General features: G+C 47.6%; 12 protein-coding genes, 1 non-coding gene and 1 pseudogene across 29 annotated transcripts; 6 read left to right on the forward strand and 8 right to left on the reverse strand.

Annotated features, from left to right (window-relative positions):
• The first annotated feature begins 22,135 nt into the window (after positions 1-22,135).
• MRPS18A (mitochondrial ribosomal protein S18A) lies at positions 22,136-37,867 on the forward strand. The gene is made up of 6 exons (XM_060110240.1): positions 22,136-22,260; positions 29,288-29,319; positions 31,751-31,858; positions 34,243-34,366; positions 34,598-34,667; positions 37,448-37,867. Exons 1-6 carry the CDS (start codon positions 22,149-22,151, stop codon positions 37,590-37,592), a joined length of 591 nt encoding a protein of 196 aa, XP_059966223.1. The 5' UTR covers positions 22,136-22,148; the 3' UTR covers positions 37,593-37,867.
• A 420-nt stretch (positions 37,868-38,287) lies between these two features.
• Positions 38,288-51,702, reverse strand: RSPH9 (radial spoke head component 9). 2 transcript variants are annotated; one of them, XM_060110238.1, is made up of 5 exons: positions 51,476-51,702; positions 48,317-48,482; positions 45,744-45,873; positions 45,119-45,265; positions 38,288-38,510 (listed from the first exon to the last, which is right to left on the reverse strand). In XM_060110238.1, exons 1-5 carry the CDS (start codon positions 51,700-51,702, stop codon positions 38,350-38,352), a joined length of 831 nt encoding a protein of 276 aa, XP_059966221.1. In that variant the 3' UTR covers positions 38,288-38,349. The 2 variants fall into 2 exon arrangements, with proteins under 2 accessions (XP_059966221.1, XP_059966222.1); XM_060110239.1 differs by having other exon boundaries at positions 48,356-48,482; positions 51,476-51,659.
• A 1,469-nt stretch (positions 51,703-53,171) lies between these two features.
• Positions 53,172-58,502, reverse strand: MAD2L1BP (MAD2L1 binding protein). Of its 2 annotated transcripts, none has more exons than XM_060111123.1 (3): positions 58,421-58,502; positions 57,644-57,903; positions 53,172-55,585 (listed from the first exon to the last, which is right to left on the reverse strand). In XM_060111123.1, the coding sequence occupies exons 1-3, from the start codon at positions 58,467-58,469 to the stop codon at positions 55,073-55,075; spliced, it is 822 nt and encodes a 273-aa protein (XP_059967106.1). In that variant the 5' UTR covers positions 58,470-58,502; the 3' UTR covers positions 53,172-55,072. The 2 variants fall into 2 exon arrangements, with proteins under 2 accessions (XP_059967106.1, XP_059967105.1); XM_060111122.1 differs by having other exon boundaries at positions 57,617-57,903.
• Positions 58,503-62,775: 4,273 nt separating this feature from the next.
• Positions 62,776-70,635, forward strand: GTPBP2 (GTP binding protein 2). Its single transcript, XM_060111052.1, has 12 exons — positions 62,776-62,990; positions 64,787-64,813; positions 65,100-65,284; positions 65,622-65,730; positions 65,930-66,127; positions 66,427-66,601; positions 66,761-66,980; positions 67,411-67,546; positions 67,666-67,724; positions 68,334-68,505; positions 68,959-69,123; positions 69,353-70,635. Exons 1-12 carry the CDS (start codon positions 62,805-62,807, stop codon positions 69,527-69,529), a joined length of 1,809 nt encoding a protein of 602 aa, XP_059967035.1. The 5' UTR covers positions 62,776-62,804; the 3' UTR covers positions 69,530-70,635.
• Positions 70,636-72,046: 1,411 nt separating this feature from the next.
• On the reverse strand, positions 72,047-101,992 carry POLH (DNA polymerase eta). Of its 3 annotated transcripts, none has more exons than XM_060111050.1 (11): positions 101,707-101,992; positions 98,789-98,929; positions 98,417-98,551; positions 96,858-96,985; positions 83,814-83,983; positions 82,109-82,212; positions 80,806-80,925; positions 79,876-79,999; positions 79,270-79,335; positions 76,027-76,196; positions 72,047-74,452 (listed from the first exon to the last, which is right to left on the reverse strand). In XM_060111050.1, the coding sequence occupies exons 2-11, from the start codon at positions 98,923-98,925 to the stop codon at positions 73,564-73,566; spliced, it is 2,043 nt and encodes a 680-aa protein (XP_059967033.1). In that variant the 5' UTR covers positions 98,926-98,929; positions 101,707-101,992; the 3' UTR covers positions 72,047-73,563. The 3 variants fall into 3 exon arrangements, with proteins under 3 accessions (XP_059967033.1, XP_059967032.1, XP_059967034.1); XM_060111049.1 differs by having other exon boundaries at positions 96,768-96,985; XM_060111051.1 differs by lacking the exons at positions 96,858-96,985; positions 98,789-98,929; positions 101,707-101,992 and having other exon boundaries at positions 98,417-98,534.
• A 109-nt stretch (positions 101,993-102,101) lies between these two features.
• On the forward strand, positions 102,102-151,651 carry XPO5 (exportin 5). 3 transcript variants are annotated; one of them, XM_060109065.1, is made up of 32 exons: positions 102,102-102,397; positions 104,044-104,165; positions 105,062-105,134; positions 106,215-106,352; positions 106,516-106,698; positions 109,878-109,904; positions 110,450-110,635; positions 111,279-111,355; positions 114,935-115,034; positions 115,931-116,014; positions 116,622-116,747; positions 117,650-117,740; positions 119,360-119,488; positions 121,063-121,181; positions 122,254-122,409; positions 123,726-123,767; positions 124,092-124,181; positions 125,406-125,605; positions 126,417-126,516; positions 127,375-127,556; positions 140,820-140,920; positions 143,033-143,129; positions 143,949-144,085; positions 144,571-144,668; positions 145,243-145,289; positions 145,724-145,821; positions 146,449-146,511; positions 147,291-147,373; positions 147,826-147,933; positions 148,069-148,206; positions 148,416-148,580; positions 148,752-151,651. In XM_060109065.1, exons 1-32 carry the CDS (start codon positions 102,293-102,295, stop codon positions 148,887-148,889), a joined length of 3,603 nt encoding a protein of 1,200 aa, XP_059965048.1. In that variant the 5' UTR covers positions 102,102-102,292; the 3' UTR covers positions 148,890-151,651. The 3 variants fall into 3 exon arrangements, with proteins under 3 accessions (XP_059965048.1, XP_059965050.1, XP_059965049.1); XM_060109067.1 differs by lacking the exon at positions 148,069-148,206; XM_060109066.1 differs by lacking the exon at positions 109,878-109,904.
• On the reverse strand, positions 151,007-161,618 carry POLR1C (RNA polymerase I and III subunit C). Of its 3 annotated transcripts, XM_060109068.1 has the most exons (9): positions 161,514-161,618; positions 161,316-161,387; positions 153,046-153,153; positions 152,678-152,810; positions 152,274-152,393; positions 152,035-152,187; positions 151,729-151,878; positions 151,507-151,623; positions 151,007-151,362 (listed from the first exon to the last, which is right to left on the reverse strand). In XM_060109068.1, exons 1-9 carry the CDS (start codon positions 161,580-161,582, stop codon positions 151,244-151,246), a joined length of 1,041 nt encoding a protein of 346 aa, XP_059965051.1. In that variant the 5' UTR covers positions 161,583-161,618; the 3' UTR covers positions 151,007-151,243. The 3 variants fall into 3 exon arrangements, with proteins under 3 accessions (XP_059965051.1, XP_059965052.1, XP_059965054.1); XM_060109069.1 differs by lacking the exon at positions 153,046-153,153; XM_060109071.1 differs by lacking the exon at positions 151,729-151,878.
• A 121-nt stretch (positions 161,619-161,739) lies between these two features.
• Positions 161,740-165,992, forward strand: YIPF3 (Yip1 domain family member 3). The gene is made up of 9 exons (XM_060110970.1): positions 161,740-161,975; positions 162,447-162,644; positions 162,831-162,937; positions 164,223-164,268; positions 164,406-164,498; positions 164,655-164,786; positions 164,983-165,096; positions 165,295-165,418; positions 165,512-165,992. Exons 1-9 carry the CDS (start codon positions 161,895-161,897, stop codon positions 165,658-165,660), a joined length of 1,044 nt encoding a protein of 347 aa, XP_059966953.1. The 5' UTR covers positions 161,740-161,894; the 3' UTR covers positions 165,661-165,992.
• A 1,565-nt stretch (positions 165,993-167,557) lies between these two features.
• On the forward strand, positions 167,558-170,932 carry LRRC73 (leucine rich repeat containing 73). Of its 2 annotated transcripts, XM_060110287.1 has the most exons (6): positions 167,558-168,365; positions 168,987-169,147; positions 169,494-169,616; positions 170,001-170,101; positions 170,243-170,465; positions 170,612-170,932. In XM_060110287.1, exons 1-6 carry the CDS (start codon positions 168,094-168,096, stop codon positions 170,680-170,682), a joined length of 951 nt encoding a protein of 316 aa, XP_059966270.1. In that variant the 5' UTR covers positions 167,558-168,093; the 3' UTR covers positions 170,683-170,932. The 2 variants fall into 2 exon arrangements, with proteins under 2 accessions (XP_059966270.1, XP_059966273.1); XM_060110290.1 differs by lacking the exon at positions 169,494-169,616.
• An 827-nt stretch (positions 170,933-171,759) lies between these two features.
• TJAP1 (tight junction associated protein 1) lies at positions 171,760-196,239 on the reverse strand. 4 transcript variants are annotated; one of them, XM_060110850.1, is made up of 11 exons: positions 196,029-196,152; positions 195,553-195,644; positions 185,823-185,952; positions 178,902-178,999; positions 178,125-178,250; positions 176,474-176,502; positions 175,575-175,736; positions 175,300-175,366; positions 174,152-174,259; positions 173,967-174,050; positions 171,760-173,202 (listed from the first exon to the last, which is right to left on the reverse strand). In XM_060110850.1, exons 5-11 carry the CDS (start codon positions 178,221-178,223, stop codon positions 172,102-172,104), a joined length of 1,650 nt encoding a protein of 549 aa, XP_059966833.1. In that variant the 5' UTR covers positions 178,224-178,250; positions 178,902-178,999; positions 185,823-185,952; positions 195,553-195,644; positions 196,029-196,152; the 3' UTR covers positions 171,760-172,101. The 4 variants fall into 4 exon arrangements, with proteins under 4 accessions (XP_059966833.1, XP_059966830.1, XP_059966831.1 ...); XM_060110847.1 differs by lacking the exons at positions 185,823-185,952; positions 196,029-196,152 and adding an exon at positions 196,159-196,239; XM_060110848.1 differs by lacking the exon at positions 185,823-185,952 and having other exon boundaries at positions 178,125-178,247.
• A 15,097-nt stretch (positions 196,240-211,336) lies between these two features.
• On the reverse strand, positions 211,337-211,408 carry TRNAE-UUC (transfer RNA glutamic acid (anticodon UUC)). The gene has a single exon. It is a non-coding gene; the product is annotated as a tRNA-Glu (tRNA).
• Positions 211,409-213,945: 2,537 nt separating this feature from the next.
• Positions 213,946-218,275, forward strand: DLK2 (delta like non-canonical Notch ligand 2). 3 transcript variants are annotated; one of them, XM_060111010.1, is made up of 5 exons: positions 213,946-214,159; positions 214,435-214,498; positions 215,712-215,842; positions 216,309-216,453; positions 217,540-218,275. In XM_060111010.1, the coding sequence occupies exons 1-5, from the start codon at positions 214,084-214,086 to the stop codon at positions 218,273-218,275; spliced, it is 1,152 nt and encodes a 383-aa protein (XP_059966993.1). In that variant the 5' UTR covers positions 213,946-214,083. The 3 variants fall into 3 exon arrangements, with proteins under 3 accessions (XP_059966993.1, XP_059966991.1, XP_059966992.1); XM_060111008.1 differs by having other exon boundaries at positions 214,084-214,159; positions 215,712-215,824; XM_060111009.1 differs by having other exon boundaries at positions 214,084-214,159; positions 215,712-215,821; positions 216,399-216,453.
• A 123-nt stretch (positions 218,276-218,398) lies between these two features.
• On the reverse strand, positions 218,399-238,887 carry ABCC10 (ATP binding cassette subfamily C member 10). Of its 3 annotated transcripts, none has more exons than XM_060109979.1 (22): positions 238,809-238,887; positions 238,266-238,437; positions 234,208-235,426; positions 232,815-233,042; positions 232,011-232,167; positions 231,673-231,782; positions 229,549-229,628; positions 228,747-228,918; positions 227,277-227,375; positions 226,667-226,856; positions 225,881-225,958; positions 225,524-225,718; positions 224,942-225,092; positions 224,558-224,747; positions 222,529-222,872; positions 222,042-222,211; positions 221,375-221,535; positions 220,837-221,090; positions 219,759-219,904; positions 219,564-219,661; positions 219,206-219,318; positions 218,399-218,880 (listed from the first exon to the last, which is right to left on the reverse strand). In XM_060109979.1, exons 2-22 carry the CDS (start codon positions 238,424-238,426, stop codon positions 218,727-218,729), a joined length of 4,470 nt encoding a protein of 1,489 aa, XP_059965962.1. In that variant the 5' UTR covers positions 238,427-238,437; positions 238,809-238,887; the 3' UTR covers positions 218,399-218,726. The 3 variants fall into 3 exon arrangements, with proteins under 3 accessions (XP_059965962.1, XP_059965963.1, XP_059965964.1); XM_060109980.1 differs by having other exon boundaries at positions 238,684-238,835; XM_060109981.1 differs by lacking the exon at positions 238,809-238,887 and having other exon boundaries at positions 234,208-234,336; positions 238,266-238,297.
• A 16,395-nt stretch (positions 238,888-255,282) lies between these two features.
• On the reverse strand, positions 255,283-256,086 carry LOC132497893 (RWD domain-containing protein 1-like; annotated as a pseudogene).
• Between the last annotated feature and the right edge of the window lie 5,057 nt (positions 256,087-261,143).

Genomic DNA, 261,143 nt, shown 5'->3' on the forward strand with positions numbered 1-261,143 from the left:
CAGGCTGGATAGACCTACAAGCTCCCAGGAAGGGGGTACTCAGCGAGGGCCAGACTTAGAGAAGAGACGAGGATACGGCGTTCCTCCAAGACAGCCTGGTGGGCTGGTGGGCTCACTCCTCTGTGCCATGGGCTTTAATAGGTGCCTACCAAGTACCAGGCACTGTATCAGGGACTGGGAGGCTGAGATGCCCTCAAGGTGCTCACAGTGCCTGGGCGAGGCCAACAGGAGCTGAGCCATGGGAGGGCAGGCAGAGTGTGGTGGAAGCAGGGAGGACACTGCCCTGCTCCCAGTCTTCAGCTGGAGGGGGCTTGATGTCTCGATCTGAGATAGACTCACCAGTAGACTCAGCGCTGAGGCAGACAGACACCTGGGCTGTGACTGGGGGTCGAGGCATAGCAAGGTAGGGCGCTCCCTAGTCTAACTGGGACAGTTGTTAAAAGTGCCCCATCCTGGAAGAAGTCAGAGAGTCCTCAAGCCATCACCCTTGATCTCCAAATCACTTCCATGAGACCTTGACAGGGGACCACCAAGAACATTTATGGAGTCCTCACTGTATACACAGCTCTAACCAGCATGTGGTTTCTTTGTTTTCTTGAGTAAATGCCCCCCACCCCAAAACACGGTGGGTCCTGCTCATGTGGTAAAGCCATGCTTTTGATGACAGGTGGAGGGAGAGACCTGGTGGGCTTGGGGGCAGGGCAAGCAGTTCGTTAGGGCCACTTTCTGTGGACAAACCACAGCTGGAAGAGCACCAAGAGTCAGATATATCTCTTGAGTCGACAGTACATGTCTTTGGGACACAGCCCAGACCAACCTGTAATGTCAGGTGTCCAGCATGTCCCCGGGCACTAGGCTGTCCCCACCACCACCACCACCGCCACCCAGAGCTAACCACAGCCTTCGTCTTCCCCTCCCCGCCCAGAGCCACACCTCTGCTGGCCCCTCCCCCTACACCACCCCGCCCCACTCTGGGCTCATCAGGCAAACTGAGGCAGTGTGCTGGAGGGAGGGTCCTAAATGGGGTCCTGGCTTCTAGCCCCCCGGTTCTGCCATCAACCTGCTGTGTGACTGCCCCTCTGGACTCGGTCTCCTCACCTGTGAAGCAGGGGGACATGGCAAGGTTCAGAGCATAGGTTCCAGACCAGAAACTCCAGACTCCTGGGTTTTGATTCCCAGCTCTTCACCCAGCTTCTCTGTGAAACTGGGAAAATTATGTGTCCTCTTTGTGTCTCAACATCTTTAACTGAAATGCGGGTAGTGATAGCATCCCCCTCAAATGTTAGTGTGAGGAGCAAACAGGTGGATTGATATGAAGCACTCAGGATGCTGCCTGGCTCATAACTGTTAACTGTCTGTATTATTACGACTAAGAGGTAGGAGTGCCCAGTGGTCTCTGGGGTCCCTTCCGGCTCTGGCTGGAGTTCTGCCCCCACCATCATATTTGTCTGCATTTCTAATTATGCACAATATGTTGTTGTTATTTGTAACCTGGGCATCTCAAATCTGGATGACTCCTTGACCATGGACCTCTTTGACTTTTACCCTTTCCTGTAACATCCAATGCAAGGCTTGAGCCCCACCCGCAGAGCCCTTCCCCGAATCTCTGAGGGCTGGGGGATGGGGGGCTTCTCCCAAGTCTTTCCTCATGAAGCTCTCTGACATTTGGTGAGCTGCTCCTAAGCTTCACCAGGCCTACATCTATGTGGCAGACTTAAGTGAAGGTTCAAGTGTACGGTGGAAAAGTACAGCACAGAGCGGGAAGCACCTTCAACATTGAGGTGAAACAATGGGCATCTGGGTAAATAAGCCCCAGTACACACACAATGGAACACTGTGCAGCTGTAAAAAACTAATAATAATGCAAAAGCCCTGCTGCCCAATGAAGGATCACTAAGTAAATACCAAGCTGGGTGCAGGATACTGTGAAGGACACATCTGTGAAAGAAAGGGAAAGGACCATAGATTTATATACATTTGCTGTATGTACATAGACTATCTCTGGGAAGCCACATAAGAAACTGGTGGTCACCTTAGTGGCTGGGGGCAAGGCAGAGGGAGACTTTTCATTGTTTACACCTTCGTACACTTAAAATTTTGATATATGCAAATATATTACCTACTAAGAAAAAAATAATAATTTTTAAAAATCAAGATGAGCCTTCATTGGGAGTTCCCTGGTGGTCCTGTGGTTAGGATTTGGTGCTTTCACTGCCGTGTCCTGGGTTCAATCCCTGGTTGGGGAACTGAGATCCCACAAGCCGCATGACACAGCCAAAATAAAAAATAAAAACTAAATAAAAGATGAGACTTCATTCTGCCTAGAGATGTCTTTGCTGGTCCTCACCAACTGGCCCTCTTTAGAGAGCCCTACCCGCACCTCTCTCTGCCCAGCTGCTTCAGACATGCCAGTTTCCTCAACATCTTGTAATATGCAAAACTTTCTCTCTTGACCTCATCTTCACCTATTCAAGGCCAGGCCTGTCTCTCCCAAAGGGCCCATTGCTGTATTTTCCCCACAAAAGAACCACTTCCTCAAGACGAAACACACTACATTCCTAGAAAGCAGAAAAAGCGGCGGCAGCTTCTGTATTAAATGGCCCTTTCGTTTTTCTGCCAGGTCTGTTTCCAAACCAGCCTCCCGTCTGGACTGTGAGTTTCTTGGGGGCAGAAACCTGTCTTATTCACCCTTTATCTCCAGCCTCATAGGTGCTTGCCGTGCACACCACGTCATTTGTCCAGGGGATTCACAGCATCCTAAGGGCAGGAACTCCAAATTATCACATCTGTTCCTCCCTCAATGCCTAGCACAGGACAGCTCAGACCTCACACATAGAGCACGGCTAGGAAATGTCTATCAGATTGAATTGGTTTGGTAAGGTAAGTGTGTGGATGTGGAAAGATAGACAGGGAGGGTGGAACTTGAGCCAGAGCTGGAGCAGGAAAGCAGCTGCTGTATAATAATAACAGCTCCTGTTAACTGAGCATTTTACTACGTGCCAGGTGCTCCTCTAAAAGCTTTTCATGTGTTACCTCATTTAGTCTTCACAACAACATTACCAACTACCAACAACCCTGTATTATCCCCATTGTACAGATAAGGAAACTGAGGCATGGAGCGATGAAGGAACTTGGCCAACATCACTGCAAACAAGTGGCAAAGGTGGGATTTGAACACAGTGTGAACCCAGAGCATATGTTCCCAACTTTATCTCACATGACCACAGTATAAAGCATATGCTCTCCAGAGAGAGTCTGGCCTGGCCACTGAACAAATGAGATGGAAGGGCTCAGCCCAACCAGAGTCTGGGGCTGAGAGGTGGAGAAAAAACCTTATAGCAGGGGTCCCCAATCCCCGGGCCACGGACCGGTAGCAGTCCGCAGCCTGTTAGGAGCCGGGCTGCGCAGCAGGAGGTGAGCGGCGGGCAAGCCAGCAAAGCTTCATCTGCGGCTCCCCATCGCTCTCATTACTGCCTGAACCATCCCCAGCACCCCACCCACCCCGTCCGTGGAAAAATTGTCTTCCATGAAACCGGTGCCAAAAAGGTGGGGGACCGCTGCCTTATAGAATCTCCCTCTGCAGAGATTTTTCCAGGAAAGGGAGGACCACCCTCGGTCCAGGCGTGCTTGGAGGGTGGGGGGCTGGACACAATCACCTTCCAAGGTGCTCACCATCTTCTGACACGCACCTGAGCTGAGAGCCCTAAGGGCAGAAGACTATGTTTGGGGGTCCCTCATGGCTACAGCTTGGAGCAGCCACCCATGCCAGAGATTAAAGGTGGGAGCAACACAGATCCTGAAGAAAGACAAATGTCGATCTGACCCCAAATCCCTGCCTGGCAGGCAGAGGCCCCAACAAGGCCACCAGGAAACAGGAAAGAGACAAGAAGGTTGGGCCTTCCAGCTCCCAGACTGCCAATCCCAGCCCAGAGTGGCCTGACCCCTCCCACTAACCACCTGTGCTCCCAAGTGTGTCCCAGCCCACCAGAGGGGCCCTACACCCTCCCGGGGTACAACAACCCTCAGCTTTGATGTGTACCAGTAAATACACACCCCAAGAAATCCATTCATTCTTCTCCCATAAGTTTTCCCTGAGCTCACTACACTGGAAGCCCTGTGTTAGGCACCAGGGATGCTGGCCCACTTAGAAGTTACCCATCCATTGGGGAAAAGCGGTGCCTGAACAAGGAAGCACACTGAGGGTCCTCATCGGTTAGACACTGGGAAGGAAATATGTGAGCCCGATGGATGCAGGAGTCAGTCAAGGCTACTTAAAGGAGTTAGTTAATGTTCGAGCTGAACTGTGAAAAAAATAATAAATGAGGTCAGGGGGAGCAGGGAAGGGGATGAGCTTTCCAGGCAGCACTGAGGCCATCTCATTTGTGTGGCGGCCAGGCCAGCCTCTCTCTGGAGAGCATATGCTTTATATTGTGGGAGACTGCAGGCCAGCTGGGGAGGGTAGGTCATCTGGGGTGACCGGCTTGTGGAGCCCAAGAGTATCAACCACGGGCAAGATGGAGAGGGGAGGGAAACAGAGGACTGGGAGCCACTCGGGCCCCTGCAGGGTCCTGGGTTTATGCTGCAGGAGACAGAGAACCACGGAGGGGCAGCAAGCAAGGGCGTGACATGGTAGGGGGGAACCCTGGGCCTTGATGGTCAGCCTCATGGTCTGCGGGTCCCTGCTGCCCTTCACACCAAGCAGGATCCTGTCTACGTGTGTTTGAACCATGTTTCACCCACAGGCATGTTAAGGGAAGAGAAAGGAAGAGAACCCCACACATGGCTGGTCTGGATGCTGTCCTAGGCCCCAAAGGTGGCTAATGCCAGGTCCAGCTGGTCCCCATTGCTATCGACGGTAACTCCAGCAGGGGCTCAGAGGAGAGCAAAGAGAGCCTTTCATGGGGGAGGAGAGACTGGAAATAAGGTGAGAGATTTAAGATGACAGCAAACACTTATTGAGTGTTTAGCATATACTGGGCACTGTCTCAAGGCTTTTTACATATTAATCTTATGAAGTAGATTCTATTACTGTCCTCATTTTACAGAATGAAGCAAGTAAAGCACAGAGAAGTCCCACGGTATCTACCAAGGGGATTCAAATCCAGAGTCAGGCTCCTTCTGCTTATACTATAAATACTTACTGAACACCTACTATGTGCCAGGCACTGTCTGGGCACTTAGGACACAATGGTGAATAAACAGCGAATTTACAAATCGTCCATGTTGTCAACAAGTATGCCGTGCTACCTCCCTGAGGTGGGATGAACAGAAGCAAGGGTCAGTCCTCATGCCTGGAGAGGATGCTCAGTGCCCCAGGGCATTATTGGCCCAGTTGCCAAGGAGAAAGAGCAGCCCCTCTGCTAAGAAGCTGGTGGCATCTGAGGCTCATGACCCCCTCTCTGATAGCCAGGCTACTGGACAGAGGACCTAGGGCTCAGGCCCTGCAGCACCCACCCTCACCACTGGGAAGAGTGTCCCTCTCACTGTCTCTCTGGGCTGTACCCAACCTCTTGGCAGCCCCTGGGTCGGGGGGGGGGGCCGGTGAAGGGCAGTCTGTCAGGCAGACTTCATGGGAGAAACAGAAGAGACTCAGTTTCTCCTTCCCCAAGTCTTTTCTCGACCCTGCAGCACCGAGGGCTTCTGTCAGGCCTGGGGACTAGAGTGAATAGGTAGGAGGAAATAGCAGGACACTGGGGCAACTGGGCTGCTCTCCTGCCTGGGTGGTCAGCAGCTACCTCTGCAGTATGACTCAGCAGCAGCCACTAAAGCCAGGCAAGGGAGAGAGGGCTTTGGTGTTGCAATCTTGCGCCAGCTACTCCAGGCAGGCGGTCTGAGGGCCAGGTCAGCCTCAGGGGTGTGGACTAGGGTAGGAATGTGTATTGGAGGGATCTTTGGGGACTTTCTTAAATTCATAGGCCAAGGGCAAGAAAGGCATTATCTGAGCTTATATTCCTGCTGCAAGCTCTACAGAGCCCCTGCCATGCCCTTCTTCCAACCAGTTCCTTTATTCCTCCCCTTGCCCCAAGAACCTCCCTGAAATTCTGCCTCCTCCAAATAGCCTTCCTGAACTGTCAGAAGTTAATGCTTCTCCTCGCCTCTGATCCATGTACCAGTGCACAGACTGACTCAAGGCTTCTCCAGTGTTTTCCTCAAACTGTCATCCAAGTCAGGGAGTACAGTGGGCCCATGCCTCCTGACACAGTGGTCAAATTTTTTTGACATCTGATCTTTTATCTTCAAATATATGTGAGCTTTGCATTCTACTCCAGGATATAGCCATACATATCTGTTATTATATTGTGTTATTTTATTTTTTTACATCTTTATTGGATTATAATTGCTTTACAATGTTGTGTTAGTGTCTGCTGTACGATAAAGTGAATCAGCTATAAGTATACCTATATCCCCTCCCTCTTGAGCCTGTATTTTTTTTAACGTCTTAAGTTACTTACAAAGTGAATCATAATTTTTCTCCTAATATCTTCGAGGAAATTGATGCTGCAAGAAGATGCCCCACGTGTAACCTATAACTTTGTAAAATGTCTGGGACTTCAGCACGAATATCATGCATGCCTTGATTGGAGGACCAATGAGGCAATAAACTTCAGCTGGAAGGACACAAGAGCTTCTTGTTGATACAGAGACACTGAGTCCTTAGGAACAGCCAGGCACGTAGGCAGCTGGAGCACCCTCTGTGGTCACCTCTGGTAACATAGAACAAATACTACCTTGTTCTATGGATGCCATGATGGGACTGTGGTCAGGAAGCAGTTATCTAGAACAGTGGTTCTCAAACTTGGCTATAAATTAGAATGACCTGAGGATTTTCTAAAAATCCCAATGCTCAGACCACAACCTATACTAATTAAATCAGTGTCTCTGAGGATGAAATCTAGTCAAGGGTAGTTTTTAAGGCTTCCCCAAAGGATTCCAATGTGCAGTGAGTTTGAGAACCAAGGATCTGGGCCAATCCCTTTATAATGCAGATGGAGATGCTGAAACCCAGGGAAGAGAAGTGACTGCCCAAGGTCACGAAGCATGGCAGTGGCCAGACCCAGTTGTTCCAGTGCCCAAGGCAGCCCTCCTTCTACTGTGCCCCTGCCCCCATCCTCCATGTTGTTGTGGGAACTGAGCTGGCCAACTGCTACTCCCACATGGACCTTGGGGTTCTTGGCTCAAAAGAAGAAATCCAGGACAGGCTGACAGATCCCCCTCACCCCAATATGCCCCCACCAAGCAGCCCCTGAGGCTGGACACCTTAGGGCAGAGCCCAACCCAGGAATTCTCCAGGCCCCGGACACCACCCTGGATTTAACAGGAGCTCAGGGAGACTGCGAGGACAGGTGGGGCTTGCTGCAGGGACACCAAAGGGAGATGTGCTACAGCCATGGTGAAAGGGCTGGGGGCAGGAATGGATGATGACTTCCCTGGCCCTGCTCTGTGGGGCCCCGTACTCCCCACTCCCTTGATTCCCCACCCTTCTAATGATGTACTGACCCTTGCCCTCCACTTCACCACCCTCTCCCCCGCCCCCGATGGGAGGTGACAAAAATGCCAGCAGCCTGCAGAGTATCAGCAACTGTTTTCATTCTGGGGTCTGGCTGGGCTTTATAGGTCCATCTGGGGCCCTGCAGGGCCCTGTATCCAGGCTATCCTGTCTGTGAGGCACACACACACTAAACAGAATTTCTGGAGGCAGAGGAGGAGGCATCTCAGGGGTTCTGAGCCATTGGACTTGGGTGGGTGGGCGGGGCCGCAGGGGAAGACAAAGAGGCTGAATGGTGGCGGGAGGGTGTCAGTACTTCTGTCCCCCCCTTCCCCTCCTATCTTCTAACCCAGTGCTTCTCAACCCTGGGAGCACCAAGAAGCATGTGGGGGGGGTGGTTTAAAAGATTGATGCCTAGGTATTTGAAAGTCGCTAAGAGAACAGATCTTAAAAGTCTTCATTACAAGAAAAAAATTTTTTGTAACTATCTGTGGAGATGGATGTTAACTAGGCATATCACGGCAATCATTTCACAATGTATACAAATATCAACTCATTATGTTGTACACCCGAAACTAATATAGTGTTATATGTCAATTATACCTTTATTTTTTATTTTTTATTTTTTTTTACTGTTTTTAATTAAAAAAAGAAAAGACTGATGCCTGGGGACTTCCCCGGCGGTCCAGTAGTTAGGACTTGGTACTTTCATGGCGTGGGCCGAGGTTTGATCCCTGGTAGGGGAACTAAGATCTTGCTAAGCCCTGCGGTGTGGCCAAAAAATTTTAAAAAATGATAAAAAATAAAAACGACTGATGCCTGGGCTCCGGCCCTAGGGGCCGTCTGCTTTTAAATCTCTACACGTGATTCTAATGTGCAGCCCGGGGGGAGCCCCCTGCCTGACAGAATCATACGGACAGGAAGATGGATTCTCAAACTGAGCAGAGGGTCAGGGAAAGTGTCTGCCCTTTCTGGGGGGTGCAGGGCAGGTAATATACCCTGGCCTCCTTCTTCAAGTCCATCATCAACAGGATGCAGTAAAATGTCATGGCTGGAGCACACAGAGATGCTGGTCCTCTCACTCCCCTTTCCTCGCCTTGGGCAAATTACTTGGCTTCTCAGAGCCTCATGGAGAGGATATTTGCCACCTGGGAGGTACCTGTGATAACTAAGTAATTAGGTCTACACGGTTCTGAGCACATAGTAAGCAATCAGTAATAGGTAACTTTTATTATATATTTAAAAAAAAGCTAATTTGTACACCCATGCTCAAAGCAGTATTATTCACAAGAGCTAAAACATGGAAGTAACCCAAGTGTCCGTCGATAGAAGAATGGCTAAGCAAAATGTGGTCTATACATACAACGGAATATCATTCAGCCTTAAACAGGAAGAAAATTCTGCAATATGCTACAATATGGACGCACATTGAGGATGTTATACTAAGTGAAATAAGACAAATGTATGATTCCACTTACATGAGGTACTTGGAGTAGTCAAAATCAGAGAGACAGAAAGTAGAATGGTGGTTGCCAGGGGCTGGGGAGAGAGGGGAATGGGCAGTTAGTGCTTAATGGGTACAGAGTTTCAGCTTTACAAGACAAAGACAGTTCTGGGAAGGATGGTGGTGAAAGTTGCACATTACGAACGTATTTTACACAGCTGAGCTGCACACTTAAAAATGGTTAGGATGGGGACTCCCCTGGTGGTCCAGTGGTTAAGACTCCGTGCTCCCAATGCAGGGGGCCCTGGTTCGATCCCTGGTCAGAAAACTAGATCCCGCATATGGCAGTGAAGATCTTGCGTGCTGCAACTAAGACCCGGAGCAGCCAAAAAAAATTTTTTTTAATGGTTAGGATGATAAATTGTATATTATGCATATTTTACCACAGTTTTTTAAATGTGGAGAAAGTAAAACCACAGCCAGAATTGGTGATACAGCTGACCACAGGCCTGAGCAAGGCTGTTCCCAGGGAAGGGTGGACACAGGCCTTGCCTTCAGGCCTTTCCTTCTGAGATGGTACAGGGAGACAGATGCACAATGAATGAACTCAGCATTTACATTGCTAATAAACAGGAAATAATAGATGGGTTTAAATATTTACACGGTATGCAGGCTTCAGGGTGAGGACATTACTGGGGAGGGCCAAGAAGAAGAGGGGAAGAAGGGGACAGGAGACAGATGGAGAATGTAAACCCTGGTAGAAAATGGGGGGGGAGGGTTGAAGCCACTCAAATACGTGTTTCAGGCGTACCCAGGAGGAGGGGGAACCCCTGTCTAGGCCCCAGGGAGTGTGCCAGAGCCAAGCCGCATGCCCCTTCCTTCCACGGGAGATCCTTGTTTACCCTTTGAGACTGGAAGAGAATGTAATCAAATTATGACTCGTTATTCTAAATTACCATCTCCAGTGGGGAAGGCAGGCAGGCAGGGAGCCTGGAAAGGGGAAGCAAGTTGTTTTCTAGGACACTGTTTGTTTGCTCATTCTCCAGCTCCCTCTGTCCCCAAGCCCTTTCCTCCCTTTCTGCCTTCTCCATCCTGGCTTCTCCCTCCCTCCTTCCTGGATTCTGCTCCCTCTCTCCAGCAGCTCCCAGGGCAGATTTGGGGGGGAGAGGGGGAAAGGGCAAAGCAGGCACTTCTTAGGTGACCATGGGAACAACCACAAGGAATATTCTGCCCCACAGGACTACCTGACCAGCCAAAAAGAATTTTTCCAGCCCCTCTCCCCTCCCAGCAAGATACAGCAAATATTGACACAATGTCTCTATTTCTATATGTAGGGTCACTTGATTGACTAGGACTCTTTCTCTAACTTGCTGTGTCACTTTGGGCAAGTCACCAGTCCTCTCTTGAGCTGGGAGGTCATTCCAGAAAGAAGAACTTCCTCTGCTTGCCCTTTCCTGCCTCCCAGGACTGATGTGAGAACAAGGGGTGAGTCCACTGGTCAGAGACCCTCAGATCTGGGAGCCTGGAGGCCTGAGGCAGGTGACATACACAGGCCTTCAGGGACAGGGGCAGCTGGGCTTGTGGTATGGTCCCCACAGAGATCCCAGGACCAACCTGGCCTGGAAGTCTTGAGCTAGATGCCCCCCTAAGAGCATCCCGTCCGTCCCCTGGCCTCCACTCAAGCTCACATGCAGCTTCTCAGAGAGGAGGGAAAGGTCAGATGGGCTAGATAGGGGAGAGCAAAGAAGGCCTCCTCCCTCACCCTGTGCCCGGGTACCTTCCAACCACCCACAGGACTGAGCAGAGAGGCTGGCTCCACTTCCTCGCCTGGGTTCTCATGCTCCAAGGCTTGGTAGCTTGTGGTGATAAATACAACCGAAAATCTTCTCAGGGGTCAAAAGGAAACTGAGAAAAGGGAAAAGGTGGCATTTTTCCAAACATGACAGTCATTCCCCCCTCCCCACAAACACACACACACACACACACACATACACACACACGAGCTGTGCATAGAGCACATACCATGTGGTCATGAGATCCGTGTCACTGAGAAAATCTAGTTTACATTCTTTTATTATTAATATCCTTAACTTTAATCAATTCACCCAGAAACTGTCAGATCCAAAGCTCACCCAGAGACTGCACCCAGCCCGGAAGGACAGTGCTGAGGGGATGCTGTGACTGCCCTTTCCTGGCCCTGCAGTCTTCTCACTGCCCACAGCACCTTCCAACCTCACTCCATCCCCCTCCACCCAAGGGCAGGCTTCCTGAGGGGCCTGCAGTGGCTTCTGTAGGGACAGCAGGGCCAGCATGAAGGAAGAGAGGAGGAAGCTTAGCTCCCCTGGCTCCCAGCCTCTCCCCCCACCCATCGTAGCCCCAGGACGAAAGTGTAAAGGATATACTTCAGCTCTAGAAGGATGGAGCCATCAAGTCAGAGATGACCTCAGAGACTCACCTTTCACTCTCCAGTGAGGTCACTGGAGTCCAGAGCAGCTCAGAGACATGCCCCAGGTCCCACAGCCAGTCAGTAGTGGACCCAGCGCTGAGACCCAGGTCTCCTGACTCTCCTATCAGCAGTGACTCCCCAGGCTTTCTCAGCCGTCGCCACCCCCACCCCCCAACTACCACTGTCCTGCTCAGTGTGGGTTGCTGTGGCAAAATACTGTAGACTGCTGTGTGGCTTAAAAACCAGACATTTAGTTCTCATGGTTCTGGAGGCTGGGCAGTCCAAGATCCAGGTGCCAACAGATTTGGTTCTTGGTGAGAGTCCACTTCCTGGTTGCAGATGGTCCTGTTCTCACAGTAGCCTCACAAGGCAGACGGAGGAAGCTCTGGTGTCTCCTCCTCTTCTTATAAGGCCACTAATCCCATCGCTGGGGCTTCACCCTCAGGACTCATCTAAATCTAATCAGCTCCCAAAGGCCTATCCTCCTAATACAATCACACTGGGGGTTAGGGCTCCAACATATAAATGTGGGGTGGGGGGCACACAAACATTCAGTCTCTGACAACCACTGTGTGGCTTTTGCCCACCCCCCCAACCAGTCCTCTCCAGGACTCTGAGGAAAACCATTCCAAATAGTAGAGCTCCCCAGGGGCCCCTGCCAGCTGGTCCTTAAAGTAGCCTCCTTCTCACCTAGATGCCCATCCCTGGCCTGGGACCCAAGTGATTCCCTGACCCTCTGATAATGTCCACAGCAACAAAGATAAGGTCAGGGATTTACGGGAGGACCTGAGGATCGCCTCCGGATTCAGATCAGGCCTTTGAACAGAGCTCCTACCATCTCCGATCACTCTCAGCCCATCGTACCTGGTGACTCCCCAGACATCATTTTGTACAAGAGGAGAAACTGAGGCTCAGTGAGGTGAATGGACTGGCCCCAGCTGACCCAGCTGGTTAGTGGCAACTTAGAGCCCCCAGGTCTTCCACTCTGTGGCAGACTCCATGAGGCCCCGTTCAGACCCCCACTTCAGGAATAAAGGGTGTATTTTGCCAGTTGCTGAGAGTGCTGCAGGCAGAAAGGCCTGAGCTGCCACCCCCTGTGGAGACTGCCTGGCTGAAGAGGGGGTGACCTGCCCGCAACCTATGGCTGATTGTCATGTGGGTATAAAGATCTGACCCTCCTGTCCCTGCTTGAGTCAACCCTGAAGGATCATCCTAGCATCAGAACTCCCTGTGAGAGGCTGGGGCAGCTCACTGAACCCCACTGCAGCCTGACCCCTCCCTCTTCCCGATCCCCCTTCCTTCCCTTTAGCAGACTCCGATCCTGGAGCACTCCTAGAACACCCACTGCATGCTAACCTCTGCCTCCGAGTCTACTTCTCAGGAACCCAATCTGTGACATACTCTGAATCCAGGGTGTGGGTTTCCATTGCTCTGAGAGATCTTGCACCTTACTTAGAGAAATAAACTTACCCAAAGGAAGACAAAAAATAAACAGCTGCATGGGGGACATGGAAGATGAAGAGGGCATGGCCCCTGATGCTCACAGAAGTCAGAAGGGAAAACAGATCCACCAGCTGACAGTCAAGATATTAAATGAAGGGCCCGCAAGAGCAAGATGGCAATTGGCATAGATGCTTGTAAAGTCCTGCTTTGGGGTCAGTCTGGAAGAGGAGCAGATTACAGAGTGTGAGCTCTTTAGCACCAGGATGAGTGTGAGGTTAGAGGACAAGCCCATTGGGCCAGGCACATCCTCTCTCAATCTGGGGACCTTAACAGATGTAGGGTGTTGAAATGGGGGTGCCAAGAGCCCAAATTATATCCTGTACTGGTCATACAACATCTGGGACACTGGGCTCAGCTTAGAGCATCACATTTTAAGGAGGATACTGACCAGCCCCAGCTGCACACCAGGGTGCTGAGGTCTGGAACTTATGAGAGAAAAATAGAAGTTAAGGATGATCAGACCAAAGACTTGGGTGCCGGTGTTGTCTTCCAACCACTTAAACACCATGGTGTAGAAAAGGGCCAGAGGGCAGAGCAAGGACCAGCAGGTATAAGTCACAGAGGGGCATGTTTGGGCCATCCACAAACCGAGCAGGCCCCCTTGATAGCACTATGTCCCCATTAGCGGGAAATGCCCCCTCAAAGCACCTCGTGGATTAGGGTCATGGCACATCTATTGTCCTCCAACATCCATTCTTCCCTTCTTCCTTAGTGTGTAACAGCACCTCTGATTCTTAGCTGTGCACATGGCTGTCCAGAGTTAAGACATTTCCCAGAAGCCCTTTCAGTTAGGGATAGCTATATAACTCAGTTCTGGCAATATAAGGGATATAAGCTAAAGCATGTACAACTTCCAGAAGGTGGCTTTCAAGGATGGCAGGTTGGGCCATTCTTTTTTTTTTTTTTTTTTTTTTTTTCCTATTTATTTATTTTTGGCCGCACCGCGCAGCTTGTGAAATCTTAGTTCCCCAACCAGGAATTGAATCTGGGCCCTCGGCAGTGAGAGCTTGGAGTCTTAAACGCTGGATTACCAGGGAATACCAGGGCCATTCTTTGTGTCTTTCTCCTTTCTCTTCCCTAGACCATATGGGCAGAATGACTGGAGCTCAAGCCATCATCTAGGACTAAGAGATAGCACAGCAACCAGCTAAAAGGAGCTTGGGTTTCAGAGTCCTTTGCCGTCTTATTTAAGTCGCTGCTACTTGGAGTTTTCTGCCATGAAGAGCTGATATGACTCTTAACTAATACAGTGGTGACCATTTGTTGGCTTTTCTGTCCAGCACTTTCCCTTTCTCTTGAAACAGTACTTCCCTTCTTTGGAGAAACTGCTCTTCTTTTGGCCTTTCCTGCAGCTTCTCCATCAAGTCCCACTGGGGACTGCCAATCTTAGCGACTCAACTCCTGCCTCAAGGCTGAGAACTGCTGGCACCCTCCTGAGGAGAGAACAAGGGAATAAAGGCAAAGTGCAGAGAGAAACAGAGACAAGAGGAGGAGGGGAAGAGCCCGGTGGTGGTTGAGTCTCTGGTTCCAGGTGTCCCGAGGCCCCACTGAACCCTGCCCATCCTAGGTTGGTTCTAAAAGGTAGCAAATGTCCTTCTACAAACTGGATGACTGTCACAACTCAGAGAGTCCTGGCTAATGTGGAATAGCATGTAACTAAGGAGCCAGAGATAGAAGGCAGACAAGCGCTGAAGTGGCAGGAAGGAAAGAGAGAGAGAGAATGCAGAAAGAGACAAAGGAGGTAAGGGGTGGGCCAGGCCTTGAAAGAAGCAGGGGATTCTAACTAGGAGATGAGGGAGGGCACCCCTGAAGAGGAACATGATGGAGGTGGAGGAGGGAAGGAAAATGAGCAGGGGTGGGTTTTGAGAGTCTGTGCGGGAGAAGAGGGAGGAAAAGTAGGAAGGGTAGTGGGAGGCACCTCACTTCACTCACGTCAGGCCGCAGAGTTGGGACTTTATTCTCCTTAGTCAGCAGTTCTCAGACTTTAGTCTTCCAGTTCCTTAAAAATGCAAATTCAGACTCCAGCTGTGGGCGATGAGATGCCATGGAGCAGGAAAGTGATTGGGGTGTTTAGGAAAATCAGACAGAGACAGTAGAGTAGATTGGAGATGGGGAAACGGAAGACGATGGACAAATTGACGTATTAGAAGATGGTGGAAATTTAAATGATAAGGAAGAGGGGGAAATCATGAGATAACTTTGAAATTCATGAAACTTATGAAAACTTTGGAAATTGGACGAGGGCAGTCAATGGTGTCTCTGTAAGTGAGAGGGAGACCTACAGCCCTGACAGCATTTATCAGGAAGGTGGTGGTGGCCTTACTTAGACATGGTGTACACCTAAGCTCCTTCAGAAGAACCAAGTAGAAATTTCTGTAGGCAGTCGTTGCCAGAGGCTGGAGCTCAAAGAAGCACTGCTGTGGATGTGGTTCTTATCAGCCTGAAGGTGAAAGCTGAAGGGCGAAAGTGGCTGAGACTCTGAAAGAGAGCAGAGCGGGGAGGTGGGAGCTGAAGGCTGAACTCTGCCGTTCCAGGTTACAAGGATGGGAATGTTCACAGAACCAGAATCCTAGAACCATACAGAACTCCTCACAGATGGAGAAACCGAGGCCCAGGGAGCGTGAGTATCTGACTTCAGGTCGCCAGTTGGTTAAAGCAGAGCCTGATTTTCAGTCTGCAGCTCCTTCCTTTTGCTTTTGTAGGTGTTCCCATGTGCATGCAGGGGACAGCATCTCCCTAGGTGCCATTTTATACCCAGTAGCAAAAATGTGCCAGTAATTCCAAAGTGTTCTAAAAGGTTAAAAACCTTCTCCTTATACAATAACTGAATTGAGGCGCTGGGAGAAAGAAATCTGATGAGTTTCTCAGCCTGACAGGGACATGAAGGCCTTTTCTGAAAGGTCATCCAGCCCTCTGCAGAAATGCCCAGTCACAACCAGGGCTTGCTTGGTTTGGGAGGAAACTGAGCGGAGTGGGTCTCACTGGCCCTCACCACTGGGTGAAGCTGGGGTGAGGCAGATGCCAGCCAAGCACTGGGGGGTCCGGACTAGGGTGCACTCACTTGGAGAGGCTTCTGGCCTGGGCCTGGGGAGGGCACACAAAGGGCACTGCAGGCTTTCTGTCCTCCGGCAGTCTTGTTTGGGACCTCCTGCCTCTGGCCTCACTTTCCAGAAAGGTTCTGGGGTACTGAAGGCCCCTAAAGCTGCTTCTCACCAATCCCACTTCTCTTTTGTATTTTCCCCCTTTATCCATATCAGGGCGGCAGCATGCCGTAGTGATCCAGCATAGAAATGAATCAGTTTTGTTTTACAATTAATCTGTTATATGGTACATTTAAACTTTATATACTTTTCCTGATGTGTGTGTTTTTTTTTTTTTTTTAATTTTTGAAGGGAAGAGCAGGGAGGGGAGAGAAAGCAAATAAGCCCCAGGCCAATCATCCAGTTTACAAAATGTTTCTTTATCAGACAAGCGCTTTCACCCCTTGGAGAGTGTTCCCCTGATGCATGTAATCATTTGTTCACGAAAGGCACATAGTAGCTGCTCGATTGAAACTTGCTGTCGAAATGAATCAATGAAGAAATAAGGGGATAAGATGAGTAATTTGGACAGAGTAAAGTCCTGGTGAGGAAAAGAAACAACACTGAAAAGCTGCTGGAAAACACTGAATGAGCAAGGACTCTGGACACACCCTGATTGTTTCCAGGCCCATTGCATCAAACAGGGCACACCTGTAGGTAGAGAGGCCACCGCTGAGCAAGGGGTTCTTTGTCAAGGTCTCCTCACCCACCCCCACTCAAACCTGTTTGAAGGCAGCAGCCCAAAGAAGCAGGAAACTGCCCTTTGTTAAAGGTCATGGGAAACCGAGGTGAGCAGCCAGGCGAGCCCAAAGCCAGCAGTCCCTGGCTGTCACCTCAACCCTGACTGAGGTGCTGTCCCTTCCCTCATCTGCACAAAGCCAGTTGGGGAGGAGGGCAGCGGGGGCAGAGGAAACCGGACCCTTGTTGGGAGGCGCCCAGCCTCAGCTCCTGGCCCTGGCCATCCGGGCAGGCCACGTGTTGTTATGGTTTGAGTTAACCAGCTGGAATCAGCAGGGGGGTTGTAAGGAAACCACGTTAATTAGGAGAAAGCAAACAGGACTGTCACTGGCTCTGCCAGCCCTTTCGCCTAGTTCTCCCGCAGCCCCCTCCCACCCTTGTCTCTACCCCATCAGCTCTCTCCTTCTCGTGCCTTTTTGCTGCCTCTGCTCATTCACAGCGAACATCTGAACATCTGTGTGGCTCTTGGCTCTGACCAACTCTTCCTGGGCGAGGTGGGAGGAAGGCTGGAAGCGCACACTCATCCACAGCTGGGACCAGAACTTCCTCAGCCCCGAAGCCACAGACAGGCTGATCCACCCATGGCTTCCTAACTCTTGCTTTTGCTCTGACCTGAGCCGGCTGTCCTGTTGGCCAGCAGCAAGTCACTTAGACCAGATCATCTCTGCTGCGCGTTTAAGTTTTTCTTGGCAAAATGAACACTTCTGGGTTCATCTGTTATGAATGTTTCCCTGAACGTCTTCATTAGGACGGTTTACTTGGGACTTGAGTTCTCTCAAGGGTCCAGGACAAGGGGTGGGGTAAAGAAGGAAGATTTTCTTGGAAAATGGGGTGGAAACAAGGGGGCTGGGCTCGTGGGAGGAGGAGGTGGGCAGAAGATTGTGTCAGGATAAGGGAGGGTTCATTGGCCTCCCTCCTCTCATACATGTTCACACGGTGTCATCGCTGCTCTTCAAGGCCCGGGATTACTACTGCAGCTGGAAATAGTTCTTCCCGTGCACGAGAGTGACTCTGCCAACAGCCCCAGAAACTCTGGCTCCTGAAGAAACCTCTCCTTTGGGTGGCAACTACCACTTTGCAGCCCCCCAGAGAAGGGCCCTCACTCCCTTATATCCCACAGTACAGTTGTACTAGAAAATACAACAACAACAAAAACCACAACATACCCAGCTGGGGACAGGGGTATATAAGACTCACTAATGAAAAGATGCTGTTTTTGGAGTAGGAAGATAGGTCTTAGAAAATATGTTTGAATTAAAAGCAACCTAAATGCCTAGTAATCAGGGATTGGTTAAGTAAGTTATGGCACTTGTAGACAATCAATTAGTATACAGCCATTTAAAACAGTGCTAAAGGGGATGCCGTGCTTCCACTGCAGGGGGTGCAGGTTTGATCCCTGGTCAGGGAACTAAGACCTTGCATGCGGCATGGCTCGGCCAAAAATTTTTAAATTAAAAAAAAAAAAAAAAGTGCTAAAGAACAGAAAAAGAGATCAAACAGAGATTCCAGAAATAGATCTATACCAGATAAAATGCAATGGGTGGAAGTATGACATTTTTAATAAATGATGCTGGGTCAGTTAAATTTCGCTATGGGGGGAAAAATGAATCTTAATCCCAATCTCAGACCACATAATAAAACAATTCCAGATGAGTTCGGATCTAATGTGAAAGTTAAACAATAAAGTTTTTGGAAGAAAACATAGGAGAACATCTTCATGACCCTGACAAGGAAAAAACTTTAAATAAGAAACCAAACAAGCCAACCAAAAAGGAAAGAAACCTGATAAATTACACTGTTAAAATTAAAAACAATGCTTATCGAAAAATATACAGTTGACCCTTGAATGACACAGGCTTGAATTGCACGGGTCCATTCCTATGTAGATTTTTTTTCAATAGTAAATACTACAGTTCCATTTGACCCTTGGTTGATTGGTTCCCCGATTGTGGAACCAGGAATACGAAAGAACCTCGGATATGGGGGAACCCTGTATACAGAGGGCTGACTACAAGTTATACTCGGATTTCTGACTACGTGGAGATCAGTGCCCTGACGCCCACGTTGTTCAAGGGTCAACTGTAATACAGAAGAATGAAAAGGCAACCCACAGAGAGGCAGATGACATTTGCCATACATACATCCAATGAAGGACAAGTATCCAGAATATATAAAGAACTTCTACAAATCAATAAGAAAGACAACCCAATATAAAGTGGGTCAAAGACTTGAAAAGACATTTTACAAAAGAGGAGATCTAGATGGCTTATAAACATATGAAAAGTGATTCATCCTCATTTAGGCATCAGAGAAATGTAAATTAAAGACACAACGAGAGGGCTTCCTTGGTGGCGCAGTGGCTGAGAGTCCGCCTGCCGATACAAGGGACACAGGTTCGTGCCCCGGTCCAGGAAGATCCCACATGCCGTGGAGTGGCTGGGCCCGTGAGCTATGGCCATTGAGCCTGCGCGTCCGGAGCCTGTGCTCCGCAACGGGAGAGGCCACAACAGTGGGAGGCCCACATACCGCAAAAAAAAAAACAACAACACAATGAGATCCTACTATGTACTCACCAGAATGGCCAAGATGAAAAATCACAGAAAATATCATATATTGATAAGGATGTGGAATGCTGGGAACTGGTACAACTACTATGGAAAACTGTTTGGCAGAATCTACTTAAGCTGAGTATATACATACCCTATAACCGAACAGTTTCACTCCTAGATATAGTCCCAAGAGAAGTTTGCTCTTGTCTTCACAAAAATCATGTAGAAGAATGTACCTCACAGCACTATTTGTAACAGTCCCAACTGGACATTATCTAAATCCTGTCAACAAAAGAAAGGATAAGTAAATTGTAGTATAATCACAATGGAACATTATACGACAATGAGAATGAATGATGACAACAATATATAACAATACGGGTGAATCTCACAAACATGATGTTGGTGAGCAGATGAAAGCAGACAGAAAAGGGTACATGCTACATGAGATTCTGTTTATATAACGTTCAAATGCAGGAAAAAGTAATTTATGGCGCTAAAAGTCAGGATAATGCTTACCCTTGAGGGGGCAGTGTCTGGAAGAGGACACCAGGGGGTGTTCTGGTGTGCTAGTAATGTTCTACTTGTTGGTGTGAGTAATGTGTTCCCTTTGTGAAAATGTATCAAGTTGTATACTGATAACCTGTATACTTTCTTATATAGGTTATTCTTTTTTTTTTTTTTTTTGCGGTACGCGGGCCTCTCCCTGCTGTGGCCTCTCCCGTTGCGGAGCACAGGCTCCGGACGCACAGGCTCAGTGGCCATAGCTCACGGGCCCAGCCGCTCCGTGGCATGTGGGATCTTCCCGGACCGGGGCAGGAACCCGTGTCCCCTGCATCGGCAGGCGGACGCTCAACCACTGCGCCACCAGGGAAGCCCTAGGTTATTCTTCAATAACAATTTTTTTTTTTTAAGTAAAGGCTAGTCTCTTGAGCAAAATCTGGTCTCAGAGAGTTCTTTTTTCACGTAAGGGCTAATTACGCAAGGATTCAGAAAAATAAGATATTACAAAACAAAGACTATGCACAGTATTATTTCATATTGCTGAATGCAAATAATGCTTATCTCTGGATTATGGATATTTCTTTTCTCTTTATTGTCATATTTTTTTACTATGATCATGTTACTTGTCATTGTAGAAAATATAAGTTGCTTTTTAAAATAAAATTTGATTATATTAAATTAGGATATGATAACGAAGGGAGGGTTAGCACTCAAATACTTTAGCTCACTATGTCCAAAACAAACCCTGGGTGGGGCTCTGTTACTGCCTTGGTCCCAGTCATCCCCAGAAGTTGGGGACTTGTAAAGAAACAAGGGGTATGGTACAAGCAGGAAGGGCTCAAGGTCAACTGTACAAAAGGAAAGTATATAGAAGCTACATGAACAGCCAAGGATTTCCTTATCCTGGCCAGAACACCTGGACCTATACACCACCAAAACCCTCTGCTCCACTCCTAATCCATGTGTCCGTCTCACTCACCTAGATTGACCTTTCTCTCAAGTTTCCCCCTCCCAGCACCTGTTTTTGCTGAATTTGATGTTTTAAGGAAACCCAATGCCACGTTTCTCCCACTCTCCTCATCTCTGGTGACACCACTCAAGCTCCCCATGCAGCAGCTGCTCTGCATCCTCTTAGTCTACAAGTGTGGCAGTCCCAACTGGAAGATGGACTCCTTCCCTCCCCTTCATCAGGGAATGTGCTCTGCCATTTAATGAGCCTGATTTTCCCACCCTTGAATTAGAGTAGGATAACTAGAAAATCCCCCTTCCGGTGTGGAAAAGAATATCCTAACCACAATGTGGAAGAATTGAGCTGTGAATGGCTTTCCTTTCTTATGTAGCTCTAGGGGAATATCCTATACACCCTGCAAATCCAAAAGACAGAAAACTGGGCAGCTGTGTTTTCTTTCTGGTACTATAAGCTTCTTTATTAGGCAAGTATGTCAAACTTATGAAAAGTACCTATAGCACAAAGGCCATTTCAGTAATTGCGCTATTAATAAATTATGTTTATTGAGCACTTATGTTTTATCCCATCTAATCTTCACAAAAACGGTATAAAATAGGTTCTACCCATTCACTCAACAAGTATATAATGCACTCATTATGTGTCAAGTGCATAATGGATGCTGGAGCTATGAGAGTCAACCAAAAAAAACAATGTCCTTGGCTTCAAGGAGCTTACAGTCTGGTGAGGAGACACATACTACACAGATGTAAAATTACAGTTGAGTGGGGTACTAAGATGGAGAGGTATCTGGTGCTGAGAACAAGTAACAGGGAAGTTAAGGAAGACTCTAATGTGGAAGTGAAGTTTGAGCTGAGCCCTGAGAAATAAGTTTACCAGTAGCCACAGAGCAGGCAGAGGAAATAGCTGAGCAAAGGTCCTGGGGCCAAAGGGAAGCGCCAAGTTATGAGAATGAAAGACGCGCGGGGGGTGGGGTGGGGGTGGTATGAACTCTATCCCAGGTCTGCGAGATACCTGATGTTCCAGAACCATTGTTTCTAACCATTTCAACTGCTCTGGTACAGACTTAAGCCCAGCCTCAAGAAGCTGAAAATCCACATCTCACTTGAAGAGAAGAAAAAGTTTTAAAGAAATAGGGGCAGTGCATGTGATTTTACCGAAGAAGCCCGCCAGGGAACGAAAGCGACCTTGGGAACTTCGAGGACTGGCAGACAGGAGCTAAAGACCTCCCTAGACTCTCGGAACAAAGCACAGACTTCACACAACGCCGCACCGCTTTGCGAAAAGCGGGAGAGGTGAGGAAATGGAAGTAACGGACAAGAATAACGGAGCTAGAAGCCCACAGGACGCAAGCTTCCGGCCCACCACTGCGGCTGCGCGCGCGCCGTTCCGGAAGCGGAAGGGCACAAGAGGTCAGCGTTGGTTTTCAAGATGGTGGCCCTCACTGTGCTGGTGTCCGGCTGCGGACGGCTGCTCAGAGGGCTCCTGGCAGGCCAGGCCGCGGCCAGCCGGGCCCGGCCTCCAGCTCGCGGGTTCAGGGAAGGTGAGTCCTGGGTACTGGTGACCTCCCAGGGTTGAAGAGGAGAAGCGAAGGTTGCTTCTTTCTGCCCCCGTGCGCCCCTCCCTCCCTTTCCTTCGCGCGGTTCCGAAACGCCGGAGATGCTTGGGCTCCGGGAGTGCTTGCAGTTCCCTTCCAGACCCTGATGCTGTTACTTTGATCTCCCACCCATCGTGATTGTCCTCATGCGTGGGGACGGGGGTGGGGGCATGGAGATCGGAGAGAAAAGCCTACTTAGTTAGCAGGGGCAGAAGAGAAACCTGTCCCAGGGTTCAGGAAAATTTTTGGTTAGGGTCTGCATGTTAATTCTCCGTTTCGTATTAGCCGAATCGCCGCCTCCTTCATTAAAGAATTCCTGCGCCATCGGGGAAGGACATCTGGATAACCTCCCCCGGGCCTCCCTTTCCAGTTTCTCATCTGAAAATGCTGTAATCTCATGGCAGCTTTTTCTACCTGGGCCGCTAGTCTGAGAAGTGGAAGCTAAGATGGAAAGACCATTGAACAGTTGAAACAGAGGCATATGCTGGATGGTGGCTTTGCTTTTCATTAATATTAAGTCTGGAAAAGCAGCCTGATTCTAGTATTGCACCGAGAGCTTACTGAAGGCCAAGTGCTGTACTTCAAGCTGTTAAGGGATTCTGGAGAAAAAAAAATATAACCCTTTTCCTGAGAACTTAGGTTCTAATAAAATGATATGATACACTCCAATAAAATGCAAGTTAGGTATTAGGTATTTACATGCGGAAGTACAGGGAGATTAGGTTACCGGCAACAGCAAACCGAATTGGAAGTTTTCATGAAGGGGGCGTGTCTTTAACAGGCTCATAAAAGGATGGAATCTGGCAGAGAGTGAAAAGGTCTTTCAGGACATAGTCTTTGTGCACTGCTGGAAGCAGGAAAGGATGAGTGATGTGCAATAGAAGTGAAATGGTTTTGTGTGTGTGTGAGTGTGTGTTTTTAAGATCTGGTGTAGTATTGACCAGCATATCCTTTAACTGAAGCTGAGAAGAATCCAGAGGAAAATAGTGATCATTTTTGCCAGGGGGACCATAAAAGTCCAAAAAGAAGAGCCTAATGAAGAGAGCATTGGATTTGTCTCAGAAAAGGTCTCTTTTTTCATCTTTCAAACAGCAATTTCAATAGAATGGCAGACAGGGAACCCAGTTTGGGGAAATGAGAGATAGTTCATGAAGAAATTAGGTGTGTTTGAAAAATTTAGCTATGAAGGGAAGATGGAACATTTGCTAGAAAGAACAACAACATCCAGATACTGCCTGGTTAGCATTAGATAAACTAATTCATTGATAAAGAAAGACAACAAAGAGGTGTCTTGGATAAGGTGTTTCATCTGTTCCCATGCTGCAAAATAGGCATATGCCCATAACATTTTTGAGGGCGTCTACCAAGTGTCAAACACTAACGGCTGCAATTTACTTATCCTTTATGAAATCAAAAGTTGAAAACAGTTTTTTGCTATGTCCCCAGAGGATAAGCAAGCGGAAGAGTTTTGATTTTTTACAAAGGAATATTTGAGATTAGAATTTTTCAGTTGGAGAGTTTGTGAAATGCTGGGCTGTATGATGAGATGGGTGTTTGAAGTCTTCCTTGCCATAAATACCTGGTAGCTTCTCTGTGTTACTGTCAGACCTAAAGGCTAAATAATTGAATTGATGTGATCTTACATGAAGGCATTACCATATTCTATATTTTTCTTGAGAACCACCTATCTCCAAAGCCTTTAAATGAAAAAAAGAAACTTAATATTCTATCCATTATGTGTAAGGCTTAAAGAATTACACATAAAGCTAATTTTGACTGGTCCCAGCTGGTATATTTGACACACAAATAATATTGTACACATAGAATTTAAAGTCATGGAGAGGGGGCTTCCCTTCTCTGGTGGCGCAGTGGTTGAGAGTCCGCCTGCCGATGCAGGGGACGCGGGTTCGTGCCCCGGTCCGGGAAGATCCCACATGCCGCCGAGCGGCTGGGCCCGTGAGCCATGGCCGCTGAGCCTGCGCGTCTGGAGCCTGTGCTCCGCAACGGGAGAGGCCACAGCAGTGAGAGGCCCGTGAACCGCAAAAAATAAAAATAAAAAAAATAATAAAGTCATGGAGAGGAAGCTGGGTGTCTTGCTGAAAATATTCAAGCATTCTGCTTTTCAGAGTATCAGATAGTACTTCCTTAATTTTAGTCAGAGTTCATGGGCACTCAACACCACTCCTCCTGCCTATAGAATCTCTCTGTCCGAAGCAGTGATTCTCAATTGGGGGCAGTTTTGTCCCTCAGGGAACATTTGGCAATGTCCAGAGACATTTTTGGTTGTCACAGCTGGTGTTCATGGCATGTGGTGGGTAGAAGCCAGGGATGCTGCCAAGCATCTTCCAGTGCACAGGATAGCAGCCCTCCACAACAAAGAACCACCTGGCCTGAAATATTGATCCTGCTGCTGTTGAGAAAGCCTGGTCTAAAGTTTGACAGAGGGACACACAAAACCAAAAAAGGTAATTACAGAAGAAGCAAGACTAAAGGAAGACAAAAAATGGAAGTTGTGGTTTACTAAGTGCCTGCTGCAAACACTGTGCTAGGTTTTCCACGTACACTTATTCAGTCTTCTCAACAGTCCTTAAAGGTGAATATTACAGGCATTTTTACAAATGAGGAAATCTGGTCCAGAGGTGTTGGGTAGCTGCCCAATATCACACAGCTAGTAAGTAGTAGAGTTGGAAGAACAGCCAGCACTTTTCCCTCCAGTAACATCACCTTGGTATTCCATAGCAGGGCTTCCGCATGGTTCCCTCCCTTCCCTGAAAGCTCTTGTCAGTTAACTTGCTGGAGACCATTTAGTGTTCATGATTGACACTGTCAGACCTAGCAAAGGTTAGACCTTGTTCCTGCCGTGTCACTCTTAGAGCCCTTGTGAAGGAATGCATTTAAAACAAGAAAAGTAAACACGTATGACTATCTGAATTAACAGTAATGATCTGTCAGACCCTCAGAGCAGAGCGTGTTGAAATGAGTAAAGGCTGAAGGGAATTTTCTTCATCTTTTCCTAAGGGAGCTTTCTGGAGGACTTAGCATTTCAGACAAGGATATGCCTGGCAGGATGGGCATCCTTATAGGTAAAAGCTTTGAGAGAGGAGTGAGCAAATTGGGGCCTTTAAAGAATTCAAAAGACATAGTCCAGGGACTTCCCTGGTGGCGCAGTGGTTAGGACTGTTCCAAGTGCAGGGGGCCCGGGTTCGATACCTGGCCAGGGAACTAGATCTCACATGCATGCTGCAACCAAGAGTTCACATGCCGCAACTAAGGAGCTGGCGAGCTGCAACTAAGGAGCCCGCCTGCCGCAACTAAAACCCAGCGCAACCAAATAAATAAATAAATAAATATTAAAAAAAAAAAAAAAAAAAGACGTAGTCCAGAGTAACCTCCTAGTGGAAGGAGATTTTTATGTAGCAGTAAGACTCCTCATTTGAAGGATGGGACATTCCCTCAGAGGTCCAAGGGGAAAGGAAGGGGTAGGTGATGAGAGAATCAGAAAACTTCCGTGGCAGAATTAAAGGTGAACAGAAGGGAGCAGAGCTTGAGCAAGGAAGGAGTCTGAGGAGAGTAGTCAGTGGCCATACTTAGCCAACATGCGCTGTACTCCCTGACCCTGCATAAGGTTGTTGGTGCTGCCGTTTAGCCACCTTGCCATTCGGTTGCTCCGTCCCTTCATACTCTACTTGGGACTTGGTTTCCATGGATCCTTTCCAAGAAGAACCTTGGTCTCTGGGCACTTCCTGCAGCAGTGCCCTCCACTCCTCGTCTTTCCGCTCTCCTTACTTCCTCCTTTACTAAACAGCTGGGTCTTTATCCCGCGGCAGTTCACTGTGTCTGTGTTTATGTGGCCATCGAGGTCTTTTTCCATTCATTGCAATCTCACCTCGATGCTGTTTGCTCTAGACTTACAATTCAGTTATCCTGGACTCCATCCTAGGTGAGTATTTACTGAAGTACTCAAAGGATCTCTTTACGAGGCATGGACTTTGTTAGAGTGAGATTCCCTTGCTTGGTATAGTTCTCTTTTCTCCTCTAGGGCAAAGACTATGTCTCCTAGTAGGCTGGAGCTCTCCACAGTGGGTGGAGCCCGGCTGTACACTCCATGGGTGCTCAGCAGATGTGTTGCCTCCTGTGGCACAGATTATTTGATGTGTATGAGAAGTGCCTATCTGAGAAGATTTTGGCCCTTAATTCTAGTTTAGGAAACTGCTTTGTATCTTTCCTTAGTTTACTTGATACGGCCATATCTCGGAACACAAGAGCAATTCCATCTTTTCCTAAACAAGTTTTCAGTTAGTGACTAACAGTTTTTTATTAGTCCAGCTTTTCTTATCCACTCCCACTTCTCTTGAATGGAGAGGAGGCCAGGAACAAATGGATCTCAGGTTTTGTTTGGTTTTGACATGTTTTTGTATGCATGCTGAAAAGCAATATTATTTTGATTCCTAACTCCTGTTTTCAGAGGCTTGAAATCTCCTAGGGCCTCTTCAGGCTCCGGTGGGCCCTCTGTCCCTGCACTGAGACACTGCCCTGACCAGTCTCTGTCGTGTAAGAGTTCTCCAGTCATTCCTTCTCATTTGACAAATTGTCTCTATTAGATAAGCATCTGCCTATTGTTTTACCCACTGACTTATAGTGAGATGATTCACTGGTTCAGAGTTGCTGTGTGGGGAGCTCATTAACAGTGGAGCTTGCTACGAGCTTTGATCTGTCTTCCAGGGTCCAGTGGGATGACTTCAGGGTTTGGTTCTTTGCCGGGAGTGATGTGTGTTTTGCTAGACTTGTTTACTTGATGGTTAGGACCCAAGTGCCTCCACCTAGAGGGGAAGCACATGTTTGTCCGCTTCATTTCAGGGCACTGTTCTCACGCTGACTCGAGTGGTACTGGAGTGGGTCTCTCCTTTTGTTTCCTATCAGGATTCTTAAAAAACTCGCCCCCCACCTGTTGTTGCTCAGATTGGGTCACCCTCCGTCCCTCTTCCAACTTGTTTTTTGCAAATTTGCAAAGTTTCCGGGATGCCTGGCAGCCCTGCTGGGCTAGGGCTGCGTCCTCCTGCCTCCCTACTTTTGTAGGCTGACACAGTGCAGTGACCATCTCCCTGCAGCTGTGCTGGCCACCAGACTGAGTACCAGTTTGAGTCTCACCCGCATCCCATTTAGGCTGGCCTCTGTTTGAAACAAGTAGATCTGTGCGGTGACACATTTTCTCCTAGGGAGAGAAACCTAGTTTGTCTTTGAATTGATTGGTATACAGTGTTCTCTGGAGAAAGCCTCGGGGCCTTTCTGGCCGTTGTTACTCCTTTGTGTGTGTGGAGTTGAAGTTGAGAGGCTCTCAGGTTGGTTGTTTGAAGTAATGAGTCCTTATGAATGGCCTTGCCCAGAAAACAAACCGGGGACAATTCCAGGCAATCTGTGTCCAGTTTGGTGTCAGTCACAGAGCTCAGTGATCACAGATGCTGCTGTGGGCCTCCGGGTGGGTTAGAATTGCCTCACTTTTTTTTCTTAGACATTTTCATTCTCTCTTTTTACTGTTTATTTTTTATTGCGAAGGCAGTACATGTTTATTTTAGAAATTTCAGAAAATCACCTCCTCCCATCCCTGAGGGAAAACCAGTATTACCATTTAGGTGCGTAGCTGTAGGGGTCTGTGAGCTTCCTGTAATCCACGTCTAATTGTGTGTACACTTACGGATGTGTTTCCAGGGCAAGGTCCGTAACTTTCATTAGATTCACGAAGTTAACCTTAGGCTCTTTCTAATCTGTACTACTTCTTTCCTTGGCTAGGGCTGAGTAGAACTGATTGTGGTAGCCAAGCTACTGTTAAAATATGGTTTTACTATTTGGGGAGACAGTTTGCAGCCTACTATGTGCACTCATGTTTTCTGTTACAGTAGTTAGCAGTCAGAAGGGCATTATGAGAAGTATTTTGCTCCCTAGCCTTTATGGAGCCTCTGCAGTATGCCAGTTCCTATGCTAAAAGCCATGGCTTCTTTCTCTAAAGAAACTGGGAGACCAAGGAGAATCTCCAAGAAGTTTCTATTTGATTATATTTGCGGAATGTGGGTTATTAGCTTGGTTCTTCCTTTGGATATTGTTGAAGTTGTCTTTCTGCATCCTGGTTAAGTAAGAGGAAATATGTGCAGCCTGGCTTGCATGCCTGTGTGCGTGCGACTTAATTGTCTTGCCCTCGGGTTCTCTTCTGACTGCCTCAGCGAAGAGCTGAGGGAGGCCCTCTAGTGTGGAACTGCAGCACTCTCTGCAGTTCTGCCTGGACCCCATATCTGCAGGCCCCTCATTCCCACCTCTCCCATCACCCCTCTCCGGTGTGGATAACAAAATGCACCCCTGCAGGGAGAGGAGAGGATCTGACTCACACAGCTGCCCTTGTACAGCTTTAACACAAGGCTCTCAGGATGTTTTAGGAGTGAACTGGTCTCATTACTTATCCACCGTGGGACCCCTGGAGCAGTGTTAGTTCAGTGCTGTATCTTAGATTGCAAACTCGTCAAGGTCAGGAACCATATTTGTCTGGTTCTCCTCATGAAAGAACATATGCGATGGGTATTTTTGAATGTCTTTTAGCGGCTTCTGCCCACTTCCCACCCCCCACCTTCAACCCTCAACTCTTAGGCCATTGTTGCTAGCCACAGTAGGGCAAGGTCTTGCCAAGCAAGTACCTTGGATGGAACCAAGATGAATCTCAGCTTAGAAAGGCAGAAACAGTGTGGAGACCCTTAATCCCAGACAGATGATATGACATGGGCATCGGGGCGGCCCCCACCCAGCCTCCAGGGCACAGAGCCTTGGCACTGGGAGGTGAACCCTGCACACTTCCTTTTCCAGGTCAGGGCTGTGGGAGAGTGCAGAGAGAGGGCTCCGTTTTTCTGCGTGTGTAGAGTTTGAGCTGTTACTTGAAACTCCCTGTTCCTTATTAAATGGCTGACCTAGTTTTTCCCTTTTATCTCTGTAGTGGTGGAGATCCAAGCAGGGAAGACAACTATAGTAAGTATCGTCGAGTTGGCCACTTCTAACATCTTTAATGCTTGGAGCTGCCTGGCTGCTCCTCTGAGGGAGGGTGGGAGGCCCCAACTGGACTCCTGGCTTCAGGATCTGCTCCCTCTGTGACCATAAATCCCACAGTCTACTATTTTCAACCTGTGTGTGAGAGTGTGGTTAATCAGGAACAGTTGCTGTGCCTGGACTAAGGCATCTGTTACTTGATTAAAGTGGCCCTTTGTATGACAAGAGCTCATAGGTATTTGCTGATACGTTCTTTGGCGGGTGATAAGTCAGTTTTCCAAAGGGGAAAACTAAGGTAATGACAAGACTAGAGAGAGTAGACCCCGGGCGAGGAGCCTGGATCTTTCCTTTCTGCCTAGAATGACTAAGCTACTATTCCTTCAGTGATGTAGTTAGAAGGTGACGCTCTCTGGGCCCTGGGCTCATAGCTGGCACCCTGTCTTCTCTGTTGGTGAGAAAGCTAGCACAGTTCTTCACCCACCTACTCCCCCCCTCCCTCACTGGGCCCATCTCACCTCCCTTCCTCTGGGAGTCATGGGGCCTAGATTATCCTATAATCCCTAAAAGACAACGTTGTTTTCACATGGCCTTCCACGCCTCCAAGAAATCCTCAACCACTCCACCGAGTTCCCAGAAGCCTCTGTAGCTTCCATGTCAACCAGGGATTTAACCCTTTGGCAGCCAGTCAAGATCAGTCCTCCCCAAGGCCTTCTTATCCCCAGGTCAAGCCTTAGGGTTCCCTCTTTGGGTCTTCCCCAGAACACTCCCTCAGCCTTTTCACTGCTTAGCCTCACAACAGTTCTTTCTAGGGGGATCCCATTCCCTTAGGGCACCTTTTTTGGTTCCCTTATCTAAAGCCAAAACAAGTATTCATCCTTTAAACTCCATGCTGGTGGAGAGAAGCACATCTGGCTTTTGAGTGTGAAGAGTGTTTTTCCTGTGGGGTGTGAATTTGCTGTTTGTGGAATGAACACAGAAGTATGTGGCCCCATGAGAGCCCCTGGGGGAGGTAACCCAGCCATGCCTGGAGAGGCGCTGCCGTGACTGGCTTTGGGTATTACTCTCCAGGGTCTCACTTTCTTCATCAGTAAAATAAGATCATGATTCCGCCCTCACTAGGTTGTGGGGTTAAATGAGATGATACATGTGGACCATTATTAGCACAGAGCCAGGCCTATAGTGGGGAGTCAATAAGTGTTAGCTCTCCCCAACCAGGCCCACCTTGACCCCCTCCCAAGTCCTTCCATATACTTGCACATTTTCCCTAGCGCACCTCTCCCTTTCTGGCATAGCTGTGGTGGCCTTGGCAGAAGGGTAGTAACAGCACCCTGCATCGCCAAGCCTTGCTTCTGGCCCCCTTTGCCTTCTGCCAGTTCTTCCCTGGGAGACAGTGTTGCTTCCCTCCCAGAGTCTCTCAGACCTGTCCCAGCATCACACAATCTGTGGCCTCAATCAGCAAGGCTTTCTAAACTCCCCTTCTTGCAATTGGAGCTGATGCCCAGATCATTGGTTTATTGAGCTTAGTAATTCCAAGGCTGTGTCACAGGATACAGCAGCCATGGAGGAGGTCACTTCACATGTGGCCTCAGCACGGTTTGAAAGGTGGCATCCAGAGTGACAAGAGGAGGAGGGCAGGGGAATGTATCCTCTCCTCTGTGTTTTTAGAGAGAGGGGGGAGGAGGAGAGCGCACACAGTTGTCTGCTTGTATAGGCCTAGACCGGCCTTCTCAGCCTGGCACTGCTGGCGTTTTAGACTGGCTGGTTCTGTGTTGTGAGTGGGGGCTGTCCTGTGCATGTAGGGTGGTTAGCACCTTCCCTGCTAGAGGCCAGTAGCACTCCATCCCCCCGTGGGGATGATCAGAAATGTCTCAGACGTTGTCCAGTGTCCCCTGGATCCTGTTTTTAGGCAACCCTGCCTGGTTGAGAACCACTGGCATAAACTTAACCTCTGTCAGATAAAACTGGAAACTGCAGTTTCCTCTGAGAAGGACATGCAGGGTGGGAGGGAGACTTCCACATCCCTGCACAGTTGGAAACTTTTTACCATGTGCATTTATTACTTTTTCCCAAAGGAGAGAGAGGGAGGCATAATGTTCTGGAGTTTTTGTCTTTTTGAGGAAGGAAAGGTAGCATTCAGCTGATACAGCAAACCCCTCCCTCTTGCCACCAGCATTAAGTTCAGTTTCTACTACCCTTGCAGACTATCAAACCCATCTCTGTGGCCACCCCAAGGTCCATTATCCAGCAGCTATGGGATCAGCCCCACAATTCTGGCGGAGAGACCCGTTAGCTACTCGCGTGAGGCCCCCAGAGATGAAGTCTCACCAGCACTCCTACCACTCGGGGGGTTGTTTGAGGATGAGAGGCTCTGCACAGCCCTCTCCCTCACAGGCTCTCTTTCTCTGCCTCCTAGATTGAAGGCCGAATCACAGGGACTCCCAAGGAAAGTCCAAATCCCCCCAACCCCTCCGGCCAGTGCCCCATCTGCCGCTGGAACCTGAAACACAAGTATAACTACGAGGTGAGTCTGGGCACAGACACACATGTCTGCGCATCTTGGAGCTCGTGTTCCCCGTGGGCTTAAGCAGCATCTCAATGAACCACCAAGACAGAAGCATTTTGTCCAGTTTTTAAAATGCTCAGGCTCCACCTCCAGATGATTCTCTTGGCCTGGGGTGGAGCCCAGCCATCATTATTTTTTAAAGCTCCCCAGGTGATTCTAATGTGCAGCGACGGTGGAGAGTCACTGACTTAGTTCATGGTCTGGTTGTGGTTGATTCAGACCACCAGGGCCCTGGAGCCCCGTCTCATAGGGCTATGTTCCCAGGGGAGTGGAATCAGAATCTGAGCTTGGCTTCCCTCCTTTTATAACGAGGGCATCTCTGGAGAGTCCTTACTGTGATCTGGGGATACATCATTCTCTTTCCATATTGGAGCTACAAAGACCCCTGTTTGCTGTAGGTCTTCTAGAGCTGTTGTTTCACAGAGAGATGACAAGAGTGAACAACAATAGGTGAGTTGCACAGGGTGCTGCTCTGTGTGTAAGCACCTACGGGGCATAATTCACTTAGTTTTCACAATATCCCTGTGACGTAGGTACTATTTTCATCCTTGTTTTACAGATGAGGAAATTCGAGGCATGAACTTGTTAATGAACAAGTTAATGAACTTGCCTCAGATCACCCAGCTAGTAAGTATCAGAGCTGGGACACACACTCTGGGGCTACAAAACCCAGGCAGAGGCTACGATCCCAGCTAGTGCTCTATATCGTGTCTAGAGGTGGGGCGGGCCTGCGGGAAAGGACGCAGCCCTGGAGAAATCCATACTTGTCCTTCAATGTTCTATTGGTAACATTAAGCAACCCTGCTTTTAGGTTTCAGGTGATTCGGACTCTGGGCCAGCTTGACCTGCAGGTTGTCCCTATGCCCCTCTGTGGAATGGGATGACTAAGGGCAGAGATCCCGGTCAGGTGGTCAGAGCAGGAGAGGCCACATGTCCACGGGATCTGAACAGAATGACCCAACTAATCTCCTGGGCTGGGAGCCTTGGCTTCAGGCCACCCCGGGGTGGGGGTGGGGTATTCTTTTGACCTGTTCCGGCCCTTCTGCTGATGGCCACCTGGAGTAACAGGGAACTTGCAGGCCACGGGGCAGTGCTCTCAGCTTCTTGTGACATGGAAGTTAGTGGGGTCCTGGCCATACTTAGAATCCCAGCTGTGGATAGACAGGTGAACCCCACACCTGCCTGATCACCATGGGGCACTCTTCCTAGGAGCCATTTCCAGGAAATGGACTTGGCTCTGTTTATCAAGCAGAAGAAATCCAGTCCCCTCCAAGGTAAAGGCTGAAGAAGTTGTTTTTCTTTTACCCCTTTCCGCTCAGGGCACTGCCACTTTGAGCTGCACAGAGCTGTCAGCCTTCTTGGCAGCCTGCAGTGGGGGCACTGGGGCTGTGAGACCAGTGTATTATCCCTGGATAATCCAATCCAAGTTCTTTTCATCAGATTCTGGAGATTACAGGGGTGGCAATTGGGGGCCTGGGTCCCCCAGGAGCTGTCCAGTGATTAAAACAAACCTGCCGTTATACGGCGAGGCACCTGCCAGGGCAGCGAGTCAGTTTGAGGACCAGGACCATGGAGACAGGCATGCCAGGCCCCTCCGAGTCGGGTGGGCGACTTTTCCTTAACCCTCTCAGCCATCCTGTGAGAGTTGGGAGGGGACGTGGTCTCTCTTGATTCTGATTCATAATTCTTGACTCTCTCCTTGACTCATCCAAAGCAGTCTGATGGTTCAAAGGAAGCCCAAGAATCCATTTACATCTGGTCACAGGGGGCTTAGAAGATGTGGGATTTAACCTCGCAACCTGGCCCCATCCTCAGCTTGTTGCTGCCTGGGGCTTCAGAGAGCACGGCACAAGGTTGAGGGGCTCTGTGGGTCTTCTGGGCTGTGGCATGTAGACTCTGGGGGCGGAAATGGTACAGGTTTTCCCTGTTGTGCAGAAGTACATAACATACCCCCTACCTCACCCAAGGAGGAGAACACACCTTTCATCACCAGGAAAGATACCGTGGGTGCATGAAAGCTTGTTAACCTTCTTGAAGAGTTCCTGTTCTCTAACCTAGTCTATCGGAAGACTTATCTCATGGAGGAGCTGAGGACTCCTGGGGTTGGTAATGGGGTCAGGAAATCTCGCTAAGTTGGGATTGAACCTTTGTTGGGGTGGAGGTAGCAGGCCTGCGTGCAGAGCTCTGTGGGGAGGGAGTGGCCTCAGGTCTGTTCCGGGGGAGCCTCAGCCTCTTGCAGTGCCAGGGTACAGCAGCCTCCCCTGGAGGCCACTCGGCCCTGGCTCCCCAGCAGCAAGTGCCCGTCCAGAGGACCCTCATCTCCTGTTTTCCGTTTCCACTAGGATGTTCTGCTGCTCAGTCAGTTCATCCGGCCACACGGGGGCATGCTGCCCCGAAGGGTCACAGGCCTGTGCCAGGAAGAGCACCGCAAGATTGAGGAGTGTGTGAAGATGGCCCACCGAGCAGGTAGAAAGCACCTTGGGCTAAGAGGGGCAGAAGAAGGCTGTGGGCACCATTTCCACCCTCCAGCTGCCCCGTGTTCCAGCCCCTCCTGAAAGGGCAATGGGTATCCAGAGGCTTCATTATACTCACCCCCTCGTGCCAACCTCCTACCCCCTTGGGCTTTCCCTCCAGCCCCCAAGAGCTGCACAGGGAGCTGCAGAGACCATCCCCTTAAATGCTTTTCTCTCCACTCAGGTCTGCTCCCAAATCACAGGCCTAAGCTTCCCGAAGGATTTGTTCCAAAGAGCAAACCCCGACTCAACAGGTAAGCAAACCTGGGCTGGGGAGGCTCTCTCCTGGAGCTCGTCCCACAGTTCAGGAAAGCTGGAGCATTCTGTCCCTTCCAGCCTAAGCACCCACCCCATCAGTCCGACCACTGTGCACGCCTCTGTTACCCTCCCCTGCCGGCCTCAGCCTCTTTCCTTGTCCCTCCCCAGTAGAGCACTTAGCACAGGGGTAAGAAGGGTAAGAAGGTTGTTCTTCTTGTGCTAATGTGCTTATCTTCTGTTTATGACATCATACTGGGTTGCTATGGGAATGTCAGAGCACTTCTGCAAACTTTCAGTAATAGCACTGGGGTTATTAAAGGGCAAAATGAGGCCTTAGAAATAGAAATGGGAAGGCTCTCCGGGTCAGGGCCACTGTACATAGCTGCACAAATCGTACACTGCAAAACTTTAAGGCAGCATCCAGGTAGACTAGATTGTGAATGGTTCTCCCTAGAGTTGTGCAGTTAACAACCTGCACAGCTGCACATGGCATCCCATGAGGTCCTGAGGTTTTATAGAGGAGGAGAGCAAGTTCCCTAGGTCCTAGAATCAGTCAGTCTGCCTTTCAGGTGGCCCCCTCTGGTGTAGATATAGATTCCTGTCTAACACTTAAACAGCTGTCTCTGACATTACCACACCCACATACTCCTAGAACTATAATACCCCCTTGTTGAGAGTAGATCCAGGTCTGTAAAATCGATGTTGGTATTTCTTCTTGTTCTCCCGTATCGTATCAATAGACCCCTTGCCTTCAGCCTGTCCCGCTGCCACTGGAATTGCACTCTGTGGTTAAAGCAAAGCAAGATACCCCACCCCCAGCAAATCTCCTAGGCTGATCCCCAACAGAACCCAGGCATGGAGGATGAGAGGCCAGGCAGATACTAGCCATGGATTGCTGGGCTGGGGGAGCAGGGCCAGAGCTGGGTCTTCACTGACGCCTCGCCAACACCCTGGCCCCTTGCCCATCTCCACCTGCACCTCCCACACTGCTAGCTGGGCCATGTGCCAGCAGCCCCGGAGGAACGGGACGTGTTAACCTCTTCCTGTCTTTCCCAAATGTGCTGTGGACCTTTCGGGGGTGGAGCCCACCCCTACTCTGACTTGTTAAGAGACAGCAGCAGGCCTAAGGACACGATCCATCCTTCCCTCAGGCCTTTGAAGCAGAGCCAGGCTCCCTCCCATATATCCGGTGTCCTTTAACGTGACACAGGATTGATGATGCGTGGGGGCTCTTGGGTTGCAAAGGCCACCCTGGGGAGGAGAGGGAGTCCTGGCTACATGGGAGGCTGATTCCTTACAAGGGACTTTATGATTCCATCCAGAGGTCCTTGAGCTGCCATGCACCGGCCCAGGCTGTGCCGGGCCCCAGGGAGCCATGCGTCCTCCTTCCCCGCTCCTTCAGGAGAGGTAGGACGAAGGAACCTTGGTTCTTCTTAGAGCTGGAGTGTTCCCAGAGAACCGTCAGAGGCCCTCAGCCCCCTCCCCTGCCAGCTGGCTGCTCCTTGGGGCACAAGCATCAGGCCCAGGGCCAGCTGAATGCCAGCTTCCCTGGGGTCTCCAGGGTGGGAGGGGCAGGGGGCCTTTAGGGCAGCAACTATGGAGAGCCTGGTGAGCCTCGGGATCTGGGGTCTTCAAACCCAAGGAGCACCCCTTTGGGGGAGGCTGCTCCCACACCCCACCTCTTCACCCACCCTTCTGAAGCCTGGGAAATGCCAGCACAGGGGCCTGCCAGGTCCCAGCACCACCATAGGCATCCCTGGGCCCAGCCCACTGCACAGAGGCCCCCCCCCCCTGCTGGGGCACTGACAGCCGCAGTGGACACGGGGAAGCCCTCTCCTGCCGGCCTACCTCGCACGTGGCATGGGGCCAATACCACCCACAGCTTTTACTTCCTCACAAAGCTCAGAGCAGAAGACATAGGTCCAGGGGAGCTCAGTTGAAATGTACAAATCAGCAGTCATTTTTTCACTCTTAGCTAAAAATTTTCAGCCATGGTTATTAATTTTTTTAATTAAAACCTCTCATTTGAGGGTCTCTAGAGGCGGCTGGGTTGAGCCTAACCTAGTGTGGAAGCAGGGGAGGATCCTGGCCTCTGCCATGGCTGAGCTTTCAGGACGAAGGGTGGGCCTCTCTGGACGGGATCCAAGTTTCGTTCTGGACGGAGTAAACCCCAGTCCCAGCCGGCATGAGCCACTTTTCCGGGAACCATCAGGGCCCTGCTGCCATCCCCAAAGGAGGCAAAAGGACTATGGGTGGCAGCCATCTTTCCCCACCCCCACCCCCTCCTACTTACAAGAACCTTCCTGGCCCCCATCATGGGTTGGGTGAGGGGCAGGGATCCTCTACGAGTTATGGCTGCCTAGGCTTGTTCCCTGAAGGCTGGGGTGGCAGAGTGAGCCAAGTCGGGGAGAGGGAAGGATTCCTCCAGGCCCTTACATCAGCCTCTCCTCTCCCCGTGACTGGGCCACAGAGGGATGATCTGCTCTCTGAGCAGCCTCTTCCTCCACCTCCTCCCCCAGCAAATGCACACAAACACTGACGACTCATAAAGATCCAGGAAGCGTGTGGCCTTGTGCTGCCTGACCCTGGCCACACACACCTGCGGCAGCAGGAGCCCAGCCCATCTGTTTACAGCCTACTCAGCAGTTGGTCCCAGGAAAAGCCCTTCTCCTCAAGAAAGGAAAACTGGTGAAAGGGTTTGGTTGGCCAAGCGTGGCTTGGGCCTGAGGAGGCCATGCCCGCGGTCCCACAGCCGCCTCTCATCCTCGCTCCACAGGTACCTCACCCGCTGGTCTCCCCGCTCCGTCAAGCCCATCTACAACAAAGGCCACCGCTGGAACAAGGTGCGCATGGCTGTGGGGTCCCCCCTCCTGAAGGACAACGTCTCCTACGCGAGCAGGCCTTTGGTGCTGTATCACTGACTGAGATCAGGGCCTCCCGAGAGCCGGCCCTGAGCTCATCCTGCACTCCCGCCCCATCCCACCAGGGTGGCCTGGCTCCTCCAACGTGGATGGCACAAGGGCTAGCAGGTCCAACACCAGTGCCCTGGGCCTACTCTGCAACAGAGCTGGGCGCTGGGTGCAAGTGGGGCAGTAGAGTCCCCAGGCAGCTGCTGTGGTCTCGTGACTGGCCTGGGCTCATTGCTGGTGGACAGGAGCTTTGCCCACAGGAATGTTATAAACCAGCTTGTACTCACCCACTGGGTGTGCGCCCACTGCTTGGGAAGTGTGGGGGGCTCGGCCCGTTTCCGGCCAGTTACTGAGCATTGAGTCACTGATCTCTTGTGATGGGCCACGTGAATGCAACAGGGGAGTTCACGGGCCAAACAGGTTCCCTTCCTCTCTATTGACAGCTGTTAGCTTTTTGGCCAGGGGGGCTGCAAGGAGGAGGTAAGTTAGGCTGCCCGGCCCATGTGCAGCTCTCATCTGAGTCCAAGAAGCTGCCCTCCTCAGAGGGCTCCTGGCTGTCACCTCCCCCCGCCATTTCCTCCCACCATTCTCTCTCGTTAGCACATTCCAACCCTCCGCCACTTGCTCTATTTAAGCTGGGCCTCTCCTCAGCCTGGACACCAGATGGAGGTGGAGATGAGGGGAAGCAGCAGCACAGAACAAACAGACCAAGTTCACTGGACTTTATGAAAATACTGTTTAGACTCTCCAGACTCCCCAGGCGGCCCTCCTACAGCATGAACGGCAGGTCGATGTTCTTCTCGCCAGTGCCCACGTAGATGTAGCCATAGTTCTTGGTGCGAGGAGCGTGGTAGAAGGTGAGACCTGGCCAGAGCAGGCTGCGCAGCACCACCAGGGTGTTGCCTCTCTCCATCTGGATGCTCCAGGACCCTGAGGAGGAGCAGGAGGCAAGGCCTGGGCACTGTGGAGGCAGAGCCCTGCCGGGTATGCAGAGGCCCCAGGCTCCGGGCAGCCAGGCCCGAGCATTAAGTTCCAGTGGGAAAAGGGAAGACAGTTTAATTATCCTGGCACTTTACTCCTTCTGATTGCCTTTGAGCCGTTTCACTGCTCATTAAAACCACTTCCAGAGGGCGGGCAAAGGAAATGAAAAGAGGTAAAACTCAAAGCAGTCCCGTTTTGTTCCTGTCAGCAAGTCTAGTGAAAGGTTGCTTGGGGGAGGAAGCTGAATCCACAGTGCACAGGCAGAGGGGAGCTGGGGCTGGGCTAGGGGAGGCTCCAGGCTCCCTCTCACCCTGCGCTAGGGGTGCTCACTGGTGGCCTTCAGTCCTGGTGCGCTTCACCGCTGTTTGCCATTTGCTCTCTCTTCCCCAGGCCAGAAGCCTCTGCTCTGAGATGGATGAGACCTGACCAGGCTCACATAGAAGTGGGGCCGTTTCAGGGCTCCCAGCTCAGTAGCCCTTTCTGGCAGCCGGTAGACTGGGAGCCATCCTTGGCGGGAGGGTACTTGAGCTGCAACTAATAAGCCTTTGTCTGTCCTGGGTTCTGCCCTGGTTTTTGCTCCTCAGACGGGAGCAGCCCAGCCTAGGGCTGAGCTGTGCAGCCGTGAGGACTTGGCGGGAAGGGCCTGATCCAGCTCCAGAACCGAGGGAGGGAGCCGTTGTGTGGGAGGAAGGAGCCTGGGAAAATCGCCTCTGGATGCAGATCTGGAACTTCTATTCCCCTGCGCAAGGCCTCTCCCGGCCCAGCCGCAGCTCTGCTCCAGGCCCTGCCAGAAAGGCAAATGCTTTGAAGGTTTTGGTGCTGGACCAGCCGGTGATGCGCTGAGAACTGCACCTAGGCCTTCATCAGCTGCCAGGTCAGCCCGGCTGCCTAGCTTCCACTGCCCCTCTGCCCCTAGGCCGCCTCCAGCCACAGCCCACCATGGTCACTCCACACCCAACAGCCTCGGAGCTCAGGTCCCACTCTCCCACCCCGAATCCAAGAGACCTGACCACCAGGCACCCCTAGCTCTGATGGCAGCTCAGCCCTGCTCGGGGTGCCAGCACCTGCCCAGGTCAAAGCCAGAGCTTTTGGGGTGGGGGGGTGTAGGTCAGCTGGCCTTGGGCTGCTTAGGGAGAGGCCACCTGAAGGCCACCTCAGCACTGTGCAGTGGCCTGCACCAAGTGCCACCACCCATGCATGAGATGATGAAGCAGAAGGCACAGTGTGGGCTTGACCCTGCTCCCCCAGGCTCACTCAGTGCCGGCCAGACAGCATTAAGAAGAAAGAAGGGTGTTCCTGGGTTCCCAGAGCTCTGGGTGGGGCACTGCCTAGGTTGGGAATGGGGGCACTATCTTTCCTGGTCAGAGAAGTGGAGAGGCTCGCAGCTTTCCTCTGCATATCTCCACCTCATAGACGTGCCCGCAGAGTTCTAGAGGCCTTAAAGGCCTGTTGCTTTCCCAGTCACTCATTTCAGAAAACAGATGGCCTAGGGGTAACTGGAGAGGGGGTGTGACAGAACAGTGTTCCCAGTGCACTGCATTCAGCGTCTGGCCAGAAGCACAGGCCCCCCAGAAGACAGCCCCTGTTAGCGCCCCCTGCCAGTTCCCAGAGCATCGTCTGGGGTGTCCCTCCCCGCCCTTGGAGCCCACTGCCACACAGCCCCCTTGAACTGAAAAAGGTCAGGCTCTGCCCACCTGGGGAGGGCAGCTTGCAGCCAGATGCTGCCCTGGAGAAAGAACTGGAATCCTGGAGTCCCCCAGCCCAGACCACTGTCAGCAGTTCCCTGTTGCTGGCACCTTGGCACACCCTGGGCAAGGGCTGGGTCCTGGCCTCCCCTGGCACCAGACTGCCCACCTAGGGTTTGGCCACCGGTGGGCCCAGGCTTATCAGCAGGGGCTCTCCCCACCCCACCCAAGAGCAAAGAGAAACTGCCAGGGACGCTAGAGAAATACAATGCTGCCTCCAGGGTGGGGGCCGGTGCTGAGCAGGCCCAGGGTGCTGGCCTAGTACAGGAGCGGCATGTGAAGTGGCCGGCCAGCCAGTGACACTACCTCCTCCCTCCCTTGCATTCCTGTCACACTCCTTTCCTTGTCCCTGGCGCAGCTTGTCGCCCAGGAAACACTCTCAACGTGCCAGGAGTCACGTAGCGTCTACCTGGGAAGCCAGGCGCTTGCTGTCACCTTCACCCACTTTTCTCACTGCAACTGCTGGAAAGGCTGGGTCCAGCCAGCCACCACCTGTGGGACTCTGGGGAAAGCAGCCTCATGCAGCCCTGGTGTTTCCGTTCACAGCCCCTGGTCTCTCCCAAGTCTCCCCAGACCTCCCGTCCGGTCCCCTGGCAACCACTCTTCTCCACAAGCGCCCTTCTTCGAGGGTGTGGTGGGAGGGATATAAGCTGGTAAATCAGGAATGGGCCTTCCTGCATCAGCAGGAAGTTCCAGGGCCTTACCCGCCTTGCCAGTGTGGAAACCTCAGGCTGGGGTAGGCTCATCATAGTTATATTCTCCTGCCCGCCAGGAAGGAAGGCAGCAAAGCTCTGAGATTAAGTTTGAGGAGTAGAGTGGACCAGGCAAGGGGTTCAGGGCTGTCCAGGGGCAGCAGACGACTTAAGCCGGTCCTCAGACCAGCACCACACACCTTGTCACACACACACAAATGGCCATGGGCACCTTCTCAGAGCAGCCACTCCCACCACACCAGGGCCACAGCGCATGGGAAGGGGGTGGGGGCGGGGTGGGGAACCAGGCGGAAGAGTTCCCAGTCTTACTGATGAGCAAGGCCAGGCCCCCCGGTCCAGAAGACTGAGCACCTGTCACCCAGGCTTCCACAGGGCTGGAAGGGAGGTGCCACCTGCACACCCCGCAAGAGAAGGCTGATCCCGGACACCGTGTTCCCCAGCCCTCTTCGATGCTGTCCCCCTGGTCCCCCGCTGTTTTCCGGGGAAGCAGGCCCCTTGCTGCCCTCTGCTGCCTGAACTGGGCATTGCGCTGGAGCCTCAGCGGCCCTGTGCTGAGCAGTTCCTGAGATCTGTCAGCTCCGGCCCAGAGTGGAGCAAGGTGAGGTGCTCTGGCCTCTACCCAGCTCGCTCTGCTTCCCAGGACACCTATGACTTCGCTTGTGAGGCACCTTCTATTTTACTTTTCTGTTTCATTTGATCTTCCCAAACCTCTGTGAGGCAAAGATGGTGTCTTATTCCCAGCGGTGTCTCTGGTGCCTGGTACATAGTAGCTGCTCAGTGGCTATTATTTGCTGATAGACTAGAAGATTAAGGAGCATTGAATGGCAAGAGTACTGCCTAGAAATCTGGCATCCTGACCTGGTACTTCATGTGTCACCTGGCGAGAGCCCAAGCTCAGAGAACTCTTAGCTGTTGCCCTGTATCCACCAGGAGGATGGCTCTGCTCCCAAAGCCCTACTCCTGCAAAAGTCCGCAGACCCCAAGGCACAGTTAGGAGGGCATTAGTGGCCCCAGGCAGGGCCAATCTAAGCCATACCTGCTCACAGATGACATGAAGTTCCCCTGAACAATTGCCTCAGACCCTCAGAAAGGAAACTGATCCTACCTGGGCAGAAAACGGCTCCCAAATTCCACCCCTCCAGCCAGTGCTGGTGTCCCAGGGAACTCTTGGGATTTTGGCCTCACTTAGCAGCGCAGCCATTCTGGCTGCTGTCTGCCTGATGGGGCAGCCTCCCAGCCGCTCCTTTTGCTCTTTCACCGGCAGATAAGGAAGGGAGTCTGGGAGCAAAGTCAGAGCGTCTGCTCTCCCCCAACCATCCACACGTTTACCCCCACACCATGGCCCCCATCAAGACATCATGAGAAAAAGCTGGGCCCGACTTCCTGGAGGCTTTCTGGTGTTGGCTCTGGGAGGAAGGGAGCTGGAGGCCCAGAAGCTGTGGAGTTCCCAAGGTCAGGCCAGGAGCATCCCTCCCCTCAGGCCCACACACACAGGAGATGTCAGGAGCCCTCAGCCCCTAAGGCTCCAGGACTACAGCAAAGTGCGGGCGTGGACTGGGATGTTGAATCACTGGTTGACGCTTCAGCCCTAAGACCCACCATTAGGGCAAGAAGTCTAGGCTCAAGCGGGAGGAGGCGCTCTTGTGTTAGCCCCCCCTAGTCACCCAGCGCTATGGAGGGAGTGCCTCATCCGCTGGCCCTGGAGCATCCTGCAGCAGGTGAGAAGGCTGAGAAGTCAGCACCGGACAGAGCTTTCCAGCCACACAGTGAATCAGGGAGGAGGGGCTGCTGCCCCCCGGTTAGGGGCTCTAAGAGGACTTTTCTCCATCCACCATTCAGCCCGTGGCACCAGGTCCCACCACCACAGTGTTCCTGGCTCCCTTTATCAACCAGGGATATGCAGCCCCTTCCGGCCTTAACAGGCGGGGAGCAAAGAATTGGAGGAGGTAATGGGAGTCTGGGAAGTATGGTGGTTGAGAAATGCCCATCCCCAGTAAACCTGCATCTCCCCCAGAGGTCCAGGACCCCCTTTTCTATGCTCAAGGAGGGTTCACTCTGGAGCCCCCATGTGGTGGAGGCCAGAGTAGCCACTCTTTGCCGGCAGTCTTTACCCACCTGGGACCCAAGGCCCAGCCCCTGGGGCACTGCAGTAGCCCTGAAACAGCCTCCAGATCCCTGGCTTGCCCCTTGCCATCCATCCATGCACCACTGCCTTGTTATCACAGACCTGCTTACAAGCCACCAGCAGCTCCTACTGCCTTGGTCTACGCCTCCTACCCCTTGGCCTTCTAGGCTCTTCTAGGCCTGCCCGACCCACCTCTAAGGCCTTTTTGCTACCGACAACAAGATCAGTAATAATTATTAATTTTTACTTGAGTCCTTACTCAATGTGTTAAGCACTATTATAAATGTTTTGTATATGTGTTAACTCATTTAATTCTCATAACAACCCAATGAGGTAGGAAGTATTATTCCCCTTTTACAAATTGAGGCACAAGGAAATTGAGGGACTTGCCTGAGGTCACCCAGCTAGTATGCGGCAGATTCAGGATTCCAACGCAGGCTTTCTGGTTCCAGAGCCCTCTCCTTTAACGACTACTGCCGTCCCACCCCTACCCTGAGTTCCAGCCCGACTGGCTTGCTCATTGCTCCTCAGAAGCATTTCCCCTTAGTGGTGGGGGTGACTGTTGTCCTGCCATTCCCAATGTCCACTTAAAATGAAACACCATCTACTTGACACCACAGTTAAGGCCAGAGCCTTGGAGTCTAACGCTCTAACACTTAACTATGTCCTTGGGTTTAGCTCTCTGAGCCTCTGTTTCTTCATCTATAAAATGGGGATAATAGTATCTACCTCATAGGTCAGCCGTGAAGATTAAAATGAGATAAGGCATGGGAAGGACAGTACAATGTCTGGCACACGATAAGCAGTGTCATTGCTTTTATGAGTAGTTACTAGTATCATTATCTTTGCCATCATCAACAACGGATCCCTCCAGTTCTCGAAACACCAAGCATGGGGAGGGAAAGAAGCAGGGGTGCTGAGTCAGTGCCTTGGGTCTGGCCCCTGAATGCCCAGAGCCTGGCACCTGTCCTGGGATGCAGCATCCAAGCAAGAACATCTTCCAAGGACTGGTGGACCCCAGGAAGGAAATGGGGTCTCTGCGACTCCACCAACTGCTGGCTATATGCCTGGGCCAGGTGGGACCTGAAGTACAATAAGGCCTCTGGAGACCTCCCTGGTGGCACGGTGGTTAAGAATCCACCTACCAATGCAGGGGACAAGGGTGCGATCCCTGCTCTGAGAAGATCCCACATGCCGTGGAGAACTAGTGCACCACAACTACTGAGCCTGCACTCTAGAGCCCATGAGCCACAACTACTGAGCCCACGTGCCACAACTACTGAAGCCCGTGCACCTAGAGCCTGTGCTCCGCAGCAAGAGAAGCCACCGCAATGAGAAGCCCACGCACCGCAATGGAGAGTAGCCCCCGCTCGCTGCAACTAGAGAAAGACCACGTGCAGCAATGAAGACCCAACACAGCCAAATAAATAAATACTTAAAATTTTAAAAAGGCCTCTGAAGTTGTATGTTTTATGATTAAAAAGTACAACCACATAACAGGAGGCAAATGTATAGCACTCATTTCCTTAGCAGATGGCCTCAGCAGGTCGGTCAGCACCCACTCACTGAGCACCAGCTGTGTGCCAAGCACTGGATCTAACCCTGAAACTAACCATTGCGATGTATGTATGGCTAGTATTTTCAGGGGTGTTTTCAGAGATGTTTTGGGTGGGGGGAGATTCCCAATTTGCCTCCATTCAAGATTGGTATGAAAGTCAAAAGAAACACTGAGAGACTTCCTGTCTGTGGAAGCACATGGAAGACAATCCTTTCGTCTGCAAACACTTACCAGCTGTTTACTAGGAGCTGAGCCCTGTATTGGGCCCTGGGGAAGCCCCATCCTCAAGGCCCCACAGTGAACCCCCAGTTCCCACCCAGGCCCTAGGTCCCACTCTTAGAGGAGAATGGCAGGTGGCACGGCCCACTGCTCTGACCTGGGGCAAATCCAATGTCCTCCAAATAACAGGCTGTTACCTTTGGGGAAGTCATGCTCCAAGGAGTCCATGAAGTCCAGGGAGGGGTCCAGGTCAGCCTTCTCAAGCAAGGTCTTGTTCTTCAGCTCAACAGGCTCCCTGAAGTGGAAGTAGGAACTGAGCTTCTTGGCTTCAGACGAGGACAGTCCTACAAAAGGGGCAGCAGGTAAGAAGTGAAGGTCATCCCCAAACCCCACAGCCCCCTTCCTCTATGATTGGGGACCACATGGAGGGGGTTACAGAGGACTCAGTCAGCTACTGACGGGGGACTGAAGAGCAAAAAGGGAGCAGTGTTCTCTCAGCCCGAACTTGGCTCAGATCCTGCAATGAGGACAGACCATGGAGGAGGAGGATAGGAAAAGGCGGGGAGCCCAGCACCACACAAAGCCCCAGACCCAGGTGGCCAGATGCTCCCCCACCCTCAGGCATAAAAGAGTCAGGGTCCAGTGACTGGGTACCCATGCCAAGCACAGATACCAGGTCATTGGGCACATCCTCCCAAGTGATGGGGCCACAGCTATTCTTTCTCTGAGAGAGTGGGCAGTCTCCCCTGGACTCCCAGGCATGTGTCCAACTATGCTCAGGAAGAGATGCCTTCTGGCCCTAAGAGATGCCTGAGAATTCACCTTCAAAGGTCCGATTGACACGGATGGGTCCAAAAGGGGTCTTAACGAGGGCACCTCGGGGGATGACAGCCACAGCCTTGTCGATCTGGTCAATGATGGACACCAAGCGGGTCTCTTCCTTGATCTGGACCTGAGGAGACAGGAGACAAGCCATCCTGCCAGGGCGGTGTGCCCAGTCACCCCTGGTGCAAGGGCCTCAGCATGACCATCTGATCTGGATCACCACAGTGTAGATGCCAGGTCCATGGAAAATCACGATGGTGAGTCCTCGCCTTCCCGCCCTCCGTTCCTTTCTTAAATTGGTGATGAGTGCAATATTTAAAACTTAAAAAAAAAAAAAAAAGCAGTCTCTCTCACTTCATCCCTGGCCCCCAAATTGCCCTCACTGGGGGCAGACACCGTTAATGGTTTTTCATGTACCTTTCCAGAAACCATTCTATCATCATATTTTAATGTTGCTTATTTTGCCTTTTTAAAATATAAAAGCTATCATGCTCACTGTAGACTATCTGGGTAATAGAGAAATATTTTATAATATACCTAAGAAAATGAAAACCACTCGTAATCCCACCTTCTAAAGGTAATCGCTGATAACATATTGGTATACTTCCTTCTATTCTTTTTTTCTATGCCTATATTCAAAGGAAAATTAGAGTTACAGTTTATATAGTTTCATATCCTGCCCTTTGACTTAACATTATTTCTCAAGCATCACCCCATACTATTTTTACGCAGATGAAATTTGGTTATAATCAATATCAAGGGCAACCCTGAACAAAAGGACTTCATAGAGATGTTTGGGAAAAAGCAGCACTTGACAGGGAAAACATGTCACTGGGAGCCCCCAAAGTCACTCAACCACCTGTTTCCCATGGGTTGCTGACTAGAATTGATTACAAAGGAGGAGATCGAAACTAATACTTAATAAGTGTCTAGGCCAGGGGCTTTAAATATGTCACCTCATTTAATCTGCACAAGCCTGCAAAGTAAACATAATGATTCCAATTCTACAGAAAATAAAACTGAGGGGAGGTTAAGTTTGTCAGGCAGGCACAGGGTTGCAGCTGAAGTATCATAGACCTAGACCCAGAGTTTCGGCATCACCTGGGTTCCAGTGCAGAGGCTGGGTTTTGAATCCCAGGTTTCTCTAGTTTCAGAACTTGGGCTGGTTATTTTTTTTACTGCACAATCCCATTTCTAGGAGTTGATCCTTCAAATCGAGTGCACCCATGGGAAATGACGCATGCACAAGCTTATTCACCGTGGCATCGCTTGTCAGAGCAAAAACTTGGAAACCGACATTTCCATGAGACGCCGGTTAAATATGGTATGTTCACACAATGGAAAAAAGAATGGAGAGGTTCTTCAAGGCACTGATGTAGAAAAATCTCCAAAATATATTGTTAGGAGAAAAAAGCAAGGTGTACATAACATGCTGCCATTTGTTTTGTTTTGTTTTTTAAGATAAAAAGAGAATATGTCTGGGTGAGGTATTGGCTGAGGTTTGTACTTGCATAAAATGTCTCTGGAATCAGAGCTTCTCAAACTTTAATGCATATTTAAATCCCCTGGGAGGGACTTCCCTGGTGGCACAGTGGTTAAGAATCCACCTGCCAATGCAGGGAACACAGGTTCGAGCCCTGGCCCAGGAAGATCCCCCATGCCGAGGAGCAACTAAGCCCGTGCACCACAACTACTGATCCTGTGTGCTAGAGCCCGCGAGCCACAACTACTGAGCCTGCACGCCTAGTGCCCGTGCTCTGCAGCAAGAGAAGCCACTGCAATGAGAAGCCCCCACTTGCCGCAACTAGAGAGAGCCCGCGTGCATTAACGAAGACCCAACGCGGCCAAAAATAAATAAATAAACTTATTTAAAAAATAAAACTAAAAATAAATCCCCTTGGAACATGTTAAAATTCAGATCCTGATGCCAGCCCAAGAGTCTGCATTTCTAACTCCCAGGGCATGGTGATGCTTCTGATACAGACTGCACTTTGAGTGGCAAGACTTGGACACACACACACACACACACACACACACACACACGCAACACGGTTATATTAATGACCCCCAGAAAGACGACCTGAATGACTGGTGGATAGGGTAGGAGGGAAACTTTACTATAATCCTTTTTGTGAATTGTGAACCAAGTGAATGTATTATCTAGTAAAATACACATTTATACAAAAATATAAGCACCTGCGCACACCCCGTTGCCCCAGAGCAAAACACACACCCCTTCTTCCCAGCCCCAGCCCCACAGCACGGCTCCCCCGAGAGTTGCCCAGCCACTTTGCCACCCTGTCATCACTCAGGAGTGGTGTTACCCTGGGCAAGTCACTTAACCTCTGTACCACCTGGAAAGTAAGGTACCAACTTCCCAGAGCTGTGAGGATGAAGCAATGGGACTGGCACAGTGGCACAGGGCCTTACACACCCAGCACCCCAGGCCCAGCTGGCCCCAGTGGCAGTGATGATAAACGTTGTTTCTGCTGCAGTGTGCATTGGGCTGGGATTTGGATGGCCCAGGTCCCTTTCATTCAGGCCCTCCTCCTCCTCTTGTCTTCACTCACCACTACTTCTTCTTCAAAGACCTTTTCGCCCTCATTCACCTTCTGCAGCTCGGTGTGTTCATACGCATGTGAGGGGTTCCCCATGAAGCGGCCCTTCACCACAGACGTCTGCATCTCCATCTCCTCCGTGGCAGGGGGCAGGAGGCTCCACTCCATGCAGTTCAGGCTGCCAACAACATCCCCATCACCCCGATTCTAACTCCCCTCTCCCTCCAGCTTCCTGCCCTCGCCCCTTCTCAAGAGAGGTGAGGCCCAAGAAGAGATGTTGGGAGTCACATCTTTCCCCTAAGAAGCGCTAAGTGCCTGTGGTGCACCCCACCCCACATGTGATGAAATTCAGCTTTATCTTTTAAAAGCTTCCGTATGCCAAGATTCCAAGAGCTTCTTCCTAGATAGATATCTGGACTGTGAGGTCCCGATGAGTTTCTGGAATCTGAAATTTCCTCAGTTGCAGGTGCCTCAGGTGGGCCCCAAATTCATGCTCAGCCTGCCTGCTGAGCTGCAGCATGGCTATCTTCCCCCCACTTCTCAGGAAAGCCCAGCCCAGGCTCAAGAAGCTCTCTTCTTCTGAGGTCTTCCCTTCTTTCTCACATCCTGCCAGGAGGGGATATCCTCCCACTCCTCCCTCATCCACGTAGGGCTTGTGTCCCCAGCCTGCTCTCCGCTCACGTTTCCTCCCTTCACTCTCCACTGGCTCCTTCACAACATGAAAATGCCCCAGCTTTATAAAACAACAGCCCTCAAATCCATGCCCCTCTAGAAAATGCCCCTTTCCTGTCCCGCCCTCTTCTTCCCCAACTCTGAACCATAATCGAGAACAATTTGTTCTGTGGCAGCCCTTGTTCTCCCTCACTTTCACTCTTTGACCACTGCACCAAGATTCTGCCCCTGGCACCCCAAGAAACTGCTCCGAAGAAGGTCATCCATGGGACCTAAAAGCCAGCAAACGCATCTCCATTTCTATTTCCTTTGACATCTCCCTTCTCCCTCCTCCAGTGCCTTAAGTACTTCCAAGGATCTATTCTCACTGCTCTTTTCTCTCCATGGTCTCACCTACCTGACCCCTAGAACCCCAGCTACTCCCTAGTTGAATCCAGCCACCTCTCACCACCTCCACTGCTTCCACACTTGTCCAAGCCACCATCTACTCTTGCCCAGATATTGCAGTAGCTTCCTAACCGGTCTCCCCATGTCCATACCTGCTCCCCTTTCAGTCTAGTCCCCACCCAGCTGTTAAAGCCTAAGCCAGATCATGTCTCTGTGCAGAACCTTCCAGTGACTTCCCATTGAGCCAAGTCCTTACAGTGCCCCACAGGGCCCTGCACAATTGTCTCACCCCTCTCTGACCTCATGTCCTGCAATGGTCCCCCTCACTCACTCCTCTCTAGCCACACTAGCCTCTTCAGGGTTCCACACTACACTAAGCCTCAGGGCCTTTGCACTTGCCTGGAATGCTTTTCCCTGAGATAAACACACAGCTTACTCTCTCAGTTGCTTCAGGTCTCTTCTCAAATGTTACTATTTATAATAGTACCCCATCCTGTATTCTTTAGCACCAATGCTAAGTGTATGCAGTATATGTGTATGTTTATTTATTGTCTGTCTCCCCTACCCCACATACACACTAAAATGTAAACTCCATGAAGACAAGGACTTTGTCTCTTTTCGCAGTGAATTCCCCATGCCTAGATCAATGCCTGGCGCATACTAGGTGCCAAAAAAATAAAAACTAATTGGAATAGAGGGAGTCTCAAATCTCTATCATCTTCAGTCCAAATTTTTCTCTGTACTCCAGATCTGTACTTGACTATGCCTCCTTACCACCCTGCCCCATAGGCACCTCACACCAAATTCACTAGGCCTTCCCTAGTACCTCCTGAATTCTCTGCCAGTGGAGGGCACCAGCACTTACCCAGCTGCCTAAACTGGAAGGAAGGGTCAACCTTGACCTCTTCTTCACCTTTCCCCATTTAGTCACAAGTCCTGCCACTTCTACCACTTAAATCTTTCTTTCCAATCCCTCCCCTCTATTCCCTCAGCTACCTCCTCCTTTCAGTCCCCCTTCATCTGGACACTGCAACATACTTCCAAATGCTCACCCACTTCCAGACCATTCTACCCACTCGGCTCTGAGCAGGCTCTTCTTGATTAAAGGCCCTCAGTGGCTCCCCATAGCCTGTGGACAAAGTTAAAACCCCTTGGCCTCTCCATCCAGTTCAACATAACACCCTAGGCTGCCACTGCCATGTTTGTCTGCCCACTATTCTCCCAAAACACCCAAAGCCAGCTCAAGCCAATAAGCTTGACTGGCATGCCTGTCCCCCACACTTTCCTGGAGAACTCCAGATCATCTCTCAGATCTCAGTAATCTTATCTAATTACTCTCTAGGAGAATGTCCCACCCTGGCACCCCTTTGTGTACACCTCTGTCCCAGTTTTAAGACACTTTGCTGTAATTGCTGGGTTACCCATTGGTCTCCCTTCCTAGGATGTGAATAACTTGGAGATAGGGGTGAGTCTTAGCCATCTTTTTAACCCCAAGTCTAGCACAGGATACATCCAATCAATGTTGGATTGATGCATGGATAGATAAATGAAGTCTCCAACTTCCTGAGGCCTCAACGGAATACTTGTAAGAGGATGAGCTCCCTGTCGTCGGGGGTAGTCAAAAAGAGGCTGGATGGTCCTGTATGGCACTGTCCAGGGAAATTTCTTCAGTTCTAAATCCCTTCTCTCCCATTCAACATTCGTTCACTACTTCCTAGAGCGCCTCCTGTGAGCCAACACCTCCACCGAAGATGCTTCAGGACCCACTTCCAAACAGCTCCCCACCACCCCTCAAGGCTTCTGACCCTTCTCCAAACTGAACTCTTTGAAAAAGCAGGCCCACCACCTGACGTCTACTCTGGGTCTTCATTCTCCAGAAACTTTCACCTTGCCCTGCCTCCGTTCTTGCCACACTTCCATTATAAACCCACCAGTCTCTAAGTTTCTCTGGCGTCCCTCCCCACGTGTCCTCCCAGGGAGGACCTCGCCCATTCGCTTCCTGGACCTCGCCCCTTTCGATCCTACCTCGCACCCACCCCTTCCCGGCCCTCGCTAGCCCCCGGCTCCTCAGTATCCCCCTGTGGCCTCAGCCAGCCCAGGCGCCTCCTCCACCTGTACAGGGTCTTGCGCGGTGCGAGCTGGTCCTCGCTCAGGCCCTGCGCGATGTAGTAATCGGCGACGAGGCCGAGGATGCGGCCCCAGAAAAGGACCCGATCGAAGCGGTAGTCGCGTTTAACCAGCATAAGGGAAGTGAGCAGTGAGGCCCGACGGTCCGGGCTGAGGCCCTGCCCACTACCGGACGCCAACTCCAGAGACAATAGGAGGCTCTCTTCGTCCATTCCTCCAGCGGCTCTGCTCAACGCCTGCCAGGTTGCTAGGAGAAGCCGGTGTCCACTGAGACCCAAAGCTCCGCCCTTCCACTCGACCGGAAGCGGGATTTCACGCACGCGACCTCCTGCAGCCCAACTTCTGGGGCCTCCTGCCAGCACTTCTTCCCATGGAGCCCTTCCGAAAAGCCTGGGGGTACACTAGATCCCTCCCGCTTCCTCTCCCGAGTAGGTGTCGGGAGGTGTTCAGTTGTCAGGGCAACGGCGTGGTTTTCCCCCCAAATAGGTAGGACACAGTTGATATGCTGGAAGTCCAAATAAGCCAAATTCTGGGGATATTTTTGCTTTCCCTAAGCCCTTACACACGGTCAACATTTACTGAGTCCTCACTGGATATGCAGGGGGGGGGTTGGGAAGAAAAATGCAACAGCGACACCAGCTATATTATTTCACTCCAGTCGTGTCCTTTCTTGGCCTCAGAATTATCTATGCAGAAAAGAACTTGAGATCCTCTTGGCTCTAGGATACCAAGGCAATTAATCCCCCGCAAAGCCAGGTCTTACAAAGACCTAGGCAAGGTGATGGGGTGGGGCGGGGGCGGTGAAGTTCCCCAGCGGCCCAGTGGTTGGTTAGGACTCCCCGCTTTCGCTGCCTGAGGACCTGGGCCAATCCCTGGGGGAATTAAGATCCCACTAGCCCTGCGGCACGGGTAGCTGGGGCCTAGGCAATGGGGCAAGGTATAGGGCCATACCTTGGGAAAGGAGGGTGCGAAGAGGGGCACAAAATGGGTGATTTTACAGACTACACTTCCCCATCAACATTTTCATTTACATTAACAACTACATGTTCCCTACCACCTACATTTACCTACCTCAAGCCCCACAACTGTTGCTTTTAGGCGAAAGTGGTGGCAACAGATGAAAGGCCAGAACCCCACTGAAGCTGGGGCTCTTCACTCCCTGGGCTAGATACTATTTCTTCACATCCATCTCTGGAGTACCCAGCCAAGGTTAAGAGATAAACAGGGACTTGCATAGTGGCGCAGTAGTTAAGAATCCACCTGTCAATGCAGGGGACACGGGTTCAATCCCTGGTCCGGGAGGATCCCACATGCCAAGGAGCCACTAAGCCCGTGCGCCACAACTACTGAGCCTGCGCTCTAGAGCCCATGAACCACAACTACTGAAGCCCGCGCACCTAGAGCCCGTGCTCCGCAACAGAGAAGGCCCCGCGATGAGAAGCCCGCACACCACAACGAGGAGTAGCCCCGCTCGCCACAACTAGAGAAAGCCTGTGCTCAGCAACGAAGACCCAATGCAGCCAAAACTGAATAAATTAATTTTTAAAAAGAGATACACAGGTGCCTCAGCAGGTTTGTTGTCAGAGGAGGAGATGGGATTTATTGATAAAATTATTAACTGATCTTTTAATTTCTGGATTCCTTTGGAGGACTCATGAAATCAGAGTGACCTGGCCCCAATGCCAACTGGACAGAGAAGTGTCTAAATTACCTGAATAATTACTTTGTTTTGATTGCCTAGACATTCTTTATGAAGGCTTTTAGAAGTAGTACTTGAGGGACCTGACTTGGCTTAATGTGTCTTACATCTCAAAACAATTTATAACTCCCTTGTTCAAAACTCTCCCTCCCTTTAGGCAGACCCCTCAGCCTGTCCCTTCCCAAGTGGGAGATATGGCCCTGCTCCTCTTCTGTAAGGTAATATCAGACACAAAACCAGCAAAGTCCAGCTGGTGGAATATGTTTCAAGTGGACACAGCACAGAAAAGATCTCAAACCTTTTGTTTGCATTGATTCCATATTTACTCCACACCAATAAATGGCAGGTTCCATGTCACGAAACACAATCTGAAGCCAGAGATGGAAGTCCTGCAGCTTTCCAATTCTACCGCCTTCAGTAGGGCAAACCCTGCTTAATTAGCTCAGAGTAAAATCAAACAGGGTGTACAGCACAGTGTAAAGCACTGAGCCTCTGGAGCCAGCTGGACTGGGTTTGAATCCAGATTTCGACACTTATACAAGTTATTCAATCTCAGGAATCCAGGTTTTCACACTTATCTTATGCAAGTTATTCAACCTGCCCAATCTCCCCAAGCGTCATCTATAAAACGGGGACTATAATATGAAGTTTTCAAGGTTATTAGATTAGATAATGTATATAAAGTGCTTAAAAACTACTATAAAATGTTAACTATTTTTATGTTTTCTTAAAATATAAAACATAAAACATTCTTCTTAAAACATAAAAAATAGTATGTATTTCCATTTACACATACACACACACACACCCCTATCTCCAACACCAGCAGGATGAGGATTCTGTCTTCAACTTGCTTCCAAGAAATAAGCAGGTGTTCTCAGGGACAAAGGGCATCAGTGCTTAGTGGTCAGGACAGCATCAAGCTGGAGAGGGTAACACTAAGGCTCAGGATGGCCAAACCAGAAATGTAGCTGAGGAAGGACAGCCACAGGCAGGAGAGCAGGGTCTGCCTGAGGACAATACTGCCAACAGTAACTGCCAGCAGCCACCATGTAACTGCAATGGAGAGGCAGGGCAGAATTCCAGAAGGGACATCTGGCCTCAGGGAAGTGAGCCTACAGGGCAGTCTTGGTGCCTTAGCCTACGGTTCAATCAGGCTTTGCAAAGACTCTCGGTTTTCTTTTCTCAGTTCCCTTCCCCCATGTGACCTCTGCTTTGGGTACACATATTCATGTGGCAAGCAAAGAACATCGGGCTAGGAGCTAGCTGATGAGGACTCCTGCCCCAGCTGATATCAAACTGTTACAGAACCCTGGCCAAGTCACTTAACTTCCCAGATTGGCCTGGGGCTGATGAAGAGAAAGAATCATTAGTAAAAAAATAATCATGGAAGCCCAAAGCATAAGAGGCCAAGGGGGAAGATAAAATACTCTAACCTCAAGCCTGGAAAGTCTCTTTAAGCTAAAAGAGTTTCAGGAAAATGTAACATATTAATCCATACACTTTATACCTAAGTTCATGAGTCATATTCACATTATGTCCCTAGTAAAAATTCTGAAAGGCCACAGCAAAAAGCAGAAAAGGGTCACCTCCACAGGGGTGTCTGTCTACGGGCCCATGTTTGCTTTCCAACTCCCAAAAGAAACACCTGACCTAGAACCCTCTGGAAAAATCAGCCTTTGATTCAAAGAGATGCTTGTTCAGTGATTATTACAGCCCTAGCCATACCATCAGCCCCCCGGGAAGTCTAAGGGAGGCAGGCAGCCAGAAGGAGAGAACCTTCCTCTCACCAGGAATTAACTAGCTCCAAGCAAGAGACGGGTGACTTGGTGCCACAGGGGGAAAGATAATTTAGCCACTGTGTTCACGATGGGAATTCCCATTCACTCATGGAAGCCCTTCAGTGTCACTGGTGCCTGGAACCAAATGTAATCCTCCCAGGCTGTAGCTGGGATGGGGGGTTGGCCACAGGACAGGGTCACAGTCAATTTGTGGCCCCGGCTGGGCACTCTGTAGTTGAGCTTAGGTCGAAACCAGTCTTCTCCACAGTCGCGGTGACCCTGTGCCATGACAATGGTGCCCATGAGTGGAGGAACCTGCAGCTCACTGAAGACATCAGCCATGAAAATGGCTCGGAAGAGGCGGCGCAAACAAACTGCTGTGCTCAGGCTCGGGTCCATGCTGTTGGGGACCAAGCGGGACAAGTCAAGCTCATAGAACTCCTTGGGACTGAGGGCATTGCCCCCAAGGAGGATCAGCACTCGTGGTACTAGTGTCCGGGCAAAGAGACCCTCCAGGTGGCTGAGGACGCTCTCCAGTTCTGCCAGAGTTTGTTGGCATTTCCTGCTGCTCACCTCGGCAGTGGCCCGAGGTTTCTTCTTCACCACTTCCTCTGCCTGTGAAGACAAAGAATGGTGACAGAGAAGTTCTGCAAGGTAGGGGAAAGCTAATGACCTTTGAAGAACCCTCTGGGATGGAGTAGACTTATGGGACTGGATTTCCAGTTCAGTGAACTGCCACAGGCAAGACACTGGGTTTTATCAGAGGGTAGTGTATCAAAAAGGAAACTATATTCTTTGTACAAAATCATAATTCTTCCACACTTAGAACAGTAAAGACAGTGTTCTGAAGCAGGAGGCATCCAGAAATTAGCAACTAAAATACTCAAGGAGATGTGGTGGCATGGCAGGTGGCAAATTTTTGCTGTGCTGAGAGTGATAACAAGACTGAGGATTATTTGGTCTAATAAATTCTGGAGTTCATCCTCCAGTTAAACATGGCAAATGGAAGGAAGGGAGGGATGGAGGGAGGAAGGGAGAAGGAAGGAGGAAGGAAGGAAGGAAGGAAAGAGGGAATGGAGGGAGACAGGAAGGGAGGGAAGGAGGGGAGAGAAAGAGGACTCCCAAGGGCAAAAAGAACTGGAAGGGACTTCCCTGGTGGCACAATGGTTAAGAATCCGCCTGCCAACGCAGGGGACACGGGTTCAAGCCCGGGCCGGGAAGATCCCACATGCCGCGGAGCAACTAAGCCTGTGTGCCACAACTACTGGGCCTGCACTCTAGAGCCCACAAGCCACAACTACTGAGACCGTGTGCCACAACTACTGAAGCCTTCATGCCTGGAGCCCGTGCTCTGCAAAAAGAGAAGCCACTGCAATGAGAAGCCCGCGCACCACAACAAAGAGCAGCCCCCACTCGCCGCAACTAGAGAAAGCCGGCGCACAGCAAGGAAGACTCAACACAGCCAAAAATAAATAAATAAATAAATTGCAAAAAAAAAAAAGAACTGGAAAATAGACAACTGTGGCCAAAGGCAACAACAAATTTTTGGAAGACAGTAAGCAGATGAAAGAGTTCGAAAGAGCTGAATACCAAATACTGACAGAGGGGACTCCCCTGAGAAGTTTGAAATGATTCACAATGCAGAAGCCCATAAAGGCCCAGGAATTGTCCACTTGAGCACCACAGAAGACAAAAGTGAACACATGGGGACTGAGGGAACACCTGTGCAAGGACCCTTAGATCACCTGACAATTTCCTCCACCCAGACAGAATGTTTTGGAAGTCCTCTTTCTCTCTTTCTTTCCTTCCTTCCTATTTCTCTCATTTAGTAGTATTTCAGATGGGAGCACAGATAAGCATGTGTTCAATTTGCCATGTTTAACTGGAAGACAACTCCAGAATCACCTTTATTAGATCAAATAATCCTCTTTCCTGTTATCACTACCATTACTTTCTCACCCAATATCCTTCAAGGTTATCAGCTAGCTCAGAGGCCCAGCCATGCACACAGAACTTTCAATGACTTATTCTTAAATATTCATCAGACACCAAATAAAAGCCTCTAACATGAAAGAGACCAAAACAAATAAATAGGAAAAGGAATCTGGAAGAAACGGAGACACTGCAAGCGACAGAGAAAAGCTTCAAAAATACAATAATTAACGTCCACAGGTAAGAGAAGTTCATACAGACAGGAAACAACAGGATGCAATTTAAAAGGAACATGTAAAAATTAAGAAAAAGCTCTTAAGACTATGACTGCCAAAAAAGAAAAAAAATTGATGTAAGTGTTAGAATATAAACTCAAGGAAGTTTATATAAATATAAATTTATATTTATATAAACATAATATAAACCCACAGAAAATATAACATAGAAACAAAGAGATGAGGATATGGACAGAAAAGACACTAAAATTAAAGGATCAGTTCATGAAGTCCAAATGCAACACACAATAGGAGTTTCAGAAAAAGAAAACAAGAGGAAAAGCAGGAAGGATTAGACTATCAAGACTAGAGTGGGTAGAAGGGGACAGAAGCCATAGGGCTGAAACATCCCTTACAGCTGCTTAGGCTGACAGGTCTGAAGATTCCTTAGACGCCGTTTTTACCTGCCCACCAACTAATAGCCACAAAGTCTCCCCACCAATTTTCTCCCAGAGCCTGTGACCACCTGGGGAGGTTTTCGGTAGAAGTGCTTAAGCTGTTCGTAGGGCAGAGGGAGTTGCTGGCGTTGGTACATGATATGCTTCAGAAGTTCACAAGTAAACCGACAGCACCCTTCCTGGCTGACCGGCCCGGGAAACACCACTGGCACCACGCAGTCTCTGGGGCGAAGGGGCTCCGAAGGGTTGGGAGGTTCCTGGAGGGAGGTGGTCTCAAGTTCTATCTGGGGGTCGTGGGTTTCCTCCGACTTCTCACACCACTCCAAATCTGGTAGGTGCACAGGGGGACAAGAGAGAAAAATGAAAAACTTAAAAGGCCAAAGCCAGTCTTCTCATTCCCTTGTGGCGACATCGGCCACCACTGCGGAGGCGACACCCCGACACATGCAGATTCCCTCCCAAAACTCCCCTGTGGGCGGTGGCGCGGAGGTTCCGGATCCCAGTTGCCTAAGGTGAAGTAACGGCGGAATTTGTGGGGAACGGGTGGAGGATTTCGGAGGCAGCGACTGGGGCTCTGCTCAGAAAGTGGAGGCCCTGATCTGGGAAAACGAGTTGAGCGAAAGTGTAGTCAAGCAGGGCCCAGAACCCGTCGCGAAAAGCGGGGTGAACCAATGGAGTCCAGGGCCTTGGGGCGATGGAGTCAACGGGCCGAGTCAGAACTGGGAGGGACGCCGGGAAATGGGGACAAGGAAGACGGGCCAGAGAAGGGGCCAGGGGCTAAGTGACTGGAGGGAGCAGCGGTAGGGAAGAAACAGACTCCTCGAGCTCCGGATCCCACGCCTTACCACAGACTGCGGACAGGGACTGCACTTCCAGCTCTGGGGCCGCCATCATAACCTCCTCCCCACTCTCCGGGCGGTTTGAATAGTTGCCCCGCGCAGCCTCATGGGAAACCCGCGCCTCCACTTCCGGTTCCGTTGCCCGAAAGTGGGCGGGGCGCCGCGTCAGTGTGGCGGAGGCTGGGCTGGTTGGGGAATTCAGCTCTGCGGTCTCCTACTTAACACCGTCCGGCAAGTCTGCTGAGCCCTTCTCCCACAGGGTAACCACGGGTTCTCAGCCACTTAGCGCTGCCTTCCAAAGGACACCCGCCCGCATGCATCCGTTCTCTCCTGCGTTCCCTATTCGCTGCGCACCTACTTCGTGCCAGGCCCTGTCCTAGGTGCTGGAGACTCTGCAGCGAAGAAGCCAGAGGCAGGCGCTGTCCGCAAAGGGTTCAATGCCTAATAGATTCAATGCAATGTGATGAATTATATAGTAAGGCATACATGGGCAGCGGACGCGAAGAACAGGAGCGCCTAACCTAGAGGGGGTGGGAGTGAGGAGTGGTCCCGGAGGAAACTGTGACCTGTAGGATGAGTAAAGGTAAAGAGGAGGGTCTGGTGGTCCTGGAGACTGTTAGAAAGAAACAACCCCCAAACGGATTCACTTGTGCTAAATCTCACCAAGACTCATTTCCTAACCTAGTAGCAGTTTCAGCTTCTCCTGGAGTGGAATTTTAAACTAACCAGTCTGGAATTTCCTAGTCAGCGCTAGTGAGGTAATCTGCAAGATAAGTCCCCCAACATTCCCCCTAATCCTTTCTTTCCTTTTGCTTATAACCTCCTTATCCTGCCCCCCCTTTCTATAAAAGTCTTGCATTTTGAACAGCCCCTCAGAGTGCCTTTGTATTTACTAGATGGGATGCTGCCTGATTCATGAACTGTTAAATAAAGCCAATTAGATCTTCAAATCTTCAGTTGAACTTTGTTTTTTAACAAGAACTTGAGATACAAGAGCATCCTCTATTAAAGGAATAAAAAGAGTTCAGCTTATGAAGAGTTAAGGCTGTGATGGACAAACAGGAGCCAGATCATGGAAAGGCTTTATAAGCCACGTTAAAGCGTTTGAACTTGATCCCGTAGGGGGGGTGGGGGAACCTTTGAAAGATTTAAGTAGGGGAGTGGCATAATTACATTTACATGTTATAAATTTAATCTCTACACTGGGTCTAGATTACATACAGGATAAAGGAGGAGGCAGGGATACCAGTTAGAGCTAGCAACTGGAATTACCCAACTATTGGCGTGGCCAAAAAGTTCGTTCGGGTTTTCCATAACATCTTATAGAAAAGGTGGTGAAAGAGGCCTGAACTAGGGTAGTCACAGTGGGGTGGAGAGAACTGGGTGAACCCTAGAGATATTTAGGAGGTCTAATGAGCATGGTGGTTGAGCCCAGGAAGAGGAGGAGGGGTAGAGAGAGACTGTCAAGAAGAAAAGCAGGTTTTTTACTTCAGCAACTCTTTGACCAGTTGTGCCATTCAGCGAAGGAGGGAACACCAGAGGAGGACCAGCTTTACCGGGGTATAGGTAAGGAGAAAAGATGAGTTCAGTTTTTTATAGGTTTGCTGTTCCATTGGACAGTGAAGAGATATTTAGGAACACCATTAGGAATAGAAATATGTATTTGAGAGTCATCAGCATGGGAGTGGATAAGATCACCCAGGGAGTGCATAGAATGAAAATGAGCAAGGATCCTGAAGACACTAATGTTTAGGGGATGAGCAGAAAGAGAAAGAGAATCTGTGGAGGAGACTGAGGAGTAGCCAGAGAAGCAGAAAGAAAAATAGACAAGTATTAGGTGATAGAGGCCAAGAAAAAGGTGTGTTTCAGGAAGCAGGGACCAGAGATCAAAACATACCATAAAAGTATAATGATTAAAATACTGTGGTGTTGGCTCAGGAATAAACAGATAATAAAACAGAAGACAGTCCAGAAACAGATCAATGTATATGTAGATCTTAGTATATGATGAGGGTGACTTCTCAAAGCAAATAACTTGAAACAACTCCCTATCCATTCAGGAGGGGAAAAAAATCAAGTTAGTTCCTATTACACATCCTACATAAAGATACATTCCAAATCGATTAAACATCTACTGGAGAATAATCCATAATTTAGGAGTGGGGTTGGCTTAGACATGACACAAAACCAAGAAAATATAAAGGGAAATATTGCTAAGTCTAACTTTAAAACGTATGTAAATGTACTATACACAAAGAATGAATGACTAATAATTACATACCAGGAAAAAAGTCTGTATGTATACATCCATTATTTACCTCACAGACAACCATATCATAAACACCTCATAAGCAACCCCTCCAGGAAACTAGACACATATAACACCTTCCATCTCCCAGGATCCTGATCTCCTCCTGGACAGACATCCCTGTTCAGCCTACTCCTCTGCCAGCCTTCACTCCTGTCTGTGGTAAACCAGGTTGTTTAAGAATGGATATCAGAATGGGTTATCCCTTCCCATCTTTTAAAATTTCTCCACTTAGGAGACAAGGGAATTGGAAAGAATGAAGTGAAATTGTGTGTGTTGGGGTGTTTGAAAGATCTATGATGATGAGAGGACAAGTGTTATCAGGCGAGTGCAGCAGGCCCTGGTTATCAACAGCCCCCAGAGCTGGTGGTGGTGATAATGTTGGGGGAATAGTCTTAGCTCTCGCTTCCAATCCCCAACCTTCTTGAGATCTCTCACTCAGCCCCTAAGTAGCAGCTTCCCTAGTTGGGTTGTGTCCCTGGCTACGGTTGACCGCTGCAGCAAAACCTTCCTTTAGCTGAACAGCGTTGAGAAGTCACATGTGCTTTCAACCACTGAAGACCACATAATTGGCCAGGTCTGCTAGGCCCTTGTGCAGATTTTGGTCCTTCTGCTCTCACCGGTTTGGGGAGCTATGCCATGTGGACAGCAACTACGTGATCAGTAACTCGCCTTTCTCCTTGTGGTCTTGGGGGGAAGCCATGGACTCCACCAAGTCTGAACCCCTGAAAGGATCACCAGAGGTAAGCCACTGTTGCTTCTTCTAGTTTTCCAAGGAAAACTGAGGTCTGGCGGGAGAGGCTGTTTTATTTCTGGGCCGTGTATGAGGATCTCGCTGTTTGTGAAGAGAGCGGAAGTGGACATACAATGGGTGAGTGGTGCCTACGAGACAGCCACGGGGCTGGGAATTGAACTCTGGCATCCTGACTCCCAGGTCAGCAACACTAACTGCTTCTCCACTCTAACTTTCTAGTGTCTCGTACACTGGTTTATGTCACTGAATGTGTTTACTCTTTGCTGACTGCAAGAGCCCTAAAGAGCAAGAGAGACGACAGCTTGGCAAGAAAGTCAGAAGTCAGCAATCCCCTGGGCCCTTGGCCAAGTTTCTATTCCAGGCAACTTCTCCCTCCCTCGCCTTGGTTGACGTAACCTGAGCCCCAGCCCCGCCCCAAGTAGGGGCCAGGCCCCGCCTACAGCCCTGGCGGTTTTAAAGCCAAACTCGGTTCTCCCGGATTGGTTCCGCTTCAAAACAAAGGGGAGGGGTAATACTCGCTGCGGGCCCTCGCTGCAAGGCTGGTTTATGGGCTCGGGCCTCGTGTCGGGGCCACCGCGGTATCTCGGGCTGCTAAAACCAGCCCGCGGAGGGTGCCAGCCTGGTAATAAACCAGTGACTACTGTGTAGTAAAGGTGGCATAATCATCGTAAAAATAAAAGCCGTAATTAGGCTAACCACCATCCGCCTCCGTCCTGGCATTGGTCCTGACTCACCCAAACGGCACCCCGGCCGTCGAGGGAGAAACTGAGGCACGGGCGGAGCCAGTAGGCTGGAGGGACAAGTCGCCCTGAGTTCTGCAGCTCTCCAATCCAAAACCCGTTGTCTTGGGTCGCGGTAAGGGTCTAAACCCAGAAGCGCCTACAAAATTTGATTCTGATATAAGCCCCCCGCCTCTGATGACTGCCCCACCACCAGGCCCCAGGAAAAGACCCGCTCAGCGCTTGGAGACTGGGAACCAGACTACAGCTCCCTTAGGCCTTTGCGGGCAAAGGCGCGCTCCTTGCCTACGCCCCGAAGCCACCAGCGGCTCCTTGCGCCGCGATGCCGCCTGGGAGTTGTAGGGCGGCGGCGAACTCTTTCCAGGGAGCTCGCAGGCTTGGGGACTCTATATCCCTTGGTGCCCTGCGGCTGTTTCTGACGCGACCCGGTGGCCAGGGAAGGTGGAGGCGTGGCCTGCGCAGGGCCCCACCCAGCCCTCCTCTGGCTGGCTCGACTCGGCCGTGGCAGTAGGCGCGGCGGTGGCGGCGGCGGCAGCGGCAGCGGCGGCGGGGGGGAGGGGCCGGGCGGGGGGCTGGCGGCAGCGGCGGATGGACTCGCGGGTATCGGAGCTGTTCGGCGGCTGCTGCCGGCCCGGAGGGGGCCCGGCCGTGGGCGGAACCCTCAAGGCTAGGGGCGCCGGCGGCAGCAGCAGCTGCGGTGGCCCGAAGGGGAAGAAGAAGAACGGAAGGAACAGAGGGAGCAAAGCCAACAACCCCCCGTACCTGCCCCCCGAGGTAAGCAGCTGAGAAGTGGCGGGGTGAGAGGAAACCACTCCTTCCGGTCCCAGGACTCCAGGAAGGCGGGTCAGAGAGAATTAGTACCCCCTTCCGGTGTCAAGACCCCCAGGAGAGGAGAACCCTTCTTTCCGGTCCTAGGACCCTAGGGAGGACGGACAGAGAGACTGGGCCTCCCCCTCCTGTGTTAGGACCCCAGGGAGGAAGAGTAGGGAGGAGGGAATCTCCCCATTCTGATCTAGGTAACTCCAGAAGTGGGGAAAGGGGATCCCACCTGCATCCCTTTGGGAAGAGCAGAGTAAAGTGCCCCGGTCCCCTCCCTTATGCAACAGGAGAAGGGAGACTGCATCCTGGGATGAGGAGTTAGAGTTTTCTGAACTTGTTCCACAGGGAGGAGGGGAGTACCCGGGAAAAGAGCAATATGTTACACACACACACACACACACACACACACACACGCACACGCACGCACGCACGCGCGCGCGCGCGCGCGCGTCAGGCTTAGTCCTCCCGCCCTTTCCCTGTGCAGACAATAACTGCTACTTTGTCCCTCTTAGAAAAGGAGGACCCAGGGGAAGAGCCTCATCAAATGGTTATAAAACTTTAGCATGTATGAGAGCCACCTGGATTGCTGCTCCACTCCTAGAATTTCTGATTCAGTAGGTCAAAGGTGGCCCTGATAGTCTGCATTTCTTATAAGTTCCCAGGTGATATGAATGCTACTGGTCCTGGGACCACACTTTGATAACCATTAGCCTAGACCATTATCTTGTACCACTTTTTGAAACCATCCTAATTCTTCATCTCCAGCAAAATGATAAAAAGGAAGGTCTTTACTGATGGGAAAAGATCTCCTTTATACTCCATGAGGTGGAGATTATGGGTGAAGACCTGTAAGAGCCTGGGAGTCAAAGGGCCTTGAAGGGATGGAATGATGACAGGAAGGGGAAAAGAAAAATAAAATGGTCAGGGAGGAGGAGTGCAGAAATGCAGGACAGGCAGAACAGGCAAATCTCATATCCTTTTGTACCCGAGAGGGGCAGGCTCAGGCAACAGGATCCTTTTGTGTTGGGTCACCTGTTATAGGGAAGAGGAGGAGATTGTGGGATGGACTCAAGATTTCACCTCAACTGAGGCATGAGAGTTAGGGAACAGGAGGGGAAAAGCCACAGTGAGTCTAGTTTGTGGCATCTGTCTCCTTCATTATATTTTGAGTTTCTTCTCTTCATCTCAACCCCAACTTTGGAGCCCTGCTGCTCTTTCACCTGGACTCCTTTCTTATCAGGCTTGTAGTGACCAGTGCTGAGCTCACCCTTTGGCCGTGTTCCAGAACCTCTTGCAACCTCTTATTCTTGATGTCATCAGCTGAGAGGGGCGGGCAGGAAGGAAATGGTGTCTCTCAGATGAGTGGCAAAGAATGGCCTCAGCAGCCTGGACACGGAGAAGACATAGACTTGTGGGGACAACAGTTTGAGGCCCTAGGGGGAAGGGAGGGGGAGAATTTTGCATCCAGGAAGAGCGTGTTGCTAGTGATCAAAAAAAGGAGGGAATCCGGGTTCTGTTCCTGGCTTAGATGGGTGACTGACTGTGTTCTCAGAGGCCTTTCCTTCAGAGAGGTCACACTGGGACTGAGTATAGGGCTGGTCTGCCATGACCTTTGACAGACACCTGCCTAAGCAGGTGCAGCTGAGGCTTCCTTCTCTCTTAAGTTAGCTGCCTGGACCCCAGTGGGAATCAAGGGGAAGTAGGGGTTAGGTCTGGACAGTGTGTGGTAACTGCTCCCTGTTTCTTTTCAGGCTGAAGATGGAAACATCGAATATAAAGTGAGTCTTAGGTTGGGGAGGGTCAGGTTGTCCTTGCTGGTGTGGGATGATTTCTTTGAGATCCTTCTAACTTCATAATCTGTAGTAATTTAAAGATGTGGTTCAGGGTAAGGGCTCTGTACCTCATTCTGTTGGAAGAGGACTCACTGTTAGAGGAGGTCAGGGATGAGGGTAGTTAAGAGGGAAGGGAAGGTCCTGGTCCTTTCGGCAGGACAGATGGGGAGCATGTGGGTTCAGGAGGAGCATCTCTGACTTTACCTTCTCATGATACCTCACCTTCCCTAAGCTGAAGCTGGTGAATCCATCCCAGTATCGTTTTGAGCACCTGGTGACACAGATGAAGTGGCGGCTCCAGGAGGGCCGCGGTGAGGCTGTCTACCAGATTGGAGTGGAAGACAATGGGCTGCTGGTGGGGCTGGCTGAGGAGGAGATGCGGGCCTCCCTTAAGACCCTGCACCGGATGGCGGAGAAGTATGCTCCCCCTTCCCCTTGGTTCTCCTTTCCCTAAATCTGGACCCACGCATGCCCAGTCACCTAAGGCCTGCCTCCTCTTGACAAAGGGCTGAAGTGGAGAGGGTTAGTTTTCTGGGATCCTCTGCATTGGATCCAGGCTTTTTTGCTCCTTTACTTAAGGTTTGTTTGTGTAACGGGAGCTGTGGATGTGGGATAGACTGGAGGGTGGGTAGGAAGTGAAGAAAGGTGTTGGGAGCTCTGTGGGAGGTATGAGAAGGCCATTGGTCCAGAGCAGGGATGGAAGGGGGAGGGGGAGTACAGGTGAGATGTGGCAGCTGTAGCCTTGCTGTGACAGGGTCGGGGCAGACATCACTGTTCTCCGGGAGCGAGAAGTGGACTATGATAGTGACATGCCCCGGAAGATCACCGAGGTGCTGGTACGAAAGGTCCCTGACAACCAACAGGTGGGCCCACACCCTTCCCTGCCTCTCACGCCCATGCTCCCTGGGAGGACCCCGTGGTGGCAGACTCTCCTCTGGCCTGGGACCCTGTGGGGGTCCAGTTCATCGTTCGGTCCCCAGAGAGTGCCACTGCCTTTGACCTTAACTCTCAGTGGAGAGAGGTTAAGGGTCGGAGCCCTGACCTCTGACAATTCATCCACAGTTCCTGGACCTCCGTGTGGCTGTCCTGGGGAATGTGGACTCAGGGAAGTCGACTCTGCTTGGAGTCCTGACCCAAGGAGAGCTGGACAATGGGCGGGGCCGGGCTCGGCTGAACCTTTTCCGCCACCTGCATGAGATTCAGTCCGGCCGAACCTCCAGCATCAGCTTCGAGATCCTGGGCTTTAACAGCAAGGGAGAGGTGCATGCCATCAATGGGACCCAGTGGGACCAGACTCTAAGGATGGGATGGTAGTGGTGAAAGACAGAGTCTGAGGTCAGAGTGTGGAGACTTTCTGGAATAGTGTAGACGAAGGCCCTGAGGGCACTGAACCAGCTCTGACCTCCTTAGAAAACAAATGGGGAATCAACTGAACTAAATCGGAAGTGGGGCTCAGGGTTAAGAGGCAGGGTCACCCAGGGACTGGTTTAGGTCCTGGCAACTCTTGAAGGGTTGGGGAGGCTGGCAGGGGGCACTGAGAGCCCTGGGCTCTGGGCCAGGTGGTGAATTACAGTGACTCACGGACGGCAGAAGAGATCTGTGAGAGCAGCTCCAAGATGATCACCTTCATCGACCTGGCAGGCCACCACAAGTACCTGCACACCACCATCTTCGGCCTCACCTCCTACTGCCCTGACTGTGCCCTGCTCCTCGTCAGTGCTAACACTGGGATTGGTACGAGGCATCAGGGCAGGGATGGGGCTGGAGGGGGGTGCTGACTCTCCTACCCTGGGCCTCCTTAAATCTGGGAGCCAGACCAACTCCCCTCTTGCTCTCTCCTCCTTCCCTCATTCTAACTCTTCTCTTTGCTGCCTGCCTGCCTTCTCTGAGCAGCCGGCACCACAAGGGAACATCTGGGGCTGGCACTGGCCCTGAAAGTGCCCTTCTTCATCGTGGTCAGCAAGGTGGACCTGTGTGCCAAGACCACAGTGGAGAGGACGGTACGCCAGCTAGAGCGGGTCCTCAAGCAGCCTGGCTGCCACAAGGTCCCCATGCTGGTCACCTCTGAGGACGATGCCGTCACTGCTGCCCAGCAGTTTGCCCAGTCCCCCAAGTAAGCCTTTCTCACTCCAGAGCCCTAATCCACAGGGATGGCTCCACAGGGCCCCAGAGCATGGGGTACCCCTCCCCCTAGGGCCAGACCAGTTCTGGTTCAGTTCTGTGGTTTTTCAGGTTGGGATTGTAGGAGGGAGTCTTTGCTGAAGGCTGGACCCTTCCCCCAAGCCAGCTTTGCTGACGCCTGGGACCCTGGAGACGAAGTGCTGTGCCAGGCATTTCCATCTCCCTGGGCTCTGGGATGGGCCTCACGTGCCACACTCCATGGCTCACAGAGAGAGGGCCCCAAGCTCCTGAGAACCTTAGCAGACAACAGAGAGGAGCCCCTCGCCACTCCAAGAGAAGCTCACCTTTCCATGTATAGTGCTCCAGCCTCTGCTTCCTGTTGGAACTTTCCTCATCTGCCCATTCCGTGCCTCCCCCTACAGCGTCACCCCCATCTTCACACTGTCCAGCGTGTCTGGAGAGAGTCTGGACCTGCTCAAAGTCTTTCTGAATATTCTGCCGCCACTCACCAACAGCAAAGAGCAGGAGGAACTCATGCAGCAGCTGACGGAGTTCCAGGTAACTGGCCATCTGAATGGGCAGTGAGCTGGGGATCTGGGAGGGACCAGTTCCAAGCCCCGAGTCTGTTTAGAGATTTTGGACCTGCCAGCTCTTGATAGAATCTTCTTTGGCTTCAGGTGGATGAAATCTACACAGTACCAGAGGTGGGGACAGTTGTTGGAGGGACACTTTCCAGGTGAATTGCCTTTCTTGCTACCCACCCTACTCAGCCCTGACATACCCAAACTCTGGAAGACATCATAGCCCAAAAGAGACCCTGGAGTTGAACAGAGCCCATCTAAAGGATGTGCTTGTTTGTAAATTAGGCTTTCACCATCAGAGGAGCTGGAGAAAGCTTGTGTATTGGCTTATAAGGGAAGAAACAGTATTGCTGCTTATTAGGACTCTCCTGGCCCCTGGGGGAGAGGTGTGGGTCTTGGCCCCAGGAAGAAAACTAGAGTGCATCAACTGACTTCATCTCCAACTAGGGAAATGAGAGATCCCTTAATACTCTTTCCAAAGCAGAGGATGAAACCCAAGGGGATAATTGCTCTTTCAGGGATCAAGTGCTCAGTGTCAAATCAACAGGTACCTGTCTGCCAGCGTCACTGCCAGCCTTTCCTGGTGTTAGCCTTCAGTCTGAATTCTGGACTGGGGCAAGGCAGTCATCTTCCCTACCTTCCAGTCGGAATTTAGGGTCTCTTTCTCCCACCCGAGGGACTCAATCTTAGAAGGGAAGGACCTAGTAGAGAAGCAGGTAGGGGGGCTTAGGCTGACGCTGTGCCACCTGCCCTGTGGGCTGCAGTGGGATTTGCCGTGAGGGGGACCAGCTGGTGGTGGGCCCCACGGACGATGGCTGCTTCCTGGAGCTGAGAGTATGCAGCATCCAACGCAACCGCTCTGCCTGTCGTGTGCTGCGAGCTGGTCAGGCCGCTACGCTGGCCCTCGGGGACTTTGACCGAGCACTCCTTCGCAAGGTGAGGTGGGAGGGTGGGTTGGAGAGAGAACACAAAGAGAAATGCCTGGGAGGCTGGCTCCTTGAATGAGAAGCATCTGTCTAAGGTGCTTCAGGGGAACTTGAAGAGAACCTAGTCCCTAACCCAAGAAGCTGGTTACACAGATTGTCCGTGTATGAAAAAGGCTTAGGGTACTCGTAAAGCACAGATCACTAAATGTGAATTACTGTGATGCAACCCGAATGTCCAGGACTCTGAAAGTACTAAGCGTTAGAAGGGTTAGAGGACATGAAAGGGGGGTAAGGAAGGGTTCCCTCAGAAAGAAGAGTTTTCCGTATTGTCTTCTGAGGTCTTTGTGTTGGAAGTCCTGGAGGAGGAGGAAGTTGAGGAGCTGTAAGGGGTGTGAGGGTGGCCGGGGAGGAGAGGCTAATGTGAGGTCTGCCCTTCCTGGGTCTGGGGGCTGTGCCTCCCCAGGGCATGGTGATGGTGAGCCCAGAGATGAATCCCACCATCTGCTCAGTGTTCGAGGCAGAGATAGTCCTGCTGTTCCACGCCACCACCTTCCGGCGAGGCTTCCAGGTGACAGTGCACGTGGGCAACGTACGTCAGACAGCAGTGGTGGAAAAGATCCATGCCAAGGTGAGAGGGACCCAGCCATGCCCCTGTTTTCCCAGGGAAAAGTCAGAATTCTGCTTCCAGAAAGGAGGAAAGCCTGTCCCCAGATTCGTAGAGAGCTCCCTTATCCCACAAAGGGGACAAAGCCCCACTTGGGGTGGGCAGACACCTGCTAGGCCCCCGAGGGTGGAGAGCCAAGGCTGGTAGAGACAGGAGGTGCTTTCCAGGGCCAGTGACCATGTATCTGCTGCAGGACAAGCTGCGGACAGGGGAGAAGGCAGTGGTACGTTTCCGCTTCCTGAAACACCCGGAGTACCTGAAGGTGGGCGCCAAGCTGCTGTTCCGGGAGGGTGTCACCAAGGGCATCGGCCATGTCACCGATGTGCAAGCCATTGCAGCGGGAGAGGCCCAGGCCAACATGGGCTTCTGAACTCCTCCAGGCAGGCACAGCTCTACTGCTGTCCCTACAGTACATAAGGTGACTTCCGGCCATGCTGTCTCCTGTTGGCAGCTCTGCGTGTTAGTAGGCTGGGGAGTGAGGGGTGATCTCTACTGCTTGCTCCCTGCCACCTTTTCTGGAGAGATGCCAAGCTTGGTGTGAGCAGGGAGGGGCAGTCCTGAGGGAGAGGACAGGAGAATTCAGGGCAGTGCTCAGCAGCTGTGTGTCCGCCTGGTTGGCTCATCAAGCCTGGCATCCCTAACGGCCTGTCTACCGGAGGGAGCTGACCACCGCCACATTGGCCCCACTGTCAGGACTGGGCGTGATTCGCCGGTGTGGTCCCTGCACATCAGGAATTGTCACAACAACTGGGAGTGGTCCTCGAAAGCACTCCTTTTTGTATACCTCTTCTCAAGGCCATGTAAGTTGCCCATCTCTACTTGACTGTGGACAAAAGACATCTGCTCCTGGCCATCTGGTGGCCCAAGGTCTGAAGAAATGGCACAGGGACAGTGAATGGCAGTGCTCCCGCCCTGTGCTGAGACATGAGGTCTGCTCTTCAGCTTTGTCTCCCTTCCCTTCTTCACTCAAGGGCCACGTCCCCAGTTCCTCCTCTCAAAGGCCCCACAGGTGCTATTTGTTGTGCTGGCCCAGGTGTGGGGCCGCCAAGCTAAGACTTGGCGTACTGAAGGTCAGCTGCATGTCAATCAGTCTTGTCCCCTCCTCTGCAGTGATCTGCTAGTTTTAATGCTGGATCAAACAGGTTGTTTTGCCACAGTCCCCAGACTGGTGGCTGGGGACCTGACTCACAGCTCCCCATCCTGCCCCCGTGTAAGTCCTCTCGTTTTAGTAATTTGTAGTGATCATCCCTTTCCCACTGTTGCAGGGAACCTGGAGGAAAGGGAAAGATGTTGCCATACTTCCTATTCTTTAGAGCATGGATTCCCTCTTTCCCTTTGTTAGTGTCCTGGGTTCCCATGGACTCAGGGATTTGGTTGAGGTTTCTCTGCATATATATATACATATATATATATATATATATATATATATTTAAATACACATATATATATTGTACAGAATAAAAATGTTTTATTGAACACACTGTGCTTATGCTTAAGACCCAGGCGCATCTTCCAGAGCTGGATTCCTCTCCAGGATCAGAGACGAGTGAAACCCTTGCACTGCTGAGCCGTGAATGGGGGAAGAACCCATTTGGTATCTCATTCACCCTGCTTCCTTTCCTCTACCCCACTTGGCGATCAGTATTCCAGTGCTGTGACTCAAGTATTCTGGCCTGTTTTGAGTGAGCAGAATAGAAAGTGAAACTGCCACCTTTTCAGCTAAGATAGGTATCCACCCTGTACTTGAGGAGTTGGCCACTTACTAATGGTCACAGGGGTAAGGAGGCTGATGACTGTGCCCTGTCAGAGATTTGGAGATAAGCGTGCCAGCTACTTAATGACGAGTAGAACTTAGAGACATGGCAATCTGGTCCTCACACTTTTCCTAGCAATGCAGAGTAGCCTGATGTGAGGTTTATAGTCTAAACTGGCTTTTTGGAGCCAAAAGCCAGCTGGCGAAACCTTTGTCCCTTCCTCCTGTTTGTGTTCAGAGTACCTGACTACCACATTTTATGGGTGAAGAAATATGGCCCAAGGTTAAAGTCAACCGTAAAAATCAGGGACTACAGGGACTTCCCTGGCCGCCAGTGGTTAAGACTCCACGCTTCCATTGCAGCGGGGCGAGGGTTTGATCCTGGTAGGGGAACGAAGATCCCGCGTGCTGCGCAGTGTGGCCAAAAAAAAAAAAAAGCAGGGACTACATTTTCAGTACTGATCCTTGCAAAAGAAATTTAATGATAAATGTGGGCCATGGTTCCACGGGTATTCTGCCTCCAGGGTATTAAAGTGATAGCCTCCCTACCATTCAGGCTCAGCTGCTTTTTATATATCACTGGTTTAACTTGCTACTAAGAAGCCTGTGGTTGAAGAACTTCCTCTTGGTGTTGGGAACTAAGAACCATTTACGTCCTTCTGTACGGTTGCTGATAAACCGCTATGAGGGAAGGTTATAGTCAGCAAAAAGGCATTATAGCCTTCTCCCAACACTGACCTTTGCATGTCTGTCTGCTGCCCCCTCCACAGGCTCACTGCCAGTATGCTGGGGCAGGGCTGGCATTCCCAAGAAAACAAGGTGTGCTGCTAGTATTGTCTTTATTGGTTATTCACTAGTGCTCCCCCTACCTCCCCCCACTACCTGTCTTGGCCTCTAGAAGGTCAATGAAACCAAAGTTTCTACCACATTACTTTTCTATTTGACCCCTTCCAGTCAACTGAATTGTTAAAAATTTGTTCAACTTGATCTGTACAGCACCCAGAGGAGATTTATTTTTTTTAACTTCTCCCTAGATTAGGAAAGGAAGTTTTGGAAAATGATACCCGAGACATCTCCACAAGCTAATGAGGCACTTTGCTACATTAATGCAACATTGAGGAGTATAAAAAGGTGTATAAGTAGTATGTACATTTTTATTGTTACAGTTCTGGTAATCTTAAAATTTTCAGTATATACGTTTCATCCAGTGAATATCAAGCACCTATTGTGTGCAAGGCACTGTGAAGAATTCTTGCCTTTAAGAAATCTACAAATCTAGTAGGGAAAGAGCCATATATACAGTAAGCACTATCTTTTATTAGATATTTAACTGCCACAAAAGTGGAAGGTCTTTCTGGAGGAAGAAATAATTTGCTAGACACAGTGGTTTTCAAATGTTCCCCCTTCAAATTACAGACCCCCAATTTATAAATAAGCTAAAATAAGCCTAAAAGTACCAGTTTGAGTACATGTATGGGGAGGGGGACTATGTATACCGTTCTCCCTACCCTCTTATCTCCCCCCACCCCCCGCCACTACTCAGTTCATCTTTGATTGGGTTCTCTGTGTAATCAACATTTCCCATATCAGAAAAGCCAAAACTGACTTTCCACACATAAGAATGGAGATGAAGAATACAGTACTATAAACATGGACTAGTGCAAAAAGCTACAATAATTCATTTAAAACCCTAAGCTAAAGATTCACACTTCAGTAGGGAAGAGATGAACATGCCAGTGACCCTGAAGGCCCAAGCATTTACCTCTTACATTTGTATTTAGGGTTTAAGGAAATGACATTGCCCTCTACAGACCTGGTGGGCTGTTACTATCTTCTAGACGGGTATTTCTCAGATTTGTTAATATACAAATTCAGGAGGGGTGGGGGCAAGGCTGAGACTATTTCCAACAAGTTCTCTGGTGGTGCAGCTGCTGCCCCTCAAAATCACACCTGGAGTAACAAGGTCCTAGAGATGATCTAGTTCTGATCATGACTTAGCCAATCTAAACAGAGTTCCTGAGCTGGTCCAGTAACAGTCTCATTGCAAGAGGTAGAAGGGCCAGTGGCTAAAACTGTGGCTATCATAGGGTTTACTTGAATGAAATGCAGTATTTATTGAGTAGCTTCTATGTACACAGTCCTGCCCTAAATTAGTTACCACTTTAGGGTTTCAGGTCTTCACCTCACATAAAAAAATTTGTTTAAACTTTTTTTTCACTCAGTTCCTTTTATGTGCCAATGTTAAGCTACATACTTTAAGTACATTTTTCTTAACCTTCAGTAATCTAAGGCATTATCTCAGTTTTACACATGAGGAAAGTGACTTGCTCAAGGCTGTATTCCAAGAGGCAAAGCCAGGTTTGGAACCAGATCTCTCCATGTTCCAAGGCCCAGGCATTTTAAACTGTATGACACTGCTTCCCTAAAGACTAACAATTAAAAACTCAATACAGTTGTATCTCCGGAAGATGCGTTTTTACATCCCTGTCAACAAAGAATTAGAATCCCTGAGGTGGGAGCCTGAACATCTAACCGGATTATTTTCCTTATTAAAAATTTTATAGTTATAAATTTCCTTGAGAAGTGAACGTATTTCCATCTCACAGTTACTAATAAAATATTAAAACCCTGCAGCAAGCCTGAGGGCAGCACTACTGTGTTAATGGCTTAAAAAATGATTCCAATGTCTGCATGCCCTCAGGCCTAGGGCGTTTATTACTGGAGGCCAAAGGGCTCTTGGGATTTCTTTTGCCTTGAGGAGAACTGGCAGGAACAACCTGGGGGTTTGAGGAGTGGGGCTGCAAAAAGGATTTCTGCAAGTCCAATGCAAAATGATAGTCTGTATGTTCTGGCATCTCCCATACAGGTACCAGAGAGCCACACTTCTCACAGGGCACTTGGTCCTCAGCAGCCAGAAGACTGGAGGTAGTAGATGCCTTCTGAGCCACCTCCAGAGCAGACTTGGAAGTTAAAGAAGCAAGGCTGCTTAGGCTGTTCTGGGCCAAATCCATCTCTGCAGGAGTTGCTTTGAAGGATCCTAGCTTCAACACCTTTTCACAGACAGGGGCACAATCTGGACACTCTGTTGGAAGACAATTTGGTAACTCTTTAGGACTGGACTGTGGTTTTTGTGGAGGGAAGAAAACATTAATAAGCTGTTTCTGCTTTAGAAGCAGACTTTTCTGTTTAAAGAAGGGCTCAGTTCCTGAAGTACGACTGGTTTGGAAAGGTAATGAGGGCTTGGAGGGTGAATTGCTTATGGGGGCCTGCGTAGTGGCAGTAAGAGAAGAAAGTGAAGCTTCTTTGACTTTCTGCTTTTCTGCAGCTTTCTGGAAGAATGATTCCAGAGAAGTGGTTGCTTTCTTAGTGGTTGTCACCGCTGGGCCATTTTCCTGGGTCTTAGCTTCTGAACTGGTAATTGGCACCTTTGACGGAGAACTTGGGTCACTGCTCAAGAAGATGGTGATGTCTGTGCCAGGTGAAGGGGCAGAGGCAGAGAATTTGGTAGCACAGAGGAGAACCATTGTAAGGGGAGGGGACCTGAAGAGAAAGTAAAAGAGTAAGATTAGCACCAGGTCACAGGTTCAGTCTGTAAATGATTGGGATTCTGGTTCTGCCACACAAGGAAACTGTTACTGCAGTGGTTCTCAAACTTTAGGGTATATTGGATTAATAGATTCAGTAGACCTGGGATGGGCAGAGAATTTGCCATTCTAACAAGTTCTCAGGTGATGCTGATGTTGCTGGTCTAGGACCACACCTTGAGAACCACTGACTTTGGTGAACACCTACCAAGTCAGACGTAAGTTGGATCCCCTGACAGCTGGGTTTATTGTTTTCATAAGATACTTCTGCAGAGCTGCTGAAATTCAGGGTTGAGGCAAGAAACTATTCAGGGCAATAAAAAAGCTTTAGAATATTTAGACTGGAAAGACTTTTGAAAAAATCCTCTGATGCACTCTTCTGTTTTTAAACAGAACCAGAACTCTGACAGACTTTCAACTCTGGAATTTTTAGAGAATGAAATTTCACAACTGCTTTGGTTATCTGGTCTCAGAAATATTTCAAGAAATTCCTGTCATAAAGTTCCTCATTGTGTCTAATTACCCAAATAACTTTTCACATGGGTTGAATTTTGGAAGATGAAATGTGCTTTTATATACAGATTAGTCCCTTGATGAGGTAAATTTAAAAATTATCATGACTATTCTCCTCTTTCATGCTCTGGGATAGTCTTATAATCAGACAAGGTTATGCTTCCCTGTCAATATTTCACACTCTTGGTGAGCAGTATTTGTTATAGCCTGTCAATTTACAAGGTTTAATGTGAACATAGTATCACAATTATCATTTGGTTCAGTAAAACCGTTCAATATTTGAAAATAAACAAATATACCAGGAAGTAAAAGTAAATTATTCTAAGTAAAGAACAAAGACTCTAACTTTAGAGACCCATACATGTAGTACCCTTATATTCAGATATGCAGTAACTTAGGTGCCTAACTAAACTTTTCTTTTTATAATCTCCAATGTAGATATATAAACAAACAACCAATTTATCTTCCTCACATAATTATATTTACATTGTGAATCTGGAATACTTTTTTCAATTTAAGAGGCTATGTTAAATAAATAATTACGGGATTCCAATACTGAAAATCATTAATATCTGGACAGTATATACTTGATTATCTTTAATGGCCAGCTGAAGTGAAGTTTATTATTATGACATTTGGTATTACACCAGTGGAGCTTGTAACTGAGTTGGGATGTGAGATAGAGATTACTGGTGAATAGGTCACTTTCATTATCAAGGAAGATGATTTTAAGATAGAACCATCAAGCAGTTGAGAGAAAAGTTCCCTGAAACTTGAGTTCTGTACTCCTAAGTACAATTGGTCACTCCCCTGACTATAGCAAATTGATATAGGCAGGGATAGTATTGGTTCACTCTGCCTCTCAAACCAAATGTAGGCAAAGAGGCTGCAGCTGAGCTGCCTTGTTTCTGGTGCTTCTACTGTGTCCTACCCCAGCTGGAATGCTTATATACCCACTAATTTTAAATAAAGACAGGGTTTAAGTCTCAAAAGAAGATGAGTTAGAAGGAAACTCACCATTCAGTTTGGGTTCCTGAAGTGTTACAGTTCCTGATGACAGCAAACGCATCATGGCTCATCTTGTGAGCATCATAGCGAGGAAGGGCACAGCAGCGGCGCAGGCTGCTGAGACGTTTGTCTCCTTGTACGCGAATGCTCACGACCAACTGAGTGGCCACCCTGTCATTCTGTGGGTGTAAATGGATTGAGACAGAACTGAAGTTACCTTGAGCATGTGGATTCTATATAGTGAACTCTGTGAGAGGAAGAACCAGGGTGAGAGAATGGTTTGGGAACAGGTTTAATTTTTTTTAATTTTGTGCTGTTTCTGAGTATAAATAATTGGAGAAGACATAATTTAGATGATGGAATATTAGAATATCTAGGATATTTTGACAGGTAATGGGAACAGGACAGAATAAATGAAAATGAATTCTTCTGAATGTTTTGTTTTGTTTTGTTTTTTGGTGGTGTCTGTGCAGGAAGATTATACTAAATACTTGTAATACTATATTCTAGTTTGTGACTGAAGGAGGGTTCATGTAAGTCATTGAAAGGGTGTCAGGATTGAATAGTGGATCTATTCTTTAATCTGCTCTGATGCTCTTATGCTTAAGAAGAGCAGAAGTGGACTTACCTGGTGGCACAAGTGGTTAAGAATCCGCCTGCCAATGCAGGGGACACGGATTCAATCCCTGGTCCGGTAAGATTCCACATGCCGCAGAGCAACTAAGCCCATGTGCCACAACTACTGAGCCTGCGCTCTAGAGCCCGCGAGCCACAACTGCTGAGCCCGTGTTCCACAACTACTGAAGCCCGTGCACCTAGAGCCCGTGCTCCTCAACAAGAGAAGCCACCGCAATGAGAAGCCCACACACTGCTAGGAAGACTAGCCCCTGCTCGATGCAACTAGAGAAAGCCCGCATGCAGTAACGAAGATCCAACGCAGCCAAAAATTAATTAATTAATTAATTTAAAAATACGTGTTTGTTAAATGCATACATATTTCAATCTTAACAACAACAAAAAACAGCAGTGGTTTCCACTAGCACCTCCTTACAGCCCATCTATAGAAGATAAAGTATAGTGAGCCTGCTTCTAGAGAGCATGATCATTGATTCACTTTTCAGCGACGTCTAAGCACCTGAATACTCTTGATGCAAAGCAAACTTAAGAAATAAAGGTCAAGAGGCAAGAAGGTAAAAAGTATACATAGCGATCCCCTCAAAATCAAAAGATTTTAGTGAGAAGAAATACTCCTAAGACAAACAAACCAAGAGCAGCAACCAACTTCTAGGTAAAAATACATTTTGTATTTTTGTGCATTTTGTAAATACAGTTTATACAGATTTGTATATCTCGAGAGAATACAAATAGGCAATTACAAACAAGTCCTTGTTGACTAAAACCGTTCAACTATAACTGACTGCCTACTATGTATCAGGCACTATCTAGAGATACAGGAGAGAACAAAATAAAGTCCAGGCCCTTCTGGATCTTATCTTGTAGTAGGAGCTGCATATAATAAACAAGTAGGCATGTAATAGAAATGACCACAAAGTGCCATGGAAAACAGAGTAAGGCAGGGAGTGATGAAGGCTGCTGATATGACAGGGTAGTTGGGGAGAAGGTGAAGGTAAAATTTACTTGGTGTGTTAAATAAACGGGGAGGAGACCAGCAAGTGGAGTCTAGAGGGGAGTGAGCTAGGGGGAGATGATAGGACATAAGGTCATTGACTGTTAGAGAATAAAGAGATGCGAACGGAGCGACACCTAGTGGGCAAAGTCAAATAGGCCCATAACACAACCTCTTTATGTTGCCTCCCAAAGAACAAACATTTACCACCACCTCAGCTAAAAAGGGGCAAACAGGTAATTATAGATGATTCCTGACAGTATTCAGTTGATGTCTCAACTGGAGAGGACACATCAAACAATACCATCAGGAAAATGGAAAGAAAATCCACAGAATGGGAGAAAATATTTGCAAATTATATATTTGACAAGGGACTTATACCCAGAATACACACAGAACTTTTAAAACTCAATATAAAGAGACAACCCATTTCAAAAATGGGCAAAGGATCTCGACAGACATTTCTCCAAAGAAAATAAAAGAGCCAACGAGCACCTAAAAACCATAAGAAACCACTTCACACCCACCAAAAATTTTTAAAAAGACAATAACAAAGATATAGAGAAATTAGAACCCTCTTACATTGCTGGGAGTGTAAAATAGTGCAGCAACAGTCTGGTATGCTAACACAGAGTTGCCATGTGACTCAGCAATTCTACTCCTAGGTATATATACAAGGGAAATGAAAACATGTCTACACAAAAATCTGTACATGAATGTTCACAGCAACATTATTCATAATAACCAAAAAGTGGAAACAAATAACCATTCTCTGATGAATTGATAAATAAAATGTGGTATATCCATTCAATAGAATGTTGTGATAAAAAGGAATAAAGTACTGATAGATGCTACAATATGGGTGAACCTTGAAAATATTATGTTAATTGAAAGATTTCAAGCCAGTCACAAAAGGCCACATGTTATATTATTCCATAGATATGAAATGTCCAGAATAATTAAGTCTATAGAGACAGAAAGCAGACTAGCGGTTGCATAGGCCTGGGGGAGTAACTATTAGTGGGTATAGGATTTCTTTTCTGGGTTATGAAATGTTCTTAAATTGATGATGGAATAGTTGAACAACTCTGAAATATACTAAAACTACTGAACTGTATACTATAAATGGGTGAATTTTATGGTATGTAAATATATATATGTATCAATAGAGCTTTTTTTAAAAAAGATAGAAGATAAACTAATCATCAGATGTTTCATGTTTGACCTAAGACTCTGTCTCTAAAACTGTGAGTACTTCTTTGTCACATGAACTATGTTAAAGCCAAATAATTTACAGTCCAATCCCTAAATGTCCTGCTTGATGGTTCTGTACTCTGATGAAGATCCACCGTATATTCAGAGTTGCAGTAACATTTAGATAATATACAAAAAAGTAAAAGCAAATGGTAATGAGGGAGACAGGAGTAGTCAGGTCTTACGTTCACAGATCCAGGCTTTTGAGAATCATACTGAGTTTTATGGCAGTTTTATGGGAAAAGATAAAAGATTTCTTAAAATTTTCCAGCTGGTATCTTTTTGTATCTTTGTTTCTACTCCATAAGGTAAGGAGCAACTTGTATTTAAATCCCAAAGCTCACCCCAGGAATAAAGAAAGAAAATCTTACATCATTTCGGTCCTTGATTAGTCTCTCCTCTAGTTCCTGGGCTAATTGCAAAAGCCACCATTGTACCTAAAAAAAGTATTGAGACTTTAATCTTTCATTTAAAGACTCTAGGTTTATTATAGAACTAAATGGTGGTTTTGTTCAGTTCTCCCCAAAATGGAAGTGTGCAACAAAGTCTCCCCTGTAACGATCCCCAGATCATAGAAATCTTCAGTACTCTGACCTGCCCTAGCTCAAGATCTTTCATTCTTTTCCTGCTGTCATGCCATCAGGTGAATTTCAGGCATGTTCCAGCTCTGAGGAAAAAAGACACAAACTTGAGGCACAATATCCTGGCCTCAGAAGATTTCAGCTACCAAAAAATGAGTAATTCCATTTCAAACTTCAATCAGCTCCATTCTATTTCTTTTTAGATGGAAGAAAGGGAAAAAATAATAATAATAATAAAAAAACCAAGTTAAACTAATCAATTTTCAGCACACAAAAAACCTTCTATTTCCTTCATATTTTACAGTATAAAGGTCCCATCTAACTTTCCACAGCTACCAAAACCTACCCACCAACTCCCTTAAAAGAGGCAATGTTCTGTCAAGAATGTCTGCCTACCTGTTCCCGAGCAGCCAGAGCTGTTTTTCCTGGGAAGTTCTTGCTGCAGCCAATGGTTTTGGGTATTTGCCTGGGTTTAACTGGATCATGTTCAATCCCCCGGCACATGGCATATAGCCAAGATCTAATAAAACCAGCAAAAAAGTTTAAGGTGAAAGCAAATGATTATTCTTGTTAAAACAAAATACCTATATTATACTACCTTTTATCCCTTTCATGAAAAAGGAAAAATTTGTTCAAAATTAAGTACACCTCACCCATAACAGAATCCTTGCCCTTCCCAATGAATTCCAGTAATGATAAATTGCCAAGGAGAACACATTATGCTTTCTAAAGCCAAGTCATCATTTGTATTTTTGGAAAAGTGCCAACTAAGCCACAGATTTCATATCCCCAAGTATTTTTGGTACTTACTAAGCATAAATCAAGGATTTTTAAGAGAACAACAGCATCTTAGCACACATAAATGTTGTACATGTATGTATCAGAGCTTCAAAGTAACAGTTCCTATCTACCGACCTATTTAGGCACGTGAAAAAAACTAGACTAATAGGTTATAATGATTTAATTTTTTTTTTTTGCGGTACACGGGCCTCTCACTGCTGTGGCCTCTCCCGTTGCGGAGCACAGCCTCCAGACGCGCAGGCTCAGCGGCCATGACTCACGGGCCCAGCCGCTCCGCGGCATGTGGGATCTTCCCGGACTGGGGCACGAACCCGTGTCCCCTGCATCGGCAGGCGGACTCTCAACCACTGCGCCACCAGGGAAGCCCAATGATTTAATATTTTAAAGCAAAAGGACCAATGCAATTACCTCGAGGAGCAAATATTAACCTAAAGATAGGTCTAGATTTTACCTGATGCTCTTGTCTACATTTGAATTTAGCATATCCATAAAGGTTATGATTGAAAAGTATTAGGAATCACTTACCCATTCTTCTCCCCAAAATGACTCTGGAGCTGGGATTCAGTGAACTGGGTCAGTTCTCCCATGTATTCTACCCCCAGGATTTCAATGACAGAAGCCCCTAGCTTTCCTCCAAGACTACGGCTAACAACAACCAAAAAAAGACAAAAGATTTATAGGTCACATCACAAATATCTAGTTAGCAGTAGATACAAAACATTTTGCCTGTATAAGAAGCTCTCCAGAAAGTTCAGGGAAAATGAGAACACACATTGGTCCTGTAAACTATTGATTTTCTAGCATAAGACTAGACGACTCTGGGAATTCAGTACTCTGGAAGTTAGGGCCTGGGAAGAAGATTAACCATAGCATAAACACAAGGGTAAAGTCATTAATTAGTTATCAAGTCAACTGTGTATAAAACTTTCAATTATACAGGATCTACTGTCCCATTTAGGGATTAAAATTCCACCTCCAAAACAAACCCCTTCCATAGCTAAAACCTTTTATACTTAAGAATATAGTAAAAAAAAAAAAAAAAAAACTCTTCAGCTTTGCCTTTGAGATGTCTAATAATATGTCCTCAACCTCTCTGTTCAGTCCTTTTTCCATCACTTATCTTCCTCAATATGGTCCCAGTTCACTGGAAATATATTTTCTCCCTCTTGGTGCTCAAAACAGTCTCCAAATTGGTATTTCTCTTCTATTCTCACCTGACTCTCCGAATTGTGCCAATCTCAAAACAAAATCCCATGCCTTTTTCATAAGTCCTTCTCAGATGACTTTTATGAACTTTGGTAACTACCTGTACAATTCATTTAGCAGTTACTCACAGTTACTCACTCTTGATGATAGCACTTTCACTATTGTTTTGAACAGTTATATCTCGGCCCTTCAACAATATTATAAGCCCTTGTCAAGGACACACTATTGGTATGCACAACCTAGTTATTAATTTTATTTGGGAGCAATTCAGTAGCCCTGAACAGCTTGATACGTTACTAGAACAAAGAAAAGAAGTAAAATTCCTATTTGTTATTTAGTAACAGGCTTGAGTAAAAAACCTAGAAGGAAGTTAAACATATGGCTAAAAAAAAGTTCATTTTTAAAAATTCAGGATTAAGTATCTTCCACAGATAATCCAGAATTGAAAGTTCATTAAGAAAAAAATCTCAGTATGTTTGTAAAATTTTCTGTGTCATCTCCCTCCTGTCCCCATGGTACCTATTTTCCCTGGCTCCAATCCTGAAGGAAAAGAAGAAACTGCAACCAGAGAGGGCCTTCACATATATAGAAGTGAAATTTAAGGTGCTCCCTGAATACTTACATTTTGCTAATAGGCACTTGGCTGAAGAGCTGTGGGACTGACCCATGTGAGACCAGGGTCTGCCCGTTGGGCTTGTTTAGTCCACAGGCCAGCTTTGCCAGAACCTGGAGCATGGAAAGTATAAAAACCCCATTACTGTCAACACCCACACACAGAGTTGGTGAATATTAACACACACATATACACGCATACACGAGGCACAGCTTAAGGGCTGTAACTAATGGTTTCCACGTTAAAGACAAAAACAAAGCCAGAAACTCAAGACATCTCCAAAGCTTGGTGTCCCACAATATCCACAGTGGAAAACATGACCCACTATCATTATCCTCATTGTTCTTTCCACGTCTTCCATTCTCAGTCTTTCTTTAGTCATTTATTCCACCCTCGTCTATTCCTTAAGGTTTTCCTACTTCAAGAGGGTGAAAAAGTAGAGAAGCTACAGAAGAGACTTAAGATGCATTTCTTAGTATGTCCATATGAAAATGCTAAAACAAACTCATTTTACCCTACTCCATTTATATACATTTCTTGATTAATGGTTAGTCCATTTTGAGTCCCGGATTTAATACAGATTACCATCATTTAGTATCTGTGATAAAGACTGGGCTCAAAATCATTGTCCAATAGCAAACATCTTCTTATACTAAATAAGACTTCAAAATGAAAAAACCCTTGAGAAGTCTTTTCAAAGAATAAGGTACTTCAGTGGTATCATTTAACAACTTATAATTGGTAGGAAAAATATAAAATCACTCTTCAAATTCATTGGAGATTCTCTGAAACTTCTACTAGGCTACATTTGGTCTAAATTACTACATTGAGACTTTTGTTTCCCCTCCCTCCACCTAACCAGAAAAAAAAAAAAAAACCCAAAACTCTACTGTGTAGTTTGGCAGCTTTCCTCTTCTTGGGAATTCCCTGGCGGTCCAGTGGTTAGGACTCGGTGCTCTCACTGCCGTGGGCTGGGGTTTAATCCCTGGTTGGGGAACTAAGATCCCACAAGCTAAGCAGTGTGGAACTTTCCTCTTCTTGAGTGAGGGAGAGAAGGTAGTAACTAGGAATAATCAGCCACTGCCCAACTACTGAGTCTACACCAAAGGGGATGAAGATCCCAGGGCCACACTGCAGTTTAATCAGAAAGCACAGAACAAAAGCATAGAACACCCAAAACTCTACATAAGAAGTGAGATAATACTAGAAAAGTCAGCAACCGAAAAGAAATAGGTTCCTACTAGCCTCCTCCTTTCTTTGTTTGCTTGCAGGATCTTACTTCCCTGTCCAGGGACTGAACCCAGGGCCCCCGGCAGTGAAAGCGCTGAGTCCCAACCACTGGACCACCAGGGAATTCCTGCCTCCTCCTTTCTTTGGATAGTTCAGTCATTAAGGAAATACTGTGGATACAACTATGTAAATAACCATTTCCAGCAAAATTTTCAGCCTGCTTCTTAGGAAAGTAGATGTGCAATGTCAATTCCCATGTTAAAGAATTACTTAGGTTTTTATTTGGTCTTCACCGTGAAGTTTAAGTAGAAACCCATTTCAAAGTATATGTGTAATGATTTAAATGCCCCACTCATATCTATCCTGGCTGTTTGTTTTTTGTTTTGTTCTTCTTCTTCTTTTTTTTTTTTTTTTTGTTTCTATGCCTGCTGTGTTTAACTACAGATATCTGTGTTCCTCTTTGAAATCTACTATTAGCCTTCACCTTATTGTGTGAAATCCCGGCTGAACACTGAAAACCAGTCTGCCTCTCTATGGCTGCTCTCATTTCCTCCACGATCACTGCTCCCACAGTGAGCTGTAGGTCTGGAGAGGTGGTGTTATCAGTCTGAAGAGAATCAAGCCATTGCAATAAGCCTTGTTTTCGCATTTCCTCTGAAAAAGTTGAGAGGTAACAGTTAGACTTCTTTTTTTTTTTTAATCAGGGTTTTATTTGTGTTATCTAATGCAGAAATGCTTAGATTTCAGGTACTTACGTATGTAGGTTTTCACCAAAAATGGCAGCCATTTTAGAAGACTATTCAGTATCACAACAGAGATCAATTTCTCCTTCATACCAATTCTAGCAGCCTCATCTCCCAGCATAGGCTGAACCTTATAAGCTCTAATAAGCAACAAATATTTTGTATTGTCTTTCATGAGTAATAATTTAAAAGTACATCTGTTTTCTCTCTCCAGTTTTTGAACTTTCTCCTTCCAACTTCCCTTGAACATCACCAAGAATTCTATTAAGTTACTCAATTAGAAAATATTCAGAATTATCGCACACTTCAGTATAAACTTAAGTTAGCATTTATGTATTTTTAGAGACTGGTTCCGGTTGAATAGCTTAAGTCCAATCAGAGGCACTAGAAGATTTATTCTCTTGACAAACTATTTAAATTAGAAGTAGCTTTGTACCTTAGGGCTTTGAAAATACCTTACTATCCAATTTAGAACTAGTCACAGTTTTGAAAAACATTTAAAAAGTATTATATAACAAGGAAGTTAGGAAATATACACATGCTGTTTTAAAGAGGCTGTAATGAGGTATGAACGAGGCAAGAAAATTCAAAATATCTTGGAGAGGTAGAGTGAAGGGTCACATATATGGAGAAGAGGAGGAAGATGAGCACATAGAAGGAAGTATTTTCCAGCTATTAAGGACTGCTGTTTCTCTCCTTTGCTGGTCTATCTCCCTCCTCTAACACCGTAACTGCAGATACAGAGCAACGTTCTCCTCTTCTCTGTATATACGGTTTTTCTCTTGGTGAACTGGTACTGGCTTATGTTTCAATTTGCTTATGCTAAGTACATGCAAATCTTAATCTCTATCCCCAAACTCTTAACTTTAATCCCTTATTTCTACCTTCCTACAGAAAAAGTCTTCTTGAATTTTTCATTACAGTATCAAACAAAATACTACTAAAGTCAACCTTTATTATATCTTCCTCCCCAAAGGTTCTCTTTCCCAAACAACTCCCTATTTCTCTTAAAGGTTTAAAATCTAATATTGCCTTCTTTTTTTTAAAATTAATTAATTAATTAATTTTTATTTTTGGCTGCCTTGGGTCTTCGTTGCTGCACACGGTCTTTCTCTAGTTATAGCAAGCAGGTGCTACTCTTCGTTGAGGTGCGCAGCCTTCTCATTGCAGTGGCTTCTCTTGTTGCAGAGCGCGGGCTCTAGTAGTTGCAGTACACGGGCTTAGTTGCTCCTTGGCATGTGGGATCTTCATGGACCAGGGCTCGAACCCATGTCCCCTTCGATGGCAGGAGGATTCTTAACCACTGCACCACCAGGTAAGTCCCTTGGCTTCTTTTCTTTTATTCCCCTTTATTATAGTTATTTAGTTACCAAAGCCCACTTCAAAATATTTCACATATCCATTGCAACCCACTGTATTTTATTCAGCTTTTCATCATTCTTGCCTAGGCCACCTCAAACTTCTTTGTTTGTGGTTTTTGTTTGTTTGTTTTTGGCTGCACCGTGCAGCATGTGGGATCTTAGTTCCCAGACCAGGGATCAAACCCGTGCCCCCAGCAGTGGAAGCACAAAATCTTAACCACTCGACCACCAGGGAAGTCCCCATAAATTTATAGTTAACTCTTGAAAATCAGGTAGTGTTAAGTCTTCCAACTTAGTTCTTTTTCAAAATTGTTTTGCTATTCCACATCCTTTGCATTTCCATACAAATTTTAGAATCAGTTTATCAATTTCTATAAAATCCTGCTGGGATTTTGGAGGGAATGCAATGAATCTGTAGGTCAGTTTGGGGAGATTTGAACTCTAATATTATTTAATCTTTCAATCCATGAGCATGGTCTCTTCATTGATTTCATCTTTAATTTGTCAGTGATGTTTTGTAGTTTTCACTGAACTAGTTTTTCCACATATATTGTTAAATATATCTCTAATAATTTTATGGTTTTAATGCTATTGCTTTTTAAATTTCAATTTCCCATTTTAAATTATAATATATAGAAATACAATCAATTTTTGCATATTGACTTTGTCCCCTGCAACCTTGCTAATCTCACTTATTCTAGGTTCTTTTTTTGGGGGGGTAGTAGATTCCCTAGGATTTTCTATAAACATGGGCATGTCACCTGCATTTGACTAGAACTATTGTAAGAGTGAGCACTGGTAATTTGTGCCAAAACTTCGGGATTAAACTGATAAACCTCTAGCTATGGCCCACAACTCTAGGGACCATAACTACAAAAGAGAAGTCCCTATACTGGTAACGGGTGTACCTTCCTCTGTGCTATGAGCTGATTAGTGCCTTCCAAGCTCCCTCTGGTTGTTGGCAGAATTTATCATCTTGGGGACTTCCCTGGTGGCAAAGTGGTTTAGAATCTGCCTGCCAATGCAGGGGACGTGGGTTCGATCCCTGGTCCGGGAAGATCCCACATGCCACGGAGCAACTAAGTCTGTGTGCTACAGCTACTGAGCCTGCGCTCTAGAGCCTGCGAGCCACAACTACTGAGCCCACGAGCCACAACTACTGAGCCCGTGAGCCACAACAACTACCGAGCCCATGCCCCTTGAGCCCGTGCTACACAGCAAGAGAAGCCACCGCAATGAGAAGCCCGTGCACAGCAACAAAGAGTAGACCCCACTCGCCACATCTAGAGAAAGCCCGTGCACAGCAACGAAGACCCAACACAGCCAAAAATAAATAAATAAATTAAAATAAATTAAAATAAAAAATTTATCATCTTGTGGCTGTAGGATTGAAGTCCCCATTTTCTTGCTGGCTGTCAGCAGAGGGCAGCTCTCAGAGCATAGCCATGGGGGCTTCTCCAAAGGCCCTCTTACAATCTGGCAGCTTACTTTGTCAAAGCCTGCAAGGAGTCTAGCCAACTCTTACAGCTCTCAACTTTGGCAGTTGATTGATTTATTTTTTTAATTTTTTATTTAATTATTATTATTATTATCATTATCATCTTGTTTTTTGGCTGCTCCGGGTGGTATGCGGGGATCTTAGTTCCCTGACCAGGGATCAAATTCATGCCCCCTGCAGTGGAAGTGCGGAGTCTTAACCACGGGACCTCCAGGGAAATCCCTGACAGTTGATTTATATTTCTTTATACCACTACACAACTGTTTCTTATTATATGCATTCACATGTTCAATACTTGCTTAGAAATAAATGAATTAAGAGGAAGCAAACAGAGAACAAATGAGTTCTTTAGCTAACACAAACCAGTTACAAAATGGCCCCGAAGGGTAAGTTTTCACTCTGGCAATTTTTGAGTATTATTTTTAATTAATCTTACTACTTAAACTTTCCACACACATAACTATTTCAGAAACAGAAAAAACAAAGTTGCAAATGCAGCATGGCTGAGTAGGACCCATTAAGAGGCACCATGGTAAAGTTGAATGGGAACTTCAGTATAAAAACATCACAAATATCTCGACTCTTTTTCCTAGCTTTGAAATATGTCACATCCACGGAAAACAATTTCTGGGAGGGTATATGCACTTAGATCAGCTAATTTCTGTTATGAGGTTTTTTTTTTTATTACACGCATCATATGAAGACTCAGGAGTATGATATATCATCATAAATCATTTCCTAGACATTGTACTGTTCTGAGCACTCTAAATAATAAGATGATATCACTGCATCTCGAAGCTTAATATTTAAACTAGACACAATAAAGCAACTTCTTCCTTCACATATGAATACCTTTTATTTCCTCATACAGAAATAAGATTTCTTTAAAACACTGGCATTTTACATAAAAACGTAAGAAAGATAGGTATAGAAGAGGAGCATGTCCATTTGAAATAACATTTGACCACCAACAAAGGTATGTACCATCGTCTTCACCAGAGAGCTCTTCAACAATGAGTTGTCCTCCAAAACCAATGTAACGTGTAATAATATTTCTTATTCTGAGGTATGTAGGTTTCAGTGGGTCTGTGAATCTCCTGAAAACTACATGCAAAACTGTCTTACATGTAGATTTTTCTGAGGCAAGCAAGGGTTCACAGCTTTCAACAGATTTTCAAAAGGGCATATAGCCTTCAAAAAAACCCTTAAACAGCAAATAATTTAAAGTACTATAAAACCAAACACAACCACACAAAATCTATGGGATACAGCAAAAGCAGTCCTAAGAGCGAAGTTCATAGAGATACAGGCCTTCCTCAAAAAAACAAGAAAAATCTCAGGGACTTCCCTGGCGGTCCAGTGGTTAAGATTCTGCGCTTCCACTGCAGGGGGCGTGGATTCAATCCCTGGTTGGGAACTAAGATTCCACATACTGTGCGGTGCAGCCAAAAAAAAAAAAAACCAAAGAAAAACCCAGAAAAATCTCAAATAAACAATCTAACCTACTACCTATGAGAATTAGAAAAAGAAGAACAAACAAAACCTAAAGTCAGCAGAAGGAAGGAAATAAAGTATTATGAAACCAATTCCAAATGTTTATTTTAAAAAATTAGCTACACAGTAAAATGTAGTACACAAAGCTAAGCACCCCCACAAAAAAAAAAAAAGAAAGAAAGAAAGAAAAAAAAAAAACAATAACAGGACTTCCCTGGTGGTGCAGTGGTTAAGAATCTGCCTGCCAATGCAGAGGACACGGGTTCAAGCCCTGGTCTGGGAAGATCCCACATGCCACGGAGCAGCTAAGCCTGCGACCCAAAACTGCTGAAGCCCACGCACCCTAGAGCCCGTGCGCTGCAACCACTGAGCCCATGCGCCACAACTGCTGAAGCCTGCAGGCTCTAGGGCCCGCATGCCACAACTACTGAGCCCGCGTGCTGCAACTACTGAAGCCCATGCGCCTAGAGCCCGTGCTCCACAAGAGGAACCACTGCATTGAGAAGCCCACGCACCGCAACGAAGAGTAGCCCCTACTTGCCACAACTAGAGAACGCGTGCGCACAGAAACAAAGACCCAATGCAGTCAAAAATAATCAATAGATTTGCCTTTAAAAATAACAACACCCCCAAAACCCAACAACAACAAAAACAAAAACACAACACAAAAAACACAACCAAAAAACCCTTCCTTACTCTGATCCCAGAATAATAATAATAAACCAATAAAGGCAAGTGTACCATAACTTTGCCTCCTTTAAGTGGCACATTACATTGTCCATTGTATTCTCCCTAAAGAACTAAAAGATCTGCAGCCTCCACCTTGATAAACTCAGCTATCAGAATCAGAGAATAAAATAATTCCTCAACGGTCCTTCCCATAAGCTTCCCTGCGTAGTTCCAACTCTACCCTTCAGTACAACATATTAAAAGGCATCATACAACTGTTGACAGCAAAACTAAACTTTAATATCTTACATCTTACTTTAAAACATGGAACCCATGGAAAATTCACCACTGTAACTAGAAATAAGCTAAACACTCTTGGAGCTTTTTCTGAACAAATCTGTATTGTTTCTACAAGTAATAACATATTGCCCTGACAAGTCCCCCAAGAAGTTAACTTGCTATAGATTTGTATCCTTTTGGTTAATGTCCAACATTCAAAGATTTTCACTAAAAGAGCTCTTCTAAATAAGAATAATGTTGGGATTTCCCTGGTGGCATAATGGTCAAGAATCTGCCTGCCAGTGCAGGGGACACGGGTTCGATCCCTGGTCTGGGAAGATTCCACATGCCGCGGAGCAACTAAGCCCATGTGCCACAACTACTGACCCTGTGCTCTACAGCCCATGTGCCTAGAGCCTGTGCTCCGCAACAAGAGAAGCTACCGCAGTGAGAAGCCTGCGCACCACAACGAAGAGTAGCCCCCGCTCACCCCAGCTACACAAAACCCATGCGCAGCAATGAAGACCCAATGTAGTCAAAAGTGAATAAATAAAAAATAAATTAAGTTTAAAAATAAATAAATAAGAATAATGTTACAAAATAAAGCTAAAGTACATGTTACAAATGAAGGGGAGAATAGATACATTGTTTTGAATATAGCCATTATCATAAGTACTAGAAAATGTATATGAAAAGGTGTTAAAAAGCCTCTAAACGCAGAATCTTTGCTCTGTGAGATCCAGCTGAATTCCACTTTCATAATATTTTGATTAAAAAAAAATAATAAGACCCAGATTAAAAGCAAGTTTTAATTGCCCTAATTTAATTCTAGTCTAAGAAATTTTTTTTTTTTTGGCCACACCACGCAGCATGCAGAACTTCCCCGACCAGAAAGGTTCCCCGTGACCCCTGAAGTAGTCTTAACCACTGAACCGCCAGGGAAATCCCTAAGAAAATATTTTTAACCATGAAGTACATTTTATTAAAGCACTTTCATGCAGATTATATCTCAAGTTTTTATCAGCCAGATAAAGTAAACAAAGATAAGCTTACCAAAAAAAAAATCACTTATTCTCCTACACATCAATAACCAAGTGGAGAATAGAAAAAACCACAAAATTGTAATGGCAATTTAAAAAAATTAAAGCATCTAGGAACTAACATAATGAATGCACAAGACCTTTGTAGAAAAAAGTAATGCTTTAATAAGGATAATTGGATACTTATGCAATAAAAAAAGGAATCTTTGGGCTTCCCTGGTGGCGCAGTGGTTGAGGGTCCGCCTGCCGATGCGGGGGACACGGGTTCGTGCCCCGATCCCGGAGGATCCCACATGCCGCGGAGCGGCTGGGCCCGCGAGCCATGGCCGCGGAGCCTGTGCTCCGCAACGGGAGAGGCCACAGCAGTGAGAGGCCCGCGTACAGCAAAAAAAAAAAAAAAAAAAAAAAAAATGAATCTTGATCCCTACCTCACATGCTGCAGACACACACATAATGGATAGTAAATCTAAATGTAAAAGGCAAAACAATAAAGCTTCTAAAATAATATAGGAGAGTTTCTTCATGATCTTAAATAGGTAAAGAAGACCTTAAAAAATACTATCCATAAAGAAAAAAAAGACAAACTGGACCAAATTAAAATTAAGAGCCTCTATTCATCAAAAGCCACCAGTAAGAGAGTAAAAAACAAGGGAATTCCCTGGCGGTCCAATGGTTAGGGCTCCACGCTTCCACTGCAGGGGGCACGGGTTCAATCCCTGGTTGGGGAACTGGAATCCCACATGCCGCACAGCATGGCCAAAAATTTTTTAAAAAGAGAGTGAAAAACAAGCCACAAACCAGAAGATGTTGCAATACATATATTTGATAATGACTCATATCCAGAATACATAAAGAAGTCCTATAGATGAATAAGACAATTAAACCAAAAAAATGGGCAAATACTTAAACAGGCACTTCATGAAAGAAGAATGGTCATCAACTTACAAAAAGGTGCTCAATTTCATTAACACCAGGAACATGCAGACTAAAACCATAATATGATATCACTATACACTCATCAAAATGGCTAAAAAGCAAAAGAGAAAAAAGCAAGTGTTGAAAAAGATGTGGAACAACTAGAACTCTCATATACTGCTAGTGGAATTATAAATCAGTATAACCATTTTGGAAACCTTTTGGTAGTATCTACTAACGCTGAGTACAGGCAAACTAAAGCTGAATACAGACAAACCCCATAACTGAGCACTTCTAGTCATATGCTCAACAGAAATGCATACATTAAAAGATATTTACAAAAATGTTCATAGCAGCACTATTCTTAGTGGTCCCAAACTGGAAGAAACCCAAATATCCAACAGTAGAATGGGTAAATTGTGGTATATTCATACAATGGAATACTACAGAAACTCAACTATATACAACAGAATGGATGAATCTCACAAAGACAATGTTGAGTGAATGAAGCCAGACTCAAGTATATACTGCATAATTTCAATTTTATAAAGTTCAAAAATAAGCTAAATAGAAATCAGGGCAGTGGTTATATAGGAGAGGCGGGAGAGGAAGAGATAATGACTGGGAGGGTAGGCAAGGGTGGCTTCTAGAATTCTGACATTTTTTGATCTGGGTGCTGCTTACAGAAGTGGGTTTACTTTGTGAAATCACTCAAGGTGTACATGTACAATTTATATACTTTATGCATATTACATCAATTAAAAGTTTAGATGAGAAAGAAAAAGGAAAACATACTGGATTCTAGATTTCAGAAGAAGCAGAAATATAAATCAAAATTTTTAATTTAAAAAGTCACTAAAGGGGGACTTCCCTGGTGGTCCATTTGGTAAGACTCCTCACTCCTAATGCAGGGGGCCCGGGTTCAATCCCGGGTCAGGGAACTAGATTCCACATGCACGCCGCAACTATGAGTGCATGCCGCAACTAAGTAGTCCACGTGCCGCAACTAAGTAGTCCTCATGCAGCAACTAAGAATCCCACATGCCGCAACTAAACACGGCACAACAAAGATCCCGCGCGCTGCAACTAAGACCTGGTGCAGCCTAAATAAATAAATATTTTAAAAAATAAAAGCAACTTTTTCCAAAAAAATTATGTAAAAAAAATTTTTTTAATCACTAAAAGGTATGTGGAATCTAAAATATGACACAAATGAACTTATCTATAAAACAGAAACAGACTTACAGACATAGAGAACAGACCTGTGGTTGTCAAGGGCAGGCGGAGGCATGGATTGGGAGTTTGGGATTATTAGATACAAACTATTATAGTATATAGAATGGATAAACAACAAGGTCCTGCTATATAGCACAGGGAACTATATTCAATATCCTGTGATAAACTATAAAGGAAAACAATATGAAAGGAATTATATATATGTCTTACTGAATCACTTTGCTGTACAGCAGAAATTAACACATTGTAAATCAACTATACTTCAATAAATTTTAAAAAATAAACAAAAATCACTAAAAGGGGCATAAATGAAGACCTAAAAAATTGGTGAAATGTTTATGGATGGGATAACTTAGCATTAAGATAACTATCCTCTCTAAATATGTAAATTTAATGTAACTCCCAGGATTTTTTGAAGAATTAAACTAATGTATTCTAAAACATATATTGAACAATGAAGGTGCATAGATAGCCAAGACAATTTTGAAAAACAAAAGCAGAGGGGAGTCCTTATCAAATATTATGACATACTACAAACTAATAAAAATAATGTGTTTCTGAAGCAGAAGCAGACACTAATGGGACACTACAGAAACAGACCCACTGATATATAAGTTGAGGAAAGAATGGATTATTAATAAATAATTGTTGGGAAAACTGACTCACTATAAGAATAATAACTAAGGTGGCTCCCTACCTTAAATCAAATAAAGGTAAACTCCATATAGCTGAAATACCTAAAAATAAGCTGTAACGTAAATAGAAGAAAATGTAGAAAAATGTCTTTAGGAACATCTGGTAGAAATGGATGTCTAAAATGAGATTCAAAACGCACAAACCATAAGGTGAAAAACTGAAGGACTAAAAGAATTTGTTCAACAAAGTACAGCATAAACAAAGTTAATGGATGACAGACTTGGGAAAAGATATTTGAAGAGTCAAAAATAGACAAGGGACCAACTACTAGGATACACAAGGAGCTCTTCCAAAAAAAAAAAAAAAAGGCAGAAATCCAATGGAAAATTGGGTGAAGATTATAAATAAGCAACTCACAAAAGTAGAAACGCAATTGGCTAACAAGTATATAAAGAGAAGCTCAACCTCAATTAGTAAAGAGAAGTATAAATTAAAACAAACCCCAAAACATAAAATACCCCTTTATAGCCATCACATTGGCAGGTACTTAAAATATTAGATAATACCAATTGCTTGTGAGGATATGAGGAAACAGGAATTCTTGTGTACTGTCAGAGGTAGGGCAAATTGTTACAGTTATTCTGGGGAGCAATTTGGCAGTATTTAGTGAAACTAAGTGTATGTGTATACCCTATAATCTAGCAGTCCACTCCTGAAAATACTTCCCAGAGAAACCCTTGCATATGTCCAAAAGAGGATTAATGAGGACATTCATCATATAAACAGAAGGACGTGAGAAGCAACCAATGAGCTCATCAGTAGGAGAAGGGTCTGTAAACATGGTAGATCCATACCACGGATTATGCTGCAATTAAAAGCAATCAATTACACATAAATACAGCTACATGAATAGATGTATAAAATCAGCAATGAAAGAAAATTAAGAAAAAGAATGAGACCTATAATAACAGTACTATCATGTAATTAAAAAGCACAAATTTTTTTAAACATTGTTTCACAGCAAATTAATGCAGTTTATACTCAACTGCATCTTTTTTTTTTATTGGAGTATAGTTAATTTACAATGTTGTGTTAGTTTCAGGTGTACAGCAAAGTGAATCAGTCACACATATACATAGATCCACTCTCTTTTTTTTTAGATTCTTTTCCCATATAGGTCATTACAGAGTATTGAGTAGAGTTCCCTGTGCTATACAGCAGGTTCTTATTAGTTATCTATTTCATATATAGTAGTGTGTATATGTCAGTCCCAATCTCCCAATTTATCCCTCCCCCACCACCTTATCCCCTGGTAACCATAAGTTTGTTTTCTACAACCGTGACGCTACTTCTGTTTTGTACATAAGTTCATTTGTACCTTTTTTTTTTAGATTCCACATATAAGCGATATCATGTTTGTCTTTCTGTGTCTGACTTACTTCACACAGTATGACAATCTCTAGGTTCATCAATGTTGCTGCAAATGGCATTATTTTGTTCTTTTTTATGGCTGAGTTATATTCCATTGTATATATGTACCACATCTTCTTTACCCATTCCTCTGTTGATGGACATTTAGGTTGCTTCCATGTCCTGGCTATTGTAAATAGTGCTGCAATGAACACTAGGGTGCATGTATATATATATATATATATATTTTTTTTTTTTTTTTTTTTTTTTTTTTTTTTTTTGCGGTACGCGGGCCTCTCACTGTTGTGGCCTCTCCCGTTGCGGAGCACAGGCTCCTGATGCGCAGGCTCAGCGGCCATGGCTCACGGGCTCAGCCGCTCCGCGGCATGTGGGATCTTCCCGGACTGGGGCACAAACCCATGTCCCCTGCATCGGCAGGCGGACTCTCAACCACTGCGCCACCAGGGAAGCCCCTGCATGTATATTTTTGAATTATGGTTTTCTCTGGGTATATGCCCAGGAGTGAGATTACTGGGTCATATGGTAGTTCTTTTTTTTTTTTTAGCAACTTTTTTTTTTAACTTTATTTATTTTTGGCTGTGTTGGGTCTTCATTGCTGCACATGGGCTTTCTCTAGTTGCAGCGAGCAGGGACTACTCTTCGTTGTGGTGCACAGCTTCTTACTGTGGTGGCTTCTCTTGTTGTGCAGCATAGGCTCTAGGTGCACGGGCTTCAGTAGTCGCAGCACGCAGGCTCAGTAATTGTGGCTCGTGGGCTCCAGAGCACAGGCTCTAGGCTCAGTAGTTGTGGCACACAGGCTTAGTTGCTCCCAGGTATGTGGGATCTTCCCAGACCAGGGATCAAACCTGTGTCCCCTGCATTGGCAGGCGGATTCTCAACCACTGCGCCACCAGGGAAGCCCCGATATGGTAGTTCTATTTTTAGTTTTTTAAGGAACCTCCATACTGTTCTCCATAGTGGCTGTACCAATTTACATTCCCACCAACAGTGTAGGAGGGTTCCCTTTTCTCCACACCCTCTCCAGCATTCGTTGTTTGTAGATTTTTTTGATGATGGCCATTCTGACCAGTGTGAGGTGATACCTCATTGTAGTTTTGATTTGCATTTCTCTAATAATTAGTGATGTTGAGCACCTCTTCATGTGCTTAAAAAGCACAAGTTTTAAAAGCACACGTTATATAAGTCAGACAGAGAAAGACAAATACTGTGTTATCACTTATATGTGGAATCTAAAAAATAAATGAATTAATACAAAAAAACCGGAACAGACTCACAGATATAGAGAACAAACTAGTGGTTACCAGTGAGGAGAGGGGAGGGGAAGGGGCAAGATAGGGGTAGGGGTTTTAGAGATACAAAATACTGTGCATAAAATAAATAAGCAATAAGGATATATTATGCAGCGATTATTTTATAATAACTTTAAATGGAGTATAATCTATAAAAATATTGAATCACTATGTTGTAACCCTGACAGTAATATAATAGTAAATCAACTATATTTCAATAAATAAATAAATAATAAATGAAAAATAATAGCAGACAAATAAAAATAATTAAAAGCACATGTACAAAGCAACACTGTACAATTTACAAAGACATATACATATTTAAGAAGATATACATCAGGGAGTGCCAGAGGGTTTGTGGGGTAGGAAGGGAGAAGGGGGAATCACTATGAAGGGGAAAAGAAGTAAAATAAGTAAAGTAAAATGAGAGAGGCCTTGAACAGCCCATCGATGACATTATCCTGAGAACTGATTAGAAATTTTGAGTAATTCAACTCCCTGTTGTTTAGGTCCCCTTAAAAAAGCTCACTCTTCTTATGAACCAAGTTACAATGATATAAATTAACCTACAAATAATGGGAGTGCTCAGTCAGCCTTCTACTGATAACTTTAACCTGCCCTAGTTATGTCTGAAGAGAAACTTGATGTTAATACACATTTCACAGCTTCTCAACATCCATATACCTGGAAAGATAAGAGAATTTGTATATCCTTCCATGTGAGTCCTTGTGATTCATTCACGTTGTAGTTTAAGTTTCCTTTCAGTCAGTCCAAGAAGGAGCAGTGTGACCAAGCAAAGCAGGTTCCAAAGGCAGGAAGCAGAAGCAACATGATGCTATACAAGTACCTTTCTGAACAGTCCCTTCTGCTGTTGTAGGGCTTTGGGGCAACCCTTCAATGTAGGTGGTTGGCAACAAGTCTGCTGAGAGAGGCTGACCTTGGAGCTTTTGCAGTCTCTCTTGTACAGCACTGGTCAGGTCTACAAAAGCCTCATCAATGCTGGCACGTTCAATCACAGCAAAACGAGACATTACCTCCATCACTTCCGCACTGGCTTCCCGGTACCTAAGAGCATGAGAGCACAATATACTCACACACATACAGAGCAAGGAAAGGATGCTCTATTGCAGTAGTTGGTGTTCTTTCACAGACTCTTAAGTAAATCACTCCAAGGTATTTTTAAGAATATTTGATTAAGTATATATATGTTTCTGCAAATCATATTTTTATTTTTATAACCTGGCATCTCAGGTTAATTATTAAAATAATAATTTTAAATTACCAGGTCTTTATTAATAACTCTCTGGTCTACAAACTTATTCCTAAATTTTCTAAAACTGCCTTTGTTCATTATTTGATGAAGATTTTAAGAGTAAAATAAATGATCCAGTTTTAAGTTGGTGGCATGCGGCTTTTCAAAATCACACTCTGAAGTCAACTATATTTCTGGGAAGTTACACTGTCTTTCCCAGCATAAAATTCTATTCAATACAATGTAGCATATGTCCATTAGCTGAATTAATTCTACTTTAGGGTTACAGTATTAATCTTCAGTCAAATCTGTCTTCTTTTCTGGCAATAATCCCAATGTGAGGTTGGCTATGACACTCCACCTTTAGATTTCTAATTGATAAGTGAATTCAGGAGTATCTCAAGTCCCAAGTCAAAGCATGATCCCTACACACACCACCCCACACAGTATAGTGTACTGTGAGAATGTGGAGATCTGAACATGAATCCTCAGTCTTCCACTTGCCAACTGTGTGAACTTAAATTATTTAACCTCTCTCAAATGGTCCCTCATCTGTGTGTGGGGGTGTGGTGTGGGGGGGATAATATTAGAACCTTCCTTATAACAATGTGAGATTTAAGAGACACTGCCAATGAAGAATTTAACACAGTGCCTGGCGTATGACATATGTTCACTATACACTAGCTATTAGGATTATTATAATGACTGGGGCTTATATCTACCTCTAACTTGGCTATGCCTATACTAATGCCTCCCATTCCAAGGCTAACTTTCTAAAATCTGGGCAGAGATAGCTCAGTTCAAAAACAGAGAAATTAAGCTTCTTTGGGACTGTTCAATTCTGGCAAATAGTTCTAGATATTGCACTAGAATGTGAGTTTGACTCAGCCTTCTCTGGAAAAACTCTTATTAGTTTCACAGTCAATTTAATTACTTCAAACATTTCAGACTTTTGGCCTGAGAACATGGGAAGTGGAATTAAGTTTTAATTATAACAACCAATTTTTAAATAATTAAGGAACTGAAAGGGTATTAAGGGTGGCAATTATTATAGGTAATAATGATTCTGAACTGTTCCTAAAACGCAATATTAAAATCTGTTTTCATTCCACACTGAAAATTTAGCTGACTAAAGGGAACTTTTTCAGATGTTATTTACATAAAACGAATTAGAAACATGAGTTCCTAGCCTCATGAAATGCTTCCAACTCTTCCATTCCCCTTAAACAAACTTTTCTTCTTACTTGGTGAGGTTAGCTTTTCCATGGGACTCACGAACTTGTGCCAGTAGAAGATCGGGACATAACTTCTTAGCATCATCTGCCCACATGTATCTAGTGACCCCAAATGCACGAGCTTCATAACTTACTGCAACGATTCTAAGGTTAGGAAAAAAGGGGAACAGAAAAATATTACATGATCACAAGCAAAAATAATTAAAATTTAACATGATGAATAGGTTATAAACATAATAGTAGAAACATTTTTGTCACTGATACTACTATTTATTCTCAAACACAGCCGTTCAGAACCCTCAAAAACAGGACCTAGCATAGTGCCATGTATTCTTATAGATTAAAACAGTAGTTGAGAGTTACAATAACTATGATACATACCCACCACCCTTCCATGATTTGTACTGTACAACTGCACAAGGCTTATTCCTCAAATGAGGATTTTGCCGCTGTTCCACTTGAACAAAAAAACAGTCCATGTCCACTAGAGTAACTACCCGGTCTTGTCCATTAGCCATTTTTCTGTAAGACAATATTTTATGGACAGTTAGAAAGGATATTGAATAAAAAGTGCCAAAGAAAATAATACTTCCATTCTTCCACTGTTGAATTACCATAACCATGGGAACATGGAAACTAACAATAATGAAACAGGCATTTTCATATAGTGCTGGCAGGAAAATAATAAACTGATACAACTTTAGAAAGGTAATAAATATTGAAAGCTTTAAAGAATACCCATCCCCCCAAAGAACTGAACACTTCACAAAAGAAGATATACAAATAGTCAACAGGCACATGAAAATGGCTCAACATCATTAGTCATAGGGAAATGCAAATTAAAACCACAATGCACGTCAATGGAGGGATAAAGTCAACAGTTAATCTAGTTGATAGACAAACCTCAAATATAAGTTCAGGGAAAAGAGAAGCAGAAAATGATATATAATATCAAAGCATTCATGTGAATTTTTAAAACTTTTTATTTTAAAATACTTTTACACTTACAGAAAAGTTGCAAATATAGTAGGGTTCTCCTATACCCAGTTTCCCCTAATGCTAACATTTTATACAGCACAATTATCAAAACTAAAGAATGAACATTAGTATAATATTCACACTACAAACTTTACTTGAATTTTACCAGTTATTCCACTAATGTTCATTTTTGGTTCCAGGATCCAGCTTAGGATCCAGTCTTAGTCATCACGTCTCCTTAGTCTTCTCCAATCTGTGACACTTCATGTTTTTCATGACCTTGACACTTTTGAAGGGAACTACTCAGTTGCTTTGAGAATCTCTCTCAGTTTAGGTTTGTCTGTCGTTTTCTCTTGATTAGACTGAGGTTATGCATTTTTAGCAAGAATATTATGGAAGGGTTCTGTTTTTCTCAGTGTATCATGTTGAGAGGTAGGTACATGATGTCGCTGTATGTTAATACTGGTGATGTTAAGCATATCATTTAGTTGAGATAGTGTTTGCTAGGTTTCTCACTGTAAAGTTACTATTTTTCCCTTTCTTAGGAGAGATACTTTGAGACTATGCAAATACCCTGTTTCTCCTCAAACTTTCAACCACTAAGCACCCATCAGTGGATCTGGTCTGTCACAATTACTTTGTGATTTTCTAAAGGTGATTTTCTATCCATTCATGTAAATTTTTGAAGGCAAAAAGAAAACAATACTACATACTATTTGTAGACAGACATATATAAAGGTATGGATGCTAGACTGAAAGAACAAACCTTATACACAGTGAATACGGACTAACGTTTTCATTTAACATTGTTAGAAATCTAAAAGAAGGATTCAGTAAACTAAAGCAGTGGCTCTGCAAACTTTGCACAGATTAGACTCACCTAGGAACCTTTAATACTATTGATTTCTGGCTTCTACCACCAGACATGTAACTTAATGGGTATGGGTGTGACCTGGCCATCATGATTTTTAAAAGCTCTCTCTAATAAGCTCTCTCTCTCTCTCATGATTTTTTTTTTTTTTTTTTTTTTTTTTTTTTTGCGGTACGCGGGCCTCTCACTGTTGTGGCCTCTCCCGTTGCGGAGCACAGGCTCCGGACGTGCAAGCTCAGCGGCCGTGGCTCACGGGCCCAGCCGCTCCGCAGCATGTGGGATCTTCCCGGACCGGGGCACGAACCCGTGTCCCCTGAATCGGCAGGCGGACTCTCAACCACTGCGCCACCAGGGAAGCCCTCTCTCATGATTTTTAAAAGCAGAGATTGAAAACCACTGACTTAAAGTAAATAAGATATTTGTGGAAACACAGTAATTCATGATTTAAATATGAGAGAACACAGGCTATACAGTTGAGTAAGCACTCAACTGTATTCTTTTTTTTTAAAAAGTGTCAAAAATTAACATTCACCTTGAAAAAAGTGTCATGCAACTACAAAGCTGGAAGATTAGGGGAAAGAAAATGATGAATTCAAAAACTCAAGAGTATTCAAGGCATTAATTCCTTACAAATTCCACTCACCTAAAACAGGCAGAACGTAATAATTTAAACATTTATAAGTTAAAACCATAACATGCCAGAAATCACTTTACCTTGAAATGGCTTTTGTACAGTCCTGGAACAGATAACGCCAAATGAAAAATAGTAAAATGCATTGTCACACACACACACCCAGGTTAAGTACCATATTAGATACAAACACTAGAAGTGGAGTATGAACAGGGAGCAGGGATTTAAGTACAGCAAACATTTCCTAAATATACAACGCCAAAACGGATATTCAGATTTTAACTGTTCTAGTTTTCAGCTTATGTATTTTGCTGGAGAAAGCAAGAGTTTTTTAAAGATGAAAAATGAAACATACTCTCTGCCAAAACCCTCCTTTGGGAATAAGGATTACACTATTTTGAAGTCATATAAATATTATATATATATAATATACATATATATTTCATATATATGATATATATATAGCACTTCAAATGATCAAAACTGTACAAACCTTCGGTATTTGCAATTATTCATCATTAACGATCTCGATTTACCCCAATCTTTACAAAACAAGTTTGGTGCCCATCAGGTGATAACACACCCAAGGAAAATACGTACAGGTGAAGAGGGAGGTTTAAGAGCTACCATGTTTTTTCCACAAGAAAAATCCTCTTAAGAGGCAATACCAGGGCCTTTTCTCTCTGTGAGCAAGTATTTCTATTTCATGTAATTTCGGCCCAATGTTGTCCCCAGTCACTGCTATATTATACAACCAATAGCCAAGGCAACATGAAAAGTCTAAAAACAGAGATACAGAACGGTTCTAAATTATCTTACCAATGTGACAACACTTGGCAAAACCGCCACCAGCGGACGCCACCGATGCTGGACTCAGTGTCCACTGGAAGGACGATGAAGTGATCTTGAATATCCGTCCCCTTTCCGGGAACGGATCAGTCGGTTTCGAAAGAGATTTATTACCGGCAACGACGGAGAAAACGACCTAGGCGCGCAGACGATCCTCGCCCTGGCAGCAGCGGGCACAGCCGGGCGGGTCCAGCCTTAGCCACCGAGATCTGCGCACAGCCTTCCCGACAATTAATCGCCGCGCGCGCCGCCGAGGGCCGTTGACGCGCCTGCGCACCGCGGCCCCTAAGTCTCTCGCTCCGCCCACCAAGGAGCAACCGTCAAAAGGAAGTCGCCACTTCCGCGGGCGCATGCGTACTGGAGGGTCGGGCGCGTGCGCATCGCTGGCTTTTTCCCGGCTGGGTCTTCTGTGGCTCCCGCTCCTCCTCCCGCTCCCCACCGTCCCCCTTAAGCCCGCCGCGGCCGGGTACCCGCGTGTGGTCCCGCCAACGGACCGGTGTGTGCCTCGTGCTTCCGGGACGTCCGTGGTGCGCGCTTGCGGCGCGTGGCACTAGTCATGTCGATGGATCAAGTGAACGCGCTGTGCGAGCAGCTGGTGAAAGCGGTGACGATCATGATGGACCCCAGCTCCACCCAGCGCTACCGGCTAGAAGCCCTCAAGGTAGCTGGAGTCTGTCGCCCCGGGCCTGCTCCGAGACCCTCCCCCAGCCCCAGCCGTACCGGCGCAGCCCACGACCCTGGCCGTCTTCCGCCCACGCGGCCCCTGGACCTCGGTCCCCAACCCCTGGGGGCCCTCCCCTCGCCGCTTTCCGCGCCTCTTCCCACTCCCCGCCTTCTGTGCTCGGGGCGCCTGCCCTTCTCCCGGGACGCTCTCGTCCCTAGCTCTCTGTGGCCGTCTCATCTCACCACCACTTCCCACTGCCCTCTCCTCCCCCTTCGCCACTTCTGTTTACTCTTCTCCGTACCACGACCCCCTCCACAGCCGGCTGCACCCACTTTATTCCCTCAAACCCCACATCCCTGCATCCGCTCGCTTTCCCGTGGCGCACGTGTCCAACCCGTGTCCAACCCGTCCCCAACACCGGCCACATTCTTTATAGTCTCCGCTGCACTAAACGTTTCCTTGCTGACCAACTCCTGACCCGCCCTAACCGAGTTCCAGCCCCTCTAGTGCCCCTTTACTTAACACCCTTACACCTCTCTATAACCCACTTCTGTGTCTTGGGTATTTCTGGCCTAATTCTCACCCCCCCCCATGTTTTTTATTGTGCGATATTCTTAGGCTGTTTTGCGCAAAGATGAACTTCTACCACTTACTTTGCATTTTAACAAGGGTCTTTTGGTTTCCTGAAAGTAGTTTTCTTGACTGTCGGACGCTCTGCTACCGGGACTGACTCTTGTGGTGTAATTTGGGAATGCTAATACAAAACCAATGGGGATGCTAATACATTTCGAGTTTATTTCCCCATCAAACAATGTATGTGGGCCGTGAGAAATGACCTCTAGGAAGAAGTATTTGTGCCGTGCGTATTTTAAGAGATGTAACTTCATAAAGTAGAGTGAGCATCACTTGGAGGAAACTTTACAATATATAGATGTATGCCACAGGATTTGGAATCAGAAATATTTGGGTTCTATTAGTTTCTCTTTTACTATGAAATATTAAAGATAGACACAAAAGTAAAATACTGCAGTGGTCTTGTGTATACCTAAACTCAGCAGCTGTAAAGATTTTACCACATTTGCTTTATCCCTCCCCCCACCAAAGATTTTTAAAGCAAATCCTAGAAATTGTCATTTTACCTGTATACTTCAGGAGTGTATCTCTAACAATTTTTTACTCATTTATGTCAAATTTATTTTTTCTAACACTAATTGGCCATTGCATGGGAAATCGAACTATCAAAGTGAAAGGAATGTTTATCAGTTCTTTATTCATATAATACTGATCTAGATTTTGCAGCTTAAAAATATAGCGCACGTTGGGGCTTCCCTGGTGGCACAGTGGTTGAGAGTCCGCCTGCCGATGCAGGGGACATGGGTTCTTGCCCCGGTCCGGGAGGATCCCACATGCCGCGGAGCGGCTGGGCCCGTGAGCCATGGCTGCTGAGCCTGCGCGTCCGGAGCCTGTGCTCCGCAACGGGAGAGGCCACAACAGTGAGAGGCCTGCATACCGCAAAAAAAAAAAAAAAAAAAAAAAAAATATATATATATATATAGCTCAGGTTGGAGTTGAAGATGAATTTTTTTTTTAGTCCACACTCTCTCTTGGCTCCTAAGGAAAACACTAACTTTTCTTCTTTTCAGTTTTGTGAGGAGTTTAAAGAAAAGTGCCCTATATGTGTCCCCTGTGGCTTGCGGTTGGCTGAGAAAACACAAATTGCCATCGTCAGACATTTTGGCCTTCAGATCCTGGAACACGTTGTCAAGTAAGGAGCTTTGGGTACCACTGAAGTGTGTGAGAGAGCAAATCTTTATTCCTTGTATAACTCATAGAGGTACTGTTTAGATGAGTAGAAAAGAGCAATCCCCAGGGAGAAAGGAATGATTCCTGAGAGGTTATCACAACCTTACGGGAGCTCTCATTCAGAACTTAACCTTTCTCAAGTTTCTTCATCTGTGTAAAGTGCACGGTACATACTAAGCATTCTGCAAGTATTAGCTCATAGTCATTTCGCTAGCATTTATTGAGCTCCTAATATATGCCAGCAGACCTCAGAGTTTTTTTAGAATAATGCAGTGTATAGGTAAATGAATCTCTGATAAGGCAACATGCCTTTAATTTCTTTTCTTCTTTTCTTTTTCAAGTTTGAGTGTGAATGGCAAATTCTAAGCAAGATTATATGAGAATAACTGAAAACCCTTCCTACTTGAGTCTCCTACTCCCAGTGCCTATCAGAAGAATCAGCTTTTAAGATTTAGCCACAGTTTTTCTGGAATTGTGCTATTACTTCCCTAAGCCAGTTCAGAAAGGAAGTTAGTGTTTTCAAGTTCTATTTTCTGAAAATCAGCTACATTGTTGCAGTTGTCCCAGGTACATATTTGCTTTTGGTCTGTCAATAAAATGAAGGGGAAAAGCTCATCTGTGCACAGATCCTGTGTGGATTCTAATTAATGGACTACTGCCTATATAAAACTTTTTTTCTGTTAGCATTTTGGTTAAATGTGGACTGTTTCTGTCCATTCTTTGAAGGATACCAAAATCCAAAGTATAGTTTCTTAATGAAATCACCAGCATAATTTTAACACAGGAATCAAAGCTAATCTCTTCTGAAGAGAAGACTTCTAATTTGGTTCTGTTGACTTTATGCATTTTGGTGGCCAGGTTTCGGTGGAACAGCATGTCTCGATTGGAGAAGGTCTATCTGAAGAACAGTGTCATGGAGCTGATTGCAAATGTAAGGAATGGTTGGTTGGAAGTCTTGTGTTTCCGAGGTAGTTTAGACAAAGTGTGACTTTTCCAATGTAGCATTTGTGTAAAAATTCACTGCTTCTACATAGGTCAAACAGCATGCTTTATATAATATTAAATGTTACCTTCAAGATAAAAAGAACCACCATCACTAGAAATCACAGTTCATCACGTTTCTCTTACTGGATTTAATTAATCCCTTATGTGTTGACTTCTGTTTTTAAAATTATGAAGACAGGGCAGAGAGATTAAACATTTTCAGCAAATGAGTAAGAGTCTTAGATTAATCAATTCTAAATTAGATTACACTTTGCTATTTGTTTCCTTTTATTCTAAAGTGAATTACTTTATGATATTAGCAATAAAAAATATGCTGAATGAGTTTGTTTCAGGAGTTAGCATATGACTTTGAACATGTTTAGAATCCATAGCCTTTTATGTCTGTTTCACAAAGGGCATGAAAAGGGGAATTCACACCCCTTTTCCTCCTCAAAGTCTAGTGTCGTTAATAGAAAAAAAAAATATTCCCTTCAAAATTATTAACTTAGCTAGCTAAGGATCTGTATTTTATTAATTCTGGGGAAACTTGATAGAAGTCATAATTCATTAGTCTTGATATCAAACTTCAGAAGAGAGTCCCAGTAATGGTCTTTCTGTATCTTCTAATACTAGAACTGTTGGTAAAATATTCAGTTGCTCCTTATTGTCCCACTTTATCAGCCTCTCAATGTGTTCCTTATTTCCATACTTTTCCACCCTGGCCCTCTTACAAAATGAAAACAGTCAATATGAGAGTCTCTTCAGTTTGTAAAGGAGAAGAGCGGTGATGTCTTCCTTGCTCCATGAGACAGCCATTTTATTAGCTGATGCAACCCTCTGTTAAGCTTTAAGTGGGAAGGATGATCAGTGAGAATTCAGGACAGGTGACTCAGATATGGAGAACAGGTTTGTTTATTCTGTTTAGTTTAAAAGTAGGCCTGCTCATGAGTTTCGTACACTTTTACAGCCCACTTTTTCCCTTGAATTCAGTCTTGCAGACCTCTTAATATCTCTTATTCTTTTTCAGGGAACACTGAACATTTTGGAAGAGGAGAACCATATTAAAGATGTTCTGTCTCGAATTGTAGTAGAAATGATCAAGCGGGAGTGGCCACAGCACTGGCCTGACATGCTGATAGAACTGGACATTCTTTCCAAACAAGGGGTATGTAGTACAGCTGTATCAATTCAGGTTTTTGTTTCCGTTTGCTCTGCAGGGTTTTTTTGCTTGGTTGGTTTGTCTTGTCAGCAGAAAAGAGCCTTTGGTCACATTTATAATGAAAAACAGATTTCAGTTTCATTTAACTACCTTCTCTCTATTGGTATAGGAAACACAGACAGAATTAGTGATGTTCATCCTTTTGCGACTGGCAGAGGATGTAGTGACCTTTCAGACGCTTCCCCCTCAAAGACGAAGGGATATCCAGCAAACATTAACCCAGAACATGGAAAGAATCTTCACTTTTCTTCTTAACACACTTCAAGAAAATGTAAACAAGTACCAACAAGTGGTAAGGGATAAATACCACCTCCCTGAAGTTCTATTTTCTAATATGAGTGGGTTTGTTTGTTTTTTACAGTTAATCCTTTAGCAAGAAACTAGGGTGTTCAGTTTAGTAAATGGAACGGCTATTTTATAAGCAAAAAAGAAACAAAGATGACAGGAAAAACTGGAATTAATTTTCTAAGAAGCTCAATTCAATGAGTTTCCATACCTACCAGAAAAAAATAATTCCTTTTATAGTAAGAAAATTCCTAAGAAAATAGTATAAAAATGAAGGTTAATTTCTTTCTTTGTTTGTTTAGTTTATTTTTAAAATTTTGGCCATGCCGCGCAGCTTGCGGGATCTCAGTTCCCTGACCAAGGATTGAACCCGGGTCACGTCAGTGAAAGCACCGAATCCTAACCACTAGACCACCAAGGAACTCCCTGAAGGTTAATTCTTAATATTTGAAAACCCAGATTCCTGATAGGTCAGGATAGTATCCCTGTTAAATTTCGATGTCCCATTTAGTCTTGTTCCCTTTTGCAGTGGAAACTGTGCCAAGTTTTATTAATCTTGATTACATGATTCCTGGTATTTCTTCCTGATGAGGTTTTTCTTCTGCAGAAAAAGGCAAACCAGATACTGTCTTTCCAATCATTGCCATTTTTAGCAGAGAGCCTTTAGAAGAAGGCCGTGTGAAAGCTAATCTAGTACCGTGGTTCTCAAAAGGAGGGGCGATTTTGCCCCCCAGGTTGTCACAACTAGGGGTTGCTACTGGCCTCTAATGGGTAGAAGCCAGGCACAATGCTAAACATTCTATAATGCCCAGAACAGTCTTCCACAATAATTTTCTGATCCAAAATGTCAATAGTATTGAGGTTTCAGAACCCTAATGTAGAATCCTCATACATGCTTATTTCACACAAAAAAAATCATTAAAATTTGGGTTGCCAGGGGTTTTCTGCCCCTGACATCTTCCTTAAGTCTATTTTTTCAGGGGAGCACTAGATACTAACACAAATGATGACAAGGTACTGTTGGTGTCAGGGTAGGGAGAAACTCACAATGAATACCTAATATATGCTATATACTTTTTTTTTTAACATCTTTATTGGAGTATAATTGCTTTACAATGGTTATATACTTTTTCTTGCTTTACATGTTATTTAATCCTCAAAACAACCCTAAGAATCAGAAAGTATTGTCTCCATATTATGGATGAGGAAACTGAATTTCAGAGAATAATTATTGAAGATCCCCTAATAAATGATTATAGTGGAATTCATGCCCCATTCTTTTTACCAGAATGGACTCTTTCCCCCAAAATATCTCCCTGAGATTTTTTTTTTTTTTTTTTTTTTTGCCGTACACGGGCCTCTCACTGTTGTGGCCTCTCCCGTGTGGAGCACAGGCTCCGGACGCGCAGGCTCAGCGGCCATGGCTCACGGGCCCAGCCGCTCCCCGGCATGTGGGATCTTCCCGGACCGGGGCACGAACCCGTGTCCCCTGCATCGACAGGTGGACTCTCAACCACTGCGCCACCAGGGAAGCCCTCTCGCTGAGATTTTACAAAAGAAAATATCAAAGTATTTGCGTTTAAAAACCTATGTGTATTGAGGGTGAAAGAGGTTGGTGTTTTTTTTTTTTTTTTACTTTTGGCCGCGTTGGGTCTTCATTGCTGCACAGGCTTTCTCTAGTTGTGGCGAGTGGGGGCTACTCTTTGTTGCGGTGCATGGGCTTCTTATTGCGGTGGCTTCTCTTGTTGCAAAGCACGGGCTCTAGGCGTGCAGACCTCAGTAGTTGTGGCTTGCGGGCTCTAGAGTGCCGGCTCAGTAGTTGTGGCGCACGGGCTTAGTTGCTCCGCGGCATATGGGATCTTCCTGGACCAGGGCTCAAACCCGTGTCCCCTGGCACTGGCAGGCAGATTCTTAACCACTTTGCCACCAGGGAAGTCCAAAGAGAGATTCTTTTCATTTTCCCCTAGGAGATTTAATCCCTAAGAGACATGAACAAATTATGAATGCTTCAGTGCCCTAGAAATCTAGCCAACATGCCAGAGCAGGGCCGGTTGATGATGGTCTGACACAAGTTAGAAGTACATCCACTGGTGTTTTTCTTTAGCCTTGGTGTCCATTATCTCCATCTGTTAAACCAGGCCACCACGACCAGAGTGCACCAAGGGACATCTCTTGTACCTGAAACTTCTCAGTTTCCTCATAGTTCCTTCCCTGCTTCCATCCCTTCACCTTCCCACCTAGGGAGTAGGCTGAATGGTAAACAAGGATGGGATGAGTAGGCTTCCTCCTGGCTCCATCGCCTGGCTCCTGTACTGGTCCCAGGGGGCAGGAGGATAGGATCCAAATGGGAATGCAGGGTTTGCTGGAGGAGATGGTGAAGGCTGGACTTGGCTGTTGTTGCCTCCCTTTCCTTCTTGGGCAGCATCAGTAGATGATGGTGAGAGGGTTCTACTCATCTCTGCCCCATTAACACCGCTCTTTGACCACTGATGGTGAGGGCTTAATGCTTGTTCTTTGTTAGAAAAAGGACTTTTTGAAAGTTGAGAAAAGGAATTGTAAAACAAATCCTTTATCATGCTAATGGTGGTAAGTTTTTAAGTACTTCAGGAGTTGTTATTCCTGCTTGTAAAATTATAAATTGTATAATTTACTGAACAGACATTATTTTGGTCTATTTAGCATTGAATATTTTTGTGTTTGTGGTCTTCCTACAGTTACGTCCCTACATGGTCATAAATTGTACTCATTTTAATTTTGTTTCTTGCTTTTTTCCATTAACATTACATCATTTCAGTATACCTTTGCCAGTTATAATTTGTCTCTATTTTAATATAGAAAAAATGCTAATACTTTGATTTAAACTATATTTCTTTCATCACTAGCAATGTTAAGCCTGCTTCATTGTTCATCTGTTAGTTGTATTTCTTTGTAAACTGTGTGCGTTGAAACTGTCTTGTGGATCTTAATGTTCTAGTAGATTTTGTCATATTGCTGAAACTAAAATAACCCGTCATCCTTTGGGAGAATATCAGTTTTGTGTTCTTAGTAAAGTTGTCTTCTTTTCCAAGATTAAAAGTTGAGTATTTAAAAATCATTGTTCAAGGGCCTAGATTATGGGGGTGGAAAGTTATTACATAGCCTTTGCTCTTTAAAAACATTTAGATCCTTATACTTCTTTTCTTTCAGAAGACAGATAATTCTCAGGAGTCAAAGGTAAGAGCTCTTGGTGGAGTTGGAAGGAGGCTTCTTTGAGGCTTTCAGGTACAGGGATGCATATACCTAGTGGAGGGTGACCTCGGCCTTGGTTTTTTTTTGTTTTGCTTTTGTTTTTGGCCGTGCCGTGTGGCTTGTAGGAGCTTTAGTTCCCCGACCAGGGATCAGACCCATACTGTCAGCAGTGAAAGCAAGAAGTCCTATCACTGGACCGCCAGGGAATTCCCTCAGCCTTGGTTTATTTGATCATTGAGCTATGGTGGAAGGGAGTTAAAATGATAATATCTGAGATTTCTTGAAGGACGTAAAATGGCCACACATGCCAATATAGTCTTACTGATGGGCATCAAGAATGCCATCATTTGATAAGTGATTGTGTATCAGAAGAAAACCTTTGAGTTGCCTATCAGTAACAGTTGCATGAGTACATTTTGTTGTTTGTTTTTCTTTTTAGAATTAGAAAGTAGAAGGAGCTCGGGTATAATCACAGCTTTCTTGTCTGTTAGTGAGGACTTAATGGCTAAAAGTTACTTCTTTTCATGCAGGCCCAAGCAAACTGTCGAGTAGGAATTGCAGCACTGAATACTCTAGCGGGCTACATTGACTGGGTGTCCATGAGTCACATTACTGCTGAAAACTGTAAACTCCTGGAGATGCTGTGCCTGCTTCTGAACGAACAGGAACTTCAGCTGGGAGCAGCTGAGTGTCTTCTCATTGCAGTCAGCAGGAAAGTAAGTTACCACTTCAGACTGACTTTGACAGTCTCTGAGTGATGCATATGTGTGTTTAATTCCATGTTGTGGTGAAAGACATTTAAAGGTTTGGGGTTTTTTGTTGGTTTTTTTTGTTTTACTTGACACCAACTTAATTACCTGCCTCCAACCTTTTGGACAACAGTTTGCCGATATCCTAGGAATCCATTGTCAGGATATATAGAGATTTGTAGGGCTACTTGTTTCTTGAAAGAGCTGTGAATCTTGGTACTTCATGCTTAAGAAACTGTATAAGCGTCATGTTAAAGTTTAAAACTCACATAGTGTTACGTCAAAGAATTGTAGAAGGTGACTATACTGGCTTTATAGCTGTCTTGGCTAACAAATGGGATTGTGACTTTTCTCCATAAGAATGTTATTTTCAGATGTAATTTATTTTGCTTTCATATCATTATTATTGCCCAACACATTTTAAAATATAAGTCTTATCCAGGTTTGGATCTAAAGAGTTGAGTTTTTTTCAGTGTTCAGTTAGCCCCAGGGCTATGTGAGAAATTAGGAAGTCAGTATATTTGATTATATAGGTATAGAAGTTGTTAGTACTTGGAGGTTTTTAATAACATAGTTTGTATTACCTGTGTTTCCCTAAAATCGGGTCTAGGGCAAGTTGGAAGACCGAAAGCCCTTGATGGTCTTATTTGGAGATGTTGCCATGCATTATATACTCTCCGCTGCGCAGTGAGTATCTTCTTTTCTGTGTGCTTTCTAATTTCTTTGTCATTTTTGAATCTCATTTCAATGTATCTGAAGTTCCTATTTGACTGTTGGCAGTCAGTTGACTGTTTTTAATAGGAAAATCAGGCACTCTTAAAGGGACTGTTTCACCTTTTTGAAGATCTTATGCTGGAAATAAGTTGTGGCTGTTGACTCAGCATCTACTCACATTCACAGTTTTCCACATTCTCCCCAGACTGCTCATCCCCTTGGTTCTCTTTGTCTGCTTTTGATGATCCCTAAGCCTCCTAGTAGCCTTGGTGACTAGGCCAGAGAATGCTCTGATCTGACCAGAGTCTGTCCCAGGGCCTTCCTTGATTGCAGAACTCGAGACACTCCTCCCTCTCTCCTTGTCAAAGTAATCAATGCCTGAAGTGCTGAGGCTCTAGGAAGCAGCAGGAACAATGTGGTCAGTGTGAAATATGTGTATAAATCCTGTAAAAACATTCTATGTCCTGAAATAGTGGCTTCTGCTTATTTTCTTCTAATCGCTCTGAAAAATGTTAAAGCATTTTCTGATATGTTTTTCTTACCAGGGAGTCAGGTAGAACTGTGTATTACAGTAGTTGAAACTGTCACAGCACCCATTTTTCTTCAATACTCTTTCTTCACTTTTGGTGCCAGGGACAAATGAAAAGATGTGAGATGCAGATATATTACTTAAAATTTCTTACTGTCCATTCTAACATAGCTTTTATGATGGCTCTTTCCTATGGATACTACAGGTCTGTTTTTAAGGAGTGCTGTTAATTAAGTTAATAACATGTCTTTTGGGTGGCCACTGTAGTTACTGTTTCCAGGACCCACTTCTTAGTTCCCTAGAGACTGTGGCATTCACACTGAGGTGTCCTATCTCCATTTGTTCTACTGGTACTGGTTAGTAAAGCTGTGATTCAGACTTCAGAGCCTGCACTAGAAACCATGATGCCACGCTGTCCTTCAACATCACTAGAGCCTAGGTCTTTCTTACCCTGAGGCCCATGCTTTTTATGTTATACTGTACTGCCTCCAGAACACGCTAATATGGCTGCTGGCCCACCAGTCCTTATTAATTCTTGTTAGTGAGAATCGTCCTACATCATTGTAGGTCAGGTTTTGCCACCAAATAATTTTTTTTTTAATTTAAAGGGTTATTTGCATTCTAAAATAGCACATAAGTGATTACTGATCTGAACTAAATGACTTGGAGAAATGAGATACCAAGTTATGTTTTGTTTTGTTTTTTTTTGTGGTACGCGGGCCTCTCACTGTTGTGGCCTCTCCCGTTGCGGAGCACAGGCTCCGGAAGCGCAGGCCCAGCGGCCATGGCTCATGGGCCCAGCCGCTCCGCAGAATGTGGGATCCTCCCGGACCGGGGCATGAACCCGTGTCCCCTGCATTGGCAGGCAGACTCTCAACCACTGCACCACCAGGGAAGCCCCCAAGTTATGTTTTTAATACCGTCTTTAAAAAACGATTTTGTTTTTTTAGAGCAGATTAAGGTTCACAGCAAAATTCAGGGGAAGGTACAGAGATTTCCCATATATTCCCTGCCCCCACACATGCATAGCCTCCCCCATTATAGCCATGCCCTATCAGAGTGGTACACTTGTTAGAGCTGTTGAACTTACATTGACACATCGTAATCATCCAAAGGCCATAGTTTACCTTAGGGTTCACCTTGGTGTTATACATTTTATGGGTACATTCTCTGAGTTTCAACAAACGTGTAATAACATATATTCATCATCATAATATCTTACAGGTTTTTTTTCACTGCCCTAAAAATCCTCTGTGCTCTGCCTATTTATCCCTCCTCTCCCACCCAAACTCCTGGCAACCACTGATCTTTTTACTTTCTCCATAGTTTTGCCTTTTCCAGAATGTTGTATAGTTGTAATCATATAGTATGTAACCTTTTCAGATTGTTTCCTTTCACTTAGTATCATGCATTTATAGTTCCTACATGTCTTTTCATGGCTCGGTTAGCTCATTCCTTTTTACCACTGAATAATATTCTGTTGTCTGGATGTACCAAAGTTTATTTATCCATTCACTTACTGAAGGACATCTTGGTTGCTTCCAGATTTTTGCAATTATGAATAAAGCTGCTATAAACATCCCTGTGTAGGTTTTTGTATGTTCAGCTCCTTTGGGTAATTACCAAGGAGTGTGATTACTAAAGCATATGGTAAGAGTATGTTTAGTTTTGTAAAAAACTGCCAAACTGTCTTCCAAAGGGTCTGTACCATTTTGCATTCCCACCAACAATGAATAAGAGTTCCTGTTGCCCCACATCCTCACTAGCATTTGGTGTTGTCAGTGTTCTGGATTTGGGCTATTCTAATAGGTGTATAGTGCTATCTCGTTTTAATTTGCAATTCCCTGATGACATTTGATGTGGAGCTTCTTATCATACGTTTATTTCCCATCTGTGTATCTTCTTTAGTGAGGTGTCTATTAAGGTCTTTGGCCCATTTTTTTTTTAATTAATTTATTTATTTTTGCTGTGTTGGGTCTTCGTTTCTGTGTAAGGGCTTTCTCTAATTGTGGCAAGCGGGGGCCACTCTTCATCGCGGTGCGCGGGCCTCTCACTATCGCGGCCTCTCTTGTTGTGGAGCACAAGCTTCAGACGCGCAGGCTCAGTAGCTGTGGCTCACGGGCCTAGTTGCTCCGTGGCATGTGGGATCCTCCCAGACCAGGGCTCGAACCCGTATCCCCTGCATTAGCAGGCAGATTCTCAACCACTGTGCCACCAGGGAAGCCCTGGCCCATTTTTTAATCATATTTTTTTCTTATTGAGTTTTAAGAGTTCTTGTATATTTTGGATAACAGTCTTTTATCAGACTGTCTTTTGCAAATATTTTCTCCTAGTCTGTCACTTGTCTTTTCATTCTCTTGATTATAGTCCTTTTGATTTTGTCAGTGGTATAAGGAATTACTGCATGCTGCCCTAGAGATCTCTCTAAGTCCTTCCTCAGTATCAACCAGTGTCTTTTTTTTTTTTTTTTTTTTTTTTTTTTTTTGCGGTACGCGGGCCTCTCACTGTTGCGGCCTCTCCCGTTGCGGAGCACAGGCTCCGGACGCGCAGGCTCAGCGGCCATGGGTCACGGGCCTAGCCGGTCTGCGGCATGTGGGATCTTCCCGGACCGGGGCACGAACCCGCATCCCCTGCATTGGCAGGCGGACTCTCAACCACTGCACCACCAGGGAAGCCCAACCAATGTCTTTTTGTGCAGTTTTTATGCATGTAAGTATATGTATTGCTTTGTGGAGTCATGCTCAGAGTTCACAGTATTATCCCAAAGTACTCAAGGACTGCATTACCCAAAATTAGAGTGTCTCTTGAAGGATGAGATGGCATTGAACCCTATTCCTCATTGATCTTTCAGTGTTTGGTTGGAGGTTTTTGGGTTGGTTTTGTTTTTTGATTTTTTTTTTTTAGCTTTAATAATCAACGGAAATTTGAGTGTTGGAGCACAGACCACATACAGCTCCATATTCCATGGGACTCTCTTTGGTGCTCTTGATGTGCTGCTAATCACACTGTGTTCTCCTCTTCAGGACTGCTGACGGAGGAGGCTTGGTAGAAAAACACTATGTCTTCCTGAAGAGACTCTGTCAGGTGTTGTGTGCCCTGGGCAATCAGCTGTGTGCATTGCTGGTGAGCACTTTCTGGAGAGTTTCAGGGCCATTTGAGGAGAGGATTTAGAAAGTTATATTTGTGTAAGGGGTGACACATGCCATTGATTTTAGCCTGAGGGGGCATTTCCCTACAGATTATTTCTTATAATTCTATAGATTAAATTATTTTAATTGAGTTTGAATGATACAGATTTTTTTAACAAGTCAGTTATTAATGTCAATAGTAAACATTCACATCTGTTATTCCATCTGTTACAACATCTGACTAAAGTCAATGTTGCTACTCCTGTTCATTTTGGTACTTGTAAAACTTCAGTCTGCCGAGTGCATTACCCTTTAAAGTCCTATTAGGTCATGAAACATTATGAATTTGAATAAAGAACACTTTTCCCAAATCTAAAGGATGTATTATTAGATCATAAAAGAAAACTTTAGTCTGATTGACCTGGAATTAACTGTCTTTAGGGAAATATTTCATACTCAGTCTTATGTGTTAAAAGATAGGATATTGGTACAGACATTTGCGCTTGATGTTATGTCTTTTTGTGGTGGCTTGAATGGCTAGAGAGGATGGAACTCCAGACATAAGATGTGTACCATCAATTGGTTATTTAATAGGTTAGGTCACAGAGATGTGACTAGACTAGATCTGAAGAAATATACGGATTTCTGAAATGAATACTCTTGTTTTACTATTTGACCACAGAATAGGTTTTAATGATGATGATTAAGGAGGTAAAGCAGCTTTCCTGTGTTTTAGCCCCTGAAATGATGCCTTCCTTAGGCCACAAGAAAGTATAAAGTCCTTTCAAAACTGAAATTTTTGAGGGTATAAGTTGTCTGTATTTGTTACTCCACTCTCTACTCTGACCTCCCCATCAACATCGTTAATGTAGTGGTCTTTTTGTCCTACAGGGTGTGGATTCTGATGTAGAAACACCAGCAAATTTTGGAAAATACCTGGAATCTTTTCTGGCTTTCACAACTCATCCAAGTCAGGTAAACTTTATGGAGGTGACTTCTCAAAATTTTAGTCAGGTAAATTAAAATCAAGCACTATGGCCTGAAGTAATTAGCAGCTGAAGTATAAAATGTGACTTTTAAGATCCTAAGGAATAACTGTAGTAGCATTTCATTAAGAAAATTGCTGAGTCTTCCTGAGCTATGCATTGCAGTCTAGGTCAGCAGTTACCCCTCAGGTAGTGTCATTCTGATAAGGCTCAATCAGATATGAGGTATGTCCCAGGTGATTTACCACTAAAGACATTTTAAATACAAAAGTCTGATTAATTGTGTTATAAAATTAATTTTATCCAATCCAAGATTCTCCTTGTAATATCATCCTGAGGTTCCTGTATCCTTTCTTGCATAAAACAGAAAGTGGTAGAATTCAGCTCATACTCTGGGAATTGCACCTGACCCAGTCTTATTAACATATGGTCCATAGTGAGCAGTCATTACTGCTGTACTACAGTATGGGCAGTTTCAAAGTATTACAGATATTTGTTTCCATGGAAAAATATAGTGGATAATTGCTGAGCTAAGTAGTAGTCTTGGTATATAAAACCCAAATCCTTAAACTGAGTTTTTTCTTTTTTCCCTTTAGTTTTTGCGCTCTTCAACTCAGATGACTTGGGGAGCCCTCTTCCGGCATGAGATCCTATCCCATGACCCTTTGCTATTAGCAATAATACCAAAATATCTTCGTGCTTCTATGACTAACTTGGTCAAGGTATGCAGTGGGAATCTAAAATGTGGAATGTCAGTGAATACACATCATAAGACTTAGATGGCCTCATTGACAGCCCTGTCTTGGTCACTAAGGTCCTTTCCTTGGGCATATTAGTCTTTTATTCCTCAAGAAGAAATATCTACTCTTTCATATTTTGGAGCACTTCTATGCCAAGTATTGGGCTAAGTGCTAGGAAGAAGAAGTTATAGGACGAGAGCAGTGACCATGACCATACAATATGATCATTGCTTTTCAGAGGTTAAAAATAGAAAGGAAGGTGGAGTCAGGGAGATTCCAAGAGGAAGTAATGTCTGACTTTCTGAAGGCCAAGTGAGGGTCAGGAAGGTGAATGAGAAGAAGAGCATGGAAGCAGGTTGCTCATTACCTCAATAGAGAGTTGCTTATCAACACTCTGAGATCTGTTCAAGGCTCTTGCAGCTGACAGATGCTTCATCTTGATTTGTAAAATCAGAATAGGACCCATTCAAGGGTCCCCTTATTTCCTCAAGGAATTCACCTAGCACGTTGCACACCATCTTCTAGTTCTCTGCCGTCATGGTCTTCAGTACTTTTTGAATGAAACATAAAAAGTTACATTCTTATTTCCAGGGTTCAGCATTTAAGAAGACAAATTGTTTCAGTTCTTTTACTTATTGCAAGCTGTATCAGCACTTTGTTTTGGGACATCTTTATACTCAAAGACCTTAAACTAATTCCAGAATTTAATTTTCCCTGAGGAACCTGGAACAGAGTATCAAATAAAAAACAATCTCTTTCTACCACTCCCAGGATTATTCCCACTGGAAGCAAATTGTAGACTTAGGGGTAGACCAGAAGCAGTTACTTATCATATATCTCATGAAAACCCTCACCCCCTACCCCAATTATGTTTCTCTTTCCAGATGGGCTTTCCTTCTAAAACAGACAGCCCTAGCTGTGAATACTCTCGATTTGATTTTGATAGTGACGAGGACTTCAATGCTTTCTTCAACTGTGAGTGAACTCGCCTGGAATTTCTTCCAGTCTCAGAATGACATCTAGTGTTATGAGTCATGGTGCATGACCCTTGAGCTTCTGTATTAAAGAGCCCCAAGTCTGGACAGCAGCCTGTTTAATCTCCATTTGCACATTGCAGAGAGTGCTGGGATTGTACTTATTCCACGCATTGTTTTATCTCTTACACACACCCCCCCCGAAACATATACACACACACACTGCCTTTGGACATTGATGTTTAAAGATAGTAACTTTAGGTAAGGCACTCTCATTTTTTTTTATATTTATATATTAGAATTAAATACCATCTTACATTTTGGGTCTTTTTTCTAAAAAAGAGAGGAAAAACCCACGATTCCTAATTCTGTTCTGGGTTTTCTGTAACCTGGTTCCCCCCCCTTTTTAATAACAACTTTATTGATGTAATTTATGTCATACAGTTCATCCATTTATAGTATATAATACAGTGGGGGTTTTTTGTATTTTCAGAGTTGTACAACCACAACCACAGTCAATGTTAGGATATTCTCATGACCCCAAGAAACCCTGTAACCATTAGCAGTCATCTCCCAATCCCCTCATCCCTCTCAGCCCTGGAAAAGCACTAATCTACTTTCTATTTCTATCTTTCACCTATTCCGAACATTTCATATAAATGGAATCATACAGTGTGTTGTCTTTGGTAACTGCCTTCTTTTTCTTAGTGTAGCGTTTTCAAAATTCGTCCATGTTGTAATATGTATCAGTACTTCATTTCTTTTTATTGCCAATAATACTTCATTGTATGGATATACCACATTTTATTCATCCATTGATAAGTTGATAAATACTTGAGTTGTTTCCACATCTTGACTATTAAGAATAATGCTATTATAACATTTGGGTACAAGTTTTTTTGTTATTTTTTTAAAATAAATTTATTTATTTACTTATTATTTATTTTGGCTGTGTTGGGTCTTTGTTGCTGTGCATGGGCTTTCTCTAGTTGCGGCGAGCGGGGGCTACTCTTCATTGTGGTGTGCGGGCTTCTCGTTGCGGTGGCTTCTTTTGTTGTGGAGCGCAGGCTCAGTAGTTGTGGTGCACGGGCTTAGCTGCTCCGCAGCATGTGGGATCTTCCTGGACCAGGGCTCGAACCCATGTCCCCTGCATTGGCAGGTGGATTCTTAACCACTGTGCCACCAGGGAAATCCCCCTGGGTAGAAGTTTTTGAGTGGACATATGTTTTTATTTTTCTTGGGCATATGCCTAGGAAGAGAATTACTAAATCATATGGTAATTCCATGTTTAATGTTTTGAGGAACTGCCAGACCATTTTCTTCAGCAGCCATACCATTTTACATCTGTACCAACCTGATCTCCTTTTAATTCCAACAGAAATGGGAGACCACTTTTGGTTTGCCGCTTATAGCATCTAGCTGGTATGGTGGCTTCTTAGAATTTAGTTTTGAAAATTTCTAGATTTGTTAACAAAGCTTTACTGAACATTTGTTAGATTCAGAGCATAAGTCTGCAAAACAAAATCTCTTGAATGTTTTCCTCCTGGGATGGATAAATGAATAAACATTAACTAAGTATCTGTTATATGCAGTTATTGATTCATGTCTTTCTCTTGGCAGCCTCTCGGGCCCAACAAGGAGAAGTAATGAGGTTAGCATGTCGCTTGGATCCCAAGACTAGCTTCCAGATGGCTGGGGAGTGGCTAAAGTATCAGCTCTCAACTTCTGTTGATACTGGATCCATGAACTGTAAGACTTTTTTTGTTTTTTTTCCAACTGAACATTAGTGAAGTATTTCTATGTATCAAAACTGTACATAGAAATAAACCTCTGAGCCACATTTCAAAACAGTATGCTAATAGTGTTCAAAAACAGCTTTGCTCACTGCCCAGTTCCATCCTAGAGAGTGAGCCTTTTCATTTGTGCATATAGGCAGAGAAAGCAGATATAATACCAGATTTTAACTCTGTTTAAATTAGGGTAAAACCATGACCCTATCAGTTTTGCCTTCATTTTTCTTTTCTAACAGAGTCAACAATTGTTTATTGTTGATTTTATTACTTCACTTCAGGCAGCACCTAACAAATTACATGTCTAGACCTAACTTTTTAAAGCTTTTCAACCAAGTTCTTGCATGGCATTTCTCTTAAACTCGGAAAAAATGACTTGTTAGTCAGGCACAACAAGCAGTGCAGGGGTTTCCCATATCACTCAGCCCCCTCAAAGCCTTTGGGAAATGCCACTTTATGTAAAATCAAAATAACCCCCCTCTACCCAAAAGCATAAGCTAGGCAACTTCTCTGTGCTCTGTATCTTCTGTCTGTCATCTTATTAATGCAGGCAGTGAGTGAGAGGATTGTAAGGAAAGGGTGTAAGTCACTGCTTTGGAAAAACTCCACACTATGGTCAGTTACCAAGTACACTAGTTACTTGACATTCGTGGGATTTAACATTCAGTTTTATGTATTCACAGTTGACTGTGAAGGTTCCTGGTATCTAGTAACTTGAATGTTTGCAGAAGCCCAAATATGTTGTACCAAGGTGAAGCTAGTAAATGTGACTGTACGGAAGCAAGAAAAGTAATTTGTGATTCATTTTGCAGGGGCCTTGCTGTTTAAGTGACATGCTTTGATGATACTTGTGGGGTTTTTCCTTTTCTTTTTTTTCTTTTTTTTCATATTTTGGTCACGCCATGTGGCTTGCGTGATCTCAGTTCCCTGACCAGGGACTGAACCTGGGTCACGGCAGTGAGAGCACCAAATCCTAACCACTAGGCCACCAGGGAACTTGATGATACTTGTGAACTTGGAAGGTGGCACAGTTCTCTGCACAGGGCCCTTGCAGTTGTCATGAGGCTACTGGATGTGAAGCAGCATTTTGTATCTTACAGCAGTTCCTTGTTGGAAAGATTCTTTATGGTCTTAGATATCGTAATTATTTAGATTCCCATGGACAGATTATGAAAGGGGGGGGAATTAATTAATATTTCTCAATTGGCCGGGCACTGGTGTTGATTCTTACATGTATATTCTCATTCAGTACTTAAACTGGCTTTACAGACAAGGCTCACAAAGGTGAATTCAGACAGTTTGTTTTTAGAGGTAGAGGCAGGATAGGGATCCCTTTCTGCTTCCTTTTCTTTTCCCAGGCTGAGAAGGGTTAGATTACCTTGTTCCTTCAACTGTGAAATTACCTAGTGGTTTCTACAGCTCCGTGGTCTCTGTGTCTTCTGTGATCCTACAGTGTTTATAAGTGTGTGCGTGTGTGTGTGTGTGTGTGTGTGTGTGTGTGTGTGTGTGTTTTAAAACCCTGTTCCCCTGCAGCTGGAACTGGAGAAGGCAGCCTCTGCTCCATCTTCTCACCTTCATTTGTGCAGTGGGAAGCCATGACCTTTTTTTTGGAAAGTGTGATCAACCAGATGTTTCGAACATTAGATAAAGAAGTAAGTAATTGTTTCTTGTGCTGATTGCATAATAATTTTGATCTTTTTTTTATTATTATTTATTTGGTTGTGCCAGGTCTTAGTTGCAGCAGGCGGGCTCCTTAGTTGCGGCTCGCCGGTTTCTTAGTTGTGGCATGCGAACTCTTGGTTACAGCATGCATCTGGGATCTAGTTTCCTGAACAGGGATCGAACCCAGGCCCCCTGCATTGGGAGTGCAGAGTCTTAACAACTATGCCACCAGGGAAGTCCCCAATTTTGATCTTCTTAAAACTGGCAGTGGGATAGGAAAATATGTGAGTGTGCGTCTTACAGAAGAGGAAACTGAGATTCAGAGAGGGTAAATAACATGCTCAAGGTCAAATAGCTAATAAATAGAGCTGGGACCCAAATTAGGTCTCTCTGACTTTAAGCCCCACAGTGTTTAGTATTCATTTTAGGAGATAATAAGATGAGCCTGATAGTACAGTGAACCACAGGTAGGATAACTATTATAGGGAGGACAGTGATGGAAGCCTTGAATTGGAAAACCTAAGAGATATCTGCCAATTTTTGGCAAATTGACCAGAATATTCATGATGGCTGATCTGTGTCCCTCTTTCCTGAATAATCTGATTAAACCGGATAACAGCATATACTATATTAACTATGTTAATTAGATTAAAAATAATCGGATCACTTATTTTGGGGTAATTCGTCTTAACTCATTCTAGGTTAGTTGTAGAAAGAATCTAAGTCCCTTGAAGATAAGTGAACTACAGTGCTTTTTCTCATTAATGGCATATTAACAAATTAGATCTTAGGATCATTAACTTCATCTGTTTTTATATTCACTTCAGTTTGAAATGATGGCATTCTGAGTTCAGTTTCTAGTAGTAGGTAATGCTACATCCCTAATAATGGCAGCAGCATTTGTGAAAAATTTTAATAACATGGGGTAATGCTTAGAATTTTAAGGGTTAAGAAGCACTATATAAAACCATATGTGACAGCCATATTTATATAGAGTGTGAAGGAAATTTAGCAAAAGTGGTTTTCAGTTATGTCAATCTCTTTTTCACGTCTGTATCACAGGAAATTCCTGTTAATGATGGAGTAGAGCTATTGCAGATGGTCCTGAACTTTGACACCAAGGATCCCCTCATCCTGTCCTGTGTCCTCACTAATGTCTCAGCACTCTTTCCATTTGTCACCTACAGACCAGAGTTCCTGCCCCAGGTCTTCTCTAAGGTAAACTCCCTCTCCTTTGTAAACTTATTTTGGCATTTCTAAGCTAATTATTTTTTGTAACTGTTTTTGTAAGTATATGAGACAAGCTAATAAACAGTTGTTTATTCATTTATCAAATATTTACTCAGTACTTAATGTGGAGCAGGCACCATGCTAGTAGGAAAGCCTTGTCCTTTACCACCTCTCTGTTTGGGGAGAAAGGCACATAGACAGATGTGGTACCTACGTGGCATTGCAGTTAGTAGACATGTACACTGAGATGGAAAAGGGTACCTGAAGGAGGAGGTATCAATGTGTGCTGTCAGGTTGGGAGGTGATTTGTAAGAGGAAAGGTTTTGGGGTCCAGTTGTGACTAGTGAGAGGTGAAGCACCACCTGAGTGAGAATATTGGACCGGGAGGAGGGAAGGAGTAAGGCAGAGAAGGGGTGAGTTCTGTTTTGCAGGACTAGGTTTAAAGAATACATATAATATCTCAGTGGAGACATCTCATGCTAAACTGGCTATTTGAGGTTAAAGGTCTAGATTCAGAAAATTATGAGAGAAAATTAAGGCATCGCCATCATAGAAATGCCAGTAGTAGAGGTGAAGCCCTTTCAAAAATGTGGACTCATTTGTTGCCACAGAAATTCTTTAAGAACTGGAGAGTGTCCATTGGGTTCCTCTAGATCTTTGTTAGCGTGTTATTCCATCATAGTGGCTAGGGCAGCAGTCACATTGCATTGGGTTAAGGAGTAAGTGGGAAGTTATGAAATGGAATCAGGGAGAATAGACCACTCAACTTTTTTTTTTTTTTTTTTTTTTTTGTGGTACATGGGCCTCTCACTGTTGTGGCCTCTCCCGTTGCGGAGCACAGGCTCCGGACACGCAGGCTCAGCGGCCATGGCTCACGGGCCCAGCCGCTCCACGGCATGTGGGATCTTCCCGGACTGGGGCACGAACCCGTGTCCCTTGCATCGGCAGGCGGACTCAACCACTGCGCCACCAGGGAAGCCCAGACCACTCAACTTTTAACAAAAAGTGGAGAGATGTGACCATGGCTGAGTTCTTGGGTGATAGCCTGGATTGTTCTGGGATTCTTTGGCCTTTATCTTTGTAAAGTGTTTGCTGGTAAAATTGTGAATCTCAAGCCTCTTGCAGAGTTATCTGAGAAAATGAACATCTGAAACTTTGTAATGCCAGTTGAAACCCCATTTTTGTAATGCCAGTTGAAAACCCTTTTCTTACCATATTGTTTGCACTTCAGGGATTTTGTTAGAAACTTTGTAAAATACTTTATGCATTTGGTACTGATGAGTGACCTTTTTTCTTCCCCTTAGCTATTTTCATCTGTCACTTTTGAAACTGTTGAGGAAAGTAAGGTAAGATCATTAATTCAGCCTACCAATTCTAACTTCTTAAGAACAAAAATGTGAATACCCAACACTTAGTGTAGATTTTTCTAATAAGCAAAAGGGGTTAATAAAGGCAGGAGATAGTCATATGATGGGGTGTTTTGCACTAGAGATACTCTAGGACAAACAGTAAACATGTGGATTCATGGTAACTATAAATGTCACTTGATTATACTCCCGTAGCTGTGAAAATTGTGAATTTACCTCTGAAGGAGATATTTACATGATTCTCTGCAGCATCTGTTAATTATATTAAAAGTAGCTTTAAGTTTATTGAATGTCTCTTCCCAGGCTCCCAGGACCCGGGCAGTGAGGAATGTGAGGAGACATGCTTGTTCTTCCATCATCAAGATGTGTCGTGACTACCCCCAGCTCGTGCTGGTAAGCCCTGGACTCGGTTCAAGTAGCCACTGAGACATGCCGAGTTTGGGTACATTTCTCTATAAATCCACCCCTAATTATACCTCACATAAGGTTGGTCTTCCCCAACTCCAGAGTTACTCAGTGAAGTTTAGAAACACAAATATATAGCCTCAGAATGAATTGTTCTCTTCCACATGGATGACCAAGTTTTCCCTGTCAGTGTACCCCTCTTTACCGTACTATGTGTGATGTTCTTTTTTTTTTTTTTTGCGGTACGCGGGCCTCTCACTGCCGTGGCCTCTCCCGTTGCGGAGCACAGGCTCTGGACGCGCAGGCTCAGTGGCCATGGCTCACGGGCCCAGCCGCTCCGCGGCATGTGGGATCTTCCCGAACCGGGGCACGAACCCGTGTCCGCTGCATCGGAAGGCGGACTCTCAACCACTGCACCACCAGGGAAGCCCTGTGTGATGTTCTTAACCACCACTGCCAAGTGATGTGCCTAGTCTTGAGAGAAGCCAGATGCAAACCCCAACCTTTTTTGGAGGGTTTCTGTAAGAAGTTTAGCACTACTCCAGATAACAAATTAACCAAAAATTTCTTCTCTGAATACCCAGCAGTTATTTGTGTGTGTCTGTCTGTCTCTCTCCCCCTCTCCTTCCTTCTCTCTCTCTCTTTCTATAAAATATATAAATATATATATATATATAAAACAAACTGATCTTTGTCCATGAAGATACTGTAAAAGTTGATATAGAAATAAAAGACAGGGCCTCCCTGGTGGCGCAAGTGGTTGAGAGTCCGCCTGCCGATGCAGGGGATACGGGTTCGTGCCCCGGTCTGGGAGGATCCCATATGCCGCGGAGCGGCTGGGCCCGTGAGCCATGGCCGCTGAGCCTGCGCGTCCGGAGCCTGCGCGTCCGGAGCCTGTGCTCCGCAACGGGGGAGGCCACAGCAGTGAGAGGCCCGCATACCACAAAAAAAAAAAAAAAAAAAAAGAAATAAAAGACAGATGGTTTTCACAGTTGTAGAGTCGGAAAGTGCAGTTACCCAAGTACTCAAACCTAAATTGCCTTGCCTGTTCAGCCAAAAGAAGAGTGTTATAATTAAATTAAGTGACAGTCTTATTGGCCTGACTGTCCTGGAAGTGTCTTCATCCTCTTTTTTACCTTCCTTGAGTGACCCACCCACTCCTTGAAACTCAGACCTTCACCACCTCCGGGTTTTTTTCTTTGTGAAATGCAGCCCAACTTTGACATGCTGTATAACCATGTGAAGCAGCTCCTCTCCAATGAGCTGCTCCTGACACAGATGGAGAAGTGTGCCCTCATGGAAGCCCTGGTTCTCATTAGCAACCAGTTCAAGAACTACGAGCGCCAGAAGGTGTTTCTAGAGGAGCTGATGGCACCCGTGGCCAGCATCTGGCTTTCTGAAGACATGCACAGGTAGGGGAGACCCTTTGCCCTTGCCCTTGACTGCACTTGAGTACCCATTCTCTTCTAAGACTATGTCCGGGGTCGGGTTGTAAGGATATCGAGGTGTAGTGGCACCATCAGTGATAGCTAAAGGCCTCTAAAACAGGGGTCCCCAACCCCTGGGCCACAGACCGGTACTGGTCCGCTGCCTGTTAGGAACTGGGCTGCACAGCAGGAGGTGAGCGGCAGAGGAGAGCTTCACCACTGCTCCCCATCGCTCAGATTACCGCCTGAACCATCCCCCGTACACCCCCGACCCCAGGTCTGTGGAAAAATTGTCTTCCACGAAACCAGTCCCTGTGGTGCCAAAGAGGTCGGCACCGCTGCTCTAAAAGCAGTCTTGTAAGTGAAATGCCGAAAACATCACCTTGCTCTGCAGAGGCGTAGGAACAGAGACGAAATGACTAAGATGGATAGTGTGGGTCGGAACGCCACAGAGTGAGGTCTGCTGTGGTGTCTAGTTGCAGCTTCAGCACATAAAAAGAAGTGAGAACAGCCAGTAGGGCCATACAGAGTAGGAGCTGCACAGACACCCCTCTGTGCCCACATAGCCTTCTCAAGCTTGTACCCTTTTTGATTCTTAAAGTGTCACTAATAACATTTAGAAGTGGGAAGAGAAGTTAATAAATCTTCATATGACAGCTGACAATTTGATTAGATTCCTCTCACTGTAACAGCTGCTCTTTGGGGGTCAAATAATCACAGCTTATTAGCTCTTGAGGAAGAAACTATCCTTGCTTAAAATCATGCTGTAACTTGTCTTTCCCCCACCAACCTTTAGAGTGCTGTCAGATGTTGATGCTTTTATTGCCTATGTGGGTGCAGATCGGACAAGCTGTGACCCGGGCCTGGAGGATCCCTGTGGCTTAAACCGTGCACGAGTGAGTAAGCCTCTCCTGGGATAGGGAAGGTGCGTAGGCCACAGGTAGGAGTAGGGTGTTGTCATTTGTCCAGGTTCTTGTAGACTTATGTTTTTTCGTATACGAGCAAGAAATCTGGGAATCTCTACTTCCGTTAGTGTCTCCTTTCTTTTCTTCTTTAGTCTTAAATTCTTGAGTTAGTTCTCACAGCAGAACAGGTGGTCTTTTCTTTGAAGTCATTATTTTGGTTTTAAGGATCTGTAAATAGCTTGGAGGACTGAAGGTGTAATGAGGAAGTAGGTCAGAACTTGGTCAGCAGGGTGGGTTCTCCCTGCCTTTGCTCCCTGGCAAGTAAAGTCCTAAATGGTGGCCTAACTTGCAAACCTGAGATTTTCCAGTTCTTTGCTATTCAAATAAGCATTGTTCCTGGCTCCATTACGGCAAAAGTCTTATTAATTAACCTGGCAAGTAGTCAATTGGTAGAAAGTACTATGAGTGAGGATTAGGGCAAAATCTATGAAGGCCTAAGCTTGAGGATGCAAGGCCAACTCAAAAACAAGATGAAATGTTGACCGGGTAAATACTGTTTTGAAGTATGTCCAAGCCACCTTCTAATTGGGGTCCTGTAAGCCTCCAGAAGGATATCCTCATGAAAGGGAAGCTTTTAGAGCCTACCACTGGTCCTGAAGATGGCATTGAAAGGATCCCTTTTGGACTTGACCTTAAAGGAAGGGACAGGGATGGGGGCAGGAGAGGGGGCGTCTTTTCCTTTTGTCCGACTTCTATGTCACCTTTGCCATAATCTTGCAAATATCTAATAGCACTTTTGTCTTTTTTTCCCCTTTTATATTTACCTTTCATTTTTATGTTTTTCTATAGATGAGCTTTTGTGTGTATAGCATTCTGGGTGTTGTGAAACGAACTTGCTGGCCCACTGACCTAGAAGAGGCCAAAGCTGGGGGATTTGTGGTGGGTTATACACCCCCTGGAAATCCAATCTTCCGTAACCCCTGCACAGAACAGATTCTGAAACTTCTTGACAATTTGCTTGCCCTTATAAGGTGAGTCAGAATAATGGTTTTTCTCTGTTGTATTTAAAACTTTTTGCCTTAAAAATCTCAAAAGCTTAATTTGTTTATATTTCTTCAGATCATATGGTGATAAATAAGAGATTAGGTCTTGTTTCGTTCTAGAGGGACTCTCCTTTTTAAAAGTAACATTGACTCTCACTTTTTTTGTTGTTGTTGTTATAATTTTATTTTATTTATTTTTGGCTGCGTTGGGTCTTCGTTGCTGTGCGTGGGCTTTCTCTAGTTGTGGCAAGCGGGAGCTACTCTTCGTTGCGGTGCGCGGGCTTCTCATTGCGGTGGCTTCTTGTTGCAGAGCATGGGCTCTAGGTGCACGGGCTTCAGTAGTTGTGGCTCGCAGGCTCTAGAGCACGGGCTCAGTAGTTGTGGCACACCGGCTTAGTTGCTCCACAGTATGTGGGATATTCCCGGACCAGGGCTCGAACCCGAGCCAATGTCCCCTGCATTGGCAGGCGGATTCCTAACCACTGTGCCACCAGGGAAGCCCCAGCTCTCACTTTTATAAGTCTTGCATTCCAAGTGAACACATGGGGGCTAATCTCAAAATGGCTTTTCTCATTTTGAGCCTCTTCTGTGTTCTTTTACTTCTTTATACTTCATTTCTACTTTTTACTTTAAGTTTCATTTGGTCTAAAATTTTGCCACTAAAGGAATTGTTCATTGGGAGCAAGGCAGTTGCTTTCTGTAGTGGTGCTTCTCTGGGTCAAGTATTCAAACGAGCTAATCTGAATTTATCAGTAGTGACTGCGTTCTCAAATGGACCAAACATCCAGTGGCTGAACATGCCAAAGGAAGGCTCGATACATGCTCCACATCAGAGTCCTAGGTTTTTACTTCTCAAAGCTGAGTCCTCAGACCAGCAGCATCAGCAGTCACCTGAGAGCTTGTTTAAAATATAGTATTAGGGCTTCACCCCAGACATACTAAATCAGAATCTGCATTTTAACAAGATCCCCAGGTTGTCTGTGTGCACATTAAAGGTTCAGAACCACTGTTACAAATCACATGAGCTAATATAATCAAGCGGAAGTAGGCCATGTCTAGGCTTGTTGGTTACTCAATATATGTTTGATGATTCAGGGATAGATGCTCTCTACAGTGAAAGAGAGCCTTTGCAGAGAATCAGTTTTTACTGGCCAAAGCAAAATTTGATTGCTTTTTACATCTCCTAGTGTTTCTGAGTTCAAGTTAGAGCTCTGTTCCACTGTTTTTTGGCCTCTTACCCAGGGTGTTAGAGCGGAGTCTCAACTGAGTAAACCAAATTGACTCAACACAAGTAAATCAAATTACTCATGTCTCAGGGATGCTCTGCTGACAACAGACACCCTGGACCATATGCTTAAGAATCCAAGGTTTTAAATTAATGTTGACCAAATTGGAGGGCTGGAGTGTCTGAACAAGTTGTCACTGTGGACGTGTCTATGGAAATAGACAATACTTTGCTCTGATTTCAAAAGGAGGAAAAAGATTTCAAAAAGAAGTATGGGTTACATGTTGAGAGGGTAGTAAAATATTTAGTCAAGGAAAAATTTGTCTCCATGTTGATGTTTTTAAGACCAAAAGGATCTTCTGTAGTTTAGAGAAATGTGAAAGTGATGAAGTCAGATAGCAACAGACTCATTTACTTTTTAAGCCTGTGGCCAGAGTCCCTGTGGTGGGAACCTAGACCTGGAAACAAGGTTCATCCCTGGTTAGGTAAGGAGACAAGAGATTGTCATCTTGATATTTTTCTAAGAGTACAACACTTTTGGAAAATCCCGAAGTCAGTCAAAAGGTATTTTGAAAAATGTTGACTGTAGTTATGGAGTAGTTAGATTCCCTGAGTAGTGTGCAGCTGGAGCTGTTAAGAGTTTTGTCTTGTTTTCGTAGTAAGTTTTATCTTGAAGTATAATGTTAAGGGTACAAATATACATAAGAAAAGGACACAAATTGTGAGTGCGGGTAGATGAATTTTGACAAAGTGGACACCTCCATGTAATCAGCATCCAGATCAAGAAACAACCTTACCCAGCACCTCTTTTCAGTCTTACGTGCCCCTCAAGGGTAACCACTATTCTAACTTTTAATACTTTGCCTGTTTTTTTGAGCTTTAATAAATGGAGTCAGAAGCATGCACTCTTTCGTGCCTTGGCTTCTCTTGTGTAATATTATGTTTGTGAGCTCATCCATGTTATTGCATGTAGTTGTGGCTTGTTCATTCTCATTGGTGGGATGGTATTCCATTGTGTGAATATGCTGTAACTCATTTATCCATTTAGTGTTGATGGACTTTTGGTAGTCTCCAGCATTTTTTTATCACTACGAGTGCTGCTGTTAACATTCTTATAAATGTCTTCTGGTGTATGCATAATTTCTGTTGGGTAGGAGCAGAATCCTACATGTAGGAGTAGAATTCCTGTTTATAAAGTATGCATATTTTCAGTTTTCATAGGTAGAATCAAATAGTTTTTTAAAGTGGTGTACTAGTTTACATTCCTACCAGTTTGTGTATTAACTCCTTGTTATAAAACTCCTGTTTTAACTCCTTGTCAGACAAATAGTCTGATAATCAAAGGTGTTAGAGCTGCACTGTCTAGTATGGTAGCCACTAGTCACATGTGGCTGGCTACTGAGCACTTGAAATATGGCTAGTCTGAATTGAGATAAACTGTAGGTGTAAAACACACACTATATTTTGAAAACTTAGTACAAAAAATGTAAAAATATCGCATTAATTTTTATATTGCTAACATTGAAATGATTTTTTGATGTGTTGGGTTAAATAAAAATATAATTAATTTAACCTGTTTCTTTTCACTTTTTAAGTTTGGCTGGTTAGAAAATTTTAAATGGCTTATGTGGCTTACTTTTTATTTCTATTGTACGGTGTGTTCTTACTGGGTTGGGTGGAAGATAGATGTGGGGGGTAGCATTCTCTGGTTCTCAGAAGGTTCATTATTATCATTCATTATCTGTTTGGAATAACAGCTTTTCTGTTAACTTAAAGTTTGTTACATTGTTTCCAGATATCTTCTGTATGTTTTATTGAAATCTTTGTATGTGGGAAGTCTTGTTTAGCATAGCGATTATACTTTTTTTTTGGTTTGATATATGTATATATTGTGAAATGATTACCACAGTAGGTTTAGTTAACACCCATCAGCTCACATAGTTACACATTTTTTTCTTGTGATGAGAACTTTTAAGATCTCTCTTAGCAACTTTCAAATACACAATATAGTATTAACTATAGTCAGTGTGCTGTATATATTATATCTCCAGAACTTACTTACCTTTTTAACTGAAGTCTGTACCTTTGACCACCTTCACCCATTTCCCGCACCCCCATCTCCCTCCTCGGGCAATCATCAAACTGTTCTGTTTCTATGAGTTTGGTTTTTTTGATTCAACGTACAAGTAAGATCATATTTGTCTTTCAGTGTCTGATGTGTTTCACTTAGCGTAATTCCCTCAAGGTCCATCACATCGTCACAAATAGCAAGATTTTCTTCTCTGTTATGGCTGAATAATATATACCTGTGTGTATGGCAATTACACTCTTAGTTGCTGATACTAAGAATATTTCAGATAGATACAGACTGTGCAGAACTTAAAACTTTTATCACTTGATTGTCTTTTTCTTTGCCAAGCAATAACTAGTTCCTCTTAATGTGGAAGCATAGTGCTCTAACTTGCACATGTGTCAGGAAAGATGATATTTCAGGAACCTGAATGTTACAAGGGCCTGTAGGACTCCCTGGAGCCATAGATAAGAGAGCAGTATGTACTGAGTCCTCCTTCCATTACTTGTGAGTTACAGGTGCAGCCACCATGGTGCCACCTCCTTGGCGAAGGGGAGGAGGAGGAGAGGAGACTATACAGAATACAAGATTTTGGTGTACCGTCAGGGACATTTGACATATGATGCGTTATATTTTTTAAATTATATCTTGGGATCACAGTCACACTTAATTAAAGAATAAAAATAAAAAACATCTCATCTGTTCCCCATCAAATTTAAGACTATGAATTTCTTTTCAAGAAGAACTGATTTGGGGCTTCCCTGGTGATGCAGTGGATAAGAATCTGCCTGCCAATGCAGAGGACACGGGTTCGATCCCTGGTCCGGGAAGATCCCACATGCCGCGGAGCAACTAAGCCCGTGCACCACAACTACTGAGCCTGAGCTCTAGAGCCCGCGAGCCACAACTACTGAAGCCCACGTGTCTAGAGCCCGTGCTGCACAACAAGTGAAGCCACCGCAATGAAGAGTAGCCCCCGCTCGCTGCAACTAGACAAATCCTGCGTGCAGCAACGAAGACCCAACACAGCCAATAAATAAATAGATAGATAGATAGATAGGGAAAAAGCTCTATTTTTTAAAAAAAGGACTGATTTTATCAGAGATCATTTTATAGTATTAGACATCTTCCCAAACAACCAAGAAAACCTTAATTCAGAAACTAAAAAGTTGGCAAATTGCAGTTTTTAAAAGTAAGTGGCACCACTTACCAACCCTTGAGCTCCACACAGCAGGAAGTAAAGGCTAAGGTAGAGTTATGGATAGCCTCACAGAATACAAGCAAATTGAATCCAACAGCATGTTATAAGGATTATACATTATGACCAAGTGGGATTTATCTCAAGGATATAAGAGTGGTTCAGCGTACAAAAATAAATCAGCATAGTATACCCTATTAATAGAACAAAGGAAAAAACCCACTTGATCATCTTAATTGACACAGAAAAAGCATTTGACAGAATCCAACACCCTCTCATGATAAAAACACTCAGCAAACTAGGACTAGAAGGGAGTTCAAAAACTACTCCTGCTAATAAATAAATTCAACAAAGTTATAGGATACAAGATCAACATACAAAAATCAGTTGTGTTTTTATACACCAGCAATGAATGATCCCAAAAGGAAATTAAGAAAATAATTCCATGTACAGTAGCATTCAAAAGAATAAAGTACCCAGGAATAAATTTAACCAAGGATATGAAAGAATTATACACTGAAAACTAAAAAATATTCTGGAATTAAAGATGACTTAAATGAAAAGGCATCCTGTATTCATGAATTGAAAGACTTAAGTTCGTTAAGATAGAAATATTACTCAAAGCAATCTACAGATTGAATGCAGTCCCTATTAAAATTCCAACAGTGGGAATTCCCTAGTGGTCCAGTGGTTAGGACTCCAAGCGCTTCCACTGCAGGGGGCACAGTTTCGATCCATGGTCAGGGAACTAAGATCCCTCATGCTGCGCAGCATGGCAAATACATACATACATACGTACGTACATTAAAGAAAAAAATTCCTACAGTTTTTTTTTGCACAAAGCTGATCCTCAGATTCATATGGAATTGCAGCGGGCCCCTAAAAGCCAAAACAGTCTTGAAAAAGAACAAAGTTGGGAGATTCAAACTTCTCATTTTCAAAACTTACTGCAAAGCTACAGAAATCAAAATAGTTTGGTACTGAGAAGGATAGACATATAGAAAAAGATAATCTAATCAAGATAGGCAAAAGGCTTGAATAGACATATCTCTAAAGAAGATATACAAATGGCCAAGAAGGCCATGAAAAGATGCTCAACATCTGTAGTCATTAGGGATATGCAAATCAAAACCACCTCATACCCAATAGGATGGTTACAATAAAAAATAATGTTAAGATAGCTTCAAGATGGCAGAGGAGTATGTTGTGGAGATCGCCTTCCTCCCCACAAATATATAAAAAATACATCAACATGAGGAACAGCTCCTACAGAACACCTACTGAATGCTGGCAGAAGACCTCAGACTTCCCAAAAGGCAAGAAACTCCCCACATACCTGGCCATGTGGCTGACAGGGTCTTGGTGCTCTGGCCGGGTGTCAGGCCTGAGTCTCTGAGGTGGGAGAGCCGAGTTCAGGACATTGGTCCACCAGAGACCTCCTGGCCCCATGTAATATCAAACAGCGAAAGCTCTCTCAGAGATCTCCATCTCAAAGTGAAGACCCAGCTCCACTCAATGACCAGCAAGGTACAGTGCTGGACACCCTATGCCAAACAACTAGCAAGACAGAAACACCACCCCACCCATTAGCAAGAGGCTACCTACAATCATAATAAGTTCACAGCACCCCAAAATACACCACCAAATGTGGTCCTTCCCACCAGAAAGACAAGATACAGCCTCATCCACCAGAACATAGGCACCAGTCCCCTCCACTAGGAACCCTACACAACCCACTGAACCAACCTTACCCACTGGGGGCAGACACCAGAAACAACGGGAACTACAAACCTGCAGCCTGCAAAAAGGAGACCCCAAACACAGTAAGTTAAGCAAAATGAGAAGACAGAGAAATACACAGCAGATGAAGGAGCAAGGTAAAAAATGCACCAGGCCAAACAAGTGAAGAGGAAATAGGCAGTCTTCCTGAAAAAGAATTCAGAGTAATGATAGTAAAGATGATCCAAACTCTTGGAAATAGAATGGAGAAAATACAAGAAATGTTTAACAAGGACCTAGAAGAACTAAGGAGCAAACAAACAATGATGAACAACACAGTAAATGAAACATAAAATTCTCTAGAAGGAATCAATAGCAGAATAACTGAGGCAAAAGAACGGATAAGTGACCTGGAAGATAAAATAGTGGAAATAACTACCGCAGGGCAGAATAAAGAAAAAAGAATGAAAAGAATTGAGGGCAGTCCCAGAGACCTCTGGGACAACATTAAATGCACCAACGTTTGAATTATAGGGGTCCCAGAAGAAGAAGAGGGGAAAAAAAAGGGACTGAGAAAATATTTGAGGAGGTTGTAGTTGAAAACTTCCCTAATACGGGAAAGGATATAGTCAAGTCCAGGAAGCACAGAGCGGCCCATACAGGATAAATCCAAGGAGAAACACACCAAAACACATATTAATCAAACTATCAAAAATTACATACAAAGAAAAAATATTAAAAGCAGCAAGGGAAAAGCAACAAATAACATACAAGGGAATGCCCATAAGGTTAACAGCTGATCTTTCAGCAGAAACTCTGCAAGCCAGAAGGGAGTGGCAGGACATATTTAAAGTGCTTAAAGAGAAAAACCTACAACCAAGATGACGCTACCCAGCAAGAATCTCATTCAGATTCGACGGAGAAATTAAAACCTTTACAGACAAGCAAAAGCTAAGAGAGTTCAGCACCACCAAACCAGCTTTACAACAAATGCTAAAGGAACTTCTCTAGGCAAGAAACATAAGAGAAGGAAGACACCATCAATAACAAACCCAAAACAATTAAGAAAATGGTAATAGGAACATACATATCGATGACTGCCTTAAATGTAAATGGATTAAATGCTCCAACCAAAAGACATAGACTGGCTGAATGGATACAGAAACAAGACCCATATATATGCTGTCTACAAGAGACCCACTACAGACCTAGGGACACATACAGACTGAAAGTGGGGGGATGGAAAAAGATACTCCATGCAAATGGAAATCAAAAGAAAGCTGGAGTAGCAATTCTCATATCAGACAAAATAGACTTTAAAACAAAGACTTACAAGAGACAAAGAAGGACACTACATAATGATCAAGGGATCAATCCAAGAAGAAGATATAACAATTGTAAATATTTATGCACCCAACATAGGAGCACCTCAATACATAAGGCAAATGCTAATGGCCATAAAAGGGGAAATCAACAGTAACACAATCATAGTAGGGGACTTTAACACCCCACTTTCACCAATGGACAGATCATCCAAAATGAAAATAAATAAGGAAACACAAACTTTAAATGATACATTAAACAAGAGGGACTTAATTGATATTTATAGGACATTCCATCCCAAATCAACAGAATACACTTTCTTCTCAAGTGCTCATGGAACATTCTCCAGGATAGGTCATATCTTGGGTCACAAATCAAGCCTTGGTAAATTTAAGTAAAATTGTATGAAGTTTCTTTTCCAACCACAACACTATGAGACTAGATATCAATTACAGGAAAAAATCTGTGAAAAATACAAACACATGGAGGCTAAACAATACACTACTTAATAACCAAGAGATCACTGAAGAAATCAAAGAGGAAATCAAAAAATACCTAGAAACAAATGACAATGAAAGCATGATGACCCAAAACCTATGGGGTGCAGCAAAAGCAGTTCTAAGAGGGAAGTTTATAGCAATACAGTCCTACCTCAAGAAACAAGAAACATCTCAGATAAACAACCTAACCTTACACCTAAAACAATTAGAGAAAGAAGAACAAAAAAACCCCCAAAGTTAGCAGAAGGAAAGATCATAAAGATCAGATCAGAAATAAGTGAAAAAGAAATGAAGGAAGGAAACAGTAGCTGAGATCAATAAAACTAAAAGCTGATTCTTTGAGAAGATAAACAAAATTGATAAACCACTAGCCAGACTCATCAGAAAAAGGAGAAGACTCAAATCAATAGAATTAGAAACGAAAAAGGAGAAGTAACAACTGACACTGCAGAAATAGAAAGGATCATGAGAGATTACTACAAGCAACTATATGCCAATAAAATGGACAACCTGGAAGAAATGGACAAATTTTTAGAAAAGCACAGCCTCCCGAGACTGAACCAGGAAGAAATAGAAAATATGAACAGACCAGTCACAAGCACTGAAATAGAAACTGTGATTAAAAATCTTCCAACAAACAAAAGCCCAGGACCAGATGGATTCACAGGCGAATTCTATCAAACATTTAGAGAAGAGCTAACACCCATCTATCCTTCTCAAACTCTTCCAAAATATAGCAGAGGGAGGAACACTCCCAAACACTTTCTACGAGGCCACCATCACCCTGATACCAAAACCAGACAAAGATGTCACAGAAAAAAGAAAACTACAGGCCAATATCACTGATGAACATAGATGCACAAATCCTCAACGAAATACTAGCAAACACAGAAGCCAACAGCACACTAAAAGGATCATAACACCATGATCAAGTGGGGTTTATTCCAGGAATGCAAGGATTCTTCAATATACCCAAATCAATCAATGTGATAAACCATATTAACAAATTGAAGGAGAAAGACCATATGATGAGCTCAATAGATGTAGAAAAAGCTTTTGACAGAATTCAACACCCATTTATGATAAAAACTCTCCAGAAAGTAGGCATAGAGGGAACTTACCTCAACATAATAAAGGCCATATATGACAAACGCACAGCCAACATTATTCTTTTTTTTGCGATATGCGGGCCTCTCACTGTTGTGGCCTCTCCCGTTGGGGAGCACAGGCTCCAGACGTGCAGGCTCAGCAGCCATGGCTCACTGGCCCAGCCGCTTCCCGGCATGTGGGATCCTCCTGGACCGGGGCACGAACTCATGTCCCCTGCATCGGCAGGCGGACTCTCAACCACTGCGCCACCAGGGAAGCCCCAACATTATTCTTAATGGTGAAAAACTGAAACCATTTCCACTAAGATCAGGAACAAGACAAGGTTGCCCACTCTCACCACTATTATTCAACATAGTTTTGGAAGTTTTAGCCCCAGCAATCAGAAGAAAAAGAAATAAAAGGAATCCAAATCGGAAAAGAAGAAGTAAAACTGTTACTGTTTGCAGTTGACATGATACTATACGTAGAGAATCCCAAACATGCTACCAGAAAACTACTAGAGCTAATCAATGGATTGGGTGAAGTAGCAGGGTATAAAATTAATGCACAGAAATCTCTTGCATTCCTATACACTAATGATGAAAAATCTGAAGGAGAAATTAAGGAAACACTCACATTTACCATTGCAGCAAAAAGAATAAAATACCTAGGAATAAACCTACCTAAGGAGACAAAAGACCTGTATTCAGAAAACTGTAAGACACTGATGAAAGAAATTAAAGATGATACAAACAGATGGAGAGATATACCATGTTCTTGAATTGGAAGAATCAACATTGTGAAAATGACTATACTACCCAAAGCAATCTACAGATTCAATGCAATCCCTGTCAAACTACCAATGGCATTTTTCACAGAACTAGAATAAAAAATTTCACAATTTGTATGGAAACACAAAAGACCCCAAATAGCCAAAGCAATCTTGAGAAAGAAAAACAGAGCTGGAGGAATCAGGCTCCCTGCCTTCAAACTATACTACAAAGCTACAGTAATCAAGACAGTATGGTACTGGCACAAAAACAAATATAGATCAATGGAACAGGATAGAAAGCCCAGAGATAAACCCACACACATATGGTCACCTTATCTTTGATAAAGGAGGCAAGAATATATAATGGAGAAAAGACAGCCTCCTCAATAAGCGGTGCTGGGAAAACTGGACAGCTACATGTAAAAGAATGAAATTAGAACACTCCCTAACACCATACACAAAAATAAACTCAAATGGATTAAAGACCTAAATGTAAGGCCAGACACTATAAAACTCTTAGAGGAAAACATGGGCAGAACACTCTATGACATACATCACAGCAAGACCCTTTTTGACCCACCTCCTCGAGAAATGGAAATAAAAACAAAAAGAAACAAATGGGACCTAATGAAACCTAAAAGCTTTTGCACAGCAAAGGAAACCATAAACAAGTTGAAACGACAGCCCTCAGAATGGGAGAAAGTATTTGCAAACGAAGCAGCTGACAAAGGATTAATCTCCAAAATATACAGGCAGATCATGCAGCTCAATATCAAAAAAACAAACCAAAAATGGGCAGAAGACCTAAATAAGACATTTCTCCAAAGAAGATATACAGATTGCCAACAAACACATGAAAGGATGCTCAACATTACTAATCATTAGAGAAGTGCAAATCAGAACTACAATGAGGTATCACCTCACACCGGTCAGAATGGCCATCATCAAAATATCTACAAACAATAAATGCTGGAGAGGGTGTGGAGAAAAGGGAACCCTCTTGCACTGCTGGTGGGAATGTAAATTGATACAGCCACTATGGAGAACAGTATGGAGGTTCCTTAAAAAACTAAAAATAGAACTACCATATGACCCAGCAATCCCACTACTGGGCATATACCCTGAGAAAACCATAATTCAAAAAGAGTCGGGCTTCCCTGGTGGCGCAGTGGTTGGGAGTCCGCCTGCCGATGCAGGGGACACGAGTTTGTGCCCCAGTCCGGGAAGATCCCACATGCCGCGGAGCGGCTGGGCCCGTGAGCCATGGCCGCTGAGCCTGCACATCCGGAGCCTGTGCTCCGCAACGGGAGAGGCCACAACAGTGAGAGGCCTGCGTACCGCAAAAAAAAAAAAAAAAAAAAGAGTCATGTACCACAATGTTCATTGCAGCTCTATTTACAATAGCCAGCACGTGGAAGCAACCTAAGTGTCCATCAACAGATGAATGGATAAAGAAGATGTGGCACGAATATACAGTGGAATATTACTCAGCCATAAAATAAAATGAAATTGAGTTATTTGTAGTGAGGTGGTTGGACCTAGAGTCTGTCATACAGAGTGAAGTAAGTCAGAAAAACAAATACCATATGCTAACACATATATATATGGAATCTAAAAAAATTTTAAAAAGTGGTTCTGATGAACCTAGGGGCAGGACAGGAATAAAGACGCAGACATAGAGAATGGACTTGAGGACATGGGGAAGGGGAAGCTGGGATGAAGTGAGAGAGTGGCATGGACATATGTACACTACCAAATGTAAAATAGACAGCTAGTGGGAAACAGTTGCATAGCACAGGGAGATCAGCTCGGTGCTTTGTGTCCACCTAGAGGGGTGGGATAGGGAGGGTGGGAGGGAGACGCAAGAGGGAGGAGTTATGGGGGTGTATGTATATGTATAACTGATTCGCTTTGTTATACAGCAGAAACTAACACAATAATGTAAAGCAATTATACTCCAATAAAGATGTTAAAAAAAGATATTATACATTAAAAAAATAATGTTGAAAAAAGAAAGTAATAGGTGTTAGCAAGGATGTGGAGAAATTGGAACTGTTGTACACTGTTGGTAGGAATGCAAAATGGTACAGCCACTCTGGAAAACAGTTTGGCAGTTCCTCAAAAAATTAAAAATAGTGGGAATTCCCTGGTGGTCCAGTGGTTAGGACTCCGTGCTTCCACTGCAGGGGGCCCAGATTCTATCCCTGGTTGAGGAGCTAAGATCCTGCAAGCTGTGCAGCATGACCAATTTAAAAATTAAAAATAGAATTACCGTGTTAAGCAGCAAGTCCAGCTTGAGGTATATACTCAAAAGAATTGGAAGCAGGTCTTAAAGAGGTATTTATACACCTATGTTCATAGCAGCATTACTCACAATAGCTAAAACGTGGAAGCAACCAGTGTCCATTAGTGGATGAATGGATAAGCAAAATGTGGTCTATACAAACAGTGGAATATCATTCAGCCTTAAAAAGGAAGGAATTTCTGCAACATGCTACAACATGGGTGAACCCTGACTATGCTAAGTGGGATAAGCCAGTCATAAAAAGGCAGTTTAAACATGGGTACTAATGAATGCACATGGTTAGACTTAAAAAACATTATTGAGGGTTTTTTAAAAATAAGCATGGTCTAAAATGATCTATTCATTGTTTATCTTAAATATTTAATCTTGCTGGTCCATGTTCTGTAATTTTCTATACATTTGAAATGTTTTATAGTTAACTTTGAAAAGAGAAATAGGTAGTTATGCCCTCTGGCTATAGATTGTTCCGTGGTGCCATTGCTGTGGAAGGCAGGTAGATCAGGTCTGTAGTGTAACAAAGGTAAGTCATTTTGGTGGGGAAGAGATGCTCATGCTGGGAACTGCAAATGTGCCTCTAGGAGACTAAACAGCTGCCAGAGCATTGTTAGGTCCATGCTCTTGATTCAGAGACAAAACATCCTAAAAATGGGGACATATTACCACCTGCTCTGTGTTCCTGCCTGTGAACCATGATGCCTCTGACATTTCATCCTCTATCACGGGCAGTCAGAAAACTGGGAGTGCCTTGGCATTGTCTCAGGTTTGAAAGAATTTTGCTTTCCAGCTTTAGACTGTGATGTTGTTCGGCTCTCTCAGAATTCGGTTCTTGTGGTTGATTGCTATTAGGTGTTGTATACTGTACAAATAAACTTAATAGCATCAAGTCTGCCCCTTCTCCAGGGAAACATTTAAATTCCCCTGCCAAGAGTAGTGTTGACAGAGAGGTATCTATGTGGAAATGTAGTATCACTGCATTACAAGATGGAAACCCACTCTTTCCTTCTCCAGCAGACTAAGAAAAGTTCACATAGCATTCCTATTTTTTTCAGAACTCACAATACTTTATATGCACCAGAAATGCTAGCCAAAATGGCAGAACCTTTTACGAGGGTTCTAGATATGCTTGAAGTGGAAAAATCTGCTATTTTAGGTAAGAAATGTAACCTTTTTTTTTTCTTGAAGTTTTCTATACCTTTGTATGCCTTTATATTTCTATACCTTATCTCTAACGCAGCTTCAGTGTGCCTTGTGTCACCTTCTCCTCACCTGGCACTACCGTGACCACCTGTTTGTTCAGAAATGCATGTATGGAGTTCCTACAGGCTCTCTAGGAACAAGTGTGTTTACTTCATTATCTTATCATGCAGAGAAGGTCTTCAGAAGCACACACACCCCATGTTAACCCCTCCTTCATTTTAGCTGCCGGCTGGTAGTAGGTGTTAGAGCCTTTAGATTATAAATAAACCATGCTTTTTGACCTGAAAGATATTAGCATACTTTCCTGCCTTTTGTATATGGGGGGGAAAGTATTCAAACAATTACGCATAAATAGCTTTAATCAGTAAAATATTATGTATGTTATCACTTTTCTAAGGAATAGTTTCTGAACCAAGTTTCCCAATTTTTACCTTGATCAGAATGTAGCTTTAACTCATTTCTCCCATTAGCAAATAACTTCACGATCATAATTGTGATACGTGCTATGAAGGCAAGTGACTGTGGGAGTGTTTATTGGGAGACCTGACCCAGTCTTGGAGTGGAGTCACAGACTTCCTCCCAGTGGAGACTTGAAGGATGAACAGGGGCCAACCCGGCTGGGGGCAAAAGGAGATGCTGAGCATTCTAGGCAGACAGAATGGCAGGTGCAAGATCCCGAGGCATACAGCAAAGAGCTTGATATATCCAGGGAATAGGAAGGTGACTTGTGTGGCTGGAACACAGAGGGCAAGGCAGTTGGTTAGAAGTTAGAGCTAGAGGACTTCTCTGGTGGTGCAGCGGTTAAGAACCCGCCTGCCAATGCAGGGGACACAGGTTCGAGCCCTGGTCCGGGAAGATCCCACATGCCGCAGAGCAACGAAGCCCGTGCACCACAACTACTGAGCCTGCACAGCACAACTACTGAGGCTGCGTGCCACAACATCTGAAGCCTGCACACCTAGAGCCTATGCTCTACAACAAGAGAAGCCACCGCAATGAGAAGCCTGCGCACCACAAAGAGCAGCACCCACTCGCTGCAACTAGAGAAAGCCTGCGCGCAGCCAAAAATAAAAAATAAATAAGTAAATAAATTTATTTTTAAAAAAAAGAAGAAGAAGTTAGAGCTAGAGACACCAGCTAAACCTTGTCCTTATCTCTGGAGCTTCAGGCTGGCTTACCATCACAGCCCTGACAGTGTGTTTTTGCCCCGGCTATCACCTCTGCCTGGGCCTGGCCATGATTAAGCAATCTAGTGAGCATGCCTCAGCTATGACTTAATGAAAAGAAGACTGTTAGCTTGTCTTTCCAGGGCCCATGGCATCTCTCTTGGCCTAAATGGTCCTGGGCCATTTCCTTTGGCACCACTACACTTAAGCTCCCTTTTGGAGACACCAGTAAAAATGAAACATCCAAAAAATGTCTTGTTATTAATATAAAAATTAGGTGTTGCTTCACCACCCGTTACCCTCCTGCCCCCCCTTCAGTTATTCATATTAAGCCAGGAACTGCTGCTGTAGAAATTGTATGACCAACCAAAACATACTAGAATGGATAAACAGTTCCCTCTGGCAGCTTCCAGCCAGGAGCAAGATTGGAAACAAAATTGCCTCTGATTAGAACTATAGATCTTTTAAGGCAATTGTTATACTGAGATAAGTGGGTTTCATTTTTATCTGCTATACACCTTGGGCTTTTGCATAAAATTTTGCTTGAAAAAGAGGTTCTGTGACTTAAAAAGGAAGCAGGGGACATTCCCAGTACTTTATGGAGAGATCATTTTGGGCTATCATTGTGTGTTTTGGTACAAGTTCCATCTGGAGAAACCCAGGCAAAAGTTAGAGTACTCAAACCTGGACACTTAAATAGCTTTCGCCTTTCCCTGCAAATGCAGTGTAGCAGTCACTTTAGGGAAGCTGTTAGCACTTCCAGCTGGTAGAAGACTTGGTCAGCTGCTTTGCATTTATAGCACCCCGCCCCCCAAACCACCTCTGCCTATGGGAGGGTGTTGGCAGGTTGAGACCCTCAGCAGAGGAGCAGCAGGTTCCTGATCCTTCTTTGTCTGTAGGATTACCTCAGCCTCTCTTGGAACTGAATGACTCTCCTGTCTACAAAACGGTCTTAGAAAGAATGCAGCGTTTCTTCTGCACCCTCTATGAAAACTGGTAAGGAACCAATGCTGCCTTTTCATATTCTCCTCCTAGACATGCATTGTATAGGGTGGCCTTGGGTTGGACATCTGATCTAGAATTCTAGTGTACAGGTAATGTGAGGAAAGAATTTGACAGGAAACTAATGATTCTAGTGTCAAATCAAAATGAACAGGCTTGTTTCCTGCAATTTTTATTTTAATTGTCACATGTGCTTTTAAGTCCTAGCCATGACTTGATATTTTAATGCCCAACTTGTCTGTTTCCAGGGCATAAAGTGATGAGACCAAAGTAGAAGTTACAGTGATGGGGATGCATTTTCTCAGACCCCTTACTCTCATAGCCCACTATTCATGGGCACTGGGAGATAGCTGGCCATATTTTGTCTTGAGGTCCTGGTTGTGGCATGGGGGTTGTAACTGGCCCTTCTGTACACCAGCATCCCCAGGGCACTGATCTCGCTAACACAGTGCTCTAGTCAGCCAACTAACAAAAGATTCTCCATTGTAAATCCATATTACTTACAAAGTAATGAGAGGCTACTGTTGATCTTGGGTACCGACATCTGTCTTTTAAAAGATGCTGAATCTGGTTTCAAGAAGTGTCCTTAAACGTTGGGGCGGGGGTGGGGGTGGCTGTTATTTTCCCTTCTGATAGAAGATTAAGTCCACATCTTCGAAGTATACTGATTAAGCTAAAGTTCTCTTAAAAAGAAAATACAATTAATTGCTTTTCTAGCCGAGAAGTCTTCTTGTAGACTAGAAATTCCCAAGGCAGTCAGGGCTGGCGATAACAGATGATGGATTTGATGTTGTTCGTGATTTTCCCTTACAGTTTCCATATCCTAGGGAAGGCAGGCCCTTCCATGCAGCAGGACTTCTACACTGTGGAGCACCTGGCCACCCAGCTCCTCAGCTCTGCCTTCGTCAACTTGAACAATATTCCTGACTACCGACTCAGACCCATGCTTCATATCCTTTCAAAAGTCCCTAGATAACCCAAAGGGCCAGAAGATTGAAGACAGGAACAGTTCAGAAGCACCAGAGGAGGCAGAGCTGAGCTATATGAAATAGATGGAAACATTTCTGACAGAATATAGTAACCACATTAGAAAGACAAGAAGATTGACGTAAATAAAAGGAAAAACCTGAAAGCAGTCCACGGGGTGTTGAAAGCTCTTTCTCCTTAGGAGAAATTCTTAACATCCCATTTCTTGGAAAGATGAAAAATGAAGCTTTTATCCCTTTTCTGTACTTTGTCAGGTGCTTCTCTTTGAAGAAGCACTCTCATACTGCATTCTCATTCAGACTCTTTGTTTTTGTTTGGGGGAGTATCGTTCTTCCCTGAAAGTTATATTGTAAGGAGAGTTCATTACAATTCCAGCCTGGCAGGGGAGTGGTGCTTTAGAACGACGGGCGTGCGCTCGTGTGCTAGAGCTTCTTAACCTACCGCGCATGGGTCTTTGTGAAGCCTCTGGTGCTCTTCTGTCCCCCGGAGCACTATGAAGCCCTGGTGTCTCCCATCCTTGGACCTCTTTTCACCTACCTTCACATGGTAAGAGATCAGCCAGGAAAGGGTGGCAAAGAGGCCTCTTAGAGTGGGTGGCCTCTCATGAGTCTCACAAGTCAAGAGCTCCTGAAAGCATCGTCTCCTAGCCCTGCCAGGATGGCTGCCCAGCCGCTCCATCCTGTGGAGCAGCCCCCCTGAAGAATTAAACTGGTTCCATTGCCTGCAAAGCACCGGCAGACTCAGATTCTACTCCTATCCTCCTGTTAACTGAGGAGAGGTGATCAGGGGAGTGCTTTTCCTGGGTCTCTTTCCCTGACTCTGGAATTAAGCAGGGGGACCAGCTGGGCAGAGAATAGGTGTGTCCAGAGAGACTCAGGAGTTCTGAAATGTCATTGATCCTTTCCAAGCAAAGAAGTGTTTGATATGCTGCTCTTGTCGTGGGTGTGGGAGAGGTTACAGAAACCGTATCTGGTTTTATAACCTTGTGGGGTCTCCCAAGGCTCTGTTATTGTTACCTGGACTCATCTTCAGCTAATTCTAACCATGAAGTGGCCCTTAGATATTATCTTTTCCAACCTTCTCCCTAGTGTAGCACTTATTTCTTTTTTTGTTTTCCCAGAGGCTTTCCCAAAAATGGCAAGTCATCAACCAGAGGAGCCTGCTGTGGTAAGGAACTTTCTCTTCTCTGTGATGGATGAGCTGGCAGCCAGGTTTGGGGTGGGAGAAGGTAGACATGGAGGAAGAAGGACTCTGCCATCCCAGGGCTAGAACAGTAGTGGGTTATAGTCATACTCAGCCTAGATGGTAGATCACTTTTCTGTGACCATTAGGCAGACTCAGCTCAAGCCTTCATAGGGGGTACCTTCAGCTGCCTTAGGTGAATGCTGAGACATTCTTAGGATTTTAATCCATTCTGCTCAAGCCAACTGGATATAGTCACAAGTAATAATGCCCCTCAGTGGATCACTGCTGCCCATTCCTAACTTTTGAGTGGAATGTAGACCAGAGGAAGTCAGGAGAAGGAAGTGGGCACAGAAGCTCTAGCTAGGGTCACTGCTTCTTTTGCATTCCCATGGAACTTGGTCCCTGGTTTTCTGCAGTGGAGAAGATGAGCCAACAGATGAAAACCCAGAGTCTCAAGAGATGCTGGAGGAACAACTGGTGAGGATGTTAACCCGAGAAGTCATGGACCTGATCAGTAAGTGGCATGGGAACCAGGGGTAGAAGACAAGCCTTTTTCTGGGAAAAAAAGCTGGTTACTCACCTAACACGTTTGCAGCAACACTGACAGATTGATAAGAAATAATTAACTAAATAGAAACTATGTAATTCTTAAGTCAATTTAAGGATACTTTATGAATTGTGAACTGCATTGTAGTTATTCATACTAAGGGCAGATTATGAGGAAATGGTCTAAAATAGCAGGAGGAAGTTGGATTAATGGTAGGAATAACTTCTAGCTTTGTCAAAATAGGGAAATTTTTTAATTCTTAGACATGAAGGTGGTTATATTTCGTTTTTATTTTTTGGTCAGTTCCTTTGTTTGAGATCCAGAGTAGACCAAGTATACATATCAGGCATCCTCTCCTGGTCATTTACTCTCAGATAATTCTGTAATTTCCCTCCAGTTGACTGAACTTGAAGAGGGACCAGAACACAGTCTGGTCAAATGCCTCTATTTCTGTTGGTGAAGCTGACTTTGTGCCTGGACGGTATCCCACCTTCCCCCACTCCTCACCTGCCCAGAGACAGTTTGGGATCCATTGGCCTGAGACGGCTGTTGTCTGGTGGTAATAAGCCTAGTAATCCTGCTTTCTTGCTTTAGCTGTGTGCTGTGTTTCAAAGAAAGGTGCTGACCATGGTACTGCTCCCCCTGCAGATGGAGATGGTAAGTGAGCCTGTTGCGGGCCTTGGAGATCAGCCATTAAGCTCCTAAATATTGTTACTTCTGTAACTAGGTCAGTTCCCATAGAAACTGTGTCCCTAGCAGTCTGGTGTGGAGGAGACTTTGTACATCTAGCTTTCGTCCATGCTGGCCCCCTTGCTGTATTCCCCAGCACAGTCCCTCCTCAGAGCCTCTGCGCTTGGTGATTCCTGTACCTAGAATGATTGTTCTCCCAACTATATACCTGGCCCATCCCCTTGCTTTTTATTCAGGTCTCTGCTCAGATGTCACTTCTGAGAGGTCTTCCATGACCAGCTTATCAAAAATAGCAACGCCAGCCTCTAGATTCTTCCTCTGCTCTGTCTTCCAGCACTGATCACTACCTGACATGTTTTATTTGTGTTATTAATTACTTCTCTTCCTCAGTAGAATTTAACTCCTAACAGGGAAGGGACTTTGTTGTATTCCTCTCATATCCCCAGTAACTTCTATAGTGGGCCCTCAAATATTTGTTTAATGACAAAAGATCCTCAGCATTTGCAGCTTTTTAGGTAACTGTCCAGAAAAATTCCTTGTTTTGCAAATGTATGGCTAGATGCATCTCTAGATCTGCCACGGGCAGAGGCTTCTACACCCTCTTATGAGGCTGGGGGCTGCCCTAGTACCTTTAACCACCAGTCAGCCCAGGATACTCACCTCTCCTTTACTCTGTGGGCTCCTGTCAGAAAGGACGGTCTCTGTTCTGAAAGGATGGAGCTTAACATTTTGGTCTCTACTTACAGATGAAGAGATGATGGCCACAGAGGTAACCCCCTCGGCCATGGCAGAGCTTACAGACCTGGGAAAATGTCTAATGAAGCATGAGGTGGGTGGAGGGGCAGGCGAGATTTTTTCCTTGCCCAGCCAGGGAGCCCGCTTCCGCTTTTCTCAATTTCTGATGCCATCAGGAGGGTTTTTTGGTAATACGCCTTTATATGAGTTAAAGAAAACAGTGGGAAAGGCATAAGGCCACTGTGTTCCCATGCTGGCATGGGCAAAGGCTCAGAAAAACACCCAGGCACGTTGCCACCGGTCCCTGGTGTTCAGCCTCCCCCAGGCCTGAGCTCTCTTTCCTGCACATAGGTTTCCTCTTCTGTATTGGTTAGTTTTTCTTTTTTGGTTGGCCTGATAGACATAGAGGAAATAAACTCCCATCTCTTCAGTAGCTGCTTTTATCATTTTCCTGCTTACCTATTAAAACTCTAGCTCCTGATGCATAAGAATTCAGAGAACATTGTACTTATTTTCCCATTGTAATTCTCCATCCTTTTCCATTAGGATGTTTGTACAGCGCTATTAATTACAGCCTTCAATTCCCTGGCCTGGAAGGATACTCTGTCCTGCCAGAGGACGACCACACAGCTCTGCTGGCCTCTCCTCAAACAAGTATGGTTACTCACCCTTTCTCCTCTCCCCTCATGAAACATTTGGGTCATGAGGATTGACTGAATCCGTTGGAAGAACTAGGGTGCTGAGGCCTTCAGAGTCCCGCTTTGGCCCTGAGCACAGCTGTCTCCCCAGGTGCTGTCAGGGACACTGCTCGCAGATGCTGTTACATGGCTGTTCACCAGTGTGCTGAAGGGCTTACAGACGCATGGGCAGCACGATGGCTGCATGGCTTCCCTGGTCCACCTGGCCTTCCAGATATATGAGGCGCTGGTGAGTGGAGAAAGCCTGGGGGCAGGATGGCTGCGGCTTCGCCCCTCACGGCCTGCCTGCTCCCGGTCACTTGGGCCTTTTAGTCCTAAACGTGGGCAGCTGCCACGTTGCTAGTGCTGCCCCTGAGAAGTGGGTGTGGCAGGGCATAGGGAAGGTGATGGGGCCCAAAACTGTGCCACTGAGTGGGTTTACCCCTACTTCTTTCTCAGCGTCCCAGGTACCTGGAGATAAGAGCTGTGATGGAGCAGATCCCTGAAATTCAGAAGGACTCACTGGACCAGTTTGACTGCAAGCTTTTGAACCCCTCTCTGCAGAAAGTGGCTGACAAGCGCCGGAAGGACCAATTCAAACGCCTCATTGCTGGGTGCATTGGGGTAGGTCACACCCTTTCCTTAGTGCTCCCAGCCACCTTTGCAGTCTTCTTGGACCATGTGTACAGGCAAACCAGAAACCAGCTGTAGTCACGACCATTATGGTGAGATGATCTTTAAAACAACCCACCACTCGAGACCCGGCATTAGTTCTTTCTCGTTTGTCTTCCACAGAAACCCTTGGGCGAGCAGTTCCGAAAAGAAGTTCACATTAAGAATCTTCCCTCACTTTTCAAAAAAACAAAGCCAATGCTGGAAACAGAGGTGCTGGACAATGAGGAGGGCAGCCTGGCCACCATCTTTGAACCCTGAATCAAGCTTTTGGGCATTCTTCCTCGACCTTTATTGTCATCTCTTCTTCCCCTTTGTAGCTATTCTCTAGGCCCCTCTCCACTGCCACCTCACTTTACACCGTCGTCAGCCTGGAGAGAGATCCAGGTCTGGAGCTGGAGAGAGTGGGCCCTGTACAGGGCTGGAAGCCATGCTAAAGCATCAAGAAAGGGAGTTAGGGCTTACACCATTCTGTCTAGATTTCCCAGGTATCTCCCATCCTACTTGGAGTTTTGCCTTTTCCGAGAGAGAAACGCTAGAGCAGAGCGGCCCTTCTCCCCAAGCCCTCCCACCCCCAGGCAGCCATACACCTGTGCAGAGTGGTAACTAGGGGCGCTGTACCCAATGCTGCGACTAGCCAGGCTTGCGGCGGGGGCTCAGCCCTGAACTACTTGTGCCAGAGTTTCTCCTGGATCATTGAAAAGTCCCACTGAGTCCCCTTGCTGCTGGGCTGACAGGGACCTTCCCCATCCCCCAGGGGCATATCTGGGTCAGGTGCTGAGTGCTGAACTGAATTTGGCCAGTTCCTGCTTTGTTTTGAGCAAGAATCTGGTCACCTGATGGGATCCATGGTACAGGCCACTGCTAAGCTCTGGGCACAGTATCAAATGTTAGTACCTTCAGGGACCAGGGCTGGGCCAGGGTCTGTAGCGCTCTGTAACATCCCTTAGAGCTCACGCATTCTGTCCCTCCATGAATGACCCCTCAGTGTGGTTTCCCCAGTCCCCAGGGTCCACTCAGGCACAAGAGCCACAGTACCCTATCTAATGTCACATGATGTCATTGGCATTTACGGATAATCCAGACCAACTAGGCTACATCTGTGACAAGCAGCTAGCAAAGCCACTGGTCTCTCCTAAGACTAGCTCAGTCCAGGTGCCTTCAAAAATCTCGTGGTCTTTCAGGTCCCTGGTCACTTCCCTCATGGGCCATTTCCAAAAGAAAAACTATGCCTTCCCATCACAACCTGTGAGTCTTTTCTAAACATCACTGGATGGCCCTATAAGCACAGGGGACATGGATGCACGACTAGTTAAATCTATACAGAAGGACACATTTAGTGTGTGTGTCCATGTGTTCCCCACAGAGGCCTGGCATTGATCCAATCCACTGACCAGGGTTTTGGTGAGGACCGGTGGAGCAGCATGGACTGAAGCTGCAGCTTTTAGCTGGTGTGGCCCCCCAGGTAGGGTAAGGTCAGGAAGAGGCAAAGCTGGGGAAATAGACTTGGGAGTCCCACATTGTGCTTCATGTGGCACAGACTTGGTCCATCCCCTCTTCCTGGGTGGTGCTTTGGGCTTCTTGTCCACTGTGAAGGCCATCTCAGCATGTTTCCCTCCAAACTTGTTAGCTGCCTACTCTTCTCTGCGGTGGGGCTGTGGAGGGTATAGTTGTATTTATTGTGTTGTAATATTTTTAACATCCTGTGACTTCATGCTAGAAGTTTTCTATTGTTTATAGAACCTTTTTGTAGAAACATTAACTCTAAAGCACATCTGCATGTCAGTAAAAATCTCAATTTCATATAGAAAGGGCCCCATCTCCCTTTTTCAAACTAGTAACATACTCCAGGGTCACTGTTCCTCGTGAGCATCTTGCTTGCTAAGGGGGGGCTGGACAGGAGGAACTGTGACTGACAGACAGACCTGCTCTGTCAAACCCTCTGAAATAGCGTGCCAGCCAGAAGCAGCTTTCTATTCCTGACACGCAGACCAGGCAGCCCTTCCATTCTCTCAGTGTCGTCACTGGTGGCCACTGGACCTAACCCAGAGGGGCTGTCCAAAGGGAACTGTTGTTCTTCCTTGTGTGGCTCTCGATAGTAATGTGATGTGTCTGCCATGGACCACCCTGTTTTCTCTCGGGAACTTCCTCTGGCGTCCAGGAAATAGGTTAAGCACACACAGTATTTTTCTGTGGTCTGGCTGTGCCCCCAGAAACCATCACACTTGGCATTTCTCAAGGGGCTTCAGAGGGACCTGGCCCTGACTTGCAGTGATGTCTGAGCCCAATGCTCCTAACTGCTAAATAACACCAGATCTCTTCTGAGGTGCCCCATATTTTTGGACGAAAACTGAAAAAGTGGTCTCCAACAAAAGGACTTTTCTCTGGATGTGAATTTATTTACATTAAGACCTTACAAAGGCATAAAAGTCACATTTTGTGGCACATTTAACGAAGTGTATTGACTGAAAATAAAGCTGAAATTGTCCCCAGAAAACTCAGGACCCCTAGTCTCTGGGCTCTCCACAGCAGTCCTGTGGGGGCAGGTCAGAACGTAAAATCTTCAGCTTGCCTCAGGAGCATCCAATCCCAGCCATGCCAAGTCCAGCACAGCCTCAATCCATCTGAACCGCATCCAGTTCGTCCAAGAACCGCCGGCACTTCCCCATCAGTACCTTGATGGCTTCACTCACCAGCACGTCTGGTGGCAACACCCCTGTTGACTCAACAGAGACTGGGGACCAAAGGGACACTTTAGCTCAGGCAGGGCTTACAAAAGCTCCTTACACGTATTGCTAGATTCCACATCTGAACTCTGCGAGGAAGCTGCAGCACCAGAGGACTCCACCCCCACCCCACCCTCCAACTGGAAACTCACAGATGTAATGGTTCCGAACACGAGCAAGCCGTACAACCTTCTTTAGCTTCTCATTCCGGAAGACTTCCCTGCTGAAGGTATCTAGCCGGGGATTGGCAACTCTGGCCACCTTTTTACCTAATGAAAACAAACCATATTATAAATACATAAGCCCAGAGCTTTTATTTCTCTGCTACCTTCAAAGAAAATATACTTTAGGGCCTGGCATCCCAAATCCCATACCTTGGATTTCTTGCACCTCAATAACACCAGGTGAGAAGCACCGGCTCAGCTCCTCGGCCGCATCCCCTTCCACAGGCTCAAGCAGGGTGATGTCCGGCAGGAGCCGGTAACTGGCTGTTGCCACAGGTGAAAACTTGGCATGATCTTTGCCTGGAGGGAAGAGGGAACTCGGAGCCTGGGAGGGGACCCTTCCTCACATTCCCTAAGCTACTGACATCAAAGGCCCATTGTCTTTCTGCCTGTCGGGGACATCTCAGCCCGAGTCCCTTAGTCATACCTCACCCCAGGGTAATCAAAGGGTCTCACCAATGCCCTTGACGCAGTGCATGAGCAGGTCAATCTCCTGACCAGGCCGTAGCTGAGCGATGAGGATATCATCATGTACTGGTCGGATGGTGCCCTCCGGGAAGAGGTCAGCCTGGTTCCCCAGGGGGACCCATGTCATGTGCCTGGTATACACTGCGGGAGAAAGCACATCAGACCCAAGTCCCTAAAACTAGCACCCACCAACAGGGGGCCCTCTTCCTCACCCCACCGGTACCTACCTTTGTGGTTGACATAGAGCTCATTGGGGTAAGAGGAATCTTTAGCGGCGTGGGGGTTCCGAGTGCACCTGACCTGCAGCCGAAACTGCAGGGTATCTATCTCTGTGCCTTCTTCATCTCCTACACAAAGGGAGGAGGTGGGGGCTGTTAAAGAGCTAGTGGACCTCGGTGCCAGGCACTACGCTGAATGCCTTGCATGTTTCTCTCATCCTCTTGGCAACCCTGGTAAGGCAAGGGCAAGTGTTCTCACAGACAACAGCACTGATGTACCAAAAGATTGGTAACGGGCCCAAGGTCATACAGTAGCCAATCAAGGGTTCGAACACAGGCAGTCTGATTCCAGAATCAACTTCAGAGGAGAGCTGCCCACCTTTCCCCAAAATTTCATTTTCTCAAACCCTCACCTTGGTTCCGATATTCAAAAAGGCGAGGATCAGCATGAATGGGGATGAGCCCCAAGCGGTGAGCGAGGATCTCATCCTGGACAATGGAAGTGTTGTTGTACACCAGGACCTTCTCCACAGCCATGGTTGGCACCTGCCCAAGAAAAGAAAGCCACTCATCTACAAAGACCCTGTAGATTCCCCATCTACTCCCTGCCTCCTGACATAGGGAGATGGAGACTTCTTCCTAGAAGAACGCCTGATGAGAAGTTTACAAAGAATGAGCAGGAGGAATGCTCAGCAAAACTGCAGGAAAATACCACTTGAGACAATTCTACAAATGAGGATTCCCCACACAACTCCACCTCTGCCATCGTGCCCACCTATACCTCAGCTAATAGAATGCGTCGAAAAGCATTGGCAATGGCTGCGTCGATTCCCACCATGTCAAACTCCAATGAGTTTTCATCCATGTGTACCACATCCACGCGGAAATTCTAAAGGAACAGGAAAAACACTAAGTAAAGCCTGCTCTCTATATAGTCAATACCTCCCCCCAGATATTCCCCTCAAGAACCTCCCTTTGCCCAGATGTCCCTCTCTCCCCCAATCATTTATTAGTTTCTGGAAAAGTCTTCATTTTTATCTTCAATTCATTTAAAATCCTCTGCAATATGGCTTCTAGCCAGGCCATCCACAGAGGCTATTTTACTAAGAATAGGCTCACGTATTGCTCAGTCCAGTTGATATTACTCAATCCTTATCTTACTAGACACCCCCCTTGTACCTGGCGTTGTTGAGAGAATACCGTTTCCAAACTCTACTGCCTTGATTTCTGAGCACCAATCTTCTGTTCTCTTCCTTCTTGTCTGATCAATCCTTCTACTAAATTCACAATCTTCCACGTACTACATACATGTTACCATTTCCCAAGTGTTTGTGTCTCTCCAGGGTGACCTCAACCCCACTCACGGTTTTAGCAACTGTCTGTACGGACAGCTGCCCAAATTGTATCTCACTTCTGATCTCGTATATATATCTCCTGCTAGCCTGCTAGACTTCTCCATCCACAGGAAACTGAATGCATCAACACTCCCTTTCCCCAGACCCATTTCTCATCAGTAAATGACACCACCATCCATCAAAGTAGTTCCCCAACAAGCTAATTTTACACTCCCCCCTCACAGCCCATATCCAAGCAACCATCAAATTTACCTTCTGTCTCCCGTGCTGTGTTTCCATGATCACAATCTTAGTTTCTGCCTTCAGCCTCAGCTCCCCTATGCAATTCTGTCACAAATCTGCACACACCACATGACAATCCTCAAATTCATTCTCTCCCAACCATTAAGCTTGCATATATGATAATATCTGCTTAAGAGCTCTTCAAAAATTCCCTATCACCTACAGTGCCTAAAACGCACTTCAGTCTTGCCTAACACTCATGCTGACCCACTTCATATTCTAGCAACAATGAACTGCTTGGACACTCCTCACCCTTCGCTGTTCTCAGCTTCTGCTCATCGCTCAAGGCTGAACTGAAATGTCATCTCCTTCAGGAAATCTTCCATACTTCTGCCCCACCCCCTTCTCATTCTGGATTAAGTGCCTGTGCAGGATACACCCGCCCCAACCCCATCACCTTTTTTGCTTTCAACCGCCTTTACCGCATCACACTGGACTCATTTGTCTACGAATGCTCTTCTCCAACAAGACTGAACATCTTGTTTGCAAAACAGGGCAGAAATCGTGTATACCGAGCACCTAGCATGTCGCTCAATATACGGAGCAAACCCCAAGTGAGGCAGGAAAGACAGGGCCCAACCCAAGGACAGCCTCCTCATACACAGACATTAGGCAAAAGGCAACGCCAGGGCTTCCCTGGTGGCGCAGTGGTTGAGAGTCCGCCTGCCGATGCGGGGGATGCGGGTTCGTGCCCCGGTCCGGGAAGATCCCACATGCCGCGGAACGGCTGGGCCCGTGAGCCATGGCCGCTGAGCCTGCGCGACCGGAGCCTGTGCTCCACAACCAGAGCCTGTGCTCCACAACGGGAGAGGCCACAACAGTGAGAGGCCCGCGTACCGCAAAAAAAAAAAAAAAAAGGCAACGCCACCTCTCCTTGTGTTGTACTTAATGAGATTATGAAGCATGGAGGAATGGCATCAGCAACAAGAACATACATTAAACCTTGATTAAACTCTGTGGCACCTGAACAGGGAACCCTGCCCAGAAAACCCACAGAGCTCAGCCAAGCATGAGCAATAAAAATGCACAGGCTGCAGCTGACTGCTATACAACCTTCCACACCTGGTGCTTGACTGCTAAGGGAAAATGGCTCTTAGAGCACATGTGCAGTGGCTTCAGGAGACAGACTCGCAAGAGAAGCGGATGTAACCAGGTGCAATTAAGATCCCACCCCATCCTTCCACCAATGAATATTCTGCCCCTAATCAAAGAAACCTGCATCCATTCAAGGAATTAAAATAAAAGGGGGGGGGTGGTCAGAAAACTCCTCAGATGCCCTCCTCACTGGCGAGGACGCCCGAGTTCTTTTCCAAGTGTGTTTGCTTCTGCCCCTTAATACATTGCTTCTTTGTTTCCCTCTACACCTCAGTCTGTGTGACTTTTTTTGCGTTCCCTGTCCAAATTCTTTTGGACAGGTAGAACAAGAACGTGGACTTTTAATTTAGCCTGTCTGGCATCAGTCTTTGGCAAGCAAGCCAGGAGATTTATTGGAAGTTAATTACCCTTCATCTTGGTCTCTTGTAAGCCTTAGCCTCCCACCTCCCTTGCACTTGAGTGGTGCTCCCTGACTTCCTATCGTTACTTTTCTCTTTCGCTCTTTGTCGCGCCTCTGCGGCCCATCTCACTCATATTTTCGTGTCTTGCTCTCCTGGAAGTGCGGGAAGAGGAATCTGTCAGGTGCTTTCCAAGCTTGCTGCTAGGTCTTGCACTTCTCATTGTTGCAAGGCATGTCAGGCCAGCCTCTATTCACAGGCAGTCAGGGACCTGAACCACAGGAGCTTTGCCCTCTGGGTTTATCTTATCCACCATTTGATTAACTATTGTCAGGTTCAAATTAGCAAAAATATAAAATACAGCCTTACTTGGACAGACTGTAAGTTGAAGAAAGCTGAGGTTTTCTTAGATTTTTTTTTAACACAATTACACATACCGCCTCCCTTAGTGGCTGGTACCCATTTTCAGATACTTACCACCCTTTCAGAGAATGAAAACTAGAACCTAAATAGGTCCTGGAACTATAAGGATGTCCATTTTAGGGGAGTGCACCCCAGGAACACAAGAATTAATCATTGGCTATAGAATCTACAGAGAAGCCTTGAAGCCTTCAGGAAGGTCACTCACCCTGGGTAGGGCAGACACCAGGGGAGGACATGGGCCTCAGGACAGGGGCTGGCAGGGTTGCCATATGATGGGGTCGCTACCCTCACATAGGCTACAGTTAGCAGGAATGAGAAAAACACGGATACCCGTAGCCAGTCCTGACCGGCAATGCTCCTCCTTTTGGCAGGAGCTTGGTTCCCCTGAAGGATCACAGGTAATCTTTACTCCCAGGGACATACCCTTTGGGAGCATTCAGAGACACCAAGGACATTTTCTCTTTTGGGCTTTTGTGCACCCCATGCTGCCTGGGGACCCTGACCATTGAGGGCTATATTTCAGAACTAGTTAAACTCTAAAGGCATGTAAAACCAGTGAACTCATTAAGAGCAGTACTTAATTAGTTAATTTGGGACAAGTCCAGACAGTTGAATTCCTTCTCTGACCAAATGAGCCTCATCTAGGATTAAACTTGTGAAAGTTTTTAGAGAATGCACTAACGCAGACCCCTCCACCCCAAGAACTAGTCCCTACTGGGACAACATTTTTTTTTTTTTTTTTTTTTTTGCGGTACGCGGGCCTCTCACTGTTGTGGCCTCCCCCGTTGCGGAGCACAGGCTCCGGACGCGCAGGCTCCGGACGCGCAGGCTCAGCGGCCATGGCTCACGGGCCCAGCCGCTCCGCGGCATATGGGATCCTCCCAGACCGGGGCACGAACCCGTATCCCCTGCATCGGCAGGCGGACTCTCAACCACTTGCGCCACCAGGGAGGCCCTGGGACAACATTTTTATCAGCTAGTCTGTCCCTGATATTAGGTGAAAGCTCCAAACGTTACAGTTGGGCCCTCAGGCTCTGATGCCTTAGCCGCTAGATATGGCCTATGGGGTATTTAGTAACCGTGACCAGGCAGAGGAAACCCTGAGGGACGGGCACGAAGGGGAACAAACTAAGAAACAGGCTCAACTGACAGCTCTTGCTGTTAGCAGTGCCTTGCAACCTCGGGGACAAAGAGAAGACACGACACCAGATCAACAGAGACTCCACAAGGGGTCTGCTTCAAATGTGGTAAGCCAAGCCACTGCACCCGTCCCTGCTGAGGGCAAAAGGCGAAACTGCTTGCCCCATGTCCAAACTGTGGAAAGTCAGGCCATCAGACGTGAGAATGTCCCATGTCCGATTTGGACAAAGGGGTTTCGAAACTCCAAATGGTAGCTGCAGATAGCTGACAGGGCCGGGGGTCCTCGGCTCCCATGGAAAAACTCACTATCGCAACAGAAGAGCCCCAGGTGATCCTTAACAAGGCAGGTAAGAGGGTCATTTTTAATCAATACAGGAGCCATTTGCCCTGTCTTTAAACAATTATGCTGGACTCTCAAATGTTAAAAGCTGCCTGGTATTGATAAAAATCGAGTATCGATCAAAATCCCCACAGTTGGTATTTCATTAAGCCACTCAATTGCCAATCTGAACAATATTTGGTCTCACATGCCTTCTCGATAGTCCCTGAATGCCCCATCCTTTAACGGGACAATACGTTATAAAAGCTTGGGAGACACTTCAGTGACTAGGAACAGGCCCTAACTTTTAAATTGCTCTGGCTGAAACCTAACATTTGGGTGAAACCTAATACCCATAAATTTTCAAGCCTGAGACAGAGACATCCCAGGAAGGGCCCCCCAGGCCAAGCTGATTATTACTAGGTGCAGGTTACTAGTCTTTTGTCAGTCACACACAATACTCCTATTCCGCCTGTTATCAAACCCAACAGGACCAAATAAGTATTTTGGGGACACCAAGAATGGATGACCAACTATTAGCTAAGCGGGGAACCTGTCTAGAGTTAAACCTATCCTTCCTCCCAAGTCTTCACAGGACATCGAGGACCACAGACGACAAGAAGAGTCCAGACAGGCGAGTGAGCCCCCTTCCAAACCTAAAGTTCTTATTAAAGAAGGACAAAAAAACTTCATAAATCCAAGGCTAAGTACCTACGGCCACTATTTCCCTTCTGCCCCGTGACACCAGTCCACCCATAAACTAATTAATATGCTTTGGCGAATTTGGATACCTGTTATCCTCGTGTTCCTTCTTGCTGCTCTGGTAATCCTTTCTGAGTGCTGTCTTGATTCAGCACCTTTACCGGAGAGAGCTCTGCTCTGTCCATGCTGGGTTTAAAAAGGACTGTTTGTTTTTAGCTCACCACTGCCGCTGCCACCACAAAATCGTTATTCATCCTAACCTTTCTCTCCCTCCTTTGGGTGTCTGCATTAGGGGAATAGGAATTTAATGCAACTGTAAATCTTTCAAAAATTACTCATGGTTTAATTCCTTGGGTCTCACTTTTAGGAAAGATCTGCTTACTCTGGCAATATCCAAAGCTTCCAAGGCAGGCTTTCTCTCCCCCCCGCCCTCTCTCTCTGAGGAATCCTCTTCCATTAATGTCTTTAAATGTAGAAGTTTTATTTAAAATCTTAGATTCCCGAGCTAGGTGGCAATTCCACCACTATGAAGGATTCTTAGATTCATAAGAAAAGTGGATACATCTGGGCACCACAGGCAGACACATGACTGGTCATGCCCTATATCAAAAAGAAGCATAGAAAAAGAAAAGGCAATCCCCCTACCTGGCCAACGGGGACGAATGGGCAGGGTCCCGGACCCTCTCTCCTTGGAGACATCCAAGGACTAGTAAGGTTACTGAGTGGACGCCTCCAAGGCCTAGGAAGTAGGTAACTGGTAGAAGGAGACGCCCTTGCTGTTACCAAAGCCGAGAGCAAAAATCACAGGATGCCCTGATTTTTGTGCTGTTTTCTTTTCTGTCCACTTTAGGTATACACACCATAGGAGGTGCCCCTTCAATACCCGAGCAGTCCCTCTTAGGACGCATCCTGAAAAATTGGAAGGAATTCAACGTTGATGAGCTAAAACCCAAGAAACTCATCTTTTTCTGCAATACGTTTTGGCCTCAATACAAGTAAGGGTCAGGGAAACCTGGCCCCAAAATGGCTCTTCAAATTATGATACTATTTCACAACTGGATTTATTTTGCAGGAAACTAGAGAAATAGACTGAGGTTCCTTACATGCAGGCTTTTATGATGCTATACCAAAACCCTTCGTTGAAGGAATCATGTCAGATTTGTTTCATTGAACCAAAGAAAAGAGACCAAAATACCCCAGATATTTTAGATGACAACCCCAACTCCTCCTTCCCTTCCCTGGGATTGGCTAAGGCCTCTCCTTGTCTACATAATGCCCTGATAGTGGGACAATGCATGCTAGGCCAACTAAGTAATCAGAGGGACTGCAGTATAACCATTTATAATCCCATTCCTGAAATAAGAGGGCAACTGGACTCATCCTGGCAAAAAAAGGAGCTGCTATTGGTTTGGCAGCTCCACGGGGCGGGGGGGAGGGGGCTTTGCCTACCACGAGGCAACACTTTATAACCTGTCAGATACTCTGTCTTCCCTGGCCAGGACCAGAGGGGACTCACTCTCTAGACTCTCAACATCTCTTAATTCCCTAGCTAATGTGGTGATGGATAATAGACTGGTCTTGGATTATCTCCTAGCTGAGCAGGTAAGGATATGTGCAGTTATCAACAAAACATGTTACACCTACATCAACACCCCTGGCCAGGTGTTACAGTTTTGGAAAGGATAACCCCAGTGCCCACTCCACATGGACTGCAGGCAAAAAGATATAACCAAAGGTACCCTTGGACCTCTGGTTGCATTAATACTTTTGCTGATCTCTGGCCCCTGCCTTTTTACTTGCTTGTTAAATTTGTTTCCTCCAGGTTGCAACAATTTGACATAAACATGATGGTCATACAGGGATTCCAGCCACTGCCTACTGCTGAGGCCTCTATGTAAATCTTGGGACCCCTTGACCAGAAAGGAGGAAAGTTTCATTCCCAGAGTCAGACAAAGTCTGAAAAAGTTACAGAAGAATGAGACTTTTGGCCCTGAATAACCCCAAAAGACTTTGGGAAGGAACTCCTTCAGGGTGGAATTGAGGCAGGAATGACAGGGCTGGACCCAAGGACAGCCTCCTCAAACACAGACTTTAGGCAACAGGCAAAGCCACCTCTCCTTGTGTTGCACTTAATGAGACTATGAAGCAGGGAGGAATGGCCATCAGCAACAAGAACATAAATTAAACCTTGATTAAACTTCGTGATACCTAAACAGAGAACCCTAACCAGAAAACCCACAGAGCTAGAGCTTGGCGGAGCGTGAGCAATAAAAATGCACAGGCGGGCTTCCCTGGTGGCGCAGTGGTTGAGAGTCCGCCTGCCAATGCAGGGGACACGGGTTCGTGCCCGGGTCCGGGAGGATCCCACATGCCGTGGAGCGGCTGGGCCCGTGAGCCATGGCCGCTGAGCCTGCGCGTCCAGAGCCTGTGCTCCGCAACGGGAGAGGCCACAACAGTGAGAGGCCCGCGTACCGCAAAAAAAAAAAAAAAAAAAAAGCACAGGCTGCGGGTGGCTGCTATACAACCTTCCACACCTGGCGCTAAGGAAAAATTTAAGGGAAAACAGCTTTCAGAAGTGCGGTGGCTTTAAAAGACCAATGCGCAAGAGAAGCTGATGTAACCAGATGCAATCAAGATCCCACCCCAAGGACTTCCCTGGTGGGTTAAGAATCCTTCTGCCAGTGCAGAGGACACGGGTTCGATGGCTGGTCCAGGAAGATCCCACATGCCGCGGAGCAACTAAGCCTGTGCTCCACAACTGCTGAGCCTGCACTCCAGAGCCCGCGAGCCACAACTACTGAGACCATGCCGCAATTACTGAAGCCACGTGCCTAGAGCCGGTACTCCACAAGAGAAGCCACTGCAATGACAAGCCCGAGAACAGCATCGAAGGCCCAACGCAACCAAAAATAAAAAATAAAATTTTTTTAAAAAGCAAATATTAAAAAAAAGATCCCTCCCCATCCTCCCAACAATGAATATTCCTCCCCTAATCAAAGAAACCTGCACCCATTCAAGGAATTAAAATGAAATTAAAAGGGGGGTCACAAAACTCCTCGGGTGCGCCCCTCACTCGCGAGGACGCCCTCATTCTTCTCTGAGTACGTACTTTCCCTTCTGCCCCTTAATAAATTGCTTCTTTGTTTCTCTCTACGCCTTAGTCTGTGTGTGACCTTTCTTGCGTTCCCTGTCCAAATTCTTTTGGACAGGTAGAACAAGAACCTGGACCTTTAATTTAGCCTGAATAGCATCACAAGGACAGCTTCTGAGGCACAGGCTACTCAGACCACAAGGTCCGATCACCGTACTCTCTCCGGGCACCTCCAGCTCCACCCACCTTTTCGAAGCAGTCCTGGTCCCAGGCATCATCGTAGCCCGAATAGTTACCGGGAAAGTCGGTGGTATGAACCTAGAGCAAAGAGAGACGAGCCTGTCCGCGAAGGGGCAGCGAGGCCAAGCCTGTCCCCACTCTGACCCCAACTCATCCCTGTTCCGCTCCCATTTCTCCTCCCGAGCTCAAGGCCACAAGGCTTACATTGCGAACCCCGAACTCCCCTAAAACCACGCGGCTCCGCATTTCCTCCACCGCCTGGGCCGCCGCCATCTTCAGCTCCTCCACGTGACCAAGGCACCTAACTGGTGCGTGCGTTCCTAATGGCCCTCCTCCGTCTCCGTGGCAACGCATCACCGCCTGGAATCTTAGATATCGCGAGATTCTGCCCCGCCTCCGTCCACGTCTCCAGCTACCGGAAGTCAGTTTGGGCCAAACATCCGGGTTTCTCTTTTTTGCGTTCCGACGGATCCCTCCTTTCTTTCTCGTCCGTGGACCTGTCCCTGCTTCAGGCCCACGTCTCTCCCACTCCTCTTCCGCGCGCGGGACTAGCGCGGGCTTCAGCGACGGGAGCCCTCGAGGGACATGGCAACTCCGGCGGCGCCAGCCGGCGGCGCCCGAAATGGGGCTGGCCCGGAATGGGGAGGGTTCGAAGAAAACATCCAGGTAATGGCCCCACGGCTCCGACCAGGGGCCTCAGGTCCCTGGGCCCGCTTGCTCTTGCTTTCCGCACAAGTTAGAAGGTCGGTCGGGGTCAGGCATGGCGCGGGGCAGGAGTGGGCTTGGGGGTGGGCGGGATTCACTGGCCAAAACCACACTGTGTGCGCACAACCTTGTTTTGGGGTTGGGAAAGACAAAGGAAATGGGCACTTTTGTAACCCTTTGGGGGCTTTGGTAGGGAAGGTAGGAGAAAGATGTGTATGGAAGACAGGGAATAGGTTTCCCAGGCTAGAAAAGACAGCCAAACAACCAAGGGTTCTGAGAGCAAATGAGGGGGAGAGAATGGCGTGATCTATGGTAATGCCAAGCCATATCCCGAGCAGTGTAAGAACAGAGCCCCAAACTCTGTGGTGAACAGAGAAGGACTTAACGGATGGAGCAGAAAGGCACTGCACTTTAGGTCTGTTGTCTTCACAGGGTGGGGGCTCAGCTGTGATTGACATGGAGAACATGGATGATACCTCAGGCTCCAGCTTCGAGGACATGGGTGAGCTGCATCAGCGCCTGCGTGAGGAAGAAGTGGATGCTGATGCAGCTGCTGCTGAAGAAGAGGATGGGGAGTTCCTGGGCATGAAGGGCTTTAAGGGACAATTGAGCCGGCAGGTGGCTGATCAGGTAAACAAGATTGGCTCCCTGACAGGTGGAAGAGTATACTTAGGAGGCCCCTGGTTCTGGAGTTGGTGTTGGTGAAGTTCATCCCGGGCTGTCCAGTTAGAACCATGAAGAAATTCAACAAAAAATAAGCAATAGAGCCAAGAGTCTCACAGTACCCTCCCACCCCACCCGTCTTCTTTGCTTCAGATGTGGCAGGCAGGGAAGAGACAAGCCTCCAGGGCCTTCAGCTTGTATGCCAACATCGACATCCTGAGACCCTACTTTGATGTGGAGCCTGCCCAGGTGCGAAGCAGGTGAGGATCCTTCTCCTGACAGAAGCTGCCCCCCTAACACCTAGTCCTTCATCCAAACTACAACCGGACACCAAACCCTTAGGCTCCCCTCTTCATGACCCCAGCCACATTATACGTCTTACCAGTCACGGAACAGGGCATGGCGATAACACATTGCCGTCCTCCTCTTCTCCCTCTAGCAAACTACTCATGTTCCCTCAAAGAGTAGCTCAGATGTCACTTCCTTTGCTCCCCATTGCCAGTTTGTCCTTTCCTGGTGCTCCAGTAGAGCTCTGTGCTTTCCTCTAACAGATAACTCTTCAGCAGTGCTGTACTTTATTATTTCTGGGTCTGTCTCCCCAGAGACCTCCTTTTCAAAAGCAGGCTCTGTTTCACATTTTTATTCCCAGCACCAGAACAGTCTCTGAACTAGAATATCGGTACCTAATTGTTGACTGACTTTTCAAGAGCTGGATTTAATCCTGGTTTCATTCTTTGTTCATCCTTTAATTCAACCAATGCTTATCAAATATCCATATCACTCAGCAGGTATTTACTGAGCTTTTGCTCTGCGTCAGGCACTACAGTAGTTGTGTCTGATTCAGTGGTGAAGATAGATGGGAGCCTTACCCTGGAGTGCAGCCCTCGAGCACTCATTTGCCATGAAGGGACACGCAGGAGGGACACCTGACCCAGGCTTGGCTGGAGGATTGGACAGGGCAGCTTTCTCAGAGGAAGTAAAATTTAGTCAAGATCCAAGGTATTATTAGGAGCTAGCTAGTCACTTAAGAAGTGGGGAAGTTATTGGTACTTTTATTCCTTCTGCCTGGAATTTTCATACCACTTCAAATATATTTTTCAAGAAAATGCTCAGTGGTGCCTGGAGGAACGATAAGCAGGAAGAGGCAGGAGGCACGCTGGTTCCCTCAAGTAACAACTTTCCCTCTAAACCTTTCTCACGGCTTTACTATCACAGCCTTGAATTTGGGGCATTCTCTGCTGAGGTTTAAAGGGGAGCAGGTCACATAGGTAACGGGGGCCAAGCCCTCTCCCAAGGCCCAGCAGGGCTTTCTAAATTCTCCGTGTTGCTGCTGCATCAGTCAGCACAGCATCAGAAGGCTGTTTTTCCTGGAAGCATTCAGGGGCAAGAAAGTGATTTCCTCATTCCTTGTCTGTCTTTACCGCCCTCTTCTCCCTTTGCCATCCAGCATGTTCTCTTCAGTTAGCAAGATGACTCAGATTCAGGCTTTCCAGAACCTCACAGCCTAGTGCTGCCTCTGCTCTCATCTCTCCTCTCCCCTCCCAGGCTCCTGGAGTCCATGATCCCTATCAAGATGGTCAACTTCCCCCAGGTGAATAGCGGGTAGCATGTCTGGAAGAGCCGGGGGAGGCACTAGGGCAGAGGGTGGGGCCACCACGCAAAGCCTGGGAAGGCATAAACAGAAGAGCCACTGTACCCTCCAGCCTGAATGAGTTGGTATATTGACAGAAAATCGCAGGTGAGCTTTACGGACCTCTCATGCTTGTCTTCACGCTGGTGGCCATCCTCCTCCATGGGATGAAGACGTCTGACACCATTATCGTAAGCAGGACAGAGGACTTTGGGGGGTGGCTGAAATGAGTTGAAAGCTGCCCAAGGAGACGATGGTGGAGTAAGATAGAAGCAGCCCCTGAGGAAGGCCCTGGGTGAGCTGAGACAAGAGGCCTCCCAGGACTAATTGGAGCCTTCACCCCACAGCGGGAGGGCACCCTGATGGGCACAGCCATTGGCACCTGCTTCGGCTACTGGCTGGGCGTCTCGTCCTTCATTTACTTCCTCGCCTACCTGTGCAATGCCCAGATCACCATGCTCCAGATGCTAGCGCTGCTGGTAAGGAGTCCAGCATGGTGGTGGGCAAGGGTGATCTTAAAAGAGTAACCAGGCTTTGGTCTGCATCTGTCCTAGGGCCCCAGGGCCTGGAATAGGGTGAGCTGGCCAATGGACCATTTATTTCTCAGGGTCCTCATGAGGGTCCAGAGGCCAGCCCAGCCTGAGTGATTTTCCTCTCCGCCATCCTCTTTCCTAGGGCTACGGCCTCTTTGGGCACTGCATTGTCCTGTTCATCACCTATAACATCCACCTCCATGCCCTCTTCTACCTCTTCTGGCTACTGGTGGGTGGGCTGTCCACCCTGCGCATGGTAAGCTCGGCAGGAGGTTTCCAGGGGTGGGCTGTCCTCCAAAGGAGTAGGGGAAACAGCCCAGAGCTCAGGCCCAATCCCACAAGGGGCTCTGATTGGGAGGGAAGAGCCCAAAGACGGTTCTGCTCTGGGTAAGAGTGGCTTCTCTACACTACTCACTTGGATCAGGCCTTCTGAGCTGTATTCCTGTTGCCCTAGGTGGCAGTGTTGGTGTCGCGGACTGTGGGCCCCACACAGCGGCTGCTCCTCTGTGGCACCCTGGCTACCCTGCACATGCTTTTCCTGCTCTATCTGCATTTTGCCTACCACAAGGTGGTAGAGGGTAAGTGACAGGAGGGGTGCAGGGGAGAGGGAGGACAGCTGCCTAGGCAGGGCCCTACCAACCCCCACTCACTTTCCATCCTCCTTCTTTCAGGGATCCTGGACACGCTGGAGGGCCCCAACATCCCACCCATGCAGAGGGTCCCCAGAGACATCCCCGCTGTGCTCCCTGCTGCTAGGCTTCCCACCACTATGCTCAACGCCACAGCCAAGGCTGTCGCGGTGACCCTGCAGTCACACTGACCCCACCTGAGATCCTTAGCCGGCCCCCTTTCCCCCAGCTGCAAAGTGGAGGAAGACTGAAGGACAGTACTGATGACATGTGTCTCTTTGAGGGGTCTGCAGCTGCCACAGAGCTGTAGCCACTTAAGCACCTCCTTGATGCCTGTCGAGCTTCTGAAGGGCACAAGGCCAGGAAGTCCTGGCCAGGACTGCAGGGCTCTGCAGCCAGTGCAGAAAGTGGGTCAGCTCCTCCGAGGTCTTCTCACCACTTACCCCTTCCTTCCTCTTTATCTCTTCCACATTGTCTTGCTAAATATAGACTTGGTAATTAAAATATTGATTGAAGTCTGGAACTACAGCTACCCGTTCCAGTGGTCCTCCCTGCCACCCTACTTCCTGTACACTTCCCTGTTCTGTCAGTGGTGGTAATGTCACATACTCACTTCGTTATACCCCTATCCAAGCAGAATGAAAGTGGGACAGCCCAGACTGCATGGAAAGACTGAATATGGAACCTGCCCTCAGGGCAGGGAGCGCAAGATCCATGCAGCATCAGGGAGGCCTCAAACTCAAGAACCATAAGTCTGATGGAACAGTGCACCCAGCTTAAGTCTGGGCTCAGCCTCACTCTTGGGATGCTTATGGAGCAGTGACAACTGGACAGAAACTTCCAGACTGAACACCATGTTACAAGACCCTTATGCACCTGGGCCATTGTGTAGGGATAACTTTTCTGTGGAGGTGCACAGTTGAAGCCAAAGTTGGCTTTGCCCTGGTTATACTGGGGCCAGGGGAACAAAGCTTTCTTCAGGAGTTCTCTCAGTCCTTTCTCTTCAAGAGTGCTATTTACTCTTAAAAGCAATAACCACCCCAAGCACAGCACCATCCTCTCCCGCTACCCATTTAATCTGTTCCACTTAAGTCAGGTGCTTAATGGAGGGAACAGAATCTTTGACCTCCCTTCACTATGTTTATATTATTCATTTTTAAAAAATTCATTACCCTAGTAAATCTGGGTTAGCGTTTTTCCCTTCTAATAAAGGGACTAAGAAAGACGTGCCCTTCATTCATGCTATGTGATCCTACGTGATGTGAGGCCCCTACACTATCACCAGTGGACAACGTTCCAAGGGCACTGCCTGTATCGTGCAGTGTGCCCTTACTGAAAGCTCCGGCCCACTTTTCACGGCCCCACAGCCACTGCAGCCCACGCTCCTGGTACCCACCCTCCTTCATTTTGGCTACTCCAGTCCCACGGGTACTGAGGACGTGAGAGCATCAGCAGTGCCCTAATCACCTGGGAAAGGAACGGCACCAGCGCGTTGCATCTACCTGCGGCTCACCTGTTTCAAGGACCCTTTGGGGTTCCACTGGGCCTGGCAGCTCAGGCCGCCTCCACGGGGCAGGGGGTCCCGGCGCCGCCGCTGCGAGGCAGCCATCTTGGCGAGGGGCACGCGAGGAATTCCTCGCGCCTGGAATGCCCGCGCACGCGGCTCCTCTCGTCGCGGGGGCGGGGCGAGGCGCGAATTAAAGGGCCCTTGGGACTTCCAAACTGGACGGGGGTGGGGGGGTGGGGGGCGTCCCTGGGATCCAGGCGAAGGCACCGAGGGGTCTGGCCCTTAGGAACGGGGAACGACGAGAAAATGAGCAAAAGAACCGTATAATTGTCTCAAATGCCGTCTCCACGTGATGTGCCTCTATTCTCTCATCCCCACCCCCTGCCCGTCCCAGGCTTCCACCTGGCCACCTGTTGTCTGGCCCTACACCCAGGGGAACAGCGCCCCCACCGCTCCTGAACACCGGGTGTGCGCAAACCTCGTGTGCCCGCGTGGCCCAGGCCGGGCAGGAGGCGGGGCGAGCGGCGATGACGATACCGTTGCCATGGGAACCCGCCGCCCGCTCCTGCGCAGCACCCTGAGCCCGAGCTGCCGCCCGCCGCCCGCTGCCTGCCTGCCGGCCCGCCCGGCTGCCCTCCTCGGGCTCTCCCTGTGGGGCAGTAGGGGGAGTGGGGCTGGAGGAAGGGAGGGAACAGATGCGGCCTCCGAACGGAGACCGGTCCCGCGCGTCCTAAGCCGAGGCCCCTGAGCCGGCGCCGTAACCGCGAGGGACGAAGACCAGCGCGGAGCAGCGCCCGCCCGGCCCCGGAACGCGCGCCCCGGCTCGCCGCCCAGACACGGACGGCACGGTCCGCCCCGGCCCCAGCGCCGCGCGGTCTCAGCCCGGCCGGCGACCTCGGCGCCTCCGCAATCCCGGCCAGCTCCCGCGCGGGCCCCGGCGCTCCTCTCCGCCGCCGCCGCCCCCGCCTCCGCTGCCTGTGCCTCTGCCTCCCCCTCTGCCCCCGCTGCGTCGGCGACCCCACCCCGGACCCCGGACCCCGGACCCGACCCCGCCCGCGGCCCAGCCAACCTCGGCCGCGGCCCGGGCCCTGGCCCCGGAGGCCCAGCCGTGGGTACGATGCTGCCCAGTTCCATCCAGATATCGGGGGAGCCGCTGTCAGGTGCCGAAGTGCGGGACATCTGCCGCGGCCTGCGCGACAACGCCGTGCGCCTGCTCTCACTGCGCGGCTGCCGTCTCTGCGACCGCGACTTCGGCCGCATCTGCCGGGCCCTGGCCGGGGCCACGTCCCTGGCGCAGCTCAACCTTAACCTGGGCGTCGTGTCCAGCCCCAGCCGCATCAAGCAGCTGGCGGAGGCGCTGCGGACCAACCGCTCCATCCAGTCCCTCTTGTGAGTGCGCTCCCTCTAAAAGGGGTCCCGGGCACCGCACCCCTCCTCGCACTCCCCCTGCCATCTCCTGGTCCTCCGCACACCTTCTGGTACCTGTCCTTGCACCAGCCTACCTTCGCACCCCTTATTCATGCACCTCATTCCTCTGCCCATGCCTCCACAACACCCTCCAAACTCCTGCCTCACCTCCAGACTTTGAACACCAGCCCCACCCCAAATGATATAGGATACCCACCCCTTCCTGGCAGGGCCCGTGTACCTCCCAACCTAATCACCCGCCTTGACTTCTCCGGGGTAGCTGCTCAGTACCCAAGAAGGAATACTCCCCTGAGGACTAGATCCCTGCCCCTATGTTCTGTCCAAAACACCACCCACACACCCTTTCTCTGTGTTCTGATCTGGATCCCAGTCCCTGCCCCAGAAAAGAAACCGAATTTTCCCCTTCTAACTGCATTCTTAAGAGTCTAGAATTTTCTTTTTTCCTTCCCAAGGCCTCTCCCAAGTGCTGTGACTGAATGTCCCCTTCAGCTCTACAGCTCACCATAAGGGAGGGCGCCCCTTCCCCCTTACGGTAAGGGCTGATGACTGCAGTAACCTCTGCTCTCTGGTCTCATCCCCCAGCCTGCATGGGAGCCCTCTGACAGATGCAGGGCTGGCCTTGCTGAATCCAGCTCTGGCCCTCCACCCTGCCCTCGTGGCTCTGGACCTGGGGGACTGCATGCTGGGTGATGAAGCCATCAACCTCATCTGTGGCCTCCTCCCCCCTGATGGGGCCAAGTCTGGTGAGCAGGGCCCTGCTGAGGGCATGGGCTAGTGTGGCCTTCATGAAAAGCTCAGTGCAGAGGGCAGGGGGCATGGCCCAGAGATGAGGGCTCTGACTGTGTGGGTGAGAATGTTTTTCAAATCCTCTTAGGAGGGAGAAGGATTGGGAGCTGAGCAGGATGGAGACTCAGGAATCCAGGCTGCAGCGGGCAGGAAAGGCATGGGTCGCTAATGTCCCTGGAGCTCTGTGGAGGAGGTGGGGTAGCTCTCAGTCACTAGGGATACCCCAGAGATCCCCAGGTGAGGGATGGGCTTGAGAAAGGCCTGACCCTCTCCATCCTGGCTTCTCGCTATGATGCTACCCAGGCTTGAAGGAGCTGACGCTGAGCGCCAACCCTGGCATCACCCCTAAGGGCTGGAGCCGCCTCGCCATTGCCGTGGCCCACAGCTCCCAGGTCCGCGTCCTCAATCTGGACTACAACCCCCTGGGTGAGGCTCAAGAAAGCCCCCTTTGATTCTCACCACCCCTCACCCCTGTCCAAGAACCTGGGACCATCAGTTGCCATGGCAACCAGCACACTGGCAGAGGAAAGAAGAAAGGGGGTTCTGGGTGGAAGTAGAGGAGCCACCTGTGTTGAGGACCAGATGACCAACAGGTAGATCAGAGCATCCATCACCACCCCGGGGCCTGGCTTGCTCCATCCATTCACTCATCAGTCACAATGCTCCCTTCCTGGCCACCTACCAATTGCCAGTGTTTCCTGGCCTGAGGGTGGATTCTAAGGTTGTCGGGGCAATGGGGAGGCTGTGGGGAGAAAGGGTTAGCAGGCCTGTGAATGCTGGTGAGTGTGTGCACGTGTACTCTCTCCCCAGGTGACCATGTGGCAGCGATGCTGGCTGTAGCTGTGGCCTCCAGCCGCACCTTAGAGGTCCTAGACTTGGAGGGTACAGGGCTCACCAACCAGTCAGCTCAGGTGAGAAGTCTTCATGTTTGGGGATGGGCCAGGGGTTGAGGTTAGCCAGTGTTGTCTGTGGACATCCTGAAGGGGTGGCAGGTTGGAGTCAGGAGCTGCCTTAACTGTGTTCATCCTTTTCCGTACTCTTCCCCACCGCAGACCCTGCTGGACATGGTGGAAAATTACCCCACGGCTTTGCGGAGTCTGGTGTTGGCTGAGAACAGCATTAGCCCGGAGCTGCAGCAGCAGATCTGTGACCTCCTCTCTGAGGGGGAGGAGGAGGAGGAGGTGGCAGGAGGGGCTGGCGACACCCAGGAACGAGAGAGAGGGCGGGAGCCTGCTGCCCACCAGAGGGGCAGTAGCTCCTGGATGTGCCCCAGTGGTAAGAGCCACAAGGGTTGATCAGAGCCAGGTCTGAAAGAGGCTTGGGACCAGGGAGAGTGGGTGTGAGAAACTTAGGCCACTTCTATTTGTGGTCCCCAGCGGAGGAATGCATGGTGGTCTGAACACCTCTCTGCCCTTCCACAGATCCCAGCTCTCAGATGGTGCTAATGACGTCAGGACTAGGGGACAGTCTGTTGGCTGAGACGGAGATGTGACTCTCCCATTCAGGCTTCTGCGCGTCATTACATTTGCATCTCCAGCACTTTGCCCCGGATGTCAGGGTCAGGCCCTGGGGCTTAGGAGGGTGGGCGGGGGAGGGGGTGCCTGGGGCTCTGGCAGCTCCTGGCAGCATGGTGGGAGGCTCTGGAAGCTGTGAGTAAACAAAATCGTTGGGGGCACTGGAACCCAAGGCAATGCCTCTGGACTTGTTGGCAGCTCTGGCTGCAGCCCGCTGGCTCGGAAGAGATTTTATGAACTCGACAACCTGACGTGTGGCTCTGGTCACTGGGGGCTGGCAGCGAGGGAGGAATTGGAATTACCACTAGACATCACTAGGGGGCAGTGCCACCCCACGGCCCAAGCTCCAGGCAGCGTCCACTGGCCCCAAGTAGCTCAAACAGGTCTGGCTCAGGTCTCTGACTTACAGGACCTGGGGTTCTGGGGTGACAGGCCCTGTAAGGATCGTAACTGAGGTAAAGAGCCCCCACCGAGCTGGGCTGGACCCTACCTCAAGGAGAGACTCAGGGGCCCTGCCAGGGTTGCTTGAGGTACACCCTCTCCCACCACCTGATGCTCTGTGCCCAGGGAAGCCCCAGGCAGAGCAGTGGTAGTGGGGAGTCAGCAGCAAAGACTAGGATGTGATTAGGACTGGGAATACTCAAGAATGGGGAGAATAAGGGCAGAAGGAAGGTCATTAATAGACAAATTAGGCCATACCAGTAAAATAGTTTTATTTAATTTTAAAATAGTTATTGATGTGAAATTTTCCCAAAGCTGGGAGTTAACAGTCTAGAGCCAAGGTTGGGAGTGGGACCAGGATTCACCTAGAACCCAGCTTGAGGGCCCTGAATCCCACCCTCTACTCCCTTCCAGAGGGAGGAAGGAAACAGCTGAGGGGAGCCCTGAGTCAGTCCTCTCCCTCATCCCCCCGAGGGCCTGCTGTGCCAGGCCCCTGAAGGCAACAGCTCGTGCAGAGGATTTGGGGGGAGAGGGAAACAGGTGAAAACTTAAATTAGAGGTTAATAATCCCAATGACCCTCCTCCCCCCACCCCCCCACGCCCCCCCCCCGGCCAGATAAAAATAGAAAACTGGTGGATATGAAAGGAGGATGGAGATAAACACTGATGTAATAAACCCCTCAGCTCCCCAGAACAGGCCAATTTGGGCCGACTGGAAGAAAGGTCACGAGCCCCAGCTGCATGTTACCTTTGGAGAATAAATATTCCAGGAGGGAAAAACCATGAGGCAAGCTGGTACCAGTTACAGTCAGTGCAGCTGAAAGGCCTGGTGTAGCCTGACCCTATCTGCACAGGGAGCAGAGGCCAAGGGCTTGGGCTAGGTGGGGACCCTGAGCTGCGAGGGTTGGGGCACCTTGCAGTCCCCGTGCAGCAGTGGCAGGAAGGCAAGCAGGGCCCTAGTTGAGCAGGTTGCCCTGCTCCTGGGCCTGGGTCAGGCTGTCCTTGCGGTGCAGGTGGTGCACCCCCATCCTCTTGGGGCTGCGCTGGGGGCGGCTGGAGCTGGGGAGTGCCCAGGCCCTGCCCTCGGTGCGAGGAGTGCCAGGCCCCTCCTCTGTGCCACCATCACTGGGCAGCAGGCTCTGGCGCTCTTCCTCGGGGCTGATGGGCAGGTTCAACTGTTCCTCTTCCTCCTCCCTGGGAAAGCCAAGGTCAGCTTCTGTTGGCAGCAAAAGCCCACTTTCACCGCGTGGGGAAGAAGGTGCCTGCACCTCCTCATCTCCGCCAGCGGGACCAAAAGCAAAGTGGCGCTGCAGTTCAGGGAGCGCGTCACGTCCAAAGGCTGTGCGCTGGGCCACAGCGGCCGGGGGCGGAGTGCGGTCCACAAACGCCCGCTGCCAGCTGGCCAGCAGGTCCTCCTCGGAGCTAGCGGAGCTGGCCGGGGCACTGAGCCCCGGGGGGGCTGGGCTGGGCTGGTGCTGCGGGGAGGCCTGGGCCGAGGCAGGGCTGCTGGGCACTGGGCTGGGGCGGGCTCGCTCACTGCCCTCCTCCACCAGGCTCAGGGAGATGGCCTGGCGGGTGGCGTAAGTGCAGTTGGGCAGGGGGCTGTTGCGGGGAATCCGCACCTTATCCTCAGAGAATTCTATCACCTTGCGGCCAGGATACAGCGTGTGGGGCGGAGACGGGGTGGGGTAGGGGCTCAGCTTCTCAAAGGCTGGCAGGGACATCTCCTCCTCTGGGGAGCCCCCCACGGTGCCCCGAGAGCAGCACTCCCCGTTGGGTTGGGGGACGGGGCTTCCCGGAGCTGGGCGGCTGGCTGGGTCACCTGAGTCACTCCCACTCATATCCACGTGCACAAAGACATCCTCAGCCAGGGGGTGCCCGGCGCTGCCTGACTGGGCCGAATTGAGCAGAAGAGACTCTGGCTTTTCCAACACACGGGCAATGACCGAGGTGGGCACCACAGCCCCTGGGGCCAGGCTGGGGGCAGGCCCCGGGCTGGTAGCCTCCTGACCACTGTGCAGATGTTTCCGAACCATGTCCTGTAGCTCACAGGGCAGCTGGGGTAAAGGAACGAGAGAAGGGAAGAGAGACATGAATGAGCCCAGCCTAAGACAGCTTGCTTCAGGGCAAATATGACGGCTGCCACATATAAGGCCCCCCGTGTGCTGGGCACTTTGCTATCACCTGTTCTCGCAGCACACAAAGGAATATCCTCATTTCGCAGATAAATTGAGGCTCGGTAGTGGTAAAATAAGTTGAAGCTTTTGATTAACAGAGCCAGGATCTGAACCCAGAACTGGTGCTAAGGCCCACATGCTCTCAGACGTCTAACTTCCCCATCTCAGCGGTAGATTCTGCCCAAACCAGACACAAGCTTGAGAATCAGTATTGACCAGAAGCCTTAGAAATACCTCCACTCCTTCTGTAGGCCCCATCAACCTTGAGCCTGAGCGCTGGGGTCTAGAGTTTGCCCCTTGGAGCAAGGGGCCCTCTCAATTATTCTTATGGCCCATACCTCTGGCAACCCCCTCCTTCCTGCATGGGATCCAGAAATTGAGATCCTCTCTCCCTGTCTCTGTTCCAGAAATACCAACAGGGCCAGTCCCCACTCTGCCCCTAGTGATGGGCCCTTGACAGCATGCAGGACACCAACCAGCGGCCGAGCTGACTGGCTTCAGAGGACACAGGGAGGCGAGGGGAAGGCAAAGCAGAAAGCAGGGAGCTGAAGGTATGAGGACAGGACAGAGAGAGGTGTAGAAACTGGAGTTGGAGGGTCCTAAAAAGGGCAGACGGGCATTGGCAGGGACAGTGCTCCACTCACATCAGCGAACTTGTGGTTACGGAAGTGAGACTTGTTGCACTTCAGGAGCTGCACAGCCAGGTTGCAGTCCAGCCGGTACCGCTCCTGCGGACACAGATGCAGTTCAGAGCCCGGCACAGCCCAGGGGAGCAGGGCGGGGCCAGGACATGGCAGCACAGGCAGGGAGGCCCCCGAGGTGACCATACATTGAGCTCCTCCAGCCTGTTGATGGTGTTCCTGGCGTCCAGCAGCTTGTTGGTCAGCTCCACGATCTCCCAGTCCAGTGTCTTCCTGTCCATCTCAGCCTTCTTGATCTGAGGCACACGACTCAGTGAACCCAGCCCACACCCCAGCCAGCCCTTTCTCCTCTCCCCTCCCCCTCTTCCCGGCCCAGAGACACAGGAAGCCACAGGTGCTAAGGGCAGCCAAGGCACACAGAGACAGACGATGGACAGACAGAAGGAGACCAGACACCTCTCCTGCAGTCCAGGCTGGCTGTGGGGAGGGGGCTCTCTGAGCATGACTGACAGCTGCCCAGGCCAGGACAGAGCAGTCTAAGAGCTGCCCGGCCCTGGAGGGCACTCAAGGGGCTCTACACACCAGGTGAGGCAGCTGGTACCTGAGAGGCAAGAACTGTGCACACCCAGGGGCTGAAGCCGATGCTGCCTGTGGCTGTTTCCAGGATCAGGTTGGGAAGCGGGAGGAGGTGGGGAGTGGGGCTGCGTGGCGGCTGGGGGCGCCTGTGAGATTATCTAGTTGAGCAGGGAGGGAGCTGCAGGCTCAGAAGCAGTCTTCTGATCTTCAGCTCATGGACTGGATCCACAGGCCCCCTTCCCCCAAATGGCCGGGGCTTGCTGCCCACTGCAGCCAAGAAGCTGTGAGCATTCAGTGGTGACATCAATCAGTAACTCTGCCCAAGCCAAGAACAGGCTCCCCAGCTGTCCCCCAGGAGGGAGGCACTGACTGCTGAGCAGGCCTCACATGAGGAAGAGGAAAGGAGTGGGCAGAGGGCAATGGCCAGGCCCCAGCAATCCCAGATCTCAGCTGAGGAGGAGGCGAGGGCAAGGGAGAAAACACACAAACTCAGACGCAACTGCAAAAATCCAGCTGTGGCTAAGAGAGGCCTGAGAGGAGAGTGCGGCAGCAGCGGTGGCAGCATGAGGGAAGACGAGGAGAGAAGAGAAACAGTGTGAGCATTAAGACAGTCCTGACTCTCACAGCACACTCGGGCCCCTCCCCACCACGGCCCACCCCCTCGCCGAGCCCAGGGAAGGATGGCAGTCCCCTGGCAAGTCCCAGCCCCTGCTACCCTGGGAGCACAGCTCCAGCCAAGCTGCCCTCCTGGACAGATTACCAGCGTGTGCAGCTTGTCCTCTAGCTCCTGGTTGGTCCTCTGGGAAGCCGTGTAGCTGTGCTGCAGCCTGTAGAGGGACACAAGGCAGACCCCTGGATCAAGATCCTATTCTTCAGACCCTGCTCAGCCCCTCCTTCATAAGGGATCTTGGGCAAGTGCCCCTCCCAGAACTTCAGTTTTCGCATCAGAATCAGATCATCTCTGAAGCCTCCCCGGGCTACCTCCTGTGAACAGGGAGATGCGTGCACGTGTGTCCCGGCCCCTTGTTCCCACACCTGCGGAACTTGTCCTTAAATTTGTCCAGCTCCTCACGGCTCTGGCCCAGCTCCAGCTCCAGGCAGTCCTGCCCAATCTCCAGCTCGCGCTCCAGGGCCTCAGTGCGCCTGGTGGCTGAGGCCAGGCGCCGGCGAAGCTCCTCATTCTCCTGCTGCAAAAGCCTGGTAGGGTGAGGAGTCAAGGGCAGAGGGGCATCAGAGATAGAAGGGCCACCCTAGAGTTCCAGGGTGGATTCAGGAAGGAGTAGGGGTGACGTGAGAACAGGTAGCTGTGGGCAGGGGACTCCTTGAGATTCAGCCTGCGTCTGGGGCAGCGTATCCCATAGGCCTGCTGGCCCTGAGATCACAGCTTGGGTGGGAGGGGCAGAGGGGATGGGAGAGGACAGTCTGCCCCCCTCACTGCAGAAGAACGAGAAGACAGAATTGCAGGGGCTACAGTTCCCAGTCTGTCTCTGGTTACAGCCCAAGCCAGCTGGCCAGCAAGCCCCCAGCTCCAGTTTCCCCACTGCACAATCAGGCTGCTCCATTATTCATCTCTTAGAAACCCAGCCCAGTGCTGCCCTCCTCTGCAGAGGCCTCATGTAGCTGACAGAAAGGGCTGCGGGGAGGCAGCTGGCACAGGAGGGCCAGGAGCTGGGGAAGGGAGCTTTGGCAAGAGCAGGCCTCTCAGAGCCATCCACCTCCTTGATGCCAGGTCCTCTTGGAGCCCATGGAACAAACCTCTTTTTCCGGAAGGAACATCCAAAACTTCAAGCCTCCTCCCAGAGTCCCTAAAACACCCCACCCCAACCTTTACCTCTACCTAATCCAAGGAAAAGCCCAAGTGAAACAACAGCCTCGCCTGCAGCTAAGAGGGACAGAGTTGAGGCAGGGCAGGCTCTCGGGCAGCAGATACTCACTTCATCCTCTCCGCGTCAGTCAGGGTCTCCTGGGCACAAAAGAACAGAAGCTTGAAGCTCAGCTCTGGACCACTGGCCTCCTGCTTGCTCCCCACCCCCTCCAAATAGCCCTGGAAACGGTCATGTCTGAAGCCTAGAGACTCTCACAGCAGAAGTGGGCTGCAGGGCCCCGCAGATAGAGGCAATCCAGTAACACCTGGACCAGCCTACTCTCTCCCATGCCAACCAGATTCCAACCCTCACCCTTACCCACACTAGCTCCAACCCCTCTTAATACTAGAGCCAACTGCAAATGAGTCCTGGTACCCATGCTACCTCTCCCAGGGCTGAAGAGAGCCTCTCAGCTGTTCACTGGGCTCCTAGTGGGCCCTGCAGGCACAGCCAAGACTTTCCAGAGAAGTGATGAAGCCAGGCAGCTAGAGTAGGGTTCTGAGCTCTGCCAAAGCCCTTCTGGCCCCCAGGACAGAATCAGGCCCTCACAGAGGCTCCGGAAGCACAAGCGCGTGGGGGAAGGAGAGCCTCTGGGCTAAACCTGACTGAGACAAGTAAAGCGTCTTCTGCTTTCACCCTCCTGCCGCATCCTCCTCAAGCCTCCACGTTGGTCACAAGCCAGAGCTCAGCCAACCACAAAGCAGAGCAGACCCATGCTATGACAGGAGGGAAATGTCAAGCAGCATTTGATTGGCCTGACTGCTTCAGGATGCCAATCACAGGCAGGACAATGAGGTGGGTGGCCCAGACCATGGACTTGGGAGCCACTGACACCTGGATTGACCCTGTTGTACCATACACTGGTTATGTTAATCTTGCTGAACCCTAGTGGCCTCATCTACAAAACCAGGGGGATGCCCAGTGGGTGGCACCTAGCACAGTATCTGGCCTTTTAATTTAATGTCTCCTGAACTGAAAATGGGCAAGTCATGGATGGCACTTCTGCCGTGAATGTGACCAGAGTGGGCCATGGTATGCCTGATGCTCGGCACGTGCTGGCCATCTCTCAAGTTCTTTAAATGTGTTTCACACACTGCAACAGGATGGAGACACGGAAGCAAGATGAATCAACTGCAGGACCCGTTTCCTCCTGCAGTAAGCTGAACGGGGGAGGCAAATGGATCTGGAGAATGCTTTGCAGTTGCCTGAAGAAGCCCTCCTAAGAATCTAATGCAGTTCCGAGCAGGGAGCACGTATTTGATAAGTGTCAGCCAAACAAAGGGAAGCTGGAGGAGGGCCTGACTTTCAGGGACAGCACAGAACAGCTAGTCTGGGGGCAGCTGCTGGAGCGCTGCTTCCTAATGGCCCCCGAGGGCCCCAAGTCGAATGGCTCTGCTCCTCCAGTGGAGGACCAGAGTCCTGGCCTCCGGTCAGGTGAGCGCCCCTCTGTCGGGTGGGCTGCCTCTCCCACGGAGAACAATACGGCGTGGGATCACTTCCGCTGAGCTCAATGCCCTGGACACGTGGACGTGTGTCACAGCGGTCCCCTGTGAGTCTACACGGCCCCACCAGCACTGCTGCGACCGGGAGCCCAAGTGTGTACCAGCAATGCTACACCCTCACCCCAACTGGTGGGACCAGATGTGCCCTCAGGACAGCCAGAACCCCGCCTCAGGGGCCTGCCTCTGCCAGCCGGGGCAGGGGCACCGCTCTTGCTGACCTCCTGCTCGAGCTGGGAGCCAGGAACTTCCAGCCGCAGCTCCCGATGCTCAGGTGGTGCCTTCCGGTAGGGTTTCTTAGCAGGGGCTGCACTGGTCATTCTGGGAGGCGAGTGCTCCTCAACCTGCTGAGGGGAACAAGGAAGGAGGCTCAGAGATGTGGCAAGAGGCCTCTGAACTGAGAAAAAAAAGAGGACATGTAGGAGCCACCAGGCAGGCAGACAGGCCTGGGCTGCTGCTGGGGTCACGCGAAGGGCTGGACTCTGGTGTGTCAGTGCCCATGGGTCAGGGGCGTGCTGGATGGGGGCCCGGGTCCAGGGGGAACAGATGAGAGGAAGCCAGGGTCCAGGGACTGGGTGCAGGGAGTATGGATTGGGCCTGAGGAGCGGCCCACCCCTTGCCCCTGTGGGCTCGGAAAGCAGCCTCAGAGAAAAAGCTGCTCTCCAAGCACCAGTTTCCTCAACTCTACACTGGGTTGAGAATGGCACCAATTTCATAGGGTTGTTTTAACGATTATGTAAAGCACTAACAATGGTAGCTCGCACTCAGGAAATGTTCGATAAATGTTAGCTTTAAAAAAAATTGTAACCAGAAAGTAAGGGTTTGAGATGTGTTCCCCACCTGAGCTCCTCCAGGGGGTCACCAAGCTTAAGGGCCCTGAAGGTCAAGCCCCTCTGGCCTCCACCACCCTTTTCACCGGCCCCACCAAGAGGGGCTGCCTGCTGCCGCCTCCCCAGGAGGGAACCCGGTGGGGGGCGCAGGCCTCACCAGGAACATACCGTCCGTCTGTCGGCAGCTCTCTCTGTTCCGCTGTCCGGGAGTCAGCCCTCGGCTCTCCACATCCCACAGCCCCGCCACTTCCTCTAGCCAATAGCTCCTGAAACCAGAGAAGGGGAGAAAGTGGAAACCAGGTGTCAGCCGCCTGTCTGTCAGTACCTGCCAGGGAGAGCTGGACAAGAGTGGAAGCACTGGGCTCCCCATGAAAGCTCTGTCCGGGCCCAGAGGAGACACATGTGTGTCTGTGTGTGGGTTCATGGTCTCGGCTTATCACATGCCTGATTCCAGGATAGGTCTGGTCCTGTCTTGTCCCTATCCTACCTCACATCTGTCCTGTTCATCTCCCGGGCCTCTCAGAGTCTAGAAACAACTAAGAGATTTGGGGGACAAGGGTTGCAGAAGACAACACCAGGAAAAAGCCTAACAGAGGCTCAAGAAGATGCTGGGGGAAAAAAGCTCCCAGCAATGTTTCCAGAAGGAGCCCAAACACCTAGTTCTGTGAACAATGGTGGTGAACAGACTGTGTGATGAGGAGGGGTAGGTCCAGGAGAAAATCAGAAAAAGGAGCATTTTAGAGCAATGATGGTTCTCAACCAGGGTGATTTTGGTCTCCCCCGCCCCCTCCTCCCCCCACCCCTGATATCTGGCAAACGTCTGAAGACATTTTTGGTTGTCACACCAGGGGTGGGTGGTACTGGCATCTAGTGGGTAGAGGCCAGGGGTGCTGCTAAACATCCTGTAAGGCACAATACAGCCTCCCACAACAAAGAATTATCAGCACAAAATGTCGATAGTGCCTAGGCTGCAAAACCCTGTGTAGAAAGCCCCAGTCTGGGGAGCTGAGACGCCTGGCTTCTAGGCTCAGTGCTGCGTCTGACACAGTGTGGCCCTGGGTAAGTCCCTTCCTCACTGGATAAATCTGTCATCTGCACAGAGGTGGCTGGACTGAGTGACCTCTGAGGTCCCCTCCAGGTTCTTGGGGTTCTGACCTCTCCCCCACCTGTAATGAGCTGGGCTGCAGCATGGCGGCAGCAGCCACCACAGGGACCAATGGAGGCAGTAACCTCAGGTGGCCTTCTGGGCATAAACAATCTCGCGGCCGCCATCCACCTCACCAGAGCTGGGGCTGAGGGAAGCCTTGCGGGCTACAGCGTGTGTTCCTGCTGCTGGGACATGCCCTGGCCATGACTCCTGTCACATTCCACCAGGGCCTGAGGCAGGAAGCACAGTGAGGGGGCGGGGAGGGCGGGCAGCAGGAGTGGCCTCCCTCCTCCGTCTGGGCAGCCTGGCCTCTGGTGTGGGGCTCTGGGGCTTGGCAGCAGGCATGAGCCGCCACGCCAGCCCTTTGATAGTGAGGCAGAGTGGGTGCCCACCGGGCACTTGCAGCAGGCCGTGTCGGGCTGACTCCACGCGCAGGAATCCGGGCAGGCCTGAAGGGACAGCACGCTCCTGAGGTGTTGTCACCCCTACAGGTTCCCCAGGGCTACCCTTCCGGTGGGACCCTGGGTGGGAGCTCCTCTGGCCCAGGGGAAAGGCCCAGAAAGTCCCAAGCCAGCCTGGGCACCTGGGTTCTGGTCGTCAGGAGGTCTCAGCGTGGGGGTGTATATGAGTTACAAAAGGGGAAAGAGCCAGAGCCGCAGGAGTAAGAGACACAGGTAGCCAAGAGCTCCCGGGAAATCCAGAGCTGGCCTCTGCCTTCTCCCCTTCTCTGCAGAGAAGCCAGGCCCCCCCCTCCCTTCCCCATCTGCTCCCCACTCAGCTGAGTAGCCCTTTCTCCTTGCAGGCCCCTTTATATATACCCCCTCTATTCTCAGCCTCTCGTCTTCCCTATTCCTGCCAATGCCCACACTGCCCTCTAGGTACTGGGACACCTGTGTGGGCGGTGGGTGGGCAGGGAGGACACTGACAGGCCCAGGTAACTGGTCATTCTACCTGTGATGAGAGAGAGCGGTCTCACTCCATACCCTGCTGGCCCAGCTCTAGCCATCACATGTCCTACAAGCTCATCCTTCCTCATCTTGACCTCACGGCCCCACAGCACATATTCCCAGGGCTTTCATGGCAAGATAATCTGGCTTGCTGAGGGGACAGACAGTGTGGATGTGGCTGGCATGAGACGGATCGTAAGTGCAGGCTCGGACTATGGATGAATGGTAGTGGTGATGGGAGGTTCTCTCTCCCAGCCAGAGAAAACTCTTTTCATACGTGTCAGAGTCACAGGGAGGGAAACGACTCCCAACTGGGGAAGCAGAAGGCAATGCCCACTAGCGAGACAGTCCACCAGGGAGCCTGCAGTGACCCCAACACAAGTCCACGAGGAAAAGTCCGTGCCGCCCCCTGCCCCATGTCCATAAATTCCAGTGCTTGTTGGGGCCCTGGCTCCAACTCCTGAGATCTGCTAAGCGCCCCAGATCCAGCCCATAGGGGACCACAATTCGAGCACTGAACAGGGACTCGATGTGCCTGGCAGGCTGCTGTCCCTGACTGGAAGCACTGCAGGGAAGGTCAGAGCCAGGAGTGAGAGCAATGCCAGGTGCACTGCAGAACAAAGTGAGAAGCAGCTGGACAGCAGGTCCACAAGAGGAGGAAAGATGAGCTGGAAGGCAGCAGAGTGGTCCCTCCAGGAAGACCCAGCTACTAGATGCAGCCTCCGCTGGCCAGATCTCCTTCACCTCAGCTGAGCTGGCTTCAGGGCACCTCCGAGAAAAGAGTCTTCTAGAAGTTCTAGAAATTGACAGGGAAGAATCCCACTCCCATCCCTCACCACAAACTACCTGAGCTTCAAGGAATTGGAGGCAGATGACTCAGGATGTGGGGTACCAGATCACATGCTGGGTTTGTACTACAAGAACAGCTGTGCTCTGGGAGAAAGGCTGAAGCCTAAGTTAAAACCCCTGGCTGACCCAGTCTGGTCTGCAGCTCCTCGGGCTGGACCTGCAGGCACTGCTGAGGAAGACACCCAGAGCAGCAGTAAACCCTCCCGTCTTGTGGAGGTGAGGTGAGAAAGGAAAGCAGCTCTCCTCACTGCCCCAACCCCACCTAACTCCTCCTCCTCCTTCCTCTCCTGCATAGTATTCATTCTTCAGTTACTCAGAATCAGTTCAGAGGACAGACTCAACCCCCTATCTGCTGGGGCGGGTGTGTGTGATAGCTTCGTAATTGCCATGTTGCAATCTGCCAGTCGGCTCAGGGCGCCTGTTACCGCCTGCCCTGCGTGAAATACCTTCTCCCTGATTACAGCCCACGGGGCACGATTAGCTGCCTCCAGAGAACAAAGTCTACTTTCATTAGAAATGGGACTCGGCACGCACAGCGAACCTGCACTGTGAACCCACTGAACAGCTGAGCAGAGCGTGTATCGGAGACAGATACAAGGAGCAATGTGCGCCAGGAGCTGGCTGAGCAGTGTCCTTAAGGGTGATTTTTTTTTTTTTTTTTTTTTTGCTGTACGCGGGCCTCTCACTGCTGTGGCCTCTCCCGTTGCGGAGCACAGGCTCCGGACACACAGGCCCCGCGGCCATGGCTCGCGGGCCCAGCCGCTCCGCGGCATGTGGGATCCTCCGGGATCGGGGCACGAACTCGTGTCCCCTGCATCGGCAGGCGGACTCTCAACCACTGCGCCACCAGGGAGGCCTGAGCAGTGTCCTTTAATCAAAGGACAAAACATCTGCCAAGCATCTCTCTCGAACCAGGAGATGGGACTCCTACCCACTCCCCTTTGTGGACACGGAGAGTGTGGGTATGTGACCTGGGGCCTCCATCGAGGTCAGGGATGACGCTTCTGGAGGCGAAGTAGGATAAGGAGAAACCTCTTCAGAATTCAGATTATCTCCAAACCACTATCCTCTCTCCCACTCCCTGCAAACACCCACAGAGGCAACAGCAAAAGGTTCAATTCCAAGAGCCAAGGATGCCCTGTTACTTCCCTCTGCCATCCTTTCTGTGGGTCTGCCCAAGGGCAAAGTCACCGGTGCAGGAGAGGAAGGGAGGTCCCAGCATCCAGCTTTCTCTCTGCTCAGGGCTCAGAGGCTACCCCCTCAACACTGGCCCAGCAGAGGGAGACAGGATTGAACCCAAAATAGGTGTGGCTCTTTGGCTTTTCAAACTCTGCCCTCCCCCACTGGAGGTCTCCTCTAGCTCCCAAGTTCTGCACTACCCTGTCCACCGGCCCAGTTCAGCTGCCGGCCCAGAGACACCGCCTGCTTCCCCAACTCCCCACATCACCCACACTCTTCAAGAAATTAGGGCCCCAACAGTTCCTCTGGGCTCAGACCATTTCTGAACTTACTAATGTCTCTCTGCTCCCAGCCATCACTGAATCAAGCAAGTGAAGGACCTCAAGGGGCCAATGAACCCAACCTTCTGAATCAGGGAAGGCACACACCTCACCACAAAAACCATTAAAGCTCTTCTTTCGTAATTCACCCAAAGAAAGTCAAATGGACGTTAGCAATCACTGCTGCTTTTAAAATGAAAGGAAAATGGCCCCTTTTCTGAATACTCCAGCTGTGCTGTATGGTGCCTTAACCCAGCAGGATATAAATAAATAATAAAAACAAATATGGGCCCTTCCTGAAGCCCCTAATCAACCGCTAAACAGGAACATCTGATCACAGGGACTAGCGCCTCCCCTGCGGAAATCGTCCTCAGCTGTGAGCCCTGATGTAGTCTCTGAACACTACAGGCCTGGAGGAAGCTGCACCTCTCAGGGCAGGACATACTCCTGCCGTACATATCTAGCTGCTTCTCAAGCCTCTGAAATTCAGTCTCTGCCTCCAGCTGAGGCCCAAGAAACACAAACCACTACCCTACAAGGGCCAGCCCTATAACCAGCAGGGGCCCCTAAGATTGCCCACAAGGACCCCCCCCACCCCCAGTCAGTATGGCTCCCCTCCACCTCGACTGTCAGTGAACAGCCGCACAGTGAGCCGATCCTACCAAAGCAGGCTGCGTTCAGCCTTCCCCACACCGGGCCTCCAGTTTCCGGCACAGCTGTTCCTGAGATACCTGAGCAAAGCCCTCAGCGATGCTGGGCACGTGGCAGGCAAGCAGTCAGCAGAACACAGGTGGGGCCCAGGCAGGCTCTGCTCTGGGCTGATGACAAGGCTGGAAGATGCCAGTCTGTGCCCAGACCAGCCCTGCTGCCCCTCCCCCAGGCAGGCCTGTCACCCCTCGGGGTAAGTTCAACCTCACCCTCTTGGGGCATGCTGCCTGCGGCCCTGACCTGGCCCCCTGCCCGCTCTAAGCAGAACAGACTGACAGGTTTTTAAAAGCCAGCATGGGTGGGAATTATTGTGCCCCAAAGTCATCCTGAGGCCTCAGAACTAGTGCTGGTGACCTGTGAGAGCTCACCTGGATCCCCACCTGAGCAAATACCTCAAGTCTATCCACCTGGCCTCTCATTCAAGCAAACACTTGACAGGAACAAAGGGGCTGAAGACTACTGATGATGATGATCCAAGCAAACCAACCCCCACCCAAAGGGAGGGCCAAAAAATCCCCAGGATCATAACCAGCACTTGACCTTAGTCCCCATGCCCTCTCCTAAGGAAGCGCAAAGTGAGGGTGGCCCTGAATCAGCCCTCCACTCCACGCCCCTTCTGCTCTCCTGGTCACAGCCAAGCCACAAACCCCTCCAGCTTGCTACCGCCTTACTCAGGGTCCCTACACATCTGCGCAGCACCTACCCCCTCTCTCATTTACACACTTACACCTCATGGTCGCAGGCAGCTCCCTGCCATCTCCCTCCTGGCTCAAGGGAAACAGAATCCACTTAGAGGACCTCCGGGTCTCAAGTTCCCCCATCCAGCCCACCCAACCCTGCACTGCCTCCAGAGGCTGGAGACAGTGTCTGTCTACAGAGTTACCCGTGCAGAACAGCAGGGAGCCCCGAGCAATCGGTCTTCCTGCTACCTCTGGACCCCCCTTCTCCTTTCCAAGCCTGGAGGGAGGTGGGAGCTTGTCGGGGGCTTCTCCATGGCAAGCTGAGGCCAAGGCCTCTCCCAGGCCCACTGTGGAGTCCAAAGCCAGGTCCTTCCCCCTCTGGCTGAGCTGCCCTTCCCAGCTCTTTCTGGTTAAAGTCCACCTGAAGCTCCAGACGTGGAAGGCAGTGGGGGGACTAACTCCACCCACTCCACCTCCCAGAGCCACGGTCGCCAATGGGAGCTACATCTCAGATGGGTACCTGGTTCTGGGCTCCAGCTTTCAGTTTAAGTAGTTTCACTCTTCTGCCCAGGCAATTTCCCACAGCCAGGCCAAGGTTTTCCTCAACCTCCCCACCCCCAAGAAGAACCTGCAATTGATCCTAAATTCAATTTGTACCCTGGGATGAGAATAATGGCGACAGCATCTTCCCCTCTTCCTTTTTTTGGCCCCACCGCAGGCCTTGTAGGATCTTAGTCCCCGGACCAGGGACTAAACCCAGGCCACGGCAGTGAAAGCGCCAAGTCTTAACCACTGGACCACCAGGGAATCCCCACCATCTTCCCCTGTTGATAAAGGGAGGAAACTATCCGGTCTAGCAGAAAATTCCCTTCCTACTCTCGTTCCATCTGTCTCTGAGGCGTGAAACCAACAGTATGGTAACTGAGGGATGTTCTCAAACTCCACGGTGCTAAAAGCAGATTAAACAGAAATGCTAACCATTCTGTTTTAAGGGAGAACTGATAGGCATGGTACTAACTGAAGGGAGAAGGAGGCACAGAGTCCAGCAGCAGGCTGGCAGATAGGTAGGTGCCCATGCACAGCCCCACCCACAGCAAGGAGACTGGGAAAATGGAGGGAACCCAGTAGTAAGGACAAGCGAGCAGAGATGGCATGATGTAAGCAAAGGGGAGAAGGCACAGGCCAGGGGGAGGAAGGGAGAAGAGAGGCATGGCTGGCGGCACCCTCAGGGCAGGTTAGCTGGCCCAGGTCAGACTCACAGGGTTAGTGTCTTCTCCCCAACCAGCCAGCTCTCCTGGTTAGCACGGTTAGCAACAGACTCATGGCAGACGCCCTCCAGGCACTCCATACAAACAGACAGCTCGGTTTGTGAGCAGCCCAACTCCGGAGCTGCAAAGAGAGAGCAGAAGGATTGCCAAGCTGCAGGATGCCTGAGGGTACACACTGCACTCTCCTGACAGGGACACTCCGGCTAGACTTACCACCAGACCCTCAGGGGCTTTCTCCACTCTGGAAAGCATGCCCCGTGAAAGTATAGCACTCCCCCTGCCAAGCAGTGAGCCCAGCTCATGACCCCAGGGATGGTCAACAGAAAGAGAGGACTGCTGTTGTGGAACGGGGCACTGCGACCAGGGGGAAGCTCCCCTGTCTCACCTATTCCTGGAACACTGCTGCCAGGCTGCACCAGAGCCCTGAAAGCTGCTTGTAAGAACAAAGCCACCCACAGCTGCAGCTGCCACCTAGCCCAGGCCTGTGCCAGCAGAGTTCACCCCACCACCTCCCACGGGCTCTGAGGAAAGGGACTGGGAGAGAACTGGCCCAGGGACCAGAGGCTGCAACAAGAGCTGCATGGAAAGCCCAGTACAATGGGGCAGTGTGCACCCCAGCCAGCTGGGCCAGTCAAAGGAACGGGTGACACACTGTCACCTTTCAGTTTCTGAAAGGGCCAGGGAATGATGCTTCCCAGTGAGCTGGCCCCAGAGGAACCCACAGAGCAAGAATAAGGGCTATGCTACAGCCAGGCTCCCAAGATCCTGAGAGGGACTACCTCACCCACTCAGAATGAGCAATGCCCAGAAAGGCTAGCGTTCCCACACAGCTAGCCCAAGGAACACTCTTTCCTGAAGCCTCCAGAACCACCTAGGGAAGTGACACACCCCAGCTTAAGAGATCTCAAGGCAAATGTGCCACAGCAGTGGAGTCCCAGAGACCCCCACCCAAGATGTGACCCCTGGGTCAGCAGGACAGGAAAGCCCTTCTGTCTGAAAGGCCTGCAGGTGATGAGATGACTCGGGGAAGGAAGGGGAGAACAGAGACCACCCTGGCCCCACATATGGGCCTGGCCTTCTCCCAAGCCCAGGCCAACAATAAACACAGGCAGGAGAAACCTCCGACAGGCTTCCCAACTGCCTCCTCACTGGGCTCCCCATCGCTCTGACAGCCCCCGAGGTCAAAAGGCCATAAAGGGTGAGATAACCATCTAGCAGAGAAGATGACAACTCTTCCTGTGGGCTCTGACCTCTTCGCTGGACTGGCAAGGAAGCATGGCCACGGGCAGGCTACCTTCCGAATCCTCACCACACACACACACAAATAAATAAATAAACACCAGCTGGGTCTGGTTTGCTTTTGAAAGGTAGAGCAGCAAGTGACCTGGCTAATCCAAGGTTTCAGGAACTAGAGGGGACTCTCTCTGCACTAAAACAGGGGTTGAGAAATCAGGTAAGTCTACTCCCTTCCCAGCCAAAGATGAAAGAGGAGTGAAGGAGAGAAACACGTGAGGCGAGAGTGCTGATGCCCACATCACGCTTGCACCCATCCTGGTTCCCACTCAAGGGCACTCCTGCCAGAAAATTTCATCCCAGAATAAAAGACAATCCCTCAGAGATAAGCAGGGTGCCTGCTGTGGCAAGAGCCTCTAGGAAAGCTGTTCCATCCTCCCAGGGAGCCAGCCCCCAGGAACGCACCAGGCTGGGCAGGAGGCTGCAACCAGGCTCCTCAAAGGCTCCAACAGGGAGGGACTCACTCCCACCCTCACCCCCCGGGGGTTAACTGTTAGAGGAGGGCAGAGCAAGCTGAAGAACAGTATGTATTACTATCGAGTTTTGTTTATTTTACAGGCGATACACGATGGGGAATGTCTGGAAGGACACAAAAATGATTAGAAGGATACGTGATAAACGGTTAACAGTAGTTCCCGGTCTTTGGGAAAGGGCTTAGACAGGAGCAGTGGGGGAAGAAAGGAAAGGTCTTTTTACTTTACTTTTAATTTTGTATACTTTTCTGTATGGTTGGTATTTTAAATAAGGACATACATTATGTTTGGGTTTTTTTGTTAGTTTGTTTTTGCGGTACGCGGGCCTCTCACCGCTGTGGGCTCTCGTTGCGGAGCACAGGCTCAGCGGCCATGGCTCACGGGCCCAGCCACTCCGCGGCATGTGGGATCTTCCTGGACTGGGGCACGAGCCCGTGTCCCCTGCATCGGCAGGCGGACTCTCAACGACTGCGCCACCAGGGAAGCCCCATACATTATGTTTATGATGAAAACATACAGTTCCTCATCAAACGGACAAAATCCCTCCACCTGTACTGTGCTTTATCATTCTGGAAGTGCTTTCCCTTCCATTATATTTCCTTTGATCCTTATAGCCTAGTGAGGCCCACGGAACAAGTGGAGTTCTCCCATTTTGAAGCAACAGAGAGGACAAGTGACTTGCCCAAGGCCACAGACACACTGGGACAGAACCCTCCATATCCAATTCAAGTGCAAAGCCTGGAAAGCTGTCTTCTCCAGGGAGCCACAGGAAAGCGACTACAATTCTGCCCTGATGTAAAGACCCTCAAAGACTTCTGAGATTGAATTCCCCACTTGGCTTACCTGGGAAGGTGCAAAGAGGCCACTGCTCAGTACCCAAGGCGATAAGCACAGAGTTCTATCCCTCTGGTTGGCTGAGTGGAAGCACAGGGCTCTCGGGCCTAGGCTGACTTCCCAAAAAACAGTCCCTACCCTCAGGGAGATCCCTGCCACAGTTTACTGTGAGAGCACAGAAGGTCTTCACAAATAGGGGGCCATGTCCTTTATAGATTCCAAATGTCACCTAGTAGACAGTTGGCACTTACGAGATAGACCAAAGTTCTCACTCTTCTACTCATGGACTCAGTCCCTCTGAAGCCTAAAAGCACACAACACAATCCAGGCCAGCTGGCTCACCCAATCTCCTCTCAAATCTGCTTAACATACAATGCAGCTTATTACTCCTGCCAAGATGCCATCAGGAAGATGTGCCGCATTGCAGTGTGCACCCCACACCGAGGGATGAGGGGTAGAGCCCGGGGAAAACTCCTTCAATCCACTTCTGCCTGCTGGTTTCATCCTTTTAGTTCGTCTAGGCACTAACAAGGCTGTAGTAAGTCCTGGTTGTGAGCATGGAGCCCACCAAGACAGGACCAGTGATACAACAGAAAAGCAAGCAGGTTACAGTGGGCACTAAAAGGAGCTTAATGAATAACAAAGAGGATGCCAGCAGCCAAAGACCTTTTAGAAGATGCTAATTAAGCAAGAAAATACACCTGTGTGTACTTTGATTCCTCTTTTAACTCCTTCCTGCTGGCTTAGGGATGTGTGATTAGAACATAAGGCTGAAAAGGGAGACAGCTGAAGCCAAGCACCTGGAAGGTCATTTAACCACATTAACTCAACTCTGGAAAATAATTAGTAATTTGATTGTTAATACTATCACCATTTGTTTATGCAGGACCTTTCTTCCTGAGGGTTCAAAAAGCTTTGCCAGATAGACCTTATCTGCTTTAGTCTAAGGAAGGACTGGGTTGGGTCACACAGGAACCAGAATTGCTCAGCACCTACTATGTACAGTCTAACTAAACGCTCAGCCTTCAATAAATGACCTTACCCCTAAGAAGCTTCAAAGAAAGAAGATCTTGCCTCTAGAGGGGGAGAGACAGGTTAACTGCCCCCCTGCATCATAGGGTGATGAGTGCTCTGAGAGCAAAGAGGAGAGGCACCTGGCTGGGGCAGGGGTTTAAGGACCAGACAAATGCCCATTGAGTACACTGCGTGTTTAGGGAGAGGAAATGCTTACAGTCCTTGCTACAGCCTGCCTTGGTTGAGGCAGTTCGCTCCATGTGGTAAACCCTGCATATAGGAGTTCATTCGTGGAGGAGCTCAGAGAGTACACAGTGGGAGAAATGCTGCTTGTGTTCCACCTGCAACTAAAGCAGAGTTCTTTGGGTAAAACTGCCGTGTTTTGGAAGAGGAAATGCTTACAGTCCTCGCTACAGCCTGCCGTGGTTGAGGCAGTTCGCACCACGTGGGAAACCCTGCATATAGAAGTTCATTCGTGAAAGAGACCAAAGAGTACACAGTGGGAGAAATGATGCTTGTGTTCCACCTGCAACTAAAGCAGAGTTCTTCGGGTAAAACTGCGTGTTTTGGGAGAGGAAATGCTTACAGTCCTTACTAGAGCCTGCCTTTGTGTGGCAGTTCGCTGCAGGCAGGACACCCTGCATATAGAAGATTCATTTGGGGAAGGGCCCTTGGTGTACCGTGTGGGTGAAATGCAGCTTGTGTTCCATTTGCAACTAAAGCAGAGTTCTTCGGGTAAAAGTGCCGTGTTTTCAGAGAGGAAATCCTTAGAGACCACAGTAGAGCCTGCCATGGTTGAGGCAGTTCTCTCCACGCGGGAAAGCATTCTTATAGAACAAGTTCATTAGGGGAAGTGCCCATTGAGTACACTGTGGGAGAAAAGATGCTTGTGTTCCACCTCCCGAGAACCCAGACAAATCTTCCTCTGATTGTAAACTCACACTGGAGCACCACCCGGTCTAGACTTCTGGAAACAAATTCTTTTGGTGTTTGTTCAGAACTGGTGCCCGAAGAACTAATCCCATCAACAATATCAAAAACAAAAAGGCAAAGAATGGACAGCAACCCTCAGCTTCCAACCCCATTTCTGGGGAGCACCTGAGTTAAGCCGGTTCTGTGGCACAAGAAGATCATCGAAGCCATAAGAAAACTGGGACAAGTCTGGCTTCCTCAATGCCTACTAGATGTGTTCCATCAGCTTCACCCAACATTTTTCAGTCTATAAAACACCGGGGAACATGGATCATCAAACACGCCATCCAGTCATCCCCAGCCTTAACTATTGGATTGACCAAAAAGTTCGTTCGGGTTTTTCTGTACCATCTTACAAATCCACCACCTACCCACCCCCACCTGTACCCACCAAGGTCATCACCAATCTCGAATGCATGTCACAGTCCATCAAAGGAATTGTTTCAACATAACAGATGGGGAGAAGGATCAACAATCTTATTTTGCACACTGATGCTGTACCCAATCTCACCTTTTTTGTTGCTTCATCACAAAAAAGGAGACTCTCTCAATTTTACTCCCATCTCAAAAATGTTCCTGGCTACCTGGAAAAAATCAAAAGGCTGAGTCTACCTTGAATAAAAACAAAGCCTTTTCTTATCCACTGAGTTTTCCAAAGTGGGATTCATTCATTTAACAGATATTTACTGAGTATCCTTCATATGCCAGGCACCTTGCTACAGGCAGTGTACTCATTATCTCTAATGCTCAATACTCTTGCAAAAAAGGTAATGTCACCTTCACTTTACAGGGGACAAGACCGGTGATCCTACTGGTTAAGCAACTTGCCCAAAGTCGCACAGCTGGTAAGGGGCAGAATCGGGATTAAAACCCAGCTCCAAAATCAGACTCTATCTACCACATTGCTCACCCCACTTCCAACTCCCCTCACCCCCACCCTCCCAGTCTCCCCTATCTCCCCACCCCCACTCCATGATCAGGGAGGGTCCCTCCTCTACAGGGGGTCAGCTCAGTGAAAGAGACAGACAGGTAAACAGAGGACTCACCACACAACATGGTAAGTGCCAGGACAGAGGTTCAAAGTGCTGTGGGGACCAAGAGGAAGAAAGGAAAGCAGGGAAGTCTTCTCATTGGAGGAGACAGAGAAGCTGGGTCTCAGGGGATGAGCAGAGCTTCAGAGACAGAGGTGAGCATTATGGAGAGTGAAGTGCACAAGCGAGAAGAAAAAAGTAAGCGGATGTCTAGAAAAGGTTCAGGAGCAGGAGGAAACTCAGAAGCAAGGAAATACAGGACAAATGAAGCAGAGTGGCAGCAACTCAGGCCAGAGGGTTGAATTTGGGCCAGAGTGCTTTTTGCATACCACGTTAAAGAGTGTGGACTTTATCCCAAACAAGGGAGAAACCATGGCCTTTCTAAGGGAAGAGACATTGGGTTTTTTTATAGGAAAATAATTTTTAGAGCAGCAGGGTAGAGTAGGGAGAGACTGCCCACATTTCATTCATCCGTATGCACCACAGCATTATAAAGCACCTCTTATGTGCCCTGCACTATCCTAAATGCTAGAATACAATAGTAAGACAGTATCTGTTCTCAAGGCACTTGTAGAGTCAAGACAAGTAAACAGGCAATTACAATGCAGCCTAAGTGCTAAAATAGAAGTAAGCACAGAAGGACAGTAAAGGGCGGTGGGATCCCAAAGGAAGTGACATTTAAACTGAGACCACAAGAGCAATAAGGAAGGTAAAGGGAGTCTGGAATGTCTGCATTCCAGACAGCACGACCAGCTTGTGCAAAGGCCCAGAAGCTACAGAGAATGAGATAAATTTAGAGAGCTGTCAAGAGGCTGAATCCAGGTGAAGAAATGAAGGCCCAGTTTACCCACAGGTCCTTGGCACTCAAAATATGGTGGCGAGAAGGAGGTGAAGGGATTCGATTCAAAGATAATGAATGGGGGTGTTATGAGAAGAAACTGATTTAGACGACAACAAAAAGAAAATGCTAAAGGGGGAGAATCGGCTCAAAATCTATCAGCCTTCACCCTGAAGTTCAATCATTTGCTAAAATGTGACCTGAATCTAGAAAGTCTGAAGACTTCTACCAAAACACAAAGGTGTACTCTACGGAGATAACACGTTTCAGCATGCTGACTGAAGCACGAGTCAAGATAAAGCACATTATCCTGAGATACGTGGCTCCTCTATTGATGGAGGAGGGGAGCAGAGACTCACAGATGCTGTCTAACTCTCAAAATCACACATGCCACAACAGACAGAAAAGTTCATCACAGGGCTGCGTCAGAATTCCCAGGGCAAACCCTAGGTCCTGAGCCCCCGACACCAGGCGCGTGCCTACCCTGATGGCAGAATGGAGAGTCATTTACTGAAGAAAAAGATGGACCCCGAGGGTGTGTTAAATAGACAGGACATGACTCAGAAGGAGGGAAAGAGTAAGTCTTAAATACAGGGCAAAGGAAAGCCAGTCAATCAATCCTTGGGTACACCTCTGCCCCAAGGCTGCACACGGGTCTCCTGCCTGGTAAAAGGAGAGACCTGGGCTCGGCAACAGGGCCTTCCTCAACAACATAAGCTTCAGCCGAAGCACATTTATTTTCCATTTTCCTCTCACGTTAGAGGGAGGGAGCTGTTTAAAATGCCACATTTTTTCCCCTGTGTCGTTTGCTACTTGCTATTTTTAAAAGATGTATCCAGAATGTCTATGAGTTTAACACTATGGCTACTTCAACTGCTCATGTCAGTAATCATAGTCAGATTGAGCCTTATATTTACATCTACATTAACTAACACACACACCCACACCTTTAATGCATGCTAAGAATGGATCCCAATGGAACTCTGTCTGCTCACCCAACCCAGCCCAAGGTTTTCCAAAGCACAGTCACCAAGTTGAATCACAAAGAGAGAGTACAGATTTGGCTAACATGGCACAGGGCGCTCCCTCACCAATCCCTGCATCGGTTATTATCTCTGAGAGGAAGGAGAGAACTGAGATGAAGAGCTCAGCTCCTAAAACATTTTTTAAACAAACAAAAAATATTTTACTACAATATGGGTATACATCTAACCATCATTACAAGCAAACGAGATACACATTGCCAGTAGGCATATTTAAAAGTTAATTTCATATCAAATGCAAAAAAAAAGTCTCAACTGCTGAAGCCAGATTGCCTGGGTTCAAATCCCAGCTCTGCCACTTACTTGCTAGGTGACACTGAGCAAATTACTTAACCACTCTGCACCTCTATTTACTCATCTGTAAGATGGGGATACTAACAGTATTAAATTACTTAATACAGGTAAGGCACTTAAAATAGTGCCAAGCACATAGAATCTGCTCAATAAGCACTATTATTATTATTATCACTCAACAGCAAATTAGATAATTCTGCAGCCTCACAGCTTCAAACAGGAAATCACTGGCATTTAAACATCACTTTAAATAGCTTAACGAGGATATTCTCACTACACACAAAATCTATGCTATCCAAAAGCTGCGCCTCTTCTCCTTAACATCAGGATAGCAGCTCAAACCAGTACAGGTCCTCCACAGAGAGACACCAAGTTCAATCATGAAGCAGAAATTAGTGCTGAGATCTGACTACCATAATAACAACAAATACATATTGCGTGTCAGGCACTGTTCTAAATACATTAATATACTGACTTATTTGACCCTCACACAACCCTATGAGATAGGTACTCTTACCATCCCCATTTGATTGATGAGAAAGCTGAAGCATAGTGAGCTGTGCAATTTCTAAAGGTCACAGAGCTACAAATGGCAAGGTGCAGATTTGAATAGGCAATCTGGCTCCAGAGTCAGTGCTCTTAATCTCTACGTGCACTCACCACACTGTCCTTCCTGATCGCAATTTCCTAGGGACATCCACAAATTGTTCGCAGAAAGAGAAGTTTCTCAACCTTCTAGAAATGAAGTCACAGCTAAATAACACCAGTTCTTCAGATACTTGAAGGTACTGAAGCTAGTCTAGTGACAGTGATTCGGGTTGGTCTGCCTGGAGTAAGCCTTTTGCGGGCGGGGATGGAGTGGGAGTGGGGAGCAGGAGATGGTTAGTGCAGAGTCCTAGATCAAACCAGACTTGCCAGTCCAATCATGGAGCAGATGCTGGCCCTGAAACAGGCTTCAGTAAGAAGCATGCTACCAACTCTGGCTTGGGCATAACCGCAGGGCATCAAAGGAAGTGAGGACCATACTCACAGCACTCTGTAGCTCCAGACCCCTTCTCTTTTCTCCAACCCCAAGTCCACTATCTCTCAAGCCATGCTTAGTTTTGCTAATGAAACTGATTTTTTTTAATGTGGTTTGATGGGAAGAATATAAAGGAAGAGAAGAGAACTACCAGAAGAGAAAGGGGCAAGTTTTACAATCCTTTCCTTCCATCACCACACTGGTCCAGGTTGTAAAGCAGCTCTCCAAAATCAGGTGTCTCAGGGACAGAATGATGTGAAAAATGTTCGCAGAGCTTTACCCCAGTCAGCTTGACCTCTTACCATAAAATGACCTGGGTTTCTCCTCCCTAATCCCAACCTGCCTCCCACCCTCCTCTGACCCCACCTACCCACCAAATCCACACCCCCAAAGAACACTAACGAGTCCTTCTTACCAAAAGAAACGATCAAAAGAGACAGACATGCTGCAAGAGTGAATCCAGGTACTGGTGACAGCAGGTACCTAAATGGTTAGTGAACACCACCAGAAATTTGTTTTCTTATGACTCCCCACCATCTGTCACCCACAAATTTCCACTTCCGGCAGGATACCAAACTGAAGATGTGTTGGGGAGATCAAAGAAAATACAGTGAGCATGAATGCACTGCTTGTGACAGGGATGTGTTCAGATACTTTCAGCCTGATCTCTACGCTCTTGCCCACGTTCGCCTGCACAGGTGAAGGCATACACGGCTCAATTCTACACCCAACTCTCAAAAATCAGCGTGAGATCTAAGCAGAACATTAACTTAGGGACCACAGGCAAAGGGCAGCCTCTATAGAAGAGTGCCCTTCTCAGATTAAATAATTTTCAGCATCACTCGTAGCCCACGCATCCTGCTCCGCTCCCCGGGAGCATGGCAGTTTGTCACCGGAGGCCACCTTACCCGCTCTGGGGTTGAGCTGGGGCAAGTCGCTACCTCTTCTTCTTTCCAAGTATTGTGATTTCTTCCAGTCCCTGGGGCCCCTGAGTCTTCAGCTGAAATTGGGGCAGATGCTGCTATAAGAACTGTGAAAAGGCTGATCTAAGTCTAGAAGAGGGTCATTTGATTGGCTTTAGTTCCCTCTTTACCAAACCTGCCCAACATCCTTCAGGTCTCTCTTCCCCCCTTCCTTACTCTCCTCCTCCACGGAAAAGACCCCTTTCCTCTCCCACCGGCCTGGTACGGTCGGGCCTCCGCCCCACACTCCAGGCTTTTTACTCTCCGCTAAGAAGTTCCGCTCCAGTTCGTGACTCTGCTTCTCCGGGGCTGCATACCTACTTCTGGTTCCCCCGCCTCGAATCCCCTCCCCCAGGGCTACCACTGGAATCTAGGCCCCCTCCCCTCCATTCCTATCGCCTTTTTTTCTCTCCGCCTCCAACCTTCCACCACTCCATTTCCTCTTCTTAACCCCGGTGCTAGTCCTTCCTCCGTCCCAACTCCATGCTGGTGTCCCCATGATCCCCTACAAGTCTAAACTCCCGGCCCGACTACTCCAATCCCATAACAAACTTTCTGCCGCTGCCCACTCCCTTCAGACCGCCATCTTGCCGCAGGGCAGGCCGGGTAGTGGTCACGGCCGCGGGAATCCCCACGCACTAGGCGCCGTGCGTCATCGGGGGCGTGGTCATGGGGGCGTGGCTTCCAACTGGGGAATAGTGGGGCGCCAGACAAGGTGGAAAGACGGGCAACTCGGAAGAGCAGGCTTTGGTGGCCTGGCAGCAGAAGAAGGGAGGAGGTGTCAGGAGTAGGGCGATAGCGAGAAAAGTGGGGAAAGATTCTGGTATTCAAAAAACAAAACCAAAAAAGACTGGGGGGAAACAGCACAAAAATATACTGAGGGAGTTGCAGCACTGGTTCCCCATCACCCAAAGGATAAAAGGCAATTTCTCAACTTGCCACACGGAAATCTCTAAGATCCAGCTTCTTCGCCCCTTCATGAGCCTCATTTTCCACCTCTCCCGGGGACTTCATGTTCCCCATTGTCCTGTTTTCAGGCCATCAGGCCTGAAAACGTCCAAGCCCTCTCCTCCCCTTGCATTATGAATTCCTACTCCTCCTTCAGCCCTCAACTCAAATTATCACCTCCTCCAGGAAGCCTTTCCCAATATCCTAGATTGGATTTGGTGCTCCTTTTGCTGGGTATCTCTAGCCACTTGCACATAACTTCATTGTAGCTACCTGTGCTGTAATTATTTATTTACATGTTGTGTCTCTCACTAAACTGCTGCTCCTTCAGGGCAAAAACTACATCTGATTACATCTTCATATTCCCTAGCAGGCTCCTGGCACACAATAAATACTTAAGAAATAAATAGCATAGCATTCTGCCACTCACTAAGAATACTCCTGCCTCAGGGCTTTTAGGTTTGCTGTTCCCTGTGCCTGGGATGTGCTTCCTCCAGATATTTCCTCTCATTGTGTCTCTGCTCAAATGTTACCACCTCAGAGAAGCCTTCCCTGGCCAAACTATCTAAAACAACATCCCCAATCACTCTCCCTTACCCTGCTTTAATGTTTTCTTTCACAGCACTTATCACTATCTGACATATTATATTTTTGTTTGTTTGTTGACCATCTCCCACTATAATGCAAACTCCAGAGCTCTGGGACTTTTTCTCATTCATTACTGTATCTAAAGCAATGCCTGGTATAGTAGGTACTCAAGAAATGTTTATTGAATGAATAAATGGCATGGAGATAAGTGACAGAGGGATTTTGGAATGTAGTGATGGGGAGAAGGAATTGAAAATACTGTAAAATAGGGAAATGCATAAATGGAAGGCACAGGTCCCTAAGGCCAGACTTGGCCATATAAAGAATGGGAACGAAGACAGAAGCCAGACGCAGCAAGGGAGGGAGGGAGTAGGATGAGGGCCAGGTGGAACTCTGGAGCAGTGTCCTCAGGGAGCAGACCTCTCCTGGGAAAGCCCCAGTTCAGGTAGAGGAAATGGGATGGGCAGGAGGCTGAGGAGTTTACTCAGATCTAAAGACGAAATCCACCCCGAGCCCAGGCCTCTTTTGGCCAGATGGTTCCGGAGGAGCCTCAGCATCTGTTCCTCTGTAAATTATCCAGTGCTCCCTCCTGCCTGTCTTCTCTGGTGACAGCCGGAACAATTGTCCAGGAATTCCATCTGCTCCCCTGTTCTTCTCCCCTCCACAGCTCATCAACATTTTAGAGTGGAGAGGTGTCCCATTTCCCTGGGCCGAGGGTTGGGAGCCCAGTTTGTCCCTTGGTGGAGCTGGCCTCAAGCACTCACTCCTCTAACAGCACAACAAATAAAACCTCAGCAAAGATCCCCAGGCCCTTGGAAGGAGGGGTCAGTCATCTTTATTTCTCATCCTGTCCACGTTTTTCAATCCCATTCAACTGTTTATTATTATTAATTTAATAAAATTATACTAAATGAATCAATTATATTGGTTCTTGCAGAGCTTTATCAAATAAGGGTTCCCGGTCATTGTACGTTTCCACATGGTTCTCTTTAAATTGTCCATACACTACTTTCAAAATGTGACATTCATTGTGATATAAGACCACAAACTCAGATTTTTTTGAGATGACTTTTACTATTTTTTTTTTTTTTTTTTGCGGTACGCGGGCCTCTCACTTTTGTGGCCTCTCCCGTTGTGGAGCACAGGCTCCGGACACACAGGCTCAGCGGACATGGCTCACGGGCCCAGCCACTTGGCGGCATGTGGGCTCTTCGTGGACCGGGGCACAAACCCGTGTCCCCTGCATCGGCAGGTGGACTCTCAACCACTGCGCCACCAGGGAAGCCTGACTTTTACTCTTTGCTAAAGGAATCTGACTGAAAGAAGAAAGAGAAAAGAAAGATCATCTCTCTACTTTTCCCTAAATTGTTTTGGGATCCAAAGGAGGAGGGAGGGGCTTCCCTGGTGGCGCAGTGGCTGAGAGTCCGCCTGCCAATGCAGGGGACGCAGGTTCGTGCCCCGGTCTGGGAGGATCCCACATGCCGCGGAGCGTCTGGGCCCGTGAGCCATGGCCGCTGAGCCTGCACGTCCGGAGCCTGTGCTCCACAACGGGAGAGGCCACAACAGTGAGAGGCCCGCGTACCGCAAAAAAAAAAAAAAAAGGAGGAGGGAGGCCCATGAACTTTCAGGTAAACAAACTTAGGGTATATAAATCTGAAAAATGATTTAAGTTTATATTTTGTAAACAGGGAAAGTGTCAGTAAACATAAATATACCTTTGAAAAGGAAGGGAGTCACAGTCCTCCAGAGTTTTTAACTTTTAGGATATGTAAGATAAAGTTCTTTTTACTATGAGGAGGCTGGCTGACCTCATCACTCCTTTCTCTGTGGACGTACAAAGGCACACATGCGTGTGTACCTATACATTCATTAGGCCACAATTACAAACTTGTTCACTTTCACTGTAAAAGAACTATGAGGAAGGTGGTAAAGATTAAAGATCTCTTCTAGGCTTTCAGGGTTTTACGAAGTAGCTGCAATTTGTGGTAGAGTCAAGCTAACTACCTTTTGATGGCAGTTTTCATGACTGTGCCTTGGTGTCCACAGGGCTACAGGGGCTGTAGGGCCCACCTGAGTAAGCATGGGCAAGTATTTCCCAGGTCACAATCCACCCAGGTCCGAGACAGTTCTTTTTCCTGATTTCACTCATGTAGATCCAGTCTCCCCGTTGGAATGAATGTTTGTGTGGTATCCACGCTTAGCAGAAGAGAGCCTTGGAATGGAAGTGGGTCTTGGGATACATTCACCCCTATGTTCATAGCAGCATTATTTACAATAGCCAAGACATGGAAACAACCTAAATATCCATCAACAGATGAATGGATAAAGAAGCTATGGCAGGGCTTCTCTGGTGACGCAGTGGCTGGGAGTCCGCCTGCCGATGTAGGGGACATGGGTTCGTGCCCCGGTCTGGGAAGATCCCACATGCCACGGAGCGGCTGGGCCCGTGAGCCATGGCTGCTGAGTCTGTGCGTCCGGAGCCTGTGCTCCACAATGGGAGAGGCCACAACAGTGAGAGGCCCGCGTACCACACACAAAAAAAGAAGCTATGGTGTATATATATATATATAGATAGATAGATAGATAGATAGATATAGATATAGATATATATTACTCAGCCATAAAATGGAATGAAATAATGCCATTTGTAGCAACATGGATGGACCTAGAGATTATCATACTGAGTGAAGTAAGTTAGAAAGAGAGAGACAAATACCATATATCACTTATATATGGAATCTAAAATATGACACAAAGGAACATATCTACGAAACAGAAACATACAAACATAGAGAACAGACTTGTGTTTGCCAAGGGGTAGGGGGGTTAGGGGAGGGAAGGATTGAGAATTTGGGGTTAGCAGATGCAAACTATTATATATAGGGTGGATAAACAACAAGGTCATATTGTATAGCACAGGGAACTATATTCAATATCCTGTGATTAACCATGATGGAAAAGAATATGAAGGAGAACATACATATATGTATAACCGAATCACTGTGCTGTGCAGCAGAAATTAACACAGTCTTGTAAATCAACTCTACTTCAATAAAAATTTTAAAAAGGAAGAAGAAGTGGGTCTTAGAATAAGACAGCAATTTGAGCTGCAGGTATTGGAGGAAACTGCTGGGAAAAGAGCTGAAGCCATCCTGGGTTCTGCCCCATAGTCCTTTAAACTGTTCATCATGTTAGCTTGAAGGGCCTTAAACCATATTCAGCCATTCTGGTTGCAACTGACATTATCTACTAATAGTTTGAAGCCGAAAGGCTACCTATCTTCTTCTCATTTATGACCTTATTAGACAAGCTGAACCCTATTTACCTGGTTGTTTTGACAATGTTTTCAAAACCTCAAGAGGTGAAAACTCAGTCTGCTTCCCTAGATTTAAGTTGTACACATTTCCTAATTCTTCTGTCTATTAATAGAAGTCCATGACTGCCACACTGGTGGATAAGCTTTTATTATGTATAAATGTCTTTTTCCTAACTTGGGATGTTGAATTTGATGGGAGTCTAAGAAATGTAATTTTTTAAAAATTTATTTATTTTTAGTTATTTATATTTTTGGCTGTGTTCGGTCTTCATTGCTGTGCACAGACTTTCTCTAGCTGCGGCAAGCAGGGGCTACTCTTCATTGCAGCGCGTGGGCTTCTCATTGCAGCGGCTTCTCTTGTTGCCGAGCACAGGCTCTAGGTGCACGGGCTTCAGTAGTTGTGGCACGCAGTCTCAGTAGTTGTGGCTCACAGGCTCTAGAGCTCAGGCTCAGTAGTTGTGGGACATGGGCTTAGTTGCTCCTCGGCATGTGGGATCTTTCCGGACCAGGGCTCAAACCCGTGTCTCCTGCATTGGCAGGCGGATTCTTAACCACTGGGCCACCAGGGAAGTCCCTAAGAAATGTAATTTTAAAGACCATAAATAAATAAATAAATAGGGACTTCCCTGGTGGTCCAGTGGTTAAGACTCTGCACTACCAACGCAGGGGGCCCAGGTAAGAGCCCGCATGCTGCAACTAAGACCCAACACAGCCAAATAAATAAATAAATAAATATTTTTTAAAATAAATAAATCAAGACCTTGAATCGTTGCAGGATCTTGTATTCTTAAATGTTCTTATACCCACTTAACTCTTAAAAGATACTTAATAAAGGCAGGAACTCAAATAAATATTTCTACACTGATATATATGAAATAATGCTATGCACAGCAGCACTATTACAACAGCAAAAAGATGGAAGCAACTCAACTGTAAAGCACAAATGGACTAACAAAATGTTGTATATACACACAATATAATATTTTTCAGCTGTAAAAAGGAAATTCTGACACATGCTAAAGCATGGATGCACTTTGAAGACACCATGCTATGTACAATAAACCAGTCACAAATACTCCACGATTCCACTTATATGAGTTTCCTAGAGTAATCACATTCTTAGAGACCGAAAATAGAATGGTGGTTGCCAGGTGCTGGGAAATGGGGGATGGGGAGTTAGTATTTAATGGGTATAGAGTTCCAGTTTGGGAAGATGAAAAATTCTGGAGCTGGATAGTGGTGATCATTGTACAACAATGTGAATGTTGGCAATCAATGTTAATGCCACTGAACTGTACACTTAAAGTTGGCTACAATGGAAAATATTATATATATTTTACCACAACAAAAATATTTCCAGTAAAAGAAAAAAATTTAAAATATACATCCCATATATCTTTATATGATACTGAGTCTTGTCTTCTGCCTTCTGGTGGGCTCCCTGAGGGCAGGGCTTGTCTCCCCACTCAGACTTTGGGCAGGTGCCTCCCTTCTCAGACTTCAATTTTGAGTCCTGGGGAAGCTCAGAAAGTGCAGAAGCACCAGCTTACCTCCCTCTTCTGGACGGCACTGGGGCCTGTTTGGCAGGCCCAACTTCACTCTGACCCAGTAGCATCTGGCTAGTTCTGCCATCCCCTGTCTCTTTCCGAATCAAGAGGGCTTCCCTCCATCCCAGGTCTGTACCTGAAACTTGGCCTTGAATGCTTGTGCTGTCCCATAGACCAAGTAACTGTTGATACATGAAATGTTAGAAGAGGAGGCCCAGCTCCCAGAAGCTTCAGGTAAACCTCCTGGGATGGCTCTTTTAGCGGCTGCTGGAGAGGCTGGAGCAGGACCTGCCTGGGCTGTCTCCTCCACCACCCCCTCCTGGGCACTGGTACTGCTATGCTTTTCGCTCACAGTTCTGGATATGGGTGAACTTCTTGCCCTTTCAGACCTGTGCACAGGAATCTGCAAACTCTCATGATTCCAAATGGATGTATCCCCTCTCTTGACATTTGGACACTAACTGCGTGACTGCACACTTAGCACATCAGTGGGCAAAGTGTCCTCCTCTGCCACTTCTCAACTAACCCAAGGCCCACAGTCAGCATTCACCCTCATCCAGCTTCCTCCCTTTCCCTGAGCAGGTATCTCCAGATACCCCAAGTGTGGCATCCAGGGCCTGAGACTTGGCACTCCTCAGGGAGCCCCTAAGTCACATAATAAGCCCTCTCCCCCGCAACACCCACAGTCAAACAAAGCCAAAAAGAGGGGCACAATAGTTGGTTTAGATTTCAGGCCTTGAGCAGCTGCCTCCAACTCCTGCTATGAGAGAGAGGTGGGGGTGGAGGACAGGAAACAACCAGAGGGGGAGGGCATTCGTGTCAGGGCCCTGTGCTGGCAGAAAGGCCCAGCGAAGGGTGGGACGACATGGATACACCTGACTCCCTCCCTGCACCAATTCAGTGCCCACCTGCAGCCCCTACTTGTTGGACTGGCCAGAAATGGCTTGGAGGGGCAGTGGCAGGACAAAACAAGCAGGCAGATGATTGTCCCTTACCTGGTGAGGACAAAGGGCCAGGCCTGCGTGCCCCTGGATCTCCGTGAGGTCCAGGCCCCACAGGTGCATCTGGTCCCCTGTTTACTTGGAGTGTGTGGGTAGTGAATGGGTGTGTGTACCCTATTAGACTGTAAGCTGCTTGAGGTCAAGGCCCAGTACCTGTTTTCATTCGTATTAATTCTTGCACTCATTTGACTAATGCTTACTGAGCATCTGTGGTCCCTTCCCAGCTCCTGACCATACGCTAGGCTCTGATGGAGAGAAAGAGAAATATCCGTGGGTGGGTCAATGAATATGCAAATGAATGAGGAGCTCCTCTTGCTCCCTGTTCTCTTGTCTCTGCACCCATATTTGGTGTTGGTAATACACAAAACTTTTGGTTTGAAAGGAGATTAGGGAGAGAGGAGGGGAACCTGGGAACCCGCCCCCAAGGTGATGGGTGGGGAGGCCAAGAAAGATGAATCCACATGGCTGGGGGCCCTGGAGGAAGGGTTGATTGGCAGGTACTCAGAAAGGAAATGCTCAGGGAAGTGGGGAATCCAGAGGGTTGGGAATCTGGGGTATTCTAGAGCAGTAGTTACTGGTAGGATCTGGGATCAAAGCCAGAAATGAGTCTCAGATGTCTACTGGCACCCCTCCAAAAGAGGCCACTATTCAGGTAGGTTTAGGAGGATCCCAAAGTCATCAGGCTTCTAGCCCAACCTGTTCCCAGAGTCCTCCGAAGAGTAGCCACTAAGTTATATTGTGAAGCAGAAATTAAAGACAAGAACTGATTAACACCAAACAGCCCATACCAGTCACTTTTCCCAAGGATAAGAGCAGGGTCTCTGATGGACTTCCCTGGTGGTCCAGTGGTTAGGACTCCGTGCTTCCACTGCAGGGGGCGAGGGTGTGATCCCTGGTCAGGGAACTAAGATTCCACATGCCGCAAGGCGCGGCCAAAAAAAAAAAAAAAAAAAGAGCAGGGTGTCTGAAGCAGACTGCCTGGGTTGCTATCCTGCAGTTAACTAGCTGCAAAACACGGGAAAATGACTGAAGTGCTCTGTGCCTCAGTTTCCCCATCTGTAAAATGGGGTTAAACATCGTACCTACCTCACAGAGTTGTAATGCTCAGATGAGTTCATGCACGTAAAGTGCTTAGAACAGCGCCTGGTACGTAGGGTGTTCCTCTATTTTATCAGCGAAGACCTTGAGGCTCAGAGAAGTTCGTTATCTCCTGAAGGTCACTCAGCTGTGGATGACGGAGCCAGGATTTGAAGCAGCTTCTGGTACTCTTGCCTTGACCTCACATGGCCTGAACAGTAATAGGAGCAATCTCAGGCTGCTGAGCCAGGGAGGGAGGTGACAAGGATGGTGATGCGGAGCGTTTGACCTCAAGGCATGCTGCGGGACAGGTGCGTGGGAGGAAGGAGCAGTTCTGGAGCTGAGAGACCAGGTAAGAAATGCTTGTCTTGAGTCTGGTGTGGTGAGGAAGGTGGACGAGGACTGAGACAGTGAGACCGAATGGACCCATGGTCCCGGGAGAAAGAGGACTGGACAACGTTTGGTGAGCAGCCTGAGCAAGGGAATAGAGGAGAGAGAGGAGGTGAGGATGGCTTTAAGGTTTGAAGCCTCAGTTACCCGGAGAATAGAAAGTTCTCTGCCAGAAATAGGTTTGTTTCAGGGGATTCTTGGAAATCCAAGCAGTGAGACAAGCCCTCTTTCCTGGGTGACTGTTAAATAGGCGAGGGGTGTGTGTGTTAGAAAATTTTGCAGAGACTGAAGCCTGGACTCAGTGGTGTCCTTTATGTCAATGTGCTTCCACCCCTAGTAGTGGATTCTCAAAGATACTGGAACGGGGGACTTCCATGGTGGCACAGTGGTTAAGACTCCACGCTCCCAATGCAGGGGCCTGGGCTCAATCCCTGGTCAGGGAACTAGATCCCACATGCATGTCACAACTAAAGAGCTGGTGAGCCGCAACTAAGAAGCCCACGAGCCGCAACTAAGGAGCCCGCCTGCCACAACTAAGGAACCTGCCTGCCGCAACTAAGACCCAGTGCAACCAAATAAATAAATATTAAAAAAAAAGATAGTGGAACAGAAACAGATGCTGAGATACAAGCCCCAGCACAGCCCAGAACAGACCAGTTCAACTTCCCATCATTGCTCTCATCACTAACCCCTTCTCCTACTCCAGGGAAGAAAACTGACTTTACCAGGGACCACCCCCTCCCCAAAGCCTCAGCAACCACTCATCCCAGCCTCCACTCTCCCACCTCCTATACACATATCTTCGCTTGTACACACACTATCTCATCCTGCCCTCGCAGCAACCCCGTTAGAGAGGAAGCCTGGTACTATTCTCCCCATTTTACAAACGAGGAAACTGAGGCCCAAAAAGGTTATGAGACTTTCTCAAAGTCTCAGAGACTTTCTCAGACTTTCTCAGACACAGCCAATGTCAATCAGTGGCCAGATTCCAAATCCTGTTCATTTTACTTCACTACACCACACCTCCACTTCAAGACATCTCAAGCAGATTAGGGCCAGAGGCGCACATCTCCTTTCCCCAGCAGATCCACAGACATTCCTTGGTGTTGGAGGGCATTAGTTTTCTCTCTGGGAATAATGGTGTGGTGGGATAATGACTGGGTATTAAGGAGGCAGCAAAAAATGGACAATGAGGGGATGTGGCATCATTATGGATAAGCACCAACCATTAGGGCTGGAACCATCCTTAGAGACCACTGAGTTAATGCCCACTGTTTACAAGGGAAACTTAGGGCCAGAAAGTAGGGACTTGCCCACTGAATGCTTCTGACATTTTGTTACTCCCTTTGTTCCAGGTATCTATCACCGAATATAACAAATCACTTCAAAACTTAGTGGCTTAAGGCAACAATCATTGTATTATCTCTCAGATTCCTGTGGGTGATTCAGGAAGGGCTCAGCTGGGCGGTTCTGACTTTGTCTCTCATGCAACTGTCAGTGGCTGGAGCTGAAACAGCAGGAGCTGGAGCAGCTGGGCCCTCCGGGCCTCTCTGTTTCATCATGTGTCTCGGGTCCTCTCCATGTGGCCTCTCCACTGGGGCTGGTTTGGGTTCCTCACAGCATGGTGACCTCAGGGCAATCAGATTGATTACACAGCAACTCAGGTCTCCAAAGGCAAGTGTCCCAAGAGAATCAGGTGAAACCTGAATCATATTTTGTGATCTAAACTCAGAAGTCACATAGCATCACTTCCACCATAGTTACAAGCCTGTCTAAAGGCAAGGGGAGGGAACATAGACCCTATCTCTCAATGGGAGGAATGTCAAAGTCACATAAGAGGAGCATGTGGGGTGGGAGATCTTGTGGCAGCCGTGTTTGGAGACCACAATCTGCTATACCCTTGCACAATTCCCTAGATAGATAGCTTGGCACAGGGCAAAGGCCAACCTGGGTCAAAGCCCTGGCTTCATCACTCACTAGCTCTGTGACCTTGGGGGAGTCATCTAACCCCTTGTATCTCCTCCTTCCTCATCCACAAAACCAGAATAATAGTAACACCTGTCAAAAAGCAAGTAGTAATGCCTGTCTTGCAGGGTTGGGTTAAGGATTAAATGGAAGGGCCTGGCCCATAGAAAATTCATCTTTTTTTTCTTCTTCCAAGTTATGAGAAAGCAGTGAACACACCATCAACCTAAATCTTGTACCCTGACCATGAAACAAACCCAAGTCTCAATAAAGACAGAAAAACAAATTCAGTGCTACACAGTACAAGATGTGATATGATAAATCAAGAGCTGGGTTATAGTAGTAAAGAAAAATAAAGTCCTTCCCCTCATGGAGTTTATAATCTAGTAGAGGGAGCCAGTCTATATATCAATATGCTAATACATATACATGTCAGGTGGAAAAAAGTGTTCTGGGGAAAGATAAAGTAGGGTAATGGAAATATGCCAGGGGTGGGAATGGGGTTATTATATAGGATAACCAGGGAGGGCCTCTTTACTAAAATGAGATTTGAACAGAAGACTGAATGAAATGGGGGGAGTGAACTGTGAAAATATCTGAGTAAGAGCATTTCAGGAAGAGGGAACAGCTAGTGCAAAGTTCCTGAGGCAGGGAACATGCTTGATGTGTTCGAGGATCAACACAGAGGCCAATTTAGCTGGAGCACAGCAAGACAGGGGGAGTGTAGGGAACAAGGTCAGATGGGATCCACTGGAAAGTTTTGGTCAGAGATGTGACTTAATTATGACCTCTATTTTTTAAATAAACTTTTTATTTTGAATAATTTTCCTTTTTAAAAAAATATTTATTCATTTATTTAGGTTCTGCCAGGTCTTAGTTGTGGCACACCGGATCTTCGTTGAGGCATGTGGGCTCTTTTAGTTGTGACAATGCATGTGGGATCTAGTTCCCCGACCAGGGATCGAACCTGGGACTCCTGCATTGGGAGTGCCGAGTCTTACCCACTGGACCACCAGGGAAGTCCCTGAATAATTTTCAACTTACAGGAAGTTTGTAAAGATAGTAAAGAGAGTTCCCATATACCATTCACCCAGTTTGCCCCAGTGTTAACATTATACATTACCGTGGTACATTTGTCAAAATTATGAAGCCAGTATTGGTACCTTGTGTAAACTAAACTCCAGACTTTACGCAGACTTCACCAGTTTTTCCACTAATGATTTTGTTTTCTGTTTCAGGATTCAATTTAGAATATCACATGGCATTTAGCTGGCTTCCACTTTATCAGGATCACCCCAGCTGCTACATGATAATAGAAGATCCATTAGGAAGCTGTTGCAGTAGTCCAGGAAGGAGATAGTGGGGCTTGGACCCAAGTGTTAGAGGTCAGATTGTGGAAAGCGGACAAATTCTCAGTTGGAGGCAGAGTCAACAGGATTTGCAGGACATGGGATGTGAGAGAAAGAGGAGAGTTAAGTATGATGCCAAGGATTTTAGCCTAAAACACTTGGCCATTCACTGATATGGGTGAGACTGACATAGGAAGACTATTTGGGGCTGGAAATCAGGAGTTTGCATTTGAACATGCTAGGTCTCAGTTGCTTATTGCACAGTGATTAAGTGGAAACGTCAAGCAGGCAGTTGGATACACGAGGCTGGATTTCAAGGATACATCGTAGCTGGAAATATAAACTTGGGAGTCATTAGCTTAGAGGTAGTATTTAAAGTCATTAGGCTGAATGAGGTCACGAAGGGAGTGGGTGAAGGTAGAAAAGAGAAGAGGGGGATTTCCCTGGTGGCGCAGTGGTTAAGAGTCTGTGCTCCTAATGCAGGGGGCCCGGGTTTGATCCCTGGTCAGGGAACTAGATCCCACATGCATGCTGCAACTAAGAGTTCACACGCCACAAATAAGGAGCCGGCAAGCTGCAACTAAGGAGCCCGCAAGCATCAACTAAGGAGTCTGCCTGCCACAACTAAGACCCAGTGCAACCAAATAAGTAAATAAATGACAAGAGAAGAGGTCTGAGGAGTGAGCCCTAGGGCTGTGGAAGAAATTGGAAGGATGAGGAGGAAGCAAAGGAGACTGAGGAGGAGCGGCCATTGTGGTAGGTAGAGAAGCTCCTGAGATTGAGCCTAGAAGCCCAGGGAACCACTGTGTCCAGTGCAGCTTACAGAGCCACCAAGATGAAGACTGAGAAGCAACTGTTGGATTTGGCAATGGTGAGGGCACTGGTGACCTTGACAAGAGTAAATCTCGTAGAGTGGTGGGGCAAGAGTCGGTTCAACAGAAAATGAGAGGAGACGAGGCAAAGACAGCAGGTATAGACAAATGTTTCTGAAGAGTTTTCAGTAAAGAGAAGCAGAAAAATGTAGCTGGAAGAGAATATGGGATTGAGGGAGGTTATTTTAAGATGGGAGACAGGATGATGAAAATGATCTCATAGAGAGCACACTGATGATGCAGAGGGGATGTGGAGAACTGCTGGGGCCCCATAGTAACACAGGTGAGAAGGGATGGGAACTAGTGCCCAGGAGGAGGGAGGGCTTCACCTGTGTAAGAACACTGGCATCGCATCAATGGTAACAGATGCGAGTATATGGAGACAGATGTAGGTAGGCGGAGGAAGCACGTGGAAATTCTCTTCAGACTGCTTCTATTTTCTTCATGAAGTTGGAAACAAGACCACCAGCAGAGGGAGGAGGAACAGGAGGGGCTGGAGGTTTGGAGGAGAGAGGAAAAAGTAAAAATAGCCGTCGAGGAGGCTGAGAGAGTGCACAGAACTGGGGAAAGGCAGGAGCATGGATGGTCAACACAAAGGGTGTTTGAGGGTATGAATTTAAGGGAGACTAGTCAGTCTAGATATGTGTTATTTCCAGCCACGTTCAGCTGCTTGGGTGCAGGCTGGAGAAGTCACTGCGGTGGGGTTTTCCCAGATGAATATGATGGGAGAGAAGGGCCAGGGAGTTGGTGTATGCAAGGAGCTGATTATAATGATAGATCATTGAATCAAAGCTGGGTAAGGAGTGAAGGGTGGATGTGATGGGGGTAGGTGTTACTGAAAAGGGGGTAAGATCAATGGATGAGAGACAGGGCTGACTTATCCCTGGAGGCATAGTGCCAAAGGCCCACAGTAGTTTTAGGGGCTCACAAAATATTTTAATTTTAATTTAGTTTAAAATCAGAAGAAAAAAGTGAATATAATAAAAATGAATATATAATAATGGATCCATCCTGGATTATATTCATCCTGATACCAAGGCAATCATAAAATATAACTTTTAATATTCTCTCATAGAGGAAGGGGCCCATGAAGGCGAAGTGTCTAGGGCCCACAAAAGTCATAATGTGACCCTTATGAGTGATCCCAGTGGATCCAAGTTCAATATTTGTTGAATTCATTTATAATGGCAAAAAAGTAAACATACCTAAGTATCCAGAATTGTTTGAGTCCAGGTACGACGGGCTGAAAAGATAGGAGTTGGTAATAGGAAAGTGTGATACTTAAAACTGAGATTATGGACTGTGTGAAGCAATTGGTAGTAACAAGGTTTGGGTGGGAACATCCTTCTCATTGGTGGAGAAGAAACCAAGGCGATGGGAAGCTGGTTTTATTGGTTATCTACTGCCGTATTAACAACATCCCAAAACATAGTGGCTTAAAACACTCACCATTTATCTGTTTACTGACGATTTATCTGCTCATCCACCACTTGTATGGTGATATGGCTGCGCTCTGCTGAGCAGTTCTTCTCTTGGTCTTGCCAGGGCTCTCTCAGGAGGCTGCAGTCAGCTGGACGCTTGACTGGGGCTGGGTGATAGGACCTCATATGTGGTGGATGTTGCTCAGGGCATCTCAGTTCTCCTTCCTGTGGCTTCTCATCTTCCAGCAGGCCAGACTGGACTGCTTTACATGATGTTGGAAGTTTTCTAAGAGGGCAAAGGGGAAGCTGCAAGAGCTCTTGAAGCCCAGACTCTGGGGACTCACACAGTGTCATTTCTGCCACATTCTGTTAGTCAAAACAAGTCCTAGGACCAGCCCAGATGCAAGGGGTTGAGAAACAGACTCCACCTCTTGTTGCGAGGAGCAGCAAAATCACTGCAAAGTGTCATGGGGGACAAGAGGAACTGGAGTGGCCATCTTTGCAAACAAACTATTGCACATGTTGGAAAAATTGTCTGTGTGGTACCAAATCAAGCATCACCAAGAATTTGACAGAAGTGAGAGTGAAGAGAGTGACAAGCCAGGTGCTAAAATTTTCAAAGCATGAGGGAGTAGTAAGTGATACAATCTGATGCTATCAACTTCTAAAGCTTCAAGTATCTTTATTGTTTCATCAGTGAATGCGAGTGAATTTCATTCATGAAAAGGAACTCTTCATTTTTCACAACTTGGACTCAGTCACTCATCAATTCAGACTCTATCTTAAGGAAGGAAACTAAAACATGGGGAAAAAATCTATGTGCATGAAAATTTGTAGCACTTTTATTTATCTGGGAGCTGTAGCCCCAGTGCCTGCCCCAGTGCCTAGGATGATGTCTGGCATGGAGTAGTAACACATAGGTGCTCAGTAAATATTTGTTGAATGAATTTATAATGGCAAAAAGTAAATACAACCTAAGTATTCAATAATGAGAGCTAGGTTAAATTTGGGTGTATCTATTTCATAGACTATCATGCAGCCATAACAAAAATTATGATTTTAAGGACTATCAATATATGATGAGGAGTGGAAAAAAAGCAGGATATAACATTACAGGTTCTGTGTAAAAACAGCTGGATAGGAAAAGGAGTCAAACAACAGCAGTGGTTTTATGAAGCAAATAGAATCATGAGTGATTTTTAACTTTTTACTTTTTTTTTTTTTTTGGTCACACCACGAGGCTTGTGGGATCTTAGTTCCCCAACCAGGGATTGAACCCGGGCCACGGCAGTGAAAGTGCCGAGTCCTAACCACTGGACCACCAGGGAATTCCCCAAATTTTTAGTTTATTCTAAAAGTTCTTTAATGTTACTGAATTTCTTTTATAGTAAGAAAAAGTTGAACACATTCATTTTGGAAAGATGAGAAATGTTGAAAAGCATCAATAAGAAAAAATAACCTATAACTCCATCATCCAGGAAAAAAAAAAATCACTGCTAACATTGAGACACATTCTGTTTTGTTTCTTGCTTTTTTTTCCCTTCACCTGACGTATTCTTAGCTTTTAAAAAAAATATATCTTTAGACTTCCAAGAGGTGACTTTTAATAGTCACATAGGCTTGATATACCATAATCTATTTGACTTACAGTAATTTTGGACATGATAGGTTCTTTGCAATTTTTCAGTGAAAAAAAATTAAAATAAATGGTCAGAGCCGTGGCATTACTCAATTCAAATTTAGAAAGCTCTTGAGGAAAGAGGTGATCAGAGTTCCAGGGAAGGTGGCTAGGAAAATAGGGTTGGTGTGGCTGTTTGTTCTGTCCAATGGAGAATGCAAGAAAAATTAGTCCAGCGGCTCCGACTTGTGGGGGGGGGTGTCTGTGGGAAGCTGCACGGGCTAGGACTCCTCCTTCCCATGTTTTGAACTTAAAGATCGTGAAATCTTTTTTTTTTTTTTTTTTTTTTTTTTTTTACATTTTTGGCCTCGTTGGGCCTTCGTCGCTGCGTGCGAGCTTTCTCTAGTTGTGGTGAGCGGGGACTACTCTTCATTGCAGTGCGTGGGCGTCTCATTGCTGTGGCTTCTCTTGTGGAACATGGGCTCTAGGCGCGCGGGCTTCAGTAGTTGTGGCACGCGGGCTCAGTAGTTGTGGCACACGGGCTCAGTAGTTGTGGCACACGGGCTTAGTTGCTCCGTGGCATGTGGGATCTTCCCGGACCAGGGCTTGAACCCGTGTCCCCCCGCACCGCCAGGCGGATTCTCAACCACTGAACCACCAGGGAAGTCCAAAGTTGGTGAAATCTTGATTTGAAGGACTAGAGATGGACAGTGGTGGTCCTTATCTCTGCCCTCTTGCCTTGCGCAAACAAGAAACGGTTTCCTGCCCTTGCCTCTGCCTCGAACAGATATCTCTGAGCCATTAGCCTAGAGGGATAGAGCTCCCTCACTCCCCCTACATAACTCTCTCAGCCTGAGCTCTGGGTTTGGGCAGTCGACGATTAGCCTGAGGTCAAGAATGGATGTTTTCCGGGGTACACAGGTGGGAACTTGGGGGGCACATTTACAAAGTCAGGGGCGTTCCCAGTTCAGGGAAGCTTCCCAGTAGTGGTCACGAAAGTAGTGGGGTAGGAAAGACAGACGTGATGAAAGGAGGGATGGAGGGGGTGGGTGAGTGGGCCAGGCTAATACTTAGGCACGGATCGATCCTGGAAGGTTGTGGTTGCAATGAGGGGGGAAAGAAGCGGACGGGGCGGAGGAGGAGGGGAGCAGACAGATTAAGCAGGTGATGTAGGGTTTACAAATGGAGGAGGCGTGGGCTGGTGACAGGAGGAGGGCCAGGAGCGGCAAGTATGCCCTGAACGTGCATGGGATATATATGAGAAGCGTGATGGGAAGCGGGCTGGTGAGAGCAGAGGTGGGGCGTGGGGTGAGCAGTGCGGGTCACGAAAGCGGAGATGTGAGATGGAGAATAACGGCTGCGCACATTTGGCCGACCCTTTACAGTCTGCTCCCATTTAGACTCCCATAATTTCCTCCTCCCATCAGGGAGAGCGAGGTGCGGAGAGGTCGGGCGGCTGCGGAGGGTGGGGTCCCAGGAGAGCGCGAGGCTCAGAGGAAGGGTGAGCCCCGGGGCGGGGGTACGCGGTGCGTCGCCGGGGGTGGGCGCCGGGCGCGGGCGGGTGTGGGGCGGGCCGGCTGAGGCACGGGAGGGGAGGGGGGAGGCGGGCTCCGCCGGCACACGCCGCCCCTGGCAGGCGGCCTGAGCGCGTGCGAAGAGCCGCCGCCGCCGCCGCCGCTCGGGGTCGCCTTGAGCCCCGGATTCCCCAGCTCGCATGGCAGCCGCCTGGGCGCCCGGCCCGGAGACCCGCTAGGGGCGGCCCAGCGCCCCGGCCCAGCCCCTCAGCTGAGTCCGTCGGATCCGGCCTCGCTCTGCGCCCCGGGGCGCGCCGCCTCCCAGCCCGAGGTGAGGACAGCGAGGGCAGGGGCGCGCTGGGCTGGGGGCGCTCTGGGGTGCCCAGGCCCCGCGCCGCGGCCGAGCCGAGTGCCGCGGAGGTAGGAAGGGGATGCGGGAGCAAGTCCTGCGGGGAGTCGGAGGTGGGGGGCAGAGACTGCTCGCTGCCGGGAACCAGCCACCGCGTCGCCCCCGTGCTCGAGGACGCCCCTCGGCGCTGTTCCCTGTCCCCCTCCGTCCGACTGCATTCCCCGGTCCTTCCAGTGTCCTGACCTCGCTCTGCGCTGCCCATCCTTCACCTCCTTCCTACAGAGCCCGCTCCCGGTTCCTGTCTCCAATCCCCTCGTCTGCTCAGACCTTCCCAGCCCCCGCCCTCCGCTGACCCCGCCGCTTTTTTCTGTCTGGACGCCCCTCTCCCCTCTCGGCTCGTTATCACTCGGAACCGGAATCTGTGCCCCCATCTCCACGTCCGGCCGCCTCCCAGCCTGTGCCGTCCCACAGGTGTCCGCACGTCCGGCGGTCCGTCTGTCCCTCCCGGGGCCGGCGCTGACCATGCCCAGCGGCTGCCGCTGCCTACATCTCGTGTGCCTGTTGTGCATCCTGGGGGCACCCGTAAAGCCTGCCCGAGGTGAGCGCTCCCCTGGGCTCAGGTCGCGGCCCTGTCCGGCTGTCCCTCGCTTGCACGTTGACCTCTGCTGGCCAGAGATGGCACTGCAGGCGCTCCGACCCGCGGGGTTGGCGACACCCAGGACATCCTTTTGGAATGGGATGAGTCTCTGTTCTGCCCTGTCCCAGAGCTGAGTCCACCCAATTACTGGGACCCTGCATCCTCTCCCTAGCCCCGCATCGCAGGCAGCTGAGCGCTGACCCCGGGCTCACCCCTCTCACATCAATCTCTTGCAGCCGATGACTGCAGCTCCCACTGTGACCTGGCCCATGGCTGCTGTGCACCTGATGGCTCCTGCAGGTACCTCTCTGAGAACGTGCTCCCAAACGCTGTGCTCCACATTTCCCGGGCCTCCACACACACAACCAGCTCAAGCCCCAGAGCAGAATGACTCTACTGCTCTCTCCCCATCCCCTCGTGCACATGGCACACAGGGCAGAAAGCCAGCCCCTCACCCTGTGCTTACCCCTCCCCAGTTCCCCTGTGCCTTGCCACTCCTTTGCTTCTTCTAGCTTATGGCTCCCCACTTCACTCTCCCAACCAGGTATTCTGCAACATTCCTCTTCAAGATACCAGGAGAAAGACCCAAAGCTTGAGGGAGTGTGGAGAGTGGGAGCCATAAGGAAAAGGGGAGATAAAGGAAAGACATAAAGAGAATTGGTTTAGCCTGGAAAAGAAAGGCTGTTGCAAGGGTTGCTGGGGAGAAGCACTTTTGAGAGTCTTTTCTGATGAATTTGAGTAATTGACTCAGTGGGGTGGGGTTGAGCAAATTCTGCAGCAGGAGGAAAAGTGTGTCTGGTCATAAGGAAATGAGCTGACAGGGCAAGGTCCTGGAGGGGCTGAGGGTGCTTGGGACTCTCCAAAGTAGAGCAGGCCTTTGCCCTGGAATCAGGGTAGAAAGATAGTCCTGATGACCTTTCAAGGTCACTCTTTTTTTTTTTTTTTGCGGTACGCGGGCCTCTCACTGTTGTGGCCTCTCCCGTTTTGGAGCACAGGCTCCAGACGCACAGGCTCAGCGGCCATGGCTCACGGGCCCAGCCGCTCCGCGGCATGCGGGATCTTCCCAGACCGGGGCACGAACCCGTGTCCCCTGCATCGGCAGGCGGTCTCTCAACCACTGCGCCACCAGGGAAGCCCAAGGTCACTCTTTTTTAAAAAAATGTTTCTAAGCACCTCAGACATGCCAGGAGTGGTGCTGGGGGCACTTACAGACATCATCGTAATTTCCTCCTCAACACATCCCTGCCAGGTGTATCCCCAGTTTACAGATGAAAAAACTGAGGCTCAGAAAGGTTAGACAAAGTGCAGAACCAGGACTTGAATGCTGGTGTCTGATGGTCTGATACCATATATGTGTCCCGTGACCCTGCACAGCCCTGTATCAACCTGGGATAGGCCTGCTTTCCCCTGGGGGCTGTCATATTTGTCTGTTTCCTAGAAGCTCTGATCTTGCCTCCTCCATTTCTTCACATCCTTCTACCCAGAGCCCTGACCCTGTGCTTCTCCCCATCAGGTGTGACCCAGGCTGGGAGGGGCTGCACTGTGAGCGCTGTGTGAGGATGCCTGGCTGCCAGCATGGTACCTGCCACCAGCCCTGGCAGTGCATCTGTCACAGTGGCTGGGCAGGCAAGTTCTGTGACAAAGGTAGGGGAGTAGAGAGGGTAGCTGTTGTCTGGGGACCTCAAGTGTCTTGGGAGAACATTCATCCTTATTTATTGAGCGCCTATTGTGTCTGGCTCAAACCGGAAAATATATGGTAGCTTATAATTTTAGACTTTGTACCTATCTGTTGTCTGAACTGATCCTAAACACAACCCTATGTGGTAGGCAAGACACCTGCGGAAAACTGTACTCATGTTACAGATGAGGAAACTGAGATCTACAGACAAGATACAACTTGCCCAAAGGCACTTTGAGACAGACAAACAGGGCCAGGGCTGAGTGCCTCCCAACTCCAAATTCAGTGTTGTTGTTTTCCCCCACTACACTGTACCAGCATGGGCTGGGATTGTAGTATGAGCCACACCCACAGAACTTTGGGTGGGGCCTGGGCAGGTCTGGGTGCCAGACGTGAGGGGCTAACCCCAAGCCCTCCTGGTGTCTTCTCCAGATGAGCACATCTGTACCACACAGTCCCCCTGCCGGAACGGAGGCCAGTGCGTATATGACGGGGGCGGCAAGTACCACTGTGTGTGCCCACCGGGCTTCCACGGGCGTGACTGTGAGCGCAAGGCCGGACCCTGTGAGCAGGCAGGGTGAGTGCTGGTCCCAGATTAGATGAGGATCTGGTGATGGAGGAGAGAGGACTGTTGAGAAGATGGTGGGGCAGTGTTAGGGCTGACGGTCTGAAGTCCCACACGGGGGTACTCGAAGATAAAACCCAGTCTGTCAGAGTATCTGTAGGGTTTCTCAACTTTTTGAGAAAAAAGTGAACCATTTCTCCAACAACAAAAATCTACAGGGGGGCTTCCCTGGTGGCGCAGTGGTTGAGAGTCCCCCTGCCGATGCAGGGGACACGGGTTCGTGCCCCGGTCCGGGAAGATCCCACATGCCGCGGAGCGGCTGGGCCCGTGAGCCATGGCCACTGAGCCTGCGCGTCCGGAGCCTGTGCTCCGCAACGGGAGAGGCCACAACAGTAAGAGGCCCGTGTACCACAAAAAAAAAAAAAAAAAAATCTACAGGGGTTGGAGGTGTAACACATCAATGTGTGACCCCCCTGGGTGGGGAGGCTGAGGGCCTAGGACTCCCCTCATCCTCCCAGGAGGGGTGGCACGCAGCCCCTAAAGTTGTTCCACGCAGCAGCCTTATGCCTCGTGGTGAATGGGGAAATGGCCTACAGGTCTGGACTCTTCCTCATTTCCACGTCAAGCCTGAGAGCCTGCGTGGATAATAACTGTACACTTGCCTTGAGCCTTGCTTTGGGGCCAGGCCCTCTGCTACTTGCTTGACCCTGGATTATCTTATCTAACCCTTACCATTTGGGAAGCCGGGTACCGCTCTTATCCCATTTTAATTTTTTTAAAAACTTATTTATTTTAAAATTTCTTCTAACACTTTTGTTTATTTATTTGTTGGCCGTGCTGTGCAGCTTGTGGGATCTTAGCTCCTCAACCAGGGATCGAACGCAGGCCCTTGGCAGTGAAAGCACAGAGTCCTAACCACTGGATCGCCAGGGAATTCCTCTAATCCTATTTTTAAAATGAGGCATTTGAGGCTCACAGAAAAGTGGCTCAAGGTGACATAGCTAGAAGGGGGGTGGTAGTGGTAGCAGTGATCAGGATGTCGACCTGGGCTACCCTGCAGATGGCAGTCGGTAAAATGCCCTCTCCCATTCCACTCAGCTCCCCGTGCCGGAATGGCGGGCAGTGCCAGGACGACCAGGGCTTTGCCGTCAACTTCACATGCCGCTGCTTGGCGGGCTTTGTGGGTGCCCGCTGCGAGGTGAACGTGGACGACTGTCTGATGCGGCCTTGTGCTAACGGCGCCACCTGCCTGGACGGCATCAACCGCTTCTCCTGCCTCTGCCCTGAGGGCTTTGCTGGGCGCTTCTGCACCATCAACCTGGATGACTGTGCCAGCCACCCATGCCAGAGAGGGGCCCGCTGTCGGGACCGGGTCCACGACTTTGACTGTCTCTGCCCAAGTGGCTATGGTGGCAAGACTTGTGAGCTAGTCTTACCCATCCCAGATCCCGCCACCATAGCGGACATCCCCCCGGGGCCCACCTTGGCTGCAGTGGTACCTGCCACGGGGCCTGTTCCCCACAGCGGGGGCGCCGGTCTGCTGCGCATCTCCGTGAAGGAGGTGGTGCGGAGGCAGGAGGCCAGGCTGGGCGAGTCTAGCCTGGTGGCCGTGGTGCTGTTTGGGGCTGTCACTGCCGCTCTGGTCCTGTCCACGGTGTTGCTGACCCTGAGGGCCTGGCGCCGGGGTGTCTGCCCCCCTGGACCCTGTTGCTACCCTGCCCCACGCTATGCCCCGGCGCGCCAGGACCAGGAGTGTCAGGTTAGCATGCTGTCGGCAGGGCTCCCCCTGCCGCCTGACTTGCCCCCTGAGCCTGGGAAGACCACAGCACTGTGATGGAGATGGGGGCTTTCCTGCCCCCTCCTTCATCTCCTCTGCCGCTCAGACTGGATTGGCCCTTTCTCGCCACCCCTCAGCTGGGATACACAACACTGAGGGACCTCAGCCTCATGCCAGAAATATTATTTTTTTAATACACAGAGTGTAAGATGGAATTTTATCAAATAAAACTATGCAAGTGCATGTGGGCTCCTTTGCCAGAAAAAAATCCGCCTGGAGTCCCAGATGCAAGAGGGCCAGAGCAGAGGCCTGCTTCTGGGGAAGCCGCGGGACTCTGCCCCCGAGAAGGAGTGGTTTGTAAAGAGGAACCCAGGGTACCCTTTTCCCCTCTGCGGAGGTGAGAGAGAGGTAGAGCCACAGAGGGGTGTAAACAAGCGGTAGGCCCCCCTGTGCCAGGCAGCAGTGGGTAGGACAGAGGGAGGCCCTGTGGGGCGGGGACTCGGGGCCCTCAGGGAGAGGAGCAGGCTCCCTGCTGGCTGCTCTGCAGCAGCTGCTGGAACAGCGAGTGGGGCTGGCTGCGCAGGACGGCGGGGGAGTCCAGCTCCGCCACCCTCCCGGCTTGCAGCACCAGCACCCGGTCCGAGTTCAGGATCGTGTTGAGCCTGCGTGGGAGAGGGTGGTCAGCGTGGGGGTGGAGGACAACGCCCTAGAGAAAGCTGACCTGCTTTCCCTCCTCTTCTCCTCTGGACAGCATCAGCCTGCCCCACAGGCTTCAGCCCCTGGCTCTGTGCTAGGGGAGGGGCTGCAGGCTCCCTCAGACAATGCGCTACAAAGGGCCTGGGTCGGTGCCTGGAGAACACGGAGCTGAGATTCATGAGGGTTGGAATCTCTAGAGCCCTGACCCCTGGGGTTTCTGAAAGGAAGGGAGGCTATGGGTCCATGACACCTTAGCCCCTGATTAGATTCTCACTCTGGATGCCTACACACCTGTGGGCGATGGTCAGCACTGTCTTGTTGGCAAAGCGTTTACAGATAGTCTGCTGGAGCAGCTGGTCTGTCTTCTGGTCCACGCTTGCTGTGGCCTCGTCGATACACAAGATCTGGACCATGTGGAAAGGATGAGGGGGGAGGAGGGAGAAGAGGGTCAGCCGTGGCTGCTAATAAGCCCCAGCCCCCGCCTCCTGGTCTGGCTCAGGCCAGCCCACAGCTCCCCACCTCCAGCTCTAAAAGAAAAACTAACTAGGTCTCTTGAGACCTCTCCCCAGTCCACTTCCTCACCCCTCACCCCTCACATGTCCGCTGCCTTCTTCCTGGCCCTCTCGAATGTCCCTTCCTCTTGTCTTACCTTGGCATCTGTGAGGAGAGCCCTGGCCAGACACAGCAGCTGCCTCTGCCCCAGAGATAAGCTCCGGCCCCCCTCGCCCAGCTCACCATCCAGACCACCTGCAAAGCACAGCATCTTCACCCCTGGGTTCTGAGCCTCCCTCAACCCCCTCCCTGCTCACTCCTGCCACCATGCAGGATAGGACCTAGAACTCACCCATAGATACGATCACCTCACTCAGGTGGCACTGCTCCAGGGCCTGCCACAGGGCCCTGTCCTCATACAGACCCCGGGGGTCCAGGTTTTCCCGAACAGTTCCACTGAACAAAAAGGGCTCCTGGGGGATGATAGCCAGCTGGGATCTGGGGGGATGAGGACGGGACAGGACATGGGGGTCTTGGCTGGGGATGTGGCCGCTTCTGCTCCCAGCACAGGTTTTAGCTATAGGTCCAGCCCTCCAGAAAAGCTTGGGGATAAGACCTGAACATAACCCCCATCCTGTTCCCTGCTTGGTCAGCCATGTACCTAGAACTGTGCCAGTGCTATGAGGAATACCAAAGGAACCAAAGGCCTAGACTCTGCCCTTAAGGAGCTTACATCTCACTGAGGGGCAAAACAGAACAAGCATGAGCTAAACCGTATGGTACTGACTCCAATCAAGGGACAGCAGTGGATGGCAAAGAATGACCAGAGGGGACCAAGGAATGACTGGGTAGGGGATGCTTCAAGGTTGGAAGTGGGCCTGAAATTGGGTCCTGAGGAGCCTTATGGTCAACCTATGGCCACCACAGGTTAGAAGAGAAGGCAGGAAGGCCAGGGCCAGGGCCTGGGATCAGTAATGGACTTTAGGACAGAGCATCCCTACCTTTTTCCACATCATGGAACTCAGAAAAAATGATACTAGGGCAACGTGGTTGGGAGGGGTGTTTAGCTCCAGATGAGACCCCTTGTGGCCAGAGGAAACTGGCCCAGGTCTCCAGCTGTCCCAAGCACCGCCTGCCAAGCCCGAGGTCACAGCACCTGGGAGGCTCTGACTCAGGACGCAGTGACTGGTGGTCTAGAGCAGAAGGTGTATGCTGGGAAGTACAAGGTGAACCTGGGAAGGTGAAAACCTTAGGACCACAGCTATGAACCCCAGCCTGAGCACTGGCAGCTCACTATCCTTGCCTGCTTGTCCCATCCTCCGTCTCACCTCCTGATCAACCCTGTCTGCCCTGAGTTTACATAAAGCCTTCCTAACTGGGCCTTCCTCTAAGTGCCAGTAGTCTGGTCCCCTCTCCTCCCTCCCCCAGACCTGAGTTCGGCCAGCTCCAGCTGGCTGGTGTCCACGCCGTCCAGCAGCACTCGCCCAGAACTGGGCTCTAGCAGCCGAAAGAGCACCAACAACAGGGAAGACTTGCCAGAGCCCGTGCGGCCCACGATGCCCAGCTTCTCTCCAGGCTGCACGTAGAAGGTCACCCCATCCAGGGCATTGGGCAGCCCTGGCCGGTACACCAACACCACATCCTGGAACTCCACGCTCCCCTGGCTCAGCCAGCCAATGCCCAGCTGGTGGGGTCCGTGGGTGGGAGAGGGAGGGAGATGGGTGAGATGGGGAGGAATGAGGGGAGTGGAAGGGAGAGGAATGAGGGATGGATGCCGTGAGAGGAGAGGTGAGGGAAACGAGGAGTGATGGGGGGATGGACACAAAAATCAGGGAGATCACAGGGGACGGTACAGGAGCTGAGAAAAATGGTGAGGGGCACAAGGAAAGGAACTGGAGGAGAGACTGGGGCCGTTAGGAGGATCCTTCAGGGTTCTAGCACCCAGGCTGGGATGAAGGTGCAGGCTACCTGCGGCCGCTGGCCCTGGGGCTCCTGGGGCAGGTCACAGGAGTACTCCTCCAGCCGCTCGACGCTCACCAGCATGGCTTCTGTCTGTGTGAAGCTGCTCACCAAGCCGGAGAGCAGGCCCGTCAGGGACAGGGCGTAGGACAGTGACAGGCCCACGAGTCCTGGGGGAAGGGAACACAATTGCCAGGGGAGGCTTGGATGCTGGGATGTGTGTGGGGATGGCTGGGCAGAACGGGCGAACCCTGAGCTGTGGACCGTGGGCATTTAGAGGAAGCTGGCACTGAAGGAGGAAGATGCAGGAGCCAGACCAGGCCCACAGGAGGCTGGCTGCAGCAGAGTGGAAAGGCTACGAGGGAGGACGGGTAGAAGGCAGGTGGGCTATAGGGCCGGTTGCTAAGTGCTGAGGACGGGTGAGCACGGAGGGGCAGAGATCAGAAGACTTGACTAGTCCCAGGTCCACGACCACCAGGGTGAGTGACTCCTTGAGGCTCAGTTTCCTCAACTCTAAAATGCGGGTGATGAGAATTACAACATATCCTCACAGGGAACCCCGGATGGGAGGTGAAAATGCTTGGGGCTGTGGGGGGGGCAGTGCAGGGAGAGGTCTGGGGCAGGTGCTGGGAATAACACACTTCTGAGGTGAGAGTGAAGGGTCCCGGGGCGGCACCTGGGTTGGCGAGGCCCTGCTGGTGCTGTACCAGGGCGATGCCTGCGATGGCGCTGACCACTGCGGCCCCCATGAACTGTAGCCGAATGTCCAGCCACTGCATCGTGGCGCTGGCAGCAAACTGGCACCTCTGGTTTAGCTCCAGGAGTCTCTGGTTCTCCTCCTCAAACCTGGGGGAAGCCACGCTACAGCTGCACAGACCCGCCCAGACGCCCTGCCCGTAGAATGCCTCCTCCTCAGAGCTGACCTGCACGCCCACAGGCCGCACCTCAGTGGTACAGAGGAGCCAATGTGCGCTCTCGTAGGCGTCTGCTCAGTGTCACTCTCCCCCTTTTCTGTTTCTCTCCTCTTCCCCCTATGTCTTCACCCACCCTTCCCTTCTCAGGAGACTGAGACCCGCCCCCCTTCTTCTCAGGGGTCCCTCTTCCCCCCTCCCCCCAGCACCTCACCCCCCTCGCACTGATTGGAGGAGGCGGACCTCACACACCTGTAGGTGGTCCCGGTGGCCCGGAGCACAGGGAGGCCGGCCAAGGTGTCGGCCAGGTGGGTGTAGAGAGGAGACAGGGTGAGGCTGCCCAGGCGCCGCAGCTCCCTCGAGGAGGCCCTGTAGTGGCGCTGCACGCGATAGTGGATGAGGCTCAAAGGCGGCAACAGCAGCAGCAGCCAGGGCAGGCCAGAGCCCAGCACAGCCAGGAGGCCCAGCAGGCCTGCCGCGTTGGCCAGGAGGATGTTGAGGATGAAGGGCAGGCTGTCATCCGCACAGGCCACGTCGGAGGAAAAGCGGTTGAGGACCCGGCCCGTGGGGGTGGAGTCGAAGAAAGTCACCGGCGCCTGGGAGGAGGGGTGTGGGTGGGCCAGGGCAGGGGCCAGCGGAGAAGCCATGGAGGGAGCCCCCGGGGGAGGTGGGCTGGGGGGAAAGGCCGAAGGTAGAGAATAGGAAAGGAGTAAAGTGTCCCCAGAGTCTGTGGGCACTGAGGTGGGGCTGGAGGAGCTTAGAGGAAGAATACCCCAGGTGGGAAAGAGAGAGTCTCTCCCATCCCTCTGGCTAGCGGGGGCCCTGAGAGGCCAGGCGGGCCACCCCTCTACTTCTGTGCTAGACGTGCCTACCCCCCTTTCAAGGGCAGGCAGCTAATCTCTTTCCAGAAGATGGAGTCTTCAGGCCATGAGTGAGATTTAGTTAGATGTTAGGAGGAACATCCTGATTGCCCGTGGCGGGACAGAGTGGTGAGGGCGGCGGTCAAAGTCCACACTGTCCCACGGTCAAGCACTCAGGCTCCGGAGTCAGACTGCTTCTTGGATTCCAGCCCTGCCACTTACCAGATGTGAGACCCCAGGTAAGGGGGCTTCATCTCCTCAAGCCCCCTGTCCCTCATCTCAAAAAGGGGGATAGTAATGAAACTGCACCCCCCGGGGCTGACAGCAGAATTGAAGCCAAAAAGACAGCAGTCAGGAGCTTAGTAGGGTCTGCCTGCCACAGAGCAGGTGCTTGGTAACTCCTAGCTATTTAGACTACTCACTATTGGGAGGTACGGTCTCAAAGACGCTTTCCCTTTCTCTGCCTTTACTTGGGGATCAGTCCTATCTTAAGGCAGGGCACTAGGTCAAAAGACTTGCTGAAGCATTTCCTGAAGCCAGCTTATGAGAAATTAGTTCCTTCACAGCCTGAAGATGTGGGCAGACAGTGGGCAGCTGCTCCCGGAGAGGCAAGGGAAAGACCCACATGTCCTGGGTTCACGGCCACAGAACTAGCCTTGCCCAGGTTGCACACACTCTCAGAACCTGTTTTCTCATCTGTAAAATGAGGATAATAGTACCCACTCAAATGGTTATAATGAGGCCCTAATAAGATAACAGACAAAAAAAGAGCTTCGTATAATAACATCGTTAATAATAATTGTAATTGGGCCCTGTATATGCCAGACACTATCCTAAGCACTTTCGATGTACTGATTAATCCTCATAATGACCAATGGGGCAAGCAACAGACTATATATACACACAGCAACAGGGATGGACCTTAGAAAAGCTCTAAATAAAAACTGTGAGAAAAGGAATGTCATTTATGAAACTATGTGCACACAAAACACAGGCATTTTGCAAAAAGCCAAAAAGATACATATTAAACACATCTAGGATGGCTGCTTATCAAGGAAAGGAGAGGAAATGAAAACAGGGTTTGCAGATAAATAGGAATGGATCAATGCATAAAATTAAAAAGGGATCTCACATGAACTAAGTGGTGATTAACTCAGTCCTCTGCCCCTGAAGTAAAAAACGGAAGTAAATCTGAGGAAGATTCTCTTCTCCCCACTTTATAGATGAGAAAGCTATAGGCCTAAGTAATTGGGTTTGAACCCAGGCAGCTGCTCTGCTCTTGGCCTCTCCAGGTCTCAAGTGCTGCACCCATCTGTGAGGGGCTGTTTTCTCCTGAGGACCAGGATGGGGGACGGGCCCCTGATGGAGCCCAGGTACCGGGAAGGGCCCCCCATGCCACCCCCACCCTCCCATCCCCTCACCATGAGGACTCGACTCAGCAGGCGGCGGTGCAGGGTGGCGGCTGCTCGGAGGGTGCCCGCTGCAAAGAGCACTGCCCGGAGAAGGGTGCAGAGGGAGTTGACGCCAGCAATGGTCGCATACACGGTGAGGTAAAAACGGATGTCTGAGGAGCCATTGGGGGCAGCTTTGGGCAGTGGGAACACTGAGGTGCTGGGTGGTGGGGAGGGGGCTGTGGGTAACCAAAAGTGGGGCCACTCAGGGGTCCCTTCCCCACGCCCCTCCCCAACGCCACTGCTCCCCACCCTCCAGGAGACACAGGGCCTGGAACACCAGCCCCCCAACTCACTCCCTGCCTGGCAACCACTCTGAGAGCCCCAGGCCTGCTCCTGGCCCCAACCACTCACTAGAGGCTTCCGGGGAAGAAGAGCAACTGGGCAGACAGTGGCCCTGCGGAGCCCAGGCTGGTGGGAGCTGGCGCCTCCTGGGAGCTATTCTTGGCTGCCTTCAGCTGAGCGATCCAGTGGGAGAGCCACCAGTCAGCCGAGTTCCTGGTTGCTGGGTGGGGATGGGAAGGAGAAAGCTGCCAGACAGCTCATCTTCTTCTTTCTATTCAGACACCCCCTTCCTCTGCTCTCGACTCTGGTTTCTACCCTCCTCCCCAGCCGTCCCCACCTTATGTCCTCCCCAGTGTGCACTTCTTTCCTGGGCCCATCACCCTTCAGCTCTGGGGAGAGCGTGATCTTGAATCTGCAGAACGAGAGTCAGCCTTGGGGTCAGGTCAGAAGATGGCTACGGAGCATCCCTGCTCCCCTCTGGCTCCCGGTCCCTGGGACCCTCAGAACTGGGGACATGTCTCTTGGCCCAGCTGTCGTCCACACATGGTGAGTGTCTGGGCTTTGTAATGATTAGTACAAGGTGATGGATGTGATGGGGACCTAGGTGACAGGGCTGTGGGTGGGATGAAGGCCTGCAGGGTTTACTCCTACCTTGCATGAGGAGCAGAGAGAAGAGGATGGCAAGGGCCAGGCCCCAGCCCACGGCCCTCCAGTATGCACGGTACACGTGGAAGGCCACAGCGCCCTCCTTCTTGCTTTCTTCCTGCAGCAGGCGGCCAGACGTGCTCTCCTCCACCTCCAGCCCCTCCTTTGTTTTCTCTGGGTTCCGTACTGATTGGGCTGTGACTGAGAATCAGAGAGGTGGGTGGTGGGGGGGGTGGAATTAAGCTTACAGGAGATGACAGTTGAAAACCTTAGTGTTTTCAGGGGCAGGCAAGCTTCCTAGAAACATCTCCCTACAAGTGTGGTGGCGAAAAGCAGGCTCTTTCCTCTCACCCCGGGCCGTACCTGGGTCAGACTCTTGTCCATCCTCAGCCCAGGCTTTGGGGGCAGCTTGTACCAATGGCAGGATCTCAGAAGGGGGCCCTGGAAGGCAGCAGGGGAGATTAGGAGGGGGCTCTTCTGGGTATATTCTATGCCTTTCTAAACATGTGAGCCAATCCACCTCCCATGCTCTTTGGACCCCCTCCCTGACCTACCCATGCCCTGGACCCGCAGACCCTGAGCAGGACCATCAAGTCCATCCCTCTGTGTCTGGAGTCCGATCAGCACAGACAGAAAATGTTCACCCCTGGGAGGAGAGTCACGGCCACCTGTGGGAAGCCTGTCCAAAGGCACCTCTCACTACCGCTGGGCTTTCTCCTCATGCTTCCTGGAACTCCTAACCTGCTTGTGGAGCCTCATTCTGTTTCTCTCCAGTGAACATGCCAATGGTCATGTCCCTCTGGATAATAATCCATCAGAGTTTCTGTTTATTTGTTTTTAAATAAAATGATTATTCTAAACCTGACTGCTTTCCTTTCTCCGAGGACATCAAACTGTTCTCTGAGATCCTGGGCCTCTAAGTTCTCAAAGCTCCCAGTCACAAAGCCACAGGCTCCTTTCCCTCCTGCTCTCTGTTCCTCACACCAGTTTTGTGAAGGCAGAAGAGGGTCTCCCACTAGACAGAAGCATGACGGGGCCCAGATAACACACAGAGGGGGTGGCAGAATCTGCACTTGACAATCCATCTGTCGCACCCGAGCAGATGGCTCCCTCACTCAGCCAGGCTCCCACCCTGGTGGCCCACATTACCAGCCTGGATGACGCGTCCAGCCTCCATCAGCAGCACCACGTCAGCCCTCTCCAGGTACTCAGTGCGGTGGGTGCACAGCAGCCGCGTGGTGTGGCTCAGCACTCCCAGGATGCACCTGTGCAGCAGGTGGTTGGCCACGTCCGCATCCACAGCGGCCAGAGGGTCATCGAGGAGATAGAGCTCCTTCTCCTAGGGAGAGGTGGGGGCACCATGGATACCAAGTCCTCTGGCCAGAACCCAGACCTCTCCCTAGGACGTGATCTTGAGGCCGTCCGGGAATACGGTTGAGAGGAACTCTGGGGCTACCCCTACAGCAGTAAAGAAGGTGGTGAGACCAGAGGGTGGACTTCCCTCCAGTTAGGCAAGGCCAGTGCCCCAGGGCCAGTGTTCAGCTTTGCTGGGTCCCAGTGCCTCAAGCCACATAATGCTTTTTAAAGGGCCTTTAATTCTGCCTTCAATCTAAAAAAGGGGGATGGGATGGCCAAGGGACCAACACCTTAGGTGCATGCAAGGGGGAGGGAAGAAACTGGATGTTGATGAAAATATCCCCACGCTGCCCCCTCCCCAGACGAGCTCCCGAGGCTCCAGGCTCCCCCATCTTCAACTTACCTGGTAGACGGCACGAGCAAGGGCAATCCGGGCCCGCTGTCCTCCGCTGAGGGTCACACCCTTCTCCCCCACCTCTGTCTGGTCCCCAGCAGGCAGGATCTGACAGGACAGGCCCCGCAGTGTTGGTCAGCGAGCCCCCCAGTACTTTCCACCCCATTTCCTACCCCTCTGCAGGGAAGAGATGGCGGGGGTCAGAGAGCCAGGGAGCTTGAGGAGACTGGACTTGAATTTGAGGTATGTGGGCCAGAGGGGACAAACCACAACTCCAACAAAAAAGAGCATTTGTTGAACACGTTTTTCTTTTCTTTAGGAATTTTTAACAAGCTTTCCTATTTTTGTTTTTTGTTTTTCTGGCTGCACCACGCAGCATGCAGAATCTTAGTTCCCTGACCTGGGATCGAACTCATGGCTCCTGCAGTGGAAGCGTGGAGTCTTAAAAACTGTACCGCCAAGGAAGTCCCCTGTTGAACACTTTCTATGTGCTAAGCACATTACAGGCATCATCTCATCTGACCCCCACAGCAACCTTATGAAGTTGACGTTATTTCATTTTCACAGATGAGACCAAAGCTCAAAGTACCCTGCCCAAGGTCATTCCACAGCTAGTAAAGGGCAGGACACAAATGTAGATCCTTAACCACTCCGTCACACTCACTACCCTGCCTTTTTAACAGGCAAGGATGAAGATGGCCAAATTCAAAGTGAAACTTTCCTAGGTTTTTAGAGAAGGAAGGTATCCTGAGCCTTGGAAGAGGTACCCTGTGGCCTTGGGAGAGGTCTCCTTAGCTAAGGGGTCCCCATACCAGAGGAAGCACCTGTGGTCGACCAGATGGTGGCTCCCCTGAGGGAAAAGCTTTGTGATTCATTTCTTTTCTTAGTACCCAGAACAGTTCCCTGTATCCAGGAGACATTTGGGAAATGCCTGATGTAGAAACAAATGATAAGTGGACATAAGATGCTCCATGGTTGGAGTCAAAGGTCCTCCTTTCCAGGGAAGTTCCACATCTACCTAGACAGGGTAATGCTGATGACAGTCCTGCAGGGGATATGGGGGTTGGGTGGGAAAGTCACAGGAGAAAGCTGGACTCTCATCCCCCTTAAATTTAGTATTCTGGATGTGGGGGGTCTGATGGGCTTGCCAGACTTCTCTAGAATAATCTTGACTCTTCCAGTGGGAGGTGGGAGAAGGCCTCTTGAATCAGAACCATTAGCCACATCTACAGAGCTAAGCCTCATAGGAAACCCTCCCCTAGTCCCAGAGGCTGCAGGGTTCCCATGGCTGCTGTGTGGAACACCCAGTCTCCACCCTCCCCCCAGGCCCTGTGCAGAAGCTGGACACTCTGGGAGGATCAAAGCCTGATGGCCAGTCCTGGGTAAATGATGCCTGAGAACAAGCAACCCCTTCCCAGAGAAGCAAGTCTCTGACCTGCGGTGTTAGGGACGCGGGGAAGCGGGCGGACAGGCACTCACGCTGAGGTCATCGTTGAGGGCACAAGCTTCCAGCACTTCCTTGTACAGCTGGGCATTAAACGTCTTCCCAAAGAGGATGTTGTCTCGGATGGTAGCAAACTGGATCCAGGGTTCCTGGGTGGCCAGGCCAAAGCCTTTGGACAGCCTCCACACTGCCACCCGCCCACGCAGCCTGCAGAGAGCCAGGCCAGCAGCATGGGAGGCTGGCTCCCCGCTGGTCCCCTTCCTGCCCAGCCCCTGCCTCTCGGAAGCCTCTCCAGATTGCTGTCTCTTACACAGGGTCCCGCTCCATGTCACATGGCTCTCTAGACTGGCAGCCACTGAGGTCAAGGGATCCTAATGAGGCTGGAGGCTCACTCTGGACTGGGAAGGGAAGAAATTGCTCTTTGGCTGCAGCCAAGCAGCTGTCATATGTCGATGTGCTCAGAAGAGAGTGTGGCCACCACCCTGCACTCATTCATTCTCACCGTGAAATAAAAAGGCCCTCCCTCACACCTCTCTGCTCCTCTCTGGATCCCTCCCGTGCACAAGCACACTTTCTGAAAGAGTAGCTGATGCCGGCTGTTTCCATTTATTTCTTCACTCACTATTACAGCACTTCTAACACTCTGTGGTGATGGTTTTGAGAACCCACTTTCACTTCCTTTCCCTTTACAGACTGAAAACTCTCCCAAGAAAGGGACCATGTCTTGCTCATCCTGGCATCCTGCGGCCTCTAAAAAGGTGTCCACCATGTAGCAGGGGCCAGGACAGCGCTGACAAAGGGCAGAGCTGAGGACACGGGGTGCTGGAAGTTGCTTACCTGTGCAGCTCTCCCGCGATGGCAGCCAGCAGTGAGCTCTTCCCGCAGCCCACCTTCCCCACGATGCCCACCAGCATACCCTGCAAGGAAGCCACACAAGTAAGTGTCAGGTCTCCCTCCTGAGGCCCTGGGATAGCAATCATCCCATGGAGGCTTCTCTCTAGGCCCCAGTTAGCCTGGAGGGAAAGAATTCTCCACCCCACAGGCTGAGCTGAGCCTCGGTGACATGCTGTGTGGCCCCAGGGGAGTAGGGTGTTTTATTCTCTGCTCAGAGAAGCATCAGTTTCACTGTGTGAAGGGCCTTTGGACAGCAGCAGTGTGCCAGAGAGCATGGGAGGAAAACTGCCCGAGAACTTCCAAGGAAAGCTCTGAGGCAGGCGACCCAGGATGGGGTGAGGGGAAGGAAGGACTCCAGGCTTTGGGGCCTGGATGCTGGGCTAGCTAACTCCACCTGCAGCTAGATTTCTTTTTTTTTTCTTTTTTTAAATAAATTTATTTATTTATTTTTGGCTGTGTTGGGTCTTCGTCGCTGTGCTTGCGCTTTCTCTAGTTGCGGTAAGAGGGGGCTACTCTTCATTGCGGTGCGTGGGCTTCTCATTGCGGTGGCTTCTCTTGTTGCGGAGCATGGGCTCTAGGCGTGCGGGCTTCAGTAGTTGTGGCTCGCAGGCTCAGTAGTCGTGGCTCGCAGGCTGTAGAGAGCAGGCTCAGTAGTTGTGGCGCACGGGCTTAGTTGCTCCACCAAATGTGGGATCTTCCTGGACCAGGGCTCGAACCCGTGTCCCCTGCAGTGGCAGGCAGATTCTTAGCCACTGCGCCACCTGGGAAGTCCCTGCAGCTAGATTTCTAATAGCTCAGGGCAAAAACAATGTTTTGCACAGGTACCCATTTCTGTGATTTGCAGTTTAAAATTCTCTGTGCTCCCTTCCTTGCTTAGTTGTAACATACATTCATGGAGCTATCTCTTTGTACACAACGGAAAAAAATTCCTTCCATAGAAACAGGTGGGGCTCCTAGCAGCTCTGTCTGTGATGTCCCACACTGCCAGCCAGGGTTAGCCTATCTTCAAGTGGACACCAGACCAACCTGAGACCCTTCCCTGGGAAGCCTCCCTCTTTCTGGCTGTGGCAAGTGAAAGGGCTCTCTGCAGGCCTGTCTTCTGCTCAGTGGAGAGCAGGTCCACAGAGAGAGAAGAATGAGGCAGATACAGAAAGAGAAGCAGACGGAAGGAGCTGCTTGGCAAGTCGAGGCCTGGCTCTGGGCTGCTGCTGAGATCTGCCCACGTGCTTGCCTGTGGATTCTGCAATTCATCTCTATATCCTTCTTACAAATTCTTGTTGGCTTAAGCTAGCTCCAGTGGGTTTCTATGACTTATATCCAAAAAAGCCCCAAATGACACATTAGTAAAATTCCTTTCAAAAATTCCAGCCTTGTCTTGCCTGAACTAAGAGGAAAAACAAAACATTCAGCCCAAGCCAGAAACATGAGCCAAATGCGGTAGAGGCAGTTCAGGCTCCCCTGGAGAACGCTGGGTTGAGCTGTGGGGCGAAGGGTTGGACATGGGTCAGGGGAGAGTGAAAACTCAGGACTCTGGTGAAGAGGAGTTGCCGTCCTGCCAGGAATGTTCTTTCAAGTGCTTCTTTGATGATGTATGCCAGGGTGTGAGTCACAGGGTGTGATTCCTCTTCACCAGGCTAAATAGAGGATTATCTATACCATTTTCAAAATCCTTCTGAGAAGGGGCTGCTGGGCCTCTCCCGGAGGTCCCTAGCCTGGGGAAGATGCTGGATAAGTTCTGGAGTCTGTTCTGAACTCGACAGCCCCTGAGGGACACGGAGAGAAAAATGCAGTTGTTGGACTGGACTGGGTAGATGTGAATGGTCTGGTGACCAGGGAGAGATGTGACTGCTCTGAAGTGGCTGTGTGTTAGAAAACTGACATTCAGAGATAAGGTATCATCTCCTCTCCAATGAGAACCTGCTCACCAAAACCTCTCTGGTCCTTCCCTCAGTAATTAGAGCCACTGGGCCATCTTGCTATGATTGGCTCTGTCCTTGTTTATCGGTCACTGAGCTTGCATGTCCCTCGTTAGTCTGGGGATTCTACTAGGGTGTCTGACCAACCAACCTTCTTCACTTCAAGGTGACTGATGAAGGTCTCCTGGCTGGTTCCAACTGCGTCCCAGGAGAAGAGGGCTTCATGTAGCTCCAAGGCTGTAGATGGCTCTGTCGGAGGATCTGAACAAGGAAGAAGCCACTGAGCTTGGGCTTCTAATCCACAATCTACCTGCCCAGGGCTAATTCAGCCTCAGTCTTGGTCTGAGGATTCTCCCCCAGGAAATGGCCACCTGCCCCGCCTAAATTCTGCTGCCTCTGGCTCCCCTTGGCAGCATCTGTGTACAGCAACCAAGGGGCTACAGTCCCCTCCTCCCCTGTGCCAGGTTCTGCCCTCCAGCTTCCCATTACCTGGGCTGTAGCAGGCCTGGGGGTTGTGGTTGGGAAGGTCGAGGAAACGCTGGATCCGGTCCAGGGACACTTTGGCCTCCAGAAGGCCATTGATCACCCAAGGGAAGTTGTTGAGGGGAAGAATAAGCATGTGCACCAGTGCCAGGGCCGTGAACACCTAAGTGGGGTCGAAGGTGGGGGGAAGGGTTGGAGCATCACCTGAAGCTCGGGAATTATCTGAAGGCCTGCTCTATGGGTGGCCCTGCAGACAGGTCTGTGGAGGGGAAAACAGGGCAGCAGCAAAACTGAGGAGTTAGCTGGACAATCTTGGGTTAGAGGTGGCAGAGGTGGCCAGTCCAAGAATCCCAGAAATTCCAGATACTCCTCCAGGGATCCAGGGTGCTCCCTGATAAGCACACACACCTAGCTCACTCTGAGACCTTCTCAGAATTTCCAAGTAGCAACATCACCTGGCTATACCCAGCACTGGATCCACCTTGCACTGGATCGTGAACTTTTCCTCCAAGGCCATCAGAATGAGGATAAGGGGACCTAACCACAAGTAGGAGAGGAAGAGGAGAGGAAAGAAAGGAATTCCTTCGCAGAGGGAAGCGTTATATATCCGAGGCCCCAGATGAAAGGTCCCTTCAGAGAATTTCTCCTTGGTTGGGAACGGATAAGGCAGCCAGGGACCCTCCATCCCTCCTTCCCAGCCAGCACTGAGTGCCCCAGTCCACTCCTCACTCCACACTCCACTGCAGTCTCCGTGCTGCTGTTTCTCTCCCATGCATTCCTACAGCCGTCCCCTCCCCTCCTGGTCCTCACCTTGGTGGCAGTGAGCTGGTGCCCCATGAGGACGTAGGTGATGAAGATGACGATGGAGATGACGACTGGCAGGGCAGCCCACAGGTACACACAGGCTGCATCCAGGTACTTGATGACCCTGAGTCGCCCCAGCTCTCGAGCTCGACAGGCCTCTACACGGGCCCCCAGCGCCTGCTCCCACCCGAAGAACTTGATGACACGAATGCCACTCAGCAGCTCTGTCATGAGCTAGGGGTGGGGACAAGAGAGCAGTACAAAGTGGAGACACTGCTCACGCGTGTTCTCCACCGCTCAGTCTCCCCCAGGCTCCTGGCACAAGATGTCAAGTATTCTGAGCCCCCATATGCTCCAGCTGCGGGCAGGTTGGAGCTGGAATCCTCCCACCTTCCTAGATGAAGCGGTGGAAAGTAAAGGGGGGGGGGTCGGGTGGTATGGGAACTATTCCTATAGGAGTATACAGGTGTAGGAGGGCACACCACAGCCCAGGGTCAGGCAGACGACAGGGCCAGGCAAGATGGGCAAGGGCCAGAGGAACTCCTTGAATCCTAACATTCAAACATCCCCAGCCTGCAAGCCAGGGAGGCACTGGGAGCCTTCCCAGGTGGCCCTGGAGACTAGTCAATAGCTGTCATGGGTAGGGGAAAAGGCTTCATGCCATAACCAGCTTTCAGAGACACCCCCCTCCCCATTAGCACTCGGAGCTATTCCAGTAAGAGGTTGACAACTACGCTATATGGACCCCTAAGCCCACCATCCCCTCCCTAAAGGTACTACAATCACTGCAGAACCCAGAACTGACTCAGCCAGACCCTCACACCTAGAGTTGGCCCAGGCAGGAGAGAGACCTACTCATTTCCCCACAGCCCACCCCTAAGAGGTAGCTGGGGTTCTCCTAGGCCCCTTCACATGCGGTTGTGGGGTGCTCTGTGCCTGAGATGAGGAGGTGGGAGATTGGGTCCTGGCTCTAACACTAAAATCCCATTTGGCCGCAGACAGGTTACTTCCTACCTCCTAGGGTTGCTCTTAGGGCTGCATGAGCTAATACTATAATATTACTAACAGGCTACGCTTACTTAGTGCTTACTTTGTGACTGGCACTTGCCAAGCAGTATCTCATACGATCCTCCAACTATGTTATGAGGCAAGCTATTATTATCCTCGTTTTACAGATGAGGAAATGGAGTCCCAGAGAGGTTAAGTGACTTGTCTGAAGTGATTAAACTAGTAAGTGGTAGAGGTGGGATGTGAACCCATGTCTGTTTTTCTCCAGTCTGAGCTTTTAACTTCTAGATCACACTCACTCTCTCAGGCACAGTGCATGGGAGGACCTGGGGACCAGGATGCTGGGACCTGGGGACTCTGGATGACTGAGGGACCCCAAGCGGCCCCTCACCTTAACCCGCGCATCCTTGTGCCGTAGCATCTCCTGGTTGCTGGCCATGATTCGGGTGGCAATCACTTTGTTGACGGGAACCAGCAGCAGTGCCAGGATCAGACCGCCCACGAAGGCCACGTCCACCTGCTGGTGCAGCAGGTAGAGGGTAATGGCCAGCTGCAGGGGCAGGCCCCAGGCCTCATGGAAGCTCCCAGCAAAGTTGAGCAGCCGCTCAGAGTCGGTGCCTAGTAAGTTCAGGATCTCCCCAGTGGGAGGGCGTCTGGGCCCCAGCTGCAAAGCCTTTCGGTACAGGATGTTCAGCACAGCCCCCCGTGCCTGAAGTGTCACCTTCCGCACCTCATACCCATACTGATTCTGCAGCACGGCGCCCAGAACGGCCCCACCGGCCAGCCCCAGGGCATAGAGCAGGCCATTGCTTAGTGGCTCCTGCCCCTCCTCCAGGAAGCCCACCAGTAGGGACAGTAGCAAGGGTCCTGAGAATCCCAGCATGGTCCCCACCAGCTTTAGCAGTCCAAGTGCCAGGTAGCGCTGCCCCAAGGCCCCATACAGGGCCCTCCACAATCGGGCCCCCTCCTGCCATTGTGCCTGGAAGACACGGGCTAGGTAGGTTGGGTGCAACCTGTCGGGGAGGCGGCAAGTGTCCTGGGGCTGCCGGAGCTCTCCACGGGCCCCACGGGCCAGCAATGGTGCCAGCCAGGCATAGGAAAAGCGTGACAGCCAGCTCTCCCCATCTTCAGCTACCTCGGGTTCCTGTCCCTCGGAGAGGAGGGGCTCCTGGGCCCAGGGTTCCTGTGGCCGCCCAGGGACTGCCCAGCCCAGTCCATAGGCCAAGAGTGCAGCCAGCTGCAGGATGAGAAGGCATAGGCGGGAGAGGGGCCCTGGGAGAAGTGGAGGCAGAAGTGTGCCTCGCTGGCAGTGCCATAGCAGGGTCAGCACTAGGGCTGGGGCTGGCAGGAAGGCAGTCAGAGTCAAGGCCAAGGGCCCCCGGGAGCGGCCATGAGGGGAATGAGCCAACACCCACAGGGCCAGGCTGTGGCTGATCCAGGCCACAGCTGCCACGCCCCCGGCCAGCACCTCTAGTCCTATGGGCCCTGGGCCTGCCCCTGGTGGCAAAACGACTGGAAAGAGGTCTAGCAGTGGAAAAATGGAGAGCAGGAAGGAGGCTGCAAGTCGGACCCGCCAGCCAGGACTGCAGCGCGGGATGTAACCTGGATTCCTGGGGACAAGGGGGAAAAGAGAAAAGGAGGCACATCGCAGCTGACTCAGGGCCCAGACATACTTCCAGTAACTCACTTACCTAGAGGGAATCAACTCCCTTTCCTGCCTGTATACCTTATTTCCATCCCAGTTTACTCTGGAACTCAGGGTCTTTTCTCCCAGGAAATCTTCCTGGATTAATCTAACCCATTTTTCTAATCTACCCATACCATTTCTTGTCATTCTTTTGCCACAGAAATAAAAAATTCTGAGTTAAGGTTGTACGGAACATGAAGACCCTAATTACAAAAAAAACAAAACAAACAAACAAACAAAAACCCCAAAACCTAAATTTTCCTACAGATAACAACTAAGAGATGAGTTTTCATTTTTACAAAAGTATCTACATAAAATAACCCTTAAATTCATCCGAAGCACTATTAGATGGATAAAAATGTGACTTACATACAGCTTCTATACACTAACACTATAGCCTAAATTTTCTGAAGCCTCAGAATATTCTACTCTCTGTTTCTCCAATGGTTGTAGAAGATGGTGTGGATCATTTTTGTGACTCCATTAGCTGAAGAAAAACCTATTTTCATTTTTGTATCATCTTGGCTTGCAAAAAAAGTGTTTAATAAACAAAAGGGTTATCTGCCTGCATTAAAAATCAAGTACAGGGGGGCTTCCCTGGTGGCACAGTGGTTAAGAATCCACCTGCCAATGCAGGGGACACGGGTTCGAGCCCTGCTCTGGGAAGATCCCACATGCCGCCGAGCAACTAAGCCCGTGCGCCACAACTACTGAGCCTGCGCTCTAGAGCCCGCGAGCCACAATTACTGAGCCCACATGCCACACCTACTGAAGCCCATGCGCCTAGAGCCCGTGCTCTGCAACAAGAGAAGCCACCGCAATGAGAAGCCTGCGCACCACAACGAAGAGTAGCCCCCACTCACCGCAACTAGATAAAGCCCGCGTGCAGCAACAAAAGACCCAACTCAGCCAAAAATAAATAAATAGATAAATAAATAAAATTTTTAAAAAAAATCAAGTACAGGGGACTTCCCTGGTACCACAGTGGTTAAGAATCTGCCTGCCAATGCAGGGGACATGGGTTCGAGCCCTAGTCCCGGAAGAGCTCACATGCCACAGAGGAACTAAGCCCGTGCACCACAACTACTGAGCCTGTGTTCTAGAGCCCGCAAGCCACAACTACTGAGCCTACGTGCCACAACTACTGAAGCCCACGCGCCTAGAGCCTGTGCTCCGTGACAAGAGAAGCCACTGCAATGAGAAGCCCGTGCACCACAATGAAGAGTAGCCCCCGCTCGCCGCGATTAGAGAAAGCCCACGGGCAGCAATGAAGACCCACTGCAGCCAATAATTAATTAATTAATTATTTTAAAAATCAAGTGCAGGAAAACACACCTGCAACAGTACATATCAGAACACCTTGAAGGTTCATATAAGAAGAGGTTCATATAAAAACATAAATCTATATTCCCTGTGTTGTGGGCAGGGCTGGGTTACTCAAAATTTTAATTGTAGGTTAAAATGTTTTGGGTTTCCTTTAAAAAATTCAGTAATCACAGTTATATGGAGGGGTTTATATTCAGATAAAAGTCAACCTTTAATAATTCTTTTTTTCTAAGATGTGGGGACAGAAGAACATTGTGAGCCCTTGGAGGCTGGAACACTGGCTCCAAGCTGGCCATTAATCAGTCTTATGAACTCAGGCAAGACTCTTTCCTTCTCTGCATCTCATTTTCCTCATCAGCACTGTAAGCAGTGAGGAGTCTGGACCCAAAGCCCTCTGAGGTCCTTTCCTGTCTAAGATTCTGGATCTCTCTAAACCTTTTCAGCACCTTGCAAAAATCTGTTAAATGAAGTGAGATGACCACAATTTCTGTGGATTACATGTTGGTCTTTCTTGCCTTCTCCTTACACTGTGAGTTCCCAAGGGACTAGGCCAACTTTTAAAAGATACTCCTCTGAGCACAGATAATCCTTCTCAGTTAGTCAGTGTCACTCTGTGCTGACTGACTAACCCTCTCCACACTTTTGTCTCTGCATAAAAGACAAATCAGGATTCCTCCCAGACCAAGCAATTCTGAAGCCTCTCCTACACAAGGAAGGGATTCATCATCCTCTAACTCATCTTAGGTAAGGACATAGTCTGTCCATTAGACTAGGGACTCCCAAAGACAGACCAGACATTCCTCCTGCCTTATCAGTAGCCAGAGTGAGATTAACTTTAGCCATATCTAGACATACAGGAACTGAGTATAAAATCAAGGTGAGTTTAGCACCTACACCTTATAGCCCCAAATTCAGGAAGGATTAAGGTTCTGATTTTGCTCTTCTTTTCTACCGACTGCTTCCTCTCTAACGAGTACATATGCTTTTCTGAGCCTAGAAACACTGAGGTTTCCTAGACGGAAGTGGTGAGAAATTGGTTCAACATCTTCGGCACACGTTAACCTTTTTGGCTTAAAAACATTGCTCACCCACTTTTGCCTCCAATTCATGACAACTGTGTTTGCGCATCTGAAAATCTACAAAAGTGATGATTTTTACCATGCATCAGGCCTTTAAAAATGTGCCAAGCACTGCACTATATGCTTAAATGCATTATCTAATTTAAATCTCCCAACAATGTTATGAGGCTCAGGGAAGCCAGGTAACTTGCCTCAAACAGCCACAATGCTGCAAAGTGGTTATGCCCACATTTTATTCTACTTTTGCCCCCTACTCCAGAGATCTCACTATTTCGGTTACACTTCCGCGGAGATGTGGGTTTCGAGTGAGGTCTGCAGGAACACAAGGACAGATGTCTTGCACCCGTCTCTACCCACCTCGGGTTGCCCCAGTGGCAGGCACTGAGCACAGCGAGGAGCGCGTGGGGCAGGGCGCTGAGCACCAGCTGGGTGAAGCAGTGGCCGGTGGTGTCCCCCTCCCACACAGGGAGCGGCTGCAACGCGCTGGTGCCGCACAACTGGGCCAGGAACCGCTCCATGGAGGCCTCACCTGAGAGGAAAGCAGAGGGTGGAGGGAGGGAAGGACCCTCCCAGAGAGAGAGGAATCCGCGTTCCCAAGTGCTAGGCGCAGGCAGGGAGCCGGCACCCGAGGGGGCGGGACGCTGACCAGGAAGCGGGGATGGAGTAGAGTGACAGCGCGTCCCCTGTCGGACCTCCCCGCCTTCAACCCCGCCCACAAAGCGGGACCTTCCCTTGCTGCCGCCCCGAAACCAGACACCGCCCGTTCTTGCGTTACCTCAGCGGTGGAAAGGGAGTTGGTTTGGCTCCCAGGAGCAGGCGGCTTTCTGGACTGGTCACCTAGCCGGGCTCCGCTTTTCCCACTCCCTGCGTCCCCGCCCCCAGAGATCTGGAACCTCTCACCTGAAGACGCTGTTTTCCCACCGGATCCCGAGATCCTCAGCACTGGTGGAAGCAAAAGAGCGTGCTGCCGGCTTAGACCCTGACCAGGCTCGCGTGGCACCCCCTAGAGGCGGGATGACCTCCCAAAATTTGCAGGGCTTCTGTGCGCGTGCGCATCTCTCCCTCCCCGCCCCCCGCCCCCCGCCTCCCCCTCCCCCTCCCCCTCCCTCTCTCTCTATGGAGGCGAGCCCCCTGTATTATGGCGTGCTTATGCTGCCTCTCAGGACACTTGCAAATGCACTGATCTCAGCTCTAATGCAGCGTCAGCCATACACTGTCACGTAGAGTACTCGCTCCCATGTGTTTACTGTTTACTAGCAGGCACATGCATTGCACTCTAATTCTTACAGCTTACAGCGATGGGAAGCCAAACATGCGAGCCTCGTGCCGCTTACGGACACTGGAACCATTTCCTTCCTTACTCCAAGGCTGTATGGCCTTGGGGAAGTTGCCTAACGTCTAGGAACCTTAGCTTCTTTGTCATTACAAAGGGGGCAATAACACCACTACCGAAGTAGTGTTGAGAGAGTTGAATAATTAATTTACAGTGCTAAGTGCAAGTGCCTTGCTTAGAGTAGTAACGCAAAAAATAAATCTTTTAGGGAAGCAGTGGAAGAACATAAGCTTTTAGTTCAACGGACCTCAGTTTGAATCCTGACCCCACCAATTTTTAGCAGTGTGATTTTGGGCAAGTTACTTCTGCATCTTAGTTTTATTATTTGTTTAAGGGGCATGTTATTGGTATACATCTGGCACAAGTATGTGCAGCGCCCAAAGAAAAGTAGCTCAACAAATAACTATGATTATCCCATTTAATCTCAGTAAGAAGCCTCTCATTAGATTCTCCAATGTCAGAAGTTAATGGTCCTAACACAGCATTGTAAGTCAACTATACTTCAATAAAAATATTTAAATGAAGTTAATGGTCCTATTTTTACAAATTTAGAAGTGTAGGCGTACATTTCACACCCCCTAATAATTAATGGATCATTTAGGCATTGATCATCAATGGCTGCTAACTCACAAAAAGAGAGACAACCAGAAGTTGTGTGCCTCCTTATGAAAAATAAAATTCTTGCCAAAAAAATCTAACTTGAATTGATCAAGCCACTATATCTAATTATCTAGTTGCAAGAAACACAGGACACAGTTAAACAATACAGAGCTATTTGCAAGTTTACATTAGCCACTATAAACAAGTACATCGTCCTATACAAAGTTAAAATGTGTTTCACTGCATGTGTATGAGCAGGATGGGGTGAAGTTAATTGTGGGGAACCTAAGAACCAGAGGACAGGAGGGCTCTTTAGAGAGACCACTTCTGAAGAGAGGGGCAGTTAATGGTTCTGTTAAAGGTTACTCCTCCTTTACCACCTTCCACCCCCACCTATGGCCAACTTGGTGCTCAGGCACACCAGGAGGGCCCGAGTTCCCACTGACCACCTGAAGAAAGTGGTGCAGGGGGTGGTCCCCTCACTTTCATAATACCCCAGTGTCCTAATTTTCAGTAAGAATTTTGGCAAAGGAGTCATACTACCAATAGGATCCTTTCTGACAGCCACAAACAACCAATTTACATTTTCCCAGATAGAGGAGGAAAGACAATTTGAAACAAATAATTCCTGCATTCAATATCATTTGGCCCCTTAGTTTCACCAAGTTTCCCGGAGAAATTTTTTACCATGGTTTCGAAAAATGAGGCCAAAGCTACAAGTTTGTCTCCTTCCTTCCACTTTGGGGAACTGTTGGAGTAACAGCTAGGTAGCAGGAGGAGAGCTGAAGAGGGAGAGGAGGAAATCATTGGTCACTAGATGATTCACAATCCATAGAGTAGAAGGATGGCCAACCTCTCCAAAACCTGAATGTCCAAAGGAAGTTTCTACAACTTTTTAAACTGACTTGTTTTCAGACTGGTGTGAACTGAGCATATCAGGCACCCGTGGAGCTGGTGGGAGTGGGAGTGGGCACATTCAGCTGACGGCCCAGGAGGGGGTGGGATCGAAGGGAGGGCAGTGGAGGTACCTCTAAAATGAAGAAGAACTCTCCTTGGTGGTGGTTTTCCAAGGCAGTAGGTTCTCTCTAGCTGGTCCCTTCTTGGCTTACTTCCTCCTTTCTGCCTGCACTTTACTCCATAATTATCAGCAAGTTAATTTGCTGGAGGGCAAGGGGACAAGTGTGGCTAGGACTGAAACTGGGCGAAGCCCCTGCCTCACCCAGGCTTCATCCTGCCCACATCATCTCCCTGCCAGATCACTGCAAGCTGCTGCGCAGCGCATCTAAAAAAAGAAAAAAAAGAAAAAAAAAAAGAAACTCTGTACCTTAGCTATCCGTCTTTTATTCCCCCTCGACCCCCTCCATCCCCAGCCTTAGTCTATCTGTCTCTATAGATTTCTCTATTTTAGACTTTCATGTGAATGGAATCATATAATATGTGGGCTTTGGGGGTTTTTTTGGCCATGTGGCTTGCGGGATCTTAGTTCCCTGAGCAGGGATTGAACCAGGGGCCACAGCAGTGAAAGCGCCGAGTGCTAACCACTGGACAGCCAGGGAACCCCCTATGTGGGTTTTTGTGATTGGCTTCTTTCACTTGGCATAATGTTTGCAAGTTTCACCCAAGTTGTAGCATGTGTCAGTACTTCATTCCTTTTTTCTTTTTATTGTGGTAACATAAAATTTACCATTTTAAGCATTTTAAGTGTACAGTTCAGTGGTATTAAACACATTCACATTCATAACCACTACCCATCTACAGTACTTTTTCCATCTTCCCAAACTGAAACTCTAGACCCATTAAATACTACCTCTCCATTCCCCCCTCTCTCCAGATGCTGGCAACCACCATTCTGCTTTCTGTCTCTATGAATGTAACTCGTCTAGGTATTTCATGTAAGTGGAATCATACAATATTTGTCTTTTTGAGACTGGCTTGCTTATTTATATACATATATATACATATATATATATATTTACTTTCATTCTGGATTGTTTACAGGAGTATAAAAATAAAATAGATTTTTTTATATTGATCTTGGGTCCTGTAACCTTGCTGAACTTGTTTATTAGTTGTAATAATTTCTAGTGGATTCCTTGGATTTCTTATATACAAGATCATGTCACCTATAAACAGAAATAGTTTTGCTTCTTCCTTTCCAACTTGGATGCCTTTTATTTCTTTTTCTTGCCTAACCAGCCTGGCTAGATCCTCCACTACGATATTAAATAGAAGTGGTGAGATTAGACATCTTGTCTTGTTCCTGATCTTTGAAGGAAAGCATCCAGTCATTTTTTTTTGAATTTTTTTTATACAGCAGGTTCTTATTAGTTACCTATTTTATACATATTAGTGCATATATGTTGATCCCAATCTCCCAATTCAACCCACCACCACAATCCCCCAAGCATTCAGTCTTTCACAATTAAGTATGATGCTAGCCGTTTGTTTTTCATAGATGACCTTTATCAGGTTGAGGAAGTTCCCTTCTACTCCTAATTTGTTGAGTGTTTTTATCATGAAAGGGTGTTGGGTTTTGTAAAATTATTCTTTGTCTACTGAGATGAACACTTAATTTTTGTTTTTTTTCTATTGATAGAATGGATCACATTCATTGATTTTCAGATATTGAACCAATCTTGCATTCCATTTCTTTCCTTTGTATTCCTGAATAGTATTATATTGTATGAATATATCACATTTTGTATATCCATTCATCCACTGGAGGAAATCTGGGTTGTCTCCAGTTTTGGCTATTATGAATAATACTGATATAAACATTCCTGTAAAAGTCTTTGTGTGGACATAGGTTTTCATTTCTCTAAGGCAGATACCTAATTGTGAAATTGCTAGGTCTTATGGTGAATTTATGTTTATCTTTTTAAGAAACTGACAAACTGGTACCATTTTACGTTCCCAATGTGTAAGATTTCCTGTTTCTTCACATCCTGGCCAACATTTGTTATTGTCTATTTTTTTTATTTTAGCCATTCTGATGGGTGTGAGATGGTATCTCATTGTGGTTTTAATCTGCATTTCCCTGATGGATAATAATGTTGAACAGGAGGGAGGGCAAAGCATAGTCCATGGCCCTTATAGGGGTTTCCATGAGAAAGGCAAGGAAGAGCAAGAGAAACAGTTTAGGATTGGCTAGTTTGAATAATTTTGGTGCGCTATAAGCTGTAGGGGTAGTCCCTAGTTAGCTGGCACGTAGACCTGGCATGATTTAGGGTAAGGGAAATATAGGTTTGGTGTGTGAGAGTTAGATAAGAAGGTAGCTAGGGGTATAAACCCTGGATTGGTTGGTTTACATATGAAAGGTATGCTTGTAGGCAACTTATTATCTTTAGGAATTACCTATCTTGGGAGGGGCAGTCTCTCCCCAGACAGAAAGGTTTTTTTAAAGATGTCAAACCATTATAATATATGGAAAATTTACAATGTGTTTATGATTTTTTTTTCTTTTTTTGGCCACGCTGCACAGCTTGTGGGATCTTAGTTCCCCAACCAGGGATCAAACCCGGGCCCTTGGCAGTGAAAGCATGAGGAGTCCTAAACACTGGACCTCCAGGAAATTCCCTGATATATTTTAAATATACATTTTTAATCCAAATCTTGTGGTGTACATTTTTTCATATAAATTTATTTATTTCTATTTATTTATTATTTTTGGCTGCGTTGGGTCCTAGTTGCTGCGCGCGGGCTTTCTCTAGTTGCGACGAGCGGGGGCTACTCTTCGTTGCAGTGCGTGGGCTTCTCTTGTTGCCGAGCACAGGCTCTAGAGCATGCAGGCTTCAGTAGATGTGGCGCGTGGGCTCAGTAGTTGTGGCACACGGGCTTAGTTGCTCCGTGGCATGTGGGATCCTCCCAGACCAGGGCTTGAACCCGTGTCCCCTGCATTAGCAAGCAGTTTCTTAACCACTGCGCCACCAGGGAAGCCCCTTGTAGTGTCCTTTTATTTATTTATTTATTTTTGCTGTACGCGGGCCTCTCACTGTTGTGGCCTCTCCCATTGCGGAGCGCAGGCTCCGGACAGGCAGGCTCAGCAGCCATGGCTCACGGGCCCAGCCGCTCCGCGGCATGTGGGATCTTCCCGGACTGGGGCATGAACCTGTGTCCCCTGCATCGGCAGGCGGACTCTCAACCACTGTGCCACCAGGGAAGCCCCTGTAGTGTCCTTTTAATTCATTCAAGTGTATTGGCAAAGTCAGTCCGTTTTGTCAAATACTTCATCTTTCAATTAAAATAAACAGGTTAATAATGGCCCTGTGATGACAACATCTCACTCTGAAGTTTAATGCTAAATAAATTGAGAATATATGGCATCTTGCCATGAATTTATCCTTGAATGAAATAAGGTGGCGTCATCTGCTGTGTTTCTTACCTACATTCTCTTTGTTTTGTTCTCACAGGACCTTCCCTCAGGAGAGTCTTTGATAGTAATCAGGGAGCATAAGAGGGGAGGTGGCTAGGTAAAAATTACCATCACTCCAGCCACACTCCACAACATATCTGAATTCAGGACACCCCATCATGGGCCAAAATACCCCATTCTTAATCATGCTTGCCCATGACAGAAACACATACGGCCACCCCTCTCACCTGCAGGGCATTGGTTCCAGGAGCTCCATGGATACTAAAACTCGAGTATGCTCAAGTCCCTTGTATAAAATGGCATTGTGCAGTTGACCCTCTGTATCTGTGGTTTGACATATGTGGATACATAGTGCCTGCTGTATAAGACAGAAAGAGACAGCAAGTCCTACCACAGAACCCTGAGGAAAGAGGACCCTTTTGTTCTTGTTCCACAAATTTTTACACACTAGGGAATTAATCCATGCTTTTTTGTTGAATTTTTTTCAACTTTTTATTTTGAAGTAATTATAGATTCACAGGAAGCTGCAAAGGTAGTACAGAGGACTCCTCTATATCCTTCACTCACCGCACCCCCCATTGGTTACATTTTACATAACTGCAGTACATTATCAAAACCAGAAAACAGATTGGTACAATATGTGTATAAAGTTTTATATCATTTTATCTTGTATAGATTTGTGTAACCAGCTCTGCAATGAAGATACAAAACTATTCAATTACCACAAAGATCTCTCCTGATACCCTTTATAGTCACAACCTCCCTCCCGCAACTACTGTCCTTAACCGCCGGCAACCCCTCATCAGTTTTCTATCTCCATAATTTTGTCATTTTGAGAATGTTATATAAATGAAATCGTGTGACATTTTGAGGCTTTTTTTTCACTCAGCATAATGCCCTTGAGATCCATCCAGGTTGTTGTATGTATCAAGTTTGTTCCTTTTTAATGCTGAGTAGTACTCCATGATATGGATGTACCACAGTTTGTTTTACCATTCACCTACTGGGGGACATTTCAGTTGTTTCCAGTTTGGGGCTACTACAAATAAGCTGCTATGAACATTCATGCATCAGTTTTTATGTGGATGCAAATTGTTATTTGGTGGGGATAAATGTATAGGAGTGGGACTGCTGTGTTACATGGTAAATGTATGCTTTGTTTTTTAAAATAACTGCCAAACTATTTTCCAGAGTGACTATACCATTTTACTTTCTCATCACCAATGCATGAGAAATCGAGAGATTCAGTTTCTCTGCATCCACACTAGCATTTGGTACTGTCGCTTTTTTTTTAAATTTTTTAACTGTTCTAATAGACCTAATATCTCATGGTAGTCTTAATTTGCATTTCCTTTTCTTTTTCTTTTTTTTTTTTTGCCGCACCTCACAGCTTGCAGGATCAACCCCATGCCCCCTGCAGTGGAAGCTCAGAGCTCTAACCACTGGACCAGCCAAGGAACACCCTTAATTTGCATTTCCTTGATGGCTAGTGATGTTGAAAATGTTTTTCATGTATTTATTTTCCATTTGTTTCTCCTCTTTGGTGAAATGTCTCTTCATGCTTTTTGCCCATTTCCTGGTGGGTTATTTGTTTTTTACTGTAGAGTTTTGAGAGTTAGTTATATATTCCAGATAGTAGTATTTTGTCAGATATGCAGTTTGCAAATATTTCCTCCCAGTCTATATCATGTTTTTTCATTCTCTCAACAGTTTTTCACATAGCAAATGTTTTTGAATTGATGGATTCCAATTTATGGGTTTTTTTTCTTTTATGGGTCATGTTTTTGGTATTAATTTTAAGAGCTCTTTGCCAGGCCCTAGGATCCAAAGATTTTCTCTTATGTTTTCTTCTAAAAGATTATTAATTTTATGTTCTATATTTAAATCTGTGATCCATTTTGAGTTAGTTTTTGTTTAAGGTGTGAGGTTTAGGTTGAGATTCAATTTTTATTTTTATTTTTTCCTATGTATATCCTATTGCTCCAGCATCATTTGTTGAAAAGACTGTCCTTCTGTTGATACCATACATTTCTGATTACTGTGACTATATAATAAGTCTTGAAATAGAATGATTCCTCCCACTTTATTCTTCTCTTTTCAAAATTGTTTTAGCTTTTCTAATTCCTTTACATTTCCATATAAATTTTAGAATACTCTTGTACACATCTTCAAAAACAATCTTGCTTTTTGATGAGAAGTGTGTTAAACTTGTATACCAGTTTGGGAAGAATTGACATATTTACTATGTTAAGTCTTCCAACCCATGAAAACAGTACGTCTCTCCATTTATTTAGATCTTCTTTGATTTCTTTCATCAGTGTTTTATAGTTTTTAGCATACAAATCCTGTACATGTTATATTAGACTTACAGCTATTTCATTTTTTTGAGTGATTGTAAATGGTATTGTATTTAAAATTTTTGCTTCCATGTGTTGGTTGCTAGATTATAGAAGTACAACAGAATTTTGTGTATTTACCTTATATCTTAAAACTCCACTGAATTCACTTTTTAGCTCTAGGAGTTCTTGTAGATTCCCTGAGATCTTCTATGTAGACTATCGTGCCATCTGAAATTGGAACAGTTTTTATTTCTTCCTTTCCTATCTGTATAAATTCTATTTCTTTTTCTTGCCTTATTGCACTATCTAGATCTCCCAGTACAGTAGTGCTGTGTTGAATAGATCACATTTATTTTTATTTAACAAATTCATACTTTTTACTTCTCTGTTCTAAGCACTTTACAAATATTAACTCATTTAACCCTCATAACAATCCTGAGTCAGGTACTATTGTGTTATCATTCTTATTTTACACATGAGGAAACTGAGGCTCAAAGAGGTTAAGCAATCTGCCCTACAGTTATCTATAGCTGTGTAAAAATTACCCCCAAGGACTTCCCTGGTGGTCCAGTAGTTAAGACTCTGTGCTTCCACTGCAGGGGGCGTGGGCTTGATCCCTGGGCAGTGCAGCCAAAAAAAAAAAAAAAAAAAAAAAATTACCGCCAAATGTAGTGACTTAAAACAACAAGAACCGTTTATTATCTTTCACAGTTTCTATGAATCAGGAATTCAGGAATGGCTTGGCTGGGAGATTCTGGCTAGGGGTCTTTCATGAGATATCAGGAAGATATTATCTGGGGCTCTTGTCATTAAATGCTCTATTGGGATAGGAGAATCTGTTTGCGGGCGGTTCTGTTTGCAGGGCGGTTCACCTACATCATGGGTGAGTGGGTGCTGCCTACTTGCGGAGGTCTCAGTTTGTCTCCACATGGACCTCTCCTAGGGCTGCTTGAGTGACCTTATGACATGGTAGTTGGCGTTCCCAAGAGCAAGCAATCCAAAAGAGCAAGGTGGAGGATGCAATGCCCTTTATGGCCTAGTCTCAATAGTCATACATTAATCACATGGACCAGACCTGAATCAGTGAGGTACAGGACAACTCAAGGATATGAATATCAGGAATCAAGCCATCTTGGAAACTGGCTACCATCATAATCACTGTGCTACACTGCCTAACTATAGTGAGATTTGGGCTGAGTGAGAGGTATGACTTCTGTAAAGTGGGAGAAAGGCAATTGAGGAAGGGCAGCTGGCATTTATTTTGAGAAAATAGATCAATTTTAGGAAAAGAACATTTGGAAATTGGGTATCTGGAAACTGAGTCTCTTAAAATTATCTATACTGTGAACATCTTGGAAAGTTGCCTTATTCCCCAAACTGCTGTCCTGAATGACTGTTCTGTGCCTTCTCCAACCTCCTACACTTTCTCCCCTTCTCATTCTCTACTGATGACATTGCTTCCTAATCTACAGAGAAAATTAAAGCATCCACCACCACAGCTACCCACTGGTAGCATCTGTACCCAGCATCTGCCTGCCCTCCTCCTGCTATAGGTGGACTGTCTCTGCTCCCAAGACCAACTCCTTGACTTGGGTACTAGATCTCTTTTTGGGAATTCCCTGGTAGTCCAGTGGTGAGGATTCTGTGCTTTCACTGCCAAGGGCATGGGTTCAATCCCTGGTCCGGGGCATGGGGGGGTGCGGGGGGAATAAGATCCCACAAGCCCCGAGGCACGGCCAGAAAAAAAAACAGATCTCTTTTCCTCTTAACTACTCAAGGACATTGGGCCTGTCAGCCATTCACCTCTCTATCTTCAGTTTGTCCCATTCCCATCATTCCCATCAGCAAATATATAAGGCTATATTATCATCCTTTTTTTTTTTTTTTTTTTTTTTGCGGTACACGGGCCTCTCACTGTTGTGGCCTCTCCCGTTGCGGAGCACAGGCTCCGGACACGCAGGCTCAGTGGCCATGGCTCACGGGCCCAGCCGCTCCGCTGCATGTGGGATCTTCCCAGACCGGGGCATGAACCCGTGTCCCTTGCATTGGCAGGCGGACTCTCAACCACTGTGCCACCAGGGAAGCCCTATCATCCATTTTTAATTGTTCTCATGGTTCATGGTGTTGTTGGAGAGACAATTTGCAGGCCCAACAAGGCCTGTAAATAAACATAAACAACATATGAAAATGCAAATTTTAAGTATAAGGTAACAAATGATAATGTGCTAAGTTGCACCGATTTTTTTATAATGCAATAGAAACTTAGAAAATATAGAGAAAAATGTGGTTTTAGGTGGTATAGAGAAAGAGAGAGCTGAGGACAGCTTTCTAAAAAGCTATATTTGTCAGAGTTCTCAGTCTCAAACAATGGAAATAGATTCTGATTTTAAGTTAAGCTAAAATAGCACACAGAATCACTGGGAAAGCTGGAGAACCAGGCTCAGAGCCTAAACAGCTACCACCATGGCCCAAACCACTCTATAAATAGTGTCTAGTGAGGACACTGTTGTCCACTAGATGTCACACCTCACACTGTTGACACCATCAGGCAGGGACCTGAGCTCGGCACTGCTGCCACAGCTGCCATGGAAACTGGAAGTTGCTGGTGCCAGGGACACTCTTCCATTGACTCTGCTTCTTTTTGCCAATAACTCCAGAGTCAAAGTCTAAAATAGCTGCATCAGATTGACCCAGCCTAGGTCAGTGCCAGCACCCAGCTTCAAAAGCGGGTTGGGAAAACAAATATGTGGCATTTTCAGCTTCTATAGTGAGAAGTGGGGTCTGCTTCATAAAAGATTCATAAGGTGGGATATTCTCAGATGCTGAACAGCCTCCACCCCCCACCCCCGCAAGAGAAGTGTCCACCTACAGTTGGCCAAAGCTAGAGGGCAGGAAAAGGAAGGGAATGGTCAGTCAAGAGATCAAGATCAAGTAGTGGCCCAAGGTAGTGGGAATGAGCCTTGAAGAGCCTGGAAGGAGCATTCGCGGAAGGAAAGGTTAGGGGCCAAGAGCCCTGAAGAGTTCCAGGGAGAGTAGGAGTGATCTTTGTATTTGGATTGAGAGGGGTGTCTTGTGATCAAGGGCAATTTCAGGCAAGTGTGGAGGTAGAAGCCAATTATAGGGAATTACGGAGAAAATGAGTACAAAGACAGGAAGGAATCTGGTATTGAAAATATTGAAAGTGTTTGCCTCTTTTAATCATCACAAAACCACAATGCGATGTATGTTGATTACTTTATGAAGATGACCGTCTTTTAGTGGTTTAATTTATTTATTGGACATTTATATTCCTGTTTTGTGAACTGTCCGTTCATATATTTTGGTTATTTTTTTATTAAGGTCTTTGTTTTTCTCCCAACAAATTGTAGGTGCTTTTCATAGACTACAGGGCTGGATTGAGGGTATGAATTTTGAGGAAAGGAACTTTTTCTTCTGTTCAGCAGTAAGAGTCAAAACAGGCAATTTTCCTTACAATCCTCTGTGAAAAAGGCAGATTTATTTTATTTTTTAAAATAACAGGGGGGCTTCCCTGGTGGCGCAGTGGTTAAGAATCCGCCTGCCAATGCAGGGGACACGGGTTTGAGCCCTGGTCCGGGAAGATACCACATGCTGCGAGCAACTAAGCCCATGCGCCACAACTACTGAGCCTGCGCTGTAGAGCCCACGAGCCACAACTACTGAGCCCGCGTGCTACAACTACTGAAGCCCGCACACCTAGAGCCTGTGCTCTGCAATGAGAGAAGCCACACACCACAACGAATAGTCCCCACTTGCCGCAACTAGAGAAAGCCCAGGCGCAGTAATGAAGACCCAAAGCAGTCAAAAATAAATTAAAAATAATAATAACAACAGGGACTTCCCTGGTGGCCCAGTGGTTAAGAATCCACTTTCCAATGCAGAGGACGCAGGTTCGATCCTTCCCTGGTTGGGGAACTAAAGCCCCACATACTGCGGGGCAACTAAGCCCCTTGCGCCACAACTACTGAGGCCACGTGCTACAACTACTGAAGCCCACGTGCTGCAACTACCAAAACCTGCATGCCTAGAGCCGGTGCTCTGCAACAAGAGAAGCCCCCACTCACTGCCACTAGAGAAGGCCCAGGCACAGCAACGAAGACCCAATGCAGCCAAAAATAAATAAATAAAAAATTTATTTAAAATATATATATAATTTACATACCATAAAATTCACCTGTTTTAAAGTTCACAATCCAATGGTTTTAGTATATCCACAGGGTTGTGCAAACATCACCGCTATCTAATTCCAGAGAATTTTCAGCCCCCTAAAAAGAAACCATAAACCTAACAGTGGTCACTCACCATTTCTCCTTCTCCCCAGCCTCTGGTGATCAGTAATCCTCTTTATGTTTCTGTTGATTAACTTACTCTGGACATTTAATATAAATGGAATCATACAATATGTGTCCTTTTGTGTCTGGGTTCTTTCACTTAAAATAATGTTTTCAAGGTTTATCCCTGTTGTGGCATGTATCGAAACTTCATTCCTGGGACTTCCCTGGTGGCGCAGTGGTTAAGAATCCGCCTGCCAATACAGGGGACATGGGTTCGAGCCCTGGTCCAGGAAGATCCCACATGTTGCAGAGCAACTAAGCCCGCAAGGCACAACTATTGAGCCCACATGCCACAACTACTGAAGCCCGTGTGCCTAGAGCCTGTTCTCCACAGCAAGAGAAGCCACCGCAATGGGAAGCCCACCCACCGCAACAAAGAGTAGCCCCCCACTTGCCGCAACTTGAGAAAGCCCGTGCGCAGCAAAGAAGACCCAACGCAGTCAAAAATAAATACATAAATTTATATTAAAAAAACTTCATTCCTTTTTATTGCCAAATAACATTCCACTGTATGGGTATACTACATTTTGTTTATCCATTCATGAGTTAATGGAGATAATGATAATAACTGATTACTATTCATTGACTAGAATAGGAAACCACAAGTCTATAGTGATATAAATGAATTGAATGTACAATGAGGAATGAGATATTTACAATTTCATATACCTCCCACAAAATATTTATTAATTACTAAAGAAAAAAGTAGCTTCACAGCCTGGCAGACACTACCTTCATCAAGTGACGAAAGTGGACATTATCAGTACTGGGAGGGAACGTTTGAAATCTTGCACCACCTGAGAGGATGCAATGAGAGAAAGGTATCATCCCTTCTATACTATTCCTATCAAAGATGCATAATCTGAATCCAATCATGAGGAAACCCTAGCAAACCCAAGCTGAGGGACATGAAATAACTGGTCTGTAATCCTTAAAAATGTCAAGGTTATGAATGTCAAGCAAAGAGTGAAGAACTGTTCTTGATGAATAAGATTAAAGAGATATGACAATGAAATGCAATGTATGATTATTTATGATTACGATCTGGATATTTTGGGGACGACTAGAGACTCTTGAAAGGAGTCTGAGAATTACATGGTAGTTATGTATCAATGTTGATTTGTATTGTATTGGAGTTATGCAGGAGAATGTCCTTATTTTGGAAAATACCTGCTAAAGTACTCAGGAGCAGTGGGTAACACATAGCAATTTACTTTCAAACAACTCAAAAACAGAAAAAGCTCTACAATTTGTACAATTGGCACTTTTTTTCAAAATAAAAATATGTAAGAAATACAAAACAAAAAAACGAGAAGAAAAGAAGCACGTGCCTACATCATCTTTGGATCAAGAGGAAATAAAAAATTGAAATGGGGATTAATTAGGAAACCAGGCTAGCCTCAGATAATACCTATCTGTTAACAGGCTAGATAGCTGGTCTATTATTGGGATAGATACCAAGTGTGCTAAGAAAGAGCTAGATTAGCTCAGGTTTACAGCCTTAAATTAAGGTTTATTTAAATCACCAAATAAAACTTTTAATTGGAATTTCCATAGGAAAACTATCTTTGTTATTGCAAGGGTGAAATCCTGTAGGCCTATTTCCCCCCATTTATACAATTATTTTAATGTTGCTGTTCTTAATAAATAAAGGTTTCTGAGATATTACAGGAAAGATGGTTAGGTCTATAGATTATTTTGTGTGTGTGTGTGTGTATAAATCAAGTTAATTACTTTAGGGAAGAGCTAAAATTATAATGAGTGATTAATTTGTCTTGTTTTGAAATGAAATTATGTCAGAGTATAACTACTTAGAATTAAGGTTCTTGGTTCTTTCTAATTTAATAATTATTTTGTTTGTAAAATTTTTTTAAATGAAGTGATAAACCATCTAGAAAGGAATGAAAAAAGCATTGTATGTAAAATCCTCCAGGACACAGCAGAAGAAAATGCATAGCCTTAAATATTTCACTATGAAAGAATTTTTTTTAAGAATTCATTGCCCATTTTATGAAACTAAGAAAAGAATGACAAAATAAACCCCAAGTGGAGAGAAATAATATAGGCAACAACAGAAAATAATGAATTAGAAAACAAAAAGAATAGTAGAAAGGAAAAAAATAAGTTCAAGAGTTACTTATTTGAAAAGACCAATAAAATACATCAACATTTCATGAATCTGGTTAGGGAAAAAAGAGAGCAAAAACATCAAAGTTAGGGGCTTCCCTGGTGGCGCAGTGGTTGGGAGTCTGCCTGCGGATGCAGGGGACACGGGTTCGTGCCCCAGTCCGGGAAGATCCCGCGTGCCGCGGAGCGGCTGGGCCAGTGAGCCATGGCCACTGGGCCTGCGCGTCCGGAGCCTGTGCTTCGCAGCCGGAGAGGCCGCAGCGGTGAGAGGCCCGCATACCGCAAAATAATAATAATAATAATAATAAGGTTAGGAATAAGAAAGCAGATACATTCACAGACACAAAAGAGGATGAAAGAATTATGTGCAGCTCTACAACAACAAATGTGAAATACTAGAGGAAATGGATATTCTCAAAGAAACCTATGAAGAAATAGAAGACTTGAAAAGACAAGTTATCACAAAAAAGATCAGGAAGATGATTACAGATTTACCCTTAAAGAAAGCACCAGAACCACATGGTTTCACAGATGCATTTTATTTCTTTTAGCAAACAGATGATTCCAATGGTGTTTAATTATGCTAGACTATAGGAAAAAATAAGAATTTTCATGCTTTTTTAAAGTAGATCTTGTAACTACTTATTTGATTTCTTTAATGGTTATAGGTTTATTCAGGTTGTCTATGTCTCCTTGATATAGTTGGGTAAATTGTAGTTTTAAAGGGAACCAATCATTTGTGCAAATTATCAAATTAATTGGCACAAGGTTGTTCATATTGTCTCATAACTTTTTAAACTATGCTGATCCAGGACTGCCAATATGGTTGTGTAGGTGGTTTAAGCACAAGCTTATCTGGACAAGGAGTGAGTGGGAGCAGCCTGTAACCAGCTTTCCAAGTAACAAGCCCTAGGTATTAGGGCTGTGGCCACCCACAGGGGAAACCTTTTCCTAGTTCACACAAAGGTACTGTGAGGGCTAGTGGTAGCCTGGCTATAACTTATGTGTAGCCCTCTTTTCTAAGATTGTTTATTTGCTCTCTCTTTTTTCTCTTGATCAATTAATTCTGCCAGAGTTTTGCCTATTTTATTAGTTTATTTCAAAGAATAAAATAAATATTTATTTTTATTTTATTTGTCTTTTTACCATCTCCACGTATCTCTGTCATATTCAATTAATTTCTGCTTTCATTTTTTATTACTGCCACTCTTCCTCTTTCTTCAAGGTTACTGTGCTTGTTTTTTTCTTAAGTTTTTGAACTGGAAATTTAGATGAATAATTTTTAACTTTTCTTTTGTAATATAAGTATTTAAGACTACACATTTCTCTTTATGAATCACTTTATCTGCATCCAGTGAAGGTTTTTCTTGGGGGGGGTGTTTCTACACTTATTTTTTTATGGAAGTATAGTTGATGTACACTATTATATAAGTACAATATAGTGATTCACACTCTGATGAGGTTTTTATTTAATCCTGAAAATGTTCACAAAGTTGAAAGAATTGTAGTGATGCCCAAATGCCCAGCACCTAATTTCTACAGTTAAGATTTTACTGTATTTGCCTTATCATGGAACTTTCCATTTATCCATCCCTTCTATCAGTTTCAAGGATCTTATTTTTGATTCATTTCGAAGGAAGTTACAGACATTAGTACATTTGCTCTTAAACACTTCAGCACACATATCACTACATGGAGTTCAATATTTTTTTAAAATTTGATTTAATTAATTAATTTATTTTTGGCTGCGTTTGGTCTTTGTTGCTGCGCACAGGTTTTCTCTAGGTGCGGCCAGCAGGGCTGCTGTTTGTTGTGGTGCGTGGGCTTCTCATTGCGGTGGCTTCTCTTGCTGCGGAGCACAGGCTCTAGGCGCGTGGGCTTCAGTAGTTGTGGCTCAAAAGCTCTAGAGTGCAGGCTCAGTAGTTGTGGCTCCTGGGAATAGTTGCTTGGCGGCATGTGGGATCTTCTCGGACCAGGGCTCGAACCGGTGTCCCCTGCATTGGCAGGCGGATTCTTAACCACTGTGCCACCAGGGAAGCCCCTGGAGTTCAATATTTTTATTTATTGATCGATTGATTGAAATTTTAAGGTCAGTTTATTATGTTTAACGATGAAAGCTGTCAGAAAATTGTTCTCCTGAAAATTATTTTTTCTTATGAATAAAGAAAAGAAAATCAACACACACTCTAAGCATAGACACAGATGCTGTGGCAGTCAAGCCTCTCTAAGATGAGGATGGTTCACTAGTTGGTCAAGTCACTCTGTGGTCAGCAGGATTGTAGTCTGGATCATCCACCTCATCCAGTAGCTCCAAATCATTCATTTCCTGGACCAACGTCTCATCTACCTCCACGCTGTATCCAGCATCCTCCTAGAACTGGATATTGCATGTGTCAAGATTATGATCTGTTTCAAACAGCTGTTTCCCACTTAATTTAGTTTCTCCTGCTTGTTCCTTTTAATTCATTTCTTTTTAACTTCCAAGAGTTCTGCATCAAACTTGGCCTTCCAACTTAAGAAATTCTTGATGGTAACAAGAGTGTCTTCAAATAATTCCCTTTCTGCTTCTGCTTCTTTTGTTTCTTTTCTCCTTCTCTTCCAGTTTTTATTTGATCTACCATGTCACTTAAATTTTCTTGCACAGCTGTAACTAAAGTAAAGGTCGTCACCATACCAAGGTTTTCTCTGTTTGTAATACTAATAATTTTTAAATGTCTGAGACATCATTATCTTCTAGGTTTCCCTGGGAGAGTATTTCCTAGAAGGGAGCTTCATCTGGATGCTTTTCCCTATATGTAAACTTGAGGAGAGTCTAGACAGTTTCATCATTTTCTCCAGCCTCAGGTGTCACAGTAATGGTGAAGTTGGTTGGGTTTTCTGATAATACTTAGCTAAAACACTACTGAAGGAGAAAGTGGTATCAGGAGAGTTCATTTCTATTTTGGAAGACCAGTTGTTAGTAGGGTTGGATCAATGTATAATCAAGCTCTGAAGGAGTCAGGATAGATGGACTCCAGAGCCCCCAGTTGCTCTATTCCTCTTGATAATCTGTCATTGTGGCCCTCACTGCTGCCCATGGATTGTGCAGACACCCAGCCTGCCAGGCAGGCACAGGTGCAAAGTCTCTAGCTGGGAAGCCTGGGGCCCAAAGTCAGGCCAGGCCTGCTGAGCAACGTATGGTTACTTTTTAAGGTAAAATTTATATACAATGAAATACACAAATCTTAATTGTACCATTTGATGAATTTTGGCAAATGTCATCCCATGAGTTTCAATATATAGTATACTCTCTGTCATTCAGTTCTTGTGCTTTCTAATTTTCGCTAAGATTTTTTCTTTGATCTATCAGTTTTTATTTTGTTAATGACTGATTTCTTTATACAGCCAATACAATAGTAGGCTTATACTGATGAAAAAACAGATGCAATCACTACGTGGGTCTATCCATCTGAGTTTAGTTATTTGAAGGATACAGGAGGATGTCAGCACAAGCAGGAAGCATAGCATATAGATCAATTCTAACAATTTCCTGGACAGAAGGAAGAGTGGTTTTCCAGACCCCCAAATCCTAATAGATAGGGTTGCCAGATTTAGTAAATAAAAATACAGTATTTTATCTGATAATCCCACAAACAAGAAACAACAGTTCTAGATAATAACTCTTAAATGAGTGAACGTCGTATCATTCTTTCTGGATGGCTAACTGCCCCTCTCCTGGCCCAGCGTAATGTGTGCAAGGCTGGAGTCATTGCACACTGGAGCTTGTCTGGATATGTGCCAGCAATTCTGTCATCTATGCCAGTTGCCCTCGTTAATATCAGACTTAAAAAATATACAACAGGATTAAGCAGTTGAGTCAAGTGTAGTATGTACACAGGCATGAACACAGATTAATGTTAAAAATATAGTGGATATAATCAACCTCCACCTACATCTTCAGCTCCCTTTCTCACTTTGCTTCTTTTTCTCTGCCCTCCAGTCACACTGGCCTTCTGTGTGGTCCTTGAAATCACTATGGTTTCTCCTGCCACAGGGCCTTTGCATATGGCAGAGCTTCCCAAACCTTATGTCAGGAATGTGTTACAGGTGTGTCAAGAAATGATTCCTCTCAGCCCTGGAGTGAGGATGGGTGGAGACTGAGTAGGTGGTTGGAGTGGACAGAGCCAAAGACGATGAAAAAGGTAAATGTAGGGAAACACTGGATGGGGGTTCTCTCTGCCTACAAGGCTTTACTCTTCCCTTCTACCTCCTACTTACCTTCAGATCTCAGTCAAACATCACTTCTCAGGGAAGCCCCCCCTAACCCCTCTGACCATGTCAGATCTCCTTACTATATGTTCTCAGGCCATCCTGTGCCCTTTCTTCATTGTACTTATCACAGTTGTAATTTTATATTTATTTATGTCTTCTCAGCTTGACCTTAAGTTTTATGAGAGCAGGGACTGTGTATTCATATAGTTGTTGCATCTAGCGATAGTCTGTTCTTTTTCATTATTATAAGGTATTCCACTGTATGAATCTACTATAATGTATTCATCCTACAGCTGAAATTTTTACTTCTATAAATAATGCCGCGAGAACATTTTTGTATAACTTTTTTATCGTGCTAAAACATACATAATATTGACCCTTTTAACCATTTTTAAGTGTACAATTCAGTGGCATTAAGTACATTCACAATGTTGTACAACTATCACCACTATCCATTTCCAGAACTTTTTCTGTACATATGTTTTTGATGCACATATGTGCATATTTCTGATGAGCATACATTTAGGAAATGCTGGATCATAGTGTATATATTCAACTTTAAAAAATATTGCCAAACAGTTTTCCAAAGTGGTAGTAATAATTTACATGCCCACCAGCCCTGTATGACAGTTCCCATGGCTCTATGCCCTTGCTTACACCTGGTACTAGTGATCATTTAAATTTTAATTATTCTAGTAAATGTGCAGCATATATTTTTCCATTTCTCTGATACCTAAGACAGTTTAGCACCTTATCATATACTTAATGATCATTTAGACAATAAAAAGGGCTAAAGAAACAGAGAGAAGACAAAACTATAACTTATGGAATTTGAAGCTCAAGTAGTATTATTTGTGTGCTAGCAAGCAATTTACGTTTCTAAACTTATGTCTCTCATTGATCAAATTCCACCCAACAGGGCAATATCTCTCTCACACTTCCACATTGCACATATGAATTTATGTCTTAAAAAACAAACAAAAGGGCTTCCCTGGTGGCGCAGTGGTTGAGAGTCTGCCTGCCGATGCAGGGGACGCAGGTTCGTGCCCCGGTCCGGGAGGATCCCACATGCCGCGGAGCAGCTGGGCCCGTGAGCCATGGCTGCTGAGCCTGCGCGTCCGGAGCCTGTGCTCCACAACGGGAGAGGCCACAACAGTGAGAGGCCCGCATACCGCAAAAAAAAAAAAAAAAAAAAAAAACCCTTTATTGTCACTTTAGTGGGGTTTAGGGACTTAATAGTGACAAATGTATGGATTGAACCCACCATGTTTAACATAATATCATATTTTCTAATTGGTTATTACTGATGTATAGGATATCACACTATTGCCATTCCACTCACCGAGCAGGGAGTGCCTAGGCTCAATTCTCATCTAAAGACTGTCAAAATTTTTGTCCCACCCTCTTGGCACACAGCTTTCCATAAGGCTATAGCCCCAAGCAGAAGGTTGGCAATAGTTTTGTTCGAATGCATGTAGGGGCAGGGGTGTCCTTGGCTTCAAGCTGAAAACCTGGCCCTTGTCCCCCACCTTCTAGGAGGCACTTATATCTCCATCTACAGGAGCCAAATCTCTGACTGCTACCCTTGCTTCCAGACTTCTTTCAAAGCCCGGGGGGTCTGTGGCTTCAGCAAATTCACAGGGGTGTTCATGTTTTAAAGCTTAGATCTCTTTACCCTTTTCAAGTTTTATCTGTCATTGCTCTATGTCTGCTACATGGGGTGTGTGTGTGTGTGTGTGTGTGTGTGTGTGTATCTGTCTGTCTGTCTGTGATAGCCTTAAGCCATTTCACCATTTTCATCAGTCTAGTTAAGAGTTTCTTGAATTGATGACAGACAAGAGTTGTGACAGGATGTTTAATTAGATTCTCCCTGTTTTCTGTGGAGTTTCTGCAAAGGCCTCAAAAGCAGAAAGCAAACAATAGATGCCAGGTAACCTCTTCCCCCATCCACCTCAAAGGGAGATGGGAAGAGGTTGTGAACCAGTCTGCCAGCATTATTAATTATCCACAAAGTCAATACAAGAGAATGAGAATTGTGTTGGGGAGTTACCTGTGAGCTCTATATTTCCTCTCTCACCATTCTACGGAGGGACAGGGGTTTTTTCCTTTGCCTAAAGCCAAGTGAGATAGAGGCCTCCACTAGCACCTCTCAGAATGTTTGGCTTATACCTCCTGGGGTTTGGAAGTCCATAGGGACTAATGTTCTAACTCCCACCTGAGGTAGTCCAGATGCAAGGTGCTGGCTGACCAGCGGCCCTGGGATGGTGAGTAAGGTGGGTGACATGGAGAGCGAGCTGCACTGCCCTTGCCAGCAAGGCAAAGATGCATGAGTTGTCCTGTGGGCCAAGTGTATCTAGAAGGAAACCAACTTGGAGTCATTTAAAAAGGGTCCTTCCCGGGGCTTCCCTGGTGGTGCAGTGGTTGAGAGTCTGCCTGCCGATGCAGGGGACGCGGGTTCGTGCCCCGGTCCGGGAGGATCCCACATGCCGTGGAGCGGCTGGGCCCGTGGGCCATGGCCGCTGAGCCTGCGCGTCTGGAGCCTGTGCTCCGCAACGGGAGAGGACGTGACAGTGAGAGGCCCGCGCACCGCGATGAAGAGGGGCCCCCACTCGCCGCAACTAGAGAAAGCCCTCGCACAGAAACGAAGACCCAACACAGCCAAAAATAAATAAATAAATAAAAATTTTTTAAAAAAAGGGTCCTTCCCATGAGGGATACCCAGAGAGGAAAGGGACCTCAGGAGAATATGTTTTATGTGGGATGAACCTCCAGAAGACCAAGAAGTTGGGGGGAGAGGAGTCATAGGCAGTCAACCAGAGGAGAGGCATTGCCTAGGCCCCAGCAAGAGGGTCATTAAAAATCCCACAAAGGTGACACACACAAGAGAGAAAGAGCCAACATTTGTGAGTCCTCCATGTCCATAGGGAACCAACTTCCGAAGATAATAGTATCCTGCACCAATTGGAAAAAACTGTGCCCCTTTCCCCTAATCCCTTCTTCTCCTCACCAAACCCTGGAGGAGGGGGGTTCATAAATAGCAGCTGGCCAGCAGGAGAGGAGGAGTAAACTCTGAGCAGTAAAGGCAAGGATGTGGAGAAGCTCCTCACACCTTCCTTTATCACAGCAAGCGTCACACCTGAAGCAGGCAAGAGATGGGGGAAGGGAGATCCTTTAGCTTGAATGAAGTTTAGAGTTGAGTTATGTTTAGGGCAGGTGTGAAGGGGAAGCAAGACAGTTTTCCAATTATATACCACGGAGTCCAGCTCCCTTGATAAAAATAGTTATTGAATATTAGAGAAGGATTGAGGAGGAAAAGTTGATACAGAGTATAACTAACCCTGATTTACACAGTATGTACTCCAAGTATCTATACATACCTATTCACATTTTCTTCATATTTACTTAGATCCCACCAAAAGCATGGGTAACCAAAACTCATATACAGGTTAATAAAGACAGAGTATACACCTCTGGCAGAGTTTGCATTGGTATTCTGCTCTACACAGTCACTCAGGACCCAGGCTGACAGGCTGCACCATCTGGAACACGTAGCTTCCTCTGTTGCCACAGCAAGAGAAGAAAGAGCATCTTATAACTCATCTTTCCTGATTGCCTGGAAGTGATACAAGGTGCTTCCATTCACAGCTTGTAGTGATTAGAAATAGTCATAAGACTCCCCTTTCTGAAATGGGGAAGGAAGCGTTGTCCTTGTGCCCAGCATGAGAGGAGCCCCAGATATCGGTGAGCCCTGGTAATGACTCCTAGATCTCCTAATCCCACCAACCCAGAGATGACTAAAATCAACTTCCATGACATTTTACATGGCAGCTTCACTTACAGAGGCTGTCACCTTTCTCTGAC

The sequence above is a fragment of the Mesoplodon densirostris genome, chromosome 10, assembly GCF_025265405.1.
Source record: "Mesoplodon densirostris isolate mMesDen1 chromosome 10, mMesDen1 primary haplotype, whole genome shotgun sequence".
NCBI classification, from domain to species: domain Eukaryota; kingdom Metazoa; phylum Chordata; class Mammalia; order Artiodactyla; family Ziphiidae; genus Mesoplodon; species Mesoplodon densirostris.

What these genes read in the sequence shown, in the direction of transcription:
- ABCC10 (XM_060109979.1), bottom strand. Translation starts at nt 238,426, where the DNA reads ATGGAGCGGTTCCTGGCCCAGTTGTGCGGCACCAGCGCGTTGCAGCCG. An exon ending in CCCAGGGCCAGCGGCCGCAG is followed by an intron (nt 221,091 to 221,374) that starts GTAGCCTGCACC and finishes GGACCCCACCAG; the next exon opens with CTGGGCATTGGCTGGCTGAG. An exon ending in GTGCTGACCATCGCCCACAG is followed by an intron (nt 218,881 to 219,205) that starts GTGTGTAGGCAT and finishes TCTCCCACGCAG; the next exon opens with GCTCAACACGATCCTGAACT.
- DLK2 (XM_060111010.1), top strand. Translation starts at nt 214,084, where the DNA reads ATGCCCAGCGGCTGCCGCTGCCTACATCTCGTGTGCCTGTTGTGCATC. An exon ending in ACCCGTAAAGCCTGCCCGAG is followed by an intron (nt 214,160 to 214,434) that starts GTGAGCGCTCCC and finishes AATCTCTTGCAG; the next exon opens with CCGATGACTGCAGCTCCCAC. An exon ending in GCACCTGATGGCTCCTGCAG is followed by an intron (nt 214,499 to 215,711) that starts GTACCTCTCTGA and finishes TCTCCCCATCAG; the next exon opens with GTGTGACCCAGGCTGGGAGG.
- MAD2L1BP (XM_060111122.1), bottom strand. Translation starts at nt 58,469, where the DNA reads ATGATGGCGGCCCCAGAGCTGGAAGTGCAGTCCCTGTCCGCAGTCTGT. An exon ending in GTCCCTGTCCGCAGTCTGTG is followed by an intron (nt 57,904 to 58,420) that starts GTAAGGCGTGGG and finishes TGCACCTACCAG; the next exon opens with ATTTGGAGTGGTGTGAGAAG. An exon ending in CAGGCTCTGGGAGAAAATTG is followed by an intron (nt 55,586 to 57,616) that starts GTGGGGAGACTT and finishes TTGTCTTCACAG; the next exon opens with GCAGAGGAAGTGGTGAAGAA.
- POLH (XM_060111049.1), bottom strand. Translation starts at nt 98,925, where the DNA reads ATGGCTAATGGACAAGACCGGGTAGTTACTCTAGTGGACATGGACTGT. An exon ending in AGAAGGGACTGTTCAGAAAG is followed by an intron (nt 83,984 to 96,767) that starts GTACTTGTATAG and finishes CAACTTTTTCAG; the next exon opens with AGGAAATGCGAAAACAAGGC. An exon ending in CAAGTGCCTATTAGCAAAAT is followed by an intron (nt 80,926 to 82,108) that starts GTAAGTATTCAG and finishes GGTTGTTGTTAG; the next exon opens with CCGTAGTCTTGGAGGAAAGC.
- RSPH9 (XM_060110238.1), bottom strand. Translation starts at nt 51,702, where the DNA reads ATGGACGAAGAGAGCCTCCTATTGTCTCTGGAGTTGGCGTCCGGTAGT. An exon ending in CCGCGCAAGACCCTGTACAG is followed by an intron (nt 48,483 to 51,475) that starts GTGGAGGAGGCG and finishes TGTTGTTGGCAG; the next exon opens with CCTGAACTGCATGGAGTGGA. An exon ending in TCTTTGAAGAAGAAGTAGTG is followed by an intron (nt 45,874 to 48,316) that starts GTGAGTGAAGAC and finishes CTGTCTCCTCAG; the next exon opens with GTCCAGATCAAGGAAGAGAC.
- TJAP1 (XM_060110847.1), bottom strand. Translation starts at nt 178,223, where the DNA reads ATGACCAGTGCAGCCCCTGCTAAGAAACCCTACCGGAAGGCACCACCT. An exon ending in TTTAAGGACAAGTTCCGCAG is followed by an intron (nt 175,367 to 175,574) that starts GTGTGGGAACAA and finishes GTCCCTCTACAG; the next exon opens with GCTGCAGCACAGCTACACGG. An exon ending in AGGACAAGCTGCACACGCTG is followed by an intron (nt 174,260 to 175,299) that starts GTAATCTGTCCA and finishes CGTGTGCCTCAG; the next exon opens with ATCAAGAAGGCTGAGATGGA.
- YIPF3 (XM_060110970.1), top strand. Translation starts at nt 161,895, where the DNA reads ATGGCAACTCCGGCGGCGCCAGCCGGCGGCGCCCGAAATGGGGCTGGC. An exon ending in AGATGGTCAACTTCCCCCAG is followed by an intron (nt 164,269 to 164,405) that starts GTGAATAGCGGG and finishes GTATATTGACAG; the next exon opens with AAAATCGCAGGTGAGCTTTA. An exon ending in CTACCACAAGGTGGTAGAGG is followed by an intron (nt 165,419 to 165,511) that starts GTAAGTGACAGG and finishes TCCTTCTTTCAG; the next exon opens with GGATCCTGGACACGCTGGAG.
- LRRC73 (XM_060110287.1), top strand. Translation starts at nt 168,094, where the DNA reads ATGCTGCCCAGTTCCATCCAGATATCGGGGGAGCCGCTGTCAGGTGCC. An exon ending in TCACCAACCAGTCAGCTCAG is followed by an intron (nt 170,102 to 170,242) that starts GTGAGAAGTCTT and finishes TCCCCACCGCAG; the next exon opens with ACCCTGCTGGACATGGTGGA. An exon ending in CTCCTGGATGTGCCCCAGTG is followed by an intron (nt 170,466 to 170,611) that starts GTAAGAGCCACA and finishes GCCCTTCCACAG; the next exon opens with ATCCCAGCTCTCAGATGGTG.
- POLR1C (XM_060109068.1), bottom strand. Translation starts at nt 161,582, where the DNA reads ATGGCGGCGGCCCAGGCGGTGGAGGAAATGCGGAGCCGCGTGGTTTTA. An exon ending in ACCAGGACTGCTTCGAAAAG is followed by an intron (nt 153,154 to 161,315) that starts GTGGGTGGAGCT and finishes CTGTTCCTTTAG; the next exon opens with AATTTCCGCGTGGATGTGGT. An exon ending in TTTTGAATATCGGAACCAAG is followed by an intron (nt 152,394 to 152,677) that starts GTGAGGGTTTGA and finishes CCCTTTGTGTAG; the next exon opens with GAGATGAAGAAGGCACAGAG.
- GTPBP2 (XM_060111052.1), top strand. Translation starts at nt 62,805, where the DNA reads ATGGACTCGCGGGTATCGGAGCTGTTCGGCGGCTGCTGCCGGCCCGGA. An exon ending in CAGTGCTAACACTGGGATTG is followed by an intron (nt 66,602 to 66,760) that starts GTACGAGGCATC and finishes TTCTCTGAGCAG; the next exon opens with CCGGCACCACAAGGGAACAT. An exon ending in ACCGAGCACTCCTTCGCAAG is followed by an intron (nt 68,506 to 68,958) that starts GTGAGGTGGGAG and finishes GTGCCTCCCCAG; the next exon opens with GGCATGGTGATGGTGAGCCC.
- MRPS18A (XM_060110240.1), top strand. Translation starts at nt 22,149, where the DNA reads ATGGTGGCCCTCACTGTGCTGGTGTCCGGCTGCGGACGGCTGCTCAGA. An exon ending in AAGCAGGGAAGACAACTATA is followed by an intron (nt 29,320 to 31,750) that starts GTAAGTATCGTC and finishes TCTGCCTCCTAG; the next exon opens with ATTGAAGGCCGAATCACAGG. An exon ending in AGCAAACCCCGACTCAACAG is followed by an intron (nt 34,668 to 37,447) that starts GTAAGCAAACCT and finishes CTCGCTCCACAG; the next exon opens with GTACCTCACCCGCTGGTCTC.
- XPO5 (XM_060109065.1), top strand. Translation starts at nt 102,293, where the DNA reads ATGTCGATGGATCAAGTGAACGCGCTGTGCGAGCAGCTGGTGAAAGCG. An exon ending in TTTTCACCTACCTTCACATG is followed by an intron (nt 144,669 to 145,242) that starts GTAAGAGATCAG and finishes TTGTTTTCCCAG; the next exon opens with AGGCTTTCCCAAAAATGGCA. An exon ending in GCTGGCCTCTCCTCAAACAA is followed by an intron (nt 147,934 to 148,068) that starts GTATGGTTACTC and finishes CTGTCTCCCCAG; the next exon opens with GTGCTGTCAGGGACACTGCT.